Here is a 250,010-nt window from a genome sequence, read left to right as displayed (position 1 = left end):
CATCAGACAGTGTAAGCCGTCACATCCCCCTCCGCCTCTCCGATTTCAAATGCACGCGAATGAAAACATTGGCGTGGAGGATGGAAGTGACATTCAGGAAAAGTATAGCCGCTTGCCGTTGTGACGTAGTTCCCTTTCTCTGAGAGAACCTCGGGGAGAAGATGGGCTGGATTCATTTAAGGCGTAGAATTGATGAGAACATACAGGTGTGATCACCTACCCCCCCGAAAGATGCTGTTGCACGTCCACCCGAGTTAATCGTGCTGTGACCCTTGCATTTTCCAGACCCTACAAACTACTACTGCTCCTCGGTGGTCAGCTGTCCCGTAACATTCCTGAGAAACTGCCCATCCTGCCCCTTGAAAAGACAATTAATAAACCTTGTGGTTGGGCAAATCCACTGACCTCTTTGAAAAGATGATACACTGGCCTGTAGCACTCAGCATTGCCTACTGCCCCTCGCGGCAGGGTCTTCCGCCTTGCTTCTAACACGGTACCCCCTCCCCCTCCCCCACTTCTAACTTCAGCTCACGGCACCGGTACCTACCGTCTCCCTTACCTCCATCCCTTACCAAACGCGGCCCTTCTCTCTTGCCGCCGGTCCAGGCCGGCTAGTGAAGATCTGCAGTGCAGATCTACGTCACACTTGCTACATGCTAGTCACCACGTCTGGGGTGGACATACAATGACACTCCCCAGGAAGACACTAACGACCGGCCATGTGTCACCCCCAGCAGGCTCACACCCCAGTCGACCTCACACAGACAGCTTCTAGCCAGTATTCAAGTCCTGTAACAAAGCCACATACAAGGGGTTTGTGTCCCCAGAAAGCGATGCTCTTTCCTTAAACTCTTTAGTTCCGGGGAGAGCAGAAGTGAGACTCGAGTGGCGGGAGGTGGGGAAAGGAGGTGACAAAATGCAGATCCCACATGGGCAACTCAGGGTGAAACTGGGTGGCGAAGGGGTGCCTGATGGCTGGGAAGGGAGGAGGGTATTCTGTGGGGTGATTATTTGTTCGGTTTTTAAGAGTAGAGCTCCTTGGGGTGAAGGCGGAGGGAGGAGTTAGGATAAGATATTAGGCATCCAACAGATACTTGCCGAATTGACTAATTCCTGCTACGAATCCTCGTCGAAGACGTTGAGATCGAAATTAACGAACGGCTCATTCCTAGCTCAGATAGCGAGTCTGAGACCAGACGGAAATGGCATTCCTTTCTTCCTCGTCATGCACGCCTGGTGTCCTCGGAGGAAGGTACGGACCTCATGCGCACCTGGTGTCCTCGGGGGAAGGTACAGACCGTGTAAGAAGGGGAGAGGAGGCCCCCACTACCTCGACCGCCACCTGCGGAGAATGAGGTTCTTTCTGTCTTAACAGGTCCCAAAGGCAAACAGTGACTTCAGGAAAAGCGAAACTCTTAACTCCGTGGGCATGGGTCTTATTTTATTTTTAAATTAAGCAAATATTTACACTTGCCTTCCTCTCCCATCCCCCCCCCCCACCCCTTTCACTTCAAGGTGGAATAGATAACTCTTCTAATCCTCACCTTTCAAAAGAGGAATTGACCTGGCTAGATTTGCATACATTGTTTAAGCTTTCAGGTATAAGGTGGTCATCTGCTGTTTTTCCTTCTCTGAGAAGCATCCACCCCACCCTTTTTTTTTTTTTTTTTTTCTAACAGCACCTTTGGGGAAAGAACCAACCTCAGGCCCAGAGTCTTTGTGGTTGAGAGAGGGCACATGGTCAACACCTGCCAGTGAATCGATTGCATTGCTGTATACTCGATGAGCTGCCAGAGGAAGCAGAGCTGAGAAAAAGTGTGTTTGTGTGTGTGTGTGTGTGTGTGTGTGTGTGTGTGTGAGAGAGAGAGAGAGAGAGAGAGAGAGAGAGAGAGAGAATGCATGCACAAGCAAATCCTTCTGATATTGTTTGATCTGCCTGAAACCAAGTACCCCAGACTTTTTAGTTACATGAGCCAAAACATTCCCCTTTGGGCTTAAGCTATTTTGAGCTCCAGCTCTTGCAGCCAAAAGAGTTCCACGAGGCTGGGCGAGGGATGCTGCAGTGCAGGTCCCTAACTGCACTTGGCTAAGGTGAGGGAGGGTGAGGAGTAGAAAGGATCCCTCTGGACCAGGTTAGGGGATGGGAAATCCTTGTGATACGGAAGCCAAAAAAAAAAAAAAAAAAAAAAAAATTGAATGAAAGGTCTCAGACCCCAGCATTTCAAGGGTGGCGTTTGAGAAGTTTTGATGGATGAAGTCAGGATTTCAGAGGGGTTGGGCTCCTTGTACTTTAACACATGTTCTAAAGAACGAGACCTGCCGATGTTGAACCTGGCCTACGGAGAAAAAGGAAGGGAGACATGACGGCCTGGCTGAAAGATGCTCTTTCTGCCTCTAGCTGGCAAACCTGAATGAACGGTTAAGGGTCAGACACACCGAGCTATGCCCGGTTAGGAAAATGACGTCCTCTGACTCCATCCTCTGACCCTGTCCTCTGACCCCGTCCTCTGACCCTTCCAGAACGACAGCAAGGGCATGCAAGTGACACCTGGTGACGGAGGGGCTGTGTCCAGGGTCTGCCCTAGTTAGGCCCCTCCAGCTGTGCCCTCCCTGCCTGAGGAAGAGAAGAATTAACCCCATTTTAAGTAGGGAGACCACAGAATTTATCATCCAAAATGGGACCATTTTTGACCATGAGGAGGGGTGTTATTAATAATTACACCTGAATGGCAGAGCTAAAACAGGTCACGCTAATGAAAAGAGCTATCCACCAGGATGCTTGCTGCTTTGCACCGAGGGGCCAATCCATCGTCCTCCGCACATGGCCAGAGGTGGAGATGGCGGCCATGCAGCCGAAGCCCGAAGGCCGGGAAGCGAATCAACCCCAAGCCCTTGCCTTAAGGGAACCCTGGCCAGGGTTGCGGAGAGCCCATGAACTCCAGCCCTTCAGCCCTCTGCCACCCAAACAGTCTGGTTCCCAGCAGGTGGACTCACCCCAGCTCCCCATGGCAGCTCTGCTCACAGGAAAACAGTGAGCATCTTCCCCTCCAGAGATAGAATGGAAATAGCTAAATTGGCCAAAGACCTCAGGTCCCTGCAGAGCAGGTAATTCTTGTTATTGCTAATTAGCAGAATTGAAGGCATCCCATGGGAGGGGCTCCCTGCTCATCGTTTACCCTTTCCTTGCCTTTCGAGTAGGAATCACCTTATTTTTCCCTTTACCGTTTTTACACTGTGTGAAGAGTGACCGAATTTGGAGCTTTTCCATGTGGCGTCAGAAAAGAAGAATAAAAAACCTTTTAAAGTCCACGGAGCTAGACACAAAGGAAGGTGCTCTCTCTGTGGGGAGTCGGTTCATGCATTATCACGCATGCGTGGAATAATCGCACGCTTTTCAGTGGGAGCATTTTTAGAAGCACGTGCGTGGAAGATGGGAAGCCACGAGATGAATCGCTATGCGAGGCTCCTGTCTTTCCGGTGGCTCGGCATGCATGCGTCCACACTTCTTTCTGTACCCACACCCTAACTTCCCTTTGGAGGAACCAACCGTCCCTCAACGTTAGCCCTCTCCAGAGGGGGCTGCCTCCCTCCGGCCACCTCCCCGCCCCTGCCTCCTCCTCCCCCATCGCCAGAGCTGGGTCTGTACCCCAGGCATGCCTGGAGCGCCCACTTCACCCAGGCCAGCGATCTCTTCAGAAATGGGCGCTCAAACCAGAGGCTAAGGCGAGAGAAGCCCTCTTTGCAGAACTGTTCTCTGCAAAGAACAATAACTCTGAAGATGCCGGAGGGCGGAGCTTGAACGTGGAGTCAAAATAACGAAAAGAGCGGAGAAGAGAAACAGAAAAAGCGAGCGAGAGAGAGAGATTTATTTTAGGTGTTCAATTCCGCCGTCCCTCATCCGGCCTGTACTTTCCGGCCACATGGACGATTAGATCTCTGCCCCTGCCCCCACACCACCATAATTTTATTTTTCTAATTGAATTGGCTTTCTGCCTATTTCCACAGAAATCGTTCCAGCTAAACTCAGAGATTCTGAATGTTTTTTCAGTGTTTCTCACGGTAAAAAGACACATAAAAGAGGACGGGGAGATCAAGACAGGAGCAGACCCACCTGGATGGTGGTCGGTGAGGCGTCCTTTCCCTCGGGCCGCTCCTGGTCCTTGCCAGGGCCAGCTCTCTCGTTGCATCATCCAGGCTGGTCACGCTAGTGTGACAAACCGACCGACCGCCTCCAGGGAGTGAAATGACACCGAACACATGATCATTCCCTGCCTGGCCTTCGGTGAGCTTGGTTCGTTTATTAGCAGGCAACGTACCACTTGGGCTTTTTGGGTCTTATATTATTTCGTTTTGTTTTCTGCTGGCCTTTAGCTTCTTCCTTTTAAGTCCTAAAACGTCTCTTCCCACACCAGGGCCTTGCCCCGTCCTCTGCTGAGAGTGGACACTCCAACCCCAGTTCCCATTTGTCCGAGGGTAACTCCTTCCACTCAAGACCTACATGTCACCCCCTTGCAGAGACTCTCTCTGGCCGCTCTCTCTAAAGTAGCTTCTCCTTCTTCTCGGTCAGTCCTTCGTTTTCTTCCTATTCGAAACACTTTATACTTTGTCTTCCTGTGTTTTGTCTCTCTGCTGTGACTAGCATGCGGCGGGAACTATTTCTGTCTCATTCATAGTTTCGTCCCAAAGGTCTAGCATAATCGTCGCACATATTTAATAAAGAAGTATTTTTTAAAAAAAACAGATAGCATCAGTGTTCACTTGTGGGAACTGCTTTCAGATGCACTTTTTTAAAAGTAGACCTTTAAAAAATATAGAATGCGCGAAAATAAATATTTCATTAAAGCATGATGCTTTCGGATGTTGAAGAAGATCTGATACTTTCGAACGGAATTTGGACATGGGAAAAGAGGGAGTGTTTCTCATCCACTCCAAGGAAGTGGGGTGGGGGGAATGGGGAGAAGGGAGCTTTTGCGCTGGGATTAGCTCAGCTAAGGGCTGGACCTCGAACACTGTGCCTTCTACAAATCTTCCTCCAGCACGAGCTGGAACAGCATGGCTGTTTCCTTGCTGCGCTCCATATAAGCTGCAACCTCTAATCTCTCAAGGATGGAAAGAAGAGGAAAATAAATCGTGAGCTGTGCGAAAGATTAAGTGATATAGGCCAAGGTGCAGATTTCACTCATCCCTGTAAGCCAGAGACCAGGAACAGGTGTAGTCTGCTAAAGCAGAAAAGCAAACTCTGAGATGAGTCGACTCCCTAAAGGAGGCCACCGGCGTCGGTCCGCAGGAGCTGAGTGGGGCTGCCCAGGACGGGACATGGCGGCCTTCGCCCCTTCACAGGGTCGCCAGGAGCTGGTGCTGACTCAATGGCACGCAAAAGGCAAGCTTTGAAAATAAATTTGTGCCTGGTTCGATGGAGAAATTTCGGCCGCCCTCTCTCGGAGACCGGAAGCAGGGTAAGGATGCCCAGCGTTGCTGCCCCCAGCAAGAGAACAACACCAAAGGCGTAAACATTAAGAATGAAGAAACGACATTGTCATTTGCAGATGATCACGTACAGGCAGCTTATTGTAAACTGGGGACCATGCGTTCATTTAACGTTTGCAAATAATCCCTATTTCCCAGAAAGAGCACGAGACTGAGAGGCTACGGTTACTCGAGGTTGTCCAGAAGTAGCCTGGGAGGCCGCGTATAAGCCCGTGGGGCGAGAATAAGAACATTCGGAGTGCGGGTGTGAAGGGGACACCTGAGCAGTCCTGCCGCTCGCTCCTGCCAAGGCTGGACCCCCCCGTGAGCGTGGTACCTGCTCCCTTCCGTGCGCAGAGCCCAGTGCTGGGGACGCCGAAGCAGAAGGCGCGCGGCCCGATCCCAGCCCGGCAGAAGCGCGCCCGCCACGTGAGGCAGTCACGCTGTGACTGGCCCTGCGCGACAAGCAACCGGGGCACAGAACACAATGGGGGGTGGGGGTGTCAGGGAAGCCTTTCCTCCTCGTGGTGGCACCGGAGCCCAGCCTTGAGGAACAGAGGCGGGTTTTCCGAGGCGGGCGCTCGGCGCACGGGCAAAGATGCCGTAGGGTAGGGCCGGGGCCCGATGACCATGACGATGCCTGAGGCTGGAGAAGCAGGCAGGGGCCCAGGTCCTGAAGGACGTTGTGAACCACGCTGAGGAGTGTGTCGACAGTGGACGCCGAACTTGGGGTGACGCGACACAGCCCGGGAAAGAGAGTGTCTTGTACTGGCGGACGCAAAAAAAAAAAAAAAAAAAAATGGCTCAGCCCTCACTGGTTCAGTGAGAGAGAGGAGTGAAACTGCTCTGTTTCCTTTTAAGTGTCTACACTCGCCTGCATCAGTCACCACTTCCATGGGTAAGCTAACTTTCCCGGAACCTGTCACCAGTCACGGCTTTCACAGGGGTGTTACCAAGACTCGACTCTATTCTGAATAAGACTGCTTTAGCGCAGGGCAGACCATCCCCCACCTACTCACGTGACCGTACGAGGTTTATCATCTTCCGTTAGGCAAGACGTGTCCTCCTGTGCGGCTCTAATGAAGCAGGAAAAAGACAAATCCATTTATTCAACAAATATTTACAGAGATGGATGGCTCTGGGATAGAGCAGTGAATTAAAGCATGGTTTCTCCTCTCAGGGGGCTGATGGGCTCAGAGCTGAGCAAACAGATGATAATATTTAACGCCGGAATCAGCAAACGTTACATAATACCATGTGCCTAGCCTCATTCTGTACGCTTCGGCATGTGAAGCCGTCAGCCATTCGGTACTCGAGAGCCCTTTCACGTGCCATTGAAGAGGCATCGTCCTGCCCGATCTGCCCTGCGAGCCCGCTGAGAACTCCGGTGCCTGGTACCTGATCCCCTGCACCCTCACCCTAACCATCTAGTGTGATAAACGACACGGTGCAGACTTGTTGCTTGAGAGGAACACTGGCTTACTCTGAGGGGGTCAGGAAACATGGAACAGCGTTTCAAGCTGAGCCTGGAAGGGGAGTAGGAGCTAGCCAGGTGACAGAGAGAGGGAGGGAGGTGATTTCGGGGAACAGAATCTTATGTGCAAAGACTCTGAGCCTAGAAACAACTTGGCATCATTGCTGAGCATCCTGGGAAGCCCAAAGGAGGCCCGGATGAGGGGGTGGGGGTGAGCGTGGGAAGGAGTAAAAGAAAAGTTGCCTAGCTCTTCAGTTCTAGATCTTAACATTTTAGTGCTGAAAGATATGACAGAGACAAAGTGATGGAACTAAATTCCAGAAAATCCCGAGTTTAAACAGTATATCCTTTCAAGGCACGATGAACTTTTTCTTCAAATCAGTGTTAGGATCAGTTTTGGGGTTTGTGGATTAATTTGGATAGTAAATCTTAGAAAAGCATTTATTTTATTAATGCGTAGAGGTACACATTCAACTATTCATTTTTACTGAAAAGGATAAAATAAAGATAAAGTTACCCCACAAGCCAGTCACTACTATGATTGAACCATCATTCTTATATTCAACATGTATTTATTGGGGACCTACTATGTCTGTCAGGTCTCGCATGTGCCACCAGAGGACAGACACCTCAGTGATGAAGACAGGTCCTTGAGCTCACACTGTGAAAATGTCACTAAATCATGAGTATCTTAGAAAGTCTAAAAAGCATGGTTTTTATACCATTGACCTTGAAAATAAGTCAGTTATTTTACCAGCAAAATAGGTTTATTAGGGAGCAGCAAAGAATTATAATTCGGGACATGCAAACTACAGCAAAAGCCACAGGCAGGCTCAACACACAGAGGGATCTGACTTTATGGAGAAAAAGAAGGAAGTTGGGAGGGGTTGTTTTGAACAAAAGCTCATTGGAGAGAAGAGACCGTGCAGGAGATGACAGTTTCTCACGGGCAGGGGTCCTGGGGAGTGGATTTCTTGTAGGAGATGCAATGTGCATCTTTTCCTGCTGAGGACCACAATCGATGGTCCTTTCCTGCTGACCCTTCTCCTGGTGTCTGTAACTGACATCTCTTCCTGTAATGGACATGGGGCGGGACTGTGTGACAGCTCCCCCTACTCACCCCTCAACTCCATTTTAGTGAGGTTTATTAATTTTCACAACACCTACAGAATATATAAGGTTTTTTGGTCCAAACATCTCATTTTACAGGTGAAGAAGCGGAAAAGGTTCGGCGATTCTCCCACATGCATCTCCGTGGAGCGTGGGGCTGGAGACCTGACCCAGAGTCCCGGACTCGCAGACCACGCTCTCTACCCCCACAACCCACTCCTTCACGGACCCTGAGCCACGAGGTCGAGGTCGAGGGAAGTGTTTGGCAGGAAGTCAAGCGGGCCTGTGAGTCAGGACCCCCACCGGGGGATACTTCTTCACCAATGTAACCCTCTCCTAAGATAACAGCCAGCGCATGGCGAGCTCTGTCCGACTTACAAAAATGTTTTCACATGCATCATCTCACTTGAGCTGCAAGTGGCCCTCTGAGGCAGACTCTGGATATTACTATCCCCATGCGGATAGAGAAAGCCGATTTGTCAAGTTTCAGTGACATGGACCTGGTTATGAAGTCAGACCCAGAAGGGCTGGGACAGCTGCCCCAGGCTTCAACCCACAGGGGCACGAAAACATCCCAGGAATTCACCAGAGATTCCAAGCCATTTAACTCAGGTTTCCACCAACACTCCCTACACAAGCGATGAAATGTAAAGTGGTCCTATTCCCACTCAAGAAGGAAGTGTCCTTGGACAGAAATGTTCAAAGGCACTTCGGGCTGCAGACCTGTCTGGGCTGAGATTTTCTGTGACGTGTACATGTATGTTTCTTGGTAGAGAGTCCCGTCTCAGTCCTGGAAGCTGAATTCTGGAACCACACAGCATGAGACTTAAAAAAAAAGAAAATCACATTTAATCCCTTGACTGCGCCTCCCAGAAAGTCATCTGGTTGGAAATGAAAATCGAAGAAAGAACAAAAACTAGAAAGATGGTGAATGTTTCACTGGTATGAAAGCCAATAAATAAATAACAGAGAAGAAAATATATTTCAAAATATCTTCATAGTATGCCTTCTATTTCTCGCGATTAAGAAATTAAGCAATAAAACATTTAGAATAAAAAAGCATAAGTCTCTTCCCATACCTCTGGTGGTCTTGCTACTCTTCCAGTGATTCAGAAACTTTGTTTTAGAAAACCTATCTTGAACAAGGCTGTGTAACAATACGCAAGTATGTTCTCTCTGCCCCTTGCTGAGTATGAATGATTAATGCCTTCCAGTTACAGGTGCTGGAAAGCCTATGAAAAGAAAGGCAATTCCAAATAAGTGAAATACTCTACTACAGTTAGTGCATAGAATAAATCCCTTACTTCAGCTTAAAGAGAGATTTGACGCATATTATTGGAAATAATCATCAATATCCCCTACCCCTCTCTGTTAAAGGATATTAACGTCGAGTGACATTAAATTACCCAAGGTCTGGGACCTGCCTCATTGGTTGTGGCTCAGTTGTTTTCCTCTACAGTTACTATTTTTTTTAACTCTAAATTCTTCCACGATCACATGTTCCCACCCGTGGGTGCCTAGCTGTCTGATCAGCTGCATCACAAAACGCTCACGCTTTATTTTATGCTGTTTTCGTTGGTTCGTGAGATGTTTTGTGCAACTTGCTGGTTCTGTCTCCCCAACTAGACTGAGGGCTGCTTGGGGCTGGAATATACCTGGTGTTTATCCTCCCCCCCTCCCCAGCTGAGCGCCCCCCTGCACAGGGCACAGGATGGGGTCACCATCCCCTGGAGGAATGTCACCCTCTCTTCTCTATTCTACTAAACTATGAGTGATGACTGACCCAGAGTAGTGGCGGAATTCATGCTGTCCCAGTGTACCTGGGAGGCTTGGCCGGCCCTTCGCGCCTGGACGCTGTGGGCTCCCCTCCTCCACAAACCGTCTCAGCCTCTTGCTGGCCCCAGCCCCCAAAGCAGACTTTCTTGGGTCATGTAGTTAGTGCTCCAGCTGCACGTGCTTCCTGGCATAACCTCGTGACTCCTCTTGGCCAGAAACCCTTTCCAGTCCAGAAGTCCCACGACCTTGACCCCCTCGTGTTGTGAACTCTGTTTCCCTCTCCTCCTCCAGGGTACACTGGACGAGTTTCTGCTTCTTCTGGCTGCTGCCAGAGGCACCTCATCCGTCGCCAGCGGCCTCCAATAGTTACTCAAATCATTAACACGTACAGTTATTTATAGAGATTACCCAAACCAGCCCATGAAATGTCTACCTCCACCCAGGCCCATGCAAAGGGAAGTTCTGGACCGGTACACTGTGTCTGGGCGTTTACATTGTACCAGCGTGTTCTCCTGCCCAGAGCATGGTCTGCCCATCTGTAAGTCTGAGCAGAAAACAATGTACTTTTTTTTTTTTTTATCCTGTGAGATTTTATTTGCGGTCATTTGCTTTGGCTGTTGATACAAAGAAAACAATTTAACTGCTTCAAAAAGTCAGCTGGAAAAGGAACTAGTCAACCTACCTACTCATTAGAAATAAATGGAAGAGTTACATCTTGTGTCAAGCCTTTTTTTTTTTTTTTTTTTTTTTTTGAGGGCATAGAATGCAATCTAAGGGCGAGGTGAAGGTTGATGGGGATCATGTCCTTAGCTACATCTGCTGTCATAATTGCATTGACTCCATGTGAAGATGCTGGAAAATCAGAACCAGGCTTCGTCCCAGGCTGGACTCTCCAGAGATAAGGATGATATGAATGGTTTTGAAAGCACAGAATCTGGGGGAATAACTATTTTAAGTGCTCAGATGGCTACAAAGAATGTGGTTTTAACCAGAAGCCAGGGGCAAAACCTCACGGCAAAAGCCAGGCGTTTCTAAAGATCATATTGCACACTGGCTGGTCACACAGGAAGAAGGGAAGAGGCAGGGGCCGTATGGCCAGAGTTCGGTCGGTCGAGCTGGATTCAAAGCTGGTGGTCCAGGCCAGTCGCTTCTCCGTGTGTGTTTCTGACATCAGCCCTGACGCCTCATCCCGCAGGAGAGTCAGTTTCTAAATAGGAAAACTCAAGTGTGTCCTGGACTGATGAACAGCTAAGAAGGTTTAAGGCAGAAATGAATACGTTGGGGGATGAGGGGTGCTGGTTTCTCTCAGAGCGGGAGGACCCCATTGTTATGAAGGAGAGTGATTCAGTCCAGAGACCCCGAGCTGTGACTTGGTGGAGCAGGAAACACGACCGGTTCTTAGCTACACGTCCAGCCTGGAACCTCGTGTGTGCTGTAAATATGTAGAGTGAAGAGGAGGCTATGGAATATGCTTTTCTATTAAACTGTGGTTGCCGCGGTCAGTGTCTTCATCATCTACTTCCTTGGTCACCCCCCAGATGGCCGTGGGGTGCTGGGCGGTGTTGTCTGAAGACCAGTCCAGCAACTCCATTAGGCATTCCTACCCTCTCCACGTCAAGGCGAGGGGACTGGCGCTCGGAGTGGCGCAGTAACTTTCCCAAGGCCGCACGCTTGGGCTGCGACTCCAGATCTCACGCCGCCAATCCCTGCGCTTAGCGAAGGCACCGGGGGACATTGACCCTGCAGTTAGGGACCGCAGTCCTAACGTAAACAAACAGCGAGGGTAAGACGCTCCCTTCCCCGCACTCTTTCCCCAGTTTTCTTCCTCTCATCACGTTTTACGCCCCATATCCAGGTGCGTGCGGAGTCCTGTGGAGGGCCAAATAGGGTTTATTTCTATGGAAGACGGATCACGGGTCCAGCCAACCCAGCAGGATACGGCACCGCTGTGGCTGGGGGGGCCCACCGGGGGGCGCACAATCCCCGCTCAGGAAATCTCCTTTGGACAATAAAACGCTACTGCAAGGCCCCACAGAGGAAGGGAACGGAAAGAGCCACCGGTGCCGCCTTGCAGGAGGGAGAGGTCGCTGGCGCTGGGCGTTCCAGGCAGGGCTCCCGGGGCACAGGGTGGGATGGAGGACCTGGGGAGGGGGGTGCTGTTATCTGGAAGTAGTGGACCCCTGGAATGGAGGCGTGGAGCAAGGAAGAGGGAGGCGTGCTTGGGAACCCTGAAGGCTCCAGGACAGCCCCAGAGAGGCTGAGCGCGGGAGGCGGGAGCGAGGCGGCACCTGCGAGCTGGCGTGCGTTGCGCTGCGGCCCCTGGAAACGCGGGGCAGAGCGGTGCGAATTCATCAGAGCGGGCGAGATGGCGCACAGCGTGAGGCGCACGGTGCGACAGGCCAGGTCCGTGCGGGCACTTGCTGGGGGTGGGGGCACCGTGGGGAGGAAGGCAGAGCTGAGGCTAAGAGCACCGCTCCGAGGGGCGGGGGAGACGCAGCGCGGTCTGTGCGCCCGCGGCCTCGGGCCTCGGTTTGCAGGCGGCTGAGCCGGAACGGCACAGAGGGCGAGCGCTTTGGCGCAAAGGCTCAGCAAAGAGACCGGTCGCTCAATCGCTTAATGCTTCTGCGTTCGTGTTTCTTCATCAGTGAAATGTGAATACTTCCCATCTCACAGGGTTACGGGGCAGGAGCCAGCAAACCTCTTCTACAGTGAGACAGATCGTACATACCCGAGACACGGAGGCCCATCTGATCTCTCTGCCTTCGAGCAGAGAGGGCACATGGACAATATGCAAACAAAGGCCCATGGCCGAGCTCAAGTGACGTTTGACTTACAGAAACAGCCAGCCCACCGAACTTGGCCTTTGGGCCATAGTTTGCTAACCCCTGTGATACCCGTAAAACACCCAGTACCAAATAGACTTTAAACAACTATTGCCGCCTCTACCAACTCCTTTGGTCACGCCCCCAAGTGGCTCGCACCCCCACCACCGGGCGCCGGTGTAGTTGACACTTATGTATATATTCTTCGTCATTGTTTTTCTGCACTGCTGGCCACACGCAATATTGTCCTATAAAAACAGACTTCAACCCCGATAGATCGCTCAGGGTGTTATTTGCTAAAGGCATAAAGAGAGTCCTCCCGGACATAATCTTCAACAAGAACAATGTCCGATTTCTAGGCTGAGAGGCCAAAGGCAGTCTTGCCAGTTAAGGCTAAGAAAAAAAAAAAAAAAAAGCCCTGGAATTCCACCTGCTGAATTTGGACCAGAACTGCACAGGGAATGCGGGGGCGTGAACGGCCGCCCCCTAGTGGAGGTTTACAGAACTCGGTTGAGTTCTCTTTGATCACCCCCAACTAGGGCTCGCCGAGACAGACGTGCCCCGTAAGCCGTCTACTCTTCACGAGCCGCCTCTCATGTGACCCCATTTGATCAACACCCGTGCCGTGGGATACTCTCGCTCCTGAGGAAATCAAACCAGAAGTATTTAAGGACTGGGCCGAGGTCACGCTGCAGGAGGTGAAACAATGGGGAGAGAGAGCAGGGGAGGGGTCGGGGCGGGAGAGGGGGGCACAGCGGAGAAAGCTCACCAGGGCCAAGACCCGGAGACTTAGCCCCCAGCCCCGGCTCCACTGGCTGCCATCGCCGGAACGAACTGAACAACAGGAAGAAATCATCCGCTGTGAGAGAGTCCTAACTGAGCCCCATAAACTGTCTCAGACTTCGCTGCCCACGTTGTTTGAGGCTGGTTGACTATGGGATCAGCTCCCTGTGCGCAGCCAGCCTGGAGCCCCCCGGTTCTCGGCCGGGAAAGAACCAGAAGCTCGAGGACCTCCCCGGAGAGGGAGACACCAGCTCTTGTTCCACACGGCCACATCTCTCGATACATCGGGCATCCGATTCCTCTTCGAATTATTCGAATCACGGGATTTGCGAGGTAGATTAAGAGCAAAGCCGAGCCGGCGGTAGGAAATGTCTAACTTAAGAAAACAGATGGGAAGCGAGGCGGAGTGGAATCCTAGCCAGTCATCCTGGCTCCCTGGAGCAGAAACTCCCATCTCCCCCTTTTACTTACTCCATAAACAGGAAGGTTGTTTTTTTTTTTTTTGAATTGGCTTTGAACCACAGTCACGTTTTCCCAGGAAAAAGTTAAGTTGATGGGAAAAATGTTCGCGGTTCTCAATTCTACTCATAAATGTTTATCTTTCACTTATACTAAAATCTAGTTTCGGCACAAAACATATTCCTTTTGCAAGCATGTCACATAGTAGTATTTCATGTTTTGGAGGGAGCAGGCTCTTTTCGTTTGTTATTTGGTGAAGAGTACTTGACTTCAGACTTATCTTCACCTGAGTGTGTTTACGGACCATGGCCTAAAATCAACAGGGCTCATAGTGTATCATCTGACAACAATGGGCTTGTTAATATTTCATTGTTCTTCAGTTCGTCTCAAGACTCCCAGGCTCCCAACTGATCCCACTTTAGCCCATTCAGCCTCTCGTTTGCGTCACTCCGTGGGCCATTACAATGGGGATTTTTAACTCCTTGGTTGACACTCATTCCAAAGAACCGAGCCTTCCACCTGGTCCCGAGGTCTCTCTCGACGAAACACTAGGATGCTTGGACCGTCCATGGAATGTCCACTTACCTCTCTTTGGGAATGATGGGTGAGAATTCTGATCATCTGTCTCATTTCCCCATGAGTCTTGCTTTTATGCAAGTGGCCCAGGCTGGGAGCCTGCAGACCCTCCGGCCCTGACTCCCCAAGAAGTGGTTGGATGTGCTTCTTCTTGGCCAGGAAGAATCAGGCCTGCTGGATTTAGGTCAGGCTCTTCCATTGATTGTGGGTCATAGTTTGTTTGTTTGTTTGTTTTTTCTCAATTTCTCGATTTTCTTGTCAAGGCCTAGCCAATAGGCTTGCATAAAGATAAGCAACACTCTTCCCTAAAGGCCCTGTGTGTGCTCTGGGTGAATTATCTTCTCAACTGCCATGGGAGATTTGGGGGAAATTCAACAGATGTCCCTCCGTTTCAAGGGGCCCCGTTCTGGGGCCCAGAAGCCAGGTTGGTAGGTGACAAATTGTCCTAGTTTGACTGGGACCGAGGAAGATTTGGAGATATGGGACATTCAGTGCTAAAACTGGGGAAACCCTGGCCATATTAGGATGAGCTGGTCACCCTATTGGCCAGGAAAGAACTGGAACCTTGTCTGTAATTGGAGTTCAGAAGTATACAAGCTGTCTAGCAAACTGGAGAACCCAGAGGGAGGCAGGGCAGTGGGGACCCTCAACCAGCCCCTAGGGAGTGAGTAACCTGGAATAAAGAAATGTGTCTGGAATGGGGGCAGCTGAATGAGGGTGGGGCAGCTGCGCCAGGCAAAGCCCCTCCCCCCACCCAGCCCTCACCATTCCTGTGGTATGTGTAAGCCCTGGAGGCCAAGGGTGTGGCAGAAATGCGAGAATTGTCCTCTACCAGACATGTGGATGTGCTGGCCAGAGGGAGCCCAGGAGACCAGGAGACTGGGGAGACTCAGATGTCCGGATAAGGACAGCAGTGGCAAGACTAGGACCCAGAGGTGATCACAGTGACCGTGGAAAACAGAGGAGAGCCTCGTCAGGACCTCTGGTCACGGATGAGGTGGTGGTCTGCCTTCTGGAAGTCTCAGAGGGAGAGATGGGGTGTAGGGGTGGGTGATGTGGGCGAAGAGGGTCAAAAGGTACAGATTTCCAGCTGTCAAGTTAATAAGTCACGAAGATGTAAGGTTAGTATATCACTATCGTAAATAATGCTTATTGCATATGTGAATGTAGTTAGGAGAATAGACCTTGAAAATTCTCATTGTGAGATACAAAGTATAAGTATGTATGCTGATGAATGTTAACTGCACTTATCGTAGTAATTATTTTGCAATATATGCAGATATCAGATCATTATGTTGCATACCTGGAACTAATATAATATTGTTAATTATATCTCAATTAAAAATCTATATTAGACATTCTCTCTCATTCATAAAAGCCCTTTGGCCACCATCCCGGGAATAATTTCTCACTGGCTCCATTGCTCCACGGGCTCCTGTCCTGACTGTCATGTGACCCCTCCCTCCGGCTGTGGACTCTCCCTCGCATCTTATCAGCTCTGTGTTTCCAGGGCTTGCTTCGCCTTGGGCTACTTAGTGCAGGAGAGAACAGACGCCTGCCTGTTACACAATTTTACTGTCTAAACCGGTCCAATCCTGAAAAGGCTGGATTACTCAGAGGACCACCAATTTTGCCTCGGGCTTTCACGACACCGAAATTGGGTAGACGTTTTCATATTTCAGACTTTCCCTTTTACCCACCAGGATTTATTTATACATGAATGGGAAACAGTATAGATGTTGAATGTTTCTTCGCTATGAAATATACCTTCGAGGGAAGGCAGAAATAGCTACAGACAGCTTGGGTTTAAAATTATATAATTTTTCACCCAGGTATGTTTGTAATACTAGGAAGAAAATTTTTAAATGATCCAAATGATCGTTACTAGAAGATAACAAATTAAATAATAATATAAAACAATAAAGAATGTAATAATAGATCCAGATGTTCTGAAGTGGAAAAATGACCACGATGTGTTATTAAGTTAAAAAAAGAAAGAAAGGAAGGAAAAGAAGTGAACTGCAGAAAAGTATGTACACTGTGAAGCCATTTGGCACTGTCTGGATACATTTTTGATTGTCACACGTGGATAGTGGTGGTGACAGGGGAGGGTTGCTATTGGCAGATAGTGGTTAGAGGCCAGGGATTCTGCCAAACACCTTACAATGCACAGGGCAGTCCTCTAAACAGAATTTTCTGGCCCCAAATACCAATGGCACTGAGGTTAAGAAACTCTGTTCTAGATGAATACGTATGCCAACCTCTGAACAGCACCCCCAAGTGTTGAATCGTGGAATTACACCCTGTCTAAGTCATTAATGTGCAGTTCTTTTCAAGAGCTTATTATAATCAGGAAAAGAAAGTTTTGAAAAGCTGTAAACAAATGGAAGAGATGGCACATTAAACAAATTTGACATATTGAATCAAATTACACAGCAAATGAGCAGACGGCAGAAGGCCAGATCAGAGCAGGTATGAGAAGGGACGTAGCTTGTTCCCAAGCCCAGCTGGGTAATGAACTCAGGTGAGGATCAGCCCACCATCCCCAAGGAGGAATCTTATCAGGCAGCCCACCTGTCCGACAGCTAGTTCTTTCCTAGTGTAACCGGAAGTGCTCAGCCTGCAGGTTAGGGTTGGCTGGGCAGGGCGTTATGGAGGCAGGTGTTCCTTCTGGTCCGAATGTCACACGCAGAGCCCTCGGGGGTGGGGAACATAACAGTTTGATAGGACAGCAGAGTACATGTGAAATAGAAGTCATAGTGTTATTTGTTCTACGAGTAAATTTTCCTTTTTTATTTTTTCTGTGATTGTTTCGTTAAACTGGAGTCTCTTGAGCGCCATCTGGTGGACAGATTTTTATTACCAGGTCAGATTGCATCCCTTTATCCACAAGCATTTTAGTCACATTAGCCACTGTCCAGTTCTAAGTTCCTCTCTGCGCAGGACTATGTTCTTAGCACCTTGTGCGATTGACAGATTATAGGCAACTGGAAATTGTTTGTTGAAAGAGCAACTATTGATCCATTAGAAGCTGGAGTGGATATTGGAGTCAAATCTGAACGGGTGTCAGGAGAAAGAGCTGAAAAGCAGAAATAAGGGCTCCTGGTCGTGAAGGTCACGAGCAATGCCTGAAACTACGGGACAAAACCGACTCCAGGACCAAGAGCTTCTGGGATCCCAAACAGACTCTCCGATGTCACCCCGTCATGGCGGCCCTGCCCCTCTCAGCTCCCCGATTACACGATTCCTGGCCTCCAGAGCGGGCCCCAGGGCACTAGCGAGAACTTCCCCTTCTAAGGGGACATCTGCCAACAAGCGACCCCATGGGTACTCAAGGCCAGCGTTACAATGTTTTCAGACTTCTCAGAAGAGGTGGATATCTTGATTATCATGTGAATTTTCCACTTTTAGCTCAGATGACTTCTGAAACCCTCTAGGGGCCCCAAAACACCTGTGTCTGTGGCGGAAGGTGAGTGACTCATCCGCTAGAGGCTCTCTAAGCTTCTTCTGACTCCTGTGGCTCTGACCTCTGCTGACGTCTATACATGGCTAGTTTCTCGATGAGGTCAGATGATAATCCTAGCTCAGGGTGAAGCACAAGGTCAGGGGGGCTCTTCGATGTTTCAGGATAATCAGCTTCTCTTTAGGGAGAAGACCAAGGTGTTTCTCTTTAGGCAGAATATCTTCCAGAGTAGCCCCCCCCTGCTCAGCAACCCCCAACCTCACCACATCCAAAGACAGCTGAGTCCTGGGCCTCTTTCTGCTAAGATCACCAGCCGCATGTCATTTGCTGCATATGAACTAGATGGGATCTCTTTTCCCCAGTGCGCGGCCTTTCATAAACTTTCTATTTTCATTTACTTAGAAGCCTATGAGGCTATCGAAATTATAATCAAAATACACGTCTTCGCTTTATTCACAACCTGAAAGTTCTAGAAGGCTCAGTGTGGAGAGAAAGAGTTGATGAGAAATGCCTGACCCCTAAACTCGGCCTTGCGGGAGGATTTTGTGGGAGAATTTCCTGAGTTGTCAGTCACGAGCTCATACGTGACTCTATCTAAACCACTGAACCTTCCCTCCCGAAAAACACGCGCAGGCGCACTCTATCTCAGAGCCTGTACGTGGCCCGCCCCCCTCCGCATACCACCTCTCAGAGCCCGTATGTGGACACCGCCCCCTCCCCGCCCTCCGGAATGCGTGTTTTCTAGGTTAAGAACCCCTGCTGCACACGAGAGGCCAGGCAACCGCACACAACCCGTAGATCTGATTTGACTTGAAGTCGGCCTGTTGACCACAGACTGTCCGTCAGTACATCACACCTTCCATCAGAACGGAACCAAGACTCCAAAACACCCTTCTTATGATCCCTGAGGAACTCAGGGCCCTGTACCCACGTGCCCATGCAAAGCTGCCCTATTAAGATCCGTTCACTAAGCATTTCTGCCTCTCACTTTTTGCTTGGGTCCTATCTCCTCCATTTATCTTTCTCTCTGTCCCTTCAGCTTCATTAGGGTTGAATTTAGGGTCAGAACTGGGGTTCCGTTAGCACTGGTGATGGGCTAACCAGGAGGAAGCAAGACCCCCAAGCTTGACCACTGTCCCAGCAGGCGAGGCTTCAGCAGGAGGTAACGTGAGGAAGTCCACGGGGTTGTAGCAGGCGACTAACTGGGCCGGTAGGCAGTGCAGAGCCTCAGGAAAGCCTGGCAGGATGTTAGGTGGCGTCAGGAACCGAGCCAGGCAACAGAGGGTCAGGGCTGGGACTTCAATCTCTAGGACTGGGAGACGCAGGACAAGAGCTGGAGTTCTAAGCCAGGAGTCAAGGTAGGAAATTAGACACGGGGGATTCAAGCAGGCCCCCGGGCACCAACACCACAGCAGAAAGTGATGTGTTTGAAGTCAAGGCTTATTTCACGAACAAGAGCGTAAGGTCCCAGCAGGACTAGCAATAAGACTGGCTTGCTTCTAAGTCAGTGAGCTTGGGCTTGGTGGCTCTTTATGCTCTTCCTGGGTATCAGTCCATCTCCGAGTCAGGAATGGAGCTGGACTTGCAAGTGCAGACCAAAGGGTAACATCAGTCAGCCCTGAACATACCCCGAGGCCAGGGGCAGGGAGTCTAGGAGATTTTCTTGGCTTTATTATTCTTGGTTTCCCATAAAGGAAGTAGAGAGAGAGCAGTGTTGTGGTCCTAAGTGCAGACTCCCTGAGTTCAAATCTCAGCTCTGTCACGAGGTTTGTGGCAAGACGCTGGCCCATTTTAAAATCTCCATGTTCCTCACAGAGAGGTGAGGCCGCGGGAGGTGATAGCCGCAGGGCTCCAGGGACCTGTTGAGACTTGGCTGTGATGTATTTGGCTCTTGGTTTCTGGAATCCAATATGTCTGCCTAAGAATAAAGAATGAGAGTCAACACATCATTGGGGAGAAGCAGCCGACTGGGAAGAGTCACAATGTCATTGAATTCAACATTATTTGTCTCACATAACACTATCTTCTTGGGCTTGTCAAATTTTAAGAAGGTAAAAAAGAAATATGAGGTCTATTCAAATATTTATTCCCAGTTGATTTGAGTTCATCAAAGTCAAGAAACATGTTCAATTCTTGTGTAGGTCTAAGTGTCTAAACAAGACCTCTACCTGTTCCTCGTAGGGGCTTTGTACTGTGTAGCTTACAGAAGCTATGGTTTCCTTGACTATTATATTTCCAAAGTGAAAGACACAGTCAAGACTGCTTAAGTTGTCTTACTGAATTCACATTTTTTAAACTAAAGAAAGATCAGGGATACCCTAAATGGCCGAAACAACGAAGCAATTAGGTAACATTGTAATGTATTCATCCTATGTCATATTTATCACATAACCACTTCCATAATAATCCGAGAACGATGCGATAACCTGGATCCACACTCAGAATGAGAACCGAAGAGGGCAAAACCCCGAATTGCATCTCTGCTAATTTATCAGGAGGCCCACACACCTTCAGCCGAGAGACCCGCCTGGCACGTGTCTGGAGCCCAGCGTCCCTAGATCCCCGCGTCCTGGCAGCTTTGCAGCCTGCGCCCTTGATGCTGACACCGTGGCCCTGTCCACGGAGGAGACGCAGCCTCTCCGAGGCGCGGCAAGGGCCCTCGCCGGCCACCGGCCGATGGAAGAAGAAAGGAAGAGGAGCGGCTTCCCGGGTTTCTGTGGCAGCATCAGCGATGGGAGACTTTTTCAGAGGGAGACGCTGAAAAGGAGAGGAGGCTGGCGCCTGAGAGCTGGGAGAACTCGTTCCAGAGGACCGGAATTTCTGCAGAGTGACTGGAGTGGGGAGTCAGGAAAATGTCATCTGATGGTCGTTAGTGTGACCTGATGTTCACCCCCCGGCCGGTCCAGCCTGTGGACATAAGATCTGTCTCTGTGCATTTGTGTTTGTGTGTATGTGTATTTTTCGTTATACCTCTGTTAAAAAATAGGCAAACCTGTGAATAAAGTGTGAAACGGTGTATCAATTAAAACATAGTAAAATGGTAAGATTTTAGGTCACGTTTTTGTTTCGATTCTGTTCATTTTATTATTTTCATACGAACTAATGCGATACACCGTTCGACCCTTCACTTATTTGTCCTAGAATTTCTCAAAAATTTATTCCTTCTTCTCATAGCATAGACATTAGAAGAACAGAAAGAGTAAGACATCGAGATCTTCTCTGACCAGGTTTTGTCTAAACAGATCTATCATAAAGGGTATTTGGGACTTAAATATTTTTTCTTTTTTCAGTTTTAATTCTGTGCTTCCTGTTTATCACCTCATAACAAATTTACCATACTCCAGGAATTTGATCTCGGCCCTTTTCATGGAAAGAAGTCTGAGGCAGCAAGCAGAGGGGACTTTCCCCGGGTCAGCAGTGACAATATGAGTCAGTGAAGCTCATGATTTATTACCTGGCATTTCCAGTCTGCCCCGAAGCCCTGTCTCACCACGCTCACCTTGATGGATGGTGAATGCGAGTCTCGTAGCTTAGAACGAATGAAAGGCCCTTCCAGTGAGGGAGGAAAAGGATCAGACAATAAAACTAGGCTCGAAGGCTCCATCATATCTTGGTTTTTAAATTTTTATTTATTTATTAGTGTGTATTATTATTTTAAATTTATTTTTCGATCACAGTTGACGCACAATGTTATATTAGTTTCGGGTGTACGATATAGTGGTTCGACATTTCTATACCTTACAAAGTGATCGCAGCAATAAGTCTAGGCCCCGCCTGGAACCATGCATGGTTACTACAATGTTACTGACTGTATTCCCTGAGCTGTACTCTGTATTCTATTCCCGTGACTACTTTTATCACTGCCAATTTCTACTTCGTAATCCCTTCACCTTTTTCACCCATTCCCTCCCAATGGCCATCTCCTCTGGCGACCATTAATTTATTCTCCGTATCTATGAGTTTGTTTCCGTTTCGTTTGTTTGTTTTAGTTTCCACAGGTAAGCGAAATCGTATGGTATTAGTCTTTCTCCGTCTGACTTATTTCACTCAGCATCAATACCCTCTAGGTCCAACCATGTTGTCATTAATGGGAGGATTTCATTCTTTTTTACGGCTGAGTAATATTCCTTTGAATCTGTGTACCACACCGTGGGTGGGATGGCCAATGGGTGCAGCCACTATGAAAAACAGTATGGACGTTCCTCAAAATAGTAAAACTGGGACTATTGTATGACCCAGCAATTTCACTTCTGGGTTATTTATCCAAAGAAATCCAAAACATGAATCGAAAACAGTGGATGAACCCCTGTGTTTATCAGCATTATCACAACAGCCAAGATATGGAAGCAATCTCAGTGTCTGCAATGTTTTATAATTAAACACTTCCACACCTAGAATCTTTTACCTGTGCCAGATAAAGCCCCATCGCCTGATTAACTCTCTCTCCCTTCAGGAAGCCCCTGTGTCTTTTTTGGTCCCGTGAGTATTCCTCAGATTGCATGGCTCTTCCCAGCCGGGCCACCATCCATCCTCCGAGTCAGTACTCATCACTGCTCACTCCCGATCCGCACGCTGATACTACCCATCGCCTCGCAGTTTCCCGAATATGCCCCGGTTTCTCCTGCCTCAACCCATTCCCTCTTCGTGAGGTGTGAGGTACTGCCTAGAGGGCTCCCGGGCTCTTTCAATATTCAGCTCAGTGCCCCAGGCATCATCGGGAGCTTCCCCAGCCCAGCCCTGCAGTTTCCTCCCACAGATGAGATTCTGGCAGAGCCTCGGAGCCCGCCCTCATCAGAGCACTCCTCACGCTGTGGCCCACATACGGCGGGTGAGCTCCTTACGGATGCGGAATCTTTCTTCTTCGCACAGTGCCTGGCATATCTTCGTCAAAACTTCTATGCGAATAAACAAATCCATAAATGAATAAGCAAAGAGTCACACCATATGCTCCAACTCTTCCCTTTGCTGGGCTTGTATTCGCAGTAGCTTTCACAGTCTTGTACAGATGGGCAAAGCAGGAAGAGACGTTGGAGCAAAGGAAAGACCTACAAATAAAACAGTGACGAGAAGAACAGGTTCGACCAACATGGTTACAGAAGAACAGAAAATAAATGTCGTCGCTGAACACAGTTGCCTTTTTTTTTGTCAAGTCTTTACTCTTACATCACATTCGGAACAAAAGCGGCTCTCGCTTCTCATCACCGTGTAGGACTAACAGGGAAGCTGTTTAGGGTGTGCGTTCTCAAAGCATTTTCACAGTCACTTCTTTCAAGACGTGGTCACAGCCGTTTTCGGATGAGGACGGTGAGCTGCGGGGAGAAGTGATTCATCAAATGTCATACGCCACCGTACGGACAAACTGCACGTCCATCAGCTCAGGTCTTTAACACAATACAGGGCCATCGGGACAGCTTCCGATTATTGCGCTGCCGGTTTATACTTTCTTGGCCCATCTAATTTCCAAAGAGCATCCGTTTACCATCTCGAGACTACAGAAACATACTGCTTATCTGCACATTTGACACATTATCTGATCATGGGCTACACAGACAGATGGAGCAAGTTGCTAATGAAATTTCAGTTAGCTTGTCTTTTACCTCCCTTATTGACAGCCTGAGTCCTGTGTCAATCCCTAAATTAAAAACTTCTCTACGACACAATACATTTTTCCATAAGCTACTTTTCCAAACTAATCTTTCTTCCTCAGCAAGAGATGTGTGCCGCAGCTGGGCCAGGCTCCTCCTCCACCTCCTATGCACGTTGCGGCCTCCACACCTGTGCTCAGAACCCTCTAAAAAGGCTCGCCCTTCTTCACTGCCCACCCCATCCTATCCCTTCTTAAAAGGCCCGCCCAGCCATTCCGTGAAGCCTTCCAGAAATGCTGCCCCCCAGTGACCTAGTTCTCTGAGCTGACCGTCAAACTTATGGTCCACTTCATTTTTTGGTACTTAGTAATACCGATTATAATAACCTAGTACCCGCATCTCCTTAAACCGGGGAGACCAGTGAGTTGGACCTGCTTTCCCTGAGGCCTGGAAACTCTCCTCAGACAGTAAGTTGCGGCAATCATAGGACTTACCTTGTTGGCTTCTTATCTCTCAGAGATCACCGTTTTTGTTTGTTTGTTTCTGACATCCAGTGTCTTAAAAACCATTATCTTGTGTCTATTGTCCATTGTTTTAGGCACTACAGGTAGAAGAGTAAACCTGGACTCTGTTCTCTGTCTTGACCCAAAGCAGACGTCCTATGCAGCTTCTTCGAGCCTCAATTTTTCTCGTCGTTGAAATGGTGTGGATAATATCAGTCTGTTCTACTTTACCGGGTCATCATTATTTTATGAACTTTCCAATTCCTACATAAATAGCAGTTCTTATTTGAATAGATGAAATGTGCCCACAGATCACAATGAGGGAAGTTAGATTCAGATCGTATCAGTCATGTGCACGTTAGTGGGAATGAGTTCCTCCGAGCTCTTACTTAAACGGATTCAGAGTAGACAGCAGAACTGCAGATAGCAAGCAACCCACTGTTGTTCCAGGCCTAGATACGAGTAAATCAGTTCAGGAACTATTCCAGATTGGCCCCCATCACTTGGCAGCGTGTCCCTGTGGCAGGGCCCTTCAAAAAACAGCCTTTCGGTTTCTGCCTGTTCCTCCTTTTGCCATAGGACCCAAAGATGGTGGGATCTGGAGAGAACAGATTCACTCAGGGGCTCCCAACTGGCGCCGGGGTATCTGGAAAGTAAACTAATTACTCTGAAGAATAGTAAAGAAAGGCAGCTGCGTAGTCGGAAGGGCCATCTTTATGCAGACGTGATGAGATCTGATGAATTCTCCCTGTACCACGTCCAAGCACACCTTGCGGGTGACCACGGCAGCCCTGTCCGTCACGTGCACTGCCTTCCTCTCCTCCCGCTGGAACAGTGCTGGACGAAAGTCAAGGTTCGCCTCGGGGCAGCGTCTTGAACATGTAGACCAGCCTTTCTATTAATAGGTCCTTCCTGAGAAACATTATACTGTAATTGATTATACTGAAGCTTGCTTTTATTTATTTATTTATTTTTGCTTTTTTAACATTCAATTGTATTTGGATGAAACGGTATTTTTCTCCCCTTAATGTGATCACGTGGTTCCCGAAACTCCTTCGTCAGGCATTTGCCGTCTCTTAGGATGGGTTGGTCCTCAGGTGGTTAACTGCATCCGTTGGTCATTGATTTTTATTAGTTGCACGGTCAGAGAGCTACCTTTTTAGTTCCAAGTGTACCTTGTTTAGTTAGACCAGGTGCCAAACAAAGGGCCCAACTCTGCTAATCATCGTCATCGTCGGTACTCACAGAGATCACAAAAACGAGACTGTGAAAGCAGCTTTTTTCCGGCGGTGTGTTAATACAAAGCGATCGTTTTAAAACGTAGGTAGCACTCACTGCTCCACATAACTAGCCCTTCCATGGTCTCCTGCCCTAGTTAGTAAAATCTGAACTCCTGGCCGGGTTGAGTCGTCAGCTGGTGTCGCACGCCAGTCCTTCGGTCCAGGGGCCTCGTGCCACTTGTTCGACATCGTTAGCCCAGTGTCTGGCATCGTGCCTGGCACAGGAAAGAGCTACGGAAATGCCTGTGGGCAAGTTCCAGACTCATTCTGCGTTTTCTTCTGTCTGGAATTATCTTTCTTTAGTTCTTTGCATCACTGGCTCCCTGTCTCAGTCACAAAACAAATACTCATCTTCTCGGAAAGGCCTTCGCTGATCACAGAGTCTAAAAGAGATGGCTCTGCACCCCATCTTCTCATTCCTGTCACTCTGTCTTATACTCTTCATCATAGTTATCACGCCCTGAGATCATCTTCTTCCATTTTTTCATTCGTTCAGTTATTTTCTGTCTCCAACCAGAACGTAAGCTCCATGACAGCAGAGACTGTGTTTGTCTTGCCCGAAGCTCCATTTCCGGCCCCATCGGCAGTGCCTGGCACATTACAGACTCTCAATGAAGGTGTGCTGACTGACTGACTAAATGAACAAATGACCAAAAGCCAAGTCGCTGCAGATGGCACTCACTCGTGCGCTTTGCCTTATTTAATTCCTCCAACCTTATGGAGTAAGCGCTATCCTCCATATCACAGAGAAGAAAACCGAGTCTTAGGGAGGCAATGTAATTTGCCCAAGGTCGCATGGTTAGCAATTAGAGAAGCTGGAGTCGAAACCCAGGTGTGCCTGGTTTACAGATAACCATTTCTCATTGACCCCTCAAAATACCTGCTTTGTTACTCAGTTACTCACTGTGAGTTTGGAGATCACAGCTGGGCTCCAAGTTGAAAAATGGGATTCCTACTCCTGCTCCTCCTCCCCCCTATTGACCTTATCCCCCCGCAGGCAGGAGGCTCAGGAGCATGCATGGCGTGCCCAGTGGGGTCGCTTCATACCAGGAAGCAGGTGAGTGCACATTACTTGTGGGCTTCCGGCTCCAAAAGGGGGATCCAGGAAACTGCTGGCCTGGGCTCCCCCCGGGACTCTCCCCTCAAACTCACTGATCAGGGGAGGAGAGGGAGGGAGGGAGGGGACTAGAGAGAAGAGCAGAACTATTTGCCTAATACTTCCACGAGGGCTAAAGTTCCTGCAAGACCACAGAGAGAGGGAGAACATTTCCCTGCTCCAACCCTCAGCTGAGGAAGAAAAGCCCTCGACTTGTAATGGATGTCAGAGATAAAGGCGATGGCTGGGGGGGCTGGAGCGGAGAGGGGGACTATCGACATTGGCAGTATCAGGGTTCAGCTCGGCTAGCTCGCTTAATCGCATCACTTCTAAACAATTCCTCAGCATCTCTGTACTACCTTCAGAGTCACGTGTCAGCTCCTGCTCCGGGCGAGGCGCTTCATGAGCAGCTCCCGGCCCCTCCGCAGTCTCATCTCCTGCTCTCTTGGCATCTGTCTTGCGATTCTTCACATCTCTGGGCCTTTGTAAATGTCTTTTCTTCTCTGCCTGGCTACTTCCTCTTCAGCTCTCAAGATCAGGCAATTGGCCATGATCAGTTCGGAGGCAGAGTATGTTTTGCTAATCTGCGCATCCTCAGACTTCTCAGTGTGGTTGTCCCAAGGGGCATCGAAGTGTCTGGCCAATGGCCACAGGCCGAAGCCTGCTGTGCTGGACTGGGGGTGGGGATCTCTTCTTCCTCTCAAAGCACTCCGGCACGTCCCCATTCATAGGTCTAATGCTATACTTTCGATGTTGTTTTTCTCTCTGAGAAAAGAGTTGTGTCTTATCACTGTATCCCCACTATTAAGCCATGATACCTGGCACATAGCAGATGCTTGATAAATTAAGTTTTGAATGAAAGTTCTTCTGAATCTCCACAACGCGGAAAGCATGGCGGTAGGCACTATAATGGGATACAAAGTCGTATCTCTGATCTTAATGGGAGAACAAGACACGAAATGTTCGCATGTATGTTACATAAGGCGCTGTGAGATAATGTGGAGACAATTCTCTACAAATTTAAAAAGAACGCTTCTGACTTATTTATGGTAAAAATGATCACGTGCCTTCCTTCCCACTTGGAAATTGACTCTTACCTGTTAACTATTTTCTTAATAGATTTAGAATTGTCTTTCATGGTGTGGCTTGGATCCGTTTTGAAAGTCCCCGGGGGCATAAATCATAAAGAAAGTTATGCCCAGGTGACAGTGGTGCCAGGGCCTCTGGCGACAGTCACGAAGTCTGACTTGGGGTGAGGGGATGGGGTTATACTTTGAAGAGGGCAGGGTTTAGATTCTACTGTGAGTGGAAGCAGAGGGTGAGTCCTGGGAAGGGTTGAAAGAAAATGGTAAGAAAAATCGGTGCTTCCGAAGTCCCTTCGTAAGGGCCGGGGTCTGTCGTCTGCACCCAGGGCCCCCAAAGGCTGCTGGGTATCTCCTGAGAGGAAGAGAAGCGAAATACCCATGAGTGTTGGCATGTGGGAACAAGAAATCATCCAAACAAGGAAACAGGGTAGACAAACGATCTTTCCCATTGGGAACATTTGTTATGAACTCTGATTTGTGCTTAGAAATGATCAGTCCAAAATTTTCATAAAGGTATCAGTATTGCACTGATATTGATTTGGCATAGTTCCATAGGATGAAGATCTAGCACTTGAGTTTAGTGACGAGTGCAGGACAACTGCCCACGATGGGTAACTGGGACGGATATGTCTATAAAACTGAATTCTAGCTCATGTAGGAGCATCCCTTATTCTGCTTCTCATCCTAGGTGGCCTCAAATAATCCGGAACTGAACACACTGATGGTCACCAGATGGGAAGGTGGTCAGAGGGAGGGGATTAAAAAGTACAAACTTCCAGGTGTGTCATGGGGACGTGAAGTGCAGGACAGGGAACAGAGTCACCTACGGCGACAGGTGGTTATTGGACTTACTGTGGTGATCACTTTGCAAGGTGTATCAGTCTTGAATCGCCATGTCGTGCACTTGAAACTAATGTTGTATGTCAATTATAATTGAAAATAAATTAGTAAAAAAGAGAAATCATCAAAATTGGAACTTTCCAATATATTTATAAAGTAGGACGTGGAAGCGCATGCTTGTCATGGGTTTAAACAGCGAGTTGTTAAGAGCTGGGATGTGCCTCCTTGATCCATACATAAATTAGTCCAGACTGACATCTTTTCCTTTCCTTCGTTTTCATTATCAGACAGGAAGAGGAGGAAGAGGAGAATGGGGAACTTGAACAAACATTCCAGCTGGTCTAAACGCCCCCTGGTCCTGACTCTCTTTAAATTCAGAATTCTCATCGCATCACTCATTTAGGGTTAATCACTGCTTCGTGAGGCCCCGGAGATAGTTTTCTACTGCTTTTTATTATTTAACTTTCTGCGTCTGTGTCGTTAGGCCTCGGACGTTAAGCTGCCAAAGGAAAGAGGGTCTGTCTTTTCGATGGACATAATAGGCGTATGCTCTATAAAAGCCTGTTTAGGAATTAATGTAAAGATGTAAAGATGAGAAACATTTTTCTTACGGTGAGAACAAATCTTCCTCAGTTTGTTTGTAGATACAAATCAGCTAGTCAGCGTAAATTGTGTTTCTATATGCTCACCAGGGGTAGGGAAGGGTTTTGGCTGAGATTGAGAAATTCATTGCCCGAGAATAATAAAGTGGGCGGGGAACTCGAGGCTCAGAACCTCGAGGAGGAGGCGGAGTCACCGAGAGTTGGAGCATTTTTGTCCAATCAGAAGGAGACGGTAGGAGCAGGAGGGGGCGATAAAGGGGGAGCGGGAGATCGCGAATCCTGCCCAGTTACGCGAGCCCCGCCGCCGGAGCAGGAGCGTCTCGGCCTAGGTCCTTCTGCCCAGCGAGAGCAGCCGACTGCGAGGCCGGCTCCAGCAATGGCCTTTGCAAATCTACGGAAAGTGCTCATCAGCGATAACCTGGACCCTTGCTGCCGGAAGATCCTGCAAGATGGAGGGCTGCAGGTGGTGGAGAAGCAGAATCTGAGCAAAGAGGAGCTGATAGCCGAGCTGCAGGTAAGGCGGGTGGGAGAAAGACAAGCGCTCCGTGGCATCCTCGGCGGAAACGGGCTGGCTGCGCCCGGGCCAGCGCGCCCCACCCCCACCCCGCCCCTGGTATCAGTTGGTTCTGGGGCCTCCTGATTTGGGGGTTGGGGGAGGGGGAGAAGGGGGAAGGAACAAACGGCGGCGGCGAGCTGCAGGATACAAACTTTCCGTTCGGTCTGCAACCGCGCGTTTCACGTTGGCTCGCCTCCCGCGAGCAGTGTAATGTGCAGGCTGCTCGCAGGATGTCCCCGTGGCTCCCCGGCGCCTTTGCGCGCAGTGACCCTGGCAGCTGGTCGCCACGCGGGGACACCGGGGAAGGGACGCTAAAGTGGCTTCCTTATGGAGAACTCAGGGACCAGCGATCCTCCCCCCTACCCCCCGACCAAGCCCTGGCTCGCCCGGCTGAGACCTTGTCTTCCCTGGGGGGTGGCCCTAGCAGAGCCCCAGCCTGTCTCGTGGCTGCTGGAGAAGCTGCAAGGAAGGCAGCAAACGTACCCGCCTTTCGTCTGATGCAAGACTGCTGGGAGTTTTCACCGCCCCTCGGCCTCCTGGGAGCTCGGAGGAAAGGGGGACGGGCGGGGGGCGCCAGAGATCCCTGGGCCGCGCACGCGGCCGCCGCCGGAGGGTCCAGGCTTGGTCTGCAGCCGCGGCCCCCGCGGGTGGCCTCACCCTGGGCTTCATCGCTGGGCAGGAATCACCAGACTGGACTAGAATCCGATCCCAGTCACCCCAGGAAACTGATTTCTTAGCAACTCTTTCTCAGGAATGCGTCTGGCTTTGTCGTGATACATAATTGGCGCAGTGTACTCCAGAGCTCGCTCTGCCTTGTTTGTGAGGGTGCCGCGAGGTCTGGTGGCCTCGCCGTCTTTATTTTATGAACTCTTCACTCCAGTTCCTGCACTTCTCTTACACTGCACCCAGCGCCCCGGGGAGTCTACGCCAGCCTCCAACTCCCACACCCCGCAGCGTGGCGTCCTGCCGACGTCCGCCAGCCTGTGCAGATCCTCCTTCCCCGCCCCCCCCCCAAGGGCCCTTAAATCAAACCACAGAGGCGGCTGCTGCTGTGACGTTCGCTGCGCTGGAATCGCATGGTCCTCGCGACGCCTGTGCCCCCCTTATCTGCCTTCGATCTGCTGCTGCTGCGTTTCTCGGTGGACCCTCCCCCCTCCTCCCCCGTATGCCACATCCGGGTGTCCAGCCTTGTCCTGTGCTCAGAGAAGTTTCTGACCGGTCGCTACCTTCCCGAAGCTTGTAGGACAGTTAGAGAGCCCGGTCACCTCTTGTGTCCGGATGGCGTCAGTGGCCTTGGTTCTGGGCGCTGGCCAGAAGGCAGTGGAGTGGCCTCTAGCCCAGCCCCTGATCCTCACCTCCACCGGAGCACCGCATCGGGAAGGGGGGCCTTCACTCGGGGCTCTGCCCCTTTCTTTTGGAAGTTAAAGTGCCCCGGGGGGCGGGGCCCGGAAGGGGTGAGCGCGGAGCGGAGAACAATGGGAGGCCCCGCGGGCCGTGGAGGGGCTCCCGCTGGGGTTCCGCGAAGTTGAGAAGTCGGCGGGGCGGGTGCAGGGAGTCTGGAGCTGAGACTCGGAGGCCCCTTTTAGGGCGCCTCGAGCTGGCGTGAGAGTGGGGGTGCCCGACTGCCAGGCATCGCGAGGCTGTTGGGGAGCGCCCAGCCTCCGTGGCTGTTTTGTGTAAAAGGTTCACTCCAGAGGCGGGTTGGTCTCCTTGGCGGACCATGGGAGGGTCCCCTCTTTCGCGCCTCTTTGTTCCGCCTGGTTAGTGTCCTGTGTCCCCCCAACCCCTCCGCCCTCCCCGCCCCCCCCCCCCCGCAGTTTAAGTCGTTTTTGTTGTTGTTTAAGGAAGCCACAAGCACTCGCCTGAACTGGGCCTGGCCCCCGTGTGGGCTCCTTGGTATTCTGGGCAGACAGGCACGGTTGGCTCTCAGTCCCCCTGAACGGCTCTTTTCAGACTTGAGGCAAGTCCCAGCTAGCCCATTACTGGGTGAAGAAGCCTAATGGGTCATGATTAGCATTTAAAAATACATACATTAGAAAGCAAGGCAGGTAGTAAGGGAAGCATTGGGTCCTGAAATTTGTTTCAGTTATGTGTGTCTGTGGGTGTGTGTGTGTGTGTGTGTGGTGTTAGTTTAAAAATCACAACTTAATCATGTGTTTCTTGGAAAAACACCGGCTTGGAATAATAAAGCATCTTGATAGAAACTCACAAAACTCGTAGACTGTGTACCCCTCTCCTGTCACCAGGTGTCACATCTTAAATCTCATACACGGGAACATTTAAATCTCAACCACGAGTCAGTGGCCTTTAAACTTAACTGTGACCCCCACACTCAGAAATTGATTTTACATCATAACTCACTATACACACACACACACACACACACACACAATTTCATGGACTAATACCTCTACTCTATGTGATGCGTTGGCATATTTTCTTCTGTTTCATTAAATGGCAGTGCCGATCAGAATCCACTAGACCACTTGCCTGGTAATGCATTTATTTAACTTATCTGAGCACATTTCCCTCTTCATCCCAGAATTTTAAGAAAGATAAAGAAGGGGCTACATTTCCACACAAGAGTCCATCTTTTGAAAAGTTCCAGCCTGTCCACTAAGATTTAGTTTTCCACAGTGAAATAACCACCTTCTTAATCAGTGTCCCACGTACTGCGCAAAACAGTGACTACCGGCGTCCTCTGTAGCTAAGGAAACGCGAGCGGAGAAGTTTCCTTTGTCTTCCTCAGTGATTTAAGTCAGAGGTGGGAAAACACTCAATCTCTAGAAGCACCCCCAAGGCCAAGCCCGCCCTCCTTGAGAGAGGAGGAAGCATGTGTGAACTCGAGGGAGGGGAGTGGGCTTCCCCTGCTGAGTTAGCAGTTTGTCAGGAACAGCCATAAACCCAGCAGAACGGTGGCTGGCCGGCTGTTTTCCATCTCTAAGGCGACAGGGAGGAGGGAGTGCCTGTTACAGCCTGTGCTCACACACTGATACACACTCAGAGCAGTTGACTGCAGAGTGGGTGCAGTGTCAAGAAAGTCATGGTCCTGCCCCAGGAGTGCCAATGAAGACCTCCGGATGCTGGAGAAAAAAGTTAGAATCTAGAATCACAGCGAACTACACAGAGGGTGTTTGTGGAGTTGCACAGGGCCTCGCAAAGGGCGGTAGTTTGCATGAGGACAGGAGAGGAGCCAAATTTTGGCGGGTGACACGAGGCCCGAGAAGAGGATGGTGCTTGAGAGTGCCTGGGTGTTGAGGGATCAGTGGGAGATACTGTCTGTCAGTAAGTTCTTGCTTATTGAATGCATCTGTCGATGTTGCAGTAGTGGAGGCTGTAAGAGGCCTTGGAAGCTGATGAACTCTGGCCAGGCCGGGTCAGGGCCAGGGTCTGCTGTGGGGGAGTCTACAAAGCAAGCTCTGATGAATGCACCTACATCCTGGTCTGGCTCGAGAATTCAGACTTCTTGGCTTCAAAGAAAGCTTGTTTAATGGACACCACCCTTGAGGGAAAAGTAGAGAGAGGCTACAGGGTACATCTCCCTATGGGTGATCCTTCCACAGACTGCGCTGGTGAAAGACAAATAGGGCTGTTTCTGAGCTCGTCCTCAGGGCCTGCGAGGACGGGGTGGACCGCTGGGGGCCCGCATCCTGCCTGCACAGCCGGTCCTCTCTATGGGAGGCAGATCCTCAAGGTTTGGGGAGGGTGGTGGATGCCTAGTGTTTTTATAAATTACTGGCCACTTTGTTAGTTCTGTGAATCACCTACTTATACTTTTGCTTGTTTTTATTTTATCTATGTATTTTTATTGTGTTCTTTGGCATTTAAAAAATTGATTTGTAAAAAGTCTTGATTGTATTTGTTGAATGTTTCTTCTGTTATATACATTACAACGAGGAGGAACTTCTCCAGTATGGAGCCCATTCCTTGCCTTTAACTCTGTTTATGGGATTTTTTTTTTTCCATGTGGAAGTTTCCATTTCAGCTGTAATCAAATGTGTTGGTATTTTCTTTTTTGGTTTCTGGGGTCTGCACCTTGCTGCTGAAACTTTCCCATCCTGAGATCATAAAAACGTCCCCTTACATTTTCTTCTAATGCTTGTGCTTAACAAAATTCTTATAAGATATTCTTCCATTCATCTGGGTTTTGAAAAATCTACAGCAAGGTAGGAATTAAATATTTTTTTCCCCCTAAGTTTTCCTAATACCATTTCTTGGGTAGATCTCCCTTTCCCCCATCAGTTTGAATTCTACCTTTATTACTTTCTAAATTCCCACACATATACGGGTCTGTGTGTTTAGTGCCCGTTTTGGTTCTGTTAGTTGATTTGCCAATTTCTGAACATTTTTCTCTTGGCTGCCTCCTGATACATCCTTCCTTTTCAGAAAACTACTTTTTTTTTTTTTTTTTAAATAACAAATTTATTTCTGACAATTCTGGAAGTTCGGAAACTCTCGAATGCTCACATATATAGATCTTAGGCCTCCTTATCACAGTCAGATAAGAGATTTCTGATGCTGGATTTTTAGTCATGGGACATGTCTGACTACTTGGGGAAGGACCGTGGGGTGGGGGGGGGAACAGGTTTGCATGGGCCTCTCAGATCAGTGGATTCATTTATTCAACAGACAATTTTATTGGACGCCAGCTATTAAAATAATCTTCGCTTTAGGGATGTAAGATATAGGTGAGAAAAGTAAACTGCAGGTCAGAGGACAAGCGAACGTGAACCAGGTGATTTAAGAATTAGGGGGAGACGGTGATGGAATCCAGGGCTGTGGGCAAAGGTTTCGTGGGAGAGACGTTTACTGTGCCTTGAAAACTCGGTGCTGTGTGGCCAGACAGGGGGGTGTGGGACAGACAGCAGTCTCCTCTTCGCCTGGGCATTGGGTGATGTTCACCTTGGCATTCAGAGAGCCTTCGGGATTCCACCTGGCATTGGCTGGGTATTATTGGCAGTCAGCCCGTTACGCCCTCACACCTCCCCATGCTTTTACACGCTGCGGTCACACCACACAGGTGTGTCTGTCGCCGAGCCCCTCGAGGGATGGGGCCGTGACTTAGCTTGTGTTGAGAATCTAATACAATACTGGATACATACATATCAGGCACGAAGATGTCAGGAGGAAATGAGAAGGGCAGGAGGAGGAGAAACGGGCAGCCTTAATTGTGTTGGACTTCCGTTTTTCATCTGTGAAATGAATGGCGTGGGCCAGGTGCTTGTAAAAGCTTTCTTTGAACTTCAGGTTTGGAGGTTCTGTTTAAGAATCGCAGACACGAAAGGGCTTGACGCGCCTCTGCGGGGTCCTGCGTTGAGCCCCCTGTGTCCGGGCACAGCCCCCGACTGGCTCCTGAACCGTCACTCCGGTGCTCACGAGCCCTAAATATTCCGCTGCAGTGTAAGCTTCATTTCTCTTCTCCCCGCAGTGGGGAAAAAAGCAGCTCTCCGCTCTCTCTCTCTCTCTGGGCAGCTTCTCCCTGGCCCTGGGAGCCACGTTCCCACTGGCCTTTCTCTCTCCAGTATCCATGCGGTGAGGAGGGAAGAGAGAAAGGTCTCGTGGCCCCCAGCTGAGAGCTCCGGGGAGGCAAATGCAGAGACTCGCACCCATGGGAATCAGATCAGACGTGGGAGGGACCCCGGGAGCCATCCGTTCCAATCCTTTTATTTTACAGATGGTGACCGAGGGTGGGGGTGACATCACTTGGGACTGGAAGGGCAGCTTCCTGATTCCCAGCTTTCCCAGCTCGCTGCGTGTGACACTGCTCGCGGCTTCCCACTCACCTGGGACAGCCAGTCCGGGGCAGTCTGTTCATTCACCTGCTTCATTTCTTGAGGAGCCTGTCTTGGGGGGTCTAGCTTAGCCCTAGGAAAGTAGCTATGACGAATATGGAAGGTCTTATTTTCCATATAGGTATGGTTTTGGTCTACTATTGCCCGAGTTTCTGAGCTACTACAGACCAGCTTCCTTTGGTTTCCACTTTCGGAAAAGGTTTTCTTTCGACAGTCTTTTCTTTTGCTCTCTTTATTTACCGTCACGAGACGCATGCCTTCCCCGCCCCGGGCGTGGGGGCTCCGAAGCAGAATTTGATCCCACGTCTTCCCTTCCGTCCCTCGGGGTCTGTGGAGGTCGTGATGCCCACTGAGCAGGTGCTGTACCTGTTCTACGTCACTGCTTCCTCCCACACAGCCGAGGAGGCTGGCGCTCAGGTTCCTGGCTTGCACGGGATGGGCTTGGGGTCAAACCCGGGCCTGACCGAGGGCGGAGCCTTCCTCTCCGTGGATACATCCAAAGTCGGCCAGCATGTGGGTCCCACTTGGGCGCAAAGAAGCTCCAAAAGGTCCTCCAGATCGACTCTGTGGACGCAGATGTTTCTTTTTCTGCCTCAGGACTGCGAAGGCCTCATCGTCCGCTCGGCCACCAAGGTGACTGCCGATGTCATCAATGCAGCCGAGAAGCTCCAGGTGGTAGGAAGGGCCGGCACCGGCGTGGACAATGTGGACCTGGAGGCCGCGACGAGGAAGGGTGTCCTGGTCATGAAGTAAGCCGTGGGGGCCGGGCTGGGCATGGAACCTGACCGCGGGGAGGGAGGGCAGAGCCCGCCTCAGCAAGGAGGGCTGGCTTCCCGGAGGAGGCCTGGTCCCGGCCGAACCCGGACGCTTGGGTGATGCTCAGTGGGGTTCTGACGTAGGTGCTCTGTTTGTCATCTCGAGAAGCTTCGCACACCGGCCCCTCGGATGCTGTGGGTCTACAGCCTGGTTTGGGGGTCAGAAGGGCGTGAGCGGGCTGATCTGTGTTCTCTGCTCCAGCCCTGCCCCCCAACCCCCCGCCCCCCATTGTTCTGGCTGGAGCCAGGTATTGTTAGCTCTGTCTTGATCCATATCTCCCGGTAGGGTGACTCCGCATTCTTTCTCTGCCTCACTTTGCTCTGGAGCCAGGACCTCAGTTTCTCTTTCCCATCCCAGGGCCAAGAGGAAAAGGGTCCCTAGTAGCGCTGTTTTTGCAGAAATCCAGGGCAAAGGTCTTGTCGGCATGCCAGTGCGTGGTGACACTCGTTTCTGGCTCCCGTCTGGCACTTAGCTGGTGAGGCAAGACTGTCCCTGGTCCCTTTCTTGGTTTTCAAGCCTTTTCTTTTCCCTGGAGAACCTCACTATCCTAAAGTCCTTCCCCCCCCCCCCCCGCCCCCACGTCCCCCCTGTAGGGAAGGGGTTTGTTGACTGGCCATCTGACCAACGCTACCCTGCAGTAGAAATGTTAGCTGCTAGCCCGGCCGATGTGCTCGCCCCGGACCCAGAGGCAGCAGCCCACGGCCCCTGCGCCTCTTCCAGTGTCCAGGGTCCCCATGCAGCCTGACGCCGGGAAGCCAGGAAGCCAGGCGGTCGTGTGGAAAGGCAGACTCCAAGAATCCTTTGATCCTGACTTGGCTTTTTTTTATGCCTATAGAATCTCTCGACTTTTTTTTTTATCCTTGTAACCTTCATTTCCGGAGAGGAAAAGACCCAGGTGGCGAAGGAGGAGTGTGGACGTGTGTGTTAATAAATTCTTCCAAAAGCCAAAAAAAAAAAAAAAAAAAGCCTTTGAGAGCGACTCGCTTTCACGGGTTGCCGTCCCTCTTCGTTCTGTGAAACGGGCAGAGTCAGCTTTGCTCTGCGCTCTACGGTGCGAGGAAGCTCTCTCCTGCAGGGCTGGTGGCAGGGAGAGGAGAGGTCACCCAGGTGGCGATAGAGATATTGGCTTTGCTACTGATGAACGCCTGGTGGGGCAGCTTGGCCAAGGTCAGGGGGCGACGGGCTGACCTCTGCCCTGGTCCCAGGCACAGCTTTGTGAAGATCGATTGGCGGAGCCACAGGTTGTTTGCGCTTCCTGTGGGCAGGTAGATCCAGAGGCGAGAGGAGAGAGACAAGGACTGAGCCCTGTAGGTCTCTCCCAGTCCTGCACCCTGGGGGAAAGGACTTGGGGGAGCGAGGCCGGGTGCGCGTCTCCCTCCGCGTGAAAACATCCCGCCGGCGTTTCCTTCCAGCCCCGGGACGTGGGCAGGAGGACAGCAGAGAGCCCCGGGACGGGGACGCGGGGTTTGCGTTCGGGGCGGGTGAGCTCACCGGGCAGGGCAGGGCGCGGGGCACGCACTCGAGGCCTTCCGCCGGGACAGGAGCGGCAGTGCTGGGTCTGGGCTCACTCCTGTCCCTTCGCGTCTTTGCTCCCCAGCACCCCCAATGGGAACAGCCTCAGCGCCGCGGAGCTCACCTGTGGGATGATCATGTGTCTGGCCAGGTAAGTGCCCGACTTCTCGGCAGAGCCAGTCCCGCTGGTGGGTCAATTATTATGACTCCCCAAGCAGCGCGACCCAGAGAAACTTAGAAATAGTTCAGCTCGGCGCCATGCGGACCGCCAGGAACAGTGACCTGGAAGGAAAGAGAGAACACAACCAATGCTCACGTCCCCGTTTGGCCACTTTACCGTTGCTTCGGTCAGGCCAGCAATCATTCAGTGCCCGCGAGGCCCGTTTCCGCCATCGGGGTCCCCCAGCTGACTGCCCTGGCGAGGACCCTGAAGCGTAAAACCTGGGGGGCTCTGTACCCCCCTGGGGACAGCAGCTGGGGGGGGGTCGGGATTTCCCGTGCCCCGCGGTGCCGTGTGTACGTCTCAGCAGCATGGAGTCAGGTGGACGGAGAGCAGGTGAGAACTGAGAAGAAGCAGGCGAGGGCTCTGTCTCACGAGGTCGGAGGCATCTTGCCCCGCTGAGCAGGGAGCACTTCCTCGAGGCCAGTCATCGTCAGTAATGACCGAGGCCCCACGGGCCAGGGCACCGAGATGGAGCGTCTTCCCTGAAGCCCGTTCCCTGAGCTCTGCTGAGTTTGTGCATGAGCCGGTGGGGCTCTGGTGGCAGAACAGATTCCTCTGTCTCTGTGTCCGTCTGTGTCTGTCTGTCACACACACGCATGCACACACCCTGAGTTCACCCTCAGGGACGCATCGGGAGTCAGCTGTCCCCTGGTTTGGGAGATGTTGCAGGTTGTGGGCCTGGATGGAACAGGAAAATGAACCTCGTTGAACTCGCAGAATACTTGATGCCGTCAGAATCCCTCAACGCCCCGCGGCGTCCTCCCTGCAGACCCCGGAGGGTGGGCTGTGGCGTTTTATTCGCCCAGTCACGTAGATTGATACCCCAGAGGCTGGGGCGGAATCGGAACCTCCTGCCAGACTCCACGTCAGGCCTTGCCGCTCCTCCGGGGGCCTGCCGGGCGGACGCGGGGGCCTGCTCACCTCATGTCACGCCCAACCTGTGTTTGTCCTCGCAGGCAGATTCCCCAGGCGACGGCTTCGATGAAGGACGGCAAGTGGGAGCGGAAGAAGGTGAGTGGCGGGCCTCACCCCGCCCGTCGGGCTCGGCGCCCAGGGCCCCGGCCTGGTGCCGACTCTGGCTTCTTTGCCTGCTTGGTTGCAGTTCGTGGGAACGGAGCTGAGCGGGAAGACCCTGGGAATTCTCGGCCTGGGCAGAATCGGGAGAGAGGTGGCCGCCCGGATGCAGTCCTTTGGGATGAAGGTGAGAGGCGGGGGCTCCTGTGAGGGGGGGCTTCCCAAAGCCGTGGTGGAAGGGGCAGCTTTGCTTGAGAGACGCTGAAGGCTTTTGTCCCAGGGGGGTCTGACCCCCACAACCCCTTTGGAGTGCCCCCCGACTTCAACAGAGAGGGCGGGAGCGGTGGCCAGCTGCTGCGGACACGTGAACTCCACATCCGGGAATACTTGGTGGCGGTCTCAGCTTTGGGGTCCCAGCGGAGAAGACAGGGCCCCTGTATCCTGCTGACATCCCCTCCCCTGCTACGACAGTGGCAATCCAGAAAACAGGAGCAAACTGATACCAACTGTCCGTCCATCTCGCTGCTCCCCTGCATTGCCCGGAAGAGACGGACAGGTGCTTGTCTGTCCACTGAGATAGCATGGAAGAGCCCGTGGTGGTTCGCAGACCCCACACGGTTTTCAGAAAGCATCCCTGCCTCCCCCACAAGGCCTTGCGGCGTCCTGTTCTGCGAGCTCTTTAGGCTTCCTGTTGAGGGAGGGTTGCCAACAGCTGTGCCGCCTCCTGGGGCCAGTCTGGGAGACCTACGAGGGTCGGGGGGGCACTCAGCCAAGCGAAGGGAGAGCCGCAGGCACAGGGGTGCTCACACAGGCCGGAGTGGCCGCCGCCGGGTGTCTCTGTGTTTACTGTGGCTTTCGAGGCGATCGTGGGTTCAAACGGCAGCCAGGGAGGCTTTAGTTAAACATTAAGGAAAATAGTTTTGAAAATCAGATCATCTCAGGTCTAGAAAAATTTACAAAGCACTGTTACCGAATTGTCCACGTCTCCCTTGCTGCCCCCCCTTCTCTCTGTCCATCCCCCCGCCCCCCACCTTATAGAGTTGGAAGGGACCTTACAGGTAAACGCTTCATTTTACGTTGACCTCTGGAGTTTGTCGGTCCTTCCTGAGGGCTCACAGCAAGGGGGTGGTAGACAGGAAGCCGGGCGGGCTCATCGTTTTGCCGCACTGAGCTTGGTCGTCTCCCTCCTGCCTCCGTTCCCGCCAGATTTCTTTCCTCTCCCCAGCCTCGGCTCTGGGAAGGGCAGGTCCATTTTTCTAGATCTCTGAAAGAGGTGGGTGTGTCGCAGGACCCATTGATCCTCAAAACAAACCGGCGGGGGGGGGGGGGGGGAGGGGGGGGCGCAGGATGATAAGCCCCAGGGAATACTTTCTCCTCCTGCCTCGGTCTGAGGGATCAAGGTATAAAGGTTTGGCTCACGGGAATTGCAGGTCATTTAAAGCAGGGGTCAGGGGTCAAGTAAAAACTCAAAGCACACAGAATCAAACGGGCGAGTGCTCGCTTCATTGCTGATGCTGGCGTCTGGGACGGACCAGGGCCCCCCTGTTCTGTTAGTGCTCGAGCCCCCTCTCCATACAGCCACAGCATGTCAGGTGTTCCTTGTCGAGTTAGGGACCTGAGACGTGGGCAGTGACTTAACCCAGACGAAAAGCCCCGCCTCATTTCCTGCGTAATCGAGTGACTGGTAATTTCGTCTGTCCATCTGGCGGCCCTCAGCCACTCGGCCACTGTCCAGGGCTGTTTCCGAGAGGCCCAGGGGCTTGTAGGACCTTGAGCATCAGCTGTGAAGGGACCAACAGCCCGCAGACATGTGTTTGATCCACAGAGATGACCAGATCCTCCTCGGGATCATCTGTCCGTGCTGCTGGGCACACTGTGCACACATGCCCAAACGGTCCCTCCCCAGCATGGCCTCAGGGGCCCGGGTACCTCCCTTGGGGGTGCTGTCCACACGTCTCCGGGGGGTCATTCCGCGCTGTCTCGCTTCGGGGACACGTTCTTTGTAAACCCCCCAAACCTGCCTTGTGTCGTTCCCCACCACCACCTCCCACCACTCCAGCCCCTCAAGAGCTACCTGGCTCTGGCTTTCCGGGGTGACTCGGGTCATGCCTCCGTGCCCAGCCGCTCACCTCGACCGGGCTCCCTAACACGTCTTTGTCTCGGGGGGAGCGACGATGGACTTCAGCTGGTGTTCAGGCAGGTGTAGGGAGCCAGATTTCCTACAGGGCAAGGAAGGAAGGTTCTGGAATAAATTGTGACAGAGGAGGTTTATCGGTGTCCAGATAGGAAACGAGGATCAGTGTTTACTAAACACAAGTTGCCGTAAGCTGGCCTCGTTCTTTCTTTGGAAACTGACATAGAGCCTGGAAATTAGATGTCATAAACCTAGACCATTTAAAATGACATAATATGCGAAGGCATGTTCACAAAAACTGAAACACAGATAAGGGGTCTCCTCGATTCCCATCCGAATCCTGGTCTCCGCAGGTATCGTCATCTCGGTGCATCTCAGACTTTTTCCTGAGCGTTTGCGTAGAAGGCGTGCGTCCTCTAAGAGTGAACAGCACGCTGAGCGTGTTAAGGTGGACGCACGTGCCTTGGAATAAATAGGTTTGCCGTGCGTTTAGACCCTTGCGTGGAATTCTGCTGTGTGGGTAAATGGCTTAGCTGTTCCTCGGGCTGTTCCACTAACATGGACCTTTAGGTTGTTTTAGATGTGGACGTTGGCAGGATGTTGGTCTGGTTGGTGCCAAGGGGTAGGTGAGTAGCCGGTTGGAGTAACTGGTGCATCCATTTCAGTCTGGAGGGAGAGGGTACAGGACGGCTCCGGGGCTCTGCCTTGTTCTCCATTCTCATCAGCAGCTTGGAAGATGTGTCACTTGTGGATGACAGGAAGCAGGGAGAGGTGGTTAAATAGAAAAGTGCCTAATCGGGCCCTAAAACACAGGAAGGCTGGAATGCTTAGGCACCTTAACAGGAAGTTTAGCTAGAATACCTCTCAGTGCCCTTCCATACGGACCCCAAAAAGCAACTAGACAAGTGTTGGGTGTAGAGATCTTTTCAAAAGCTTTCCTGGGGGAAAAGGCCTTCGGCTGACAAAAGCAAAGTGTGGTGAACAGTGGTGTGGCTGAAAGGAAAGGTAATGCGACCTCGCAGGACGAGCAGAAATGTGGCTTCCGGAGCCAGGGAGGTGATGGTCCCTGTGCTCTGGACTGGGTGGACCCTCCTCGCATATTGTGAGCAGTCAAGGGCCCCATGCCTCCAGGATTGCAGCCCTGGGGACAGGAAATGGTGAGGGCCTCTCGTCCTCCTTGCTGCGGGCGCCGGGGTTCCGAGTCAACACTTGAGAGTCACAATGGGGGCCTTTGAACAGCCTTTGACACAACCCTCGAGAGTCACAATGGGCAGCCCTGTGAAGAGTCATGTTCTTTAAGGGGTGAATCCAGAGGGACCAACAGGTAGCAAGCCAGAGGCGACAGCTATCGACAAGAGCTGGCCCCAGACGGAGTGGGTGGCCCCGGGAGAGGGTGAGTCTCCCATCACTGCAGATGCGCCTGGGAGGCTGGACCACCACTGGGGCAGCACGTGAGGAGGGCACGTGACGTCAGCAGGGGCGTGGGGGCAGGTGCCCTCGAAAGCCCTGACGTCTCTGAGCGCCCACCGCCTGTGAAATGGTCCTTAGCAGTGCGTTTGCTGTGTGGACAGAGGAAATGGTGTGAATTTATTCAGAACCGCGGTTGACAGTTGCACAGGCAGCACCGCCAAGCGCATGAAGGTTATTTTCATCGTCCCCTTCTCTCCCTGGCACCTGAGGTGTGTCCTGTGCCCTCATCTGTCATCGAGGCTGTTAGTCACTAAGAAAGCTGTCAGTGGATGGCTAACATCCGACCCAACCCATGGGGTCACGGTGTAAGAACCGATCCCTTCCTGTCATAGGAGTCGCAGGGAGAGACCATCTCGTGCTCAGGTGTTGGGGATGGGCGGTCGGTCCCCTTTGCCCTCCTTTCTCTGGTCACTCCCTGAAAGCGGGGAGCCTAGCTAGGTCTGCGCCGTGCTACACAGCCCAGCCAGGCAGCCTCCAGATGCTTCCTGCGTGTGGGTTGGGGCTGGTGGCGGGGGCAGGCCTAGAAGGCTCCCTGGCATGCCACCATAGGGCAGCTGCTGGCTGGCTCTGAGCCACGTGGCACAGATGTGGGTTTCAGGATGGTTCTGGCCGCCGGCAGCCTGCTTGCTGGTGGTCTGACTCGTTCAGCTCTTACCCTTTATAGGATTTTCTGGTAGTGTTTCTGATAACGGGTGATAACATCGGAGGCTCAACTCCTTCGCGCTGGCCCGAGCCCTGGAATGTGGCCACAAGCCCAAGCCGGCCGGGTGCTCGCTGAGTCTTGCCCTTTCTTATCAGGGCTTTCTGTGACCAGCAGACCAGCCTCTCTGAGCAGTTTCTTTGTGGCCGGTGTGTTGCAGTCGACTGAGCCCAGAGGGATGGACGTTGGACCCGAGGCACCATGGATTGTTTCAGGCCCAGCTCATGTTTCCTGAGGTCTGCCGCCTCAGATGCTGACACACACAATGGGGCCACATGGTCATCCCAGCTGCAGATAAGGCCCAGGAAGGTTCTATGACATGCTCCAGATAAGAGGACTGGGACCTGGCGGTGGTGGAGGCCAGCTTGGGACTGTGGGTCCCCCGCCTCCTAACCTGGGGCTCTCCGCCCTGGGCCAGCACAGCCGTCTTCAGGCCTGGTCTGTGGTAGTTAAACAGTCCCTGGGCCTCCGCGCTGTCCTCAGCCTTCAGCCTTCCTCCTGACAAAAGCCGTCCTGACCGGTTTCCTGCTGCCCTGGAGCCGTGATTCTCACGGGCTTCTCAGAGCCCCAGAGGGGCACGGGAAGGGTCCAGGAAGATGGCAGGTGTGGATCCGTCTGGCTTTTTCTTGGGCTTCTGTTGAAGATTTCGTCGTTGGGGGTGGGGAGAGGTGGAATGCTGAGCTGGGGGGGGAGGGGCGTGTGGCTGGGCTCCCTTGTTGGGGCCCCTTTCTCCTGAAGGTGTCCTTGCCGCCAAGCCAGAGGGACCTGGACCCGGCCCGTTCAGCCTGCCCCAACTTCAGGAGTCTGTCCGGGGGCGGGGTCGAGGTGGGGGTCCCCTTTACATATCCTCCCTCTAGGCACAGTCTTCAGGTGGCACTTCTCCGAAATTGCTCTCGCTTCTGTGCACTAGGACAGACATGTCGGGACCCGCTCAGGCACTGGTCTCCTGGGCCTGAGGTCACCCTTATGACTCCCCGCAGCATGGTCTCCTGGTGCCGGGCCCCCGACTCCTAGCTGAGTGCAGTTCCTGTCTGCCCTGGGTAGCGCCATTGAAAAATGAGAAAGGGTTTTCGCAGTCAGTCTTTCCCTGCGGGGTTGTCTGCAGATGCGTCTCTGTGTCTCTGTGAAAGGAAGCCGGGTCAGGGCCTCTTGACAGCTGTGGAAGAGGCTCGTCTCCTCCTCTCCATCCGCGCCTCTCCAGGCGCCTGCGGTGGGGACCCCTCCTCCAGGCAGCCGCAGACGTTTCTCGGCTTCTGGGTGCTCAGGGGCGATAGCGGTGTGAAGTCGCTCCATCAGGCTTGGCTTCGTGACCTCCGTTGGAGTCTCTTGTCCTCTCCCCAGTCTCCATGGGGGAAAAAAAAAAAAAGGCATTTGGATTAGAGAAGAACGGGGCCATTGTTCCAGCCAGCCTCAGAGCTGGCAGACAAAGAGGGCTTGTGAGAGAGCAAGGGCTCGGGCCTCTCTCCCCGCTGGACATTTCTTTCCCCTTGAAAGAAACGAGAAGGTTCTATCTGAAGGGACTGCCCTGTGGGCATGAGCTGCTGGTCCTATAGGGCTTGGGGGCAGCAGCCTCTTTCCCCAAAACCTCCCGATGGTCGGGTGGGGGTGGGGCCCACCTGGCTTTTCTTGTTCCACAGGCTGGCGACCAAAACGTGGTCCAAAGTCAACACCTCATTCATAATCATTTTCGGTTTCTTCTCCAGAAGCGCTGAACTTGATACAGCAATTTTCTGTGCCATTATTTTCTAAAGTAACTTTTTTGCATTTCCCTAATTTCAGAGGAGATTCACAATCAGTGGGGAAGAGTTCAAAAGCATCGGAAAGCAGGAAGGAGGAGAAAATTAACTCCGCCACCCAGATATAACCCGTGTTGAAGTGTTAGGCTTTGTATCCTGTCTGTTTTTGTTCAGCCCTGGGCCAGCCCAGAGCATCTCCTCTCAGGGTTAAGGGAACTTCCTTTTCAAGGTCTAGTGCATTACTAAAAGGTAGAGCAGGCGATGACGTTGAAATCACCCACTCGGCTTCTTTGCTCGGGCTCGAGGACGCAGGTCTGGAGGACACTGACGTGAGCCTGGACGCACAGCCGGTGGGTGACAGAGGCAGGTCTCCTGGCTCGAAAGTTCTTACCTAGGGGCCCGCAGGCCCACTGGGGCCATTGGCTGTCCGGCCTTCTTGACGTCGATGCATTTGAGGTTTTTAGGCTCCAGCACAGTCTTTCCTCGCAGCCAGTGTGGCCGACCTGGACGGAGCTCATGGAGAGAGCTCTGGGAAGGTGTCCTGGGTGGGTCTCTGCTGCTGCCCGCGGCAGATGCGTCACACCTGGGTGCCGTTCCTTCCAGGATGCTCGCCCTGGCTTGGTAACCTTTGCAGCCCCGCCCTTGCCAGGAGATGCGTGACTGGCAGCCAAGACCGTTTGTGATGTGGGGGGGGGGGGGTTTACATCTCGCTCCCCCTCCCCGTTTTCTCAGGCCGGGCACTAGGAGTCGCAGCTTCCCCTTTGTGTCCCGGCCCTACCGCTCGCCATTCGGGTGTCCTTGGTTCAATCAGTTACCGCTCCGGCCTCAGTTTCCTCATCTATAAAATGGGGAGACGACAGTGCCTGACCCATCAGGTATGAGTTAGACAAAAGCGCCTGACTCATAAGAGTAAATGCAAAGTAAATGTTTGCCGTGATTAGCTATGCCTACACATTCTTTCTTCCTGCCTCTGAGCTGGAACTAGTCAGTGCACCTGCTTGTTTTCTGGCCCCGCGGGACCTCCGGCTGCAGCCAGCTCCACCCCTCCCTTTTCCTGGCTGGACCCCATGACTGTCACGGCTCCGCACATGAGCAGCCTCCCTCACGTGGGCTCCGTGAAGGCTTCTGAGACTCCCCTGTCCAAGCGCACGAGCTGTGCTTGCGTTTGTGGTTGAGGGCTTGGAGGCACAGCTCGGGCCTCCCCGCCTCCCCCACAGTGCGTGAGCCCCGCGGCCTTCAGCTCCACAGCAGCAGGACAGACGGGTGGCACCAACCCCGTTGTATTGTCGTGAGAAGTAAAGAGGTGTCTGCAAAAAGCTTAGCGTAGCGCTCGGTGCGTGGTGACTAACTGCCCCGTAAACGGTCACCACTGTCAGCGGCACCAGTAGGGATGACTGAGGGTGACACTCGCCCCCCTCCCCCTCCGACCAGACTGTCGGGTACGACCCCATCATCTCGCCTGAGGTCTCCGCCTCCTTCGGTGTGGAGCAGCTGCCCCTGGAGGAGATCTGGCCTCTGTGTGATTTCATCACTGTGCACACCCCTCTCCTGCCCTCCACGACAGGTAGGTGTGTCCCCGCCCCGTGGGTCGGCTGCAGAAGCCACAGACCAAGACGACGGTGGGCCCCCATTCTGGGGCCTCCGCAGATGCTGGTCACCAGCTGTAAGGTTAGGGGCCCCCCAGATCCGGCAGCGTCAGCATGGCGACGCTGCGTTAGACGCCCCACACGATGCGGCGCCTGGGAGAGCTGGGCCAGCAGGCTCGGCAGCGCCCCCTGGGCACTCGGTAGCGCCCCCGCAGGCCTGCGTGGTTCCGGACTCCCGCCTCCCAAGCAGCCCTATCTCAGGAACTTCTAGGATGTTTCTGAGTCCGGCCCAGATGGGGAACAAAGACTCCTGCTCCAGAGCACCCGGGAAGGGAGAGGCGAGGCCGGAGGGGCCGCGGTCCGGTCCGCGGGAAGGAGGGAGGCCTGCGGGGCGGGGGCGGGGGCGGGGATGGGGGTGACCGAGGGGGGCTGCGCCGGTGCCGAGCGCGCGGGGTCTTGGCACCATCCTGGCTTCGCCACGGCACCGTCGCCACAGGCACGCGCTCTCCTCCCTCCCAGGCCTGCTGAACGACAGCACCTTCGCCCAGTGCAAGAAGGGGGTGCGTGTGGTGAACTGCGCCCGCGGGGGCATCGTGGACGAAGGCGCCCTGCTGCGCGCCCTGCGCTCCGGCCAGTGCGCGGGAGCCGCGCTGGACGTGTTCACGGAGGTCAGTGCGCGGCGCGGGGGAGGGGCGGCGGGTCGCCGCCTCTCTGTCCATCAAATTTATGCCCGAAATGACACCTTTGGCTTGAGGAGCCCTTGCGGGACTCGGTTCAGGGGCAGCCGTGTTGTCGTCTGCAAAACTCATGGCAGCGACTGGTCTCAGGCTCCGCTGCTGCCGTGTGGGCAGCTTCAGGGGCCAGCAGCACGTCAGTTCTGGGGTCGAGGCTTCGGGGCAGGGAGCGAGGCCCCGACTCTGCCCCGGCTCCGCACGCGTGCGTGGTGCTGGTCCCCGCCGCCCGGTCCGCACAGCGTCCATCGGCTTTCCTTTCCTTTCCCTTGCTCCCTTCCGCGGAGGGAGGGGCCCGAGGACAGTGGTCAGAGGGTCAGAAGCGTTCTGTTGGTCCCCAGGGTGGGCCGCTCTCCCTGGGTCTCCCCCACACCAGATGAAGTGAGGAAGGCGCATTTCCCCTGGAATCCCATCAGCGATCCAGGGGAAAGGGCATGGACTTTGGACGAGCCGGTGGCAGGGTGGCAGGTTACATCCCAGCTAGGTGGCCTTGGCAAGTCCCCGGCCCTCTCCGGGCCTATTCGCACTCACTGGTCCCTGTTCAGGGAGCTCGGTGTGCTGGATTTGTGCTTCTGGCCGTCTTTCTCGGCTCGATCATGGTCCCCGAAGGTGGCGTGTGCCTGGCCCTTCCCAGTGTTGCCACCCCCGGCATAGCGCCCTGCCCTGCTGTCCTCGGCCCCCGCAGAGGCTTAGCACCGTGCTGCTGGGCCTCAAAGGGCCATGTGGCCCCGATCCAGTGGGAGCCAGCAGAGCGCTAGGGAGGACCACCAGAAGCCAAGAGGCCTAAGTGCCATCCCCAAGGGCACCACTTTGTGCTTAGTGAGCAGAAGGGGTGGAAGGGAAGTTGGGGGTTGGGGAACAGGCATCTGGCTGGGCCCCGTCTCTGTGCGGGGTGTCTGCAAAGAGCATGGCCGTAAGTGCCATCGGTGGGGGTCGGGGGGTGCCAGGGAAATAAAACGCTAACCACAATGGCTGCCACTGGTCGAGAGCCCCTTGTGTAACTGGTGCGTGATCTCCATGACGATGTGAGGTGGGCACCATTAAGCCATTTACAGAGAGGGAGGCCAAGGCTCAGAGAGATGGCGATTTGCCCAAGGCATCTAGGCGCCGAGTGGCGGAGCCGAGGTTTCTATCCAGTCCGCAGCTCTGTCCGTTCTGCTGTGGGCGGACCGTCACGAGGAAGCTGGCGATTGAGTCCAGTGTCCACCCTGGCAGAACAGCAGGAGGAGGTGACACGCTCCCCTGCCTGCCTCGCCCCGACTTCCCTCACGCGGGGCCAGGCCGTGGCCGCCAACCGAGGGGCCTCTCTTCTGGGCAGGAGCCGCCTCGGGACCGGGCTTTGGTGGACCACGAGAACGTCATCAGCTGCCCCCACCTGGGCGCCAGCACCAAGGAGGCCCAGAGCCGCTGTGGGGAGGAAATCGCCGTCCAGTTCGTGGACATGGTGAAGGGCAAGTCCCTGGCGGGCGTTGTAAGTGTCGCCGTGCGGGGCGGGGCCTGGGGGTCAGAGCGGGGGGCGGGCGAAGGGGGTCTCGATGATGGGGTGGTGATGGCAGGGACTGGCAGCGGAGTAGTGCCCGGATTCTGTCCTGGGAGCTGAAGACGAGGGGCGCCCCTTGAGCCAGCCTCTGGGTGGGGAGGCAGGAGCCACCCTGTCACTAGCCTTGGTGGCCGGGGCCTGGCAGCAGGGAGTCCAGCGCGGCCCTGATACGTTGTAGCCTTGTGCAGAGATTGTGGCTCTTCCCAGGGTCCAGCCTCTAGAGAAAGGCTCCTTTGTTCCCCACATGCTGCCTCGGGAGTGAAGACGGCTGGACCCCGGGGTGGGGGCAGCGTGGGGAGAAAGCCCCGTTAGGACACCCCTCGTAGCCCTGGGCACCCCTTTCATCTTGGCATCCTGAGCAGGGACTCCCCTACCCCTTATGTCCCCCAAACCGTGGCTAATGTCCCCACTTCTTGTCTTCTCACACGGGGCCTTTCTGGGCGTGTGTTTCTCTTCCAAGTCTAACCTGGCTTATGCTTCAAGTCCTGTTTCATTCAATCTCTGGATGTTCCTTGAGCTCCAGTGGGTGCCAGACTCTGTCACAGCCCTTTGGGACTCTGATGAATAAGGAAGGCACAGGTCCCCTGAGGGAGTTTGCTGCCCCTCCATGGAGACCTGCTTGTTGGTGGCCGGTGGAAGCCGTCACTGCCCCAAAGCCAGGTGGCCCCGTGCCTTCTGCCCCCCACAGGAAGTCGGGAATAGGCAGCAAGACCTTGTTTGGACAGGTGTGCCCTGTCCCACCTTGTCCTGACTTCAGGTCTGCCCATTCTCTGCAGGTAAACGCCCAGGCCCTGACCAGTGCCTTCTCTCCACACACCAAGCCATGGATTGGTCTGGCGGAAGCTCTGGGGACATTGATGCGAGCCTGGGCCGGGTCCCCTAAAGGGACCATCCAGGTGGTGACGCAGGGTGAGCAGGGGTCACTGCAGAGGGAGGGCAGAAGGGTGCGGACTTTGCACTCCACTGTGTGTCTGCCGCAGGTCACGTCCAGTGAGGGACTCTGAGGTGACCTCGGACTTGTGACTCCGTGCCCTTCATTCTATCCTTTGCTGCTGAGTGGGGACTTAAAAGTAGAGGGGGACAAAAAGTCGTTGGGAAATATACTAAATATTCCTAATTTTCACAAGTCACGTCCGTGCGGTATTTTTAAGACATACGTGTTTTGGGTGCAAGGGGGGCCTCCGCAGAGACAAAATGTCCCCTTAGAGGCGGTAGGCGGGGCTCAGGGCTGAGGACGGGACCTGGTTTGGGCCCCGTCGCTCACGCGTGGTGTGGCTTTTCCTCCTCTGAGCCGTTTGTGGTTCCTCATGTGTGACGTGAGGGTCAGGGTGGCTGTTCTGTGACAAGATAAGGTGTCTTGCGTGGTTCAGGGGACAGGTTGCTCGGCCAGTGGGGTGGGACCCAGAGCAGCGCCCTCTGCTGGCCTGTAGGCGACTGAGCCGGCTCTGGCCACCTTTGCAGTGGGTCCAGCCCTCTGCAGATGGCTTGAGAGACCTGAGAGGGCTCCAGTCCCCTCAGCCCTGCAGAGGCTTGTCCTTCCTGCTGACTGCTGGGCATCTGCTCGCCTCGGGGAGAACGTGGGGCGAGGGCCGAGCCGGGGCATCGCCACAGGCCTGAGCGCCCGGGCCCCGGAGGGACAAAGCAGGGGACTGGGCTGCAGTCGCCAGGTGGGGGTGGGAGTAATTTTTCAGGTGTCCCTTTGGAGCATGACAGGCAGGCCGGGGCGGCCGGGGTGGCCAGGGCAGGTGTGCGGGGGCAGTGGAGTTGGGCTGGGTGTTGGAGAGGAGTTCCTTAGAGTGTCCCAGGCGTCCTGGCCTGGACCCCCACTACGCCTTCATCCGGCTGGCTCTCCGCTCCCCAGAGTCAAGCAGCACTGTCCGGGCAGGAGGGAGTTGGGGCCCACAAGGCCACGAGGAGCCTGTTACCCCAAGCTAGGAGCCAGTGGTCTCCTGCCCTTCCCGTGTGGCTCGGTAAACAGCGACCTTCCGGTGGCTTCTTTCGGTCCCCAGGCACAGCCCTGAAGAATGCCGGGAACTGCCTGAGCCCCGCGGTCATCGTGGGCCTGCTGAAACACGCGTCCAGCCCGGCGGATGTGAACTTGGTGAACGCCAAGCTGCTGGTGAAGGAGGCCGGCCTCAACGTGAGTGGGGCCCTGGGCGCACGTCCGGCCGCGGACGCCGGGGATGCTGTCGGCCGCCGGCGCCGCCCCCGGCAAACTCACGCGCGTGCACGTGCTTTGGGCATAAGTGTGTCGTGGACGTGAGGCAGTGGCCGCACCCCCGTTCCGCGGCCGAGGAACCCGAGGCGGGCTGCGTCTGCCCGGAAGCCGCGAGGCGGCCAGCCGGGCCCCTGACCGTCCAGGGCCCCTTTTACCGCCGCACCCGGTTTCTTGCTTCCCTCGCGGACTCCGGCCGCCAGCCGCTCGTCCTCTCTGCCCCTGCCGCCCTCGTGGCTTTTCTTTGGCTTCCCTCCCTCTGGTTCCCTTTGTAGATCGACGTCTGTTTCTCAGACAGGGGGAGCCGGCAGAAGCAATGGGCTGTAGAGTGTTTACCGCCCCCCCCCTCCCCCCAATCACAGTCAGGGATTGTGTGCAGGAAGCAGCGAGGGGGCGGGGCCGGAGAACCTCTGGGGCAGACCCGATGGCCCGGCCTCCCCCCCATCCCTCGTCCCCGCTCCTCCGCTCCAAGCCTTTCCCTGTACCTGGCAGAGCACTCCTTCCGTCGCGGGAGGCCATTGACCGTCCCAGGAAGCTAACTAACGTTCAGAGGCACAAGTTCCTCTCCCCTGGCCCCGAGGTGCTGACCATCCTGCCCCGCCGAAGCCCTGCGGTCACTGGGCCCAGTGGCCGAGGGAGAGGTGGGCGCGGCGTGGCTGGGAGGTGTGACGTGCCCCCTGCCTTCCCTCTGCAGGTAACCGCCTCCCACAGCCCCGCTGTGCCCGGGGAGCAGGCCTGCGGGGAGGGCCTCCTGACCGTGGCCCTCGCAGGCGCCCCGTACCAGGCCGTGGGCTTGGTCCAGGGCACCACGCCCGTGCTGCAGGCCCTCAACGGCGCCGTCTTCAGACCAGAAGTGCCTCTCCGCAGGGGGCTGCCCCTGCTGCTGTTCCGGGCTCAGCCCTCCAACCCCGAGATGCTGCCTACCATGATCGGTGAGGAGGGGCCCGGAGGGCTGGCCGGTGCCCTTGAGGCAGGGGCGCGCGCACGCGTGTGTGTGTGTGTGTGTGTGCACGCGCGTGTGTGTGCACGTGTGTGCGAGATTCCGGTGATTGGGTTCCACAGACTTCGGCCTCCTGCGGCTTCTCCGGCCCCAGGGCTCCTCTCGATCAGCTGTGGGCAGAGGGGCTGTGTGCAGACGTGGAGTTTGGAGGGAAGGGCTTTATCCGAGGGCACGGAGCGGCTGGGCTGGGCTGGGCTGGGGCCCCAGAGCCGCTGGCGTTGGACGGCTCGCGTGTTTAAGCACAGTGCGGACCTGCCCGTGGGTGGAGCCAGGCCCAGGAGCTCAGCACCTGCTCCCTCCTGCCTGCAGGGGGCGGGGGGGACCTGCCACGCCCCTCTTCCAGCCTGCCTCGCCCCTCCTCCAGCCTGCCACGCCCCCTCCAGCCTGCCTCGCCCCTCCTCCAGCCTGCCACGCCCCCTCCAGCCTGCCACGCCTCTCCCCCAGCCTGCCACGCCCCCCCCGCCTGCCACGCCCCTCCTCAAGCGCTGTGGGCCTTGGAGCCACCCCAGGCCCCTGGCGCCCCGGAGCTTTGGAGCGCTTCCCAGTTTGGCAGGCAGCGTGTCCACAGACCTCCAGGGGCTGAGGTTCGCCATCCTCGCCAGCACCTGGAAGAACTTTCCCCTGCTTCTCTCTCCCGCTGCTGGTCTGGGCGAAGCCGGCAGCCAGCACGTGGGGCGCTTGGGCCAGCCTCGCGGCTCATCGTCCCTCCCTCTCCCGGCCTAATGGCCAGCGTGTTCCTGGAGTCCCGGGAACAGCGAGGGAGGCTGGGCAGACGCCTGTCCTTCCCCCTCTCAGCCCTTTCACAGGACCCCCAGCCCCTCGCTTCTCCGTCCCGCACGCCCGTACCAACCAGGGGCTTCTTCTTCCCAGGGCTCCTGGCGGACGCAGGCGTGCAGCTGCTGTCCTACCAGACCTCCGTGGTGTCGGACAAGGAGACCTGGCACGTCATGGGCATCTCCTCCCCGCTGCCCAGCCTGGAGGCCTGGAAGCAGCACGTGACCGAGGCCTTCCAGTTCCACTTCTGACCGCAGGGCGCACCGGGCCCAGCCTCGGGGGCTTTTCCTGCCCACTGTGACCAGCAGGGAGAGGAGATCACATTCCTGGGGCCTGTAGTACAGCAATAACCACCTAATAAAAGGCCCACCCGGATCTCTCTGCCTCTCTGTGTTGTCATTACCCAGAAGAGCCACTGGAGGGCGTCTGAAGGCGGCCTTGGGGTTGGCTGTGGCGTAGGAGGCTAGGTGGGCGGCCAGGACGTGTGAGGGGAGACGGGTCTGGAGTGGGCAAACAGCGTGCCTGGGTGAGGGTGCTCTGAAGAGGGCCCCCCTCCCGTCTCAGGTCATTCAGAGGCATTTTTACAGGGACAAAGTTTGGAATTAAAGATCCCTCCCATGTGGGAATACACGTGCACGTTGACAAGTCCCCGACAAAGATGCACAGCGTCGAGCGCCAGACACAGACCGGGCCAGGAGACCTGCCCGAGAGGAGCACTGAGACCCAGGCTTGTCCCGTGGAGGTCCCTGTCTGGCGGGAGGGACGCCCCGGTCACTGATGGCAGTGAGGTGGGCGCTGCAGCCAGCACGCACGGAGTCTGCCGAGATGTTCGGGAGGGTCTCGCCCAGGGGAGGAAGTGGGCGTGAAGGCTCGGAGCGTGAGAGTACTTGGCAAGTTCACGCCGGCTTTGTACGCTGATTTTTAAAGACGATTTTCAGTAAACGTGCCAGAATGGCACTTCCTGATCCTAAGAGTTTCACCTTTTAAGGCCCCCCCGCCCCATTAGTAGGGGACGATGCATCCGTACTTACCCTGTGCCCAGTCGCGTCTGCATTTGAGACCCCTGCCGGGTTAAGAAGGCCTGGCGCAGGGCAGCTGCTTGCCGCCGACAGGGACAAGCCCACCACCTGGGCCTCCGTCGCGCTGCGATTGAGCTGAAGGTAGGAAGGCCACCGGAAGGGCCCGCTGTGTTAGCACCTGCAGCGAGCTCAGAACACAGGTGTGTTGTTTGCTGGAGGGAGGGGGGGATGGGCCTGGCCCCGAACAGCAAGGTTGGCTTTAAGCCGCCCTGACCTCCAACAACGCTCAACTCCTTTGAGCCTTTGCTCTCCCATCAGCAAGAGGGATAAGGGTGCCTCTCATAGACCTGCAGTGAGGATGAAATGGATTAAAACGTGGGGTGTGGGAAGTGCCCGAGGCACGTGGTGAACTTGGGTTACTTTGTGCCTGTGCCTTTGAGAGCAGGAGAGCGGGTGTCTCTCAGTCTCTCGTACAGAAACCCTTGCACCAGAGAACCTGCCCCTCGACCTTACGGTAACGATTGGCCAGATCTGGAGAGGCAACCCATCCTCTCCTACTGGTGGTAAGAGATCTGTGCGTCACGTGGCAACTGGTGACTGGGTCACTCGAGCCCGATAGCTAGGAAAGCGGGCTGAGATCGATGAAATTAAAAGTTGAGCTCAATTTTCAGCCTCCTAGCCTCCTTCCTGGAAACTCCCCAGGCAAACCATATTCGGTGATCTGAGGAGGTCAGATCAATTCTGGAAATCCAGATTACTCGGGCATCCCAAAATAGCTTCTTGGACGTGGGTGGCACCGCAAGGCATAGGACGGTTTCGTTGCATTGCCCTGTCAGGTGACTGTCCACTTAAACTCTCCCGCATTTAAAAAGGCAAGACCCATTTTTAAATCCCGCCGCTGCTCAACAGGGGGCGCTGTGTACCGTCCTGTGCTGCTCTGTGGCACCTCCAGGCGGCCTATCGCGGAATTGCATCCTTGTGTGTCTTGGCTGGAAAGCAGAAGATTGGCAGAAGCCGAGTGGCGGGGCCAGGGCCAACGCTGGGCCAGGAGGGAACTGGCCTCGGAATGCCGACTCCCGCGACTCTGAAATTTGGAAGTGTGTGTGTGTGCTCAGCATGTCCCCTGGAGCCCAAAGTGGCCTCATGGCCGGTGCGCTGGTCCACCCTTCGCCTCTGCTGCACGGTCACAGGTCGATTGAACATTCTGGAGTGAGTAGGACATAGCTCCGCGCCCGGTTCCGGTGGCCACTCCATCTTCTCCTGCTCGAGGTCACTCTAGGTGATTTTTTTTTTTCCCCACACAGAGAAGTTCTTTATCTGCATATTAGCAGACCTCGGGGCCAGAAAGGCGACAAGGCATGGAAATCATTTCCTTACATGTTGACCTTACCCATGGGGGAGGGGGTCCTGCTGGATGTGGTTGGGGGCGGGGCTTTATTCAGAGCCCCAGGTGGTCCAGTTTTAGTGGGGTGGATCCCAGAGCTAGAGAGGGGGGCCAAGAGCTCCGTGTCAAAGTCGGTGAAGGAGGGGGGTGGGGTCCTCTCTCTGCAACGTTGGCAGCGACCTGAGCTGAACCAGGGTGGACGTTCGTTCGGCGGGTCTGCAGGGGAATGGGCAGAATCCATTCGACTGGTCAGCACCCCATGTCCTTGCTGTTCAATGCGTTTGGCACTTAACCCCTGTGCGGTCTTTGGCAGGGTGGAGGCCTGCCGCCCCTGCACTGTGCTGTGGGGGGCCCCGCTCGCCGAGGCTCTCGGAGGTGGACTCAGCACCAGGAGCTCCTGGCGGCCCCTCTCTGGACAGAAGGCGCAGCCCCGAGTCTCGCGTCAGGAACCCCGGTGCACACGGGGCTTCCCCCTGACGGCCGCCGCCACGGGACACCCAGGGCTGGCACACTGGACCAGGGCCCAGGCTGGAGCCGGCGGCGGGGGGCCGCCTCTGCTGCTGTCACGGAGTAAGGCCGAGGGAGCGCCAGGGCAAGGGCGGGGAGGGGAGTCGGCCGACGGCGGATCCGGATCGGCTGCTCGAACTGGGGTTCACCTCGGAGTTTCCAGTGCCTGCTGGGATGTGGACAGCTTCGGGGAAACGGCGAAGCGTGAGCGCCCCGCATCTCCTTCCCGCGTCTGCGGGTTCCCCATTTTCCCCAGCCTCCCCCGCCCCCCACCCCACCCAAGCCCTGCGCCCCACCCACGGAGACAGTGCTTCCAAAGTGTCCCCGTCTGGTTGCGGTGGCTGAGGAAACTCTAAATGGAAAAAAGGGGCGACAACTTGCCGTCCCCCCCGCTCTTCCCACTCCTCTTAGCTCATTCCCTGCCTCCCCCAGAATCAGTGCCGTTTTCTGAGGGGATCCCGAAAGAGGCAGTGCCCTAACCCAAGAGCTCAAGCACTTCCTGAATGGGAAAATTTTCTGCTAGGCATCAAAAGAGGGTTTGTTTGCTTTTTGTGTTGATTTTTTTTTTTTGGCTAGAGAAGCCAAAACCTTACCCTGTTGACCTCTGCCCTCTGTTCGTGTCCAGATAACAGGCACCTACAGCCCGTGCCTTCTCTGGGCCCCCATAGGGCACCTTTAGAGCAGGAAAGGAAGCTGGGGGCCCAAGCGGTTTCACCCCGAACCTCTCAGAATGGTGTGGGGAGGGGACGGGGAGAGAAGGGGAGACTGCGTGGTGCGGGGCAGGTGCGGGGCTGGTTGGGGGGCAGAGGTGCCCCCGGAACCAGCAGGTCTGGCAGCTGCTGGTGCATTTTTTGCGTTCTGGTTTCCAGGAAACACAGTTCCTCCTCTTTTTTTTTTTTTATTTTTATTTTATTTTATTGCTCATGAGTTTCGTTTCTGCGCCCAGTTGCCTCTCTTGCCTTTTATTTTTATTTTTTTATTCTATAAGTTTCACGTGTACAACATCTGTATACACTACAACATGATCGCCCCCCAAAAGCCTGGTTACCATCCATTGCCACACAATTAACCTCCCTCCAACTCCCCCCCACACACACACACTTCTTTCTTCCTAATTGTGTTATCAAGAATTTGCCCTAATTGGCACAATTTGTATTTGTGTAACGTTTTATCAAGTTGAAACTTTTTCTACTTGCCAACATGGCAAACTGTCACAGGCTGTCGAACGCCTCTTCCCAGATTAACCCGAAAAGCACTAGAAAAACCAGTAAAGCATGAATTTGAAGAATAATTTAAAAAAAAAAAAAGCCCGTGTGAAATTCCTGAGGAGTCTGAAGGGTGCCTCGGATGGGGTGGGGGTGAAGGCCGGAACGAGGCTGGAAAGGGGGCAGGCGTCTGGGGTGGCGAGTGGCTGGAGGGGGCAGTCGGAGGAGGTTCACCAAAGGCCCTGCCTGGCTCCCCAGCTCACGCGAAGACGTGCAGGTGGACCAGCCCTACGATGACAAGCCCTCCCTTCTCAACCCTCCACACGGGGCCCGCCAGTATTTCCTCCTGGCGCCACTGTTCCTCAGCAACTGTGACGCTCCTGGTGAAGTGACAGCCAACAGGGACGGCCGACAGGGGCTCTGTGACGTCTGGTGCTGCCGGCCGAAGGCTCGTCCCCACCCCTGCCCTGAGTTTGCCTCCAGGAAGGGAGACGGGGACCCAGCCTCGGTGCTTCCGCGGCATGCGGCGCCCGCATGGCCATCGTGGCCGGGGGACACGAAGACACTCGCCCCTATGTGACGACGGCGCTCTGAGACCAAGGCAGACGGCACAGGGGGGAAGGGGGAGGAGGGGCGTGGGTCCCCAGGAGCTCCGGCTGTCCTGTCTTCCTCCCAGCGTCCCCGGCTTCGCTTTCCCCGGCCCTACAGCTTAACAACAGACTGTCCCCAGAAGCCTGACCATGACCCGGAGCTTGGAATGGCCCCTGCCATAGAAGGTTGCCCCGAAACTCATGGCGAATGTCCTTGTGCTGACCGATCGCAGCCCTCCTGGTCTAGTGATCTTTCCAGGCACCCCCCATCCTCGTTCCTGGGGTGCGGACGCCACTGGAGGATCCCATTGGCAGGTGACGGCTCCGTGAAGCACGACAGACCCCCCCCCATCACCCCCAGCCCGGACAGTCCGCAGCCCCTGGAACAGTGCCCAGGTTTTCCCTGGGCAAGGAGACTTGAGCGAGGCCCCCGGTGGCTGGCGGCGGCACAGACCACAGACGAGCGAGTGCAGAAGGCCCCGGTCGGCTCCACCTGGAGCTTCGACTGTCATCTCCCCCACAAGCCGCAGTCTGCACCACTGCGTCAACCCCAACCCCGTCCCATCGCTGTCACCGCTGCTCAGAGGCGGAGCCAGCATGTCACCCCCACCTCCCCTATTCACACCAGGGCTGCAGCCAGGGAGGAGCTATTCCGAGGCGGCGGGAGGGAGGCACGGACCAGGAGGAAGGAAGTGGAGAAACGCTGGGCTGTGTTTTCTGCGTCTGACTTCACCTTTCCTCCCCGTCGCTACTGAACGGGGCGCAGAGCAAACTGCCGTGCGCGCGGCTGCCTGTGAGGCCCTGGCCCTGGGATTTGGGGGCCCCATCGGCCTGGTAGGGACTCGACCGGTAAACGTTTCCCATGACAAACGGGAAGACAGGCAGGTGACTGGGGCGGAGGCCGCGGGGCACAGGGGTGCCGAAGAGGAAGGGGGCTGGGGGCGCGTTCCTGAGCTTCTTCCCCCTGCCCAGACCTTCGTCGCTGACGGCCAGGCACCCAGCCCTTTCATCGGTGTGGGAGGCGTACTCCTCTCCTGCTGCAGAGGCTGGAGATGGGGAGAGGAGGGAGGAGCCCGATGGGAAGGGACTGGGGAGCGAACAGTTAGAACCAGACGCCACCGTCACAGGGAGGTCGATCGAGGTCTCCGCCTCTGAGCCTGAAACTGTCAGCGCAACAAGAGCCGCATCAGCCTCACTTACAACGTTTACTCCTGAGACAATAACCAGAGGAGGCCAGCGCGGGAAGGGGGGAGGAGGGGCGTGGCCGTCTCTGCGACTCGGTTCTTGCCCTACGGTCGGTACTTGCACAGGAAGTGCTGGCGCCTGTTGCACGGGGCGGTGTTCCAACTTAAAAAATCTGTAAGAAAATGAAAACGTTTCCATAAACACATTTCCATAAAAACATTTACACTGAGCTTACCAGCGTTTTCTGGAAGTTGTCCTTGGAACCATGGCGAGGTACCGTGAGGGTTAATTTAATGTGTGGACCCGGCTGGGATGTGATGCCCCAGTGGTTTGGTCAAACATCGATTTAGATGTTGATGTGAAGGTTTTGTTGTTGTTGTTGTTTGGATGTGATTAGCATTTAAATGTCCACTTCTGCTTCGTTAACTCTAGTGATGGTTTCTCACTCCCTCCTAGGGTAGCGCATTACATTTTTGGACAGTGCCCATTGTTCAAATTTTTTCCCCCTTAATTTGGATAGAAACCTGCATTTCCGCAGCTTGTGCCTCTTGCCTCGGCCGCGTCCCTTTCATCGGAGCTGACTTATGCCTTTACCAGCGGCGTGTTGTCCCTGGGAGTCCGAGGAGAGTCCTTCTTCATCTGTGAGGAGATGCTCTTCCCTCCGAGGGTCCCCCCGGGCCTGGTCTCAGACTTTGTCTCCTCACTTCCACCACTCATCCTTTGGTGTTAGAAAGTTTTCTCGCTCTTTTTTTGCACACATACGCTTTCTTCCTCAGACGATGACAAAGCCTGCTCCACGTCCCCGGCCTCTGAGCCCCGGTACCCGAGCCTTCGGTCCAGGCCCACTTCCTGCCTGCCCTGGGAGTCCTGGGGAGGCTGTTGTTCTCAAACTGGAGCATCTCCTCGAGGGGACATTTAGCAATGTCTGGAGACTCTTTTGATCGGGATGACCTGCGATCAGGGTGTGCCAAACCCACAACGATCGGCAAAGACCCCTCCACAAGGCATCGCCCGACCCCAAATGTCACTGGGGTCGAGGTTGAAAACTCTAACTTATTAGCATAAAAAGCAAAGAACAAAAGCAGGTAAGGGATGGGAGGAGGCTCAGGTGTGGGGCCTGCAGCCGAGGTTCTGGGCGCTGCGTTCTGGGGTGAGACTCGGAAACAAACAGGAGGCGAGAAGCAGGCTCAGGGGGACCCCCGAACGCTACCGAACCCAGGAAGGAGCCACGCAGAGGTGCTCCCTGCAGGCTGGGCTCCCCAAAATGTCACCTATTTCCCCCTCGTGGTGTATAACAGGATTCAAACATAAACACATTTCCGAAAAAAAGTGAGCGGACGGATAAAAAATATTAAAGCAACAAAACCGAACACGGGTTTGCGACGAGGCCACTGTCCCCTGGAGAAGAGCAGCGGGCGTGACCAGGGCCGGGGGTGGGGGGCCAGGCATGCGCGCTGGGCCCGGCAGAACTCACCTTCGCTGGCGCTTATCCCCATGCAGTGCTGGTCGCCAGCCGCCGCCTTGCCAGACCAGGCTTTGTACAAATACACGGTCCCATCGATCCACTGCCACAGCTGCCTCTGCGAAGGGCAGGACACGGGGGGACATGTGCGGGCCGCCCCGGGGTCCCCTTCGGCCCGGGGTGGGGGTGGGGGTGGTGTCCCCTCCGGCCCCTCTCGGGAGCAGCTGTCAGTGTCAGAACTGGGAAAAGTGCAGAAACGTTGTAGAGAGGGAAAACCAGAAAAGTCACTTCTCTTAACAACTAAGAGGAAGACGTTACTAAAATTTTAGTGTATTCACTTCTGGAGTAAACATTTCTATCTATCACAATAGCGTTTTGTACTTAGATATGCGGCGGTCGTTAAAATATACATTCGACTTCGTCTTGCTTTCTAAGTGTTTTTTTTTTTTTTTTTATGGTAAGGACGTACCACAATTGACCTTAATTATTCTCCTGTTGACCCTGTTTGCGCTGTTTCCACATCGCAATTATTACACAATAATTGCTGTAAATACTGCTGTGAACAGCGGAGCTCATACGGCTGTTTCTGTTCATGAAATTATTTCCCTGGGATTGAATCCCACAGGTAGAATTGATGGTCAGATGACATGAATCCCTGGACGGTATTGACACATCCATTGCCGAAAATGCTTTTCCAAAACAGTTCATTTGGAGAAATTTACATCCCCACCTACTGGGCCATTTCTCCATAGCCCTAAAAACATTATTTACTAAGACAAACCAAGGATTTCATGATACGATCAATCGAATCATACTGTTACTTTTATTTGCATTTCATTGATAACTAGAGACACCGCATACTTTTTAGAACATTTATCCCCTGCTTATTTTCCTTGGTCACAAATGTAAAAAAAATTTACAAAAACTATGTGATAAAAATAGATGTGAATATCTATTTTTATCTCCGAATGAGAGAGTTCTGATTGATAGCAGTGTTAATGCCTAAAAATGTAAAATTAATTGTAAAAAAATATTTGTAACATCTATGGCCAAGTTTTATCTTGAAAGAGAAATTCTGGGTGTTCTCTCCTTGTGTTCCTTATGGGTTTTTTTGGGGGGAGGGGGGAGGGTGCGGGGGGTTTGATTATAGAAGCCCCAGGAAGAACGTGTAGATTCCACACAGAGACCTCCGTGACCAGCCCGAAGACCTCACGCCGCTCTTCGCCATGAGGTTCTGATAAAGAGCGAAACAAGCGTCCAGTGAAAAAAGTTCAGGATAAACGTCAAAAACACAGTCGCATCTAGGAAAAAGCTTCGCCGGGAGTCTCCAGCTCAGTCCAGAGCCCGTGGGGATTCTTCGGCTGGGGCCCGCAGTGGTCTCTGGGCGTGCATTTGTCTGTGTGCGGACCCAGACATACTTACGCAAACTTTGGTTTTTCGAAGGCTCTGAAAGGCCGGTCATTTCGTGTTCTAAGGTTTGGGAGGACCTTAGTTAGATAGATGGTCTATGAAATGCTGCCGCTGAAATCACATCCTCCACTGAGGGCTGGAACTGGGACCCTGACCTGGGGGCGTTGGCCCCTGTGGGTAGGAGGCCCGTGACTGAAATCCGCTGTGTGTGTCCCCTGTCTGGAGGTTTTGTCCCGTCTCTCTGGCTGTCCTGGGGCGCGGGTGGGGGGGGGCAGCTGGGGGCCAAGTCTCAGGTTACCTTCTGCAGGTCATGCAGGCCGATCCACACGGGTATGGTTCTTTGGTAGCTTCTGATGTACTTTGCGATGACGCTGGCTTCCTTGGCGTTGGAGACAGACGCCAGGTGGGCTCCGTTTCCATAGGACTGACACTCAAGCTGCGGAGCGAGGAGCCGCGTTAAAGGCGCCTGGAGATGGGGAAGCGCCGCCCTCGCCTGGGAACCCTCGTGCATCCCGGGGCGGCGTGGACTCCGGAGGCCCCGCCTCCTCTGGGAGCTGTCATCTAAACCCCACACTCCTCCTGTCACCACGGGAGAAAACACAGCTGCCACCGGCCTCTCAGAGGAAGAGGCAGCTCCCGGCAAGGTCGGTGAGAGGGCCTGGGGGCCTGGTCTTGCCCCCGAGTCAGGGAACCCCTTCCTTGCTTAGTTTTTTTTTGTTGTTGTTCAAACAATCACTGTCCTTACTCTCTGAATAATCTTGGAAAGTCACTTACGCTCACACTGCCCTGGAATTTTCTGTTTTAAAGGCCACGCCACCCTGAACGCGCCCGATCCCGTTTGATCTCGGAAGCTAAGCAGGGTCAGGCCTGGTTAGTACTTGGATGGGAGGCCACCTAGAAAGACCAGGTGCTGTAGGCGATAAAAAGTAAAAAATAAGGGATTGTAAGCTGACAAGGTCCTTGCGACCTGTGAAGGCAACCAAGGGTTGCCTTGCCAAATAATAAAATAAATATAAAATAAAATAAAATGAATAAATAAAATAAAATAATAAAGGTCAAGATCTTGCATTAATTCCGCACTTTTCAAGGCCGGAGAAGACTCCTGGATGCTCGCTAGCGATCACGTGGTACAGGGACTCTGGGCCCAGATCGCCCCGCACTGTCCCCGGTGGCTCCCTGGCGGTCACTTCACTTAAACACCCGCAGTCCAGACGGGCAGCCGCACTGGCCCCCCACGCTCCTCCGAGGTTACTGGCTATTTGGGGACCTCTTAGACAAAGCCTGGGCGAAATGAAACCGATACGTGTGTTGGGTCGTGCGGCCTGTAAAGCCTTCCGTCCCCCTGGGCCGCTTTGCTTCCGTCAGGTGGCTCTGAGGTCTGTGACCCGTCCCCGGCCCAGTTCTCTCAGGTCCTCTCTTTACCCTCCTTTGATTTACGCATCTCTGTCTTACTGACGGCAGACTCCCGGAGGGCAGGGGCTGTTTCTCGTTCATGCTCACACCTTTGTGGCCCGTCTGGGGCCTGGGGTCTGGACCCAGAGCTCGTGCTCCATCCGTGATGGAGCTGAATGCAGGCCAGCCAGGTGAACTCTCGGAAAGCCAGGAAGGATGCTGACTCCCCGGGGAGTCTAGCGAGACCTGGGGCTCTGGGTGGCCGCTCGCTCCAGAGAAGCCAGTCCGAGCTCGGGCCACGCTTCCTACCTCAGAGTCAGACCAGCTCCTCAGCTTCCGGAAGTATCCATAGCAGTTGGACTTGTAGTAAAACCATCCGGTGGCACAGCTGGGCCTCATGATGATGTCTGCACACGAACGAAAGGCAATGACAAGTGGCGATGGCGAAAGCAACCTCGCCCCAGACCGGAGCCAGCTGACAGACCTACAGCCCCGGGGAGGCTGGGCGTCCTGGAGGAAAGGCCCCACTCTGCTGCCCGGCCCGGTCCTGTGCCTCTTTCCCCCGCCCTCTACGGCCCTTTACCACGGGACGTGTGCCCTGAGGTGAAGGAAGCAATCGGATCCTTTAAGGACGGCTAGACGCTGGCTCTGAACTGACACTAATCCCAGGAAACCCAAAATGTCACTGTGGTTCACCAGTCAGGCGACCAACGGAGCGTTAGCTCAGGTCCATCTCACGGCCTCGAGGGTGCCCACGCCCACCTCGTGCCTGTTTCCCCAGGCACTGAATGCACCGTGAATAGACTCACTCAGCGAGTGGCAGGACCCCACGTCGGTAGTGAGAGCCAACAGCTATCATTTGAGCCACCACGAGAGCGGACGAGGGACACGTATTGGTAGTTTTAGGCATCGCGAAAAGGGAGTGGCATTTTTGGCCAGGAGACACCGGTGGCCGTGTGGGAGGGGCTGGGGGTGGCCCCTCAGAGTCCTTCATCGGGTGGCCTGGCTCGGAGAGGGTGGCTGAGCTCCCCAGGCCCTGAGCAGCTGTAAATGGTTGGAGACAACCGGTGGCTGGACTAGATTTCAGCCAAGGCCACCACCCTGATGCCCAAAGAAACCTGTTTCTCTTTATTTGCATTTCCTCCCCCTGGCCAGGTATCCCCGCTGGGAGGCGTGCCAGGTCAACAGCAGCGGATGCCCTCAAGAGGTCCCCTCTCAGTGGGAGTGCCCTAGGCCTGATGAAGACTGCTCGGCCACCTGCAACACCCCGCAAGGCCTCAGGGGGCCGGAAAAGGCCTCCGGTCCTGGGAGTCAGGGCATCGCACAGCCTTTGAGTGAGCTTGGGCAAGCCGACTCTTCTTCGCACCTCGTTTTCCTCATAAATAGAACAAAGGAGTTATACCAGATGGGTGTGCACTTCATTTCCTCCCAGTTCAGATTCTCTTTCTTAGCCCACTCACGGGATTCTTTTCTTCCCCCGCTTTCCCTATGGGTAGATTCTGAGGCACTGCTCTCCATTCTACTGACATATCGCTTTATTTATACTCGATGCTGGGTCTCTACACGTGTGGGAGCCGTCGTCCGACTAGGCAAGAAGTCCCTCGCAAGCTGGGATTCCCAGTTTGTTCCAACAGGAAAAAATGCATAAACCTTGGGTGGTTCTAGGTGTCGGGTGCTTCAAATAGCCATCTCTACCTTTCGTAATAAACTTGCAAAATAATTAGGATGGTCTAAAGGTAGCTGATGATTGAACTATGGCTCCCAATCAAAGAAGGTTGGAGTTTGTTTGATTCTAAACGCCTTGCATTTTATTTATTTGTTTTTAAACCACATCACGTGCTCTCGAATTCCTGTCTTTAACATCTATATTCTCAAGTGCCTGAGCATTTGGGGTGGAGGTAGGGAAGAGGGTGAACGAATCCAGCCGCGCCGTGCGAGCTGCGTGAATGCTGACGGTGGCTCCGATCCCGCGGGGAGCCTGGTACTCACCCGCCAGGACCTCCGTGCTGACCGCAAAGCTCAGCAGCAAGACCAGCCACCCGCCCTTGAAGGCCATCTTTCCTCCTCTCCTGGGGACGGGCGTGCCTTGGACACCAGGACCAGCAGGATCGCAGAGCCCTCGTCGCTCTTTGCCTGATGCTCCTGGGTTCACCTAGATCTGCAACACGAATGCGTCTGCATTGGCGACATGGACCCAGGACGTTGGATGCCAAATCACACGTGGAAGGAATAAAAAAAACGAATCTTTTTCTGGTTAAACCCAGGTTGTATGATCAAAGGAATCTCAGGCTAAATGTAGAGATTAAGAAATTTTAACTTATGAGGTTTTGTGGCCACCTGCGAGGTCTCTGGGCCAGTGCCAGAGATCTAACTCTACTGGGCTGAAGATTTAGAAGTCTGGCAGGAGGAGGCAGGCAGTTGGTGTCTTGCGGTGGGGGCACTGCCACTGCCATTCTCAGGGGAGCCAGCAGAGGGCGGCCAAGGCAAGCTTTCTCCCAGGCGAGGCGGAAAGAATGTACCTTCCCGGTCAAGCCAGTCAAATCAAGCCGGTTCCAACGGTGAATGTTTTTCGCATTAGATTTAAAAGCGAATATGTAGTCCAACATCTACGTTTTACGGACACAGAGGAACTGAGGTTGAGGAGCCTGAAGTCATTTGCTCATTGCCGCACAGCAACAAGCCGACGCCCTGACTTCGGCTCCAGCCTCTTTCCTTACTACTGAGGTGACAACCACATTTTTTAAAATGAGGAAGTAACTTTGTTATCTTTTCCCATCACCAAACAGTACTTGAATTAGTAAGTGACCCGTGAAAAATTGCGAAATAGGAAGAAATCATTTTTTCCCAGAGAACGGCTTACACACGTCTCTCTCTGTCTCTCTCTGCCCCTGTCTGTCTGTCTCTTGGATGTTTACACATGGAGTCACACAGTCCTCTAACCTGGTTTTCTTTCTCAGGAATGGCTGGACCGTAATGATCCTTCTTCCATTCACATCACTTTTCTGCAGTTTTCATTCTCTCTTTAGTAAACATCCACATTCATGGGGCTGTGGCTTCACAGAGTTTGTCCACGGTCATGCTGATACCCTTGGCTAAAGTGTCCCCCGAACTGACTGAACTGTACATTCCACCAACAGTGCCCACAAATGCTGGTTTCCCCAAACCTTCGTGAACGCCTAATTTGTCGGGGTTTTTTTTTTTTTTTCTTGCTAATTTTGGTATAAAGAAAAACCTCATTGTCCGTTATCTTTAAAAAAAAAAAATACTGATAAAGTTGAACATCTTTTTATGTAATAAGTAGCTTTAAAATTTTTTTGTGAAGTTTTGGTTTACAGCTTTGCATACTTTTCTGTTTGATTTTTAATTTTTTTACCCCCCTCAGGAATCTGTGAGGCCTTGCTTTGCATGTTAATTGTCTTATATGTTACTAAGAATATTTCCCAGTTTGTATTTTCTCTTGTTCATATTTTTTTTTTTGCCATACCGAACATTTCAAAAATTGTCATATTTGTCTTCTCCTGCACAACTTTTGGAATTTATATCAAAAAACGGGCCGTCACCATCCACGTAAGATTAAAGTGCCCCTTGACATTCTCTCCTATCTTCACCCATCTGGAATTTATTTTAGGGTAAACATGGGAATGGGTCCCAGATTTTTCCCTGAATAAATATTAAGATGGGAAAGTCACCGGATTCTCATTTGAGCATGCTTTATGATTATGAGACGTGCTCTAACTCTCAAATAACAGATTGCTCAAGGGGAAATGATGGAACATATTATTTGAGATAGAAACTTTCCCAGAAAAGCTAACGATGAGCTTCACATTACGGTCCATCCGAATGAACCCTCTCACACGGAACCAATAAAGAATAAAGTAAAAGTATGAAGAGTGTGGGGCTGTGATGACCTCTCCTTTTTTTTAAAAAAAAATCACTTTCTTAATCCTGCGTTCCTCTGACCCTCTTCCCTTCCAGAAGTGATGGAGGCACTTTCAATGTCCTAAAAGCCCCTTAAAACACAAAGGGTAAGAACTTCCTTTGTCAAGCCAACTATCTGGGCGAAGAGAGGTACAGCATCTTTTCAAATGACCTCTAAATGAATCTCCATGAACTGGCATTCATCAAATGCTCACATCTCGTCTAATTTAATCCTGATAACGAGGCCACACTGCAGGCATCATTCAATCATTCGTTTCGTACATGAAGACACTGAAGTTCATTAAGTCACTTTCCCAAAGGTTCACAGCTGCCAGATCGCAAAGCCGTGACTTCACCAACACTGTTTGACCCCAAAGCCAATGCTCTTTATAAACTGGAGGGAAAAGAAATCATTTCAATCAAACAAAACATCAACAGCAAGCATGACCAACACCATTGGAACCATAGCTTGTCATTTCTGGCCCAGTTAATAGCTGGCAGAGGAGGGTTACCTGGCTGGCAGTCAAGGCTCTCAGGACCCTGCCTTCTCCGGCATCCAGGGACATTCTGGGCGGTTTCTAGGGTTCTCATATCTTATATCGTCTTCCCTCAGGAATTATACGACCTCTGTTTTAACCATAGAACCATCATATTGTTTACAAACAATAATTCATCCATAAAAGTCTTACTCACGGTCAAAGTAAATCATATGAGACGTGGCTTGAGAACGGCTCTGGGCTGTGTTTTTAACAGGCAGGAGGAGAACCTCTCCCCATCTGCAAACAGAGTCTTTTCCTTACACCCCAGCTGTCAGCACTGGCCAAAGCGCCCTGCGGTCCCTGATAGCCCCGTCTTCCTCTTCTCTTAGTTACTTTTTCTTTTCTCTTTTTATCCCGTGGTATTGTTGACTTCTTTTATTGCTCCTTCCTCTCTATGAAGATGCCCGCTTCGGCTCTGAAGAGTCATGATGTTTCTATCCTTGCAGAAAGGATCTGTGGTCATCTGGGCTGGACACAGGTTATAGACCTTGAGGAGGATGTACAGACTGTTCTCTGTAGAGCATCCGGCTCTGCCCAGCTCAGCATGCACCTGGTTCCTCAGATATCTATTTGAGATCCTCCTCCTTGTTCCTGAAACACAGGGACAGAAATCTCATCTTAACCCAGGGCAATTATGTCAAAATAGCTTACTTACATCGATAGATGATTTTACAGTCAGGTGTTTTCACCTAAATCATCAAATGCGCTCCTAGCAGAGTCCCTGGGGGTGATGGAGGACAGGCAGTCCTATTTCACACCCACGAGAGATTTAGGAAGCCTGCCTGGGTTTGCAGTGCTGGTTGGTGGTGGGGCCGGATATTGACCCCAGGCCTTCCGACTCTAAAACTAGCTCTCGTTTGCGTAATCAGTCTTTTTTCAAAAATAGCCTCTTCGGAAAGGCTAACCGGATTCCTTTTTCTCGTGTAGATGGCCAAGGATAAACTATGTTATTGGTGTCAGAGATGATTCAACCTCGACTAGCCTAGAACCTCAAGAGGCTGCCGAACTCGACGGCCGGAAAGGATGATGGCGCTGACGGTCAAGTCGTACTTGATCTACCGTGAGGGACCAGAGGCCCAGAGAGGCTCCGTGACTCATTCGGGGCACAGCCAGCCAGCATGACGCTGGCTTCAGATGCCAGGCTTCCTTCCCTCAGCCCAGCGTTCTCTTTACAATGCTTCTCGGCCTTCGTCATTGGACTTTCCCAGCCTGTGTAGGGTGTAGGGTAACTTCGTGGCAGGGCAGGAGAAGGTGATGCTTTCACGGTTTACGAAGAATCGTTCAGAGACCCTCTGCCCTTCCGATGACGCTCTGGGGCAAGAGCCCAAGGCTTGGCTTCCGACGGATCTTGGTCCGGGTTCTGATTCTGTCGCCCGCTCGGTGGTGCCTCGGTTTCCTAACTGTGTGTGGTAGGATATCACCAGGCGAATTTTCTGCGTCCCAGTGCCTGTGAAACACAGGCCCCTTCCCTTGTAGGCGGCCGGATGGAAATCATCACTGCTTTATGGCACAACGGAGCGCATAGATGTCGACTCCGGGCCGTCTCGGTTCAAAAGCTCTGGTCCCGATGTAACAGGGCAGTTTGGACAAAACAGGTGTTTAGGTAGATCTCTCCCTCCCCTGATTCCTGCTTAGCCAGCTCCATGCCACTACGTAAAGATTTTAAGTCTTGAAATGAGAGAGGAGAGAGAAGGAGATGGGGCATAAGAATGAGATGCTCATAGGACCTTAACGGCTCTTTTCCTGAATCCTGTACTAGTCAGCTCCAGGGGTGGGCGCCGACGGAACCCACACAGAAGTGTGGGCCACAAGGACGTGGGGACCTGGGGAAGCATCCGAATGGAAAAGGCCCACTGAATATTAAGTAGACTCACTAAAGATTTTTCGGCTTATAGACAGGCCATACATGATAGAGAGAGAAAATTCTAAAGCCACAAGTCAGCAACAGTTACCTACAGAACGGCAAGGATTGGAATGGCGCCGTACCGAAAAAAAACAGAAATGGAACTCAGGCAACTTTAGGTTAAAGTACAAAAACGAAAACAAAAACAAAAACTTTCAACCTGAATTCTACACCCGGCCAAGGGTACAGAATTAAGAGGGAGTGTGAAATCAAAAACGTGTTCAAATTATAAAGCTCTAGAAAGGTTATCGTCCCTAGCCTTTCATTGAAATTACGGCTCAAGCACGACCTTTAGCAAAAACTAGTATGATCCTTGAATAAAAGAATGTGGTACGATAAAGGAATGCAGGTGCCGATTAAAGATAAATTTAAACAGTACGTGGAGTGGTGGCTACCATATTGGAAAGGCCAAGAAGACGGGCGCAGGTTTCTAGTACAAACAGGTTGATGAGAAACAAAAGGGAACTTATTCTTACCTGTGAGGAAGCTTAGAGTCTGAGGAAAACTTTGGAGAAGAAGGCCCTGAGAACTTGAAAAAAAAATTGTGGGGAGTTTCGGGGGGCGGGGAACACGCAGAACTTGGATTTGAGTCCCATTTCGTCGGCTCTCCAGGCTGACGCCCCAGTTATGCTTCCGTAAGAAATCTTTGCGATAGCTGCAGGACGTTTTCGGACGCCAGTTTTCCTGAATGAAGACTGGATGAGGCTGATCCTTCGGCTTCTTCTTCAAATGACCCATCAACTTCGTTTTGAGTCAAATAGTGGAGCTTCTCACTGCTTCTTTGTTTGACGTCGAGAATAAGTTGCCTCCGGCTTTGGTGTGATGGAGGCTCACTTAGTATCCACTGGAACTAATGAACAGTTTCTACCTTACTGTGCGTGCCTACTGGAAGCTTTTGGAGAGGGTCAATTTATTTTTTGACGTCTAAACATCTTGGTACTTTCAGATTGGCATGAAAAAAAGGACTAGCCAGGGGCAGCGGTAGGTAGCATCTAATGGGATGGTCTGTGAGAGAAAGATCAAAGAAAGGTGCTCTAGGGGAATGTGAAAAATGAAGTCTGGGCGAGGGACCTGGGAAGAATCTAAAGTGACTACACGATGAGAAGGTGAGTCTTAAAGTTTTTAAAATTCTAAATCCCGAGAAGAGCACATGCCGCTTATTTTAAAACGCTATCAAAGAAGTCCTCCTTGCCCGTCTGGGGTGCACATTTTTACAGTCTTGGACTTTGTCCTTTCGTATTTGACAGAGATATTGACCGTGAACACTGCTGCAAGCAATCGCTGCGACATCCCATGATACCGGAACGAATCCTATCAGCGGGAGCGAGGAAATGAGTCACCGAGAATGTGTTCATTAACTTTTACGGCTGTGGAGAAACTCTTGCCTTGAGGACGGTAAAGTTTGCGCCCACCCGCTCGGTCCTGATGTGGAGGACACGTTGCACAGAGCGCTCTCCCTTTGCGTTTCCTGGGCGGTCTGTTATCTATATTTGTGCGACGCTCTCCAGCTAGAATCAGCTGGTTCGTTGAAGAGGTACAATGGAGCGTATGCCACAGAGGTGTAAAATGAAAGGCCTGTATGTGACTGGTTCCCTCCCTCTCCCCCCTCCCCCTCCCTCCCTCCCTTTGTTCTTTCAAGTCACTTTGTGTCCACTGTGCTGTCCACTTGTTTCTCATCTGTGGGCTCTTGCCGTGCCTTATCACATCTTCGAAATGACTAGGTACAAACATTGCCAAATTCCTTGTTTAAATTCTCTTGCTTTGCATTTTTTTAAAAAAAATTTTTAATGATGACATCACTTTACTAGGTTTAATTTATACTGAATAAAATGTATACATCTTGAAGGATTCTGACAGATCTAGACGCCCGTGCAACAATAACCCAGATGAAGATATAAAACATTTCCATCGCCCCAGAGAGTTTCTTCTTGCACCTGCTCTGCCAATTCCTCCACCATGCCGATAGCCGTCTGACTTCTGTCGCCATAGATAAGCTTTTTTTTTTTTTTTTAATTTTATACAAATAAAATCATCTTATATGTACTCTGTGAAGCCTGGATTTTTTCACTTGACATAAAGTTTGTGTGATTCTTCCACGTCATTGCTTGGATTAATAATTTGTTCTTTCGTCATGCTGAGTAGCATTCTGTTGCATGAATGTGGAACAGGTTGTTAATGTGATTACTCATTCTTGGTTGAAGGACATTTTGGCTATTTTCAGTATCTGACCTATGTTTTTATTCCGTGACTAGGAGTGGGATTGCGAGGTCGCAGGATGGGTGTGAATTTAAGTTAAGAAAGAGACAAAACTGTTTTTCAGAGTATCCGAACGCTTTTACACTCCCACTAGCAGGGGAAGAAAGTTCCAGATGTTCCACAGCCTCAATAACCCTTGGTATTGTCAGTCTTTTACTACTTTCCTCCTAATTCAAAAAGCAAGATATTCATTGCTTGTGATGTAAATGAGCACAGAGACAGTCATTAAAAACTGCCCCCAAAACTTGAAAATATAGATCTGAAAAGATATTTGCACACCGATGTTCACAGCAGCATTATTCACGGTGACCAGGACATGGAAGCAACTGAAATGTCCTATGCTAGATGACTGGATAAAGCAGTTGCGGTAGATACATACAACGGACTATTACCCAGCTATAAGAGGAGATGAAATGTTGCCATTTGCAACACCATGGATGGACCTTGAGATAATCATGCTCGGTGAAATAAGCCAGGCAGAAAAAGTTGAAAACCACATGATATCACTTATGTGCGGGATATAAACCTAAAAGCAACAAACAGGACTAACAAACAGAGACTTATGGACATAGACAATAGGCTAGTGGTTACCAGAGGGGAGGCGGGGAGGAGGGAGGTAGATGGGGTAAAAAGGGGTCAAATATGTGGTGACAGAAAGAAATCTAACTGTGGGAGGTGAACACGCAATGCAATATGTATATATATATATGTATATATATACATATATACACACATGTATATATATGTGTATATGTGTGTGTGTGTGTGTGTGTGTGTATATGCCTTACTGTTGAATTGTACTTTTGAAACTTACTGGATTTCATTAACCAATGTCATTATTAAAAAAAAAGAGAAAGAGAGAGAGAGAGAAACTACCCAAAGAAAATGACCCCAACCTTAATGAGCGTTCATGTGTGGGAGAATCAGTATTCCTTTCTGGGTCTCACGACCGTCTTGAAAGTAATGGCATCGGGGCAATGCCTTCCGAGGCATTTCTGACTCAGTGGATTTGGAGGGAGGCAGGTGAGCGTGGTTGTTGGTGTGGGGGCCTTGGTATCGGGGGCTCAGGTTCTCACAGGGCTCTTCTGGTTGTTAGCTGGGAGGCTTTGCCCCCAATAATTTTCTTACTAATAAAATCAGATACGAATTGCACATCTACCATAAGAACATTTTGTATATTAAATTAGATAATGAAATACAAAGGGTTTTGCACAGTGTTTGGTACACAGTAAGAATTTAATAAATGTCAGATTTTTAAAAAGAGACACTTTTAAGGTCTATTCTGGGGAGAAGGTGGCGTTTCAATGAACATGGCCAATCCTTAGTGTGGCCGACATGATGTGGGTGGCTGTGTCCTCCTCGTGGGAACCTCAAAGACTTGAAGTTCTTCAATATCGCAACAGTTTTCAAACATAAAACAAAGTCGAAGGGCTCTCCGAAGGCGGTACCCCACACGCCCATCACTGGGAGTCCGTCCTCACTCGTGCTGGGTTTTTTTTCTTTCTTTCTTTCTTTTTTTGATGCATTTCAAAGTAAATTGCAGAATCAGTGTACTTTCCCCTAATACTTCACCCTACGTATCATTCGCTAAAGTTTAATATTTAAATACAGCTGTTTATGAGTCTGAGGCAAAATTTACATGCCACAAAATGCTCGAGTCCCTGGTATTGACGAGTCCATATGAATGTGTAAAACAAGCCCCTGTGAAGACAAGGAACATTTCCATTCCTCTGGAAAGTTCCTATGCCCCTTTCAATCAGCTCCTATCCTGTCCACAGGCAAACACCGCTCTAATTTTTACCTTTTATCATAGATCAATTTTAAATTCTGCAACTTCTATCACCAGAATTAAAGAGCATACACTCTTCTGTGCATGCCTTCTTTCGTTCAGCAAAACATTTTTGATGTTCACCCATGTTATGAGTAATTCGTGTTTCGGTAATTTGTTCCTTTTCATTTTTCTCTTTTAGTATTCCATAGAATCCCTACATCGCGGTTGATTCATCCTGTTGCTAGGTACCCGAACGTGTCCAGTTTTGCTGTGATGAAGCTGCCCCGCGCATTCTCATGTGAGTCGTTTTGTGGACGTGTTTTAATTTCTCTTGGGTAAATACCTAGAGAGATTACCGAGTCCCAGAATACATAGTTGTTTAGTTTTGTAAGAATCTGCCAGACTCTCCCCAAAGTGGTCACACCATTTTTCATTCTCAACAGCAATGAATTCGGGAGCATTAATGTGGGACACAGGGGCATCGTCACCCATATCACCGCCCTGCGCTTTAGAAAGTGGGACCAGCCCGAGTTCTATCAGACCATGCAGGGGACCCAGCGATTAGGACAGAGGGCGTCCTGGGGTCTCATGGTGAGTCGATTCACCTGTCCCCAGGGGAAATTTATTCTTTGTTCCTTCTTGGTAACCCTCGATAAAGATGGTCAAAAAATAATCTATCTAGAAACCAATGTCTTGGTAAGATTTTTAAGAGGGAAATGCAGGGTTAAGGCCGAGAGGCAAAAAGGGGGCATCAAACTTGAGCCTGTGGGTCAAGATATAGAATCAAATACCTGCGTTATTCGGAAGAAGCCACTAGCTGTCTTTCCAGAGGGGAGATGGGTTCTTTGTTTACTTTTCTCTCTGTTACAGTCCACATGCTCCTTCGCATCTAATGCAGTGATGTCCTCATTCAACAATTCCCCAACATTCTTCAGATAAGAACTTTATGCGGTTCAGCCTTAAAATTAATAAACCTTATGGCTTTATTGCAAAGTCGTGCCCTTGTTTACTCTTTAAGACGACACACTTTATAATAATCAAGTATAACAATCAGGCTTGTTGGCTGTCTCCTCCCTTTGCGTACACGCCAAATGAGCAAACATTTGGCTATGACACAGATGGTCCTAGAGTTGGTTCAGTGTTTGCTAATATAGCAACCCGAGATGATCTTATCTCAAATGAGCCTAGGCATTTCTGGACACAGGAAACAGAAGGTGTTCAGCTGGCTCCCGTGGGATACGCACTTCCAAAAGCAAAGTAGTTGAAAAAGAGCCGGAATTACAGAAAGTCAGGACTCACCGCCTAGTGGAGCCGGAGCGGGGGTAGGCCTGACCTTTGCGCTCACACTTCACTGGAGGTTGGCACAGTTAAGCTTGTGTTTGTGATGACGGAAAGCCGCGCTCCAGCAAGCTCCAGTTCAAGCGGGCTTACTGAAAAGATGGAGGGGCCACCTCGCTGAGGCAAAGCGTGGCTGCGCCTGGGGCCCTGGCCGGGGAGGCGAGAAGCCGGCATGGTTGCCACGGCCGGTGACGCCGGGATCACGTGGTCCGTGGTTCCCTCTGGGCATCCGTTCTTCTCTGGTGCTTCCTCCTTTAGCCCGGCCTTCTTTGTGAATTCCTCAACACACCACAGAACATGGGGGCCCAGCCCCCATGCCACTTGACGATTTAGGTCCAATTTGAAAAACATGAAATGCCCAGCTCTTTACCACACATTTGTTGGAATGAAAGGTGAAAATCCCGGTGTCTTGACTCCTGGCTCAGTGATTTCTGCTAAACTTTCTTTCCTGAGCACCGGCACAGATGGTGGGGGAGCTCAGCCCCAGATCCCTCATTGTTATGTCGGGGATGATAACAGTCCCACCCTGCAGGGTTTTCGTGGTGATTAAACCCATTTAATACATGTAGAACGCGTAAAACCGAGCCTAGAAAGTATGATATTGGTGTTACCTGCTATTACCTGGCCTTCTCCTGCTCTTACCTTCTCACGGTCTCCACCGCTCACCCCCAGGCCCACTCTCCACTCATCTCTGTCCTGCGTGGTGCCGCGGGAGGCTTGTCCCCTTCGGGATGCATGTCTGGCCCCCCTGTGTGCAGGCTCCCAGTGAGGTCTGGCCAGTGGGAGGAGCCTGGAATAGAGCAAAATCCAGACGGTTTCCTATTGAATTCTTTCATTTGCTCAGGGAAGAAATGGTCCGAATGTTATAGGAATTCTTTCAGAAAACAGAGGAGGATAAAACTTCCCAACTCGATTTTGAGGTAAGCATAACCCTAAGGACGAAACCTGACAAAGATTTTGTAAGAAAAAAATTATACACAACTATTTCTCATAAACATAGGTTCACGAAATCCTCTACAAAATTTAAGCAAATCAAATCCCAACTTACCTGTTATGGACGATGCATCCTGACCAAGTTCTGGTTTATCCAGGAATGAAAGTTTGTCCAACACTTGAAAAGCAGTTAACATCATTCACTCTATTAATAGAATGAAGAAAAAGTATGCAAGTCACTTCAGCAGTAGATGCGGAGAAAAAAAAAAAAACATTTGACAAAACCAAAACATCCATGATTAGAAAAACTCTTGGCAAATGCGGAATAGAAGATACTTTCTTCACCCTGACAAAACGCACCTATGAAGAACATACACATGACATCATGGCTAACGCTGAGATGTTCGACGCTTTCCAGTGAAGACAGGCAACAAGGTAAGGACGCTGCTCTCGTCACGTCCAAGTCCAAGGGACATCCGAGCTCGCCAAGGTTAGAGTCCCAGGGATCTGCTCTTCCCAGCGAGGGTTGCGATCTGAGACGCTGTACTGTCACCGTGTAGATACGTCACCGTTTTCCCGTGCCGCCTGGCCTGAGCACACCAACGGCACATGAAGACCCGCTCCGAAGCCGTCTTCAAACGGGGCTCTCTCGTTTCTACACCCCAGACTGATCCTTGCCTAGGTGGCCAAGGGTGCCAGGCGAGGCGCAGACCGGCTGACGGTTTTGTCCCAGGCGGCCACCCAAGGGGCCGGGCTACCCCCGACCCTGCTAGGTCCGGGTCCGTTATTGTCCTGAAAATATTTGTAACCTGGGTGGAACATGAAGTTTCCCACAGGCTGGTCAAGGGCAGCTGGCCAAGACTGCCGTCCCTTCCAGGGACCCGCTTCCAGACCGGGCGCGTCTGTCACAAAGCCCCTTAGAGTGAAAACGTCTAAGACCCAGAACGATTCTGAGTTTTAAAAATAACTTAACAAAATCTCTAGGAGGACCAGAACTATCGTTTGGATGATACACAGTCAGGAAAAACGAAACAAAAAACAAAAAACAAAACAGGCGCTGAGAGAAAGGCCCAAACACGTCACCAGGTGTTCTGCTGACGTGTTGCTAGGCGATGTGGAAACCACCCCGCCTCTGCCTCGTGCCACTCGGCCAGGACACCCCCTTCGCCCTGACACCCCCCTCTCTCCACCGCAGGGTACCCTCCGGCTACCTTCTCTTCTCTTCTCTTTCCCGTCGCACTTCTCGAAGGCGGGGTCTAGACTCGCGACCTCCCTTTCCTAGTCTCCCTTCGTATCCAGCCTTCTGGTGTCTGGGCTCGCTCCTCAGCACCTCCTCACAGCTCGGTTCACCCTAAAGAGACTGAGACTCCCCTTTGGCTAAACTCAGGGCTTCTTCAACTCTGCTCAGTGTCATGTCACCTGTCGACCACAACATCCTCCTCCACGGGCACCTGCTGCTTCCCGGCCGTTGCAGGTTTCCTTTCTTGAGCCGGGCCTCAAGTCCTAGAGTCCCCCAGGGTTCCAGTCCTGCCTGCTCCTGGGCTCCTTCTGCACTGTCCCTGGTGGCATGCCGTCGGCATCCAGGGCGTCGATCAGCGCAGCTCCGGCTCGGCTCCGGCCCCCGCCTCACACGGGGCTGCCCATTCACCTGCTACAGTTTAGAATCCCTGCTTCGAGGCCCTGCCCAAACCTCAGAACCTACGCCTCCCCATCACCTGAGTCCAATCGTTCTGATGTTTTCTCCTTCCCCGAGCGCCTGGAACCACAGCACGTGAATCTGCCTAACCCCGAAACGCGAACACTCTCGAGTGCTGGCCTCCTTCATGCTGGGACAACCCATTCCGTCCCTGAGTCCCGCTCGGTCTGCATCCCTTCGTATTTTATGAAGCTGTCTTATTAGTGTCCTTCCCCAGAGGGACAACAAAGGCGACCGGCAAAGAATACAGGCTCTGGGGTGGAAACGCCTAAATTCGTGCGGAAATCGTGGTCACCTAACAGCACCGCCTGACCCAAAGTACATAGGTTCAGTTTCCTCGTGCATAAATCGCAAATGATAATAATAGGGTTATTGTCTACAGAATAGGGTTATTGTGAAGAAGTTATCGGCCGGCTCATGCACAGATCCTAGAATGGTGCCTGGCACACAATAAGCCTTCCAGAATAGTGTGTTTCTTAAGAGCCCCGATGCCATTATTTCTGGCCCACGGCCAACATCGCTTGTCTAGATCCTTACAAGAGCTTCGTCCCTAGCCTCTCTGACTCAAGCCTGGTCTTTTTAAACCGTTCCCTGCGATGCAGCCAGAATGAACTCCCTAAGAACAAGTCTGAAAATGTTCCTCTTGTGGCAGAGTCCCTCGACAGACCTTAGGACCTTGTGATCTCTCCTTTCCGCGCACAGGGAGCCCCTCCACTGTCCCAGCCCTGGTCTTCCATGGACCGCTGGGGACTCCTCCCTCACTCCGCACTGGTACTACAAACACGTACAACTACTTGCCTTTTCTTCGGAGGTTCCTGGGTTTTGTTCTCTCTCCACGAGTACTTTTCCCTTCCTAGATTCTCCTGCCACTACTCAAACGGACCAAAAAATCTGGCAGATCCCTGACAGCTAAGGGCCCACAAGGGGGGAAGGACCACCTGGCGAAATGAAACCTGGGAACCTCTTGCCTGAAGCGAGGAGCTGCCGGGCTGGCGGCGGGGGTGGGGGTGGGGGTGGGGTGACGGTGGGGGTGGGGGTGGGGCGCGGGGGAGGGTGGGGGTGGGGTGCGGTGGGGTGGGGTGGGGTGGGGTGAGGGTGCGGTGGGGGTGGAGTGACGGTGAGCGTGGGGGTGGGGTGCGGTGGGGTGGGGGTGGGGTGACGGTGAGGGTGGGGGTGGGGGTGAGGGTGGGGGTGGGGTGCGGTGGGGGTGGGGGTGGGGGTGGGGGTGGGGTGGGTGCGGTGGGGGTGGGGGTGGGTAGGGTGGGGGTGGGGTGCGGTGGGGGTGGGGTGCGGTGGGGCGCGGTGGGGCGCGGTGGGGGTGGGGGTGGGGGGTGGGGTGCAGTGGGGCGGGGTGAGGGTGGGGTGGGGGTGTGTAGCGTCCACACGGATGTCCTCAGGCTCTGCGGGGGCTCTCGCAGGCTCCTGGCTCCTTCCCTTTGCCATAAGCCAGCCCGGTGGGAAAGTGACGACGTGGGTGGGCACAGCGGCCCGTAAAACGCCGACTCCGACCGACGGGAGGCCTCGGGGTGCTCAGGGCACGGCGCGGCCGTAACGAGCCCCCCGCGTCCCTCCCATTCCCCACGACGCTCTCGGCCCTGCCCCCCGCCTCGCGCAGCAGCGCCCCCCTCTCCTCGCCCTCTCGCGCACCTCTCCGCCTTTCTTCCCCGTGCGCCCAACGGCGCCGTTCTAGAAGGCGAACCGGCGGCGTCGGCCACGACGAGCGCCTGTTGGCAAAAGCAGCCGAGCAGGAGCCCGACCGCCCGGACCCGCCGGACGCGGCCGCGCCCCCCGCACCGCCCGCTGCCCGCTCGGGGCCCCGCACTCGGCGCGCCTGCGCCTCCAGCGGCGGCGCCCGGGAGCGCACGTCCCCAGGGCCCGGGGCGGGTCCGCTGCGGGCATCACAGCCGTGACATGAGGTCAGCGAGGCCCTTGCTCTCCCGCGGGCGCCCCCTCCCCGCGCTAGTCCTGGCGGCGCTCCTGGTGGTCGACTGTCTTGGCAATGATTTAATTTTTCACCCGGAGTGGGGCTTTGATTCGTATGAAATCACCATCCCCAAGAAGCTGAGCTTCCGGGGAGGGGAGCCAGGTGTGGCCAAGCACCTGCGGTACCTCCTGCAGGTTCAAGGGAAGAAGCATGTCCTCCACCTGCGGCCCAAGAGGTTTCTGCTGCCCCGACACCTACCGGTTTTCTCCTTCACAGATGGGGGCGAGCTCCTGGAGGACCACCCTTACGTACCCAGGGACTGCAACTTCATGGGCTTGCTGGAAGGCGTGGAGGACTCTGAAGCCACTTTCAGTACGTGCACTGGGGGTCTCCGAGGCGTGCTGAAAATCGATGCCCAACATTACCAAATCGAGCCCCTCAAGGCCTCTTCCAGTTTTGAACACATCATCTATCACCTAAAAAACGAGGAATTTCAGAGTCAGATCTGTGGCTTGACCGGTGACGAGCGCGACCAGGAGATGGCCCAGCAGGAGGACATGGCCAGGGTGCGGGGCTTGGCTGGACCCCCTATACATCAGAAGTACTTGGAACTAGCCGTGGTCTTTGATCATGAGAGATATGTGTATTCGAATTCCAATCTCACGAACGTCATCAATGACGGCATTCTCCTGACTTCAATTTTAGACAGTTACTTTCAGGATCTCCGTGTAAGAATACAGCTAAGCACAATTGAAGTATGGACAGAACGAGACAAAGTAGATCTTTCTTCCCGCAAATTGAAACAAGCGTTAAGAGAATTTCTGGTATACCAGAGCGCTGTGATCAGCGTTAAGTACTCTGTAGACTGGACACAGCTATACGTTAAAAGACGTTATTCCGATGCTCTTGCATGGTCTGAGGGAAGAGTGTGCGCTGAGAAAGATGCTGGATCTGCAAGCGTTTTTCTAGATCTAAATATCCTTGCCCCTGCGACCTACAGTGCTCATAATTTGGGCCATAGTCTGGGAATAGAGCATGATGAACCTTTTTGCCAGTGTAAGGGTCGGCGTGAATGCATCATGGGTTCTGGACGAAATGGGTTTAGTAATTGTAGTTATATCCAGTTTTTTAACTACGTACATAAAGGTGCAGAGTGCCTAAATAATATCCCGGATAAACATTATGTGGTTCAGAGATGTGGAAACAAGATTGTGGAAGAGAATGAGGAGTGTGACTGTGGTTCTCTGGAGGAATGTAAAGTTGACCAGTGTTGTGAGCCAGGCTGTAAATTCAAGCATGGCGTCAGCTGTAGCACTGGACTTTGCTGTCACAACTGCCACCTTCGTCCATCTGGGTATATGTGTCGGAAGGAAGAAAATGAATGTGACCTGGCAGAGTACTGCAATGGGACCTCAAATCTCTGCCCAGATGACACTTATAAGCAGGATGGAACCCCGTGCAAATATGAAGCTCATTGTTTCAGGAAGGGGTGCAGATCCACGTACATGCAGTGCCAAAACATTTTTGGACCTGATGCCAGGGAGGCTGCTCATCAGTGCTTTGAAGTAGTTAATTTAATAGGTGACCAATATGGGAACTGTGGTATCACGGGAACTAAGACCTATGTAAAGTGTGAAAAGCAGCATTCGTTATGCGGCAGGATACAGTGCATAAACGTCAAATTTCTCCCCGAGATGCCGGATCATACTACGATAACTTCTACTCACCTGCAGGATGAGAATCTCTTGTGCTGGGGCATAGGCTATCATCTGTCCTTGGTAGCTTTGGGCATCCCTGACCTCGGTGTGATAACCGATGGGACTTCCTGCGGGAAGGACCAGGTGTGTGTGAACAGAACCTGTATGAGTAAGTCGATCCTGAAGTTCGACTGTTTGCCCGAGAAGTGCAACCACAGAGGCTTCTGCAACAACAACAGAAACTGCCACTGCCTGTACGGCTGGGAGCCTCCGTTCTGTGAGGAGATGGGGCACGGCGGGAGCGTCGACAGCGGGCCGCCGGGACCCCTGGAGGGGGGCCTGCCGGGATGGGCTCAGATCGTGTCCCTCATGTTTCTGCGCTTTGTTTTGGTAGCCATCTCCGTGATCGTCGTGATGTTCAGGCGAATGATAAGGAGTTACTTACATCCCCCGAAGAAGGAACCACCACCGACTGTCCCTGCAGATGAAACCCCCAAGGAGAAGACTGTTTAAAAGAGAGGACTCAGGAAGTCCACTGTCACTCAATAACACAGGGTCACACACCGCACGAGCTTATCGTTCACCCGAACGGCTCTTTGGTCTCCCAATTCTTTTTTTTTTACTTAATTTTCCTTCGAGATTGATTGGCAAATAAATGATATTATTTGGGAAACAAATCAGTGCACTTTACTTCTCCCAGGATCCCCTCGCCCCGGTGTGGGACCAAATTTCGGCGGGCCTGAGAAGAGCGCCCTGGTGGCTCTTCTGAACACCGAAGCCTGAAAGTCATCGGTTTCACAGAATCGCGGTGGTTCCGAGTCCTCTCAGAGTCCCAGCACACAGAGCGGCTCTCGGCCACTCCTCCGGTCCCTTGGTGTGACCGATGAGAATGCCGGGTCTGTGTCTCACACTGAACAATAAATGGTGACCACATTTTATAAACAGGAAGTGACACTTTACGAGGGTGACCCCCGGAAAAGCGTTTTCCCCCTGTGGTCACTGGACAGGTCGCTCCAGCTCTGCAGGCACATGGTCTCTGACTCGATGTCTGCGGTGACCTCAGCTGGGTTACGGACACCAACCTACCATCTCTCCGCTTTGCACCGCTGTCTACAGATGATGACAAGCCCTGGCAGAGTCCAGGGGGCACGGGTCTAACAATATTCCGGGCTTTGGGTTTCTGCTTATCCTTCGGAAGAGGCCTTTTGAGTGCGTGTGCTGAGGGACACCTGGCCTCAGCTCTGTCCCTCCTCCCCAAGTAGAGCAGAGAAGAATGAGGGATGCCTTCCACTCCCATATATCCCCACGTCTGCCTCCAAATATCCTCTCCCCTTTTCCTGGTGCTTTGGGGGAGCAGAGACCTGAGTGGCACTTTGGAGCTGTCTGTGTCCACCTCTCAAGCCCAGGGAGGGTCTCGCTCTTTCCAGACCTGTGTCGGCCCAGGCGTTTTCAGCCGTGTTCGAGGCCGACCCCTCCGGCTGTTGTCACCTTGCCGGGTGCACCCCCTTCCCCCGGCGCCACTGCAGGTCCACTGCCCCCCACCCCAGCCTCCTCTAGGTCTTCTGATTATAGAAGTCTGGATGCCTCACGACAGAGGCCCCCTTGGTCTGTCTGGGAACTGTTTTCACTCAGAGGAGAACATCGAGATAAACCCCATTTTGCGGTGATTGTAGTTCTAACATTTATCAAGCTTGGCGATCACTGGAAAATATCCTAAATGACCGATGCCGCTGAGTTATAGCTGCCATCCTGATAATGATGGCTGCCATTTATTGGGAGTTCACTTGCAGATCCAACAAAAGACATACACACTTTTCCCTAGAACCACGCGAGGGCATCCGTCTCATTTTCCTTTAGGTGAGCCCAACCCGCCGGAGGCCAAACATTTAGCGTCATTTTTTCTGTAGATTAAAAATTGGCCTAAAGCTGCCGCTGATTCATGATGCCCAAGGCGCACTCTGGTTCCAGCCGGGCAGACTTCAGCGCCTTTTAGCTGTATCCTCATACGGAGGTCTCCACAGTGAGTGTCCACAACCCCGGCCCTAAGAATGGTGTCATCCGGGGAATTCAAGTTCGAGAGTCTGCTGTCGTCTGAGACCAGGCTAACTCCAAGTGACGATCAGCTTCTTGGGGATGGTGATTTCATACGAATCAAAGCCCCACTCCGGGTGAAAAATTAAATCATTGCCAAGACAGTCGACCACCAGGAGCGCCGCCAGGACTAGCGCGGGGAGGGGGCGCCCGCGGGAGAGCAAGGGCCTCGCTGACCTCATGTCACGGCTGTGATGCCCGCAGCGGACCCGCCCCGGGCCCTGGGGACGTGCGCTCCCGGGCGCCGCCGCTGGAGGCGCAGGCGCGCCGAGTGCGGGGCCCCGAGCGGGCAGCGGGCGGTGCGGGGGGCGCGGCCGCGTCCGGCGGGTCCGGGCGGTCGGGCTCCTGCTCGGCTGCTTTTGCCAACAGGCGCTCGTCGTGGCCGACGCCGCCGGTTCGCCTTCTAGAACGGCGCCGTTGGGCGCACGGGGAAGAAAGGCGGAGAGGTGCGCGAGAGGGCGAGGAGAGGGGGGCGCTGCTGGCGCGAGGCGGGGGGCAGGGCCGAGAGCGTCGTGGGGAACGGGAGGGACGCGGGGGGCTCGTTACGGCCGCGCCGTGCCCTGAGCACCCCGAGGCCTCCCGTCGTTTGGAGTCGGCGTTTTATGCGCCGCTGTGCCCACATCGCTGTTATAACGTTTCTATGAGTTCGGTGTCTAGAGACGTAATTGGTTCATGGAAATATGTCATGGGCGCCCGTTTGTTTGTCTTTGTGTTTTTGTCGTTGTCGTGTTTGGGATTTTGGCTTCTAAAGAATCAGCCAACTCTCCCAGAGGGCTGTTGAGTTTCATAATGGGCGGACTTGCTTTTTGCAGCCAGGCTAGAGACCGCTGGACGTGCGTGCGCGCGCGCGCGCGCGCGGCCTCTCCGGGCTTGTGTGTCTAATTGGAGGAGACCTGCCGGTTTCTACTCAGGGGCTCTGGCAGCCTCTCTGGTGTGGCAGATCAGCCTGGGGCTCCCCCTAGTCTGTCCTGCCCCCCCCACCCCCACCCTGGTGCATAGTTTGCTGTCCCCATCCTCACCCTGGGATTCTGTCCCGGCAGTACCGGAGTACAGGAAGGAGAGAACCTGCCTCTTCTACAGCCTTCCGAGTGCCAGCTGGACTCACGTTCCACTCAGTGGGACTCGCGTTCCACTCTTTTCTCTACTGCCAATGACAATGTTTTTAAGAATAAAAGAATCCCCCTACACCACATTTATGAAAAGTAACTGGGAAAGGGAGGAAGATGGGGAGGGGACCGAGATTAGAGACGGACAAATGGCAATCTTAGCTGCAAGTGTTATATCCTCTTCGGACATCTGAACTGTGACAAAATGTGAGTGTTTTATAATTTCATAAAAATGTATAACTATTACAATTTTTATATTAGATGTTTACACGTGTCGGTTATTGTAGATATATTTTATTGAAGTGTGACTTACAGCAGTAAAATGCACAGATCGTAAGGAAATTTTACATACGTACATTCGTCAACACCTAGGTCGAGATGTCTTCGGATTTCAGAGAGACTTTTCTTGCCCTCTTCTCAGTCAAGAACCCCTTCTGGAAAATGCACCTGCTGTTCAGATAGATCTCTATTTACCATTAGTGTTTTTCCTGAACGTACGTAATGGAATCATACAGAATATATTCTCCTGCGTCTGGCTTATTTTGCTCAGTGTTATGTCAGTGACTAGTCTTCATATTGTGGCTTACTTTTTTTATTTTTTTTTCATTTCTGTGTAGCATCCCATTGAATGAAGGTACCATAATTTATCCATCTGGCTGCTTTTGATCGTCTTCAGATTGGGTACCCAAAGCCAGAGCGGTGAGGAAACACATTAATAGATTAGGAAAAAAAGTTAAGCCAGGATTATCAATACCAAATTGCTTTTATTTTGTGTTTCCTGCCTTGGCGCATCGGCAGGTTGTCAGTAGAAGTCCCCTGCGAATGTTATAGTCGGAGGGAGAATGTTTTGGATAATGATGCTATCCGCCCTCTTCCTTTCTCCACCAAGCCCCGCACCCCAAGAAGCTGACTGTATCAATGGATTAAATCCCACGGGATCCTGTATTTTCAGACTTCCATTTGGATTAAGCAATAGGAAGTCCAGGGTGGACGTGCGATGGGGGATGAGGCCAGGGTATTCGTTTCCTGGCTTCCTCGTTGTGAGGGGCTCTGGGGACCGCTGTGATCCCCAACAGCAGCCACAGCTCTTCTCGAGGTTACCTGCCCTCCAGGATGCTCTCCTTCCAGCTTCCAGTAACCTCTCCCGACCTTCATCCCTTCGAACCTAAGACTGGAAACAGCTCTGCCGACGCCACAGGAACTTCCGCTACAGCAGGACCTTCCGCACTGCCCGTCCAGGCTCCCCCACGCCTCACGCACACACTTCACCATCAGTCCTGTTGTACGCAAGCCCTTCTCAAATTATCCTAACCGGCGTCTGCCCACACTTTGCATTTGGGACTTGACTGGTGCACATGTTTTAAATGTGTCTTGCTAAGTCAAAAGAAGGAAAAGTTGAATTTCCTTTCTGTATCTCTCTCTCACACACACACCCCTTCACATGTAGCCTCTCTCTCCAGGGCTCTAGCAAGCACTTGCTTCTTATTCCATTTAAAGATTACTATTATTAGGTTGGGTGAACGGCCTGACCACCCACACGGCCGGCCTGGAGCAGAGCCCGCTGGGAGGACTCGCAGAGGCAGTGGTGGGCCCGCAGTTCCCCCGTGGCCCGTCACATCGGGACAGTGTGCCGGCACTGAGGATGCTTCATCTACTCATCACATTCTGCAAGGGGCACTCAGCCCACTCTCCTTGGGCTGTGAGGCTTGTTAGCTGCATGACGGGGAAGCCCCAGCCCCTGCCTGGCGTGATAAGGACCCGGTGTCTGAATCTGTTGGTCCAGTGGTGTGACATGATGGCCTTGGCCTCCAGCCTGCTTGCCCTCCTTGAATTTCATGGCCAGGAGAGGCCTGGATCCTCTCGGCACGACTGAGGGCGAGGTTTCTAGGCTTGCAATGGCAGGGGTGGGACGTGGGGAGTGGACAAGGGGCCCACAGCCCAGAGCCACAGGTGCAGCTTTCCATGGAGCAAGTTTTAGTTCCCAGTCTGAAGAGGGAACCCCGGCTCTGAGGGGCCAGACTGCGGGGGACCAGACCTCAGCAAGTCATTCCTCGGCGCTCAAATTCATTTGCTGTCCACAGCATTACAGCACCCAACGTGAACGCTCAAATGTGTTTTATATAAATCATAACCCTCGAGGATAACCAATATGCGCTACCAGTTGTGCGGAAACGCACTTTGCAGAACCCGAACGAGGCTCCCTCATCTGCTTAACTGAAGCCTAGCCCAAGATTTCAAGTCATTAAAAAAAAAAAAAAAATACTGCCACCCTTTACAATTAGGTATTGATTCAGAAGTTTCTGCAAAGAGAATAGCATGTGGAAATAAACTCAATCTCAGGTTGAGAGAAGACTGGTCATGCCACGGACATCACTGGTGTCTGTTTACGTTGCAATGTCTCACGGATCTGCAAGTAAACGTCTGAATGAACTTGGTAACATAGTATACGCAACGTGCTATTTTATAGTTTACATATTAAGTTCTACACAAAATGTCATTTGAGGAATAATATCGCAAACCAGTGCTTTAGGTAACCGCACCGTCAGTATCAACCATTGTTACATGCCGATCCTCAATTCGGCCTTTAGCCGAACTGAGAATCTTCATTTCCATCTCTTCATTTCCATCGAAAGGCACTTTGTCCCGAGCAATTAATTATCCAGCTAGTGCAATTAAACCAGCTAGTGCACGCAGGAGGGACTCGGTGGTGTGAGGCTTCCTATTGGACAGAAGTTTTTTTTTTCCTCACAAGCACTGATTTACGATCTGCCTGGAGAAAGAAAGGAAGCCTAATGCTAGACTCCGGGGGGCTCAGAGTGAAGACCCCTAAGCAGAGGACGACGGCACGAGGCCAATCGCTGCAAGACCAGGGACGCGGGGACGGAAAATAAACAATGCCATGCCACTTGCCATGTAATGTTTTTTTTTATTTTGTGATAAAAATGCTTTCATATAAATTTCATCTTAAACTACTTTTAGAATGAAACATCGAAAAGTAAAAACAGTGTGCATTTTCCTTACTGTGTTTAGTTAGGAACATGCAGTCGTTTTACTGGTTACTGGACTTCTCATACAGATATAATATCACTCTTAAGGGCAATGTACACAAGGAAGGAGCCGTAGCGCTGGAGAGTGAGGAGCGGGAGCCTCGGGGCACAGAATGTGTCCTAGCAAAGAGTCACCACGCATTCAACGTACTGGTTAAGGCCAAATTCCCCAAACCACCTGCCGACGAAACATCGCAACTTTGGTTCTTTTCTGTGCAAGAATTATGAACGAGCAAATTCAAAAGCAAGATGATATAATGAGCATCACGGCTGACATTAAAATCTTTAACTCTCTCTTTCCCTCAAGCTTCCACCTCTCTGACCATTAAGTAAGGCAGAAAAATGACACTTAGCGCAAAACAGAACACACATATAAACAAAAAAAATCTATCCCCAGAGGCTGACAGAAGAGGAGTCGAAGGAAGAACTTATACAAATACAAATAAAGCAAAACTGGGAGGTTGACCTATACATGGCATAAAAACATGTCTCCTTAAACGTTAGTCTGCAGTATGGAACCCGAATGAGAAAGTGAGTCTCCATCTTACCTCTTGGTTAGACATGATACAACTCAAGGGTCCTTAGATCTAAGTGACTGTCACATGCTTGGGGGGTAGTGTCTTCCCCTTCATCACTGGAGCCTGTTGTCCGTAAAGGTGGCTTTCACATTTCCTCCCCTCAAACCAGAAGGATCTCGAGGAGAGGAAACAAGCGTGTTGGGCCGACACTGTGCTCGGGGAGGCGGGAGGTTATGAAAGATCCGAGCTGCCGGGTCAGGGGCCGACACCTGCCGTGTGTGGGGCCGGAGCAGCCTGGCAGGGCAGGGCGGGTGCGGCGGGGCCCCCGGCGCTCCACACCCATCGGTTCTTCACCTCTGTGCATTTGCAAGCGGGTCCGGCGGAGGGTCACCACTTAGAGTGGTAAAATGGGGCGCGCTACGAAAAGGGTTGGTCGGACGCCACGGGAGAGAATAAAATACAGAATCAACAATCTGCTGCTATTGGAGCAGAACTAATTTTTTTTGGTTTGTTTGTTTCATGAACTTGGGCAGGACTGAAAACTCCACCTGGAGACTGCCATGGTCCCAGACACACATGGCTTCTATATGGGATCACGGACAGATAAACTGAGTTAAGTGAGAAGCGCCGATGACCACTCTCAGCCAAGGCAGGCGTGGAGACCATTACTCAAACCAAAACAAAATAGGCAATTCATCTGTTGATGTAGAACTAATTTTCCAGGTGTCACATAGCACCAGGTAGATGGGACAGTGTGGCCACAGGGCCATCTTTTTTCTGACTCGGGGAGAAGAGAAAGAAAATGATTGTCTTCCTATCTCTGGTGTTGACTAGAAGGCGTCTGCCCTTGAGAGAGGGTCAAGGCAGGTGCCAAGACCACAAATACGTGAGATGCAACTGCAATCTGAACATGGTGACAAGCACAGCAAATCTGCAATTGTCCATTCTCATCGAGAAGGCGACTCTGGGAAAGGAAATGTCCCTGATAAGTGTGTGTTGGCTGTGCACAAGGAGCGCCCACGAGTGCTTCAGAGGAAAAGAAATGGCAGTAAGAAGGAGCCAAGGCCACTCGGCCTGATAGGGCCTTAGGGGCCCTGAAGCCTCAAAGGCCCCTTCCCGCCTTATAGGGCTGGCGTGGGCTCCAGAAAACCAGACCGACCTTCTGTGTCCTTCGTGTGAAAACCCCCGTGGTCCAGTGAGAAGCTGGGGGGCGCGCCCGGAACTCGCGCCCCACCGCGTGGAAGGCAGACTGGTGAACGGGCCTGAGGGCACGAGGCGAATCAGGGAGTCGAGGCTGTGATCACCCCGTGGAGGGACGGCCCCCGTCTCAGGGGCCCTAGAGCCAAGGGAAGCTCCGGCCCAGATGGTGAGGGAGCATCGGTCGAGACCTTCTCTGTGAAGACTGACGGGAGGAAAGGATCGACGTTACGGATTCACTTCGTCGGCTGCGCGAGTGAGCGGAGCAGCCCGAGGCTTCTGAGACGGGGTGGCGGACGTCCTTCGCGCTGGCAGTCGGCGCCACGCCTGGCAGGCAGGGAGGGGACCGTCGGCGGGTATCGCTTCCCACGGGAGTTAGCTTATCTCTTGGCCAGGTCGACATTCCACATCTCTCGTTTTGGTTCGGTTTTCAAGGGGGTCATAGTACCGACACCGTGAGGGAGGACACGTCACGCCGACTGGGCCCACACGCGGAAAAGCAACCGCCGCGCATCCTCCCCGCCATGGCGTCTGCACGAAGCCCTGCGTGCGGGCGGGAGAATCAGGCGCGGCGTCTCGGAGGGGTCCCCTGTCCCGACGCCGGGTTCCAGGAAGGACGCTTTGCTCCCCTTCGTCTCTGAGGGAATGCTGTTGCGGGCGAGAAAGCGGCGTGTCCATCTTCCAAAGAATCACACTGGAGAGGTGGATGCGGAGAGCCGTAACCCAGTGAACCGCGCGGGACTCCGGGGACGCTGGGCAAGCGGAGGGGAGGAGGAGGCCGGGGCCGCGCTCCAGGCGGGAACGATGGAAAGAAGGCAGGAAGGCCACGCGCGCCCTCGGACGGGCCGGCGGCCCGCGGCCCGCAGGGAGGTGCGACGAGGAGAGCACCGAGTGGAGCCGAGGACGTCCGGGGAGCGGAGCGCGCGACAGGCGAACCCCGGGGTGCGATGCCCCGTGGGGCGCCGCCGAAGAGCCTCCTCGTGGGCGAGGGCGAGGCCGGGGCCCCCGGGGCCGACACGCAGCCCGAGCGCTTGCGTCCGTGCCGCGGCAGGCGCCCGCCCGAGTCTCCGCGCACGACGGAGCACACACGGTGCCGGGTCTCGAGTTCTGCGCGCACGTCCGTGAACTTGGCTTGATGGGCAAGAGGTTAGACGGGGCCTCGTCCCTTCCCCGGGACAACCCTGTGACAACCCAGTGGCGCTGCTAAACCTGCTCCCCGCGAAAGGGAAGGGCGTTTCCTCCCTCCCGCCCCCGGAAGGCGGTTCCAGAGGTTCCTTCACTTCTCTCCCGGATGACCTTCATTTGTTCCAGCAGCATTCGCGATGGGCAGTCCCGCGTCCGCCCCGGAGGCGGGCTCTTTCACGCGTAAACCTGCATGTTGCTGGGCGGTGGCTCAGACATGTGCGTCCCGGGTCCCCGCTGGCCTGCGCCAGCGCCCCCAGGAGTGGGGCTGGTGGTCACGTCTGACCAGTCAGAAGCAGAGTGGGGCGAGGAACTTGACCACTGGTCAGGAGACTCCGGGGACGGGGTCAGGTAGGGGTGCTCGCCCTGGAGGTGCCCGCTGTGGCTGGGCGTGCGCTCGGCCGCGCTCGAGGAGGCGTAGCTGTGCTGGGAAGGCGGCGTGGGGTACTTGCCCACAGAGGCCGGGAAGGGGTGGTAGGTCGGGAGGATGGTCTGCGTGACCTGCCCGTCCTGCTGGGGCATCATGGCGGTGGGGAAAGCCATGCTGGGCAGACGAGCCATCTCCGGAATCTGGTACATGGCGGGCAGGGGGCCTGCGACCGCCGGGGGGCAGCTGGCCTGGGGCTGGGCCGTGCCAGCCGGCGGGGCGATGCCGCCCTTGGGAATGAGCTGGAAAGTCACGATGGGGGGCAGGGGCTCCCGAGGGGCGGCCACGTGCTTCCCCTCGGGCGGCCGGCTCTGGGGAGCGATGCCGGCGGGGCCGCCCTCGGCCGGAGCCAGGACCATGCCGAACACCTCGCTATACTGCGCCTCGTTCACCTCCATGCGGCTCAGCCAGTCCACCGGGGCGGGGACCGGGTGCAGCCGGCCCACGCTCCCCGCAGCGCCGCCGCCCGGGGGCGCCATGTGGTGGTGTGGCAGCAGCTGGCTCACCGAGGGCAGCGCGGTGCCGGCCCCACGGGCCACAGGCCGGACCTCGTGCAGGCCGGGGAAGGGCAGCGCGTGCTGCGCGTGCACCGGGCCGGGGGGCGCGGCGGCGGCCAGCAGAGGGCCGGGGGAGGCCTGCAGGAGGCCGGGGGACGTGATCATCGGGGAGGACGTGGCGTCGGACACGTACGTGTGAGGGGACTCTAGGGAATCGACCGGGGACAGAGTCACCGAGCTCTCGGACAGCTGGCCCTTGTCGCTCAGGGACTTCTTCCTCCTGCTTCCCTTGGCCTCCTTGGCCTCCTTGGCGAGGTTAGGGAGGCTGGTGGGCATGGCGTTCTTGGCGTTGGGCCGTCGAGGCTTCTTGCCCATCGGGGCGTGCTTCAGACTGAGGAAGGGGCGGTTGGGCCCGCAGACGACGGGCGGCAGGGCGGAGGCCAGTGCGGCGCCCGGGGGGCTGGGCGCCACGCTGTGCTCCTCCAGCAGGCGCACGATGTCGTGGTGCATGCGGTCCCGCGCCACGTCGCGGGGCAGCCGGTCCATGTGGTCCGTGATGTCCCGGTTGGCGAAGTGGTCCAGCAGGACCTTGGCGGCTTCGTAGCTTCCCTCCCGGGCAGCGAGGAACAGCGGCGTCTCTTCCTACGGGAGAGGCCCGCGAACGGCGCGTTTCAGCGACACTTTCTCGAGCACGGAAGTGCGCGGCCGCGGACGGACGGCGCCGTCTGGCTCCGTGCTGAATGGATCCCGTCTCCCTCCTCCCCAAGAGCCAGCTTTGCCTCGCCGAGGCAACACCGTCTCAGTCGGGACCGTGCGAAACACAGCGCGCCCCTGGCCAGAGCCACGTAGGAGAGGGCACCGAGCTCATCAGCAGACGGCGCCGAGGGGGAAACGGCAGAAACGAGAGAAAGTCAAAGCGAGCAGAGAAAAAACATGCACAAGAACAGAAAGAGGGAAAAGAGAAAACAACAGAGAAGACGAGCCAGGGAGGGGCGGCGTGGCCCCCAGCTCAGAGGAGGACAAGCCAACGGGACACGTCCCGGTGCTCAGGAGCGGAGAGGAAGCGCAGCAGGAAAGCCGGCGAGCGCAGTGCGGAGAGGCGGGGAGGCGCAGGCCGCGGGGGCAAAGGCCGAGATGGGGACACCGGAGCCCTTTGCGGGACGGCCTGGCGCACGCCGGGGGCCGAGCGGGCGGAGGGCTCGACCGCGACCCTTCCCTGCACAGGCCGCGGCCTTCGCTCCGGCTCCGTGGACCCCGTCCCTGTCCCTCCTGCTCCTCTCTGTGCCTCTGCTTCTCACCGGGGGGCGATGGGAGGGGAGGGGAGGGGAGGCCCCACATTCTGAGGCGCCGCCTCGCCTGCCCCCCGGCTCGGAGCCCGCACCGTACCTTGTTGTCCTGCATGTCTCGGTTGGCCCCGTTTTTCAACAGCAAGAGGGTCGCCTCCACGTTATTGACAGCGGCTGCCCAGTGAAGGGCGGATTTTCCTGCACGGGGAACAGTCGTGTCAGCAGACGGGAGAACGGCGTGGCCTGCTCCCGGTGCGAGCAGGCATCGTCGCTTGCACAGGGGAGTCTTGCGCTTCCCGGAGCGCGGCAGGAAGCCGGTTCTCTGTGGAGGCCCATAGGGCGAACCTGAGCATCGTCTTCCTTTGCTCTGTTCTAGAAATACTTCGGGACAGGCTGTTTATCCTTCAGAAGACTTCTACAGGAAGGGAGCCTTTGTCTACGGCCCCGTCCTCTGTATGGCAGACACTGCGCTGTCACACACTGACGATACCTTTACTACCCACATGCCAGGGTGTATATTTGGGCGAATTTGGTCTAAGTCTTTATAGCAATAGTGGCATGCCAGGAGACCCGCACAGGCAGGCCTTTTCCGAGGTCCAAAACCTGCACTACGAGTCCCTTCTCATCTTTATCCTCAGACCTGCTGCTCAGTCCTCTGAGCTCAGTATGTTACAAGGAAGAGAGAATGAATGAATAAATAAGTGAATGGATGGACGGACGGACGGGCAGTGGATCTGGATCTGAGACGGGTCATTGAGGGTCAGACAGCCATGCTCCCCGCCCCCCCAGAGGCACGCTCTGCAGGTCAGACTCGAACCCCTGCCTCTCGCCCCTACCGTGGTCATCCACCGCGTTCACGTCCGCCTGGCAGCTGATCAGCTCGGCCACCATCCCCTCCACGGCCAGGCGAGCGGCCAGGATCAGCGGCGTCGTGCCGTCATTCATCCTGGCGTCGAGGTCGGTCACTCGGTTGCGGATCAGAATCTACCGGAGGAGAAAGGACGGAGAGGGGGTCACCCGGGTGAAAGGGCGCGACGGAGCCAAGAGGGGAAACGAGGGCCCCACGGCCGGGGCGACGCTGTGAGCTCCTGGGGAAACGACGAGAAATGTCTTGTTATTTTTGTGCCCGAGTTGCTACCGCGGTCCAGCGACAAACGTTTGCTGAACGAATGAATGAGCGAGCGGTCACAGGGGTGCTCCGGAGACGACAGCTCCCGCGGAGCAAAGCACTTCCGCTTCCCACGGAGCGAAGAGGGATGCGGGAGGATGTCGCCACCTCGTGACGATGCACGATCACGGCTCACAACGCTCCCGATTTCCTCCCAAGGGGAAAATAAGGGGGCGCCCAGGGGCACACCCGGCAGGCGCGTCCAGCGTCCAGACCGCCGCCCGGGAGCAGGTGGAGACCCCGGCGGTGAGACGCGCCCGCGGGCCGCAGCTGACACGGCCGCTCGTCGCAGGCACCGCTCCCGTCCGATCTGCGCATGTGCGGGGAGCTCCGCCCGACAGAGAAACGCGGAGAGGAGAACTCAGAAGCCGGTCAGGTCGGTCTCCCCGCCGCCCTGTTCTCCTCCGTCTCACAAGCATGACGCCGCCATCGGCCCCATGCTCTCGAGGATTACGGAATGAACGTAACGGGACGCTCGACGCCCAAAGGCGAGGCGTTCTGGACCCGCGGGGGCCAGCTGCCCCCGTGTGCTCACCTGGAAGACGCCCTGGGCGTCCGCTGCCACCGCGGCGTGCAGAGGGCAGCGGCCCATGTTGTCCTGGGCGTTGGCGTCGGCGCCCGCGTCCAGGAGGCGCTTGGCGGCGTCCGCCCTCGAGTAGCGGGCCGCGAGGTGCAGGGCCATCTCGCCGGTGCGGTCCGTCTGGGCCTGGAGGCTGGCGCCCTGGTAGACCAAGTCCGTGATGATGTTGGCAGAGGAGTCCTCGGCGTCTTCGTCTTCCTCGCTCATGTCTGAGCTGCCTCCTCGGAGAGAAGCCAGCATCAGGGGGGTGCACCCATCTACGAGAAGGAAGAAACCAACAGCACTCAAGGGGGGGAAGGAACAGTTCGACCGGAGGGAGGACATTCCGACGGAAAAGGTCTCGTGCTTCTGGTGCTAACGGGCAGGGCGCTCCTCATTTGCCACCCCCTTCCCTCTGGTAATGTCCTTTCTATGAAGAGTCATGGGGAAGCGAGTCTTTTCAAGCTGGGGGTTCTTCTCTAAGTACAGCCAGCTTTCCTGTTTAAGTTCCTAAGTGTTATGCTACTTTAAAAGGGGCAACGTTTAAAAAATATCCAGTAGTGATAGAACTGTAGGCACTAAGGTATCAGCTAGATTCATTCTCTGTCCTTCTGCTTTGCGGTATTATTTTTCTGTCCTGTTACAACCCCTCCCACGGAACCGGCCCATTTGCTCTCGAGCACGCTGTGTGAGAAGCGATGTGGGGCCCTCCTCGCTCTCCCGCACGAGCTCCTGTGTTCTGCTCGCCTGTATTCCTCAAGCCTTCGTTTCCGCTGGCTGATTTAGTCTGTGACACGGGCAGGGGGCGATCGCCAAGCAGGACGACCAGGGGAATGCCAACGACGCAGAACCCAGCGCAGCCGGGGCCCGGGGCAGGGGGCCGGCGAGGGTGCTGACCTGGGCCCCGGACGTTCACGTCCAGCACGTCCACCTCCTGCTCGGCCTGAGGCGGGGTGAGAGCCAGCGACGGAGTCCTGCGGATGTCTGCGGCCTCGAGGTGCTGCTGCGTCCACGGACGTCGGTCGATGGGGTCGTCGTCTTCTGAGAGCAGAGCCTCATCTTCAGCCTGAAAGGGGAAGACAAAGACGGCTGTCCCCATCGGCCTGGCCAGCCCCGGGAGCCGCGGGAGTGGAGCTGGTCCGGCCAGCACCTCCTCCGGTCCCGCGCCCAGGCCCCTCTGCCCTCCCCACGGCCCTCCCGACGCGGCCCCTGCCCACCTGTCTTGCGACCCGTCCCGCCCGTGGACCCCCAGCATCATTTTCTTGCTTCTGGGCTTTGCGCACACGGTCCCCTCTACCTGCCAAGGTCCCTCCCAATTCCTTATCTGACTGACTCCCACCTGCCTGTCAAATACACACAGACTTTAACTCCTCTTGTTGGTCCTAGAGAGCACGCTCTGCTTACCTCTACCTGACTGACCAGGGGCTCGGTGCTCAGTGGGGACGACACGACTGTCCCCACCACTAGACTCCGAGGTCCCCGAGAGCAGGGGCCGAGCCTGGCTCGCCGCGGCCTCCCGCACTGCACACGGCGCCCAGCGTGCCACGAGCACTCGGGAACTATTTTTCTCAGCAATAGTTACTGTAACGACTTAAAAAGCAGCTACGCTTTGTTGACTATTTAACATACGACAGAAAAGAGGCAAGGCACTTGCCACGGGTGGCTGCATCTAACCCTCACGACCCAGAGGAAAGGATCGTTCTCATCCCCGTTTTATAGACAAGAGTAATTAAGTACGAAGGGGTTAAAATAATCTGCCAGCTACTAAGGAGAAGAGTTTGGGACCTGAGTCCAGTTCGAACTGAGACTCAGCGATGTTCTTGGCCGTCACGCAAGCCTGCATTCCTCGGGCTGCCTTAGACTATCCGTGGGACACACACATGCCCAGCCATGGACGGACGGACAGCCGCAGACAGACGGACGGACAGTCTCCTTTCCACAGCAGCTGCGTCCGGTCTAGCTCTTACGTCTAAGCAGTTTTAGTGTCCTGGGCTGCAGGTGAGAAGCCGCCAACCTCCGTGGCTGCCGGCTTCCTCCCACTGTCCCTTCCAGAAGGAGACGAGCCCAGACGAGACGCGGGAGAGGTCTCGCCACGACGGACGCTGCCGCTTACACGCCTTACTCCGCTGGCGTCCGCACGCTGCCGGAGGCGGAGGCACGTCTGTCACCCCGAGAGTTCTTACTGAAAACGCGCAGCCCCAGGCCGCGGCGACGTGGGACATCACCGCCTGGGCGGCGCGCAGACGGCCGCTCCCCTGTGGGACCCTCTGGCTGCCCCGGGCGGAAATCTGAACGCGGCCGGACGACGGCCGCGCGGTGGCGGGTCTGCCGCGGCCGGCTCACCTTGGCTTTCTTCGCCTGGGGCCCGTCCTCGTTGACCCAGTGCTCACTCGTTCCCGAACCGATCAGATTGGCCTCCGAGACTTGCACGGAAAGGTTTCTGACAGGACAGGGCGAAGGCGAGCCGCGGTCACGTCACCGACCGCCCTCGCGGACATCCTTCCCTTCCCCACCGGCCCGGAGCTTACGGCCAAAGGGCCTGGACACAGGCGCCCGGGCTCCGGCTGCGTGTCGGCCGCGTCCGGGACGCGCGACCACGGCGCGGGGCCCGGGCTCGGACGCTGGGCCCCCCAGCCCCCCTCGGGCTCCCCCGGCCCCCCCAGCCCCCCTCGGGGCCCCCCCGGCCCCCCCGGGGGGCGCTCTCACTTCAGCCCCACGGCGTCCTGCCCCACCGGCTCGCGGCGCTTGTGGTTGCTGGCGTCCCGGCGCAGGGTGAAGCCTTCGGGCAGCCAGAGCGCGCCGTGCTTCCGCTTGCGCTTCGCCAGGATCACCCCCAGCAGCAGGATGAACAGGATGAGGACCACGGCCACGGCGAGCAGGTACAGCAGCTGCGGGGGTCTGGGAGCCACGACCTCACCTGCAGCGCAGGGAGACAGGCGATACACGCCGCCCGGGACACCCGCCGCCCGGGACACCTGCCGCCCGGCCTCGGCTCTGCGCGCGCTGCCCTTCTCCCTTTGCCCCCGGGCGACACCCCCGCCCCCGATCCCGGTCCACTCACTGACGACAGACACGAGCGGGTAGGACAGGGTCCCCTGGATGGCGTGAGAGGCCAGCAGAGCGGCGGCCGCGTCCGTGCTCTTGAAGCACTGGTCCGAGTCCTGGACGCACTGGCGGTTGTCGATCTCCAGAAACACCTTCGAGCTGGGGGTGCCGGGGAGAAGACGAGACGGGGTCAGACGGGGTCGCGTGAGCCTGCCTTCCTCACCTCGGCGCCGGCCGCCCCGGCTCCGCGACGCTGCCTCCTCCGGGAAGAGCTCAGAAATGACAGCACTGTCCCTTTGGGCCCTGAACGCGAATTCCCGCTTAGGGGACGTCGCGCCCTCCTTGAGGGGCTGAGGCCCAGCGCAGGGGAGAAGGCGAGGATGAACACGGACGGCCTCGCCACGCCAGGGGTTCCAGGCGACCCCCGCAAAACACCGAGGTTCTAGCGCCGGAGAGGCCGCCCTGGCGCCCCGCCCGCCTTTGAGGATCCCGAGATCGAGGCAAACCCGCCCCGCTGAACGCAAGTCCTGGGGTGGTGCCTCTGCTGCCCCTGGCGGGCCGCCCCGCTTGTCCGCCCTTTGCATTTTCACAGATCCAGTGGCAACTCCCCCTGTGCGGCAAGGTGCCCGACTCCATAAAATCAAGTTCGGAGAGCCCCGAAGATCGAACACCTACCCGGCCACCTCCTGCTCGTCCTCGCGGGGCAGGGACCTGCGTGCCACCCTCTGCCTCCGCGTGGCGGCGGACCTCTCGCCGTAGTAGGGGTAGACCATGAGGCCGCCCTGGGCGTCCCGTTTGATGCGCAGGCTGGTGTGCAGCAGGGCGCCCAGCGCCCGCAGGAAGCTGCGCGCGTCCTGGAGCAGCTGCTCGGGCGGCAGCAGCACCACCACGACCAGCGTCCCCTCCGCCAGGTTCTCGGGCTGGTCGGCGGCGCAGTCCAGCCCGTCCCAGCCGCACTCCTCGCTGTTGCAGCCCTGGTCGCAGTGGTTGTCCTTGAAGTGGTCTGCGCAGTACTTGTCGTACCTGGGCAGGGGGAGGCGGGGGGAGCACGGGGCTCGGATCAGGCCGCGGCCGCCTGGCTTCGCGCTGGGAACGGCCGAGGATTGTCCTCCCCGTCTTCCGGGGCCCAAGTCGGGGCCTCTGGGAACGCTCGGGAAGCTGTCCGTGAATCTCTCCCGCCCCCCGACGTCGGGGGGTGCATGCGGTCCACGGCCACGACGCCGGGGAGGGCTCCCTGCCTGCGCGACAGACCTCTGCGGGCTCACTCTGCCCTGCAGCTCATAACCTGAGGTCGGATTTGTAAACAAAGCTGCGTCCAGGAAACGGAAATCGGCCGGGTCAGGCTGCCCCTGGTTTTGTACCTACTGGCCCTGGGGAGGTAACGCTGGGCTTTCGGAAGCAGCAGGTGCCTCTCGAATGTGCCCCTCGAAACGGATGCGCAGCCCCCAACCACCCAGAGTCGCCAAACCGAGGACCGTGTCCATCCATATGGCCTATTCCTTTCCCAGCCAAGACCGACCCCAACCGTGGAGGGCGGTGGGGAGACCAGATCTAACCCTACGGCCCCTTTCAGACACCGGGAAAAGGAAACCGAGTCCCCGAACCTAAACGAGACACGAACCGCTTCGCCGGCACCCTCCGCTCCACCCCGCCACCCCCGCCCTCGCCGGCGACCCCTTGGGAAACGACACCGACGCCCTCGCAACGAAGACGGCGGGGACCGAGGGCGGGGCGGCTCTGGCCGGCTCTGGAACCCCCCAGCCGTCGGGTCCCGCACCTGCGAAAGGCCGTGAGCAACACCGAGGCCTCGAGGCCTCGCGAGACTGTCAATTCGTGGGGTCAAATGGGGTGGCTGAGAGGACAGGACGGGCGCCCTGTAAAGCATAAGCGCCCTACCGACAGCAACAGCGACGGGCCGGGGGCTCACGCGGCCCCACGCAGCATGCGCCTCCTGAGAAATCTAGCGGCGGAAACAGGCTCAGGGAAAGGAAGGAAGGACGGAAGGAAGGAAGGAAGGAAGGAAGGAAGGAAGGAAGGAAGGAAGGAAGGAAGGAAGGGGCGGAGAGAGAGAGAGAGGTACAGACCTTTCCGTCCGTCCTGCCGGCGGGGCATGTGGGAGGCGGCCTGACAGTGGCTGTCACCACTTCCGCACGTTACCTCCCACGGGGCCGTGAGAGCAGCAGGTGAGAAGGCAGAAAGAGGCAGAGAGAGGGTGGTTTTGCAATGGGCCCTCCGGGCCCTCCGCCGGCAGGGGGGGCACAGGGCAGCGTGCGACGGGGCAAGGCCGGCGGCAGGGCGCCCGTCTGGAAAGCAGAGGCAGCTCGGGTGGAGCGCCGGAGGGGCGAGGCGCGAGGGCAGGAGACCGAGGCGTGCTGGAGGCAGCCCCCCCCATCCCCCCCCGCGGCCGGGGCCCTGCGGCCCTTACCTGCACGTCTTGCTGCTGCCCTGGCACTCGAAGTTGTCGAACAGGCACTCGGCCGTGTTGCACAGCTCGTCGCACTGGCCGTTCACGTAGTCCCAGCAGGGCAGCAGGGACGAGCAGTTGGCCCAGGGGTCCTCCACGGTGAGGGAGCAGTCGCCTCCGTCCCACTGGCAGGCGTGGCTGTTGCAGGCCTCGTCGCAGACGCCGTCCCGGGCTTTGTCGGCGCAGTACTGGCTCAGGCAGGTGGCGGCCGGGGTGCTGGTGGCGGCCGCGGGGAGCTCGCAGCGGCTGCCCGCGAACGGCGGGGGGCAGCGGCAGGAGTAGTAGGGCGGCCGGCGCTGCGGGGAGCAGCTGCCCCCGTGCTGGCAGGGGCTGCTGGCGCAGCCCCCGCCGCAGTCCTGCGGGCTGGCGCAGAAGCAGCGGGGGCCCGCGGCCGTGGGCACGCACTGCTCCCCTCGGCGGCACTTCACCTGTCCACAGCTGCTCTGGCACCGCGCCCCGGAGAAGCCCTGCGCACAGCGGCGGACCGTGAGGCCAGGGAGGGCGAGGTGGGGCACGCGGCTAAGGCCCCTCCCCGCGGCCTCCGGGGTCGCGTTCTAGGAAGGGACCTCTAAGTGCCCGCGGAGTGGCGCAGATGCCACCGTTTAAGACATCACGTCTAACAGAGCCCGCAGGTCACGGCGGGACGAGGGTCGGGTGACAGTGTGTCTGTGAGCGGCTCCCCCGGCCGTCATTAGCTCACTCGCATAGCGGCTCTATACGGGGACAAACCACACCGGGAGCTCTGCGTCTCGGATAAACGTGCCCACCGTCAGTTCATTCTCATTCTCCCTGCTTAGCCCAGGCCACGGGCACCCACGGGTGTCCTCCGGGTGCCTCCCCACCCATCGTGATTTCTGTTTTAGGAAGGCTTCAGCCTCCGGCAGTGGCAAAAGAGTTTGCACGGCAGATGGCTAACGTCGGGCTGCCTCCCAGTTTAAGCCGCGGCTTGCCTCCCAGGCAGCCCCGCTCGCAAACGCGAGCAGAGCAGCGTCTCCAGCCAACCGTGCCCCAGGCTGGGCCCCGACCCTCCGGCCCAGGACCCAGAGGCCGGGGACAGCAGCCCTGCTCTCCAGGGAACACCCATCCCCAGACTTCCCGGGGGCTTCCTGCGGTGCTTATGAAGACTGACAGGCTCAGCTTAGGGAGCTCGCCGTTTCCGGGAGTGTTATCTTAACAGCTCTGAATGGGAAACTCCGAGTCTTCCGCAGGAGCTAAAGTTAGGAACCCTCCCCACCGAGAGGGCTCCCCGTGGAGCCTGGGAAGACGAGGCCTGCCCTCCGCTCCGAGGCAGACGGCAGGGAAGAGCGCGCGGTCCTCGCGCGGGCGACGCGCACTCACCGGGGGACAGCGGCAGATGAAGCCGTCGGGCATGTTGCTGGCCACGGCACACGTGCCTCCGTTCAAGCAGGGCATCTGGGGACACACGTCGACGAACGTTTCGCAGTGACGACCTCGAGGCGGAAAACGGAAGGGCGTTCAGAAAGGCGGAAGGAATCGCCGCGAGGCATCGACCAGCACGCTGACCGCCGCCCCGGCGCGCGCTGGCCAGGGGGCCAGGGGGCCAGAGGGCCGGAGGGCCGGAGGCGGGGCGCGGGGACAGGGCGGGCGGAGAGAGCGTCGCCGGGTCTCGCTCGCTCCGGCCCGGCCAGGCCCTGGCCCGCGTCGCCGACGCGACAGACGCACCCGGCGCTCCTCCCCGCGGACGCACACGGCGGGGTGGATGCGGAGCACGACTCATGGCATCGAACGAGAAAAACGGCGCCGCTTCTCCTGAAGGCGCTTCGGTGCCCGAGTCGAGAGAAAGACTTAGAGACTGTTCTTAACGTCGTCTCCCTCGTGGGAGAGGCTACGTCGGGCCGGCGCGTATCAATGTGATTTGCACCTTACAGGGAGTTTTCATCTGTGACGTCTCTTTTCGGTCATTTTTTAGCCTTTCTGTAACCTGATCGGCACTGTTTTAGGACACGCCTCAATTTCTTGGAGCAAGTTTTCTCCAGAAACAATTCTAAAACAGAAGGTATCTCACGGCCACCGCTCTGGAATCAGCTGAGCGACCGGAATCGTGGGAGGCACGGGCAGGCAGGTGCGGCTGGGGCCCCTCGGCGGGCAGCAGGGGACAGGCCCCACCTGGCCCGCGTCACCCACGGGAGAGGTGTCTTTCAGAAAGAAATGCAAATAGTGATAATTCTGGCCAAACAGAATCAAGAGGCAAGAGTTAGAGAGGTCTGTGTGCCTCTTTAAATTGCAGCCGCAGCCGCTAACCAAAGGTGGGGCTCAGGCACGCGGGGCTCAGGGTCCTGGGGCCCCTCGAGTCCAGCCCAGCAACAGTATTGCAGAATAATTGTAACCAGTATGCTGGGGCGGGGTGGGCAGGGGGTTCTTTTTCACTGACAAGCAAGGAAAACGCATGAACACCACTTCCTGGCTGGGGGACCCTCACCCAAGGTGGTCCCCCCCATTCCTCCCTTCACCTGTTTCCCCCTTGCTTTGTAGGGAGGTGCCCGTTGGGGTCCTAGATAAGGCGGCCTCAGAGGCAGCGAAGCCAGCAGAGCCGGCTCGGCCTCTGGCGAACAGGAGGCCGCAGGCGGGCTGCCCACGCGCCTCCTGCCTCCGCGGGCCTGACGCCGCGCCGGGCCCCGCGTCCAGGCATCTTTCATGTCGCAAGTCTTTGTGAAATTCCCAAGTTCTGAAAGGTCACACATCTTTCAGAGTGGAAGAAGGAGGTCTGGCGACGGGCCCAGGACGTAGCCCCGTCCAGCTTGCCACGCTGTCAGTATGGGGACCGCGGCACCCGCTGTCTGTCTCCCGAGGGCTGGTGTTATGGCGCAGGAGCCGCACCGACCCCAGAAATGCTACACGGGTTTCTAAGTCGAGTATCTGACGATACTGCCATAGTTTGACATGAGCAACTGTTTTCGTCACCAAACTGCCCTTTTCCGGAAGTAGCCAGGAAGTGCCTGTGACGAGGCCCCGGTTCCGAGGCCACACGCAGTCACCATCACGCTCTGGGATGAAGAAACGCAGCTCGAGAAACGGCCGGGAGCGTGGCCAAGCCTTAGCCCCAGGGCCATGCGCGACCCCCGCAGCCGCCCCGTCCACGCCCTCGTCAGCTGGTTAAACACACCCCGACCGGGACCCACTGGGAGACCCGGAGCCTCTGTGGGGCCCAGAGGTGAGAAGGAGGTCACCATGGCGGTGACGTCTCGGTAAGTCAGGTCCTTACGCGCCAAAGCAAGGCAGAGTGACGGAACCAGAGTTAGAGGTAAAGGTTCCTGAAAACAAAACGCTGTTCTGCTCAGAGGAAGAGTTCTGGGGGTGGACGGTGGGGGTGGCCGCACCACGGGCCAGATGCACCGGGCACCGAGCTGCACGCCGGAAAACGGGGTGTTCTTCCCGCATTAAAAAGGGTTACTTTGCTCAACTACCCCCAACGTTCCGTTTCTTTTTTTACGTTTCTGCTAAGTCAGTGTATGACAAAAGAGAAAACACGTCTCGGGAGAAATGGAAAGGTAGAGCGTGATTGTAACGTGCAAGGAGCGAGCACAGGCCCGAGAAAGAGCCGGGCCCTGGACTCGGGCTGGCCTGGTTTTTCGCGTCTGAGGGAAGCCTCGCGAGGGTCTGGGCGGCGTCGCACGGGACCCGGGTCCCCGTCGTCCGCCCCCCCGGGGAGCCTGGGGGCGGGGTGCTCACCGGTGAAGGCGCTGCGGCAGACACACCGGTAGTCGTTGACGAGCTGCACACAGTCCAGGCTGCCCTCAGAGCTGCAGGGGCTGGACAGGCACTCGTTGATGTCCCCCTCGCAGTGCGCCCCGGCGAAGCCGGGCAGGCAGCGGCAGCTGTACCCCCCGATCCTGTCCACGCACTGCCCGCCGTTGAGGCAGCGGGGGCCCCGGGCGCAGTCGTCGACGTTCTCTTCGCAGAGCAGGCCTGGAGGAGGGTGGAGAGACAGACGGTTAGGACGGGCCCCCCGGCGGGGACGGCCGCCCTCGCTGGCACCGTCATGACCGGGCAGGTGGCACCCCTCGCTCTGCGGCGGGCCCCTGCGGGCCGGGCGGGGCAGGGCCGGGCGCGCTCCTGAGCCACGAGCACCCCCATCCCCCCAGCGGCCGGTGGGAACGAAGGGCAGCGTACACCCGGAGCAGAAGAACAGGCCTGACGCTCTATCTTCAGAGAAAGCAGCGGGAAAGATAAAAACATCTTTCTGTTTGGCTTCTACGCACACAAAGAAATTCTGACGCGTGCATGAAAAACAACTCTAGAGAGATACACAAGAACGTTTACAAAAAAAAGTGGGGGTTACTTGCTCGTGGGAGAGAGAACCAGGGGGATGCATGCTTCTCTGTGTGTGTGTGCGTTTTTGTGTAAAATTGTGGACCATGTGCAGGGAGTACCTACTCAAACCAAACAGAAAGCCAGAAAGTGGAAACACGTAGTAGAACCAGCACGCGCGCCGACTCTCACGGAAGCGTCTGGTATGAGGCTCCGCTGGTGAACGGACGTGGACGCCCCCCTCCCATCGGAATGGAGCGAGCGGCAACGGACTCGCCTCACGAGTGCGGATGACGAGCTCGGCCTCGGCCCGAGGGCCAGGTAGCAGGGGCAGGCAGAGCTGCTGCGGTTAGCCCTTGGCCGGGGACCTGGACGCGCCCCCAGACCAAGAGCCCACGCTCAGGAGCGAAGGGATGACAACGGTCATCGGGTAACTCACGGCGGAGTCGTGGGCCTTGGGAATGGCCTGTCGTGTTGACCGAGCCGGGAGAAATAAATGCGTGGCACACACCTGGCCGCACACACGCGGTGCAACAACCCAATGAGCTGTGCGTACGGTGAACTCAAAGAGACCCGCACGTATGCGCGCTAGAACCGATCCGTCCCGGGACAGAGAGAGAATGCTGAAAAGTACCGAAGAGAGACGCAGGGCTCGCAAGAGATCCCCCATAAGTTTACGAGCTGAAATCTCATTGAAAAACATGCAGGTCGAAAAGCAGGGGGGTGCCAGAGTCGGGGTGCCGGAGTGAAAGGCTGGTGGATGATCACAGCACAAGGGTCCTCGAAGCCAGGCTTCACGCACGCTCAGGAGACAGAAAGGCTGTTGCCTGAGAAACGGTCACCCTCAAACCACCTCTCATCACTGAGAGGTTCGGGGAGTGGCGGTGATTTTAGCGGCCCGGGAGCCACCCACGTGGTCACCCGCACGTCCCAGTCTCCCCGGGAGTCAGGTCGAGGCCACGTTACTCATTCTGGCCAACAGCGTGAGCAGTGGCGACAGCCGTGGCTTGCAGGCGGGGGCCGTGGGCGCCGCTGCAGGACCCGCGGGCCTCGCTCTGCCCCTGCTCAGAGGCCCCGGAGGCCCGGTGTTTCAAATCACCCGTCTGAAATACAGACAGAGGTGGCCCAACACACTCAGGGGTGGGTGACAGAACGACATCAAAACGAAACCCCAGAACGCTTTGTTGTGTTAAGCCGCCGAGATCTGCTGTTTCATTTGCTGCCTCTGGAATCACAGCTGTGCCCAACGGGACAATTATTCAAAGGAACAAACTAACAACGAACCGAAGCTGACTCCTAGTTCTCTTTCAACTACCGATTTCTAGAGCAGAGAACAACGCTCCTTTTCATGGGACAAGTCGAACATTCACAGACTCGTTTCTCTTTCGTTTTCTCTTCCCCTTTAACCTCATTGCTCAGTAACCGGCCTACTTGTGGGGTCTTCTTCTGTTTAAATTCAGCCGCGCTCTGAACTCGGGGAAGGTGAATTATCCACCTTTGGTGACACAAGGGTCTAAGACGGTATAAACGCATCCCGATGCCCTGTTCTCTTTGACACTGAGGATGGATTTCCCGCCGCTGGGGACGGCCTCTTACGTTTTTCTCCCCAGGCTGCTCAAAGCAGGTGCCGCTGGGCCTTCGCCTCTGCTAAGACACGCTCGCTCCTCCGAGCGCCTTCTAGGAGACCGCTCGGGGTGGGGATGCGGGGTCAGGGGCCGGGACACGGCAGAGTGATGGCTCCACCCTCCGCGGTTTCTGGCTGGGTCTCAGTGGGCCTCGCTGTGGCCGTAGGCCACCAGCCTCCTCCCCTGGGCTCAGGGAAACAGGCAACTGTTTTCATTCGTCCGTCCTTTCACCTCATGGAGGCAAAACCTGGCGAGTTCTAAAAAGCACGTAAGCTGCTAAGTGTAAATTACTGATGCGAGAAGCCACGGGTCGTCTTCCCCGGAGGCTCCGAGAAATCGTGCTAAATAACCGGGCTAATTCTGTTGCGACATCTCATCGTATCCTTTCCACATTCTGTGCTGCATGGAACAACCCAGTGTCTCCCAGAGCCAGGGAGCCCCGAGAACCCGAGTCGGAAGCTCGGAGCCGGGCGGGAGGGGAGAGAACGACCCGGTCTGAACGCCCGGGGTTCGGAACTACACATGTTCGGTTTTCTCAAACCCCCCCCGACAGGAAGGCTGGCTTCATAGCTCAGAGAACCCCCCGGGCGAAGGGCGGCCGGTCTCCTACCCCGGGTGCCTGGCGGGCAGGAGCACTTGAAGTGGTTCACCAGGTCGATGCAGGTGCCTCCGTTCTGGCACGGCTGGTTCTGGCACTCGTCCACCTCGTACTCGCAGTTGACACCCTGGTAGCCCGGGACACACTGCCGGGAGCAAGCGAGAGAGCACAAGACACGTCGGCGTGGGGCTGGAGACGGGGAGCGCAGGGGAGGCCACTGCGGCTGCTCCCGCCCCGCCCGGCGGCCGTCCTGGGCCCAGCTGCCGGCGGCCGCCCCGCCCTGACCCCTTCCAGCCACCGGAGCCACTTTTAAGGGGAGGCAGGGGCTGAGTGTGGAGGGGGCGTCTCGGATGTGACCCCTGTGCAGGACTGTGGCCTTCCTGTGTGCAAGTCTTCTCATCTTTAAGATACACATTTCTGTGCAGGACGAGGGTCCTGCGACTCAGCCAAACGGCCCGCGTGGGCGGGAACGAGGACCCTGCGTTTACTGAGCTCCGGGCTCACGGAGCTACATGCGTGTGTGTGAGACGCTGGTGGAGACGAGCCGAAGGTAGGGGGCGGGGCTCGTGAGCGGCGGTCGGTCTCAGGGTTCGAGGGGTTCCACGGCCGATCAAGAAAAAAGATACGGATGCCCACGGTGGCTTTATGTGAGCATCGCTTTGACAGGTCTGCATATGGGGGGGGGGCCCTCATAGCATGAGCTCAAACAAGTGGGGGGTGGAGGAAGTAAATAACCCAAGGCAAATGCGCAGAGGCCGACTTCGGCTCATTCACGCGAAGCAGAGAAACAAAGCTTTCTCAGCGCTGCGTGGTCCCGGGGACTGGTATCAAAGTCAGGCCTCTGGGATCTTCTTACTACCTCGCTTGACCCATTATTAGCCCGGCCCCTAAAAGACACACAGCTCCTCAGACGCCCCCACGTCACACTGAGCACGGTGCGGCGCGGAAGAGGCCGAACAGCGTGGTTTCTGAATGATCAGGTGATGGGCCAGCGACTACGTAAAGGTGGCGTGGGTCAAAGGGGCATCCCTCAGAGCGGCTTCCCCTCTGCCACCTGTCACTGGGGGCCGTGGCTGGGTGGGCCCGTGACACGCACTCTGGCCGTGAAGACCGGCTCTGAATCCTATGACGACACCCGCTGGAGCTGTCGACCTACCACGCAGCGGGACTGAGAGAAACGGCGATCAGTAAACGCCGTGACGGCGGCTGGCGAAGAAATAAAGAGGATGCACAAACTTGTGAAAACGAGACCCGGCCGGCCTGCTCACCTCGCACCCGTACCCTCCGATGAAGTCGCTGCAGGTGGCGCCGTGCTGGCAGGGGTGGGACGCGCACTCGTCCAGCTGCTCCTCGCAGTAGCTCCCCGTGTAGCCCAGGGGGCACTGGCAGTGGTGCGAGCGGCCGGCGTTGATGCAGACGCCCGCGTGCTGGCACAGGCGGTCGGCGGGCAGGCCTGGGGGCGCCGGCGGGGGGACAGACGTCACGGAGGAGCGCGGGGCGCGGCGGGGCCCGAGCGGCCGGCGAGCCAACCTCATTCCTGCCTAGTTCACGGCCCGCGCGGCACCGGGTATGTATCGACAACACACGGGCCCCAAGAGCGGAACGGGCTTCGTTTCGTTTAAGATAATTTCTTTTTTTTATGTTACAGTTGACTCAATATTATATTAGTTTCAGGCGTATAATGTCATGATAATTTGATATTGATATACCTGATGGCGTGATCACCACAATAAAGGCAGCCACCATCTGTTACATTATTACGATGTTGTTGACTACATCCCCTAGGCTGTACCTTACGTCCCTGTGACGTTTACTTCCTCACCGAAGCTGGTCCCTCTCGGTCCCCCTCACCTTTGTGACCCGTCGTCCTCCCTCGCCCCTCCCCTCCGGCAACCCTCAGTTTGTTCTCTGTGTCTATGAGTCAGTGTCGGTGTGTTTGGTTTTTAAACGTTCTACGTATAACGGAAGCCACACGGTGTTTGTCTTTCCCCATCCGACTGATTTCACTTGGCATGATACCCTGTGGATCATCCGTGTTGCTGCAACTGGCTGAGTAACGTTCCATGGTGTAAATCTGTGTGCCACACTCAAAAACACACCTACGCCCGTGTTCACGGTGGTGCGATTTACGACAGCCGACACCTGGAAGCCGCCTGCGTGCCCCTCGACAGATGACCGGGTAAAGACGACGTGGCATGCAAACACGTTTCTCTGCGGAATCTCTCAGCCTCTCCCTCTGCCCTCTCAGCTTCCGTCTCAGACCCTTCCTCGTGACCCCACGATAGCCACACCTGCCCCTAAAACGCTGCTGGTCGGTGAACGCTTCGGGGAGTGGCCCGCGCCCGAGGGGGCAGAGCTCACCTCTGCGGGAGGCCGCCACCTCGCAGGAGACGTTGGGCACGTCGCAGTAAGCACCAGTCCACCCGGACGGACACAGGCACCAGGACTCGGCTTTCTCCTGGATGCAGGTACCTTTGTTTTTACACGGGGACCGACTGCAGAGGTTCACCATGGTCTGCAACGCAGGCAAGCAGATGCGTCAGCATCCACACGGCGGAAACGAACAGAAACGAACAGAAGAAATCAAAGAAAAGTGCACTAATAACAGTAGAAATAATAATGACGACAATAATAGTGATTACAATAATACTAAAAGGCCCGCACGTGAGCTTTGGCCTAGACCCAGCGCTCCCAGGGAATCCAATCATCTGATCTTGTCCGAGCCCCTTCGCTCCGCTTTTTAAAAAGTTATTACCACAGAAGCTTAAGGAGGTGAGAAAACCCAACAGTTAAGTTATTCCCTATGTCACGATCACGTCTTGACAGATGGCCTGTGGGGACCTTCCCAGCTAAGGGACGACACATACGGGTCCTCGTATGTGTGAATTTCAGAGACATGGGAATAGTTTGGTTTAGAGGACGTTACCGCACTGTGAGGTGCGGTAACCGCGGTCACGAGCCCTCGGATGTGCCTGCCCTGCACGGTCTGCGTGCTCCGACTGCTCTTTGTTCCCCTTTTTGTGTTTCCAGCGTCAGCGACAGCGATGTGCTCACCCCCACACGTCTGCTGTTCTGGGTCAGCCGGTTACAACTATGTCGTGTGCGCAACTCCGGACGGTCTTGCTAGTGTGCCCATTGCTAGTGTGGCTATTGCTAGTGAACCCACCGGCTATGAAGAAGTTACCCGGGTAAATCTCGGGGACACCCCTGAGGTCCAGAAACAGGCGCGGCACTCTGCGACTCCGAGGGAGCGGGCCGAGTGCGACGGAGCTGGATTACCTCGCAGCTTTTCCCGGTGTAGCCCAAGGGGCAGGTGCAGCGGTAGGTGCCCAGGCCGTCGACGCACACGCCGTCGTTCAGGCACGGGTGGGAGTCGCACTCGTTGATCTCGTGCAGGCAGAACGGGCCCGTGAAGCCCACGGGGCAGAGGCAAGAGAAAGCGTTCACCCCATCGACGCACGTGCCGCCGTTGAAACAGGAGCTGGGAAGCGGACGGGGCAGCGACACCGGCTGCGTGAGCCGGTGCCTCTGACCCGACGTTTGGAAAGTAAGGTCCCTGGGACCTGGGGCGTGACAGGCGCAACGACTCCGAGCGCCCCAGACTCCCGCGTCCAAGAGGTTCTACCTTCCGCCAGCTTCCTTTCCACAAACGAGCGGCCCAAAAGGCTGAGCTAATCAGGGATTCCCAGAGAACGTGACAGCTCCCAGATTCTACTCAGACCTCTGTAGTGCTCCACGTAGCGTATTTTAGTTTCTCCTTAAGTCAGTTTAACTTATAAGGAAAGTGCTAAACAGAGAGCTCGTGACCCCCGGATTTCCTTTATGAGAAACAGAACAAACTGTTGATAATAAAAGAAAAAGCAAAAAAACACAAAAAACTCCCAGAAATTAAAGAATGAGGACAAGTCTGCAAAGAATCAGGAATTTTTAAATCGTCAACTAAAATGAACAAAAGGAGAATGAATCACAACGACAGCTCTCTCTGTTCCCGAAGCAAGGCATAAACGATGGTCCACCCCACTCGGCTTGTCGACCCCTGACCTTTGACCTAACTACACGTCTACAGGGAATGAGGAACTGGGCAGGAGGAGATGGCGGTGGACCGGGACCGGGTGGAGCCCTGTCCCCGCCGCGCGAGCCGGGTGCTGTGCCGCGTCCTTCCCAGCCCTTCCTCCCCTTCTCCCGCGACGGGGCCTGCGTCGCGGGCCGCTCACCTCTCGGTGCACTCGTCGAGGTTGTTCTCGCAGTGGACGCCCTCGAAGCCCGCCTGGCACTTGCAGGTGTAACTGTTGACGTAGTCGGAGCAGGTCCCGCCATTCCTGCAGGGCTCGCTCAGACACTCGTTCACGTCTGTCTGGCACTTGTCCCCCGTGAAGCCCGGAAGGCACAGGCAGGAGAACGCATTCACCCCGTCCGCGCAGGAACCTCCGTTCTGGCAGGGATCTGAGCCGTCGCACACGAGAGAGTTAGAGCTCTGAGGGGCGGCGGCAGTCTAACCCTACGCGCGCGAAGGCGGGCGACCGGGACCGAGTCACCCTAAGAACGGCGACAATTCTGACTCTTCTGCACTTGTCCTTTTGCTCACGTCTGTTTGCTCCGACTCCTCCACAGTCATAAGACTGTCATCGGTCCCCCACGGGTTTGCAAATCAAATATGCACCCCAACACACAGAATCTCAGAGACGTCAATCAAGATTCTCAACAGGTGTATGTGGTGGTGCAGTGGGTGGAAAGGACAGAAAATATCTCAGTCGGCCCCTGTGCTGACGGAGCTTCCTTCTCCCCTTTCCTTCTCCCCTTTCCTTCCTCCTTCTTTCCATTCAGCCTTCCTTTTCTGTTTTTGTTTTTTAGATTTAGGTAGAAGCAGGAAACAAAGTTTTAAAAAAAATTTTAAGCATCACATAGCTCGATCTTAGAATGCTTTACACCTGTGCCGGTCAATCGACAAACTCTGAGCTGCCGTCACGGCACTACTGCCCTCTGCAATTTAGATGTCACTACAAATCAGAACGGTTAAATTAAAAATGAGGAATCGCGCCCAGTGTTCCTGAGCGCGTGGCTTAACTGAGCCTCTCATATGAGGCTTGTGGGAACAAAGATGGTACAGCCACCTTGGAAAACATTTGGCGAGTCTGGAAAAAGTTAAGCGTGTATCTACCACATACTTAATCTAGCACCTGGGGATTTTCTCAAGAGAAATGAAATCGCATGCCCACACAGCCTCATTCGCAGCAGCTGTACCTGTAATACCTGTAAGATGCCCCAACTGTAACAAAGCCCAATGTCCTACTAGTGAGTTGTACATCCACACAACGGGAAACAAGTCCGCAATAAAACAGAACGAGCTCTGAATATGTGAGTCTCAAATCACATGCCGAATGGTTGGATCCCAGTCCCTCTCCCGCCAAAGAAGTCTGTATTATATGATTCCATTTATATAGAATCGTGAAAAATGCAAACACACCTGTATGGACAGAGGTTGGTCCCTGGTCGTCTGGGACAGGGAAGAGAGAATACTTTTAGGGGGATGGATGTGCTCGTTATCTTTGAACGGATGGTTTCAGTCGTCATGTGTCGAAACTTACTGAACTGTGCATTTTAAACCTGGTGCTGCAGTATACGTGTTACTGGTACCTCAGGAGTTGTGCTATCACGCACTGGGCCCCCTTTGTCAATGAACTGATCAGTAAGGGGATGCTCACCGGAGAGCCCACGGCCTCACCTCCTACGGCTACTCCTACATCTCCCGAATACACACTTTAACATTCCTGAGGTTTAAGACGCAGGATGGAGCACTGGCGTGGCCAGTCCCAGCGCCGGGAGGCGGCTGCGTCCACCGAGCTCTGCCCGGCTCCCCGTGCGCCCCCCCGCCGGGGGCGCGGGCGCTGCCCGGCACACTCACTGGCCAGGCAGTCGTCGACGTCCTCCTCGCAGTCCAGGCCGCTGAAGCCAGGGGGACACTCGCACACGTAGCTGCCCTGGGTGTTATGGCAGAGCCCGCGGTTCATGCAGGGCTTGGAGACGCACTCGTCGATGTCAATCGTGCACCGCTGACCTGGAAGCACAGGGGCCACGCGCCGTCTGGTCTTTGGGAGCCGATGCCCGCGGAAGTCCGTGTGGGGCGGAGGGGCTACTCCGAGCTGCTCTGGGAGGTCCCTGGGGTGGAGGGGGCTACTCCGAGCTGCTCTGGGAGGTCCCTGGGGTGGAGGGGCTACTCCGAGCTGCTCTGGGAGGTCCCTGGGGTGGAGGGGGCTACTTGGAGCTGCTCTGGGAGGTCCCTGGGGTGGAGGGGGCTATTCCGAGCTGCTCTGGGAGGTCCCTGGGGTGGAGGGGGCTACTTGGAGCTGCTCTGGGAGGTCCCTGGGGTGGAGGGGGCTATTCCGAGCTGCTCTGGGAGGCCCCTCAGGCTTCTGAGGCCCTGGCAAGCTGCGGCCCAGGTGCTAAAATTCCCCGGACAGCACAGCTTCATACTCGAGTTGGAGTCCTGCAGCCACTAGGGGGCGCCACAGGCATGCCAAAGGGACGGCTTCTCCTGCCCAGCCAGCAGCTCCTGCACGAGGCCCAGGCTTGCTTGGGACAAAGGGGCCAGCCCGCCTCCCTCGCAAGCCCTGGGCTTCCCCGGCCATCTGATGACCTGGCTGACCACCTTGTTCAGAACTTTCGGTTCCTCCACCCCCGTGCGGTTACCTTGCCAGCCAGGAGCGCACAGGCAGGTGTAACTCTCAAAATTTGGTGACTCTTTGCAAACGGCAGCGTTCTCGCAAGGGTTGGGGGTGCAGGGAGCCAACACGGTCTGACAGTTTCTGCCTGTGAAGCAAACGACAGAGTGCGTGACTGAGAACTAGCCCGGGAAACGGGAGGAAGTTTCCCCAAACGCTCCGACGGGGTTCCGAGCCTTGGGGCCCCCTGAGAGCGCGAGGCCTGGTCCGGAGCGTGGCGGCGACCTGACTGCGGACGGCGCGGCCCCGGGCAAGTCGCCGCTCCCCTGAGCCTTCCGCTTCAGGCAGTGAAGTGGGAACCAGAACAACGTCCTCGTCAGCACGGAGCCCGCGCACAGTGCGTCGCCTGCCGGGCCACCGTCCCCGTCACGCTGTCATCCTCGCCACCTGGACACCCGCATCGACCGGGAGCGGCGGTTTCTGCGTCTCCACGGCTAAGGCTCAGCTGCTCGGCGGCCCGGCCACACGGACCCCCTTCGTGCGAGCGGGGGGAAGCGACGACATGGTCTCTTACACCCCACGACCCCCGCCGGGCTGTCCCAGAAGGCAGCGGGGCTCGTCTGAGGCCGTCGGGGCCGGAAACGGAGAACTAACCCTGACTGCCTAGCGATGCGTCTCCTTAAACTGATGGTGACATCTGCCCGCCAACATCTACTGGCTTAGTACGCTGAGCACGAGCTTCCAGCAAAGAAAAAAAAAAAAGCTTTAATTAAAACGGAGATGAGATAGTTTTTAAAGTCAAGTTACAACTAACTGAATTTAATTTTTTTATCTTAAAATTCTGTATTCAGGAAGAAAAAAAATTACCACAGATTTTGACCAATATCCGTCACCGGTTTTTAACGTGTCTGGTCGGAACACTGAGTCACGAGGGAAGGCGATGTTGCTTAATTCCCTCAGGGCCAGACTCAGGGCATCTAGAATGCTCAGCTATCCTCAACAAGGAAATTTTAATCTCCAGAGGCTGTCAGCCTAATATAATTTCTCAAAGTTCACATGTAGTAAACTCTTTTCTTGGGATCCTAATTGGAAGAAAAGCCGACAGCCAGAATATAGTCAAAAATTCTTACAATATCGGAATCGCGAGAAGACAAAATAAATACTTTTGAGATGAGCCGTGCACCTAGGTGGCACTCAGGGAAGCCGGCGGCGGGGCCCCGGGGGTGACCGCGGCTTCCGGCCCCCGCAGCCGTCGGCTCGCAGTCTCTACGCTGGAGGCGAGAGGACCCTCTCCCCAGCAGCAGGATGACCAGCGCTGTCACCACGGAATGCTGCGGTGCCTCTGTCTGTGGCCAGCCCGGACCTCTGCTAACTGGGACTTCACCGGCCGGGCTGGCCGGGTGCAGTTTTCCCACGTGAAGACTTCTCCTCACGCGGGGCAGGGGTCAGAATGTCGCCTCAAGCCTTCCATGCTTTTTGGCCACTCTGTCACTCATCAGCCACTCAAGAGTCACTCCCAACAGCGACTATGAACAGCCCAACACTGCAGGGAAGTAGGGGCCCAGCATGCTGCACACGGAGGGGCCATGCAAAGCCAGCGTCCACGTTTCTGTTCCGTTCCCCCCAAAAGGAAAAGAATGGACGGCAAGGAGGTCAACACGCCACACGAGCGCAGCCAAGCGCGAGCCGGCAGCGGCGGGCGGAACGCAAAGGAACGTCCACGCACATTCCTCGAACGGCACCTGACACCAAGAACACCTGCTGGGGGCGCCCGCGTCTCCCGTGTGCGCTCGCCGTCCGGGCGGCGCCGCCGTGGAGGGCACGCAGTGGGACTGGAGGCGGGGAGAAGAGTGGAGGTTAAGCGGACGAGCTTCGGATCCAGAGGCTCGGGGCAAGCCCTGGACCGCCCCCTCGCCCGCGGGGCCGCCAGCAAGCGACCTGTCCACCTCAGCTTCCTCCTGCCTACGCTGGCGGCAGGGACTTCTACTCTGGAACTACCGTGAGCGCTAGTGAAGAATCCAGAGTGGATAAAGCGTCTGGCACAAAGTAAACTACCCATCTCGGGGAGCTGCGACTGGCAAGCCTACGGGGCGGGCCGTGAAGGCCCCGGGCTCCTCCGAACAGTGGGCGAAACCCTCAGCTGCGCGTCCGCGCCGGCCACACAGAATTAACTGGAAATGTCGAACCCGGACGTACAGAGAAGGCACGTGAGCTCCCCTCGCATCGAGGAAGGCCGCTGGCGCCTCCAGGCCAGGCAGCGCAGGCAGGGCGGGCTGACCGGGGGGCGCCGCCGCCCCCAGAGCCCGTCTCGGACCCGCGAGGTCGCACTGCCCCTCCCCGCAGCACTCACCCGTGTACGGCAGGGCGCAGTGGCAAGTGTAGCCGCTTACGTCATCCAAGCAGGTTCCCTGGTTCAGACACGGGTTCGAAGCACATTCGTTGATATTCACCTGACAGTTGTAGCCTGTAGACAGACAAAGGAGAAAAAACCAAAGCCAGTGAAACGGTCCGTAGCCTCCTCGTCATCTCAAATGCTAAGCAACCCTTTCAGCAGCAAACACGGAACACCGCAGAAATTGCCTTCGTCTCCACCAGAACACCTGTTCGCTTGTTTCCATGACAAGTCCCGACACACAGAGTCTGTCAGTAAAGGACAGTGTTTAATTGGTCAACAAAGATGAATGGAAGAACGATAGATTCTAACAGCCTGAAAGACTAATGCATCTCCAAATACAGCACAAGTGATTTCTCAATAACGGGCCAAGATGTTCATCAAGGATAAAAACCTGCTGCTATAGGTAAATATAAGCTCCTTCTATACAAAGCCTCTGGCCAGGGCTTAAAAAGGAGTTGTAAGCTATCACGGGACAACATTTCAAGTTCATTAGTCAAAGCCCCTGAGCTATGTGGCCTCTTTCAGAAGCAGGGCCTCTGCCGCTGACGCACCAGCTCTTCCTGAAACCACCGAGGGGTGTCCCCTGATCCCGGACACGGAATCAGCCCCGCTAAGAGAAAGAGGAAAGCGAAAAGCCATTAATGGGGCTGGGACGGTCCCCAAATATCACACCGCTCTGTATCTTCCACAGGGCCTGCCCGGCATGGAGCTTTACAACGGAGGGACTTGAGCACCAGGCAGACTGGGGGGACCCGGGAGAACGGAGGTCTGGCTGCTCAACAGCCACATGACTACGATCGGACGCTCGGATTTTCGTTTTGTGTGTTGATCAGCGAGCCTCAATGAGATGAAGCAATAAAAGTTCTTTTAAATCTCTCAGTTTCATTGCAAATGTAATGTACTGGTAAATGAATAACGAAAAGACAGTTTCGGAAATTTTTCAAGTAATCGAATAAAGTGACTCTGAAACACGCTGATGATTCACAGTCGCCTGGCCCGATTTTTGAGTGGGGAACTCAATGACTAAGTGAACGGCGGAGAGAAAATGTAAATGATTTACCCACAGAGTTCTCTCTCGTGAGTTTCCAAGAGAAAATCGATTGTAGAACTACAAGAGTGATAACTCAAAACATGGTGAGTTTCACAAAACCCGCCATTGTGCATTTTTTCCCCAGAAGGCCACAGGTTGACTGTATGTCTGAGAACGCCTCACTGTGTGTGAGAATTTGCGGGGAGGGTTTTGAACACACGGATTCCTCCACGATATCGATGCTATCAAAACCACAGGGGGACAATATTTGCATTCTACTGCCAAATTCTCTCGAATTATTATAAAACCGAGCCGCTTACGGTGAGAAGGCCTGTCCGAAGTGGAACATGCGAAGTCCTAGCTGCTCCCGCAAATGCTACTGTGTCAAGAGCTCGCCTCTCTGCTAGGCTGAAAGGAGACTCTAGATCTGCTATGTTTTCATTCCCTAAGTGTCTTATAAATATTAAGTGCTCAAAATGTGTTTGCTATGTGAATAAATGGGGGGTGGGGGGTGGGGAGGGAAAGGAAGAACTGTCCAGCAGTGTGCAACAGCAGAAGGTCGAGAAGGGGGGTGGGAATGCACGCTTCCGTCCTCACCTTTAAAGCCCTTCTTGCAAGCACACCTGTATCCGTTCACCAGATTGTCACAAGTGCCTCCATTCTGGCATGGGTTCGAGAGACACTCATTTCTGTCCACTTCGCAGTTGACGCCGACCCAGCCTGCATCACAGAGGCACTTGTATCTGGAAGACAAAATTATTTCCGACGGGGGATGAATGCACGATTGAGGCAGAGCTGACGTCTGGGGCTTGGTGGAGAAACGGGAGACAGAAATGCATGGGCACCCGGCTCTCGTTTCCACTCTTCTAGGGACCGATACGCGGATCGCCACAGACACGAGGTGAATCACAGGGGCCCGTCTGCAGCGGTCAGTAAACTGACCCTCCTGGGGCTTCCCTGGTTCACAAAGATGCTAGAGAAAGTAATTAATTAAAGTGGGCTTTCATATGTAAAGAGTGGCTGGCACACTACAGTGGGCCAAACTGAAAGACACATTAACGTGGATAAAAATCTGTATAGCTTCTTTTCTTAACATATAAAACTAAAGTAAAGGATCAATTATTTCTGATGCCAAACAGATAACCAGGAAGTAGCTTAGTATCGGAGACTCTAAACTACTGTGAAGATCTCCTTTCTGATATGGTTCGTTTGGACCTGAATTCCTGCCCCAGAAATCACCTAGGACTGAGCAAGAAGGAACTAATGAAGGTATTTAAAATATATGTACATTAGCACTTGGAATGTAGTATCGGGAGAGAGCCTCCTTTTCTGGAGAGCCTTCAGAAAAGTGTGGAAAGGCTGGCATGCTTTGAAGGGTGCCATACTCTGAAACAAATACTGAGGTAATTCTCTTGGAAATAACTTGAATTCTCATTTGCCTTTTAATACACTGTTCATTCTTTCACCTGTTGTTAAGGATGACAAATGGCAATGCCCAGAGTATAAGACTATCTCATGGGACTTAATGTCACACTCTGTGACTCTAGAACATTACCTACCAACACAACACAGAAGGCTACGGGGCTTGCAAACTGCGGATGTGTGATCAGGGCCACGTCCAAGGTTAGCTGAGACCAACTCTACTTCCGTGGCACAGACTGGTATTCTAATACAACAGAGTTGAGCTTTTTTAAGCAGGGGCAAGAAATCAAAGAGAATCACCCCTCAGAACTCAATTTTTCAATAAGAATTAAAAGCACAATTGCCAAAGGCTCATGAAACCACTCCAGATTCCTCCTGCGTGCTGAGGAAGTCCACTGGAGGGAAACACGCCTCCTTATTGCCCATCTGCTCAGTCACAAAGGGCAGGGAAGAAGACTATGACGCAGGCCACTAAACGCCAAGTCTTAGCTCAGGTCCCCGACTGGCTTCTACAGGGTGTGGCCAGGGCTTAAACCCGACTCGCCTGACAAGTTCAACGAGAAGCTATTAATGCTAGCGTGCTGGTACTCACCCGCTGAGGCCCCCGGTGCAGTTCCCGTGGATGCAGGGATCGCTCAGGCACTCGTTCACCTGTGAGTAGCAGCTGGCGTGATGGGGCCCCTCAGGGCATTTGCAGCGGAACCCATTCACGTCGTTGATGCACGTGGCGCCCTTGCGGCAGGGGTTGGAGGCACACTCGTCAATGTCGATGTTGCATCTCTGCCCTGCAGAGAAGGGGGACAGTTTCTGTCAAGTCCGCAATGCTGGGGATGTATCAGACCTGTGAGATGTATACTGTGTCGATACCTTCATCTGCATAGGCTGAACGATGCCTTGGGCACCGAACGTCAAGATTTCAGGAACAAGCCATGGGAGGAAGGGGCAAACGGCACTGACTTTTGATAATGAAGCAAAGTTAACAAAATGCTGGAATGGTGTTACATTGTTTTGACACATTTCTTCTTTACTCCATCTTAGTAATGGGAACACTTCATAAGCATTTCAAAAGAGAACATCAAATGTTACCAAAGTTGGCTGCTACTCTTGATGCTGCTCTGAATACTCTCCAAGAAGTGTATCCTTCCCAGACAAGAAAAAGCTAAAGGAGTTCATCACTACCAAATCGATATTATAAGAAATGTTAAAGGGATTTTTTTTAAGAAGGAAAAAAAAATGTCATAAATATAAATATGAATGATAATAACTACATACCTATCAATAATCATTGTAAATGAAAAGATTAAATGCTCCAATCAAAAGACAGGGTAGGTGAATGGATAAGGAAACAAGACTCACTCATAAACTGTTTAAAAGAGAGCCACTTCAGATCAAAAGATACACACAAATTGAAAGTAAAGGAATGGAAAAAATGTTTCATGCAACTAGAAACAATACTAGTTTGGGCTAGCAATACTTTTATCAGACAAAATAGAGTTTAAAGCAAAGGCTATAACAAAAAAACAAAGAAGAACATTTCATAATGATAAAGGAATCAATTCAAAGGAGGATATAACCCTTATAAAAGATTTATGCACCCAACATAGGAACACATTGGTGGATATAAAGGAAGAGATTGACAGTGATACAGTAATACAGAAACTGTAGGGGACTTTACCATCCCATTGACATCAATGGATAACTCATCCAGACAGAAAATCAACAAAGAAACGGTGGCCTTAAATGACACATTATACCAGGTGGATTTAATTGACATTTTGAAAGTATTTCACCTCAAAGCAGCAGAATATACTTTATTTTCAAGGGCACATGGAACATTTTTCAGAACAGACCACATGTTAGGCCACAAACAAGTCTCAGTAAACTTAAAAAGACTGACATCATATCAAGTACCTTCTCCAATCACGATGATTTGAAACTAGAAATCAGTTACAAGAAGAAAACGGAAAAACACAAACATGTGGAGGCTATAAAACATGCTATTAAGCAATAAATGGGTCCACAACAAAATCAAGGAAGAAATCAAAAGATACTTTGAGACAAATGAAAATGAAAACATAATGACCCCGCACCCCCCAAAATATCTAAGGGACACAGCCAAAGTGGTTCTAAGAGGGAAATTCATAGCAATATAGGACTATCTCAAGGAACAAGAAAAATCTCAAATAATCTAACCCTACACATAAAGGAACTGCAAAAAAGAATAACAAACAAAGCCTAAAGCAAGTAGAAGGAAGGAAACACAGATCACAGCAGAAATAAACAAAATAGAATCTAAAAAAATACAAATGATCAATGAAACCAAGAGCCGGCTCTTTGAAAAGATAAAGTAGACTCGTCAAGAAAAAAAAGGAGGACCCAAATAAATAAAATCAGAAATAAAAGGGAAGTGATAATTGACACCACAGAAATATAAAGGATCATAAGAAAATACTACAAAAAACCATATGTCAACAAATTGGACAATCTAGAAGAAATGGATATATTCCTAGAAACATACAATCTTCCCAGATTGAATCAAGAAGAAAAAGAAAATCTAAATGGACCAATAACTACTAGCAAAATCAAATCAGTAATGAAAAAACTCCCAACAAACAAAAGTCCTGGGCTGGATGGCTTCACAGATGAACTTTACCAAACATTCAAAGAAGCAATAACACCTGTCCTTCTCAAACTATTCCAAAAAATGCAAGAGAAGAGAAGGCTCCTAAGCTCATGTTATAAGGCCAGCAAACTCTAATTCCAAAACGAGGCAAAGACTTAAAAGAAAAGAATATTATAGTTTGATATCCCTGATGAACATGGATGCAAAACTCCTCAAAAACAATTTAGCAAACCAAATTCAGCAATACATTAAAAAGGTCATACGCCATGATTAAGTGGGATTTATTCTTGGGATGTAAGGTTGCCATGATATAACACATAAACAAAATGAAGGGTTAAAATCACATGCTCATAACAATAGAGGCAGAAAAAGCAGTCAACAGAATCCAGCATCCATCACAACGAAAACTCTCAGCAAAGTAGGAACGAGGGGAACATACCTCAACATAATAAAGGCCATATATGACAAACCCACAGTCAACATCATACTCAACAATGAAAAGCCAAAAGCGTTTTCCTTAAGATCAGAAATAAGACAGGGATGTTCGCTTTCGACAGTTGTACTCAACACAGTATTGGGAGTCCTAGCCACAGCAACCAGAGAAGAAAAAGAAATAAAAAGCCTCCAAATTGGAAAAGAAGACGTAAAACTGTCGTTATTTGCGAATGACATCACACTACATACTAGAAATCCTAAAGATTCCACCAAAAAACTATTAGAAATGATAAATGAATTTAATAAACTAGCAGGATGCAAAATTAACATTCAAAAATCAGTTGTATTTATATGCTAATAAAAAATTCAGAAAGAGAAATTAAGAAAACAATGTCATTTATGATTGCATTAAAAAATAAAATACTTAGGAATAAATTTAACCAAGGAGGTAAAGGACCTGTACTTAGAAAAGTATAAGAAATCGGAAAAAAGAACTTTAAGAAGATACAAATAAATGTAAGCATATAACTGTACTAATGGGTAAGAAGATATAACATCATTAAAATGTCCATACTACCCAAAGCAATCTATACATTCAATGTGATCCCTATCAAAATACCAATGGTATTTTCAAAGAACTAGAACGAATAATCCTAAAATTTATATGGAACAACGAAAGACCCTGAATAGCCACAACAGTCTTGAAAAAGAACAAAGTTGGAAGGTATCACACTGCCTGATATCAAACTATGCTACAAGGCTACAGTAAACAAAACAGCATGGTACCGGCATAAAAACAGACACACAGATCAGTGGAACAGAATACAGAGCTCAGAAATAAACCCATGCCTGTATGGTCAATTGATCTATGACAAAGGCAAAAATATAAAACAGGGTAAAGACAGTCTCTTCAAAAAATGGTACTGGGCAAACTGGACAGATACATGCAAAAAAAATGAAACTAGACCATTCTTATACCATATACAAGAATAAACTCAAATTGGATTTAAGACTTAAACATAAGATCTGAAACTATAAAACTCCTAGAAGAAAACATAGGCAGTAAACTCTTTGACATTGCTCTCAGTAATGGTTTTTTTTTTTTAGATATAGCTCCTCTCAGGCAAGGGAAACAAAAGAAAAAAATAAACAAATAGGACTACGTCAAACTAAAAAATCGTTGGAAACCATCAATAAAATGAAAAGACAACCTACTAAAAAGACAATATTTGCCAATGATACATCCAATAAGGGGTCAATAACCAAAATATATAAAGAACTCATACAACTGAACACCAAAAAAGGACAAACAATGCAGTTAAAAAATGGGCACAGGACCTGAATAGACATTTCTCCAGTGAGGACATAGAGATGGCCAACAGACACATGAAAAGATGCTCAATGTCATAAGTCGGAATGAAAATCAAAACCACAATGAGATATCACTCCATACCTGTCAGAATGGTTGTCAACAATAAATAAAAAAAACAGGTGTTGGAGAGGATGTGGTAAAAAGGGAACCCTCATGCCCTGTTGGCAGGATTGCAAAATGGTGCAGCCACTAGAAAAAACTATGGAGGTTCCTCAAAAAATTAAAAATAAACTCCCTCATGACCCAGCAATTGCACTTCTGGGCATTTAACCGAAGAAATCCAAAACAATAATTCAAAAAGATATATGCATCCCTCTGTTCACTGCAGCATTATTTACGACAGCCAAGATATGGAAGCAACCTAAGTGTCCATCCTCAGATGACTGGGTAAAGAAGAGGTGGTACTTACACACAATGGAATATTACTCAGCCATAAAAAAGATCGAAATCTTATTATTTGTGGCAACATGGATGGACCTAGAGGATATTATGCTCAGTGAAATAAGTTAGAGAAAGGTAAGTGGTGTATAATTTCACTTACATGAGGAACCTAAAGAACGAAACAAACAAACAAAACAGAAACAGACTCAGATACAGGAACAAACTAGTGGCTGCGAGATGGGGGGGGGGGGAGTTGGGGGGCCGGGTGGAAAGGTGACGGGATCACGAAGTACGAACTGGCAGTTGCGAACTAGTCATGGGGACGCAAAGCACGGCATGGGGAACACAGTCAATAACACCATAAGCACTGCGTGTGGTGCCAGGTGGGGACTAGAATTATGGGGGGGGATCACTTCGTCAATTATATAAACGTCTAACCTTTGCGCTGTACACCCGAAACTAACATAATATTGAACGTCAACTGTAATTAAAAAATAAAAATCTAAAAAGGATTTTTTATGGCTATCCTCAGCTGCTTTACCACAAACTCCTATTTTTAGTTAGTCAAACTCTACATTTCTACATATGGTAAATCTCAATTAATCGGAATGCTTGGCGAATGGACTGATAATTTAATGATGAATTTGGTTAAAAAGAAAAGCCATTTACTTTCCTTCTTAGAGTTGTATGGATCCATTTTCTGCTTCGGGAAGAAGAATGTTCTAAATATAATTTTGATCGTCCTTTAATAATTGAGAAAACAATTCAAGGTCTTCCACTTTAGACCAGTGGTCCTCAAACTTTAATATGCAAACAGAGCCGTTTAAAGTACCTGTTTAAAAGGAGATTCTGAGGCCCATCACCATAGGCTGTGATAGGCAGGGTCTCAACTACATTTTAAATATCATAGGTGGTTCAAATACTATAGTTTGAGAAACTCTGAAGTAGACAATTATTAGTTTATTGTCATGTAATAGTATAAATGCTCAGAACACATGAAATTAAAACAAATGTTCTTCTTCTAAAACACACCCAAAATTGCACAAAAATGAGTGGCAACCAGTGACCGCTATGAAGGAATTTATACGTTTCAAAGAATACAATGTTCTGACTCAGATAAAAACATGCATTTTTCTTGAAGAAAGGGTAACCCTGCATTTAAACAGGAAATTCCAAATGAAATAGGCACACACCCCTCTAAAGTATGGGTATTAACATTTTTCCACCCTCTGTCACTCTCTACACCATGATCGGTGGTTCTTGTGGTGAAGACCCATAATCTGGTAGCGGTTGCTGTCTTCCTCTTGAATGTTTTATTAATACCTTATTTTTAAAATACTACTTCCTCAGCCTCAACCTCCGATTGTTCTAGATGTCTGCTGCTGGCACTAACGCAGGAGCCTAAAGTCTGCAACGGCAAAGCTCTCTCCAGCCTGAGATGCAGTGGAGATGAGAGGAAAAAGCCTCGTTTTCTGTCCTGTTTTGGAAGCACCTTCCCAGAAGCCACTCCTCCCAAGTTTTCTTCGTTTGCTTTTAAAGCTCTTTCCAGAATCGATCTGAAAGCCGTCTTTGGTCGAGCAGGTTCAATGCCTCCGTGTGCAGTCTCCTGTGAGGACCGACAGCGGATTCACCGTCGAGGTCCTGCCGGCATCAGAAACGCCAGCACGGGCTACGCGCCTTGCTGGGCTCGGTAACTACTGAATGAGAAGCAAACCAATAGCTCTCACCTTGTAGGGACTCAACGTGCTTGCAGGGAATAAATGAAATCACGGTGCAGTTCAGACTCGAGAGTCTGGGGTTGGATTCAGAAGTCCCATGTTTGAGTTCTAGTCACTCATTCGGCAACATTTACTGAGTGCTTCCTTTGTGCTAGACACTGGCTAAAAAGAAAAAGCGATTTGGGGGATGTCTCTGCCTCCTGGGAACTCAGTCCTAGCTGTGCGACTCACTCGCTGATAACAGACACACCAAGCTCTATCTCAGTTGCAGTATTTGTTAAATGGGGATATTAAAACTTCCCTCTCCACTTTTGTTAACTTTTTTATTGAGATATAATTGATATATAACCTTGTGCAAGTTTAAGGTTTGATACACTACTGTATTGCAATATGATTATATCATAGCATTAGCTAACACCTCTATCAGGTAACATAGTTATCATTTCTTTTTTTGTGGTGAGAACAAGTAAGACCCACTTTCTCAGCAACTTTGATGTTTATAATATACAATTGTTGATTAAGATCACCATGCTGTGCATCAGGTCTCCAGAACTTACCTACAAGTTGCAAGTTTGTGTCCTTAAACAACATGCCCCCAATTCCACCACCCGCTCTCCCAGCCCCCGGTAACCACTATTCTACTCTATTTTAACGAGTTCGGCTTTTTTACACTCTGCATATACGGGATAGCATACAGTATGTGTTTCTCTTTCTGACTTATCTCACTCAGTATATTCATGTTGTCACGAATGGCAGCGTTTTCTTCTTTCCCACAGATGAACAACATTCCACTGTCCATATATATATATCTTCTTTATCCTTCATCCATCGATGGACACTACCTTCTGGGAACTCAGTCCTTAAGCTGTTTCCGCATCTTAGCTACTGTGAATAATGCTGCCATGCACAGGGCTGGGCAGATTCCTCCTGGAGATGCTGATTTCAGTCCCTTCGGATATATACTCAGGAGTGCAAGTCCTGGATCACATGGTAGCTCTGTTTTTGTTTTTTTTTGAGGAACTGCTGTACTGTTTATCACAATGACTACACCGTTTTACACCCACATCATCGGTAGGTTCCCTTTTCTCCACATCCTTGCCAACATTTATTATATCTTACCTCTTAGATAACAGACATCCTATCAGGTGTGAGGTGATAGATATCGATCGCACTGTGGTTTTGACTTTCATTTCCCCGATGATTAGGGATGCTGATTGTATGTCTATTGGCCATTTGTGTGTCTTCTTTGGAGAAACATCTATTCAGGTCCTCTGCCATTTTTTTTTTCAAGATTCTAAACATTTATTTATGCATTTTTTAATGTATGTACCTTGTTTATACTTTCTTCCAGTCCTTAGTCATTTTCTTATGTATGTAGTCTGGGTTCCTGATTACACTTTTAAAAATCTTTTTAAGATTATGAACTCATCTGCTACGACATTTGCCACAGCGCGATGCTTCCCATTTCTCCTCACTCTTAGCAGTGTGCCTGTATAGAGTATGCCATGATTGGGCTACGGGCCAGAGAACAAAAACGTAACTGCATGTTCGACATTTAAAAATTTGTATTTCTAAACATTTATATTTTACTACTAATTAGGGACTACTGTAAGATTTAGAGAGAGATTATAAAACTCATATTTAAGTTTTTTTATTGTATTTTGGCGACCTTATATAGTTTTATAGCGACCCGTCATGCTGGTTGGTGATGATACTAGTAGATTTGTCACTTAGGAGTAGCTTTTTAAATGCTATTTGAAAATCACTAGAGTTTGGTAAATCGTGCAGCTTTCAAAACTTCACTTGTTTCAGATAATATTGAATTTTTAAATACAAACTACACTGATTTACAGCTTAAAAATACAATTAGTCTGAGGATAAATCAGGTAGCTCTGAGATTTACAGTGGACATTTCCAGTATCTCTACCTGGAAATCATTGTTTAATAATATTTTCTAAAATTATGGTTAGCTACTACTGCCTATTGTGCTTTTTAAGTTGAGGTATAAATGACACATAACATTATATTAGTTTCAGGCATATGATGTGACGATTTGGTATTTGTACATATTGCAACATGACCACCGTGACCACCATGCAACATGATCATGTAATTCTAGTCAACATCTGGCACCATGTGCAGTTACAAAACCTTTGTTCTTGTCCTTTGCTCATTTTTAATTGCCTTGCTTGTTTCTTTGCTCTTAGGTCAGGCGAGTTCCTTATATATTTTGGATATCGACCCCTTGTCACATGTGTTATTCGTAAATATTTTCTCATTATGGAGGTTGCCTTTTAACTCGCTGTCTCCTTTCCTGTTTAGTTTTCACACAGTCCCACTTGTTTACTTTTGTTTCTGTTGACTGTGCTTTTGGTTTCTCGTCCGACCCATCTACTTTTGTGGACTGTAGTAGAAGTCAGAAAATAATGGATACGAAGGTAAAACTGAAAAAGTAGTTCATAAAACTGAAAAGTAGTTTACAGAGGTACCACATGACTTCTTACTTTTCTCAATCAGTAAGTACATAGAGAGGCCTGAGGAAAACAGAGAATGCAGTCTTATAAGAAAGTCCCTTAATTCATCGAAACTGTCCCTAAAATGGTTTTTTAAAAAAGTATTTATAAAGTAGTATTAAAATAAAACAAAGGAAAGAATGAAACGTCTCACATTCACAGCCCATGAGCATATACCAGAGTTGTCTCTGATATTTTCAGCAGCCGAGTAAAAAATAAAAAATAAAAAAAAACAGACACAGAAAACAGTTCCAAGAACAGGGCACCACCCAGTAACCAAAACATTCCATCTCTTGCTTATGCAGTTTCATGCTACACCTTTGGTTGATTTCAGAATATTTTTAGCCTATGTCCTCCCTCCTTGACCTTCCTGGCTTGCTATAAATGTTAAAAAGAGAGAGGATATGATTCACTGGCATTTCAAAAAAAAAAAGTCCAGCCTCAGGCTCACACATCCAAAATCAGGCAGGGCAGGCGCCCACCGAGGCCGCCCAGCGAAGCCGGCACCGGCGCGGGTCCGGGCGCGCGGCGGCCTGCGGTGGCCTCCTGCCCGCCCCGCCGTGCCCTGACCGCGCCCCTTACCCTGTCTGGGCTCCGGTTTCTCGCCACTACCATGAGACCGACGACGGCAGTGACAAGGAAATGCAGTTGGGCACTGAATTTAGTGCCGAGCTCAAAACAAGCCCTTAATAAATGAAGCGGTCGTTTCCTTACTACCCATTTAACAAAAATGCACCTCACGGCCTCTCTGGAGGGACTTTCTGTGCATTCAGTCGGCGGTCGCTTAATCCTGGAGGAGTAAGTGTCAGGACACACGGGTGCCCTGGCCCCCGCCGGCCGTGCTGGGCCCTGAACCGCAGAGCTGTCGCCGCACCGGTCTTCTGAGTGACCCTGCACTGAACAGGGGTCGCGGCGACCTGCGTGGGCCACAGGCACGCTGCTCTCGCATCCGCAGTGAGGAGGACGGTGGACTGCGGAACGCAGGGGAGCGTTAAGTTCCGCGAGGCGGACGGTCACTTAGCTCCGATCGCCGCCGACACCGCGGCGTAAGGAGCTCCGCGGCGAGTGTCCACGCGGCATTCACTACACGGCAACGCCCTATGGTAGTGCCTGCTTGCGTGCGGCACCGTCTAGAAACACAGGACGGGCCCCGTACGTGCCCTCCGGGGCTGCCACTCTCGGACGGGTGTGTGCGGGGCCGCGGCACCTTTCGTCAGGAGGGTAAAAGACACAGGCGAGCCCATCGACAAGAAGAGGAAGGTGTGTGCACGCGCGCGTGCATGCGAGAGATGCGTGCACACGTGTGTGTGCAGTCCTCTATAATCTAAGAGGAATGACAACCAACTTTGTTTTAAGCATTTACTTCCTTCTTCCTGGGGAGGAATTATCTCCCTTGTGCCAGTCAAATTAGGTTGGTCTTCTCAAGTTCTGGCCTCACCCAACAAGCTCCCATAAGAAGAAGTTCTCAGGAAAAAAAAAAAAGCACTTAGTTTTTTCATAGAATTTCACCTTGGCGATGCCTTTACGGAAGCATTTGCTCCAAAGGCAGCTTGGGAGCCATACGACTCAAGCACAGTGACAGAAACTCACGGTCTGACCAGAAATCCTTCTCAGGCAGCTACACACGCATGGTCTGAAAACCTTAACTACTGAAAAGTTTCGTGTCACAGTTTAAGGCAGGCCCGTAGGGAAAAAATTGGGCCGGAGAAGCACAGAGACAAACGTCTACCCTTCCAGGAGACAAAAGGAACAGGAAACACCTGAGAAGTGGTTTTCCTTCGGATGCCCTTCTCCCAGTGAGCCGGGGCCGGCGGCGGGACCTCCCCGGGAGGAGGGGCGCTCCTTACCTGTGAACCCCGGGGAGCAGACGCAGCTGTACCGGTTAACTCCGTCCAGGCAGGCTCCGTGGACGCAAGGGTTACTGGCGCAGTCATCAAAATTGATTTCACAGTAGACGCCTGCAAAGGTAACAGCGAGAGAAACCACGCGATGTGACCGCTGAAACACTGACGGTGTCTGCTGGCGACGCCAGGTGTCACGCCTGGAGCGTCCCCGGCCCCCGACGGAGGGTCGTGAGCTCAGAGGAGCTCGGCCGCCGTCCTGGGCCCCCACCTGCCTGCTTCGCTTTGGCATGGGCACCGCTGCTGCCAAAGCGGGGGGTGGGGTTCGGGGGGTGGGGTCAGCCGGCACCGTAGCGGGCATCCGGGCAGCGGCACCGGAGCGCAGCAGGGGTCACCGGACTCTTCACCCCCACGCGCACACGGTACAGACCAGAGGGACAGTTTTGCTCATGAATGACTTCGGCGAGGAAGTCAACATTACTGACGCTATGGTTTTGTCAAAATTGTTAGCTTCATCACTTTGTCGCATCTCGATCCTTACGTGTACGCCAGCTGCTCTGCGGGAGGAAATGGGAAGCGCGCAGAGCAAAAGGCCGTAATTGTTATTCACTCGCACTTTGCGTTAATGTTTATTACTAACAATAATTACATTAAAGTTTATCGTTGAGCTATTATGTGCAAAGAACTCTGTCTTCCTTCCACTTTACACAGCTTTTCTCTAAACGTCTCACTCAACTTCCAGATCGAGTTGCGTCGCCTCATTTTATCACGACCCGCGAGACCAAGGCGGCCCGGCCGCGGTGTGACCCCAGCTTTCTGAACCCCAGATTTGTCACCACCACAGCGGTCGCTCTGTGAGGAACGAGGCTACACTGCTTCACTAGCCACGAAGGAGTCGAGAGTTTCCACACTCCTTGTATACGAGCGTCCGACCAACCCCTCACCGAGCCCCGTTCTGTCAAGCAGGGCCTGGGAAGCCAGGGCAGTCCAGGGTGGCTCCACCCCCAAGGCCGTATTTTATCTGAGCAGGCACAGACACCCAGCCCGAGCTGGGCCACTGAGATTTCCCCACTGGAATGTGGCAACAGGAACTGCGGGACCTCAGGTCTGCACACGGCCCTGGTCCTCATTCCTGCAAAGCCTTATTGCTCAAAACTCACTTGAAATCCAAAGGACGCTTCTTGTGCTTTCACTAAGTTCCATTTGTTTTATTAGTTGTTATTCACTTGTTAATAATTCTTTGAGCTAGTCAAGTTGGATTCTGACTTGAAACAAACAAACAAACAAAAACCTTACTTAAAACATTTTCCATCTTAAGGCTATCGGTGGAAGAGGGCATCAGACACGTCAGAAGCGGTCTGGGCTGGTATGTCTCGCTGTCAGTGCCCAGTGAGTGAGAAGCCACGACTGTAATTAGCACGCCGTAAATCACCCCTTCTGTCTACACTCTGGTCCAAACCCCAGCCTCCCAGCTTAGGACCACACTACGGACAGGTCGTGATCTCACTGGAGAACGCAGAGCCTGTTCACACGGCCTGACTGAATGAAGCGTCCTGCCCGGGCCCCTCCACACCGGGCCCCGCGCCCCCACTCCTGGAGTCCTTTCTGCTGCCGGCGGCCCTTTGCTCTGATTCCCCTGGCAGCCACAGACACCGCCCTGGCAGTCTCCCGAGAGGTCTGGGGTCTCCCTTCTCCATGCCGCCCGCACGCCACTCACACTTCCTGCCTGCCTTGCTCGGGGACAGCTGCTTACACCTGGCCGTCGCTGTCCTCCCCAGGGGACGCGCCTGACGCATCCCGGCGTGATGATACAATCGCAGGGAAAACACAGTGCTGGCTGAGCCACCGCACGCCCAGGTTTCCAGCGCGCCTGAGACCGCGGGAGCGACGGCTCGGCCGACGACAGCCCCGCCATTCTAAAGGCTCCCATTCGGCTGCTTGTAAATCTCTCAAATTTCTTTTCGTCCTGCAGTTTCTCATGTCTGGGGACCAGCCCGGAAGCAAATTGCTTTTGGAAGGTTTCACAAAGATCCATTCAGTCCTCTTAGTGAGTTATCTCGACGTGCAGGGGGAGGGCATTCTCAGCTGTGAAGGCATGGGATGTTTTTCATATGCTTGAGCAACTCAAAAAGGACCTTGTTTTCAAACTTGGCATGTACGAGGTCCTGGATGAATACCAGGGCCTCTGCCGAGTTCGAAGGAATGGATTTGGAAATCACAAAACGAAGCGAGGGCAGCTCACTGCCCTCCCCCACCTTTGCCCCCTACCTGGGCCGTTTCCCTGCATTCGAGAATGAGCTCGCCCGCCCGCTCACTCCCTCGGGCCTGCACGTCCCCCTCCAACAAAGGCAGACACTAGTTAATATTCCACTAATACATTTTCCTTTGATCTGGGACATAGCTCTTCTCTGTCCCTTAACCACAGCCGTGACTACAATTATTCCTCGGATAAGGAAAACAGAACCCAGCGAAACCTGTGAAATGCTGAGGCCTGAGGAAATCGTGGGGCACCCCCACCCCTGCCCGTCCCCCACCCCGCAAGGAGCGGCGCGCCTCAAAGCGGACAGACCGTCATTCAGTCCGAGTCAGGGAACCGCGGTGAGCCCGGCGGACAGAGCCGGCTCCGCATCCCAATCATGGTCTCGTCTCTCTCCTACCCCGCGGACGCCCCAGCCCACTGGGGACAAATGGCGGAAGCAGAGTGTCACATTCAAGATACTGGACTCTGCCACCGAGAAAACCCACGGCACGGACAGGTGGGGGGCAGGGTGCGGGGGCCCGGGGGGCCGCCAACTCCATCCATCTGCGTGTGGTGCGGGTTAAAGAGAAAGACAAGGCAAGAAAATCCAGCCGCAGAAGCAGGAGGGTTTTCAACTATAAATGCTCATGTCAACTCTTCCGAAGTGGTAAGGAAAACACAGAGCAAGCTCGCCAGCCGCGCAAAGCTATCGGCTCTCGTTGCTTCCCTGGTGAGAGCCATCGCCCTCTGAGATGCGTCGGGCTGGGGCTTTGGCTGCGCTTCTCAGAAAATTCTCAGAAAAAAAAAAAAGACTCTTCTCTAGGTGACCGAGTGTTTGCCCCGGGAGTGAGAGACACCGTGCGAGCTCGCGCGGGGCGCGCGGCGGGGCCGGGGCGGGCAGGGCAGGGGCGGCTCACCCGACGTGCCCGGCTGGCAGTTGCACTGGAAGCCGTTCACCAGGTCGATGCAGCGGCCCTCGTTCAGGCAGGGGCTGCTGTGGCACTCGTCGACCTGGTCGCTGCAGATGGCGCCCATGTAGCCCGGGCTGCAGATGCAGGTGTACGAGTCGATCCCGTCCTGACACTGGCCGTGGTGGCAGGGGTCGGGGTCGCAGTTGTCGATGTTCTCCTCGCACAGCACGCCGGTGAACCCTTGGAAAGGAGTGAGGCCGCGGAGGCGTGAAAACCGGGGCCGCCGCTGCGCCCCTGACACCCCGCGCCCCCCACGTGCCCCACGGCCCGGCGCACGCTGCAGGCCTCGGGCCGGTGGGCCGGCCGTCGGCACTGACGTGTGAGGCGAGCTGGACGGCTGAGCCTGAAATAAAGTTCTAAGAACCAAGTCTGCAAAATTCAAACACCTCGTCCTAAATAAATGATCGATGCTTTCCTAGAGATGCTGTAACTGCCTCTTCATTCCATGTGGGCTTGAGTGGGGAACACCTCTCAATAGTTTTCCTAAGTTGACCTCTATAGCGGCCTCTGCCCTCACCTGACATACCCGTTCAATGGTTTCGGGGTCCTTATCTTCGTAATTCTGACTTTAGAAGCCAGAGAACTTTTCTTTATTCCTCTCGACCTTTCCCAGAGTGCTATGCGTATATGCTAAGTTTTCAATAAATACTTGAGTGAAAAGAATAAACAACTTGTGAGCACTTAAAAGAAAATCCAGGGGCAAACGAAAGCTCCTTCATCCACCATTAAATCTCTTCGAGAGGACTGCAGTAAGCCTCTCCTCCCTTTCGAACATGAATTTGAGGTTTTTCATCTGTCTCCCACGAAGGTTATTCTCCATGAGCATAATCTGGCCGGCGGAGGACAAAACCTGGAACTTCCCCAACCACAGACAACAGTTTGTGAAAAGAAAAGGAAGTTAAGTGCTTCATCTGACAGGGCCTAATCTGAGCAGGCCTTATAAGGGGCGACGTCCCAATACTACCGAAATATTCATTTTCTGTGTTTATTTTTGTGACTTAGTTTGCTTTTCTATGATTAGAAAGAAATCATGCACATGATGTTTAAAATCCTTTAAGAACCCATTTCCTAAAATAAGAATAATGTCTTGGATTATATTCGGAACTTCTTTCTTCGTTAAGCAGTGGGATAAAAAGGATATTGAAAAGTCACTTTGCCTAATCATCTCTAGTCCTTCCCTACAACACTGGTCTGTGAAGAAGCAAATGTGATCATATTCAGACCACTCCCAAACGAAAAACGCGGCCACAGAGCAGAAACGTGGAGTATTTGTAAACTAATTCTTCTTGACTTTAGCAGCAGGAGTCAGGAAAGAGGACGACCCCGTCGCCCACAGAGCGCTCTCTTGTCCGGATACGCACCTGGCTCTCACTGCATGAGTCTCTCATGCGGCCAGCGTCTGAACTCGCACACAACTGCCCTGAGCTTTCGGGGCCTTTGTTCAATCACTTGCCTCAAGAAACACAGAGACGGGCCTCCTGCTGAGGAGCCCCAGTGAAAAATAGCTTTCAACTGGAATTCTTCCCTTTCCCCCAAGGAGTAAGCCAAGCCAGCTGGACTCACTGCCACCCAAATCTGCCCCAGAAAGACATGGGCGCCAAGTGGAAAGGTCCGGGCCAGGCGGAGGAGGCGGCGGCAGGTGCAGGAGAAGACCGTGCGCTGCACAGCACAGCCTGCAGAGAACAGCCCCGGGAGGGGCCGGGCTGGGGGGCGTGGCCGGCGGGGGGGGAGGGGAGCGGCTCAGGCAGACCTCCCGGGGGACGGAAAGTGACCACGTCTCCCTCACCTGTGGCGCACTGGCACTCGTAGCCGTTGGGGTGATCGATGCACTTCGCCCCGTTCAGACACGGGGTGCTGGAGCAGTCGTCAATGTCGATCTGGCACACCGGCCCGGTGAAACCTGAGGAGGGCACAGGGGCGGCGGGAGTCAGAGGCGTGGCCTGCGTCTCCCTCCACTATGAGAAGGACGCCGAGAGGCGCTGGGTCCGGGTGCCCGTGGGGCTCGTGCCGATGGGTCGGCAAAAGAAAGATTACTCTCCCCGACGACGGGAGCTGGGATGGCTGGGAGGAGCCCAGGCCATCAGAGGCCCCCGGGGGTGTCTCCGCCTCTGCTTCTTCCCCTCCCAGGTTTCGCGTCCGGCTAAAACTGGGGCGCGAACGGTTATGGACGGAGCCCTCGAACCCGCGTCGTGCCAGGGGGCCTGGGCCCGCCTCTCTGAAGAAAGGCCGAGAGGCAGAATGCCTGGCATGTCTTCAACAATGTGCTTTTGGGGAGCCGAAGAACAGGCAGAGCTTTCTCTGGAAAAAAAGGACTTGTGTTGCCTGTTTCTGAACCCGGGGGTGAAATGTCTAAAAATAATCATCTCACGAAGAAGGGGCTTCAAGAATATGACTCGTGGAGGAGGCGGGAAAAAAAATCCCGACTAGCCTGAAACCAAGGCTTCCGTGAGGTGTGCCCTCTCTGCAACACACGCGGGCAGAAGGGTCACGGGCCACTCGGGACGGACTCGGGCTTCTGGCCCCGGAGGACGCGACAGGCGTCCTCGCCGGGGCGGACCCGTCCCTGGCACGCGCGGCCTCGCGTCCAGCCCACGCGCCTCGCCCTGGCCCCTCCCCGTCCCGGTGGCCAGCCGGCTTCGCGCTCCAGAGCAACCGGGGGCGGCGGCCACTTACCCGGCGGACACAGGCACTGGAAGCGGTTGACCCTGTCCACGCACTGCCCGCTGTTCACGCAGGGGTTGCTCTGGCATTCGTCCACCTCCAGCTCGCAGTGCACGCCTTTGAAACCTGCACGGACGGACCACACGGCGGCTCAGAGGCAGCGAGACGCGCGAGCTCGCGATCGCGCGCCCAGGGCTGCAAAGACCTCCACGTCCTCCGTCTGCACGATGCCGAGGCGGACTCGGCCGCGATGGACGACAGGGGCTGTCGGGCCAGACAGGGACACTCTGGGACAGCCGTGCCACTGCGAAGGAGGAAGAGGCCACCTCCGAAGGCCCTGGTGAGACCTGGCGAGCCCACGAAGACTGCCCCCCCCTTCTCTGATGAGTCCAAACTTTGCTGTGAGGACAGCGTCAGGCTCACGGGATCCCCGCTCCGTGCTCCCAAAGACTAGCTGGGCCGGAGATGCTGATGCTCTCCGGCCACAAGTCGAGGCCGGGAGGACCCCCAGGCGGGAGCGGCCACCGTCGGCCTTTGTGGTTAGGCGGATTTAGCTGTGCTCTCTTAGGCACACAACTAACTGACCACGTGCACGTGACGAGAAAAAGGGCGGGTTCCCACACGCTCACGGTGAAATGAACGCCCGGAAGGGGAATGGCGTGGAATCGCACCACCTAAGGGACCCCGGGAGGCGTGGTATTTAAGGGAACCTCGCGGTGAGCCCTGCGTTGAAGAACACCTGCGTGAAAACGATCACTTCTGCATTTTTCCCTTGCACGTGACTGCTGTCGACATGGGGGGCTGTTTAGCTTGGTCTCCGCAGCTCCCAGAATCCCAGCGCTGCCTCGCTCCTTAGAGGGGTCCCCGTGGCCGGGAACCCCGCCACCGCCGAGAACTGAGTGCTGACCGCGCACGCGGCGCGGCCGCGCCACACCCGGGCGCCCCGCCGCCGCCCCCGCGCGCCGCCCGGCCCGCGTACCTGGCATGCACAGGCAGGTGAAGCCCCCGATCTTGTCCAGGCAGGTGGCGTCGTTCTGGCAGGGGTCCGAATGGCACTCGTTGACGTCCATCTCGCAGCGCGGCCCCGCGTAGCCTCTCAGGCACTCGCAGTGGAAGGCGCCGTCCGTGTTCACGCACTTCCCCGCGTGCTCGCAAGGGTTGCTGTTGGCTGCGAGAGGCGAGCGCCAGGGACGGGGTCAGCCGCGGCGGCCCCAGGGGCGCGGGCCGCGGAGGCGGCCGAGGCGCCCGGCGGCCCGGCTCCCGCGCTCCCGGGCTCTCGTTAGCAAGTGAATCAATCGCTAAGACGAGGGCCGCCTGTTCTTTCGCCCCGACTGTCACCAGGTCGGGCTTTAGGTTAAGACGCGCGCGCAGAGCGCCCACAGATTTCAGTTCCCAGCACGGATCACGCGGCCAGGCCGAGCGGGGAGCTGCGGAGAGGGGGCGCGCGGCGGGAGAGGCCTGCGCGTGCCCAAAACGCGCTCCCGGGGTGCGGTGTGCGTCAGTTCAAGTGCTCGCCGAGCTCGACGGGCAGCGCACGGGAGGGGAAAGCCCCCGCGAACTCACCCATGGTGCACTCGTCCACGTCCTCCGTACAGTCGGCCCCTTTGTAGCCCTGCGGGCAGGTGCAGATGTACTGCCCGTTGAGGGGGTTGGTGTCACACAGCGCCCCCTTGTGGCAAGGGTTGCTAATGCAGGCATCGTCCAGATGACAAAGGAGACCTGTCCCAAGCAGAACAAAGAGAAAATGTCCCTCCTTGGGCCAGAGCTGTCTCTTTTGTGAAGGAGGGACCTCGGATCGGCTCGTGAGGGTCCAACATGGCGACGCAGAGGCCCGATCCCACCCCGGGAGGGACCGGCTGCAGCCCAGCGAGGAGCGGATGACCTGGTGCCCTGACTGGCCGCCGGCCACGGGCCACAGGCAGAGATGGCCAGAGACAGGAAGATGGCGACAGCCTTCCTTTGGTGCTGCCAGACTTAGCAAATAAAAACAGAGGGCGCCTAGGTCGATAGGAATTTCAGATAAACGATGAATGACTTTTGACTCTGCGCCTCAGATATTGCGCACGCGCTGCATTTCGTGCGGCGACCTGCTTTCCCCACGTCGTGCTGCCTGCCGGTCACGGCGCCACCGGCATTTCGCCAGGCTCAGCGGGAAAACACAGCCGAGTGTCGTCCGCCCGCAGGAGGGCGGCCCCGTAGCCCTGTCGACATTCTTGGCTCAAGCGCCCTGGGGACTCTGAGGAGATTAGCAGGCCCCATGTTCCCAGCAGTTCACATGGGAACTGGATTTTCCAGTCTGCAGTGAGCTTAAGAACAGGTGAGGACCGCGTCTTCTGCAGAGCTGGAGGCCTGGAGGCGGGGCTTCGGGGAGGGACAGGAGAACAGGCCGGGACTGCTGGGTGCAGGGTCTCCGCGCCCGCGTGCCCTCTCCCACCACGTCGCCCCCTCCCCTCCCCTCCCCTCCCCTCCGCTCCTGGAGCCCGAAGCCGTTGCCCCGAGGGCCCAGGGCGACGGGCACCCTGCCTCGGCACGTTTCCACAGACGCCGCCATCTGGAAAGCACTTGAACGCCTCTCTCCTGCCGACTCCTTGTGCACAGACCATTGCTCCTTAAAAGGAAGTCCCTACCTAAATCCCTCCATGGGTAATTCTGTCTCAACTCCTAAGAGGCTCCTCTTGATTTCTGAGGTGCTTTTCGGCCGCAGATCTTAAGGCGGTCGGTCAGCAGACGCTCCCGAGGCAACGGAAACGAACGTTCACTTTTTTAGGATGAAAAACTAAGGTGCAAAGAGTTGGGCTGAGCACCGGGAGTCCCCAGGGAGAGGACGGACGTCACGGCACCGGGGCTAGTGACGAGCCGGCACGTGGCCGTCGGGGCGGCCGGCGGCCCCCTCCCCGGGCCCCGGCCGCGTGGCCCTGCGGGCCGCACGCACCTGCCTTGCCCTCCGGGCACATGCAGGAGAAGGAGGCCACGCGGTCGATGCAGGTGGACCCCGGCGTGCAGGAGGCGAAGGCGCAGTCGTCGATGTTCTCGCTGCAGTCGTCGCCGCTCCAGCCGTTGACGCACACGCAGCCGTAGCCCCCGTTGCGGTTGGTGCACGTGCCCCCGTTCTGACAGGCGTTGGGCTGCAGCAGGCACTCGTCCACGTCCTCCGTGCAGAACTGGCCTTTGGGGGTGGGGGGGGGGGAAGCGCCTTTGATCAGGGTGGGTGCCACGCCGGCCCCCGCGCGTTCCGCACCCTCGCGTGACCTGCCTGGAGGTAGGGCGGGCGGAAGGCGCAGCGAGGGCCCCGGGGTCACGCGAGCGTCGGGGCCACCGTGAGCCATCCGAATGGCGTTTATTCTAAGCACATAATTTAAGAAAGGTAGTTGCTATCCCTAGGAACTCGGACAACTTGAGAACTTAGCCAACCTACCAAAGAGAAGATAAGTCTTTTAGGACCCCTGACTCAGGGGATTCCCGGGACAGTGACTATGTAACTGAGAAGGGCGAGGACAGAGAGTCTAAGAGATGAGTGAGAGTCTCGGAGATGACTAAGAAGAAGGAACTTTGAGGTCACAACGTTAGGGCCATGGCGCTACACCTTGACCATCGGTGTCGGCATCCTGGTTATGAGACTATACGACAGCTTTGCATGGTGAGGCGGTCGCCGAGGGGGGACTCTGCAGAGGGCACAGGGTCTCTCCACTAACACTTATAACTGCATGTGAAATTATATTATCTCAAAATGAAAAATGACAGTAAGGGCAAGCGAAGGTAGTGAGAAGAGGTTAATGACGATCACAGTCTTGGTAAAATATGGATGCAAAAAACAAAGCCAAGGAGAGGCTGGAGTAAATTGTACTCGGCCAGAGGCAACCACGCTTCAAGGACACAGAAACTGTGGACTAAGACGCAGAACGTCGACCCGAAGTAATAGAAGATGGAAGAAGGATCAGTTTGTTCTGCCACAAAACCAGCAAACTGGAGGATGATAAATGTGAGACCACTACAGACTCTCTGCAGGCCACTCCGATAGCACAGGATGGGGGACCATGGCAAAGGCTCTGGGGTCCCATGACAAGGACCAAGAGTATGTCCTCGGCTCGGAAGCATACTTGGCATTCGTGATTAGCAAGCAGTTTAGTGCCAGAACAGCTGAGTCATAAAACAGGTTGATGAACTGGTCTTACTGGAGGTCTCTTAATTCCAGTTTCGAGAGCTAGCAAAGAGAGCTAATATTCAGGTCATCAGAATTCTCTAAAACACCACACGTCACGGAAACTCAGCAACCCTCGGGGTGTGCTTAATTCTTTCTTTGTAAAAGAACTCCATGAATAATTCAACAAGGCATTCCGAAGAAGAGGCCTCTTAATGAAAAAGTGCGTGATGCTTATACTGAGAAAATGCCACGGCCATCCCGAGTCCGCAGAATACCTAACAACAATTCACTGCATTCTTTAAAGACAGGAATTTATCGTGCCTCCTTTGCGTCTCTTCTGGCATCCGGCACAGTACACGGAATATAAGAGTCACTCAGAAACCGTCTGTTATGGGGGCTACCTAACAGCCATTCTGCGGGGGCTTGAAAAGCCATCGAGTGACACTGGATCTTGCCTGGAATGCAGCCGAAGCCAGATACTGAGTCACGGACCGCAGGGCAGGAGGGATCGGTCGGTGCCACCGCCTGCGTCTCGTGGAGGGCTGCAGAAACCGCTCACCCCGGTCCCCACCCACACGACCGCCGATGAGCTCTGGAGCTCCGGGATGCGGGTGCTGCAGGGGCGGTTTCCCGGCCGCTGGCAAAACGAAACTGGGGTGGGGAAGCAGGATTCCAGAAAGCAGGCGGGCCGTCCGGTCCTCACGGCCGAGCCGCCAGCAGAGAGACGAAAACAGGAGATGTGTTTTCCCCATTCCCCAGGCGGGACGCAAACGAGAACACTTTGCAGTCCCAGATCGACTGACTGACCGATTTTCACTGAAGACATGATTTCATTTCCCCCTGTCTACCTTCCCCCTCTCCAGATATAATTAAATAGTTTCCACTCTACCAAAAACCTGCATTGCTGTAGCATCAAAAAAGGCAGAAAAGGGGCTGCGAGAAAAGCCTCATCCTAGAGAAAAGGTGGCAACCGACTAGTTGCTAGACTGAAACGGGGCGTTAAGTTCAAAAATCAAATACCGCCAGGAAAAGACTCCATTCCTAGACGGAAGGGGCACAGGCCCCGTCTCCGGCGGTGCGTACTGGCTGACGGCCGCCAAGAAATTTTACCGACATTGGAGCGAGTAACGGCGGAGGGAATCTTAACCGACCCTTCGGGCTCATCATGTCGTAAAGGAGAGCCGGGAGAAAGTGCGGTCAGTTTTATATGACTCATATCCCCCTAACTTCCATTGTTCTCTCCTGCCTGGTGTCCCAAAGCGCTATCCCAGGTTGAAATTACATTCTGGGTTGATCACGAGCGCAGGGAAATAAATCACGTCTGCCCTAGGACTGAACCCAAAACCTAAAGCTGCCAGAGCGGAATTTGTGAGTTGAGTTGAGAGGCAACTTTAATTCTGAAGGAAATGAACCTTTAAAAAAGAAATTTCAAACAACGATCTATACAGACAAAACATTAATCTACACTAATTAATTTGGGGGCCATTTATAGCTTTTTCTTTTTTTTCCTTACGTGGCTATCTGCCAGGGCAGAACTTTTCTCGTCAGATGGCCTGGGGCCAAATACAGTAACAGTAAACAGATCCGTGCTCAGGCTTCATCAGACCCTCAGGTCCAGGTCTACTTTGTGATGGAACTTACGTCTACGACAAGGTTCCACGAAAACAGAAAGCCTCTGCCCACCCCCGGCACCATTTCTTTCTCCCACCTGGGCTTTAGCTCGTCCACAAGATTAGCAGCTTGTGAAGGTACAAACGAATACTGCTCTAGACAGCCACGTCAGGCACAAAGGCTCCGTGCTGCATTAGAAAACAGTTCTGCCCACAACCGACGTGGAAACCACGGCAGAACCGTCCGCCACACTTTCCTAGTAGATCCCCTCCCCCCCCGGTGGATGTTCACAAGTCCGCCTTCTGCCACCCAGGACCAGAGGGATGAGCCTACGCAGCAGCGGCAGCAGCGAGGGCGATGCCTACAGAACGTCTCAAGCAGCATCGTCCGGAGAAACACCGTGAGAGACACGGATACAATTTTAAATTTTCTGGTCACACTTTTAAAAAAAAGGAATATGAAACTGGTACAATTAGCTTTAAGATTATATTTTCTTTAACTCAATGTAGCTAAAACAACATTTTAGCATCTAAGCAATATTTAAAACATTAGAGATGGTTTACTTTTTTTTTCCATATCCTCTTTTCGAAATCAGGCATATTTGACAGTTGTGGCACATCTCAGTTCAGACCAGTCACATGTCAGATGCTTAACAGCAAGATGTGGCTAGTGGCTCCTTTATCAAATAGCGTGATCTAGAACATTCTACATGATAATTATTTGCTGGGTAGATGAAAAACTGAAAAAGCTTTTTACCGCACCCTTTATTTGCCCAATAAATAACTAAGAGATGTTAGTTCCATGGATGGCAAATAAAGCTTTCAAAAAAAAGGGAGCTGACTCATTTACCCCAAATCAAACCATAAATAGACTTGGGAAAATTCTGGTCATCTGGAAGTCCAGAACTTCCTGCAGAAGACCGAGCCTTCTGTGCACATGCACTTATGAAATAACACAGCCTCCGTCAGTCTCTTCTCGTTAAAGACGTGGCAAATCTCCGTGTGTTACGGATCGATGCCTCGTTTTCTGTCAGCTGTACAACCCCCTCCCTTCGTTCCTTCCCTGGCAGTCCACTCCGGCCCTTCCTTTCCTCTTGCGTCCAAAGGCAGACCAAACGGTCATGCTTCAACCCTGCTGCGGGCAACTGTAAGGGAACTCCAACAAAGCTGGAATGATAAGGCTCTTAGGTAGAGCGAAAAAATCTCCAGACTGCAGATAAGACATTCACTTAATACTAACTTCTCATCTCAAAGAAACCAGATAAATTTTTAAAAAGGAAAAACACAAAGAGTAAATAAATCCTCGAATGACAGAACTATAAATTGAACTTTCGCTCAATTAAAAAGAATCAAAGTTCTTTGAAAAAAATTAAAAAGACAACCCGCAGGATAAATTTGTACAGGAAAAAGGCCACAGATTTGGGCACAGACTCAACAAGCATATCGATTCAAACCCGAACCCTACTGCTACACGCCTCGAGTAAGCTGTGAAACTCTTCTGAATATCTATCACCATCTGCGAAGAGGACGTGTAATAAACTCTACCCCTAATACAATTATCACAGAGATTACGCAAAAGAAAACACTGAAATTAATACCTCGTTTGGGTGTTAATGAACATTAGTTACCTCCCAGCCCCTACCCTCATTCATTAATTGGCATAAAGTGAACAATACTAATCTCAATTTATAGCCCTAATATCAATAGAAATAGGAACCCTGCAACACCGAATTTCCTTTCTAGTTTTCTCAGAATGAGGTGGGGGCTGAGGTGGTAAGTGGCTCAGCGACATGCTACCGAGGAGAAAGGCCTGGAAGAGCTCTGGGGCCCAGTTCGACGCCTCCAGCACCCCGAGCACACGGCAATGCTGGTGTTACCGTGGCGAGGACTAGCATGAGGGGTGGGGGTGGCCAAGGAGGGCCCCAGTGGGGAACACTTAGCTCAGCCTGGTGAGAGGTTATAAGACGCCTCCTGAGGGACGTAACCACTTAACCTGAGCCAGGCAGGCAAAGATGGCGAGGTCAACAGGGCGGGAAGTGGAGAAGGGAGATCTGGAGACAAGAAACGGTGTGACTGGGGACTCAGGATGAGCTGGGTACAGGAGAGCCGGGGATGGCCCTCATGGCTGGCACCCGAGGTGCTGCCGGATGCACGGGGAGGCTGGCGAGCAGACGGGGCCGCGGCTGGGACGGCCTTCACGCGCACCAAGGCGCAGAGCCCCGGACTGTCTCCCGCTGGGGATGCGGACGGCAAAGCAAAACGCGAGGCCGCCACCGGAGACCGGAGCACGGGCACGAGCGGAACAGAGGGAGGCCGCCGTGGAGGCCGCTCGTCCGTGACGGCGGGTCAGGCGAGGCAAACGCCGGCTCGTGAGCCCATCCGTCACTTCTGCCAACGCAAGAAGGCGCGGCCAGAGCAACGCAAGGATCTCCGCGGCACACAGGGACGTCGACGTCCTGGGGGAAGACACTGTGGCAACATATCATTTCGCTGGGGGAGTCTGCCCAAAGAGCGGGCCTCCCTGAGGAACACCAGAGCCGGAGACAGCGTGTGGTGGCCTCAGAGAAAAGCCAGCGATGAAGTCACGGTGCATTGCTTGACCTCCACGGGCATCGCAAGCCCTAGGGCCACATGGAGCCACCCTCTCGCGAGGCAAGGAGAGCGCGGAATGGGGTCCAGGGCCCGGCAAGGAGCTCGTCCCGCTCAGTCCCACGGTGAGGATCATTACAAAGAGAAAAACCCAAATCCTTTCAGTTTTTTTTTTTTGTCACGTAAGTAACGACAGTGCTTTTTTAAGTTAGAAAAACAACAAAAAAAATAAGGACCTCTGAAAAATCTGCCAGAAACTGGCAGAAGAAGCTGAAGAGGCAATAAGACAGAGAGCGAGGCGGGCTGGGAGCGAAGCCCCAGAACCGAGACACTGAGAAGAAATTCTAGGGGAAGTCCGACTCCAGGAGAACGCGGTGGGAAAGTCTTTCAAAGGACAGTTCGGGGAGGAACAGCAGAAATGTGTGCCTTTCCAGGAAACCGTGTTATCGAAGTTTTAAACCCTTTTAAATCTTTTATTTATTTTTTTTATTTTATTTTTTTATTTGCGGTCAACAGCTCTAAAAGAACTCTAAATAATTAGCGGCTACAGATAAGGGAGAGTGCCTCGGAGACACAGGGAACAGCAGGTGTTGGCGACCGCGCCTTCCGCCACCCGCTCTGCGGCGTCTTCCCTGGAACGTGACTTACTCTCGGGGTTCCACGTTAAATCCATCAACATCTGTCAAAAGGGCTCGGTTCCTAATCACTTGATCAGTTCTTAATTGTCTCCACGTTCCGGTTAGATAAATAACAGAAACTAGAACCACATGTCTGCATAAAACCGCTTAACTTTCAAAGCAGAAGTGGAGAATCGGCCGAGGACGGCACCAAAAACTTCCAAGAGGCTGTAACACTTAAGCAAGAGTATTCTTCTAATGTCAGAGGCAGAAAAATTTATTTGGGTCCCATGGGCAAAAATGGATACAAAAAAGGAAAAAAAAACAGAAACGTAGACGGGTGCCATAAAAATAATGTCATCACGAGGACCTGCCCACTCTTTTGTATAATGACAGGACATGACAACAAGAGACAGAGAATGTCGTCTGTGAACACACAGTGAGCTCCAAACCCCTGCAGTCGCTATGGCTCATCTGTCCTTTTTGGGCGGGGGGATTGGGGGGCGGGGATTGGAAGAAAGAGTATTCTAATAGCGTGTTCAGACAGTGATGACTGTTCTTTGATACTACGCCAAAACTTAACAAGTGGTAGTTTCTTTTTTCCTCAGCTTTACTGAGATATATTTGACATGTAACATTGTGTAAGTTTAAGGTACACAATGTGATGATTTGATACACATATATGTTGCAAAATAATTATCACAATGAGGTTAGTTAACACATCCATTACCTCACATAGGTACCCTGTGTGTGTGTGTGTGTGTGTGTGCGCGCGCGCCCGCGCGTGTGGTGGGAACATTTATTATTTCACATTTAAGTATGTTCCCGCCTCTCAGACATTTATCAAGCATCTGCTACGTTGCAGGCCATGCACTGCTTTTCCCAGATGACCTCGGGGTCTGTCCATGACGCCCCCCGTCACAGCGGCCACAGCACCCAGCCCGGCGCTGAGACCCGAGCAGCCGCCCGGTACGCACCTCCGGCCACATGCCAGTGAACGCGGGAGGACGGAGGACGCACAGGATGGCCCCGAGCAGGGCGCCCCCGCGGGGAGAGCCCGCCCCCAGGGCCCGCCCCGCCCCCACCCCGAGCAGGGCGCCCCCGCGGGGAGAGCCCGCCCCCAGGGCCCGCCCCGCCCCCACCCCGGGGCCCCCCCGCGCCGCCCTACCTGTCCACTGGGGCGGGCAGCGGCAGTTGTAGGTGTTGACGCCGTCCACGCAGACCCCCCCGTTCTGACACCTGTGGTTCGGGCAGTCGTCGATGTTCCGCTCGCAGGTGCTCCCTTCAAAGCCTGGCGGGGGCGGGAGGGGAGAAAAGGACGGACTCTGAGGCGGGGGGAGCGACCTGCTCTCTCCGCGCGGTGCGGCCATCGGGACGGCCGCCGGCGCCGCGCGTCAGGTCAGCGGCCAGCAGCTGGTCGGCCGAGGCCTGGCGTATCACACCCCGACCCCAGCTTCTGCACCCCACCCCCCCACTGCGTCCAGCACAGCCAGTTACAGCGACTCACTATGCCAACGACACACTTTCACAGCCACCTCACGAGTATTTCAAGGCGTTTCACGAAATAAATCCCAACTTGGGATAAATCTCTCCCGGGATATCTATTCTCCGGTCCTAAAAATATTAGATTTACCCCAGCTCCAAGCTAGATTAGTGAGAAGAACAGACAAAAGATTATCTAATTAAATTTAAATCCCCCCCCCTTTTTTTTTTCTTGGGGTGACTGTTTGGCAAAGCTAGGTGGGGGTGGAGGGCCTAAGACGAACACTGAGCTCGAAGTCTGAAGATATTATTCGGGTTCCAACCTCACGACCTATAGGCCACGGAACACACGGTAGATTCCACACTGAACCGGCTTCCTCGTCTGTAAAATGAGGCTGACTCCACCTGCCCGTCTGGGCTGTTATAAGCGCCACGTCGTGAATAAAGTGCAATATAAACATAGACAGCTACTTGAAAATGGGGCGGCAATATTACTAAACTGACCAAACCTTCGCCCTCTTCCTCCTCCTCTCTATAATTGTGGCACTGCTTCCTTCCTCTTGATTTTCCCCATTTATGAAAAATGAAACTAGCACATCGAACTTCACCCCAACGGCCCCGTGCACTCCTCTCTAATTGATATACCGGGCTTTTCCCTTTCTCCCTCCTTGCTAACAAATCCCTTAGCTAGTAAAATGGAAAGCTACCAGCGTTAGCACAAGAGCATGTTCACTGGACATGCTCCCCTTTGAGGTAGAGTGTGACTCTGTACTTGGCTTCTCCGGAACGTCCCTTGAGGGTCCCCGCTCTCGCTCAGCACACTCACTGGCTCTGACACCAGGCACTACTGGGCACAGGACAGCGAGTAAAAGAGAAGGCGCGTCTGCCTTCGGGGCGTCCACAGCCCGTCGGCCGGAAAAGGCGTCGATCACGCCACGCTGCCCTCACCCCTTGCCACGGGTGCCGTGGCGTCCTCTCTCTGCTCCGTTACACCGGCCGGGGCTGGTTTCTCTGACTGCAGGGACGGTCGTGTAAGCGAGTATAAACTAAGGGGCCAGAAAGTTTACCCAGAGACTGAAGGAAGTCACCTCACTGAAGAAAGCATGATGGAAAGCTTGATGGAAGAGAATTCTCTTCTCTTCGTACTCGGTGCTCAGTCCGTTCAAGCAGATGGAGCACTAAGCAAGCTTGAGGAAGACGAGGCATGTTTTTAAAGACTCGGATTTTTAAAAAGTGACCACGTCACTCACAGATCTATTTAATCCTGTTCTTACGAACAGGTCTTGCGAATGGACTAATGAGTGAGCCCAGCCCTAACTATGACAAAGTGAGGGCGGAGCTACACGGAGCCCGCAAGCAGCCGTCCCCGTGTGAGAGCCGAGGCCCGTGTTCCTCCTCTTCACGGAAACATTTGGAGAAGTCAGAGGTACATACAGTCTTAGAGCGCGGGCAGGACGAGAGGCTCCCGGCCCCACGTTGCTAGAACCTGGACCGCGGGGTCTGGCGACGCTCCACCACTGGAACGGTCATCCTCGCTCTAACTTGATCTCTCTGGTGACTCAGACGAAATGTGAGTGACCAGGGTTGTCAGGAAAGTGAGGGAGCCCTGGAGCCAAACTGAGGATTTGAAACCGTGACCCTGAATTTGATGTTCACCAAACGCTACAACTAACCGAATTCGCCAACCACAGACAGACAAATTAAGAAAGCAGAAGCACTTGAGCATAACCACAACATGAGAGAAACAAAATGTTCTCTTTTTATGACTATTTCTGAGGTAGTTCTTCCCTGCCAATAGGTAGGTAGGTGAGAAGGCAGGCAGGTGACAGAGTCGATGCCCGTTATGGCACGGCCTCCCCGGTCAAACGGCCTGGGCTCGGCCCTCAGCCTCGCCATGCAACATCTGAGTGAACACGGCCAAGATACTGAGAGCTCCCCCCACCCCCGGGAATCAACACCACCTAGCTCAAAGCGTCGTTTTAATGTGCAAATGGGTCAGATAGCAAACGCATGAATGGTGCTGGGACAGGTGGACCCCGATATGCCGAAGAATAAAGCTGGACCCCCTTCGTCACGCCGTGCACAAAAGTGAACTCGAAGTGTAGGAGTTAAAATGAAAGAAAAAAAAAAACTCTCAGAATAAAACAGAGGAGTACATCTCTGTGACTTGGGCTAGGCAAAGCTATCTCAAATAGGACCAAAAGCACAAACGACAAAAGAAAAAATAGATAGCCGGACTTTGGCAAAATTAAAAACATTTGGGTGTCAAAGGACATCATCAAGAATATAAAATGACGACCCATGGAACGGGAGAAAAATATTTGCAAATCATATATCTGATGAGGGACTTGTATGTAGGATATAAAAAGAACTCTTACAACAATAAAAATACAATATACATCGTATAATAGTAAAAAGACAACTAGCCCAATCTTACAAAATGGGTGAAGGATCCGAACAGACAGTCCTCCAAAGAAGATGTCCGAGTGGCCACTTCGCACCTGAGCAGATGTTCGACATTATCAGTAAAAAAATGTTCTGAAATTGTGGTGATAGTTACACACACCTGCAAATATACTGAATACCAATAAATTGCACACTTTAAAAGAGCAAATTATACAGGATGCGAATTACCGCAAAGCTCTCATAGGGGAGAAGCACTTCGTGAACCCGATGCCCAGTAAGTGTTCTACGCTATTAGCTAGTACTATTATTAGGTGTCAATGGGATCGAAGCATCCCTTAGGGACTATTTGTTCTGATCGTTTTGTTACAGATGAAGAGGCTGAGGGCCATATGGCTGACTCATCCAAGACTGCATGGCTAGCAGGTAAGAGTCAGTACCCAGTTCCGATCAGCATGCTCTCTGGGACCTCAGAGTTCTCTTTGAATAATCTGAAAAACTGACCTTAGGTCAAAAGTTCCCATGTCTGAGAAAAACTCAAGCCAAATCAGTTCTCCTCCAAAGTTAAGACAGGATTTATGCTTTAAAAATAGAGATAGCGAGCTCTTTTTGGAAATAGCTAGCAAATTCCTGCAAGAAAGTCCACCCAAAGGAGCAAGGGGTAAGGCTTGTATAAATAAGTTACAGTGCAATCACTTCTTTAAAATATATTTTAAGGTTTTTGGGGAAAGGCAAACAGACGAGTCTCCAGACCTGTGGGTGGGTGTGTGCAGCAGCCGCACAGAGGCTCACGTGACCGCACTGAAAGGGGTCTACGCTTAACGGCAATTCACGTCCTTAAAAGGCCAAAAGGAGAGAAATTAAACTTAGGAGGAACATTTCAAGACCGCGCTGTTACAAAGCTGATGAATAATGACAGTGAGGGTGGGCGGGGAGCTGTCTCCTGCACGTGCCCTCCCACCGGAGAACGGCGCCCACATTGCTCCACCGCTGGACCCCGCGGGGTGCGCGGGTGGACAGGCTTGGAGCAGAGGCCCGGTGAAGAGAGCAGAAAGGGGGAGCGGAGGCGGGCGCACACCAGGATGCTCGGGGGCCAGGCCGCAAGTCCTCAGGAAAAGCTGCGGCGAGCAGGGATGAAAGAGCTGGGGGGAATCCGGGGGTCCCCGGAACGGGGCAAAGGCAAGAAGCTCAAAGGCTACGAGGCACCTCCTGCCCCGACACCCCGGGAAGAAGCCCGCCACAAAGGCAGACTGGGCCCGTCTCTGTCCGACTGGTTTTCTTGGCTCACGTCTTCCGCCTTCTGAATGGGCTCAGAGGGGCTCGCCGATCCCCACGACTGGCCCATGTGCCCCCAGCCCCACCACCCCCGGGGGCTGCTGCTCCCACCTGCCTCCCTTATCCTCTCCCTCATGAGTAAAGGGACGGGAAAGAAAGAAATTCAGTAACTGTAAAAAATTATACAATACAGAAATTCTCGTCTCTATCACAGCCAATTCACTCATTTGTCAAACGTTCACTGAGCCTCAGTCTTGTGCCAGGCTCTAAGCTGGGTACCGGGGTAGGGACGAGGGGAGGCCGAAACGAGAGTGTCTCCTGGGAAAGACGAGTGAACACACGATTGGTCTGATCAGCGCTCTGCTCGTGGGGCGCAGGTTGCTGAAAGGTCTTCGAGGGTCTCTCAGCCCCAGGCGGGCCGGGAATGCAGGGGGCATGTCAGTGAAGCAGGTGCCTCTGACTCCCAGGCGGAACCACTGAGCGTGGGCCAACAGGAAGCCACACAGAACTATGCAGTGGAACTGGACCTAGAGCCCAAGTCAAAGGAGCTAAACCGGCGCCCTCTGGAAAGTGGGCTGATCGCTTCTGCATCTGCTCCAGAAAAAGCCGCCCAGATATGATTAGCGTAATACCCCGGAGCGCGTCACATGCCCCGTATGAGAACACGAGAAGGAATTGTTTCTACCGGTAGTTAAGCTCAGCCACAAAAGAGCAGACACAAAAGCCGCAGAATGTGCTTAAGCTCTAGTTCCATGCCACAGGGACATCACACCTAAGCAGCCTACGAAGTACGGGGGCCGGTTTATAAAGGATAAACCTTCATTGTTTGGAGAGGACAGGTCAGACAGCTTTTCTACGAAGTTAAAAAAAAAAAAAAATCGCAGGAGAATGAAAAGGTGTGGGAGAGAAAGGAGCCGGGGGAGAGAGCACATCGCCCGGCCCGAGTGTGAATGCGCGAGGCGCGGCCAGCATCTTCGAGGGACCCAGGGCGTCCGGGCGCCTGCGCTGCCTCAGAACACGTCCACGGACACGAAAGCGGCCTAACTCATCCTCGCCCCGCGGGTTGGCCCCGACTCGGAAATCCTGGGAGTCAATGATTCGCTCATGTATTTTCTATTTTGTTCTCATGTTAAAACTGCTCTGGCGAGGGCCCATCCTCGGGGCTTCGGCTGAGGACGCCACTTAGTGGCCACTCGTGAAGTTCTAGGTCGTTAACAGTCGCCGATCCAGGAAGAACGAATATGGTTCCTTGGTTTGACTAGTTCTCTCTTGAATATATTGCTTTCTTCCCTCTATGGAGAAATACTTCTTTTTTTTTTGTTTTTGGTCACACAAGATGAGTCATATCTGAACTTTTAATTCCCTCCCCATGAATCTGACGATAATACTAAAGTAACTACAGTGCCCTTTGCGGGAAAAGAACTATAACTTAACCATCCAAATATAATCACTGAGTTTTTGGGGGTTCACTGACTCTCAAGAGTTGGAAAGGACTCTAAAGTTCTTCTCATCCAGTATTAGAGATATACGGGAACAGGAGAAGCGAAATGGGGTCCCGGATGCTTGACACTGGGAAGAAGAGAGTTGGGAAGACCCAGGCTACAGACTCAGTGCTACGATGACGTACGAAGCTCAGCCGGTAAGTATCTCTGCGCCTGTTACGCACCTGGCACGGTTTTCGGGTATTCCCGACACGTCACTAGACAAAACCGAAGGCCCTGGCTTCACTCTGGAGCGGGGAGGCCAGGGGAGCGTGTGGAAAGGCGGACCGTACTCGACAGACATACCGGGGTAAGTTATGTGATGCGAACTGTATGGTAAGAAGAGAAGTGTTACAGAAAAGGGGAAGAAAAAGCAGACAAGAGCAAGCAGCAATCACGGGGTTTTGGGGGGGGAGGGTGGTGACGATTTGAAATGGGGTGATCAGGGTCGGCCTCAAGCAAAAGCGCAAAGGCGTGATGCGTCGCGGGGAGCAGCCATCAGGAGGCGCGGCGTCCCTTGACGAGCTGACCCCGCGCCCCCGTTCTTGGTGCTAAAATAATGATTCTGCTCAAGTAAGGGTGTTGTTATTTCCACGGAGAGTGATTATTATCCTAAGCAACATTTTAGCCATTTAGTCATCTGGAAGAGTGTAGACAGAGGCCGAGGACAGGGCGAATGGTACTGCAGCATGAACGGCCTCCGGGCCCCGTTCTCCTGTGTGGAAATAAAGCTAACATTTTCCAAACTCCGCCTGGGACATTACATACGATGAGCATAAAAATCTTACAAATTACAGAAGTACAAATTTAGTCCTAATGTTACTACGTCATCTATTGTCTTAAATTCTCTTTAAAATTTCCTTCTACGCGTCGTCCAAGCTGGTATCGTCTGCTTTATAGATCACGGGACCCGGGAGGCAAGACCCCAGTCTACTCGACTACTTTTAAATGTGTGCGTGAGTCACACGCAGGCTGACGTGTAACAAATACTATTCGATCGTAATTAGAAGTATCTCTTTTGTCCTGTAACGTGAACCTATTTTTTTTTTTTTTAACACAACACCTCAGAGGATTTAACAGAAAGTTTCACACGTTTTCGAAGCGCCTTCGGGGCAGACGAGGGGTGCAGGGAGGTGCAGCAGCCAGGCGAGAGAAAGCGCGGGCCTCGGAAACGACCTGCCTGCCTGGGCGTCGGGGCTCAGCCGGTCCATGTCGGCTTTGCGGCTTGGGCTGAGTCACTCGGCATCTCCAAACCTGGGGTACTTCACCGGGGAAAACTCGAAAAATAATACCTGTCGATCCCCGAGGATTCGTGTAAATGAGCTGAAAGCTGCAGAAGTACCTGGCACAGTGCCTGACTCATACGAGGCATTAAATAAATGTTAGTTTTCTCTTCGCCAAATCTTCTCCCAGGCCCCTGCATCCCGATCCGCCCTTCCCCCCATACACACACACACACACACACACACACACTTCATCAGTAAATAAATGTCCTGCTTCAAACCGCGAGCAGCGTGCAAGAGAGAGCCAAGATCTCACTCCACCCCTCCAGCCCTGGCATCCTCTCGGCCGTGGAGCCCCTGGTTATTTCCTTTCTCAAGGAAGAGACACCATTCCGGTTTGACGGATCCCTTCCGGGACATACTCTCAGAATTCCCTGAGGTTCTTATCGAGGCTAATGGACAACAATGCAAGGGCCATGGCAGTGAATAATCACTCTCTCCGAGCTAAAAACTTCCTTTATTGACTTCTCTCACTTCCCGTCAGCATTTTGCTGCCAAATCAACCTCTTGTTCTAGGCCACTATTAAAAGCAATTCTCTTGGGACTGAAAAACACATTTGGCCTTCAACAGCAAATCACAGTAACTGCAAATGCCGGCCACTTGTAGACTAGTAGAATGTAACACGCAGATTATTTGTAAAATTAAATTGTTTACATTGCTATTTCCTTCCTCAACCCTTAAAAGGAAAACAGGAGTAAACGGATACTTCTTAGTTATCTTTTCTACACGACAATGTGGATAATAGTGATATTATGTCAACAAAAATTTATTTAGTATCTAGAATGATAGCATTATCTGTTCTTCGAAGAAAGAGAAACTGAAAGCAATACGACAATAGCTTATTCTTGTGGCTTGCAGTTAAACAGCATGAAGTTTTCTATTACGTAGCAGCGTCTCGTGTCTCGCTCTGTCCTAAGCACTTAGCACAGCGCCTAGCGGACAGCTGACAGTCAATCAAATTTTACTGAACAAAATAAATAAATTACTCAGGACCAACGTTATCGTCTTTAGCCCCAAAAGGAAACACACACAACCCCGCTATGTGTGAACCACGTCCACAACCCCGGAATCTAAGATTCCTGTTCAAAAGAGTAGCTACGACACCCTCTTTTTGAGGCAATTCTGCTGACTTTGGCACATTACTCCCCCTACGGTTTTCCTCCTTCTGTTTTCGTACCAAGGATATTTGTATAAAAACAGAATCTTTGTTGCTTAGTAATTCATCTGCTCCAGCTGCTTGCGCGCCCCTTTTGTGAGCTTGGCGAATTGGCCGGGCTCGCGGTTCCCTGCATCCCCAGGGCGCTGGGCCCCAGCTCCCACACGCTGTTCCTCCTTTTGCTTCTATCTTGGGGTTATTTACAGGTGTGCTGCACGTAACCTGTCGGCACTCGCCAAGGGCTCGCTGGTTCACAGAGTGTCACCCCGCCGCCCCCCGCCCCCGTTCCGAAAGCCTCTGGCTTCGAGTCAGGGCAGGGTTACCCCGAAGTCACGGGGGGTGCCTGGAGAGAATGCGGAGGGCCAGAAGCACAGATGGCTGGGTGGGGACACGGCATCCCGCCGGAGGCAGAAGCGTCCGGGAATGCCGGTCGCCGGCCGTCACCGCTAACGCCCTTGGAACGCTAACCACGCACGCGCGTCTTCGGGGCCGATTCCCGCCGTGCCACACGCGCGTCCGACCCTTTCTCATTTCTTACCGCTTCTCCAAAAGGGACAATAAACAATTTCCCAGCCGCTCGTCATCATAAACCCGGACACGTTCCATCACCCCCCGCCCCGTTGACGTGCCACGACGGGGCCCGTACACTCGTCCCTCACCAGCGACCCGCCTCATGCGAAACTCTCGCTTCCCCCTTTCCTCCGCTGGGGAGGGGGCTTCCTACAGGGCCACGCCCGCCCTCGTCCTCCTGGGCAGGGGCCGCGGCTCCCGACCCCCCGCCACGCCGGGGCTCCTCACCTGGAAGGCAGTTGCACTCAAAAGTGAAGTCGCCCGTCGGCCGGCAGGTGCCTCCGTTGACGCAGGGGGACGGGGCGCAGGGCACGTAGGGGCTCTCGCAGTGCTGGCCCGTGAAGCCCGGGGGGCACTGGCACTGGTAGGAGCCGGGCAGGTTGACGCAGGTGCCGCCGTGCTGGCACTGTCCCGGGGCCTCGCACTCGTTGACGTCGGCCTCGCACTTCTGCCCCGTGAAGCCGGCGAGGCACCTGCAGGAGAACTGGTTGGCCACGGTGGTGCAGGTGCTTCCGTTTGCACAGGGCTGGGACAGGCAGGCGTCAGTCCACTGGCACAGCTTCCCTGGAGGAGCGAGAACTGGGCTCAGTCCAGCCCCCCGCTCGCCGCCCCTCTCCCCCGCCCAGCGGGTGACCTCAGGGAGCCGTCGCGTGGAGCGTGCCTAAGCGCTCTGCATTTTACAGCGAGGCGCGCCACGTGCTGCAGGCTCTTCCCGGGCCCCTCGGCCGAGACACAGAGGCTCACGGGAAGCACAGCCCTGAGGATGCCTTCCGTGTCTGGACCCGAGCACGGTCTCTGGTCGCCTCAGTCTGGAACGCCATCTTCCTTTCTGCTTGCCTAGCGAACTCCCCCCATGCGGACAACTCTGCTCGTAAGTCACCACGGCTGAAAGTCGTCCGAACGCCCCCCTCAGCTCCCCAAGTCCCTCCCTCCCTCCCCACCAGTGGCAGGGGCTGGACTCCTGTAGCAGGCTCTCAGATCGCGTCTTTTGAATGAATAACAGCTACCGAGTATCTTCCAGCACATGTAGTTCCTAAATAGACCTCTTAGAAGATAGAGACCACTTCTATTTCCTTTAAACACAACACACATGCACACATGTTCTTGGAAACTTTATTAACTGTCGTCTTGCTAGAAATACTGCTTGATGCGTTTGAAGAGGATGAAGAATCTCTGACTCTTGGCATATGAAAACTGGACAAAACTAGAAGCTGTCATGACAGCCAAGATCTGGAAAGGTGACTCCTGTGGCCTCTCCCAGGAAGGAAAGTACCGAAAGAAGCAGGAAGACAGACACGCGGGCATGACTCAAAGGAAGCAAAGCAGATTCTCTGAAATAGCAAATAAAAAAATACCCCCGTGCTACACTTCGTAGTCATGTGACTTTTGACTGTCTGTCATTAGCTTAAGCTTTTCTTAGAACTGAAGAAGTGAGAACCCCAACCGGCTGTCAAAGTAAACGTCTGAGCCTTCGACCCCCTCGGGGGAGCGAATGGGAGCCGTGGCAGCTTTTCTGAGGGGGAGAAAGGGGGGGTGGCGGGAGCACGCAGGAGGGCTCTCTGCCCACCGAAGGGGAAAGGTGCCAGGAGCCGGGGCACGGCGCGGCGACCTCGGGGTGCGACGCGGAGAGAAGGCGCCGCCCGTCCCACAGGAGCGAGGTTGGCGCGGCTGCTTCTGGCGACCACGTGTGCCACAGTTCTGACTGCGACCGAAACAGAAAGGTCCCTGACCTCGGCTTCCCGTCAGCGTTACGTGGTGTAGGCGCTCACTTCCTGCCCCGTTTCCTCATCGAGCGGGAGAGATTAGCTAATGCCATCTGGCTAGGACGGGTCTGAGGCCATCGCACAGCCGAAAGGGCGAGCTTGGCCTGCGGCGATCCCTCAGGCGAGAGACAAAGGTGTCGTGTGTGTGCAAAAGGAGGTCGGAAGCCTGCAGAACGGGCAAGAAGAAACCCTTCCAAGGGCAAAGGGAAGGAGCTTCAATGTGGGGGTCGTTTCAGAGCGATGCTTTAACTGTGAAGAAGACTTCGCTACCATTTCCTCTGGTCAGGATTCAAACCTTTTAAACTGGCATGCCCTCCCTTCGCCTCGTCGAGCAAAACAGCTCAAAACTGATAATCAGGGGAAAATTAAGCTCTTAACCACTCACTCTCTTCAGTGACTCACAGCATCGGGGCCGTCAGTCACGATGGAGACAATGTGTCACCCTAACCACCCTCCACCCCTACTGACACCTTTTAATGGAAAAGCGATAGAGCAAGAATTCCCAACTAACTGAGCGGGTCTAGCTTTCTGAGGGACGTTTTTCACTTTTTGTGTATTAGGCTGACAGAACTGTGGGTGCCGTGGGGACAAAATGGTGAGCGGTTCCCCTTTTCTCATCTAACTGAATCAACACGGTTCACAGAGGCTAGCCGCCTGAAGGAATCGCGGAAGGACCACTGGGGCGGAGGTTAAACAACACTGGGCGATCGCCGAGTCTAAAAAGGGCGTTCCTGGCGCAGGGGTGCGGGGCAGCTTGGAGGCAACAGGAAAGGACAAGAACGAGTGTGACTAGATAGAGCCAGGTGCTCGGGGGGGTGGGGGGGGGAGGCTGAGAACAGGTGCCAAGTCTACCCGCGAAGGGCCCTGGAAGCCGGAGGCGCTCGCGGGTGACCCTGTGGAGGACGAAGCGTCATCGGGCCCTGTAAGCAGGTGCGTCTGTGAGAAGAGCGGCGTTTACGGTTAAACATACGGCAACGGGACCCGTGAACGCGACAGGGAGACGGCGGAGGCCAGGAAGCGAGGTAGGAGGTGAGAGGTGACGGGCCCCTCGATCGCGGGGCGGGAGGAAGATGGGGAGGAGCGGCCGGGTGAGAGGTGCGCGGGCGAGGGGGCCGCTGGCTGAGTGAGCGGGGCAAGGACGAGGCGGGGGGGTTTCTGGTTCGGAGCCCTCAGAGCGCATCGCGCGTCGAGGTCGACGGGCTGAGTCTGGGGCACCCGCTGAACTTCCAGGGATCACAGGCGACAGACAGAATGTCAGGGTCAGGGCGAAGGAAGAGGGCGGCTAGGAGGGTGGCCAGCAACGGGCGAAGACAAAGGCAGCGGAAGCGACCGGAGACGGGGGTTCCCTGGGGGAGGCGTGAGCAGCCTCGGAACAGCTCCGAGGACACGGATGAGGGCGCGGTGAGGCGGCCGGGATCGCCCAGCGCGTCTGGGGCGAGCAGGACGTCAGAAGCCGGTGATCGGTCCCCGGCACGGACGGCTGCTCCGCTGGGGGCGTTCCGATCCCTGCTCCTGACAGGCAGACGTTAGAGAGCCATGTACCCCTGGGAATCGGACCCTCTTTCTTTCCGCTTCTCCCCTCTTAAAGGGGAGGACGCTCGAGAAGCTGTCTGGGACATCGGTTCCTCCCCACGGTGTCCGATGCGCACTAGAGCCAGGGGACCCTCGAGAGCCCGATGCCTTTATTCAAGGTCGGAAGCACGGGCCCGCGCCCGGGTACCTGCGAAGCCGACGGGGCAGGTGCACGCGTAGTCCTCGCGGCCGAGCACGCGGCACGTGCCCCCGTTGAGGCAGGCGGGCGCGGCGTAGCAGGGGTGGGCGGTGGAGTGCTGGCAGTCGTCGCCCGTGAAGCCCGGGGCGCACTGGCACGTGGCTCTCCCCAGCAGGGCCTGGGCCACGCACGTGCCACCGTGCTGACAGCGGTTCCTCTCGCAGGGGTCTCGATGCTGGCAGTACTCGCCCACGAAGCCCTCGGGACACCTGCGTGGGAAAGAGCGGAGTCCGTGAAAACGCCGGCTTCGGCCGAAACCTTACCGGATAACGCCGTCCGTTCAGGAAGACGCTGGGCTGTGGACCGCGACGCCGGCTCGCTGGGGCAGCGGAAGTGCTTCGAACCTGACCACGCACGCCCGCGTCCTCGTGGGCCTAGGTGACGGGCGACAGTCAGTCACCAGGCGGTGACCCAGCACTGACCGCCATGGCCAGGCAGAACACAACGCAGCTCCTCTCAGGTCCCTGCAGGCTGGACAGGTGTGCCGGCACCTGTCTGTGCAGCACTAGGGACACCTGTCTGTTCAAACTCATTCGCTTTCTCCTTTTGACTGAGCCATTCAACGGGAGTAAGACGTCCCATGGTAACGCATGGACTGACCCTCCGTCCTCTCCAATTATGTGAAAGACCCTGTGTCCTCTCTCAATTAAGCATTAAGAAACGGTAAGTTCTTCCTTTCTTTCCATTGAGACCTTAATTGATCTCTACCTAGATTTCTGGGTTACGTTTAAGGGTTGAGACTGCGATGAAGAGAGAAAAAGGAAGTACGGGAAGGGGGAGGGTCGATGGGGCTTTTCCCCCTTTACGTAAATATGTTAACACGTAAGTAGTAGGCCGCTTCTTTAACCAAATAAGAAAGCACGAACCGTCGCTGAAATGACATGAGAAACAATCCAGGTCACCCTACAGACAGCGCGGCAAAGCCGAGAAAACAATGCACGTGTAGCGTCGTGTGACATTTTGCGCACGGTGTGCTGAGGGCCCATTTTGCGGGCGACCCGCGGACTCACGACACACACACCCCAACCTGTCGGCAACAGCTATGACGATTTTCTCTAAACAGCATTCAAAAGCCATGAAAAGTCTCCATTTTCACAATGCGAAGGTTGTTTAAACGGGACCCCTGAGAAGCAACTAAAAGGAACCAGGCTTCGATTCTAACTATAAAACGTAGCATTTCGTCTGCCGCCTCAGATATTTGATTCAACTCATTTCTCCGCTTTAACTTTTCGGAGGATAGAAAGCTAAATCTACAATGCCGTTCCACCGTTGCCTTAAAGGTAACACGTTTAGACCCAAATCTTCCTCCGCAAAACCAGCTCCCACCACGGCATCTCGTGCCCGATCGCCGCGTCTGCATTCTCCCGGTCGCCCGGACTGGGCTCATGCTTCGCTCCTTCCCGTCTGTGCCAACCGTGTCCGAGGCCTTTAACGAGCCATTGGTCGGCGAGGTGAGGTCCTCAGAGGTCACGGTTATGGAGAAGAGGAGGAGGACCAGAGAGTAGAGAACTGGGACTTCGCCCAGGAGCACCGCGCGGTAGCTGAGACGGCCGGAGGAGGAAACGGAGCCGGCGCGTTGTTGCGTAAGTGACCACAGCCGCCCCGCCCCTCCCCAGGGCAGTGTACCGTCCGTCACTCAGCGTGGCAGAGCCAGGGGCGGTGGGGTGCCGAGCACCTTCGCGAGCGGGTGAAGCCTGAGAAGGGGAGGCGGTGAGGAGAGGGCACGGCACGGACACCGGAGGCTGGCTGAAGGTGCCAGCGAGGACACGAGGAGTCTGTCCCTCACGTGGGCAGCAGGCCTGCTCGGGGTCCTGGTGCCGGGGCCTTGGACAAGCCTCTTAACTTCGCCGACTACTAGTTCTCTTGGATTCTGAATAGTTAAAAGGCTACTCACAACATGGGGTTGTGGGCAGAATCAAATAACATCGAGTTATGTGAAAAACCTTACATTAAAAAGTTTTGCAAATGAAAAGCATGTTTTCTCTTTTTGCACTTATTGTGAAAAACACGATGCATTATTTAAATTATAGTTTGATCTAACAATAGAATACTTTTCTGATTTTTTTTTTTTTTAAGTAGGGGAGTAAAAACCGCCAATGTAGCAGAGCTAAAATTAACTCTGAGCTGTATTAGTAAAAGCATTTGCAACTTATTCAGGAAATCTGTCATGGATAATGCTGAAAAGTGAACAACTGTCATTCACGATGACAGTCCTCTGGACATGGTGAAGTCTAGTTAAGAACACTAGATTCTCCCGCATGGAAATTATGCACCTTGTAAATAATGGCGAACTTTTAAACACGGATGGGCATTGCCCAACTTTGCTTCTGAACTATGATGCTGAAACCATCTCCCCAAAACATCACGTGGCATCTGCTCAGAGAATGCAAACTCATGGAAATATCAGCATTGTAAACACTTCGTGAAAACGTTAAGGTTCCCAGGAAAACAAAAATGAAATACTATGAAAGGTCCTGGGGGCAAACAGAGGTGTTTCTGAATCATCTGCTATTAGGATTTAATCTACACTGTTGCTCCCTATGTGGGAAAGTAAGTTTCAATTCAGGTGTGTTTAAGAAACCAGGAGGAGGAGAGGTCGGCTGACTACAGCTGCGGGTCCCCTGGTCCACTACCTGTTGCTCCTGTGGGGCCCGTGAGCTGGGAATGGCTTCCGCGTTTTTAAATGGTTGGGAAAAAATTAAAAGAAGGATATTGCGTGACATCTGAAAATTATGTAAATTTCAAATTTCGGCGTCCATAAATAAAGTCTGATTGGAACACGGGCATACTCATCCATTTACGGATTGCCTCTGGCTACATCTGCATTACAATCCAGGGCTGAAGAGTTGCACTGAGATAATACGGCCCAAAAAGTATTCACTCTCTGGTGCCTTACAGCCTGTCAGCTCCTGAGCAAGAGAATATATGAAGCCTAGGTCTATAAATAGCACCAGTTTCGCTTATTAATGATGTTAATGATGATGAAAAAGCATGTTTCCACACAGACTATTACACTCATTCATCGGTAACATTTAGTAATTGCCTATTGCGTGACAGGCAGTGTGTTAGTGCTAGGTGAATCCTTCAACTCGTAGTTTAGATTCTAATAGGAGAAGACCAAAAAAAAAAAAAAACTAATTAATAAAATACATAATTTGTTAGGTGGAGTTAAGAGCTCAAAAAATATAAACAGGAAAGGGGGATAAGGAAGGTATGCGGCTGGGGACAGTATTTTGGTTTTAAATAGGGAAATCAGAGAAGGCCCCTGAGAAGGCACGTGTGAGTGTGAGTAAGACCTGAACGAGGTGAGAGACTAACCATGCCGGCCTCTGGGGGAGGCGTGTTCAAGGCAGAGGGCAGAGCGAATGCAAAAGCCCTAAAGCAGGGCACAGCCCTGGTATGTCTGAGGACCAGCTCTGCGAAAGGGATGAAAAGGGAGAGCAGCAGAAACCGGATGAGAGCTGTGGACCACAGCGGGCCTCGGACACCGCAGAGGAGGGTTTACTCACCAGTGAGACAGTACTTGGGTGCGAGGTACAGCTGACTTACTCTCCTAAAGCCCATGCACAGAACCACGTCCTGTTTATAGCTGAAACTAGACTTATTATCGGCATAATGAAAACCTAATTTCTTATTTAAGGGATTCTAGAAGGCTATTTTTTCATCTTAAAACACATACAAGTCTCTTTTAACCTACGTTTTTCACGAAGCCCCATTTCCCTCTGCAAATTCTTCCTTCACAGCCAGACATCGGTAACTGCTGCCTAGTTTCACGAGTATTTTCTTTTTTCTTTTCTTTTTTTTTTTTTTACATCCACTTCTTACTTGCTCCCTCGCGACAGAATTTCCATTCTAATTGTTGCCCGGAAAACTCTGTGCTCAGAGCAATGACTTTCCCAAGTCTTCAAGTTCAGCCGTCTCATCTAAGATTTCATCATAAGGAGATTCTCTCTCCTGCAGGAGGTATTGCTGACTACACCTTCTACCACCTTAACCTTTTCATGCCTGGCTTCAATGACTCCTCCTGCCGCAAAGCTCGGCGAGTTTTCAGTCTGGATGGCTGACTCCCCTTCTTCCCCTTCGATCGTGGCCCCCTGAAAGTTCGGGCTAGGCTGCCCCGCTCTTTTCCCTCAGGTGCATTTGTTACCGCTGTCGACCATCTGATTGTAAAAAAAAAAACCACCATCGTGTATTTGACTCCCAAATATACATCTCCAGTCCCACATGTTCCGTTTGCTAAAAGCCATCTACTTACCCTACTATATATCCTGCCGAATACCTGAAACTAAACACTTAAAAAGTGGCGTCATTTTCTGGCACCACGAGACTTTATTCCCTTTTTTCTAAGGCATCTGTTCATAATTTTAAAAGTCACTTTTGGTTAATCCTTTGAAATTATATGTAATTTGTTACCATGTTCTGACAACTCTTGGTAAGTGAATGCCCACCATGCTTATTATTTATCTGCATGGTTTCCTTTCTGATATAAATTCCGATCATCTTAAATGCCTCGGAATGATATCTTATTGCTGGCTTTTCCTCCGCATCTAGCCTTCCTTGGAATAACAGAACCTTGGGATTCAAGGCACCTTAAGGTCATTTCTATACAGTGAGATGAGTCTTTCTAAATATCCCTAAAAGATGATTACCGGCCTCTTCCTGAACAGGAGCAGTTACGCATGGCATGCCTGAGAAAGAGTCGGGATTTAACAAACGCTTGAAATTATTTTTGTGCCTGCTACTAAGAGTCCAGACTCTAGCACCGAACCACCTGAATTTCAATCCTAGCTACTTATCTGCCCGATGAGTGATTTTGAGCAGATTACCAGATCTCCTTGTTGTAAAATGAATTTGATAATAATGCCTACCTCATAGGGCTTTTCAGTAATTGTAAAGCACTTAGAATGGCATCCGGCACATAGAAAACACCACACGTTTATTAAGTAAAATGAGAGGACACTCTTCGGCAGGGGGATCCCACTGTCAGAAAACTCTTTCTGATGCCTTATGGCTCCTCTGCCTCCCCTCCCCAGGCATATACCCAAGATCGCTAAAAATGTAAGCCCACCTCAAAAATTCGTGAAGAATGTTCACAGCGGTATTGTTATTCATGACAGTAAAAAGTGGGAACCACCCAAACGTCCGCAAGCTGATACCTGGATAAATAAAATATGACATAGCCGTACGGTGACATCTTATTTGGCCCCCAAAAGGAACGAAGGTCCGATACACGCTAGGACCTGGGTGAACCTTGAAAACGTCATGCTAAGGGAAACATGCGGGACGCAAAAGGCCACACGGTGTGTGATATTACTTCCAGGAAATGTCCAGAACAGGCGAATCCACAGAGAAAACAGATAGGTGTGGCGACTGAGGACGAGAGGGGTCCTTGGCGGGGGTCGGGGGAGAGAACAGATAACAGTGACAGTTACGTATGTCTGTGCATAGACTGAAATCCCTTGAATTTAATAGTATGTGAATTATATCTCATTTAAAAAAAAAAAATTCTGCCTCCCTACGGTTTCCGCCTCCTGGCTTGTCCCTGTCCTCCAGAACAAAAAGGAGCAAGCCTTCTGCTCTCACACGTAGCCCCTCGAGGAGTTGAAGATAGTTACGTTGACGCTTTGTTTGTTTGTTTTTCCAGGATTCAGTGCTTTGGACTATTCCTCGATATAAAATGATTTCCAGACTTCCTCACCATTTGAGTGGCTCTTCTGTGCTTAAGATAACAACAGTGATCAGAACGGTGACCAAAATTTTTGCGGTACCAACTGTGAGTTACGTATTTGCTAAGCATTTTATGCTAGGATCTCTGGGTACTGCTCCCTGCGACAGGCTGTTCCATTAGGGTCTCCATTCTGTGTGTGAGGACCCCGGAGCTTAGGAAGATTACGATTCCCAGGCCAGGAGACACGGGGCAGAGGCATCGCACACAGGTATGACTCCGGGGCCTCTGCACTTCAGCGAGAGGCTAGCCTACTCCCCCCACTAGGTATTCTAGTTCGCCCCCCAAAAAACAAACCTCTTTAAAATGCAGGGCCCCAAATGGAAGAAAGCAGAGCCCACAGCCAGACCATCCATCCCCTCTGTCTGGACACTTTGTTTCTCCTACTGCAGCCCAAGCTACGCTCACTTTTTTAGGAGCCGGAAAACACTCCTATGTGCTACTGAACACAGAGTCGGTTCAAAAGCCCAGAGCCTTTTTTTTTTTTTTTTTTTTTTTTGGTCCACGTGAACTACTTTCAGGCCCTATCTCTCTCATCCTGTACTTGGGGAACGTGTTTTCGAACCCGGTCAGTGGACCCATCGTTCCCCGTAAGCCCACCGTGCCGAATCTTCCCCGAGCTCAGTCTTGACTGAGAGAGCTTTCACACTTCATTCGTGTGATCGCGGGATTTCAGTGCCGGGCCCCGGATGAGAAGTCAGTGGGCCGAACCCCCACTGCACTGGCGAGGACGCTGACGTCAACCGATACACCCCACGTTTGTCGTCGGCGATCCTGGAGATTTCCCCGAGCTGTGCATCATCCACAGCTATGGCTCTATCTCTACCTAGATCTTTCATCGGAGCGTAAAATAGCACTTGACTGAACGTATTCTACTGGGTCTTGCTTGCCCCAAGACTGGCGACTCTTCGGGCAGCTCTGTTATCTGAGCTGCCCAGCATCCTATTCACACCTCTCCATAAGGATAGCCAAGAAATCCCTTGCTGAAGCTAAGCACACTACTTAAAGAATAACCATCTGAAGCATAATGTTGATCATGACCCTTCTCTGCTCCGAAACTAGCTTTAGAGTCAAATCTAAGTTCCTTAGAATCTTTTCTGCTTTTCTACCTGACTCCTGCCATCTGGCTCACTCCTTAGTGATCCATAATGCAAACACTGGGTTATTTCCACACTCTTGTCTACTGCTCCCTATACACAAATCTTTCTAATTCCCAGTGAAAACGTCACGCTTCCCCATCTGCTTTGTCTCTAATGTGCGTTCCTTTCTTCTACCCTTGCTTCAAAGCTCTGCTCAAAGCCTGTGCGCCCTCCGATAAGCCTCTTCCAAACCCGCTCGCCCACCTGTGACCCCTGCGACCGGAGATGCAGAGCCGCGTAATGCACTGCACTGTTTCTACCTGTACGGCTCTTCTGCACCTAAGCCATGCCGTCTCTCCTGTGCCTCTCTCAGCCTCCCGTCTGATATTTTCCGAGGGGAGGGGAGTGTCTCGAGACCCTGGGTGCAGGAGCCTAGAATACCGAGAACGACTACATGCCTGCCATTCGGCAAGTGGTTCCAGCGCAGATTAAATTTTGTGTGATGGATAAAGTCAGTCTCTCAATCCACGTCTGCCATAAACCCCGCCTCCCGACTGGTGAAACACAGGCCAACTCACCCCTAAGAAGCATCCCGAGGTACCAGATTACCCGTCGATCCCCTGCAGGCCACGCAGAATTAGGGACAGGGAGAGACGGGGAGAAGCTGGAAATAAAGGACCGCTGTTTCCTAAGGCAGGAGACCTTTCGACTTCGCCAATCCTCGTTCCAGTGCAAGGCAAGGGCGCACGCACCCCGCTCACCGGAGTGGGGATCAAGACGCTGCCTGACAACATGAGCTGTGCAGCTCTCTTCCTGAGACGGCTCAACGCCGAGTTTGGTTAGATGCTGGCAACGTGGCTAAGCATCCAAGTTGCCTCGCGGATCTGTAGTTCTATTAAGTTAGTTACCCCAGTAAAAAGTTTGGAAACCAGCCTACGTCTTGAATATAAAGGTCTATGTAAAATTTTTTCTAAAAAAAAAAAAAAAATAACCAAGTAAATCTAACAGAGGCCTTTTGTTCCCCAAGCCACGTGCGCGCCTCCCTCCCGCAGGGCGCCTGTCGCGCATTTTCACGTTTCTCGGTGACTTCCTCCTCCTCTTCCACTCCTTTCTCCAGCTTTGGAAGCTGAAAGAGTATCGTTCCCAGAGGAGGCTCTGAATTCCAGGAACGCTGTTCCGTTTCCTCTTGTTTGTTTGTTTGTTTGTTTGTTTGTTGGGGGCGGGGGACGGCTTTCTCACTGTCGAACAACTCCGCAAACTCATGCGAACACCTCTCGGGCCCGTATGGACGCAGTCGTGGCGTTTCTCTGAAACAGCCTGCCATTTCTGACACCGAGAAGGTCCACTCTGCCACTGCTCCTGCTCAAACACGTGCGTGGGGGCCGAGGTGAAGGGGACGGAGAGACAGGAACGAGGGATTCCTCCTGATGGACCCAGAAACCCTTCCAAGGAAAAGGAGCCCACGCAGCCCCCCTCGGCTAAGTGGACGGAAACCAGGCCCCGGCGCTCACACGTCACCCGTGGCCTGGACTCGTTTCGGTGCGGCCGCTTCGCGGGTTTCAGCGGGGCCGGGGTCTGAACGGCACTCCGGTCGAGACCGGTCTGTCTCCCTCGTAACACGGGACAGAAAAACTCGTTCTTTCAAGTCCCCTAAGCGAATGGCCACTCATCTAGAGAAAAGCTTCAAACGCTGCAGGAGCTGGTGTCAGCTCCAGGGTGACCGAGGTCTGAGCAGGAAATAAGCCCCTTTTCCAAATGAAAGCCAGTGTGCCCGCTCCTCGTCCCCCCCCGCCCCCCGCACTCTGTGTCACAGGGTGAGCTGAACTGCATCCAGCACTTTGCTGCAGCTCTGCCTTCGGCTTTTTTTTTTTCTTTCTTTTTCTTTTTTTTTTTTTTTTTTAAGCAAGGATTTGGCCATTAAAAAAAATAAAACAACAAAGCCAAACGCCACCACATACGAAAAGAAAGAGAGAGAGGCGAGCTTTACAAAACAGCTATTTCAAAATCATGATTTTTAAAAAAAAAAAAAAAAAACTATATAGAATGTGGAGCAGAGGGAGGGGGAATGCCTCGTGTGGGCTGTGGCGGGGCTGCAGCTGCTCCTCGTTAAAGCAACTCGTTACTCCCTCTGGGCCGGTTTCCAGCAGAAAATTCTTTAGACAGAACTCTGCTTTCAACCCACTTTCTTCTTGCTCTGGGCCTCTCGGCCGCCCAGTCCGCAGTGGCAGCCTGCCCCGGCTCAGCCCGAGAGGGGGGAGCTGTCGTTAAGGTAAATGAGGTAAGGGCAGGGGAAAAAATAACAAAACCCAGAAACCAAATTAAGCATCGGTCAGAAACAAAGGTCTGCACTTTGAAAGGGCCCCAAATCGGTCTGTTCCTTTTCTGTGACCATAATGCCAGCTTAGTTTCCTGCCCCCTCCGCTGCCGCCCCTGTTAAAGTAGATAAAAATAATTGCTAACAGCCAAGGCCAACTGTAGCCAGTGAAAGTTCCTATGTAATGTTTAATTCCCAGGGCTCTGCCTATAAACTTCTAGATGCCCTCGCGCCTACAGAGTCGGGTCCAAACTCTCTGGTTGGCATTCAAGAGGCTCGACCTACTACGAGTCTAACCAGCCTTCACGGCCTCTCTCCTCGCAGAGCCTCCGTCAGGTAGGAGACCTCATCAGAGTGTTGATTCTGTGACTCTGTGTAAAGGTAAGTAACTGGGTTATACTAATTACTGACACTGTTTTTTTTAAAAAAAAAAAAAAAAAAAAAGCCAGGGCCTGAACACCTCTAGTCAACTTCCTGGTACAGAGGGGAAGAAGAGGAGGCTGTGACGTTGAGGTCTTGCCGTTCACACTCCTACCTCCTCCCCCCCGCCCCTCCCCCAACGAAAGCACTACTGCTCACTCAGCGAGAAGGAAAACAAAAGGGGGAGAAAAAGGTACTTGTGTGCGGAGTTGGGGCCCAGCACTGGGCTGGTTTGTGGTAAAACACTCTTTCGAGGGCTTCGCTGGTCTGATGTACAGGAAACGAACAGACCATCGTTCCAGCCCCCTCCCCCCCCACGCACATGCTTTCTGCCACCACTAATAAACAAAGACGACCAAGTACTGCAGGACAGCCCGTTTCTCTACTATGTAAATTCAGCTTCCGGAACAGAACATTTCTGCTTTTCTTGTGGAGGTATTTCAGAAAATGTTAATCTCGCTTCCCACGTCAGGCTGAATGCTTCCAAACGGCCAGTTTCCCACAGGAAAAGCACCTCGCAGGGAGCCGTGAGGCCGGGCGGCCGGGCGGCCTCCTCGGAAGCCACCTCCCTCGGTGGTGCTCGGTGCGTTCGGCTTTTTCTCCGCCCGCCCCCGTCTGAATAAAGCAGTGAACACGCCCTGACGTCGGCAAACCCGCACGGGAAGGAGCCGCGGTGGTGCCAGCCTGCGAGCTGCGCTGCCGGTGCGCGGCGCTGCCCGCCTTTGTCGGGGACGGCGTGCGAGCGAGTCCGTCGGCGACCACCGCGGTGGGCGGCCCGGCTTCGTTTGCGCCAGAGTGTGCGCCTGCCCTTGACTTCGGCTTACGGCCCGGGAGCAGAGCCGAGCGCCTGGTCCCCTCGGTCACCGGGCGGGAGGCTGGGCGAGGGCGCAGTGCGGGACACGGGTGTGGCTGCCGCGGCCGGGGGTGGCCTTTCCTGTGTCCTCCTGCGCCCAGGCGGGCCCGTACCGGCCGCGGCCCGCGCTGGGCCCTGAGAAAACGTGCGCCTGTGCTGAAACGTGGCACGTGAACTCTACACGTACGCGTTGACAGAAAGCGCCCTTCTCAGCGACAGGCGAGGAGGAAGGCGTCGAGCCCGTTGCTCGCGAGCTGCCCCGGGACAGGAGTCCCGGAGGGTCCTCAGACGCTTGCAAAGCGCTCTCCGGACTTCCGAACAATGTTCTGTCCCTAGCGAAACGGGCTGTAGGTGCCGTTGTGGCTACCAAAATATAAGGCATTAATTACAAAACGGCTGTCGGATTCTTAGTAGATTTTGACGCGTTGCATTGTGTTCAGACAAGACACCGAGAAATGGCTTCACCTCGGGCTCATCCCCACCTTCACTCTCTCCCTGGGCTCAACTTCTTTCCGCTCCCAGAACGTGCAACAGCGTGTGGCTTCTCCCGCCAGACCCTGGCACGTGCCGTTCACTCGGCCCGGAACACTCGTCCAGCTACGTCCTGGGAGGCCTACGAGCTTCTGCTCAAATGTCATTTCCTCGGAGAAACAGGCTTGACGTCCCCACTGTACAGTCCCGTAACCCCGACAACTCACACAACTCATTATCCTCCGCTATGATTATTTTCCCCAGCAGACTAAGAGCTGCTCATCGCCACACTCACAGTGCCGAGCGCGGTGTCCGCTGTCCAGGAGGCGTCCGACTGTCCGGGGATAGATCCTTAACAGACACCGAAAGGCAAAATGCAAGAGTCCGTGGAACCCTTACACCTTAAAAAGGCCCTTTCATTATACGCAAAGTTTGGAACTACTAGGTTGAGAAAATTACCCAAAGGATTATCAAAACTAATTAAGATTCCTCACATATCGAGGGCTTCTTAACCCCTGCTCATCCTAAAGCACTCAAAGGGGGCCAGCCGACCCCACAGGGAATAGATTTTTTAAGATGACATTTACCCCCTAACTACGAAATTAACTAACACACACAGTCTTCGTTGTCTCTCGCGCTTTTATTAATCTTTGGTAAAATGTGAAAACGCCAGGAGCCTGTCGCTGTGAGTGACGGAACATCCTCCAAAGTGGCCTCGGAAGCACAAACGGCGAGGTTCTCTGGAGGCTGCGCGGTGGAAAGCAAACCGGACTTCGGGGCAGAAAAGCGAGTGTGGGGCCTGCTCTCTGTTCTCCAGCGCGAGAGGATGCGCCCCTGCCAAAGTCCAGAACACCAAAAAAAGTGTCTGAAGGCAGAACAAATCCAAATGCTAATGGTTTGGTCTGAAAGGATTCCTACTTCAAAAACAATTATACCCAAATCATTGTCAAACCAAACCTGAACGTGGAGAAAAATCTGTATTTTTTTTTTCAAACTTTAACAGGGTAAAAAAATATGTTTTTGTAGATTCCAAATAAAGCATTAAAAAAAAAAAAGTAATCATACATGTGGGCAGGCAAAACCGTTCCATGAATAACTGGAAAATATAATTTCAGAATGCCTTGAAACACTACAAAATCCCACTTAAATGGCCTTAATTAGAACCACAAATAATAAAAATAGTGGACAGAGGGGAAAAGGAATAATGGTGTCTAAAGCCTATTTCAAGACAAAAACCACTACTTCCTTAAAGATAGGACGATGGGGGGGGGGGGCGGTCTCACTGGTTTGTGCCCTTCCAAGCCAGAGAAATGAAGTCTCAAACAAGCATCCTGAAATTACACACTCAAGTCTACTCAAGGTGAAGATAAATGCCTTCTGAGACTTTACTACATTTGCCCCCAAACTAAAGAGATGGACGTAACAAGCGCAGCAGACACGGTGAAGGCAGAGCAGCCCCCGCTAGCCCTGTGCTTGGTCACCAAGCCGAAGCTGCAAACAAAATCTCCCAGATCTAAAGACAAAGCTGTATTAGAGCAGAAACCATCACACAAATCACAAGAGACGTTGTCACACTAACTCCAGGGAGGCATCTCACTTGCTGAGCTCGGTCAGGGCGAAGCCACAGCTGACGTGGCCACATTCTCCCGTCCCGTCCTGCTCTGAAAAAACTTACCTCGTGGTAGGTGAGATGTATTCAGGGCATATGTGAACAAATACTTGGATGAATAACAATATAACTCGTGTGCCGTTTTACACAACCTCTCACCCGAGACCCTAGCGTGTTTTCAGATCTGTGATCGAGTGGCTCCCAGGAGAACTTTCCTCGGCACCAGCCCCGGCTCGGTCCCTGGACGTGAACCTTGACCTTGGCGAGCCACCTCACCTGTCTGAGCCCGAGCCGCCAGGCTAAAAACAACTGATGTGTGCGCAGAACAGCAGTCTGGGAAGAGAGGCGCCAAATTGGACCTGCGGGTGGGCAATCGACCACTCAGCAAAGGTCGTCGAGGGCCCTTGTCCAGATATCGCTTTTGTATTTCCTCTCAACACATAAGTGCCCACCTTCCTTCCCCAGCTCATGATGCTCTCCTTAATTCTTATAAAGTTTAAGAAATCATAGGTGACATCCTATCATTAGAGAGTTTGCTTCTGTGGAGACTGATTCTGAACTCAGCCTTTGCCTGGAAGGAAATGAGTCAAGTTTTTGTTAGTAATCAGGTTCTGCTCGTTTTTTAAGAGTGACCCAGAAATTCAAGGTCATGAGTTTTAACGATATGAGACAGAGAATCAGACACCACAATCATCATATACAAATAGGACTAAGGCAGAAAAATTGAAGTCAAGAGGTTCCTAATGTCCTTCTCAGGATGACTGAGGTTTCAGAAAGGGGCAAGTTGCCCAGTAAAATAATTCTTCAAGGAGACGTGTCTGGCTTACAGAGCAAGAACCGGCATTTCGAAATCTTAAAGGGACAGGTGGTTAAACAGCTATGGCTCTACCATGGTCCAGGCAAGAGAATCATAGCCGCTGTCAAATGCTTTCCACACAGGAGAGGCAGCCCCGGCTTATTCTGGATAATTGAGGGTTTGGATATGTACTGTATAATCAGAGGAAACAAGCAGTAAAGGACATGAGCTAATTTGGGGTAACCAACGATTTGGCTAACAGACGCTTGCTCACTCTGGATCCCTGAAGTGAACCGGATCAGGCCAGTGACATGCTGGACACGGGACCCGAGGCCGGCATCCTCGAGTCCTCAGCTAAGAGCGCGAGCGCACTGCGTCGCGCACGGAAGCTGGTCCTCTCCTTCCTCGGTGCCCCTTTTCCCACTGCCTCCCCTGTCCAAGCCCATTCTTCTTCTGGCCTCGGCACTGTCTGAGTTCTGAGCTTCCTTGTCAACGGTGTCCACACGCCTACCTGGATGCTGTTCTAGAAGCGGCACCAGAATCGACAGTCAGAGCCAAAAAGGTCCGAGGGTGGCGGGAGGCGCCGGCTCGCAGCTGCCCTGTCCCCCCGTCCCCAGCCTCCCCCCCACCTCGCCCCTCACTCCGGACAGCCCAGCTTCAAGCATTCCAGCCAGTGTGTGCTAAAGGGACGATTTCTTAAATCGCTTTTCTGTTGCTGTGATACCGGGTTCACCCGCATTACCTGTTCAGCAAAATCTCACGCGGACGGAGGTGTGGGCAGAACTGAGCCACCAAGAGGCAGCAAAGCTCTGAGAACACGTCGCCGAGGAAAGACTGATGAGGATGCTGACAATGACACCCCAGGAAACAACGGCCCTTCTACTTCCGTCCTTCTCCTTCCCCATCTCCGACGGTGCTGTCAGTACGTTCAGACGTATCCTCTAAGGGACTCACTAGGAACCCTCTGACTTCAGCCTTCTGTCCCGCGGCAGGAGCCGCTGAGTCTGCTTCGTAGCTCTCACCGCCCGTGCCACTGTGTTGGGTTTTTTTTCCTACATGTGCGTACTCCTCGTCTCCCCAACAAGACGGCAAGACGACAGGGGACGGCCGCCATGCCACGTGCCCAAGAAACACGACATTCGCTGTCAGACCCGCCCGAGGTGCGCACACTTGTGACAAGGAGGTCGGACAGCAAGGGCCCCTGGGCGGTTCTCGCTCTTCGCAGTGCCACGCGGTGCGCCGGCCCAGGAGCTGCCTCGGTGAACTCCAGTGTGGTGAAGACCGGACTTTTCTTTGAAGACTGCCAAAGACCAACTGGTCGCGTCCCCCCAGCCTTCCCATGCTGAAACCCTAATTCCCAGTGTGATGATATGTGGAGGTGCGGCCTTTGGGAGGTGGTTGCGTAGATGGAGTCTGGAGGGTGGGGTGCTCGTGGTGGTATTAGTGCCCTTGGACCAGAGCTTCCGCTTCCCACCGTGTGAGGGTTCAGCGAGAATGGAGCCATCTGCAAACCAGGACGACGTCCCACAGGGACCAGACTCAGCTGGCACCATGACCTTGGATTTCACGGCCTCCAGATGTCTGCTGCCCAACCCATCCCCCGTCCGCGGTAGTTTGTTATAGCTGCCCAAGGTGACTGAGACAAAATGTGAGTAGCCTGCAGTGCCTCAGGGTCTGCCTGGCTTTCCATGTTCAAGGTCACAGGTATAGTGATTTCAGGAAAGTGATCCAAATCTCTACAGATTTAGAACCCTAACTGCTACTCTTCCACCGAAGTCCTACCCAGGTTATTTTCCCATTAACAGCTATCTTCTCGAAATGCCTTTATTAGTCCTAGCATTTACTTTTCTTTCTTAAAGACCTTTTCATAAAGATCCAGGTAAGACGTTATTTAGGAGAGAATCATTTTAAACAAAAGGTAACTGCATTAATAAGGACAGGCAGACGGCATCAGTATAAGAATCAGTACTGCATTTCCGGACACACGGGATGAAATGCTAGTGAAGAGTACTGACCATAGATAAACAGGATAGAGAAGTCTGGGAAGCCCCCACGAAATGCAGTACACCTCATACGTAAAGTAAAACGTAACTAAGACAAATATGGAAACAGGAGACTCACATCACACACACACAACACAGAGGGGTGGAAGAGATCCCAAACTTCATTCCCAGGTACAAAGTTCCCACGTACGGGATGTTGTGAAGAGGGCTTAATGAAAACGTCCCTCCCACACATTTATGTTAGCTTAGCAAAGAAGAAGGAAGAAAATGACTTGGGAATTTCTAATTACATTTTTATCACATTCTGATATCCCCTTTGAATTTAATCTTGCTAGCCTTGATAAAAGATGAAGAGCCAAAATTTAAAATAAAGGCTTTAATTAAGCTACTACGGATCCTGAAAGAGAAATATTTCTCATCCCGCTTAGCCACAAGAAAAAAAAAGGAGAAAAGGAATTCCTACATGAAATTAATGGCGCCAACATGCCACCATAAAACAATAAGAAGGACACTTCACGTAGAATCACGGTTAACTTGGGAACTCTGCTGAAAGACGGCTAGCTCCACTCACGTCTATTCACGCCAGATTTGCAGGACAAAATTAGTTGACTTAACTTATTGGCAGTTACCCAAGACATGCAAAGGGACGAGGCAGAGCCTGAGAACCACTCTCTCCTACTCCTCCAGCTAACGCTGAAGTTTGCAAAGGTTCCAGCCTACAGGATATAGATTAGTTGAAAAGAGTATGGGAATCCTGTTGCTCGATAGTGAGAAGAAGTGGATAATCACGATTCCCTTATGAAACACTCCTCAGGGACACCTACCTTACCTGTTACAGGGTGTTTCAAGGATCTGAGTGTTTATGAGAAGAATCGGTATAGGAATGTCACTGTCACAGGTCTGGACCTCAAGTCCTACGGAAGGAAAGCCTCCCACCCATAACCCACACTGCGAATGGCAAGCGCGCTGTTTAACCACCTGTGACTCTTGTGCGGGTAGCAACATTTTTCAGAAGCTGCGGGCTCCGACCTATCTCACTTTCACAGCTGCATAAAAATCTGTCCGGACCTGCTCATCTTCCATTAGGAAGGAAGAAGGGAGACGTTCCAAGTTTTTCAAATTAGTTTTCTCTGCTAAAGAGAATTTTAATGGACCACATCCTCCATCCCTGCCTTCCGTGACTGCCCTCTTCTTAGATTTCATCTGCATAATTCCCCTGAGATTTCAAGTCAAAAACCGCTTCTCAGGAATGCGTCAGCCACGCCTGGTCCACGTACACTCAGGTACCAACACGCGGGAGCAGTCCTCTGCTATGAGCTGCCCAGGCCTACCCCACGCTACTGTCCCGATTTTAAAATCAGGCACTATATAGAGGTTTAACCATATTCCTTACCTGAAAAGCCACCTTTCATATACTTTCAAGTGCACCCCACTTCCTTTTCTGAAGGTCACGTTTGAACTGCCACTTTAAAATCAGCAGTTTTGTCCCATTTTACTGATGGGCAACTGGAGACCCACAGCGGCAGCACATTTTCCAAGAACACGGCTCAGGTCGGCTGCCTGAGAGTTACGTGAGCGTCAGCAGATTGCTTAGCCCTTCTGAGTTTTCCACATGCTCGTTTGGTAAACATGGATGTTAAAACTAACTACGTTGTATGAGGACTAACCAGTAAAGAACTTTAACGGAGCACAGAGCCTGGCACGTAATCGGTCCTCGATAAATGTTAGCTAGTGTATTTTTTAACCTGCCAAAGACCCAATTGCTAACAGGAATAACGGCTCAAACGTGAGTCTCACATAAAAACCTACATCCTCTCCGTGGCGGCAGGGCCCTTCCAGACGTCTTGACCTGCTCGCCAGTGCCAGAATGCACCATCCGGGAGCCGGAAGCAAAGGAAAAACTCAGGAATACGGATCTTCTCCTTATTTAAAATTTGGATAATTTTATTATAGGGTTTTTTTTTGGCATTAATTTTTATTTTTTGAACTACTGCACAAAAATATTATTTACCTTGACGACTGAGTGTTTTGGTACCCTCTTAAATCTCACGCGCAAGGCGAAGGCCTCCCCCTGGTCCCAGCCACACTCACTGGCGACTCCTTCGCCAAAAGACCCCGTTACAGTCTGTCGTTGCACGAGTGACCTTTAAATACCCCAGGTGGACCCATTCTGAACCTCTTTAAGAAGTCCAGGTTAATGAATTGATAATTATTAATTTACAACTTCCCAAAGAAGTGCGAAGTAATGTGATAACGCGGTCGATTGATTGCAACTACCAGCAGCAGAGCCTTCGGTTATCTGGTACAGGCAGTGGACAGAAGTAGCACGCCAGGCCTCTGCCAGCATCTACCAGCAAAACTGCGCCTGTGGAGTTCTGGCTAAGAGGGGCGCCCCGCCTGAAGGAACCCTGCTGGCAAAACAGGTCTCAGCAGAGAAGAAAGAGACCGTGACTTAACGGCCGACGTTCTTCCCAGCGTGCTCCTCCGATGCGACACTGCACCTCAACGGTGCCGAGTACGCCAGCGAGGCGAGCCAGAGGGGACCCGGCTGTGGCCACGGCTCTTGAAAACGCCTTTCTGGAAGAGCACCTCCACGACAAACACTGGTAACGCACCCTCCGCTGCAAGGCAGGCTCCAGAAGGTCCCGAGTGGCCATGCGGACACTTCTCGACTTATCACGGGGACAAAAGCAATGGCTTCGGTTTCCTGGGGCGGCCTTGGGAGGCCTGGGCCAATGCCGCTCCCTAAGCCTGACAAGGAAAATCATTAGTCGTTCATGTCTGGCGCTTCTCACAGCGAGTAGACACAGATCTTAGGTAAAATGGGGCACACCGAGTTGTATATTAGGACATTTCATATCGATAATGACTTACTTTAAAAGGCAGTTTCTAGCTAGATACTTTGGCAAAGAGCAGAGGTTCTCGAAGGCGATCACCCACCCACACGAACCTGTGTTAACGCGTGGTGACTTTCCACCAGCATCACACATCGTCACTTCTGAAGTGGTCTGTCGAAAATTTTGCAAGACTCCTTTATAACTATAATTTTTATCACTGAAGACAATGGCAAAGTAACTTATATCAGACCAACTCTCCTGCTTATATTAATAATAAACTCTGGACAAAACGTTAAAGGTACCGGAGAGCGCGCAAAAGCAGGCAGAAACGGGAAGGGACGTGAGCCTCAAAAAACAGAAAAACAAGCTGTGGGAAACCTACAGTTACATGGCTTTCTCCCTGAAGGTGTTCCCCAGTCCAGGTAACGCCAGAGGAACAGAACGCAAGTCTTCTGGAAATGGAAGTCTTCCTGCGCTGAGCATGCAAAGCTGTCTGGAACAGTCAAAGCAGCTGGAAATTGAGGAGGAGAAATCCCAGAAAAGACAGCACCGCGGGCAGGGCGGCCCTGAGACACACACTCAACTCCCTCCGCATCCTTTCGTGCCCTACGGCGGATGGCTGGATAAGCAGCTGCGGTACGTGTACACAACGGGGTATCGCTCAGCCATAAGAAGAGATGAAATTCTGCCATTTGCGACAACGTGGATGAACCTCGAGATAATCATGCTAAGTGAAATCAGGGAGACAGAGAAAGCTGAAACCCACATGAAATCACTTACATGTGGGATATCACCTAAAAGCAAGAAACACACAGGACAAACAAACAGAGACGCGTAGACATGGACTACAGACTGGTGGTTACCAGAGGGGAGGGAGGAGATAGATGGGGGAAAAGGGGTCAAATATGTGGTGACAGAAAGATATCTAACTGTGGGAGGTGAACACGCAATGCAATATATATGTCTTCCTATTGACTCGTACACCTGAAACACTGGATTTCATTAACCAATGTCACCACGATAAAAACTAATTAATTAATTAGTTCAGAAAAAAGAAGGAAAGAAAGAAAATGATGCTTGACTGATGCGTGAATGAGAGGAAGCTGAGGAACCCAGGGGAAAAGCCAGGGCTGGAAGACTGGAAGGCTGAGCTCGGTTCTGGGGAGTCCAAGGTCTGAATTCGAGTCCTGCCAAATCGGAGGGGCTTGGGAGACACCCCACGCTTTCCACAGACCCCACCACAGGCTCACACCTTGGGAGTGAGGGCCAGATCCCAAGACTAAAACTTACACCGTCAAGCTGAGGGTAAAACAAACCCCCGTGGCAAAGCCTAAAGTCTTCACGGGGGTCGAGGTGACCTGCCAGAAATACAACGTGCTCCGGCGGACGATGAGCTTGAGGACGCATAACCCACGACGCCCGGTAAACAATAAAAACCAACATAAACGTAAAGGACAGGAAACCTGCAGCCATAGTGGAGAGGAAGTGTCAGGTGGCCGAAACACACCTAAAGACAAACCAGGTGTTAAGAACTGAGGGACAAGGACTTTAAATAATTGACAAATGCCTTAGAAATGCACATTTCGTGACTTTTACAATTCATAACCTCGCCCCCTCCCCCCCTCCCACACACACACACACACACACATTCTGGTGAACTTAAGCTGCCCATGATTTTTAATCAAGTTGGGATTTGGAACGGTTTGTATTTGAAAGCCTGAGACAAACAACTTGAAGGTGATTAATGACAGCTAAACTTAATTATATATTTACACCTCCCAGTAGGACAAGGGAGAGAATAAAACGTCTTATCTATGTGTAGTGAGAGGGCTTTATTAAGACCTGACAACAACCATTTAGGAGCAATAATTGAGCTTTATGCAAGATTACACAGGCTCTCCTCGTCTGGCAAACCAGCCTAATCACAGGCTGATAGAGCACTTAGGCTCCCAACAGTGAGAAAAAAACGCATGATCTGTGTACAGAACTAACCTTGAAAAGTACTGATCCTCATCTGTCAATGTGATCTTATCGAGGATTTCTATAATTTCTATAAACAGCCATCATATTTTAGCTGAATCAGTAGCATTATGCTCTTTAAAACATCTTCCATTAACTTCCACTCCTCCCTCCCGATAAAAGGAATTTGGCTTCGACTTTCCTCTCTTAATCCACTCAGCGATCTCGTGAATACAAAGATAATCATGTGCCCTGCCTGGCTGACGTAATTTTTGTAGACCTTCTAAGTGTTCTAATATTCATTTGCCATTTCGTGAAAACAATATTTACTGGACAAGCTGGATTACTTTCTTTCCCTAGGGAAAAAAAAAAGCGAAGCTGGGGAAGACTTACCGAAAGGCCTGCTGAGATGATGTTACTTGGGCTTACAGTTTCGCTCAGCGCCCCGCGGAGGTGGGCGGGGGGCCGCGAGAGGATGGACATGCCGCCCTGACAGGGTTCTCGCTTTTCCTGTCGCTTACGCTGACACTGCCCCTCCCGAAGATGCTACCATTACTTCTGCTGAGGTGCAGAAACACTCTTTTCCCCCAGATCTCGTTGTTCGTATTGGTCTCCCGGAAGAATGGGCTCACCCACGTTTTCCTTCCTCTGCCGTTCTCGGGGAGCTCGTCTCCCTTGCAACAGTGCTGGAAGACGGACGGCCGAGGGACCCGCCCCGAGCTATGTCCATGAACAACCCCTTCCCGCGGGGGCAGAGGGCAGGCGGCTCCACTTGTCCTTCGAGTGCCCCCGTCCCTTAGCTGTGCTTCCTCCAGAAACCGGGGCCAGCTCTGTCCCTCTCACTTTGGCGGGAGATTTGGAGACGAGTTGCCATGAACCCGTTTTCTCCCAAAAGCGACCCTCGGTGTCCTCTCCTTGTGAGTGCGCAGAAACTGGTCTCCCTGAGAAGGCCTCCCTCCCCGGGTCAGACCACAAATATGCAGGCCAACACTTGGAACCTATTTGAAATTCTCCCGACATAAGTCACCAAGTTGAGTTTTCTCCAAACGGTTTGGAGTGGGACGAGATTGCCTCTCTGTATAGTTAGTACCACCATCCCAGATGCCACGTGGGGCCAACAAAATTCTGAGGAGAGGGCCAGTTTCTCCTTCGTTAAGACAGACTTCTTATATCTGAACGGTGATCTCTGTTGAGTACTTCTTGGTTCAAGAGACGTGTTGCTGAGCTCTCGCTACGTACCAGGCATTAACCATATCAAAATGGGTAAGACCGCAACTTTACAATCCAGTGGGAGAAACAAATGCTCATAACGTAATGGGTTAACTACCACAAAAGAGCTGAATAATAGAACAGAGCGAGTAACTAAGGCACCAGATGCCAAAAAGGAACTAAACGAGATTTCGGTGGCTGATTCTAAGGTATAAAGTTCCTTTTCTTATTATCTTCAGTTGTGTTTCTATTCTTAAGAAGAGAATGTATCACATGTTTTTGAGGTGGCTTTTTTCCCCCTCACCTAGAAAAACTAAGTAAGCAGCTCATAATCGGTTACATAAAAATTTTCATGTCCAATGTTATTTTTATACCAATCCAAACAAACTATTGTTCAGCCTTACTGTCATCACAGCTTAAAATATTTTCACTTTGGTGAAGAAAATTTTTTCTGACTTGGAAAAATTCTGGTTTGTGCCATTAAAGATCTTAGATCCTGGTCAGAATGGACTTGATGGGAACAGATGTCATTATTACAGTGAACGGCATTCAGTTAAAAATCCAGAGAAAGAAAAAAAAAATGTGTCGGGTAAACTCACTTAAAATGCTCACCAAGCAAATACCTGTAACAAAGCAAAGATTATATACACCCCATAAAAGTGTTAAAGGAGATAAATTTCACATTACCAAATCTCATTTTCCATGATATAAATAGAACAGATAGGTATTCCTATCAAAAATTTTCAAATGAGGTAAAAGGAACAGAAAGGTCATAAGAAAACTGGAGAAGCCAATAATGAGGCCATCTTACTGAGCCCCTCAGACAAACAAAAAGTATGGCTAGACTAGATGGTTAGAGCAAAAGATAAGAAAACGCTCCTGAGGACTAGCCCACACTCCCTGGTCCTATTCCTCACCCTCATCCTTTTAAACCCCCGTAATAACATCCGCCACAGCCTCTGCTCCCCACCATCCCTACAGGTCTGTGCGCAGCCTCCTCTAGCACAGTCTCTCTCTCAGAATTTTTACACAAGGAAAAAAAGGTTTCCTAAGGCTATAATATTCATGAATATTAGGCAGAATTAGAGTCAATATCTACCTACTCTGACTTAAAAACAAGATCATAGTTAACATGTTAAGGAGTGATTCTAAGGGTTTGCTGAAAAATCTAAGAGAATATACGCAATATATATTAACTAGCTGAGTTAATTAAAAACTAGCTTAGTGATTAAAGAGACTCACTAAAAGGTCTTTTTCATAATGAAAAAGTTAACAATAAGAAGTTCTTATTAGCCATTTATGTGACATCCACATCCACCCATCCTCATCCCCCACAAGAACTATATCAAAAAAAAATTAGAGAACCAATAACATTTTACAAACGTATTAAAAATAGAATAGTGCAACTAAAACCTGTCCAGTAGCCTACCGAGGGAAAAATAAAATATACGAAGAAGAAAAAACATAGAGAAAAACTTACTTGCAGTATCCCGTGCCATTGTGGTAGGTGACACACACTCCTTCATTTACACAAGGCTCGTAGCCATCCCGACACTGCAGTGCTAAAAATGAAAACAAACTCACATTAGAAACAAGTCACTGATCATAACCCTCAGACACCAGAGAAATGTCACCCAATCCGGGCTGGCGGTCATCATCACATCCAACCTGACTCGGGTTTCCCCTGAGCGTTTTATCATTGTTTTGTTTTCTTTTGGCGTCTAGGGTCACAGAAGCACGGAAGCCCCTCCCAAGAAGTGTCTTCCCACAATTAACTGTTTTGTGGTCTTGAATGATGCCTGTGACACTCTGTGCCTCGATCTCCCCAGCGGTTACGTCCTGAGCTCCCAATGGCACTAGGGAAACCCCAAACTCTAATAGCCACGCTATGCCAGTAGCATCTCGGGATACTTCAGATGAGACATGTGAGGACTCATCGATACACCGTTAGGAAGACCTGGGTAGATACTCAGTAGCATGACATTAACGAATTACTTAAACCTTGGCGTGAAGTTTCAGAACAGGCCACTTGAAACAGCAATCGAAATCATCAACGATGTGCATGGAACAAACTGTGATTGAGAGACTAGTATGTACCATTCATTATATTAGGATCTAGAGAAAACAGGAGAAATGAAATATATAGAGAAATAAATAGAACGTAATCTCTAACTTCAAGAGGCTCACGCAAAGATGGGGAGTAGACTTGAGTAGAGATCGAAGAGGAGGGGGAACCAAAGGTCGTTTTATACAGAGATAAAATAATAATTCTCAAATTCTTGAACTCCAGTCCCTTTACGAGGCGATGAAAAGGCGCTTCACCACCCTGATGCCTCCCCAAAACGGACTACTCAGAAATAAACAGCAATATCAGAACGTTTCATAGATTTCAGTCCAAAGAGGAGGAAAACCATCCAAAGTGTGCCACTCGCTAGCTGTGTGATTACAGCGCCTTGATTGTTTACCTTCTAGAGATGGAATTTTCATCACCAAATGCTTATCATAATTCTAGTAACAACTGAAAAGGCAAGACAGACAGAAACCTAGTCAAACAATAGAAATCAAAATTGAAGTTCATGAACTTTTTCTGGAAGATTATTACGACGTCCGTCTCCGAGGACGGTCCGCGTATAAACCCCTGAAAGCAGAACTGAGAACTGTCCACCGTGTGTTTCCTCTAAGCCACACTTCCTGTGACCCACCTGGGCAGCATCAGAGGCTCGAGGGCCCAGCCGCCTCCCGGGCGTCAGAACCAGCGTCTCTTCTCCTCACAGCAGGGCAGGCACAGGCCAGGCGCTAGCAGCTCCTGCATCGATGATCCTGCGATCGCTCCGTAAGAGCCTCTGTCTGCTCTGTGATCAAGTGACGGGACCGTCTGAAAACGCGCTTCCAGAAACCTCATCCCTCAAAATAACATCACAGCAGCTAACAGGTAGCACTTACGCAACACCAGGTGGTTTTCTAAGCACTTTACATAGACTAATTCAATCTTCCCAACAGCCCTAAAAAGTAGTTCGCTTCATTACATGCACGCCACGGAAAGGAGTAAGTGGCCTGCCTGCCGGCACACCGGGGAATTAAAGAGTCATGATCCGAAGCTAGGGAGTCTGGATCCCGTGAGCATCTGTGCTCGTGACGGCAGCGAGACCCTGCTTCCCGCCATCTGACGGTCTCCTTCTCGGCATGCGTGGGGCAGGCGTTATTCGACCCATTCACTAGGAAGCGACGGCCGAGAGGTTAAGTGACCTCTCCGTCCAGGGCCTAGCACTAGCTGCAGCAGCCCGGGGCCTGGGACGCAGGTCTCTCAGCGCGTCCAGCCCCGTCTCCCCGCCCGCTGCTGGGATCACGCTCGCAGTCGCTAGGCTGCAGCCCGGACGGACAGACGCAGGAAGAGGGTCATCTCATCCATACCCCACTTCCCTGTAGGGCTCCAATGCTCCCTCTTCCCACACTGATAAGCCCAATGCAACAACTATAATTAAAACAGTTAATGTCAGGTTATTTCCTCCATACCAAAGTTCTCAAACTGGTTTTTTCATTCTCTTTGGACACTTTTATTAGTTTCAATGAGCACTTCCTGACTTTTTCTATTTGCTTTTTTTTTTTTTTTTCCTTAAATAAAACAAGAAAATCTCTCAGTAGGAAAAAAGTGTCCTGCGGGCACAGAGCACACTGCAGCTCTGTCCCGCCCCCCTGCAGGAATCTGGTGCAGCGGAGGGAGTCAGGTGACCTGAAATCCTGCCCTGACCGCTCACCAGCTGTGCAACAAGGAGCAAAGCAAGACCTCACGGGGGCTCATGTCCCTACCTCTAAACCGAACTGGGGCGAACCGCACATTCCTGAAGGTCCTGTGTGATCCGACAGGGACACCTCCCTCATTGACAGCATACGAAGAGCTGCCTAGCAGCTGGAGAAACCCATCCAGAATGGCAGAAGGACCCAGCCACCCATGACTCAGAAAGCCATGGGTGGGAAAGAAAAAAAAAAAAAAATCACAGTCTGTTCCTAGTAAGTGTCCTGGCAAATCATTACAATGACAGGTTCAGAGAAACACAAACAACCCAGAGTCAATATGTGGCAATCAATCTCACAAATAACTTTACAGCCGAGCCTTAGTGAACCAGTCAAACTCCACGCCCGAAAGGGAGGTGGGCTTACGGGGCTAATGATTAATGCCGTTTGGCTGATCTGTAGGTTCCTGCTACCTTGACCTCTTAACATCTACTAAGCCAGGGCTCTCAAACCTTCGTGTGCACCAGGATCATCTGGAGGGCTTGCTGGATCCCCCCTCACCTCCCCACCCCCCCCCAGATTCTGGTGCAGGAGGTCTGCGGAGGGTGGTGGGGGGAGGGGGGAGGCTGGGACTTTGCAGTTCCAACGAGTGCCCAGGTGCTGCGGATGCCACCTGTCTGCCAAACACCAACGGCGCTGAGGCATGAGCGTCCACTTTAAGGGATCCCCTAAGACTGTGCAATCCACCGGAGGCCGGGGGTGATCTGGGCAGCGACACGGTGCCTGCATGAACTTCAGGAAATAAAACTGGAGACTCATGACTTTGCCCAGAGGCTGTTTATTCCTAAAATGAATACTGTAATTATTTGCTACACAAAGAGAACTTAAAACTGATCATTCAAAACCATGACGGTGACTGGGAAAGACCTCATTTCAAAATTCAACTTACTTTTATCCTCCCCCCCCATGAAAAAAACATAAATTTAACTATGCGATTGAAAGTACCTTTATATTTATAGAGCAAAAACGCAGTGCTGAGTCATGCCAGTTAGAGAACTGATGCTTACACTGATGTTTTAATAGACTCGGAGAAACTAGGCACTCACCAAAAGAGTGGCTATCCCCCAAATTTTCACCGTAAGCCACAAATGGCGGTCACTCGGTAAATACTGGCTGACTGAAATCAGTCTCCCACACTGTGTGTGCACATGTGCGCACGTGTGTGTGTGTGTGTGCGCGTGCATGTGCGTGCGTGTGTGTGCGCGCGTGCATGTGCGTGCGTGTGTGTGTGCGCGTGCATGTGTGTGCATGTGTGTGTGTGCACGTGTGCGTGTGCGCCTCCCCTCCCTCGAAAGACAAGCACTGGACTTCAGTTCCGTCCCTCCATCACACGGCAATCGACAGGAAGGCCGGAGGCCGATTTCCAACGTTCACACACTTCTGTGCAGTGTGCGTGGGACAGTGAGGTGCAGGCCCTGGTGTCGGGGGCTGGGGGGGTGCACCACGGCTAACCGAATAAAGGCGCCTGTTTCTATTAGGGAGAGACAGACAATAAATGAATAAATGAGCAAAATCACTCCGGACGGCGCTGTGTGACAGAGTGTGCTGGAAACAGAACCCGGTTACGGGACGCGCGGCAGTCGCGGAGGCTGGAGGTGCAGGGCCCCGCTCTGAAGCAGTGATGAGGCCTCTCTGAGGAGGCGTCTTTGAGCCAAGATGTCCGTGAACCCGTCCCGACGACACGGGGACAGAGGAGGCAGCCAGGGCCCGGCCCGGGACGGGGATGAGCCTGGGCTTCCGGGGCCCGACGGCTGGAGACGATCAGGCACGAGGGGAGGGTAACGGGGGGCGCGGGCCGGGCTGGGTGACGGTGCCCACTCCACGCCGAGGGTAAACGACGGGGCCACTTTCAGCAGGGAAAATGACACAATCGGATTTATGCACGAAAAAACCCAAGATCGTAAAATTTCCAGTGAGCGACGTTTTTTCCTTTCTTACATAAGCTTGTTCAAGTCGTCCCTTTTCAGACAAGGCTGAAGATACCTACTTTCTCAGCTCCCCCAAAATGGTAAAGATATTTTAATCGCCATCTAACCCCCCAAAGGCACCACGTGCCACATGCCGCTCCGCCAGTCTCTAGTCTGCAGTGGCTTTCACGTCTTACTCAGTTCTAGAACCTACTCTCTGCTTGGCTGAGAAGGACCAGCGGAGAGGTCTACGCAGCACCTTCGCACAGGGCCGAGCTCTGTGCTTCCTCTTCTGGGGAGAGGACGCTTCTTCCGGCGCCCCCCCCCCGACCCCCCTGCAGGCTCTGAACAGGTCGCCCTTGAACTCTGGCCGTGCCTCTGCCTGAACCTCACTTCCTCTGGCTGCCACCTCCCCTTTACTCTCTAAGTCCTGCTCACTCCCCCGGGGCCCAGCTCCCCGCCTGCCTCGCCCGCAAAGCCCTCCCCCTCCACGGTTCTGGTCCACATGGGCCGACCCAACTCACGTAACACTCACAACTCACGACACAGCATCTAACTGTATTCCGTCTTCCAGCTCCCTCTGCTTTCCACGTTTACGTTTGCAGTTCTTTTCTGTAGACCTGAGGCGAGGCGGCTTAGTGGCAGAAAGCGCAGGTGTGAAGTCCGGCTCTGGGTCTGGGGCCTGGCCCCGCCATCTCCCGTCCACCTCCCCTGCATCTCTCTGTGCGCTTCGGCTCCCTCATCTGTAAATCAGTCTCTCTCAGAGCCCTGGCAAGACTTAACTGAATGAACACACTGAAGAGCCTAGAACAATGCCTGACACACAGTCGGAGCTCAGAAAAGCCAGGCTCACACAGCAGAGCTTCGGTTCTGGGTAAGTGACTGCATGATAAAGGGCGCCTTAGAGAAACTCGTTACAGCACCCAATCCCCAGTTTAAACTACCGGAGCGATCTGGGAAAAACAGAAGAGATGCGGGCAATGTACGTTGTAACATCAATACATGGAATAAATTCTTTCCGGCTGCCATCGGTGATGTCTAACAAAAGCCATACTGCACTACTACCACAAAACAGCAGCAGCAGCAACCAAGGGTCACCACTCCTTAAAAAACAGAAAAGTACAGTACTGCAGGCCCAAGACGTGATTCACTAAAGGTAAAATAAACATTATACATGAGCAAAAATGTCGTTCGATTTCAGTACAGTTCTATTAACATCCGTTGAAACTACGGTGAGCATAGCCCTCTACGAGGCCTTGCAGGGGAATCCGCCAGGAATAAAACGATTCCCATCCTCGTGGTCTACACGACCTAGTGGAGGGAAGCCAGGGTAGAGGCGGAGGGGATGTGACTGCTCAGTGATCCCGGGGCGAACAAAGTAAGAACTGCTGGTATTACATACGCCTTCAGCAGATCCCCTTCATCGCCACCTCAGGACCGCTCCAGGAAGAATCTTAGAGAAACACGCTGACCCTGTTGCTTCTGCACTAGGTCTTAGTGACTCAGTCCAGGCGAGGTTCTGGCACATGTTCAAGTTCACCGGCCTCATGTGCACATGCAGGCAAGACCCTCCGCCAGCAAAAGGAGCGCAACTCGCTTTGTGGCGCTGCCCTGGAGCCCGGCCTGCCCTGTCTCCCAGGTTGGCCTGTCACGACTGCAAACAGCAGCAGCAGCAGAAGCCGTCACCGATGTCCACCGGTTCCAGGGCCTCAGGAATCTGCCCGTCCAGGGACAGGCCCAAGGTATCCAAACTTGATGGAATCTTCCTTAAAGTTTCTTCTAGGCGTGTACCTAGGCTTCCCGGGGCTTTTCAGGATCATGCCAGCTACATATCACCAGCCTGAAAGCCTCCCTTTGTTTTAGGAATCTCTAACATGAGTAATTAAGTCTGTACCCCAGCAGGTGTAATCTGAACAGTCTTCAGTGTGTTTCACTTGTTGCATTACCATGTAATCACTTTAAATTGGCATTACTTTGTTGCTTTGTAGCCTCTTTAAATAAGCCTCTGTTGTCTGTCTCACATGATTTTTTTTTTTTTCATACCCTGCTCCTTCTGACTGCAGCCTGGTATCTGTGCTTATATCCACTGCTCACCCAAAAGGCATGTGAATGCCTTCAATGCTTGAAGAGAGGAGATATACAGAGCCTTGTACATTTTCTCTTCAATGTTTATGCAAATGTCAAGGAGCAGCATTTGAGAAAGACGAAGTCTGAGCCTGAGTCTACGCCCTAGGACTTGGGCTGCGGCTGATTGCTGCAGCTTCGGGCACACGGCGTCTGCAAGAGGCTCGGTAAAATGAACAAAGCAGTTTTCTAAAATGACTGCTTTGCATTATTACCCAAAACAGGAGGATTGAGGGCAGACTGGGAGACATTGGGGATTTGCAATAATTCTTGTGGCACCCTGCAATTTCAAACAACGAAGGCTTTTACCGAATTTTTTATTCCATTTTTTGGGATCGAGCCATGGGGGAAAAAAATCCAAACAAACAGAAGAAGTGCAGAAGCTTCAAGTCCCAAGTGGAACGTTTAAATAAAAACAAAGTGGGAAAACATCTGTCTTCCTCCTTGAAATTTGTCTGGATTAAAAGGCAAGTAAGGGCAACCAGGGAAATACCAATTTTATTTTTCTGATAATGTTCTGAGGCCTTCTATGCCTTTAACAGATGCCATCTAATACAAAATTGTGTTTCCTACTTAAGAAATCCTGATATCAGACCCACAGGGTTCATAGCAAAATATTACTACTTTTTAAAAACAGGTATTCCTTGATTTAAGAAAATACAACCAATGGGAATGGAAGTTATAAATACCATAAGGGTATTGGTACTTTTGACATTACTAATAGAAATTTGTTTTATAGAAATACTCATCCCAGTGAGTTCTCCCAGTGAGCTGATGAATCTAGAATAATCTGATTTTAAAAACTCTAATTTTGGCCTATGTCATATTGATTTTGGAAAACAAAATCCATCAATATTTGATGTGCCATAGTGATAAAACTATGCACTGTTTCTTCCCCCTTTTTCTTTTATTTTCCCGTCTTTTTAAAGACTGCAGAACATTTTTAATTTATTTTGTGAGTCAAATTTCAATTTCTCAGTTTGGGGGATAAACATGGATTTAGTTCTTCCACACTAAATGCAGGATTTGAAAAATCCACATAGACTTACAATTCAGATGTGGCCAATTTGTTACTGATCACCTCCACACACATGGACATTTTCCCACCAGGAAAACACTGCCCTTTGCTTGTTCCCGTCTCCATCTTGTCTAACTCCTACTTATATTTCAAATCACAGACAAGGCATCACCTTCCTTAAGACGCCCTCAGACCCTTCAGCCCAATTTAGATGTTCCCCCTCTGTTCTCGCATTACATTCTGGGCAGATGTGTGACCGGTGCTGGCTCGCCCACCCCTCTCACCCGCCCCTTGTGCAAAATCCCCAAAGGCTGCGACCATGATCGGCTCATCTTTGGATCCCTGGCACCTAGCCCTAGTACCTGGACCACTGCAGGCAGACACAACACACCTGAGATACACAATGAACTAACGCTCCATAACGAAGACGAAACCTGTTAACAAACTCAAAATCAGTCTGTGCGTGTAAAATGGTCTGAGGCTCCGATTTTAATAACCGCAGGGATACTCACACGTGATTGTGCAAATTAATTCTAATTTCATTTGGTGTATGGTGTAGAAAAGTAAAAAGAGAAGGAAAACAAAACAAAACAAAACAACCAAAAGAAGGTAAAAACAGTACAAATGTTCTGGCCTTCAACGGAGATAAGAAGTTGAGAAAGTGGAACTGTACTTTCCTAATCTTCACAAAACCAAAACATCTTGGGAAGTTCCTGCCTTAAAATTTGCATGAATGAAAACACACCCTCCCCCAACCTTCCCCATGAATCTTAAGCCAAGTGTATTATGGTAAGAATTGATTAAAATGGGTTGGATGGGAGCCAAAATAATTTACATCTAAATGGCAAATGCAGAAAACATAGTAACAAAAATTCCAAGTGAATGGTGAGCTAACACTGTGTTTCCACTGCACAGCACCATGGTCCCCGGGAGCAGTACACCGATTCGCCTCCAGAGGACAAAAAGCCACCAAGCTGATCCAAAGTAGCCCCGACATATTTCTTCGCTATAAGTATCTAACTCTTTGTAAAATGACACTGACCAAAATAATTACAGGGTTTACATACCCAAAAGTTTCAGGATCTTGGTGTAATAAAGCCCAACAGGAGAAGAAGCTAAATTATTCTCTACACAAAGGACTACAGATTCGTGTACTTCTTAGTAGTCAAAAAGGGCCAATTTGAGGTGTGAGTCCACTGTCTTCTTTTATATCTTCTATTATCTGTTCTGTTCTATGATCTGTATCTGTTCTGTTATCAGAGACAAATTCTGCCTGTCACCAATTTCCTGTGCTTTTAGTAAATCTTCCATTTGTAAAGCTTTTTAAAGGCTATTTTGTCAAGCACGGCTTCATTTTTTTCAGCTCTGAATTTTAAATACATGCTTTTAAGTACCCTTGCTGGAAAAGAATTTTATAAATATATATAATCTTCTCGCTACCCACCCAAAAGAAACAAAGTGTTCTTTTAGCTTAGATTGTTTAGAATGCTTCTTAAACAGGGCGGACAATTCCTATTGTCTGGTAATTTAGAGTAGACCCCAAAAAGAAATAATAAGTTACAAAATTATGTCAAAAATGAAAATGGAAAAACCTAAGACAGTTGTATGTTATTATATAAAATCATGGAGACTTTCCAAAACCAGAGGCGGGAGATCCAGAGAACAGGCTCCGGTTCCCCCACAGGCTCCCTTCCCCACAGGCCTTATTTTAAAAAAAAACCTCTGGTTGGTAGCAGTGCAGGCCACTCACAAGAGTCGTGTCACCGGAACGCCGTCGCCAACGCACTGTGCGGATGGATCCCAGGGGCCCGAGTCCTGCATCAAGTCCCACCATGCCGTCAGGGTCTGCAGAAGCTAAGGTCCTAACGTTTGGGTTCCTTCTGTGTTATTATTATCTGGGTCGCAGGGGTTCTATACCTTCAGCCCAACACACACCCTGTTCACCCGTGGACAATATGTAACTCCAACTTCTGGCATACATCACTAAGAACCATCTAAACCCAGGAGTTCAAAAAGGTCCTAAACCCTGGGCTCATACCCAGAACATTCCAGATCAGTACAGAAACCAGCATCGCAAAGAAAACATGTAAATCTGGAAACGGCAAATGCGGATCATCCCCATCTCTGGGCAACGACTCTGGAGCAGAGGAAAAGAGGCAGAAGGAAAACATGGCATCCTCACCAAATAGCGAAGGGCCCCCACCTTTGATTTTTGTTTAGTCTTATTTTCAATGCTCCCTTCTTTTAATTTGTTTCTTCAAACACAAATCAGTGCCAGCTCACACCAATGTGACTCAGACCACAGGGAAAAAATAATAATAATGCACCCTGAAAGTCACTGTTGGAAAAGCGGATGATTTCGATGTTTAATCGATTCCTCTTAGAAACCCAGTCCTCCAACTCCATACGCCTTCCGACTACTCATGTTATCTCTTTACTGTGAGTGCAGGCAAGAATTTATCTCTGTGACCACTTGGATTTCTACGGGGTTGTGACAGTCATTTTAGTGAAAACAGCTCAACACACCAACGGTCAACGATCTAGCTTGCAAATGCTTCCGTCCACTCGTGCTCATCCAATTGTTGTGGGATGAGCGAAAAAGGCAGAAAATTTGCACACACCGGTAAACGACCACATTGGAACGCGAACATTCCGTGCTGTCTCTTCGCACACACAAGGAGATCTAGGTTTCGCCATTTGCAGCAACACCCGATCTTGCGAAACCAAAAGTTACGTCGCCTTTGACAGAGGTTTTTCGGTTCTAGAGAGCCCAAAAGACTTCTCTTCTTCCAGCTTCAGTCCAGAGTTCTCAGAAGCAGCAAAAGAAGTGACCGAAATGCCAATCTATTACGTTAAATGTAGACAGCTCTTGGTGATGTGTGCCGGTAAATTCTGTCAGAGGCGTTGACTTTCTGGAGCCCAGTGCTTATAAATAAACGCGGATGCCCTGGCCCACCCCCCACGTCATCCGCTCTGCGGCCTCCCCTCCTCCTGCCAGCCCAAGGGCGTTCCAGCAAAAGACGGATTCCGGACTGGGCAACACCACCCGAGGTCTGCTCCAACCTAGCTTCAACCCAGCTGCGAGGCCAGCCACAGCGCGAAGGCCTGGAAAACGTGTGCCAAGCCCACTGCCGAAGGCGCAGGCCAGCATTTTCTATCTCCCTCCAAGAGAACATAAACAACTCCTTAATTTCCCACAAAAGAAGACAAAAATAAAATCTGCAACATGATAGTTTACTCTAGCTTTCTAAAGTCACAATGACCTGGCAGAAGAGTTATTTTAATCTCTTTTGTTTATCACTTTTAAAATACTCTCCTCGATAAAAATTAATTGCACTTTGGGGACATGGGAGTGACACTCGTGTAAGACAAGAGGGACTTACGAAGGGAGTTTTCCCAGTCGCCCCGCTCCAGGCCCGGGAGGGGGGGGACACGTCCTTCCCACCACCACCTCATCACGTCAAGAGCGTGACGTCCTCTGGAAACCCAGTTAGTTATCAAAGCAAGTAAACCTCAGTTCAAGCAAAGACACAGAGGGCTGAGGGGCTGTGGCTATTAGTGCGGAGGGAGTGATTAAATCACATTTCTCCTCCTCCCACCGAAGCCCACGTCACCTCGCCGCGGCGCGGAAACCAAGGCACTGCGGTCGCTCTGGGCGCCAGCGCAAATGGAAGCTGCCTCGGGGAGTCTCGAACACTCGCAGCGTTATATGGAAAGCGTCAAGTGGACCCAGTAGCCCCCAGGAACGTTAAGTGGAACAAGTGCATGAGCTTGAGCGCCGTGAGCTTCCGCATGCGGCCTTCCACCTCTACAGAAAAAACCCCAAATCGGCATCCTCGCAAAGACACCTGGCCCCGAGGAAGAACTCAACGCCGTGAACTCGGCAACTAGACAGTCACGAACTCAATCAGCTCACCGGTCAACGTCCTTCCAGAGAAGAAACGAGAGCCGCGAGCACCCACCCGCCCGACCTGCAGACGGAGCTGGGTTCCCCTGGCCGCCAGTGGTCAGGGCTAACATCCCAGTTCCTAATGCGCAGGCATTTTCGGCTGATTTCCGTCTCTGTTCCCCACCCAAACCTGCGAGCATCCGAAGGCCAGCGTAAACACTGCGGCCAAACGAATCAGCAAGTCGGCTGACAACCCTCGATTTCTCGGCCCTGAGAAGGCTTACTGTACCCAGATCAACCGCCCAGAGATAGAGCTATAAGAAAAGTGGCTTCATAACTTGTCAATATTTTTACACAATGATCTCGTTCGACCCCCATGCAAACTAGTAATAGCACCACCTTACACAGAGGAATCTGCAACTCAGAGAAATAAGGGATTTGGCCAAAGTCATGCAAGGCAAGATGGCCGAACCGGGACTGGAACACAAGTCTTCCGCCCACTAGTCCGGCGTCCTTTCATTCGCTGCATCTGCTGAGATGCAGTCCGAAAAACCTGATCCCCAACCAAAGCTGTCCATCTCTGTAACATACACTTGTGGCTATAACATTCTCATGTAGGTAGGTGGCCACGCACCAGCTAGGTACATAAAAAACACGTTTGCCAAGATTGGCTAATGGCCACGGGCTTGTCAAAAACAAAACCAAGACGAGTTCCCAGGACAAGGGGGCCACCAGTGCTCCATTTCAGACCAGCCCTTGACAAACATGCCCTAATAGAGACTGACATGCATTCATTTGGATCGCTGCTAACCCACAACAAAAGAACCCCACTTCTGAAAACTTGCCAACTCTGGGATTCAACCTACTGCCATGGTATTATTTCTCAGGAAAATAACACAAAAACAAACTCCCTTGAGAGGAAAAGAATGGGTGAAATTTTATAGAGTCCTTCCTTTGTAAAACAGTCACTAGATACCATTCCTTCTCAATAGAGCGGTGTGACAGAAGCAAAAGGAAATTAGGGAACCAGATCCTGAGGACGATCGATGACCACACCTTATTTTGAGGAGATTTTGCTCTTAAGAACGCTGACCCTGTTATAAGTGAGCGACTCGTCACCATTTAATCAAGCTACCCATAATTCATTTGATCAGGAAAAAAAAAAAATCCCTCCAAAGAACACACCCATAGTTAAGCTGGAGAAAACTGAACCACTACACAGGAAAAGTGTGGCCCGCTAGTCAGAGAGGGCAGATGACAACAGATGTCACAAGCCGAGAATGCCGTCGGAGACACAGCATTTTCTTTATCTGGCCTCTTCTCTCCCATTAAAGAAATCAACTGAGAGGGGACAAAACAGACAAAACCTCACCTTCCAAAACTAAGAAATAGATTTTCCAGACACAGACCCTTAATGATATTGGATCGCACTTGAGGCAGTCTCAGACGGCTCACAGCTCTACTTTTCACAGGGCTGAGAACGCCAGACTCTTGCCTACCAAAGCCGAAAAGATAAATTTCATCACTACGGTTCAGTATATTGTTCCAGAAAATACCATCTTACTTCATGTCCTCACCACTAAAAAAAAAAAAAAAAAAAAAAAAAAACTCTAGAAAATGATGACGTGTCAAAAGAGATTACTTTTCTGTTTCCTTATGACATTTTTTAAAGATCCTGGTCCATGAACTGGTTGACAGATTCAAAATAAAATTTCAAGCTACGATGGGTCTATAATAAATAACATACTCTCTAGTTCAGTAAATCCGGTGACAGAAATCTAAGGAGAAAATGGACTTCTGAAAAGTCTCAGGCGAAAAGAAAAATAAAAGCCTATAATTGAGAAAGAAAGGAAATGGGCAACTTCTTTTTTCGCGTACAAGCCCCACTTCTGAAACAACGGCTGTCTTTGCTCAGCTGGAGGGAAACCACAGAACTTGGAATAACTCGCTTAAAGGACTGTCCCTCCTTATGTTAAAATGACACTGTTGACTCAGCCTCATTAGGACATGTGCTCGGTTTAACTCGTTTTTCCAGTAACAGCAATGAACTGAGCTGTTCTAATATTGAAACGATTTGCATGCTCGGAGCTGAAAAAAATTGGGAAATACCTACATGGACAGAACACACGCCCCTGAGCTTGACTGTCTCTGCTGTGGAGCCAAAGTGAGTCAAGTGAGTTTTATCCCTTTCCATGATTTGCTCTGCAGAGGGTCTCCGCAACGGATGCCAGTGTTAATCCATCGTATTTCATTATGAAAATGGAATTCCTTCTCATTACCAGAATAACCTTTCACTGCATTTACTCGGCGTATCCTTGTCTTCGCTAATCCCCATAATCCTGGGCTCCTCGACTTTGAAGTGAAATGAACTAATTTATTTTCTGTACTTCTGATGGTGGGTCTCGACGATTGACTTGGGGCGATACTTCGGAAGGCCGACGACAAATCGGCAGTCCTTGCATGCAACCGGGATGGTTCGACAGCATTCCGTGGGGAAACGTGGTCCATTCTCTATTCTACTGTCGTCGTCTCTAGTTAAGGCTAAAAGAATTTTTTTAAAAGTCGGCAAACATTTGCCGAGCCCTGATATGGATTATGAGGCTGGTAAATCACTGTCCTGACGGGGAGGGACGGCCCGATGACACCCCCTGAGGGTTCTGCACCAACACCGCCCGCGAAAGGGAAATGCGTTCACGCTCCTTAGGTCAGAAATGGCATCTTCTTCGAGGAGAGAAGCGACCTAACGCGCGAACCTCCTCCGTCCTTGTGTCCTCTGCTCCGGAAAGGCAGCTTTTTAATTCAAAATGTCAATTAGGAACTGTGCTGCGGAGGGACATGAGAAATGCGGGGAGTAAACAACAATCGAGCTGGTGAAAGAACTAAGGGCTTTGACATTAAACTCTCCAGTGTTCATTCTGGACCAGTGGTCTGCAAAACGAGACGTGGGCATCCCAGGGCCAGAGGGTCACAAAACCACCCCCACTGGGGTACCGGAAAAACTTTCAGGACATCTACATAGTTACAGCCTTAAAAAACCCCATATAATCACACTTTATGAGAGGTAACATATGCATGTATGGTAACAGCTGTACATGTATATAATTTATACATATTTATTTACTTACTTGAAGGAAAGGGTCCATGCCCAAATATATATATATTTCTTGGGGCATACGTTTTTAAGTTTGGAAGTTCCGGCTTTAGACCTGCATTTCACAAACGAGGACACACACAGCTCTAGGGGTACACAGCATTTGGGGGGACAGACAAAGAAACTGGATAAACCTGGCACATACTCCTGATGCCTCTATTTCATTCACTCCAGGGTCAGCGACAGTCACTCTCTTCTGTAATCAGGGGCTTTGGAAGGCAACTCCAGCGAACATGTCTGAGGAAAGGGACCACCGAACGCGGCCGGGGTCCTGCCCTGACTCTCCAGCATCAAGCCGTCCAACCGAAGGCCGGTCGCTTCACTCTGCAGGCCTTTTAGGCTCCTTCTCACTCCAATTTCATGACTCACGAGTTATGGTTTTCATCCCATGCTCACTTGCGTCGATGTGTCATTCTTCTGCCTGGACCGTGTTAGCTCCTCCCCCCTCCCCATTCTCGACCCCGCCTCCATCCCCGAAGAGGCCCTGATTTTGCATCCCTCAGCTTTCACAGTGATGCTGAGGAGCACCTGCTGCAAGGGTCTGTAAGCGTCCTCGAGTGATGTGCCAGGGTCCCCGGGTACCCCTGGGCAGGCTGCGAGCGCCCACGTGCACTGCGCTGGGCCAGCATTCCGCACGGGGCACCCACCTGTGCCATCGCCTGCTCCTGTGACTCAGCAAAGTACTGACGAAACGGAGAGTGAGAGAAGCCGATCCCCACCTAATGAAGGCGGACGGTCTGGCACAGGTGACGGAAGCCGAGACCAGGCCCAGGTGCGCCAGGCCATGAGGAAGCGCGCCCGGAACTCGGCGGGAACACAGTTGAGGACCGGACGGCACACAGAAGGGTCCGCTTGCGCTGGGAGGCTGCCCGCCACGCTGAAAACAGCTGAGCCCGCGTCCTGGCCACAGCCAGCTCTCCCAAAACATTTCTAATTCAATGAGTTAATGCACGAAACGTGCTTACAGCCTGGTAGCTAACGCTGTCCCCTTCCCGGCAGGCTCACCGGAACAAACGGGAGAAACGTTACCTCTCTACCTGCGGACCTCAGGGGTCCCACCGCAGAATTTCCACCTCCCAGAGCAGGCCGGGAGTCCACTTCCCTTCTCGGCTTTCATCCCTACGGCTTCCGTGGCATATTTCCCACCACGTGGAAAGAAAAGGCTCAATTCTCGGGCAAGACGGTCCACTTCTAAGGAAGCGCATGGTGCAGGGGATGAGGCAGAGGACCGGCGGCCAAAGCCGGACAGCTCGTCTTGCGTGCTCTGGAATAACACGTACTTTTCTAAGGCCTAAATTTTCTTCTAATATGTTTCAAGAAAATGATCAGTGACCTACGTTTGGTCCCACAGCCAACGAGGCAGTAGCTTGAAAATGTTTTTTCACTGTGACCTATAGCAAGAAACATATTTTAAGGTAGAACTCAGTATTCACACACATACGCATAAGTGTCAAGAAACAATGCTTCTGCTTACTATGGAATATTTTCTATCTGTTCCATTCTTTCCTCCAAAAAAGTACTGTTTGAGGCCTACCAAATTAGCTACACGGCCCACTAGTGATCACAACCTGGACTAGATAAAGCAGGATAGTGAGGCGTGTGGCTTTGCAGGCACACGGACCTAGGTCCACGGGCAGCACAACCTGGGGCGAGTCGCCAACCCTCTCGAAGCCCATCTTTTAGGTCAGGACGGACACACCAGGGCTGTTGCACAGATTAAATGAGTACCGGATGGGAAGCACGGGGCTGCACTGCAACTAACAAGCCCTCCAGAACTTGAGGCGCACTCAACTTGGAAAAACTGCTGTTCCAACCACAATGACCTGGAACCCTATAGCAATCCCAGGGAGCTACGTGTGGACCCAAAGGGACTTCTGGAAGTTCGCTCATCCTAGACTTGCTGCTCATCCAGTTCTATCGAGACCGGTAAGAGGCAGCTATAACCTCCAAGGAAGTTCCCAAGAATCGCTTCTCCTCAGCTCGCCCGCAGGAGCCTAAACTAGACAGAAGCAACGGACACTCAGCGTGAGGCCTGACTCTTGGAAGAAACGCAGACTCTGTCTGCTAAATGGTCTCTTATCTCGGCACGTTCCCCAGGCTCACGCGGCCCCCACGCCGGGACTCTGAACCGCAGGTTCGGGGTGCCCGGTTCTCAAAGGGTGAGCTGGGCGGCACAGCCGGTCTGCACAGCAACCTCGGCGGGGACGCTCCACGGCGCTGCTCCGCCCACTCACGCGCACCTGACCACTTGCCGAACCAACGAGAACGATTAAGCCTCGTTTTGTGCACGTATGCGATGCTTCGGGAAGAAGGTCACCAAATGTTGAAACTCCAAAACTGAAGTTTAGAAAGTGTGGCCGAATCAAAGAACACATTTATATCGGCAGACGGAGTCTACTCTTTCAGAAAGTCATGGGAAAGCTTTGCTAATGACTGTAAAACCTCAGTTTTCCAAAAGGCGCCTTCGTCAGAAGCCCGTGCAGTGACATCAGACTCTTGTTAGAAACAACAAGATTTAGAGAGAACACAACGGCAATAAAATAATGATCCAGTTACACACCAAGGAGCAGACAGAAAGCCTGGCTCTGGTTTGACCAGCCAGCCCTGGTACCTACAATGTGACCTTGGATTAGGTCTCACAGGGTCTCTGCCTCAGTCTCCACACTGAACACATGGCCTTGTAAAAAAAAATAATAATAAACATGAAAGTGCTTTGCAAACTATTAGATATTATCTTCTGAACATATAAATGTATTCCGATTCCTTCCCTCCCACTCACGATGACCAAAATGATTCCTGTCAGAAAGTGCTCACAAGTGGTTTGACAGCAGTTGTAAGAAACTAGAAAAGACACTGAATGCTTTTGCACCATAACGAAGCAGGAAGCCACAGACGTGAAGGCTCTCAAAGGACAGAACTACTTTAGAAAAATGGTCCATAGCACGTTGGCCCTTTCTGGTTGGAGCTGACGAAAATTTGAGCTGGAAAGACATGGTATTTAAGAAGGAGAATTAATGACAAACAATAAAGTGAATTGCTCCAAAGCCTCACCAAAGGCTTTCCAGGGAAGCCTGGGAGCCAGGGGTCCGGCGGGGCTGTGTTTTTCCTCGGGTCTCCTTAGCCTCTGCCATGGGCACAGTGTCTTTTCATGTGACCCAAGAGAAAGAGCGGAGCCATTATCGCTGCCGATAATGGTGACCAGACGCTGATGGGGTGATTGCACGTCGCCAGTTCTCAGAGTCAGGTCTTGTGTAATTGGGTGTGTCGATCTCTGTCACTCCACAGATGGTTATTAAACCAGTTACAACTTCCCGAAATCTTTTCACCAGGCCTGAGCAACGTTCTGGGGAGCTATTCTCTGCCAACTGAGAATAGGAACTATTATAAAGCAATTATTTTAAGATAGGTCCAAGGTCTATTCCTCCTCCCCCTCCCTCCTCCAGCCCCACCTCGCCCCACACACGGCATGGAGGTTTGTTTAATTTAAATATCCAAATCATCGAATTTGAAATTTAAAACTTTACCAAAACATCGACATTCCTTCACTGCAGTGAATGTACCCAGTCTATCAATTCCGACCTGTCATGAATAAAAACATAGAATCCATTCCCGATTTGCTACGAACAGCCTGTGAGCATTTGGACAATCTACGTGCTGCGGGAGCAACGCCACTGTGGGGGATCCCGGCTCTCCCGACAGACGACCCACCGCCCGGCGCCTCGGAGGGAGACGGGTGCCCGCGTCCGCCACGGGCCACGGGCCACGGGCCACGGCCAGATGTCCCGCTGGACGACTGGCGGGGCTCAACACGGTCCACCCGGCCTTCTGCTGATACTGAGGTATCGACTCTTCGGCTCGCTGGCCGCGCCGCGTGCAACGCTGGCCTTCGCTGCACACCCGAGGGCACGTCTGCTGAGATGCCCCTCGGGACTGAGCTGCACGGCTCGCGAAATGCACTCTGGGGAAAGGTGGGCGTGGCTTCATACGGTAAGAGATGCACACGAGGCAGAGACTCCTACAGGTCATCGCCTCGCAAGCGCTAAGGCGCTTGACCGTTTTTCTTTCTCTCCCCATGAACTCTGGGGAGAGTTAAAACTGTAGCCATCGTGCATTTCTGCCCCTGAGCTGTATCGGTTACCGTTCCCACAGAGGCTGGCTACGCACTTCCTTGTGGGTGTGTGTGTAAAAGTACCAAAACAAAACATTTTCTATTTCCTCATTTTGATTAAAAGGAAAGAAAAAAAGCTGGAGGGCACTGACCCAGGTGACAGTGCAGTAGCGACGTGCCTATCTGTGCACATGATTTATATTCCGTTCACACCAAAGGTTCTAATAATTGAGGCGAGAAATGCTAAGAGATCTGAAATAAAAATTACATCAAGGAAGAGCCCAGGCTGTGTGCTCTGGAGAGAGAGAGAGAGAGAGACCTTGGGGAAATTTAAGGGACAGCAAAGTCCCTTTAGGCCACTCGAGGAAGAACTGAGGAAAATGACTAAGAAAAAAAGACATCAGAGCACATAAAATCCATGGAGATGAGCAGGACATCATGGACCCACCGGCAGAAAGTAGGGAAAGTCGTGATGGGTGAGGCCGGGCCAGCCGCATGCTCCCGACGATGACGGTCTGGAGCGACAGCCTGCCCAGGCGGCAGGAACTACGGGTTACTGCAGGCGCAGAACCGTGTTAAGGAAAGCTGACCGGCCCACCGGGGGGAAGAAGGATCCTCCACGTCTGCTTTGGTGCGGCACGCTCACAGCTCATCGCACACGAAGGAAGCGCATCCTGTCACGTCACGGGGAACAGAATTCGCATTTAGGGCCGTTACGGAGAGAGCACCGTGGTGCACGAAACGGGCGCTGCCCCCGACCCCAGAACCCGGGTCCCGACTCCGGCTTTGCCGCACACTCACCACGTGACCCAGAGGAATTACCGTAACCCCGCAGAGACATCGTTCTCACCTGCCAACTCACGTCGCCTGCCCCCCTCCTCAGCAGGGTTCATCTGTGGCCCCAATAAAACCATCTTTAGAGAAGCGATCATAACCCGGAAAGCGGTATTTAAGGTAGAGCATTATTTTATGTAAAATTACCAATCCAAGATTCTGCGAAACAAAACATCCTCACCATCTAGCCCAGAAATGATAAACTATTACGTGATTCAAATTAGGTCGATTACACCTATATTACGCAACCAGCCCAAACGTGTGTTGGGCTGATGGAACCGACTTCAGCAATTTGTTAAAAAAAATTTCCCCATTGCTCCCCTAGGGGAAGCGCAAGGGAGAGTGATCATCTCGTCGACCTCCCCCAGCCTTCTCCCGCACAGAAATCCGACACAGGCCACCTCGCCTGCCTGATTAGATAAGCTGCCCCAGTGCTGAAAACCAACCGCTTCTAACATGTCAAACCTGACTTCCCCGAGGCCTCGGGGGTGAAGGATGGAAACACGTAAGCCAAGCCCATCCTCCTTTTCGACAAGAGTTCTCCAGCTTTGATTTAAAACGCAAAGTAATTTGTTTTGTGTGTTCTATGAAGAAACTGCTTCTGTGGTGAGAGGTGCAAGATGCTGCAAACCAGAAGCAGACAACGGGGCTCTAATTCACACCGTTGGTCCACAAAGTCGAAAACGCTAGACCATATAGTGCTTCCGTGTGTGTTTCGGGCGATCCGCAACCTCGCCTTGGCAAGGGAGCGAAGAGGTCTAAAGGGAATCATTAAAAGAAAGTGAAACGAGGAGGTCCAGGGACGAGTCTTCCCAGCCTCCATCTTCCAAACGGGGAATTACCGGGAGGCTGAAGTTCAAACCTCGTCCCCTCCCCCCACACTTGAGTGCCAATTTTGTGTACACAACCCCGTAGTTAAATACACTGTTTCCAATATTTACAAATAATCCTGCAAGCGAGGTACTGCTGCTACTCCTGTTACATAAATAAGGGAACTGAGACTTGGAGAGGCTGAGAGCTTGCCCAATAGTCTTAGCTGAGACTCAGAGCCAGGGCTAGCTGGTTCCAAAACTCCCCGGTTCTGCTAAACGCTGTGGGCAAGGGTATCGAAAAGTCGCTCCAAGAGATAATTAAAAACAAACGGTCAACCTTCACGGTCATGTCTCTCTTTCACTATCCTCAGCACCCCTGGGCATTGTGGTCTTCACCATTCCATGGGCGGCTAACGCAACTGAGCTTAGGAGAAAGCCCGGAACGTCCGGAAGGCCCCGTGTGCCCGAGCACGCGCGTGTAGGACCGTACTTTCGAACAGAAGCGATTATCTGGGTTTATCTGTGGGTGTCAAAGGTACTTCTCTCCTCTATGAGCACAGACGACCATCGGTTTTCAGTAAGGAAGGGGAGAATAAGGACGAAGTCCACAGACGAGAAGAAATGCTGAGGTTATCCTCGTGCTTTTTCTCTGTCACAATGTGCGCGGAAAAGCTGCACTCGGTCTGTTCCGAAGTCCCCGGGCCAAGGTAGGTTAGTGCCGGGCGTGTTTGGTAACGGGCTGCGTCCGTCATTCCCGTGCCGAGGCACCCTGGCCGTTGCCATGGTCTCCCCCGTCGCTCTCAGGGGCCACGAGAAGAACGCGAGGCGGGGACGAGCAGCAGCCACGCGCGGCCAACCAGCTGGCACCCACAGGACCCCGGAGGGTCCTTTTCGACCTTTCAACATGTTTTTCATTGGGAAGAAAAAAGTTACACATTTGTTCCTGTTCTTCACTGAAGAATTTCTTTCAGGATCAAGAAGTTACCAGGGAAAGAAACGCTGAACTCCTTTTTCCTTGGGTTTCGACACACATAAACCCATTCTCTCCACTTCTAAAAAGATTTGGAAAGGACCGCAGCTCCTCTACATGGAATCGTTTCCATATTGCGCCAATGCTCATGCGGAGGAAAGACGTTGAGAAGGGTAAAACCTAAGTCAGTTCGGTACACAAAATATCATCAACTCCAAAGCGACATGATCCGTGGGACTCCAGGGTTCCACCCAAGACAGTGATGTTGTTTATAAGAGGCACATATGTGAGCTCTGGAGTCAGGTGACGGGGGTCCCCAATGCTGCTCCATGCCGCTGACCAGCTGGGTGACCTGGCTGACCGCCCCTCAACCTTTCAGTAGCAGGAATCATAATACCTACTACCGTGAGGACTAAAGGAAATGGGTGCTTGTGCCCCGCAAGCATCCGTCACACAATAAACCCTCAGTACCTGGAAGCCACTGGTACTTCTCATAAGCCCCGTGGGGACAGAGACTTTCGTCTGTCTTGTCCACTCTACGGACCAGGAGACATGCCGTGGCGAAGCGTCTTGCAAACACTCCCAGGTCCTCCAAAGGGACGTTCGCATGTGTCCACATTCGTTGCGTTCGGAGGCTGCCGTCCTCGGCGTACGCCTCCTCCCAGCCTCTCTGCTGTCACCGACGGGCTCCCTTTTACTGTAAGTGCCGTCAGCGGCTTTTATGGGAAGGATTTAAATTATTGGAAAATATTTTAAGTGTTTCAAGGATATTCGAGTTAACATATGCGCCACTTACATTTTCTGTAAAGAGTGTGCTTACACATAATTATAAATATCTCTGAGCATAAAAGAAAACCCTTTCGTAGTACACCCACAACTGAAAAACAAAGTCTTAGAAATAATTATAGAGGGAGGAGAAGGGAGTGGTAGGTAGAAGACAGTTTACTAAATCGGCAAAATAAAATTTGGAGTTTTGTCTTGAAAACAAAACAAAACAAAACAGAAAACCTGACAACCAATTGCTCCAGGCTGCCAAAACTTGAGAATAAGTAAACTGTCATGGGAAACAAATGTTAAAATGCGAAACTCTTTTCTGAGAAAGTAACTCCACCAGTCCTGGCTAATCCAATTCTGAATCACGAATGGAACCAGCCCTGCTGGGTCATCTTAAATTACCCGCTACAAAAAGTCCAGAGGGACGGGCAGGGGCTCACAGGCAAACAGTCTCTCTGCTGTCACCGACAGGCTCAACACGGCCCCGCTTCTCCCCTCCCTGACCCACCGCACGCCCTCACGGGCCCCATCTCACACCCCGGAATCAGAGGGTCAACGCATTGCTCGGCCGTTTGAGTGGTCAGTGCACGGGAACGATGGCTGGACCAGAAAACAAGAGCCAGGAGTCCGGCCCCGACCTTGACCCAGCTCTGGGCCGTCTGGCCGGCCGCTTGACTTAGCACTTTGGTTTCCTCATCTGTAAAACAAGGACGGACCACAGATCCCAACATCTCCAGGTGCCCCTTAAGTCATAACAGACCCCGGGATATTTTCATTATTTCAAAATGGTTAATGGAGATAGTCCATGCAGTGCTATCGGGCTAATTAAAACATCAGATATGTTGGCTTTAGGCCAGTGCTCCACGTGGTGACTGGAAGGCACGCGAGGATGCTCGTCGTATCGCAGGAAACTGGGGAACAAAGCGTTGAACCCGACACTGTCTTCCCAGCCGCACCTCCGAAGAATCAGTGCCTGTCCTAAACATGACATCCAGCCACAAATGTCTGGTTAGTCAGTAACAGGGGAATGATTTAACATCGATCAATGCAATTTCACATAACTGACCAAATTTCCTTAAAGTGGAAGCACACCCCATTAAGGGAACGGACTCAACTAACATAGCCCCAAACACTGACAGGGTCACCGGAAACCAGCGAACAATCTACACGCCGCTAAGGTGACGCCTTCTCACCAAGGGTCCGGGCCACTCGCCCACTGTTGACTCAAGAAAAGTAAAAGCAACAAAAGGCCCGTCCACACGGCGACATCAAACACCACCACCGGCCAAGACGCTTTGCTGCACTCTTAGTGGGTGCCGGGCACTGGGCTGTGAGCTTAACACCTACTTCACACGCTTGTGACAATCACGAGCCGCTGGTGTGCTCATTTTATAAATAATGAAATCAAGGCCTACGGTACTTAAGAAACTTGCCCAGGGACACCGGGCTGGTACCTTTAGACTTGTAAGTCTCCCCACACTCTCTCCCAGCAGCTGACAACTCCCTCTCAAAGAGAAGTCTTCAGAAGCATGGCCAGGACGGTCCCCAAGCAGAGCCCTCAGGAGTCAGGCCACTGCTCTTGACGGCAGCCCCGTGAAGGGCCTAAAGCTGTGGCCCGAGTGGGCTTCAGTACCCCCCTTACTGGGCACGCCCCTCCCTCCCAGCCCGGCCGACTTTACACTGCTGGTCCTGGTGAAAGAAATCAACCGAGAGAAGGCGAGGACCATCGGCCAACTGGGGCTCACCCATTTCTAATGTGCTCAGAAGATACGAATGATTCCTAACGGCTGACCCCGACATCCGAAGCACTGACGGCCTTGTGAATTAACTTTTATGCATATTATGAAAACATGCAGCTTCCGAATACCAGAATGAGTAAGGGTTAGAGAGACAGATAGACCTAGCTCTAAATCTCAACTCTGCCGTACTAAGTGCATTATCCTGAGCATGTTACGGACCTCGGTTTCCCCCACTTACCTACTCCCGACTCTGAGGCTCGTTGTGAGGTACAGCTGTGTGAGCACACACAAAGCACCCCAGAGCCAGGCAGAAGTTTGACTCCGGGCTCCGTCTCTCACTAACCACGAGACGCGCCCCCACAGCCACCCAAAACTATGGATCTAAGCTCCAACTTTCTTATCTGTAAAATGGGTAAATACTGTCTGCCCCAAAGGATAGCCGTGTGAATTAAATGAGGAAATATATGTAAAACCCCTAGCAGAAGGACAGACACAGTGAGCATTCAACAAATGTTAAAGAAAAGCTGAGGTTTAAAAAGTCAAACCACAAGTTGAAGTCCCAGCTCTGTAACTTATTATCTTGGGCCAAACAACGGCACGCAAGCCAACAAACCCCTCTGAGGCTCGGTTTCCACCGAGGTTCTGGGACAATGCAAGGAAGCAGTTGGGTAAGAACAGCCTGTAAACTCTGCATCGCTGTGTAAACACTGTGGTGGTTTTACTTCAGAAAAATGAGTTTTCCGTTCATCGTATGGACGGGTCCATCCAAGTCCTATCTTCATCTTTGAAAAGGAAAAACTGAGGCAGAGAAACGTTAAGCCACAGAGGGAAGGCTGATGGCTCCAACAGGAAGACAGAGAAAAGGACGTGGCCGAAATGGATTCGGACCATGACAAAGCAGAAGTGAATACACCCTCGAGGAGAACGATGAGAACGAACACCCATCCACCTGTTTTTAATCAGCAGCTTCCCCTGCTGAGCAAGCGAGTCGCTGCATAGTCCAGGCTAAGAATGTTCTAATTTCCTCCCAGAAACAGCATTAGACGTAGGGGTAGGAAAGAGCTTCGCTATCAAATCTCTCTTCCCATCCACAAAGTAATCTTGTGGACGGGGCACAGAAACAAAGGCCAGTGGATGACAAACTGGAACCTCGCTCTAGCTGGCATTCCCTGGGCTACACCTTACCAAAACATCTCGGTCCTTCAGAGAGGTTTCCTTCTTTGGTTGGTCAGAAGTGTCCTTGTGCCCCAGGTCTCCTCATGCTAAATATGGGTGATAGCTGGCAAACAACCAGCCCAGTGAATTCCAGCAATGCTTAAGAAAGCATTCATACTGCCTGAAATTGCTCTGCATCGAACGCTTGAGGCCTGCAGGGCTTCTGCACAGGGCAGGTCAGCCGGAGCTGGGAATGCTGAAAGGGGCGGGGGGCCTTCGGAACATCCACGCTCGGGGCGGGGAAGCGGTCCATTCTTTACTGCAACATTCTTCCCAGCGACACAGAGATCCTGCCCGCTGTGCGCACAGCCCGGCACGGAGCAGGGGGAGGCCGGAAGGGAGGTGGAAGGAACAGGTGTAGTCCGTGGGGTGTCCAGACAAAAGGCCGATTCTTCAGTGCTAATAAATTTGGTGAGGGCAGAGGGGAGGGAATCTCAGTTACTTGCTGTCTGACCAGCTGACTGGCTAGAGCACTGAACAATTATCACCTAGGACAAAATGTCAGATTCGCAGAGTATTGGTCCTGCCTTGCCGGGCTGTCACCTACTTCCAAAATCTCGACTATCTAGGAAGACAGGACAGAAGCAGATTACTCTACATCCACCCAAAAGCACATATTGGACTCCAGAACACACTGTTTTCCTCCAGTATCTGTTTATAAAGTATTAAAGTAAATGTACATTTCCTGGGCACGTACAACTGACAGCCTGTTCATTTATGATACAATCAGATTAGAATGTTTAAGTAGCTACAGAAAATACCAGTTAACGAATACACAGAAGACTGACATTAGAAAGTGAAGGATAAAAAAAAATTTAACCTATCAAATAAGTAACTGGTATATCAATATTGATAGCAACTTGATGTTATGTAGTATTCCCTGTCCATATGTTATGCCATATTTAAGATAGCCAAAAAACTAATACACTTAACATTTAAAGAGCTTTTTCACATCAGTAACCAAAAAATACCTTGATGGGCAAACAGAACAATTTACCAAAATAAATAAACAGGCAATACGAATGGTCACTGACCATATGAAAAAACATTCACCATCACTGTAACCAGGGAGGCAAATTAAGATGAAGTAGCATTTACCACTTACCAAATTGGTAAATTCTTTTAAAAATAAAAACTAGTGTTGATAATGGTGGGGAACACTGACAGCCTCATATTCTGCTGATGGAAGTATTTAACTTGAACAAACTAAATGGAAGGGAATTTTGCAGCGGGTATCAAAAGCCACAAGAAGGTCCACGACTCTTTGATGCAATAATTTTGACTTCTGGGAGTTTATGTTAAGGAAATACGTATTCTTACCAAGAGTTATATACAAGAACATTTATCATAGCATTAGGTATAATTATAAAAATTTGGAAACTAAAATTTCAATTTAAAAAAATTCTTAAGAACAGTATGCATCCTTTAAAACTACTTTCTTAAAGATTATTTTACATATGTGGGAAAAGGTTCAGAATATTTTAAGTGGTGCAGAAGCAGATAATAAAACTACACACACATTAAAAATCTCAATTACAATGAAATCAGAAAAAAAAAAAACTGTCTGAAATGCACCAAAATATTAACCATGGTTTTGGATAGAGGTGATGAGATGATCAGAGATCTTAATTTTCTCCTTTGTTTTCCCATTTGTTTGTTTGTTTGTTTTTTTAGTCCTGTTTCCCACTTTTTAAAAATCTCTTTCTCTGACATAGTAATTTCTCTTCTGGAAAAACTACGGAGGAAAATTTCTTTCTGTACAAAGACAGAGTCATTTATATACCAAACCAAAGGAGACCAATCAAAACATAGTAAACCCATTAATCAGATTATTTATTTAAACATTACAATTCAATTCATGAAAAAATGTTGGAAAATAAGAAAAATATTTATAACTATCAAAGAAAAGCAGAACAGAAAACTGTACATGTATTATGAACTGACAACTTTTTAAAACTAGGGTAGGAAAAAACACCAAAATATGTACACCAAAACATTAACGGTTGTATGATTGGGTGTATTTTTCTTAAACTTCTCTTGATTTTTCAAACATCTTTAACTACTTTTAAATGTAATTGCTTTGCAAATAACCACCCCCAAAATCTTGTAAAGGTTCCAGAGAAAATTAACAAAGTATAAATATGAGTTAATTATATGTAAACATAAGGAATAATTCTGTTGCTATGTAAACCTACCTTAAAATGTTACAATGTTTGTTTTCCGTTAGATAGCATGTGTCACAGGAGCCTAAATATATGGTCACTTACTTTAAACAGTAACATAATGCCAAAGACTAATGATTCACAGGATATGTTTTTTCTCTAATAATCTTCATAAAGATAGAAAGTGCTTTAAATGTTGTTAGAAAATAAATGTCTTCAATGTTTCCATTTTAAAAAGATCCAGCAAATAAATAAAGGCATGCTCATAGCAAAGAAAAACAATAAAATTTAATAATCAAAATATACATGTCCTCAAACTTCAAGGAGTCTTGACACTTTCTAGACAAAAGCCACGTGAAAGCAGAGAATGAAGCAGAAGTTTCTCTGCACCTTACCACATTTACCTTTTGAGAGGTTAACACAGTACAACCTAGTGTTCTCACATTCGCGTTCAAACCCTCCCAGACTCCATTAGTGAGTAAACAGTATTCAATTATTCTCATTTAAATGTTGGGTAAGTACGCCCACATAGCAACCTCTCCCTGTCAGGTACTAGTTAAAGTAGGCTATTTCATCTTTGAGGCGTAAAAGCTTTCCGGAATCTCCTCCCAAAAGAAGCGTGAGAGTAAAAAGAGATGAAAAAGAAGCAACCAACAATTTCAAAATGCACCTGCCTCCGAACGAGGTAGTGTACTTCAGAACGCAACCACGGCTTCTGTACACTTTATTCGGCAAGCAAAATTGTACTTTAAAGGGATGCTATTTGTTTAACAGACAACATGTTATTAAGGAGACAATATCTGACTCCAATCAAAATATTACCGCCATGTTTTCCTTACCTCACGAAACACACGCATGCTTTCTTCATGTGAATAAACACATGTGAGGGTGGGAGAGCTACTCTCACCTCAGAAACAGGTTCTGCAGCACCCACAGAACCGACCTGCCTTGTGAGACAATGAGTCTGTCTCGGCGCAGTGTTTGGCTGATGTATTCAGAGAGCCAGGCCGGGGCCTAGCTGCCAGTATCCTGCAAAAGGAACTGAGTTGAAGACCAGAGCCTGCCCCAGGCGGGCCTCTGGGGAGGTGCTGCGGTCCCACGGGAAGGGAGACCCAGGCCCCTCGCTGTCTGGCCCGAAGGAAGACCACGGTTATGGGAGCTGGACCCGGGTGAATGGCTGCAGTTCACAACAGTGCCAAGGGACAGAAAAGCAACCCCCTGGCCACCACCATCAAGAGTTTGCGCAAGTGTATCTAGAAAAGCCCAAACTATGAGGAGCTGGTAGAGCAGGGTCTTGCCAAGACAAGTACGAGAGGGTGAGGGAGATGTTAGCATGATTAATCAATGCCACCTAAGACAGGGACTCTGGGTGTGCCCATACCACACCTCAGTCACTGCCTGGCTGTGACAAGAAGTCCCTTCGGCTCCTGCCACTGAGAACTAGATCTCCTCACGAAGATACTTCCACCTTAACTCGTCCTAGATCAGGCTTGGCATCCAGGGCTGAGAACACAGCCCGGCCCTCTCTCTCGCCACAAACCCACTAACAGACATAATAGACACCGCGACATGTGCCAAATTTATATTTACATCCTCGCCGGACAAAGGGGTCTTTGTCTTTCCCCCAAGGCGAGTTTTGATACTTCTCAATTACAGCAGAGAGAGAGGAGAACAGGGGACGAGCCCAGCAGGGGTGAGGTGGGGGTCGCGGTCCCCAGTGGACCGAGAGTTTACGCCCCCACACACCACAGCTTTCCGTCACCCTGGCTGCGGAAACTGCTGTTAGGGAGTCTAGATAAAGTAACGAAATGACTGCACTTGATACTCCTAATCGCGTGGCCATCCGTCTTGTCTCCACGATGACGTCCGCCTCCTGGGGGGCAGGACCCTCTCTTCTGCTTGGTCGGTGATTCCCACACATCTGGAAGAATGGAATACCCTGTGCTCCCTACCACACGACGCTAAGGAAAACACACAAATTAAGGAGGAAAACACACCACAGTCCTCCCTAACACACCACTAAGAGCAGAGCTACAAAGATAATACATCGTAAGAGCCAATAGCTTGGGCGCCTACCACAGTACTATAGAGAAACATGTGTTTGCACATAGAAATGAGCTGATAAAATAATCGCTTCGCCTTTTTCACTCCAACCTGTGGCTTTTAGCGTCCCCACTTCTTTTTAGGGTCACGATGTATTTCGTGCCACACGGCTGCTATTCCCTCACGAAGCAGAGGACAGAAAGAACGGATGTGTGGCAAGCCGGCCACTAAACGTCTGCTCCGCTCCGAGGGTCCTTGCTTCCGCCTTCACTCCCCTTTTCATTCCATTTGCCATGTCAGCCTGGACACCCCCAAAGCAGGACCACCTGAAATGAGCGACCTTTCCACCTTTTCGCGCTGACACGTGGAAGGAAACCCCTGGCTTGAGACGCGTGTCCCGTGGGCTGACAGAGCAGACGCCCTCCAGGCAGCGTCATGAGTGCCCAAGCGCCGAGGACAGAGTCCTTAAGGGACTCTGCCCTCAGAGACGGTGGCCCGCCTGTGTACTCCGGCATCTCGCGTACTGCGCCGACGGAGGCATAAGGAGGCTTCCCCGAACGTGGCACACACAGCAGTCCTAAGACTTCAGAAGGTTTGCAGGTTATTTTTTTAAAGACCAAACGAGCAATGTCACCAGCCTTACGGAGGCGGCTTCCTGCTCCCTCATGAGCTAGGCATTCAGCAAGCAGCAGGCACCTGCCAGGGGGAGAAGCGACCGCAGGACCCCGTCACAGCAACCCACATCTCCAGGACCATCCAAGAACAAACAAACAAGCAAACAAAAGCTAAACAGACAAAAAAACCTCGGCTCCCCCAGATCCCCTCGGCAGTGATTCCGAAACTTGCCTGATGTGAAAATCACCCGGCTATGTCTTAAATACACACAAGTTCTCCGACACGATTCCACTGAAGCGGAACCCCCAGAATGCTCCCGATGGGATCATCTTCGTGGGCCCCACCGGGTCTTTTTATGGGGGGGGGGGACAGGTGTCAGTTCAGTAAAGGGTACCCCTTATGGGTCCTGGTGTCACCCACACGGGGCTCATGACTTGATGGGGCAAACTCCTGAGAGGATGCCGGTGGGGGCACGTCACGGGAAGACAGGGAGGCAGAACACAGGCAGCTCCTTTTACGCATGCGAGCGGTCCACGGCGGCCCGGTCCGCCTCCGCGGCAGGGGCCTGACTGGACGAGTACGCGCGCCTCTGGACCAGGATGCCGCTGTGGGGATCGCATCCAGCCTGGGGTGGCAGAATGACTAGATGAATTTCAAAGTTCCTGCCAACTCGTAAGTCAACAAAGAGGCAAATGTCAGCTACCCAGTAATTAATAAAAAGAGGCAGCATAAAAGTCCATAGGTGGGGTCAGCTTGTGACTGATCCTTTCTCTTCAAAGGAGAAAGGAGGATAGAGACACACCCCTGACTCACCAGCGGCCTCTCCTCCAAAACGTCCCAAAGGTGGCAAGGACAGGGCAGGGGTCACAGGTGCCGTGACCACGACGAGCTGCCCGGCTGACTCTGCGTGTTAGCCATGTGCCAGACGAGGTTTGTCAGCCAGGGAAGGGATGTGTGCGACACAGTCCCTGCCCTCAGAGAGCACACCTTGTCGCAGAGACAGCTCACACCTACACGGTTCTCTCAAAAATTTATTGATCGAGTCTCACCTTCAGAGTCCTTGTCAGTGGTAGTGGTTTTCACGGAACTTTATTGGTGAAGGAAAAATAAATAAATAAATAAACTTTACTAAATGTACATATCCTCTTAGTACAAGTTTGCAATATCCAGCTCACAATAAAAAAAAAAAAAGTCTCAGTAAATCATCTAAGCAAATATAAACTAAGTTAACTTTAATTTAAAAAAATAATAATAATACTAGTCCAACAGTTCCAGAAATGAACGAATCGCAATAAGGCATGGCAACTCTGAATAAAATAACAGAAATTGCTGGCCCAATAATATAGGAATACAGGAAACAGCAGAAGTAACTCTAGTGAGGGGCAGGGGGTGGGTGCCAGTGGGTGCCAGGGCCTCTGAAGCTAAATTCCAAAGTCAAAGTGACCTTTATGAATTGCAGAAGTGATCAGAGAGAGAGAGAAACCACCCCCCCACACACACACACACAGAAAGAGAAAAATTCAAAATAGCTACTTTATATAAAACACCTAGGGAAGGGAAAAATCTGATTTTTCCCCAAATGTACAGTAAGCAATGACCCTTACGAATTTTTTTTTAACTGTCTTGGAGTACCATAGTAATGCAAAATAAGAATATAACTAAAAGTAATTGCTCAAGGGAACAAACATTCATCGATAGCCTACTAAACACCAAGGCTCTGCGCCAGGAGGTCCCAGATTAGGGGTAGGAGCATTAGAATGAACACATAAATGAAAAGACATAATTTTTTTCCTCGAGAAGCAGGCATTAACAGCAAGCACTTGAGGGTATTTTCAGTGTGTTTGTGAAAATGAGCTCATCTGTACAAGGGATGGAAGTCGTGTGGAGAGGGATATGGCCCCGGACTGAGAGAGATTCTAGTGTCAACTCCGCCATTGGCCCAGGGACTAAGGACAAAGCACCTGAGCAAACGGAGGACCAAAACAGTTCCCCTCCCACAGGCTCGCACGACTAATGAACACCAGCCCTGGACGAAAATTCCGGTCTTCTGACGCCTGGTCCAGTGATCTTTCCAAAACATTATACATATGGCAAATCAATAGCGAGAGAAAAGGAGAAGAGAAAACCTTTTGATTTCAAGTCATTTGCAGAGAAAGGAAAGAAAGGAGAATCAGGAGAGGATGGGAGGAAAACGGAAGGGTTCAAGTTGTGACATCAGACAGAGATGTCGAAAAAGGAAGCACTTAAATGAGGAGAGTAAACACAATATCTAGATAGTTAAGATCTCTTATTATATTCTCATCCCAGTCACGGCCTGCAATTTTTTACTCTAAAACCACTAAGGACAAATAGATAGAAGATCCAAAATTGCATTTATGAAGCTTGAAGAAAAAGAGATCACGGAGAAGACGACGGGTTGAGGCATTTATAATAATACAACTCAAATATGTAAAGCCCTTCTAAAGAGACAGCGGGGAAACAGTGGGCCCAGACGAACAAGAAGAAACAGCATTATCCTCTATAGCTTTTATGTTTGACAGAGGGTTAAACACTGGAAAAGCTCACTAAGGTTAAGTTCATTCCGGAAATTATTAAAATTAAGAAGGAAAGATCCCATATGCACACCTGAAGGCAGGGTAATGAACTATCAGGGGGTTCCAACCAGGTGACTGTATCAGAATCACCTGACAACCCTGACGAGTACAGATTCTCAAACCTACTGTATTAGAATCCTTGGCCGTTGAGTCCAAGAACCGCCCCCAGCTGATTTCGAGGCGGCCAGGACACAGAGCTTTGTTCTGTCACAGTGGACAGGGTCAAGAGAAGGACCACTAGGAATGGCATCAGAGAGTGGGAACTAAATCAATGCAAATTTTGTGGGCAAAACAGAATTTCTGTGGGTATGATATTTTTAAAATGTATTGTAAGGCTGCCCTGAAGCATCCAAGCATATCCCACTGAATTCAAGCATTTTCTAAAGGTCCTGAAGTCAGCAACTGCAATTCAGTGAACCAGAAGTTACTCCTCCATGCCGTAAGGAGTCCTCCACCAAAGAGGCAGCAGAGTGGGAATGGTGCAGCTGCCACGGAGATGTGGGTAAATATGTTCAAAACTCGAAACATCAAAAAACAGGAGACTAGAAATAATTGCTTTCCTTCCTACACCCTCCCTCTCCCGCCCCCCCCCCCCAAAAGGAAGAATAATATAGAAAGAAGAAGAAGAAAGATCAAGGAAAATAGTTTGGGGTAAATTTCAACTCCATCTAGAAAAAAACAAATTACTCTGATATTTTTTTAAAAGCAAGAGAAGAATGAAGCTGAGAAATTATCAAGCAGACAGCAAAACCTGGGAGTCATTTCACATTGCAAAGCGAAAGAAAACAAGGGGTGGTCTAGGGTAGCTGTTTGGACAGAAGGATGGGCTGACAGCTCTTCGCCTTAGGAACTCAGTGATGTTTAAATTAACAATTGGCCACAAGCCAAATACAGACAGGAACGCTGGAAAGTTTGGAAGGGTATGTAACAATTGGCACTTTGGCAAAACACAATGATAGTAGAAGATTAAGAAGATTCAAGAAGGCTTCACTGCGTGACTCCGAAAAGATTTAAGATTTGTACCGAGAAACAGGTTTTTTAATGTCTCCTATTGCAGTTTAGCATCTGAAGAACACCTGCCTAAAAGTTAAAATATCTAAATCTTGTCCTTGGAGCTAACTAACACTCAATCTGTCCACCTAAAAGCTACCTAGCAACAGCAATACATCATCAGTGCAGAAGTATAAGAGGCCATCCTCCTACTACGTAGTGAGGCCCTGGAATGAGAGAAGCCCCGTGTGTCAGGGCTTCTACTTCTGACCTTTTAACATGTAAATTTTGCAAATCTCTGCAATCAGATTCGTTAAGCCCTCCAACTCTCTCAAGTAGATGATTTCTTTAGTTCTATTCCACAGGCGAGGAGACCACAAATCGCGAAGATTAAGTTATTTACTGAACAAGTTAATGGCAGACCAACGACTATGACCCTCAGACTAGCCCATTGTTTGTACTCCTCTCCATTCTCATCTAGACTGATACTAAAGTGTGTCATGCGAAGAAAAAGGCAAAGCGAAAACGCCGGTGTATGTGTTTTGTTGCACGCATCTTGAAACGAAGGCTTTGGTTCATGATCACACAGCCCCTGGTCCACTTCTGAAATTCTTAGGGACCTAGAGGTGTATGGAATGTGAGCTTTCCCAGAAGGATCTGGTTGGTGCATTGTGATAAATAACCTTGCTCTCCTTTAAACATCTGTGGTTGGCATGCTGACTGCCTGTTAACAATGGACAAAGAGCAAACTTTTCTGAAGTTCATCATCTTCTTAACCTTCTCTTTGCAAAGAAACATAGCTCTTGTAGTAGGTTTTTTTTTTTTTTTGAGGGGGTGGAGTTTTTTTTGGGGGGGTCAAGGTAAAATAGTCCTTCAGATTAGGCTAGAAAAAGAAGGGGTCCCTTTCTATTCAACAAACACACACAAGCCACCATCCCACTGGCCGCAGAGAGTTTGGGGAAAATAAAACACGGCCCTGCCCTGAAAGGGCTTTCTAAACACCTTTTGACCGCCATGGGTTCCGTATATATCCTCTTAACTAATCCGATTAGCTGAGTAATTTCATTCCCATTTTATCGGTGAGTTTACAGAGTAGAGCTGGATTTGAACCCAGGATTACAGAGCCCGAGCTCCCTCCACTCAACAGTCTAAAGAAATCTGGAATCCGAGATTGTGGGTGGGATGGGTAAGAAATGATTGGATCTCCTTTCCCCGGTCCAACCGTGTTGGGAAAGACGGCCGCAAATATCCAACCAGAAAGCGGCGTCCTAAGGAAGCACTTTGAATTAACGTCTCCACTGTTCCTCGCCCGCCCGTGCCCCACCCCCAACCTGCCAAAAGAGCAGCAGCTCCCGCTGCCAGGTCGGAGGAGCTGGTGATCGCCACCCCGCATTCCTGGAGCTGGACACGGACTCGGGAACAGCGCCCGAGCTCCGCGCCTCGGACAGAGGCGCAGCAGTGGAGAGTTTTAAATCATGTGGCCCGGCGCGCGGCCACGCCAGTCTCCCTGCCGCTCCTGCCTCCGCCTTTCAGAGACTCGAGCCCAGCACGTCGGATTCATCGCGACCAGGGACTCGGAGTGGCAGACCCGGGCGCGCCGCAGAGCCCGGGCCCCCCGAACCAGCCCCACCCTCCCGGGCGGCGCGGCTCCCCCCTTGGCACAGCTGCGTCTGGCTGCGAAGGCGCAAGGAGTTGGGCCGCGAGGCCCTGTCCCCCGATCGCCCGCGCCAGAAGCCGGCGCCCCTCGGCTCAGCCCCTCCGCGGTGCGCGGCCCGCGATGCTGAGTCGCCGGCAGCGCGCCCTCGGCTCCCCCCGCACCCCCAGGAAACGCGGAACCCGAAGGGCAGCACTGCCCAACTCCCCGAGCTCCGGGGCTCGAGAAGAAGCGTTTGGGAGCCTCGCTGCCCGGCCTGCCCCCGGCCGGGAAGGCGCGTGTCGGGGCCACCGGCCGAGCGAGGAGCGCGGGGGAGGGGGCGCGCCCAGGGAGGGGCCCCCACGATGCCCCAGCTTCGGGAAACCAAGTGGCCTCGCTCGGCGCCGACGGCCGAGCCCGGCCTTCCCGCACGCAGCGGCCCGAGGTGGCCCCGGGCGGCCGGCCGCGGTGGGGGGGCGGCGGCGCGCGCGCGGCACCCCGTCCCACACTCACCACGCGCAGGGCCCGCGCGGCACAGCCAGAGCGCCAGCAGCGCCCACAGCCGGGCCGGGCGCGGGGCGGGCATCCTCTCGGTCGCCTCCTCGGCCGCCGCCGCCGCCCGGGCAGATCCACATGGGGAGGGGGTCCCGACCGAGGAGCCCCCACTCTCGCCTCTCCCTCCTCCGCTTCTGCGGCTCGCGGCCGCGCGCTGCGCCCCGGAGCTCGGGCCGATCGCCTCCGCTGCCCGCGCCGCGCGCCAGCCGGTCCCGGGCCGCCGCCTCGGCCGCCGCCCGAAGTTTGCCTGTAACTTTCTCGGCTGTGCAGCGAAGCAGCCTCGTGTGTCCTTCCGCCTCGGCCGCCTCCTCCCACCGCAAGCCCCGCCCCCTGTCGCCGGGCAGGGCCCCGCCGCCTTCGGCACCCAGGGGTTTCCCGCAGGAAGAAGCGCCGGCCCGAGCCGCGCGCGGAGGGATCTACGACGAGCCTGGGGCGCCCCCCCCCCTCCAGCACCCCCGCCCCCGCGCCGGCTCCCGCGACTCCCCACGCGCTCCGGCAGCGCCCGCGCCGCAGCGCCTCGCTGGGCCCGGCCGCTGCCTAAGGCGGTGGGTGGGCGTCAGGACGCTGAACTTCAGGCACGAGGGTCACCGAGATCGTGAACTTGCAGGGAGAGCCTGCCCCGTCCAGGGAGCAAGGTCTCGCCCCCACGCACCCCCGCACCCACACGCTCCCGGCCTAGCTGCAGGAATGCGGTGGAGGACCACTGCTGTCAGGGAAGGAAATGGGGGCCAAGGCGCCAAATCCCATTTAAAATGAACAGAGCCGTCGAGTGGGTTGTGCCACACCATTCATTCATTCATTCATTCACTCACTCACGTGTTCATGCATTCGTTGAGTAAATATTTAAGCGCCTTGCTTTGCTCGGCACGATGGAACGGTATTAAAGACGTGTGATGCACAAGCTACTTTTGAGGACTGAGACTTCGCTGCTGTGGGTTGAGGATTTCAGGGCAGACTTTCATGGAGAAACTAATGAGCAGGATCTCAGAAGGTTAGCAAAATTTGTACGGACAAGTAGATCAGCTAAGGATACCCATTGTAACATTGTAACAGCCCCAAAGTGGAAACAACCTAAGTGCCCACCCACAGAGGAGTGGATGGATAATGTATGGTATATTTAGAAAACAAAATACAATACAGCGATTGAAAGATTATATTCATGCATGTCAATGGAAATAAATTTTAAAAATAAAATGATAGTGAAAAAACTAATTGTACAAGGAGATACAAAGTATGTCATTTATGTCTATATATTTTTTTCAAAACCATACATTATTTATGGATGCATTCCATAGTGGATAGTTTAAGAATATAACCAGAATAGTGGTTACTTCCAGGGCAGGAGAATGGGGGATGTGATCGTGTATGTGCACAAGCGGGTTTGTTATTTGTAAGAAAAGAGCTGAAATAAACAAACTAAAAGTCTGTTTGGGCATGGCATTCCAGGGGATTGTCAAGGAGGGTAAGGGGGTTGGGACCAGATCATGCAGGACCTTGAATGGCAAGGGGAAAAGGAGGGAGGGGTGGGTAGGGAGGGCGTAGTTATCTCTTAGGTCACAGGGAACCACTGAAGGGTTCTTTTGAACAGGAGTGAGACCTGATGGAAAGGGAGGTTGCTCTGATAACCTTGTGCAAAACTGTCAGGAACAAAAGGTGAACTGGAGTCCAAGGGCCACTCGGGAGTTTGTGAAAGAGTCCAGGCAGGCCCGGGGTGACACAGGCCTGAGCTAATGAAGTCGATGTCAAAAAGGAAAGGAAGAGATGGATCTGAGGCACTCTGGGGAGAAGACGAAAACAGGTGGGGGAGGGGCAGTCCTATGTGACTGATTGGAAGTGGGGGTTCACGGTCCTGTTAGGGAGGAAACTCCTACACACAGGGCCTCTGCCCGGCTCCTGCGGGATAAAACCCAGACTTCTAAAGACGGTAAACACAAGGCCTTGACTTCGCCGGGCCCCTCTCTGTCCGCTCTGCCCCGCTGTGAACTTTACACAATAACAGTATTGAATGACTTGCGATTCCCCCCGAACACGTCTTCTTGTTTCAGGCTCTGCACCTTCTGTTGCCTTGACTTGGAATGGCTCTCGTCGGCCCCCTCCCTCCTCCTCTCGGAGGACTTCTAATCATTCGTCCCTCAGTCCCCGGGAGGCTTTGCCGACACTGTAACGAATTCCTGCCCCTCATCACAGTCCCTCCACTGTCCTGCTGCTTTATCTTCCACCGATATCTATTTTTCACACAGGACTCTTTGTGGTTTTGTCGTTTCAACTAGATTAGAAGGTCTTTGTGGGCAAGGACCAGGGCCTTGTTCCCTCCTAGTGTCTGTCGCTTAATAGATGCTGCCCCAGGATGTAAAACGGCAAGAAATAAGTACAAGGCAGTATGATCATAGGCCCATGGAGCTCCAAGCCGGATTTTAATAAGCGCTTTACAAAAGATAACCAAGTGCCATTATTGAAAGCAGTCACCTTGGGATGCTAGAAACTTTTCAAAAATAACATAGTCTAACTGTTTTTGGAATTTCCCTTGTGCAAATATGTTCAGAGACGATAATAACATTACATTTTAGTTGCCGACTGATACGGTTACCAGCTTGGGCATTCTCTCTACTCGCCAAATATAGTTCATAGTGACCCGGCTACACACGAATTTTTTACATCACCTGCAAAGATTAAATTTGTCACTATTAAAATATGTTTGGAAGAATGTAAACAGAATCATCCCCAAAGAGCAGCTCTAGAAGTGACTGTGACTATGACATAATTACGATAATAGGTATGCGACTTCTCAAGGTGACTGTCTTAAGAAAAGTGATTATGATGTTTACATATGACTTTCGTTGGATTTGTTACAATGTTAAACTTATTGCATACATTCCCACGAGGATGAGAAGAATACAGAATGAATACTATGAACGGAAGTAGATGAAGGCTGTGACTATGGAGGTGTTTTGAAGAAAGCTATGGATATCAGTTGGTTTTAAAAGGGGGGTGGGGTGGGGAGTGGGGGACCTGAAAATCGAAGAAAGAAACTGGAATTGGCAAAGACCGAGAAATGAGAACAAGCAAGTCCAGCCCATCTACTGACATTTGGATGAACACTTACTGTAGGCCAGGTCCTGTGAGAAGCGTAGAGAGATAAGGAGACACAAGTGGCTAACAAGTAAGACCCAGTATGACAGCTGGGAGACTGCGAGTCCTGTCCCGGCCCAGGGGCAAGTCAGGGAAGGCTTCTTCCAGGAAGACCTCAATAGCCGGACTAAGACTTAAAGGACCAAAAGATTAATTGGATAAAGAGGAAGAGGACATTTCTCATGTTTAGTGGTCTAAGCTCTTCAAGCATAGAGGCAGGTGAACAAGCATAGAGACCAGAGCCTGTTCCCTAAGGCACAGAGAAGGTGAGGACTGCGGCGGGGAGGGGCTCTGGGACTGCAGAGAAGATGGGTCTTGCCTCCTAAGACTATTACCCACTGAGACGAAAGGTTTATTATCAAGGCATCAGCAATGACCTCAATCTCTTGAGGTGTGATGAGCTATTCCAGATACAGGAAACACTGGAGAAGGAAAAGGAGGTTTGGCGGGTTAGATAAGCAGGTAAGAGAAGAGATGGACGTGGCTGGAGAAGAGAGAACTGAGAGCAGCCGCTGCTTGGTGACTGCTTCTCCAAACCCGCTGATTTAAAGGATGGCCTCGCCTGAAATACGCTTCCCACCGTGGACCTCTCCCCAAAGCTAAGCCTACATCCCACTGCGTGCGTGCATTTAGGTGACGATTCCCCTGATCTCTGTCACAAGCCTGGGGGTCTCGCCGTGGTGTCTCAGGACGGGAGTAGCAGCTGAGGATGCGAAATGCCAGGTGCGCCCGGAGATGTCAGCCCCAAAGTTTCATTGCGCATCCAGACTGGGGCATGGTCTTCCCTGACTGCACTTCCGGTCAGAGCGAATTCCGCTTTATAGGAGAGATCGGCAGGAAAACATCCAGCTGACCCTACAAGTCACAGCTATCACTGTTTCTTAAAGTTCCATAACTCCACGGATGCAGAGAAAAATGGGATCTCACGGACTTTCACCTGAAAAAAACCTCAGTCTCCGAGCTCAAGTTAAGATCTATAGACTGTCAGTAACAGAAAGACACCAGGAAAGGCCACCACTAGCTTTCAATTTTAGTCAAAACTAAAAACGTGCATATATGTCTTTACTAATTAAAACTCATTGTAAAATTGCCTCCAAAACAAATGCAGAACTGGCATTTATTAGTTCTCATGTCTGTTCTCTCGGGCCCAACAGACCGTAAAACTTCTCGAGGGCAAAGATCCTATATCATGTGTCGATTTGGCCCCAGTTCCTTTATAGTAGTTAGGGCACATACGTGCTCAATCTCGTATGTTTCAAGCAAACGCTGAAGGAGCAGCATATATGTCTACATGAAGAGGAGAGGCATGCGAGAGTAACAGAAAGTCCACGTGTTTGGGAGAATCCCGGGCCGAATCAGTTCAACACGACAGCTGTTGCTGAAGAGGTTCTGGGGTACACATCAAACACGGGCCGAGCGGGTAACCCAGGGACCCAGAGATGTGTGATGAAGGGTTTGTGGAAGCAGGAATTAAAAGGAAGGTCTTTTTCCAAAATAATGGCCTTGCAGTCCCATGTAGCGCTTTGGGCTTTCCGAAAGACATTTAAGCATCTTATCTCATTTGGTTCTCAAAGGATCGTGGGAAATAGCCAAGCCAGTCATTATTATTCCCATTTCACAGATGGGGAAACTTAGATAGAGTTTCAGCGTCTTGCCCAAGGTTAAATATGTAGTTACTGATAGCTAAGACGAACCCCACTGTTTCTGACTTCTGATTAAGTCTGATTCCTCTTTTTTTTTTTTTTTTTTTTCCTGCAACAGTATGATGTACATCTGAGACGATTTTTAGAGTAGGGACCTCTGGACAAAGGTCCACCAGCTTCTTATCACTTGCTTATTGGTACAGAACAAGCTGGCCCACTGTAATTAGGAAGCCTACGCGAGCAAATGCCTTCTTAGACTTAAAAGCAGTCTTTGAGAGTTTACCCACTGCAAAGCACGTCCTTGAATCTGTGACAAGGACGACATGAACCAGCCCTCGCCCCTATTCCCTGGAGATCACGTGGCATTGAGGAGGGTAGGGACAACTCACAAACAATATAACTAAGCAGAGAGAGAAAGCATAGGGCTATGGGAAAGTAGAGAATGCTGTGATTAAGTCTAGGGCGATTTTCATTTGGTCCCGTCCCCGGCCTGCAAGATATGAATGAATCTAGATGGCCTATTCAACTGGGCAGTAAGCAGCGTAAACACAGAAACCATCCCTTATTCATGTTTGTAAACCCCACAGTAGTTGGTTCTTTGCCTTGCATAGGGCACAGAGGAAGTGCACCTTCTGAGAGGTCCACCAGGTTCAGCCAGAGGACGAGTTCCAAAAGGTAGGAGTCAGGTTCAAGATCCAAACTAGCTCTTAGAATTAGGAACCAGTTAGACACTTTGCATGATTGTCTCTGCTCTGATGAAGGGTCTAAGTAATAGGAGAAATTGTGATTTGGACTTCTTGACATATTTCTGCTCTTTTAGGACTGTGACTATCTCAATTCAATTGATGTCGAGGAGAAGAAAATTCAAGATTGTCCTTGTACATACAATTAACTCTTCTCATGTGCATGTGCTGTATGACAAATGGTATCTATAAAACTTAACTAGGAATCTGAAATTCTCTGCTACCCATGAGAAGAATTAGTATAAGAATGTTCACTTTTACAATCTGACTTAAAATTTTCTTTTAAGTATTTCATGCTGGAAGTTTTACACTTCAATTCCTAAATGGTACATGCTTTTCATAGATAATGATGTAAAAGAAAGGATTGGCCTGTATGCATCAGGACAACGCCCCAATTCAAGAGCGACATAAATCCAGAACTCTGTAATTATCAGACCACGGTATTATTGGATGAGTTGCATGCAGTGCTTCGGTCACTCAAATGGTTATGCAACTCTGGATACTTGTGAGATGTTTATGTGTTTGTTCTCGGAGACTCCTCCACTGTTTCTACCCAATATTTCTTATATTCCTCCCTCACATTAGTCAAGGAATTCTTGAGTAGTGAGGTCTGGGCGTACAAACGGTTTCCACCTTCGAGTATGAAAAAAAGAATCGTCTGTCTGAGTACAGAGCACATATAAGTCCCCTGAAGCGGAAGAAAAGGGAACATTTTCTGATTATGTGAAATTCGAGATGGTTAAACAAGTATGAGGATGAAGTCATCAAAAGTAAGGAAAGGAAATCCCAATTTTTAAAAGTAAGCAGTAAGAAAACTCCTGAAGTAATTCATCAGGAGATAATTAATGGCTGGCAACCGGTATTTATAATAGAAGCGTACATGGCCTTAACGATAGGGTTTGCTTCTGAAAACATTCTAATTAAAAAGGGAAAGAGTAATTTTATAGGAAAGTACAAATCAGTGTTGTGTGTGCGTGCTAATGTGTGCAGGGACGGAGGTGGTAATTGCTGTGCTCAGAGCAGGTATCTGTTGCTGAAGATAATGACCCTGTAAATATACAAATTCTCTGCTACCAAACAAAGCTGAAAGTACATCATTATTATTCATCGGCGTGGAATGGAATGTGCAATTGGAACTCAGCTGGTGACTGGTGTGGCTCCACCTGATCTGGATACCAACTTGTGTTTGTTTTTGATCCTTCCGATTTCTGTTCAGAACAGTGTGATGCCACCGCTCTGTTCTCTGGCTCAGATCGCGGTTCTAAACATTTTCCTGTCACACCTTTGATTCCTTCCTTCTTAACGCGCTTACTAAAAGTCTGAGCAGGACAACACCTGCTAACAGACGCTAGCAGGCCAGAGACTAGTTCTCACATTAACGTCTACATCCGAGTCCAGGAAAGTACACGTTAGTGTTGAAGAGACAGTTCGCACCCCCCTTGGTTTCTTTTGCAAGATGCAATTACCTCACGAGCATTCCTCATTGAGCTCCGATGGCCTGGAATCCTTGTCTGTCTGCTGATGACGGCCATTTAAGAGCATCTACAAGACAATGGCTGGGGGTGCTGGTCTTTTTTTAAGCAGGAGAAGGAATGGATGGGGGCAAACACAGGCTGACTTCCTGGGATTAGGAGCCGAGCTTCGGGTTTCAAAAAGGCAGACTCGGGAACAGGCCGCATGGTTCCTTACTCATCTATCTACCGCTTGGGGTTTTGAGGAGAAAAGGGAAGTAAAAAGAATTGAAGAGAAGAAAAACAGAACAGGAGAGTGGGAGAGGAAGGTGAAGGGTGCTCGGGGCAGTATGCACCTGCTGAGAAGTGGGGAAGTGGCACCAACTTGAGCAGAAGAAGCCCCGAGGAGTTCCTCCTGTGCGGGATGCTCCTCTGTCCCTGAGGCCTCGGGTCAGCCCGCAGCGGTGGGAGGGGCCCGCTCTCGGAGTCCTCTGACACCTCCCTGAACTTTGAACTCCCTCTGAAGAGTCCGAATCGGTGCCCGCCATCGTCAGTATGTGTGGATAATGATCACACTAGTAACGGTGACGGCCACAGACATTTACGGAGTGCTTACTGTGCGCCCAGCGCTGGGTGCAGCACATTACCTGCCTTGCTGTCTGTAAAGCTCCCGCCGGTTTATGAGTAGGTACTATTATTATTCCTATTTCACGACAGACTAAGTGAAACCTGAGAAGGTGCTCCAAAGCACGCAGCTGTGAGCAGGGGGGGCACAGCCCAGGTCCACCCGACCACCCCCAGTGGCACCCAGGTGACTTCAGAATGCTGTGTGCGCCTCCCCGCACGCAGATCTCCGCCTCCGGGATCCAGCCCCACCCAGCGCCGAGACTCTCCACCTGAGCATGGCATGCGCTGTCCTATTATAATCATTTACCGGCAGCCTGGTCTCCACGTCTGCTGAGACAGGGCCTTGGTCACACTCCTCCTCTGCGCTCCCCATCTCTTGCTCGTCCGCCTCCAACCCCGAGGTAACTTGAAAACTTCATTTCCCTGCTCTGCCCCTGGGGCGAGGAACAGCCAGCCAGCTCTGCAGGTGGCTGGCCCCACACTGCAGCCTGGTGTTTGGAAATACTTCTTTCTACGTGTGCCAAATAAAAGACTAGGAAAGAAGGGAAAGGACCAGTTCTATTTGTTGCCATGTCTTCGTTTAAATTATTAACAAAACACATATACCCCTAAAAATGAAAGGAAAGTCACCTAGAATACCACCACTGACAACACTTTAGTGTATTTAGTTCTTCCTTCAAGGGCACATTTCAAATGGTGATAATCGAGACGTCCACATAGTTTGTATTCTGTGTTCTCGGCTACTCTGTATATCATAACCTTTGCCTTTGTTGCTCTGCAGTTGTCAGACGTAGCATTGTTAGTTTCTGCGTTAGATTCCGGCACTGACGATAAACAGAGCAAGAAAGCTTTCTGTATTACCGTGGGGATCTGGGTCTGCAGGGGTCCACCTAGCTGCTGAGACAGCCCCTCCCTGCGGAGGGTCCTCCCACGCTGCTCCCATGGACGAAGCCAGTGGGAGTGAATGGGTGGGCCTTTCGGCAGCGGAAATGGATCAGCCCCCAAGAATCCCCTGCTGCTCAGTCACCTCACCACCATCCCCCACGACCAGCAGGGCATTTGCAAGACTTCACTACCCGCCCCAGGGCCTCTTTCCCTCTTTCTGTTCCGTTTCCTTTCCAGCAAAAGGCCTCACTTCCCACTTCACTAAAAACATCTTTTAGCTCAAAGATCAGCTCCCCTATAAAACCTTCCCCAGCACCCCCATGCTACACTGGCAGGCCATCTAAGAACTCTCCGGACCTCTCTTCTTCAACCTCACAGCTTACCTCTCATGCATGCACCTTTATTTCTGGCCCTTACATCTCGGAGAAAAGTCTTTGCTTCATTCCAATGCTAATCCTTCCCCACTGGCCATGGCTCTCATCCCTTCCGCCTTTCCCAGAAACCATTTTGCCCTTCATGATCCATCCGCCCCCGCCGTCCCTCCCTGTTCTTTCTCCCTCTCTACTACTTTAATCCCCTCAGCCAACAATTTTCTCCAGGCCTCACGGCATATGCACATAATTTGCTATTATCCACTCAGACAAATTTCTCTTTCACGCCCAAACCTCTTCAAGGAGTGGTTTATCTCCTGATGTGCTTACTTCCTCAACCCATCACAGCTTCCTCTCCCTGCTTTTACTGAGCATCTACCCCGTGGGGAAACAGACATGAAGAAGCCAGTCCTTCCTCCGGAGGAGCTTCTAGCTGGTGGGGAGACGAATAGTTAACCAAACAACAAAACGCAGTAAATGAAGTGTCACGATCGGAAAATGCACGAAGGCATCTACAGAAGGGCCACCTGGGGGGACCTGAAAGGACTTCTTTGGAGGTGGCACAAGTTAGATCTCAAACGATGAAGTCACCGTCGCCAGGTAGAGACCCTACATGTCTGCTGAGTCGGGGGAGGGGCCGGGGCAGAGTAGGTGACGGACAGAGGCAAGGGCTTCCACAGAGGTCTGAGAAGCCATAACGTTTTGATTATTTAGGGAACACCAGCAGCTCAGAGGCGTTGAGTTTCAGGTAAAGAATACTTAAGAGAAGGGATGGAGAAAGATTTGTTTAGGCCACTGGTTCTCAAACTTCAGCACACGTCAGAATCACACAGAGGACACGTGAAAACACACGTTCCGGAAGCCGCTCCGAGAGCTTTGGGGCAGGGTCTGGGTTAAGGCTGGGTAGTTTGCATTTCTAACAAGTTCCCAGGTGATGCTGATGCTGATGGTTTGGAGACCACGCTCCGAGAACCACCGGCTTGGTAACCTGGCTTCTGCTTGAATTATTCTAGCAAAGTTACTTCTAGATGTCACCAAAGGTCCTCGACTGCCAAATTCAGTCAACTTTATCTCCATCTTTATCCTCCTGGGCCGGTTGACAGCTTTTGATACAAGTAATGATTTCTTAACTGGTCTTCTGGCTTCTGGCCTCACCTTCTTTCAGTCTCTACACTACACCGAGGGCCACGAGACTGTCCCAAACACAAAGATAATCCTATCGCTTTGTACTTAAAACTGACCAGTGGCTCTCCATCTTCTATGGTGAGAGCCCAAATTCCACAGGCTGGGACAAAAGTCCCTGGCCGTTCTGGCCACGTGGCGTCCTCCCCCGCTGCTGTCCTATATTGTACAGCTTGTGTTCCATGCCCCTCAACCTACCAGCTGGTCCCCAGTTAGGCCCCGGGCGCCTAGATCAAACGTCGCCTCCTTCGTGAAGCCCGCCTAGGTTTCATCGCGCCTTTCCCTGAGCTCCTCTACAATTGGTTTCTGCATATTCCACGCACCATTTAACGATTAGTTGAACGAACATAGGACTGCTGTGTTGGGACCTACTCGACTGCACGGTCGGGGTCTCTTATTTTTTTAAATGTACTTCTGAATCATAGCTGGCATGTAAGATTAGTATCAGCCGTACAACATTGCGATTAGATATCTATGGACCTTACGAAACGGTCGCCACGGTGAGTCTGGTACCCGCCCGGCACCACGCGTGGTCCTCACCCCATTATCGACCGCGGTCCCTCTGCCATACTCTACAGCCCGTCTATCTTATCATTGTTGCTGTTCTCGCGGAAGACGTTCGGTGTAGGTGTGTTGGATGAACGTTGGGCGCACACGCGATGATTAATGATCGAGGTGGGCATCTGCGGCCCACCCGGCGAAGCCCAGCGGCGGACGGGCGGGCGGAGAGGAGGAGGAGGGCGCAAAGAGGCGCTCTGCTGATGAGCAAGAGTCAGACGTGCCGCTTCCCAGCCACCTGACTCCCCGACCGGGAGGACGGGCCGCAGGCTTTAATTTCCCGTGACTCTCTCTTTCTTTGATGACGCACGGGTTTGTCAGCATCATGGACGAGGCAGTTAGGCAGCTGCCGTTCTTGTTTTTGACAAAACACTCTCTGGGGGACTTATCCAGAGCTAAGGAGCAACATCTGTGGAGACCGAGTGGGAAATACTTGGGTCTCTCGGCTTGGTGAGCACGGAACCAGCAGGCCGCCATTTATCTCTCGTTTCTGTCCTACCACGGAAGGGATGCTGGCCAGACCCTCCCTGCTTACTCTTCCCCTTCTCTCTCCCCGCTCCTCTCGCTTCTCCTCTCCCTTTCCCTCTCCCGTTCTCTCACCCCTGCACATTCTGATCGTCGTGGTGACCAGATCCTGCAGAAATAAAACAGGTCTGGAAGCCCATGGGGTCTAGGCTGCACACTCCTCATTCTCCTATTAAACCATAAGGTTAAGAAAGCGTCTAGCGGCTAATGCGCTCGGCAGGCCCTGCCTTCTGCCACCTGGCCTTTCCCCGCCTCTGTGCAGATACTGCTAAGAGAGCAGCCATTCGTTTAGTGACGCCCCTGTGCTGGAAGTTTCACACGCGATCTCTTTAGATCCTCACCACATCCCTGCAAGGGAGATCTCTTCATCTCCATTTAACAAACAAAGATGCCGAGACTCGAAGACGTTGGGTAAGGCATCCACGGTCAGCAAGCTCATCAGCGCTAGGGGCAGGATGTGAACCCATGTGGTAATAATCCCAAAGCCCGCGTGTTTTCCATTATTCATACTATCTTGGGAGAATTGAGAAGGCTGAAAGTTACAGAGCCGGCCCATGTCGCAGCAGGGATAAAATTCATGGCAGCCCGGAAATATGCACTATATGGAAAGAATTGCTAAAATGGGTATGTTCAATGTTCCAAGAATTTACAAAACTTGAAAAGTATATGTGAAAATGACCCAGAACTGGAAAAGCTGCCTAATTTCTCGCCAGTGTCCCTTGTCTCTAATCCCCAGTGGTCAACGGTCTCTCTCAGGCGCATTCTAACCTCAGCAGAGACGCTTCCCTCTTTCCCAAAGTCGCATATTTATTTACCTATGGTTCCGACTCCCACTCAAACCCGCATTTTAAAAATCTTCCCTTAATCTCTTCTCTTCCTTCTAGAGTATGAAGTACGACCAGGAGGAAGGAACAAGGCTGTGCCTACACCCTCGACTAATCCGACTAAACATAAATAATGACACCTAAAACCATGTCAAATGTAATAAAACAATGACGGTCCTTTTTCTTCCTGGTCAACTTGACACTTAAAGAGAAGGTTTTGACTGACGCTCTTGGCTTTGTGAAGAAACAGAGCTAATGACAACACCCATCACGGCTAAGCACTCGGAGTGGGTGATAAAGTCAACACGAAGATGAAAACAAGATTTGACGCAGATAAGCCGCCAGGAATTGGCTGAGGATTCAAAGTGGCCATTATGGCTCATCCATCCTCCCCCTCAGGCTTCCCGCCCCAACGGCAACCCTGCCTCGGCACTCACGGCAAGGCCGGCCGGGACTCAGGAGGGAAGCTCGGGGGTCGAGTGTGTAGCGCAGACAGTCTGACTGGGAGAAATGTGAAGACTGGGCAGCACGTTCTTGATGAAGGCTGTGAGAGAACAAAGGAGGGAAGAATCGCAAGTCAAAACAAACTATCAAATAAAGGTCACACTCTAGAAGAACAGGCAGGCGCAAATGATGGCGGAACTTCCTTTCAGAAGACTTTTCTTCCCCTAGCCAACCTCTCTCTCTCTCTCTCTCTCTCTAGCCTGGCTAAGGAGGATCTCAAGTCTCCTTGCCTCTTTCCAAAAGTCAGTAAGAGACGTTCAGGTTTCCCTACAGCGCCTTAATGAGTCAGGCATGATTACAACCGCATCTTTCGAATTGCCCAACCCAGTTGAAAGGCTGCCATGAAAGGATCTTCTACAAGCACAAGCCGGGGCGCCTTTTTCCTTTTTCTTAGGTTGCAAAATGCGAATGAGGAGTTGCCTCCAAGGGCGTAATTAGCATAAAAACTGCTGAAGCGCAGAGGTTACAGGTAGGCTGCTGTCCTCACGGAAAATGTCCCTGTTGTTCCTGTCAGGAACGTGTGTGTGGAGACTAAAATGAGCAGCTTCCTGCTCGCGGTGGGCAAGGGTTTCGCACAGCTCGTAGTGCATAAGAATTGCTCAAAATGCGTTTGCTAGGTCGGACTCCTCTCCACAAGCTCCTTCTCAGTCAAGTAACCACGTGGCTGCCTCCTTTTCCTCGTCTTCCACGGCTCTGATGTTCCTCTCGTAGCCTGAATTTCAGTCTCGTCAATGATCACGCTGTTTCTCGGCCTCTCCCTCCTCCCCCGTAATTATTGCCCTCCTAAGGAGCCTTTTCAGACACCTTTAATTGCTCCCCCGTGACATTTTAATGCCACGGGTATATTGTTGTATCGGTTTATACCCTGTATGTATATTCCTACTTTATACTTTCAAATATTGAGTCGTTTTTCATCCCCCGAGAACCATGCTCGCTCCTGTGGAGAAGGCACGTCCTGCCGGACCGGAGGAGACTGATCTAGGACACAACAGAAGCAGGTCACAGAACGAGATGAGACATGAAATCAGTTTGGGAGAGAAGCCAGGCAGGTGGCAAGCATAGGCGTTGCTTTAGCCCAGACTCAGGATGGGTCAAGACGGACAGCTGGTGGTGGGGCTCAGCCAAGCAGGACGCAGGGTGCAGAATGCTGCCAGGAGCAGTTTTGGTCGGGGGGGGACAGGAGAGTAAGGTTCAAGGCAGGCAGAGGCATGGGGGATTTTGGTTCCCTGGGCCAGAGACTGCCTCGTACAAAGAAATCCCATCATCCAGGAAAAGTTTCATGGAGCAGAAATTGAAGCGAGATGAGCCGTTTCACCCTTGAACCCAAGGACCCCTAGACTTCTAGGCTGGCTGTACCCCATTGATGAAACATCTGGTTATTACTGGGGATACATCCAGTGGGTCCCCCCATGCCCTGAAAACTACCCACAGCTCCCTGTATCAAATGAAAGAACCAAGCCTTCCAACACGACTTGGAGCTTGGCTATGGTATCCTCAGGCATTCAGATCGATGGATCAGATTAGAAGTCTGGTTTTCCTCTTCCTCGAGTCACTTATCTTCCGGAGGTCCTTCTTCTCCTGATCTGAAAACGGGAGTAGACCCAGGGCCCCGACCGAACACGTTCCAAGTTGTGCTTCCTAAAATCGGTCGGAGCTCTGAAAAGTCAGGGCCAATGGCCTTTCTCATGGATTTCCCAGGTCTGCGTCTCGGCGGCCTTTGGTGCTACGGCCCTTGCTCTCCTCTCTAATCAGCTAGAGATCAGTCTGGTCTCCATCTCCCTCTGGCTTCCCTGAGACTCCTAACGCTCTCTGACGCCATCTCTGCCTCCTCCTTCCTCCCTACCTTTCCCCAAGGGCATCTCTTATCTTTGGTTTTCCTATTGCCCTCCATGCTCACGCCTGCGTATGTTCGGTTTAATGTAACAAACATTCTCAAGCACTTGCTATATGCCTAACTGTATTATAAACAAGATATGGTCCTTGCACACCCTTGTGGGGGAACAGGTATGTATATAACCGCGCCAAACACAACGTGAGATATGTCATACGGATATGTACAAACTATCTCAGCAACCCAAATGAGGAGGCAACTCATTCTGTCTTGGGGAGATCGTAAAAGGCATCGCGGAGGGAAATTTTTTGATTTGTTCCTTGAAGAACGAATAGAGAGTCGTAAAATAGAGAAGTTGGAGGAAGAACATTATGGATAGAGAGATGAGGATGGGAAAGGCCTGGCACGATCAAGAAGGTGTAGAAAGTGCGTGTGAGTCGAGAGGAAGCAGGTGTGAGACCGGGTCACGAGGCGTACGGGCGGGCATGAAAGGAGATGACCCTAGAGAGCCCAAGAGGCACTGTAGCTTCAGTCGCCATTTAAATCTACATCTTGACGTCACAGGAAGATTGGTCATGACAGCGCCTGGCGCGTTAATTAAAAAATAATAATAAATTTAGCTCGTATTTACTACACGTCACGTGTTGTATGAGGTGCTGGCCACACGAAGATAAATAAGCTGCCCCCCACCCCCCCGCCAAGAGCTCAAAGTTTAGTAGAGACATAGACATGTTTAAACAACTAAGATATGCAATGCCAGCTAATCCGTGTCGTCATGGTGGCATGCATGGGACCCAAAATAGAGAGTGGCTGGCCCCGAGTGCAAGGATTAGCAGAGGATGCATCACAGGAGGAGCGGGACCTGAGCCGAGCCTTAAGAGGAAAGTGGGAGCCGGATGGCATGGCGGGCGGAACGATGGCTCTCCAAATGTGTCCCTGCCCTGAATCCGTGAACATGTTACCTTACACGGCAACGGGGACGTCGCAGGTGTGATTAAATTCGGGGAAGAAGGAAAGACGATAGGTGATAGGTGGGCCTGAGGTACTCACAAGGATCTTTACTTGAAAGGGAGGCAGGAGGGGCAGAGCCGGAAGAGAGGAGCCGGTGGAAGCGGAGGCAGGAATCAGCCGGAACACGTGGGCAGCCTCTCGAAGCTGGAAAAGGCAAAGGATGGATTCTCTCCCTGAGCCTGAGGTCTGCAGCTCTGCCATCGATTTGACGTGGGCCCCATAAGGCTCATTTCAGACTTCGGATAGCAACAAAGTAAGATGACACATTCGTGTCATTTTTAAGCCACTCGGTTTGTGGCGATTCGTTGCAGCAGCAGCAGGAAACTAGTAGATGGAGTTGCAGGTGGGCGTGGGGATGCTTTAGGCAGAAGGAGCAGCAGACGCGTGCGGGGTTGGGGGGGGCACAGACTCGCGTGGCACACCCCGGGGGCCAGGGCGACAGGTAGTTTAGTGTCACTGAGGTTTATGGATCACTGGATAAGGAGCAGAAGAAAAGGCTGGAGGGTGAGGCAAGCTCCAGATGATCACAGAGCCTTGTCAGGGGCTGATTATTTATAGCTTAGTTATCGCTTAAGCGGATGAGGTAAATTGAGAGCCATTTAATGGTTTTAAACGATAAAGTACAAATGCCAGATTCTCAGTTTTGAAAGGACGTTTAAACGAGGGGTGGGGGGTGGGGGGTGGTAAGCCTGGGGCAGGGAGACTGTTTAGGAAGCTGTTGGAAAAGCTCCTGGGAAGGGTGCTACAGCTTGACCCGGCGAGTGGGAGAAAGAGAAGGCAGAATACAGAGATATTTAGGACTTGGAAAGTGACAGAATACTGGGGACAAAGACGACAGGAGGAGTCAGGGGTGACCCCGGAATTCTGCACTGGCCCTTGACGGATAGCCACGCTCGGATGGGGAAGACCGGAGGGTTCTCTCACTATTTCTTCGCTCTTCATTATCTTTATTTTAGTGTTCACTGGGCTGGTTGGTCCTAACAACCTGTATTCAGACTGTCTTCAAGTTCTCGCAGCTGCTTTTTCTAATAGTAGCCATTCGTCTCCTCAGTCTATCCTCTATGTTGTAGTTAGAACAACCAATTCAATATCCGATAGATACTTACTCAGGGCCTACTATACATGTGTCAGGTACTGTTACACCCTGGGGGGATATCGCAATGAACGGATCGATTTTAAAAATAAACCAGCCCACATTCAATCTAGAAGGTCTGCTCAGGAGATCGCTTTGTACATTTCCATCGCCAGTTCCCATCTTCGACCACGAATCCCACTTTCCTCTCGCTTTGCGTCCAGATTTTCTGGTGTGTGTTCGAACTCTCTGTCCATTACCTTGTCCTAAACTAACTACGAGTTGAACTTGCAAATGGGTTGCGATCTGACGCCGTGCGTCTCAAACCATCTGTCGGTTTGTTGTTGTTGTTATTGTTTAGTTATTTTAAAAAACTTCCAGACTCTTGTGATCTGATGCCTGGTCCTCTCGCGCATGACTAGGGCCCGGGTCACGCCCCCTGTGACTCGCTGGGTGAGTTTCACGCCACCCAAACTCGCTTACGCCCTGCCCCACGACGTGTCCACTCAGGACATGGCTGCATGTCACAGTATTCTAAATTTGCCCCGACAATTTTTAAGTGCTTCCTCTCAATTTCTGTACTCTCGATTTCCACACTATCCACCGACCACGCTTTGAGTCTCCACACTGACTAAGTCTTTTAGTAAAACCATTTTTTTTTTGAGAAATTCAGAACAAATCACATGGTGATTTCATTTTTTGCTAGCCCATCGGAGCCTCCATTGGACATGCTAGCTTATAGTTTTCCTACAAATAGACCCAAGACTACGTGGAAGCAGAAAAAAAGGGCTCTAGAACTTCTCTTTGGCACGTCACCTTTCAGAAAAGCAAATACTTCTTATTTTTTCCTTCATTGTCATGTTTTTCTTCTACTTCTTTAGTCAGTTACCTTCTTAACCCAGCCCCAACTCACACAAATAAAGAAGACAATTAATGTGAAAAACCCTCAATTCTTTATCAGGTTGTTGCCAGAGAGAGTCAGTGCAACCACCTCGATGGCCCCTGGCCCTAAACAGATGAAGCCGTTTAGCATAAATTACAATTTGATTCAGCCTCGGGCTCAGGGCCCGGATGGGACCAGGAAGCATGAGGAGCCCGGCGCTGGCTCGGGCTGGACTTCCTCCAGCCGCCGTGAGCACGTTCGCAGTCTCTGCTCACAGCTCTTCCAGGACCCTTTGGTCAGGCGGCGTCGTCCTTAGCCTTTCTTCGGTCGTGACGCCATGGACCCTTCCTTCCCTGTGTATACGGCTCTGTCACCCCGCAGCGCCCATGCATCTGTGCGGGGCTTGCTCCCGCTCCTCGTCCACTCCGGGCTGGTACCTGGTGTCTCAGTGCCTCTCCCGCCTCCCCTCCCGAGGGCCTCGTGCTGGACCTCCCCTCGTTCTCAAGGGATCTCATCCACTCCTACAAACGCGGTAGCCATTCGCGACCTACGCTCTTTCCCGAGCACGAGACACGTAATTCCAACTGCGTCCCCAGGATCTTCCTGTAAATGTTTCACGAGCATGACAAAGTCAACTTAACGTTATTTCCCCCAAACCTCTTCTTCCCGCGTCCCCTATCGAGACCCCGCCACCCAGGTAAACCTTCGGGGAGAAAGCCTTGGAACGGCTCTGCACGCCTCCCCCTGCCTCACTCCTCGTCTTCGTCTCGGCTCCACTCGCCACGCCGCCGCTGCCGCACCGTCCCGACCACTCTCCTCCTCTCCATCGCCACGGCCTTGCTGCGGGCTCTCGCCACGTCCCACAGGACCGTCCTCGGATCAGCACCGCCGGGCTGGACGCAGAGCCGCCCGTCCCGCCCGCTCTCGAGCAGTCCCTGTCTGGTTGTCACATTGTCCTTTCTCTCGACGGGCACTGCCGGCCACTCACACGCTTGGGTACTGACCTCCGCAAGCCTCTTGCAGCTCCTCGTAATGCAAGCAAAACTCCCTTCTTTGCACGGATTACCAGGACTTTCCCGCATAAGCCTCAACTGGCGTTCACAGAGTCTTCTACTTCAAGGACGAAATCACTACACCCATCTCTCAAACGTCTCTCGACCGCGCCTCGATCTCTGCCATTTCTCAAGCCTCTGCACCCTCGCGCATTCTATTTTTGCCGCCGGATATGAACCGCCCCCACCCTCTGCCTGGATGTGCTACCGACGCTTTAAGACTTGGGCACATACTTTATCCTCCGGGGCGGCCGCTCGGCGTGCAGGCCACTGCTCCTTCCACCGCCAGCGCCCTGCGTGAGGGCTGCCGTGAGCAGTGTGCTCCACGGAGTTTTTATGAGCCAGCTGCTGAGTTGTGCTCCAGGGCAGGAGTCCCCGGCTCCTGGGCCACAGACTGGTGCCGGTCCGTGGTCCAATAGGAACCGGGCCGCACGGCAGGAGGTGAGCTGTGGAGCGAGCGAGCGAAGCTCCATCTGTATCCCCAGCGCCGGCATCGCCGCCTCGGCTCCGCCTCAGGTCATCAGGCGTGAGATTCTCATAGGAGCAGTGGTCCCCGGTGCCACAAGGGTTGGGGACCGCTGTTCTAAGGCACGAAGAAGACAGTCGGGCCGTCGAGGAGCTTGCCTTCGATTAGAAAAAGACATAAGCATAAGCGACAAATTGACTTATTTTTTAAAAATCAATCTCACAAAGCACGGGAGGCGCTCTGGAAGTATGGGCAGGACAGGACAGACAGTTAACCAAGGAGGGAATGGTGCATTCCACCGGTGACATGGACATCGAGGTCGCAGTAGAGACGCCTAAGGAAAAGCGTCAGAAAGGACACAGCCTGGCGGAGTGTGGTGCGGGCGGGCAGTCGGGGCAGGCGACAGCGTGAGGAGAGTCCTGGCGGAATGCGGCAGCGTGTCACACCTCGGGAAAGGCCGCTGGTCTAGGCCGACCTCGGGCACGACAGATAATAGGTTAGTCAACAGCTCGGAGAATAAGGAGGAAGATTTACCCACGGGCGACGCCGAGCCACTGCCGGGTTTGAAGCGGGCACAGATGAAATCTTCAGATTTGTATGTTTTGGAAAGATCGTCCTAGTAACTGTGTTCAGAGTACAGAATCACGCTTTTTGGCGCGTGGGAGGGACGCGGGGTCTGGGTATCGATTTTCCCTGTTAGATTTTGAGCTGCTTGATGTCAGGTATTATGGTTCCTTCGCTGCTGCCCTCTCGGGGCCTAGCGCACTCCTTCGCCAAGGCTGCTTGACGCCGGTACCGGGGCGCGGGTCCGAGGGCCGGGGAGCCCAGCTCTAGGCCTGCATGCACCCCAGGTGGCCTGGAGGCATCGGCAAGTCGTTCTGGGCTTCAGTTTCTTCATCTGTAAAATGCTGGTTTATTCAAGATCACCTTTCAGTTCTCTTTTGCTCTAACGTTTTGTAATCTTCTAAGGGAGTTTCCTTTTCTGGAAAGTTCACTGTCAATATTTAGTAATACGAGTAACAAATCCATCTCCAGTTTATGGAGGTGTCAAGAGTTTAGCGCACCATGAAGCACAAGTGGACCCAAAGGTTATATAAATCGCTCTCTGAAGAGCGAGCGAGGATTCTGGGTAAATTATTCACGCGGATCGAATTGTCTCCTCAAACGTTTATTCCTTTTGCGAGGGAAATAAATAGAATTTGGATTATTATTACTATAAGCCTTTAAGTGAGCAGACAGATCAATGCATTTAGAAAAGATTAAAAGCTTGAGAGAAACCCAAGTTTGATCCACCTTAACTTAGTTCTCTATTTATTTATTAGCTCAGCAGAATGCGCAGAACTCTGGCAGGGTCTGTATGCCCCTTTCATAATTTCTGTGTCTTCGACTTAGTAGAACACATGCTCGCCGTTCGGCTTCATCAGTGTAATGCTGGTCCGATGACCAGAATTTAAAATTCAGCCTCTCCAGGAACAGAGCCAATTTCTACTGACCAAAAAAAAAAAAAAAAAAAAAAAAGCAAATGTTTCTCTTAGCTTTCACTCTATTTGATTTGATCTTTATCTTGCTGAGATGTCAGTCTTTACCTAACTCTCTTATGAACCATCTTTCCTATAATGTGATTTTACTATCCATAGGTTTTTCTTTTTTTTAAGTTTAATTTTTATTAAAGTGACTCGTGAACATAGTTTTAGAAATCTAATAGTAATTCCCATTTTCCCTAAGTCATTTCATAATTTTTGAGTGAATCAGCATTCAGAGTTCACATCATTACAACTACGTAAATTTTGGAGGGCTGAGCTAAATAGAATAGCATGATTATGTTCTCTATTCAAATTTTAAAAATATTCCTGGAGTAATTAGTTGGCTCTTTATTTTTTTCTTAATTTATACAATCATTAAGTCTAAATACTCCAATAGTTCCGTCATTTGCCTCTCGATTCTATTTTCCTCACAATTACGTACATTAGTTTTGGTTTTTTATCAAGACATTCTTTTCCCTGGAGCCTACCCTCCTCAAAGTCTGATAGATGGGTTGCATTCTAGGCCTTCTGTTTTTCTTAATTAAAAAGCGTTAAATTAAATTAACTTTGAGAAATTAAAAGTTTCCTCTGTGTCCTTCTCTGTCATCATTTTTCTCCATTGACACTGGGATGTAATTGTTTAAATTTAACTTATTACAGATTTTATTTTTAAACTTTAAAGCTTAAAATCATAGTCACCTTTTTCTAAGAAATAATATTCACTGGGTTTGAGCTTCAATATATAAACTATCTAATTCCTAATTATCCTATCTGTTCACAAAAAAAAGAAAAAATGTCTCACTTGCACTATATTCTCATACTAAACAATGTCCCTGATACATTTGTGCCAGGGTGTAATGTCACAGAGTGGCTCGTAAACCAGCCAGAGTAGTTTGGAGGCGATTCAACCAAGTCAAGCCTCCTTTAAAACAAGACTTTAGAAGAGGAAAAGAGGCCTGTTTAGTAGTTTGGTGGACAGAGAGGACAGTGGTGGCATCGTCTTTTCCTTATCCTCTCTCTCTCTCTCTCTCTCTCTCTCTTTCTCTCTCTCTCTCACACACACACACACACACACACACACACACACACACACACACACACACACTCATGCTCTGGGTGAGCGGGTGGAGCCTGTGATGCTACTAACTCCTTGGGCTTCGACTCGGCTGAGTGTGGACTCTGTTCAGCTGCTTGTTTTGTCCTTAGAGAGCGAGCTAACAGGGCAGATCGGGCTCCGAATGTTGTCTAAACCAACCGGACGTGTCACGCACGTAGCAGTTCTTCAGCTCCAGAGAGGGGCTTGGCCTTCTCACGATGCTCCTCTTTCCCCGCCTCAGCCCCTTGGTACCTGAGAAGAGGCAGGACTGTCCCTGCCTGGTCCGTCTCCTCAAAGCTGTTATTCTTTTCTTAAAACAACAACAACAACAAAAAACACTTTGTACTGCAATATAATATGATGTAGAAAACATATATAAATCTGTAAGCACAATTATAAGGAAACTGCTCGATCAGGTTTCACAAACTGAAGAACAGAACTTTCCGACGTTCCAGAAAAGAGACGGAAACATTTTCATAAAAAAAGCCTAGATATACTAATGAAAACAGGGCTGAGAGAGGTATGGCTCTCCCATTCACTTGCATATTCGCACTCTATAATACATTGTTTCTAAAAATGGCTTCATGGAAGACTTTGTAAAAAGTACTTGCGTTAATGTTCAAGCACTTTTAAACATCAAATAATTTGGGGACATACTGAATTAAGGCCAGTCAAACAGGCTAATCATTTAAGGAGATTTTCACAAATTCAGACTGCAGGGCCCAGTGCCTGAACACTCTGAAGTCCGGATAGGAATGGGGAAACTATTTCTTGTCCATTCTAGATATGTTTCTAAAATTACGGTAAAATATATAAGGGGCTCACTCTCATCAGCTTGTTTGCATTTAACCCCCCTAAGAGCATCTAAGTGCCATTTGTTGAACTGTATTTGAAATATATTTGGAGGAATAAGATTAGGAATCAAAAGAGTCTGGCCAGGTCACTGTGACATGATAGAAAGTTCTAAACTTCACAGCACACTTTGAACAAAAATGCACTATCTGAAACTGAAGCCGGATATAATTTTAGCTTCTCTTTCATCTCATGAAGAAAGTCAAAATAACATTCTCTAGGAAAACTCCCAGTAAAAAGACTACTTCCTGTTCCTTCCTTTATCTTCAAAGTAAGATGATTACAAAAAAATTTTAAATATCCTGTGCGAGAAATAATAGTGGGGAGGAGAAATGCTGTCACTCAGATGAGTTTCTCTGCCCCATCCCAGACTTAGCAGAACCTGGAGAAAATAACGTGAGAGTTGCTAAAATACTAAAATATTCACAAATTAATTCATACTAAGTCTGAATGCTTCCCCATCCACGCCCCTCCCACCTGATTTTTTCCTAAGGGTATCAGATGGGGAAAAGGCTAGCCTTACATCAGTCCTGGGAGAGAGGAGAGGGAATTGTGTACTAGCCTCAGAAAAATGGCAGATCAGAAAAGTGAAAGATACCTTTCGCTATCTAGGAAGATTTTAATGCAGATGAATAAACAAATTTTATGATCTTATTGAATATTGACTTCATTGGTATGTAGGTTGCTTTTGAATACAGGCAACGGATATCTGCTAAAAACGGATTCTGGAATGCTGGCCCGGCTTATGTGACGATGGCCCAACACCATTTGTTTCTTCTTTCTTAAACGGTTACTCTCGGAACAACCACCTCTGGAGGAAAAAGAGGGCAGACCGAGGTGATTTTAAAAACGAAGGCGGTCACTTTCAGAAACCGAATTAACAAATTTCGGCGGGTAACACCTGATTATCAGACATTTAAACACCTAAGTGCTGTTTTAACAAACCGCTTATTCGAAGACGTGTGGGGACATCACAGAGTCCACAGAACCGGGGAGCAGAGCACAGTGGCTGCGGGGCGCCCGGCCGTGACCGCCCACCCTGCCACGCCCTAGCCACGAGGCCTTCCGCTCCTCACTCTCTGTGCCTCGGTGTCCTCGTCCCTACGACGGGGACAGAAATGACGCCGACCTCACAGATCTCTGTGCACTCTGGGTGCGTTCCTGCACACGAAGCGACCGCGGAAGTGCCCGGCGCAGACCACGCGCTCCGTGCATGTCAAGCCTGAGTTCCACAGACTGAGCCTGCTCTGAAATTCTTTGCAAGACTGAGACTGCAACGGCGCCGACCACAGATCTAGAAACTTTTAGCAGTGGTTCCTGAAGTCCCCTGCCACCCGGAATCCTCGTTCGCATTAGAGATTGAAATCTCTCCGGCTAGAACCTGTACCTATCATTGTAGAGCTAAAATTAAACACAGCTTACAAGTGACCTTTTCTTTCTTGGCTCCTCCTCTTGTTCATTCTCCTGGTCTTTCCCCTTTTTCCACTGGTATAATTTTTTTCCAAACAATGTAATTTGAGTTCCAGTTATAGTATAGGCATCCAGCCCAGTGACTTTAACTGGAACTCAAATTATATTAATTATACATATACATATATATATATATACACGCACGTTTTTTTCCAAAATATATATATTTTGGAGTTAAATAGATTAAAGAAATCTTATAATCACATATGATACTGTTACTAGAGAAAACACATTCCACAATGGCAAATAACTGGATCTAGGGTTATTAAGTACACCACCTCTGTTACTCTCTTTGAGTGATTAAGACAAATACTCTTGTCTGGGAAAACAGGGGTGATCTTACAGGCCTGCTTGCAGGCTGAGTGAAACGGGGCACACACCCTAACTTGGAAACTTCACCACCAGCTTGCCCTTCTGAGTTAAGTGGTTACCAAGGGTTAAGTGAGATCATCTCTCCAGATTATCTGTACAGTGACCTCTACTCTTGCAGTGATTTAAAATGCTTACACCCTCCAGGGGCTTCCCCACTGTGATTCATGGCCCGGCCTCGTAATAAAGGGGTGATGGATCACACCCTCTCCCGTGTTCGGTGCTGCTCCTACTGAGTGATTTGAAATGCTACAGTTGTTTTAGGTGATTGTCAAGCCAAGCAACTTAGGCACACTGCTACTGTTAAGACTAAAAATCAAAACCCCTCCCCCTAATATCATAACCGTATATCTAGAAATTACTTATAAGGAAACATACAGTAGTTAATTGGCTTATCGAATATAAAACACAATAATATCAAGTCGAGCACAGAAAATAGACATAAATTCCTGGTGCACTGTAAGTATTGTAGCAGTCAGGCCATGGTGCCCCCAATGTGACCCCTCTACCCAAGATGGGGTCTGCCTCCTGCAGACGCAGCCCTGAGCAGTCCTTATGCCCACGAGAGCCAGATGGCATTCCCATTCTTTCTCCAGAAGAAAGAGGAGAAATCAGGAAATAGTTTATTTGTAGCTCGATTTCCAGCACTTAGCCCAATGCCTGGCACGGGGCCTGGCGTAAAGACCGCTGGGTAAATATTGATCGAATGAACAAATAGGCCGCCACCCCCGCGGCCAGTATCCACTGCGACTTAGGATGGATTTAGCCTCCCGAGGCTTCCTACATGCCTTAAACTTCAGTTTCCCAGCCTGCCCGTCCCCGTGCTGGCCGACTGTCCCAGATGGCCCTTCTGATTCAGTCATCTGCCCCTGGTTTCCTTTCTAACCCCCCTGGGAGGATCATGGCGTAGTCAGCAGCAGCAGCTGATGGGCTGGGGGTGCGGCGGAAAGGGAAGGGGGCCAGGCCTCCTCCCTCGGGTCTGACAGCATCTTTTCCCTCAGCCAAGGCCGCTTCCGAGGTCTCGTATTTTGCTCAGGGACCTCGCGATGAGCGCCCCTGCGTCCTGAGGCGAGAATGCTCTCTCCCCGAGGCCTCACCCCGCTTCCTGACTCACTCCTGGGACCCTGCTGCCAGAATCTTCTCCATGCTATGACTCAGTTTTGACTCCTTTTACCATAAAGTATTTTACCGTCATCCGTTGTGCAGTTAAAATTCCGAGAGTGAAATCCACATTAATCTATTTTATCCTGGATTTGCTCAAAGCTACGAAAACTTGAGTTTACTCAGCCTGTTTCATTCTTGGTTTTCAGCTAGCTGATCTCCTCTTTCTGAAAGAAATGGAAGTTTCCCCTCGCCCAGAAGAAATGCCCCTTTATTTGACTTGTATGGGCTGCTCCTGGTAGTGCGCCAAATTCTGTCTCCCACATTTGTACTCGATCTTCGCAGGTTCTTTCCTTTCTACTTTTTTCTCTTCCAGTTTCTACCGTATCAGTTAAGGCGTCCTCTAGTTCTTGCAGGACCTCCTCCACGGTGTTCTTATTGTAGCAGTTCATGCTGGCCCTGGCCCTATCGCCCACGGGGCCTGGGGCACGGTGCTTTCTTTATAATCCCCAGTTTCCTCATCTGTCTAATAGACATATTATAATATATGCCTTATAGGATTATTACCAATGTCCTAGGTTCCCACAGGTTGTAAATCCAGATGCTAATTCAAAATTCTTCGTTCTCATTTTTAGGAGATTCATGTTGAGGTATTTAAGTGTGGAGGGTCATGGATACGACGTATAAATACGAGATAAGGTTATTATTACCCTTGTTTGTCGGGAGCTTGCACTTGAACAGTAGAAAATGTGTTCTTAACAAGATCTTAGTAGTTCTCACCCTCTCCCAAATATTTTGGGAGACCCACAAAGTGAATGGACTCAATGCATATCGAGTACTTTGTGTCAGGCGCCGATCTCAGCTCTGCGGGCACAGCACTGAACACACAGAGCTGGACATTGCTTTCACGGACTTTGCATTCTAGAGGAGGAAAAGCGACATCTAAGGAGATGAGGAAAGAGAAGAAGGAGAAGAAGAAATTAAAAAAAAAAAATCACGGGACATGAAATGGTGATGAGGGCTCTGGAGAGAAAGGTGGGGTAAGTGGTCCTCGGGGTTAGGCTGACGGTGGGGTGTTCCGTTCGTACACATGGCCTCGCCGACAAGGTGCCGCTTGTGTAAAGGCATCGAGTGAGTCAGATCTTACCTGTGTTCTTCAATCAGTCCTGCCATCACTTGTTGCTAAAATGAGCTCCGCCAGACACCGTGATGCTGGCTGTGACAGGGCCACCAGGGCCACGGGAAGCGGGAGGCGCACACCAGTGCCTCGCTCGGAGCCCTGCAGGGCTCCCCTGTCAACAACACTTTTGAAAAACAGGAAGTAAGAGAGTCCTTCTTTTTTTTTTTTAGCATTAATGCAAAAGGTACGGTGTTGCTGAACTAACCAAAGTCAGCTACTGTCACCTCGCTGCACGTCAGATGAAAATTTTTTCTGCCACCACGGCGAGCCCCGGGGGGCAGCTTCTGTGGGGAGAGCAGGGCTGAGTGGCCCCCACACCACCTGTCAGCATCCTCTCTCGGAGTGTGAAAGGAAAGGTGTTCTTCCCTGGTGCCCTCCGGCTGACAGGCCCTGAGGCACCGCAGAGTCTCATGAAATGGTGTTTCCCATCTCTGTTTTCTTCTGGGAAGACACACTCGGGGAAGCTATGTCAGGCCCTGCCCGCATGACAGCCAGACTGGCACGGTCTTCAGGACTAAGCCTCGCCTAGCCACCGCAGGCTCCTTCTTCAACAGGCTGTGCTCTCCCCGGGGGCCCCGCGATACCTGCCCCCAGTTTGCTACCTGTGGAGCTGCCCCCAGACATGTCTACGCATGACTAAAACCCTACTGAGGCCGGGATTTGAGTTTTTCCCCCAGTGAACATCTCAGCCCCTTGTGAGCCGATGGATGCTCATCATTGCTAACAGGGAAAGGACATTGTCTTGCCCTGCATCACAGACTAACGGTCTTCAGTAGGGCTCAGCTGGGACTATTTATAAAGTGCCTGACATAAATCTTCTATTGAGTAGGTGCTCAAGAATGAGTAACTATTATAATTATGCAGGTGGTTGAATTATGGGGAGTTGTACATTTATTCTTCATAGTTTTTATTTTTCAAAATATTTTATAAAATCACATGTCATATAATCAGAAGCAAATTCTTAAAATTAAAAAAAAAAAAAAGAACTCTTCACACAGAGCTGTTTTCTTCCCTTCCTTTTCACCTAAACTACTCAGAAGAGTCATTAGACATTCACTCTTTCCACTTCCTCAACCTGCTTCTGTCTGGTGTCTGCCCCAGCCATCCCTCTGAAATTGCCCTCATTGAAGCCAAGAACTATTTCTTAATGCCATTCCCTCAGGAACATGTCAGTGGGCTGGGGAAAGAAGGCGCCCTCAGGGAAATGATCGCTTGGAGCAGAGCGAGTGCGAGTCGAAGGGAGGGGGCAAGGGAGCAAGAGGTGAGGCCATTTCATCCAAGCGGAAAGCATAATCCAGGACCCACGCTGAATCCAGACACTCACCTTGTCCGAGAGTCAGGCCGTCGTGTCAGAAGCCAACTCATCTAAGCAGAGGAGGGAGTCCAGAGACAGGCCAACTTCAAACAGGTGATGAGCTGACAAACCAAGGTAGTCCCAGAAGGAGGAGAATGCAGAGAGATGGCAGCCAAGGGGAATTCCAGACTCAGCGAGCTGCCAGCTGCACGTGGCTGGGCTCTCCTGGGAATGCCTGATGGCATGTCCTAACCTACGAAGCCACTTTTCAAAGATGAGAGATGGGCTCCCAGGAGCACTCCTAGGCTGGATATGTCAACAAAGTGCCCGCCACACCCAACTTCCTCTTCGAGATGAAACTGCCCCACCCACAGCCCCCTGTTCTGAGAAGCAGAGCTAGATTGTTCTTTACCCAGGGATGGCAACTGATTGGACCAGGGATTGGCCCCTGACATTAGGGCTGCTCCTCCGAAAACCAGGGCATGAAGGGAAAAGGTGAGTTCGGTCGATGAGATTTTCTCCTCCCGGAATTTGAATTGGGAAACATGGAGACAATCAGGTAGTTAGCCATGGAAACTGAGCTTCAGAGTTTGCCATGCCGCGGAGCAGGGACCGTGGAGGGCTCCGGTCACACCAACCCAAGCTACGAGGAAGGAGGGCACTATGGCAAGAAAGCAGAATGTCTAAGCAAACAACATTTATGCAGAAGAGAGAATACTAAAGCGTAAACAGAATTTGCTAGTGGGGGCAGGATAGAGAAAAGTAAACCTATAGCTGAGACATGGGGTACCGCGGTTACAAAGATGCTGTCCTCCGGCTCTACCGAAAGCCACTTCCCTGCCACCCAGGTTTACTAAGTCCCCTGTGTCTTCATCAGGCCAAAGCCACCTTCCTGGGCAACCTTGCCGATGTTCGTTGGGCACCTGCTGTGAGCTAGGCATGGTCGAAGGTGTTTGGGATCCATCACTGAACAAAACAGGAACGTAATTACAACGACCCCCTCATCACTTCGGGTAGGGTCGCTGTTTCAAAGGGCCAAATTGAAAACAAACAAACAAAAACAAAAAAAAAACAATAAAAACAAAAAACACAAACCATCGTACACGCGCTCTGTCCCACGGTCCAGTCGGTGAGGTCGGCCGTGGTATCGTAATGAGTCTGCTTCTTCTCGGAACACGATTCGTGTTTGTCCTCCCCCATCCCCGGGGCGGCGGCTGGACAATTAGGAGAAGAAAGAATCGAAGCCGGGAGAGTGGACGTGGGGGAAGTTAGCCAATGTGGGACAAGGGCAGCCAGGTGGCTGAACGCCTGGGCTTCCGACGAGCGGGCGTTCAAAATTGGGCTCTATCACTTATTATTGATCTTTGGCGAGCCAGTTTTCTCAGCCATGACTGGAAGGTAAAGTAGGATCCTCCTCATTGCATCGTTGCGAGAATTAAGTAAGAAAATATACGTAAAGCGTTTAGCGCAGTACGTGGCCCCGAGTAAGCGCTGGATAAACGACAGCTGTTGTTGCCGGGGGTGTTATTATTCATATTTGAACGTGCTAGGGGGATAATAAGATGGCATCCTGCACTCAGACCTCTCTGGACCAGAGTCTGGTACACCCGTCAACGCCCCCTCGAGCTGGTGTGTAGCTTCCCAAGTACCGTCTAGCGGCAGAAGTGTCAACAACGCCAGGAAGATGCGGTGCGAGGAAACGGTAAGGTGGATGGAGACTGTCGTTGCCCAGGAGAGCAGTGTGGACAGAGGGAAACAAGAAAGTCTGAAGGCGAAGCCTGCGGCAGCGGCTCTAGCAGAGCAGCCGGCCGTGTGCGCAAGGTAGAAGGAGGCAGGTGTTCTGTGAGCAGCCCCCTTGTCACCTGTCCAGGGCCAGCGGGCCGGTGGACGTGGACTTGACAGGTCCAACGGCTCCGGTTGGGAAGCTGTGCTTTGACAGCCCATGGAAGTGGAAACTCTTCTTTTCCCATCCCGGGAGACTGGGGCGGATGGAGCAGCAGGCAGGGAGGGGCGTGCGCCATCTTTACGAGGCTGTCAGTGCCAGGACATAGTCCCGCCTGGGAAAGAAGGCAGAGCAGAGACGAAGTGCCACAGGTGGCGTGCGTGCCGGAGGCGTTTGCACAGCAGGTGGAGTGACAGCTGCTCCTCAGGAAGCCTGGGTTGCTTCGTTGGAGGTCCAGGTGGTGCAGGAACACACGTGTTGGAGAGGACCACAGCCCGGGTTCCGGCAGCAGCACGGCCAGGTGGCCGAGCCGATGCTGCACCCAGGCCTTCCTGGCAGGACGCGCGCCACCTCCTCGCGCCGAGGCCGTCCTCGTCTTCCCCACCTCCCTGAGGTGCCCCAGGACGCCCTGGATCCGCACAAGGCCGGCACGTAGTCGTCTGGAAGAGAATTTGGGCTGATGATGACTGTGACACTCACGCCACAGCCTTCCAGGGCTGCATCCCTCTGCCACCCCTCGTCCCCAGGCTTAGGACATAGGCCACTGCTCTGTGGTTCTACGGCTGGGCGTGCAGCTGATGGCGCACCTGTGGCCCGCGAGACAAGGTGAGCCACCTGCACAGCACACGCTAAGCGTCCGGGTTTGTCTGGCTGCTCCAGGCCCCCGCGAAACGCGCTGCTCTCACGCCTTAGACCCTCGAGGCCTTGGAAACTGCTTGACAGCAAGCCACTCTCCTTCCCAAACGAGGGAAAGGGGGTACAGGACAGGGCTCCTCCTTGGCCTGAGTGGCCCCCTCCACAGTGTTGCCAGCGCCAGTCCCAGCGGCGTCAGGCTGAACCGAGCTGGGACACACTCCAGAGCTGGACCACCCTCATCCAGACCGCGGCTTCTACTTCTTAGCAGCTTCTTTACCTGTGTGACCTCAGAAGAATCCAACTAGGTTTCAACACTATCTCTCTGTCTCGGTTTCCTCGTCCATAAAGCGGCAGTAATAGCAGTGCACGCCTCACAGGATTGTCAGGAGAATTAAGTGTGTTCATATAGGTAAAGTCCTGGCACTGGCGAGTTCCTGCTGATGCCCGAGTGAGCAGAGGGGAGGGGAGTCTGGAGTCGCCTCAAAAATAGTGTCAGCCTCAGCACATCAGGCCAACTTCCTTCTCTCTCTCTGGAAGTCGATACTAGGTCAGTTGCCCAGAAAAATGACAAAATGCTATCAAGCATGTCCTGGAATGTCCAGGTGTCCTCTGGAGTGACCAGGGGGGTCGCTCACTCCAGAGTCATAGACACCCGACTACAGTGAGCTTGGTCCTGAAATGCCACATGCTTCTGGAGACCGCGTTGAAGGTGCTGGTGCTTCAGGGGACCCAGGCGGCAGTCCTAGCAGAGCCCCAGTTCTCTGCTTTGGTCCTTCATGAAGCGCCCCAATGCCTCCTGGGAGGGGCGTGGATGTGGTGGATGCCAAGGCCTAGCAATTCCTGCTGGGCGTCACATTATGGGAGTCGCCAAATATAGGCCACCCCGTCGAATTTGAATTTCAAATGAATAATTGTTTTCATGTAAGCGCATCCCAAATGTTGCGTGGCATGTACGTACGTGAAAACAGAATGAGGTGAAGGGTTAAAGACGTACAAATCGGTAGCTGATGGGTGGTCGCGGGGCTGGGGAGCGTGGCTGGGCAGAAAACCAGAGGAGAGAAGGAGCAGTCAGGGGGACCGTTTTCTAAACTATACAAATGTCTAACCGATGTGCTGTGTACTTGAAACTAATTGAAAGAACTCGATAAATTTTTCAAAAATCAAATTACGAAAAAAAGAGTAGAGAATCGGCGCTAAATGTAAGTTTTTGTGGTGAAAAAAAAAAAAAAGCATTTGCTGTTTATCTGAACTTCGAATTGCACTGGGTGTCCTGTGTTTTCACTTAATAGATCAGGTCACGGAAGGGTACCAGGTAACTGCCCCTGCGGGAGCGTGGTCACGGAAGGGTACCGGATACACGCAGCCTCCAAACGAACTCCCAAGGGCAGAGATGCTGGAGGGTTCTGGTGCCCTCGCCTCAGGGGGACCCCGCGATGCCGGCTCATTCAGTTCAAGTCGCCGGGAGCGAGGCAGGTCTGATACCGATGCGCTCCGTGGACGTCGAGGGCTCTGGCCTGTCCCGGTGGTACCCACCGTGTGCAGCGGCACCACATCCCGCTTTCCCAGCAGACGCGAGAAATCCCATGTACATAAGTGTCCTCTGGTCCCCAAACATAAATCTTGTCTCTCCATAAACTGCTGGAGATGGATTACGGCCAGCGGGAGGGCTCACCTGAAGACAGAAATTGTGACCGGCTCTGACAATAGGCATTGCGGGGCTTGGCCAGGTCCGACCAGTACCCTGTGATCTCAGAGCCGGCAGCCCTATAGTCTGCGATTCGCCACACTTACAGAGCGGATACGGCAGCCACCATCTGAGACCACAACTCCCCACTGGCCTTCTGGAAGCTGAGTCGCAGACAGTCAGCAGGAGGCACAGCCTTATGGATTGAGGGGACAGTGTCTGAGCTCACTCCCTCAAGTGGGGGCGCACAGGAATCGACAGGAGGGACGTGGTATAAATCTGGGTTTCTTCAGCCGAGAGAACAGGCCCGAACCTCAGACATGTGCACACAGGCACAGACTCCAAATTCCAGGCCACAGAGTCGTGTCTAGACAGTTCAAAAAGTCAAAGCGGCCTCCGCAGGCAGAGATGGGAGAGAGCGAACCATCAAATGGTCTGGGTGTCCCGAGTCAGCGCGTGACCAGCCACCTGCGGTGCATGTTTTGACCCCTCTCGAGGTTCTGCCTTGGGAATGTGGCTGGTGACAGATGCTTCTGTGAGCTTAGAGATATCGTCAGGGACCAGGCCTACCTGTCAACACCACTGGGCATTTCCAGCCCTGCTCTCTGAGTACACTGCTGTTCCCGACTCTGTTAGACACCCTCTTGGGGTCGTCACTGTCTACGCGCTTGGCTTCTGAGACTTCGCGCTCTTCCGGTTTCCCCCTACCTGCTCTTGCTCTGTCTTCTTCAAGGTCTCGTCTTCCTGCCTCCTAAATATTTACATTCCTCGGGGTCCTGCCCTTGACCTCCGGCTCTCATCCTCTCTTTCTTCCCATGGTGCCTGGATGTTCTCATCTGCCACCACGCTTCCAACTAAGAGCAGAAGTGCTTGAAACGTGGGTTGTGGAGACAGAGCCCTTGAGTCTTTTCATTTTTTTTTTTTTTACTTGGGTCTTTTTTTTTGCAACTTTTAGTAAAACCTGAGTGTTTATTCATTTTTTTTAAAGCTTCTTTAGGTTTCGTGTCTTTATCTACGCGATGAGGATACATAACACCAAGCAGCTTGTAGGACAATCGTGAGCATTAAATTTTAGAAGTATGTCAACTGTTTCGCACAGTGCCTGGCTTAGTAAGTGCTCAATTAACGTAACCACAATCGCTTAGTTATTACTATTTACATGCTGTTGAATCTCAGATCTTGGTTTCTAGCCCAGTATTTGCCCAGGAACCATAATCATATATCTTTCTGTCTCCTGTACATTTCTACGTGGATGTTCCAAAGATACCTCATGCTCATTGGGTCAAAGATAAAACTGGTCCTCTCTCCTTCCCAGCCTCCTCTCCTCCTCTGTTCTCTATCTCAACCGCTGGAACCGTCGTTCATCCATCACCCAGGCTGGAATCCTGGACGTCGTCCTTGGCCGCTGTTTCATTTCTCCTTGACACTTGCCATTCGCCTCTCCTCGTCAAATCAGTCATTCGGTTCCGCCCCTTTTGCTTCTTCAATGCTTTCCCTTTATCTTCTTCCCCTCTCTCTTGATACAAGCTTCCTGATGGGGCAGTGGATCAAGGCCAGGGCCCTGGCTCTGAGGAAGGTCACGACTTTGGTGGCAAAGGCAGGTGCCTGCAGCAGGTGATGCTATTGTTCACAATTTTCCGGGCCCCTGCCTCCCGGGCCGGTGGGAGGAATATACGTCTTGGACCCACTGGCGTCTGGCTTGGCAATTGACTTGCATTGGCCCATGGGATGTGAACGTATGTGACATGTGACAATTCTGACCAGTTCTGAGCAGTTCTGAGCAGAAGCCAGAAGAGTCACCGTGTGGTTCCGCCATAGCCCTTTTTCTCTGCTATTGTCACTACCACGTCCCAAACAGGGCCTGTTCCTTCAGCCTAAAACGCAAATAAAAAAGACGAAACAGGGCACCGGTCAGTACATGATATAGGTACAGTACGAACAAGAAATAAAACTTTTTTGCTGTCAGAGTATTGGGATCACTCGTTTCTGCATCATAACCTAGGCTAAACTGACCGATGCAGCTCCTTTCGGGATTATTCGCAGAGCATCTGAGGCTAAAGCACAGCCACGTGGAAAGCGGTGAGTCCGACTGATGCGCTTCCGGGCCTCACAGACACCTCGCACGCGGAAACCTTCCCGGTCAAAGTTCTTTTGGACCAAGTAAATGTTTACCATTTTGAAGATGTCTGTATGAGTTTCCAAAAGAGGCTGAGAAAGTCAGGCATTTCGAAAAATTCTGTCGTGCAACCGCGTAACGGGAAGGGCCACAAAACAAGGGCTGACTGAACCGAGAGCGGCCGAGGGGGGATGGCCTCGCCGTGCGCTCATTTGTGACCCGCTTCGACAGACCGGAAGAAGTGTCAGCAGCCTGAGGGGCGGTGACATGGTTTGATAGACAAAGAGCTTCAAGTGTCCAACTCTCCCACGGGGCCCAAAGCAGCCCGGCCACTTCTAGGGCCCGCATTTTAACTTGGTGACGACAGCACCAATAACGAAAGGGAGTAACCGATGATCACAGACATTGAACTGTGTCGATGTCTCAACAGATGCTAAACGGGGCGATACTTTGCTGGTCCAGGTGACAAATCTGTGTATTAACGGGGCTCTTCAAGCATCGAAAATACTCTCGACTCGATTCTAAACACTTAATCATTAACATTAAAGCAGTTTCTAAACCCCGGCATGCTGACGTGCAAGGACAGGTCATTCTTGGTCGCGGGGGCTGTACTGCGCACCGCAGGGTGGTTAGCAGCATCCCCGGCCTCACCCATGAGATGCCGATAGCACCCCCCACAACCAAAGATCTCTCCAGACGTCACCCAACGTCCCCGAGGTGACTTCCTGCTCTAAAGGAACGACTTCGGTGGTGGCAAATGAGAAACCACGGCATCCTCACTGCATACCTCTGCTGTGTCGAATTAGTAGGGGGAGTTAGCTCTTCATTTTGCTCACAAGTCAACGCCACCCCCGCCCCATTCAGGACAACAGCTGTTGATCCCTTGCCTGCCCTCTGGAGACAGTAAACAGAATTTGCATAATCGGCACAGCATGGAGATTAAACACTTGACTTTGGCGCCAGCCTGGGTTAGAATCTGGTTCTGCTATTCGTTTGCGGTGTGATCTAGGGTGTTTCTTTACCTCTCTGCCGTAGTGTCCTCAGCTACACGACAAAATGAAATCCCATGGCATATAGGAAATATCACAGGGTCGTTGTGAGAATCCAGTGAGTCCATGCTCAGAAGGCCCTTAGGGTCTTGAAAACAGTCAGTGGACGTTTTTCTGTTATTCTTAACCCTTCAACGACCCTGCCACTTAGGCGCATGTCATCTCCATTTTATACGGGTGGAAGCGAATATTCGGGGAAATCAAGTCCAAAATCGCACAGCTGCTACTTGGTCGGCAGGAAGAGGGATCACGATGCAAACCCCAGAACTGAAGAGCTTCTCAGCGCACTGCAGACAGGCGAAACCCAGAGGAAGGGTTCTGTCTCGGGGATGAAGGCCGGAACTTGTCCGCTTGGCTTGTTGTGTTTGCGCGAAGTCGTGGGGAGGCTCCCCGAGCAGGAGCGCGAGGCGGC

At 52.1% G+C, this 250,010-nt stretch overlaps 4 protein-coding genes, 1 long non-coding RNA gene and 1 pseudogene across 20 annotated transcripts; 4 read left to right on the top strand and 2 right to left on the bottom strand.

Annotated features, from left to right (window-relative positions):
- The first annotated feature begins 29,153 nt into the window (after positions 1-29,153).
- On the top strand, positions 29,154-53,094 carry PHGDH (phosphoglycerate dehydrogenase). The gene is made up of 12 exons (XM_016151964.2): positions 29,154-29,434; positions 35,866-36,017; positions 37,682-37,747; positions 38,776-38,830; positions 38,922-39,020; positions 46,305-46,437; positions 46,979-47,127; positions 48,509-48,661; positions 49,507-49,639; positions 50,740-50,870; positions 51,640-51,877; positions 52,816-53,094. The coding sequence occupies exons 1-12, from the start codon at positions 29,297-29,299 to the stop codon at positions 52,968-52,970; spliced, it is 1,602 nt and encodes a 533-aa protein (XP_016007450.1). The 5' UTR covers positions 29,154-29,296; the 3' UTR covers positions 52,971-53,094.
- A 4,700-nt stretch (positions 53,095-57,794) lies between these two features.
- Positions 57,795-78,999, bottom strand: REG4 (regenerating family member 4). 12 transcript variants are annotated; one of them, XM_036235022.1, is made up of 9 exons: positions 75,892-78,219; positions 75,647-75,736; positions 75,241-75,388; positions 67,485-67,921; positions 64,863-65,031; positions 63,183-63,280; positions 61,780-61,917; positions 60,084-60,189; positions 57,795-58,781 (listed from the first exon to the last, which is right to left on the bottom strand). In XM_036235022.1, exons 5-9 carry the CDS (start codon positions 64,927-64,929, stop codon positions 58,714-58,716), a joined length of 477 nt encoding a protein of 158 aa, XP_036090915.1. In that variant the 5' UTR covers positions 64,930-65,031; positions 67,485-67,921; positions 75,241-75,388; positions 75,647-75,736; positions 75,892-78,219; the 3' UTR covers positions 57,795-58,713. The 12 variants fall into 12 exon arrangements, with proteins under 12 accessions (XP_036090915.1, XP_036090916.1, XP_036090910.1 ...); XM_036235017.1 differs by lacking the exons at positions 57,795-58,781; positions 60,084-60,189; positions 61,780-61,917 and adding an exon at positions 78,875-78,999 and having other exon boundaries at positions 62,544-63,280; positions 75,892-76,121; XM_036235013.1 differs by lacking the exons at positions 57,795-58,781; positions 60,084-60,189; positions 61,780-61,917 and adding an exon at positions 78,875-78,993 and having other exon boundaries at positions 62,544-63,280; positions 75,892-77,182.
- LOC118613037 lies at positions 62,282-62,400 on the top strand (annotated as a pseudogene).
- Positions 73,190-74,226, top strand: LOC118612903. The gene is made up of 3 exons (XR_004955242.1): positions 73,190-73,558; positions 73,704-73,851; positions 74,131-74,226. It is a non-coding gene; the product is annotated as an uncharacterized LOC118612903 (long non-coding RNA).
- Positions 79,000-79,138: 139 nt separating the features above from the next.
- On the top strand, positions 79,139-81,441 carry ADAM30 (ADAM metallopeptidase domain 30). The gene has a single exon (XM_016151973.2). It carries the CDS (start codon positions 79,139-79,141, stop codon positions 81,359-81,361), a length of 2,223 nt encoding a protein of 740 aa, XP_016007459.2. The 3' UTR covers positions 81,362-81,441.
- Positions 81,442-86,952: 5,511 nt separating this feature from the next.
- NOTCH2 (notch receptor 2) lies at positions 86,953-242,431 on the bottom strand. Of its 5 annotated transcripts, none has more exons than XM_036235007.1 (35): positions 233,055-233,298; positions 226,905-227,011; positions 179,085-179,166; positions 156,279-156,538; positions 153,024-153,359; positions 144,313-144,435; positions 137,120-137,353; positions 135,751-135,906; positions 135,167-135,355; positions 134,200-134,313; positions 133,313-133,426; positions 131,473-131,706; positions 128,323-128,433; positions 118,026-118,218; positions 116,609-116,754; positions 114,937-115,050; positions 112,615-112,734; positions 111,830-111,982; positions 110,142-110,370; positions 109,207-109,408; positions 108,289-108,442; positions 107,196-107,380; positions 105,940-106,072; positions 103,126-103,362; positions 100,774-100,886; positions 99,397-99,902; positions 97,647-97,994; positions 96,988-97,130; positions 96,633-96,843; positions 96,270-96,366; positions 94,824-94,992; positions 93,903-94,204; positions 93,036-93,183; positions 92,300-92,397; positions 86,953-91,555 (listed from the first exon to the last, which is right to left on the bottom strand). In XM_036235007.1, the coding sequence occupies exons 1-35, from the start codon at positions 233,291-233,293 to the stop codon at positions 90,167-90,169; spliced, it is 7,689 nt and encodes a 2,562-aa protein (XP_036090900.1). In that variant the 5' UTR covers positions 233,294-233,298; the 3' UTR covers positions 86,953-90,166. The 5 variants fall into 5 exon arrangements, with proteins under 5 accessions (XP_036090900.1, XP_036090902.1, XP_016007413.2 ...); XM_036235008.1 differs by lacking the exon at positions 233,055-233,298 and adding an exon at positions 242,202-242,431 and having other exon boundaries at positions 86,954-91,555; XM_036235009.1 differs by lacking the exons at positions 226,905-227,011; positions 233,055-233,298 and adding an exon at positions 214,488-214,776.
- Positions 242,432-250,010: the final 7,579 nt, after the last annotated feature.

The sequence above is a fragment of the Rousettus aegyptiacus genome, unplaced genomic scaffold, assembly GCF_014176215.1.
Source record: "Rousettus aegyptiacus isolate mRouAeg1 unplaced genomic scaffold, mRouAeg1.p scaffold_m13_p_17, whole genome shotgun sequence".
Taxonomy (NCBI): domain Eukaryota; kingdom Metazoa; phylum Chordata; class Mammalia; order Chiroptera; family Pteropodidae; genus Rousettus; species Rousettus aegyptiacus.
This window is presented reverse-complemented; position numbering and strand designations above follow the sequence as displayed.

Bases quoted from the DNA above. Each gene is read 5' to 3' on its own strand.
- NOTCH2 (XM_036235007.1), bottom strand. From the start codon at position 233,293: ATGGAGCTTCGCTCGCTCGCTCCACAGCTCACCTCCTGCCGTGCGGCC. The intron at 116,755-118,025 runs GTGAGTACCAGC...TTTGTCTTCCAG, and splicing joins TGCACCGGGGGCCTCAGCGG to ATACAAGTGCCTCTGTGATG. The intron at 97,131-97,646 runs GTAGGTGTTCGA...CGGCACCCCCAG, and splicing joins GACGAGCAGGAGGTGGCCGG to CTCGAAGGTGTTTCTGGAGA.
- PHGDH (XM_016151964.2), top strand. From the start codon at position 29,297: ATGGCCTTTGCAAATCTACGGAAAGTGCTCATCAGCGATAACCTGGAC. The intron at 29,435-35,865 runs GTAAGGCGGGTG...TTTCTGCCTCAG, and splicing joins AGCTGATAGCCGAGCTGCAG to GACTGCGAAGGCCTCATCGT. The intron at 39,021-46,304 runs GTGAGAGGCGGG...CCCTCCGACCAG, and splicing joins TGCAGTCCTTTGGGATGAAG to ACTGTCGGGTACGACCCCAT.
- ADAM30 (XM_016151973.2), top strand. From the start codon at position 79,139: ATGAGGTCAGCGAGGCCCTTGCTCTCCCGCGGGCGCCCCCTCCCCGCG.
- REG4 (XM_036235017.1), bottom strand. From the start codon at position 64,929: ATGGCCTTCAAGGGCGGGTGGCTGGTCTTGCTGCTGAGCTTTGCGGTC. The intron at 63,281-64,862 runs GTGAGTACCAGG...GTTCGTGTGCAG, and splicing joins CAGCACGGAGGTCCTGGCGG to ACATCATCATGAGGCCCAGC.